General features: G+C 38.6%; 7 protein-coding genes across 14 annotated transcripts; 5 read left to right on the top strand and 2 right to left on the bottom strand.

The window, feature by feature from the left end:
- Nucleotides 1-13,998: 13,998 nt before the first annotated feature.
- On the bottom strand, nt 13,999-15,104 carry LOC121508443. The gene is made up of 2 exons (XM_041785302.1): nt 14,435-15,104; nt 13,999-14,344 (listed from the first exon to the last, which is right to left on the bottom strand). Exons 1-2 carry the CDS (start codon nt 15,102-15,104, stop codon nt 14,301-14,303), a joined length of 714 nt encoding a protein of 237 aa, XP_041641236.1. The 3' UTR covers nt 13,999-14,300.
- A 51,322-nt stretch (nt 15,105-66,426) lies between these two features.
- Nucleotides 66,427-113,257, top strand: LOC121508842 (phospholipid-transporting ATPase ABCA1-like). 2 transcript variants are annotated; one of them, XM_041785951.1, is made up of 49 exons: nt 66,427-66,598; nt 70,270-70,378; nt 71,586-71,679; nt 73,000-73,141; nt 73,309-73,427; nt 80,428-80,549; nt 83,413-83,604; nt 86,054-86,143; nt 92,804-93,047; nt 93,138-93,277; nt 93,356-93,472; nt 95,685-95,879; nt 97,337-97,545; nt 97,629-97,805; nt 99,217-99,439; nt 99,672-99,893; nt 100,040-100,244; nt 100,369-100,482; nt 100,684-100,858; nt 100,948-101,079; nt 101,187-101,326; nt 101,444-101,581; nt 102,001-102,230; nt 102,316-102,388; nt 102,479-102,681; nt 102,774-102,825; nt 102,965-103,069; nt 103,230-103,378; nt 103,487-103,611; nt 104,212-104,310; nt 104,404-104,593; nt 105,170-105,264; nt 105,358-105,390; nt 105,483-105,588; nt 106,002-106,076; nt 107,095-107,264; nt 107,364-107,541; nt 107,673-107,788; nt 107,869-108,013; nt 108,123-108,246; nt 108,332-108,461; nt 108,586-108,769; nt 108,855-108,961; nt 109,274-109,415; nt 109,554-109,688; nt 109,960-110,063; nt 110,199-110,291; nt 110,377-110,620; nt 110,709-113,257. In XM_041785951.1, the coding sequence occupies exons 2-49, from the start codon at nt 70,313-70,315 to the stop codon at nt 110,850-110,852; spliced, it is 6,807 nt and encodes a 2,268-aa protein (XP_041641885.1). In that variant the 5' UTR covers nt 66,427-66,598; nt 70,270-70,312; the 3' UTR covers nt 110,853-113,257. The 2 variants fall into 2 exon arrangements, with proteins under 2 accessions (XP_041641885.1, XP_041641884.1); XM_041785950.1 differs by having other exon boundaries at nt 102,965-103,078.
- A 252-nt stretch (nt 113,258-113,509) lies between these two features.
- Nucleotides 113,510-133,479, top strand: spink4 (serine peptidase inhibitor, Kazal type 4). 3 transcript variants are annotated; one of them, XM_041785603.1, is made up of 4 exons: nt 113,510-113,617; nt 120,285-120,316; nt 120,455-120,567; nt 121,006-121,175. In XM_041785603.1, the coding sequence occupies exons 1-4, from the start codon at nt 113,566-113,568 to the stop codon at nt 121,049-121,051; spliced, it is 243 nt and encodes an 80-aa protein (XP_041641537.1). In that variant the 5' UTR covers nt 113,510-113,565; the 3' UTR covers nt 121,052-121,175. The 3 variants fall into 3 exon arrangements, with proteins under 3 accessions (XP_041641537.1, XP_041641535.1, XP_041641536.1); XM_041785601.1 differs by lacking the exons at nt 120,285-120,316; nt 120,455-120,567; nt 121,006-121,175 and adding exons at nt 132,954-132,985; nt 133,130-133,236; nt 133,335-133,479 and having other exon boundaries at nt 113,563-113,617; XM_041785602.1 differs by lacking the exons at nt 113,510-113,617; nt 120,285-120,316; nt 120,455-120,567; nt 121,006-121,175 and adding exons at nt 131,648-131,764; nt 132,954-132,985; nt 133,130-133,236; nt 133,335-133,479.
- A 6,533-nt stretch (nt 133,480-140,012) lies between these two features.
- stra6l (STRA6-like) lies at nt 140,013-155,433 on the top strand. Its single transcript, XM_041785332.1, has 18 exons — nt 140,013-140,144; nt 140,424-140,499; nt 141,771-141,871; nt 141,986-142,116; nt 142,195-142,315; nt 142,418-142,463; nt 142,589-142,714; nt 144,193-144,266; nt 145,748-145,856; nt 145,967-146,120; nt 149,612-149,687; nt 149,831-149,912; nt 150,057-150,105; nt 150,203-150,320; nt 150,406-150,525; nt 153,345-153,508; nt 154,243-154,386; nt 154,555-155,433. The coding sequence occupies exons 1-18, from the start codon at nt 140,116-140,118 to the stop codon at nt 154,797-154,799; spliced, it is 1,965 nt and encodes a 654-aa protein (XP_041641266.1). The 5' UTR covers nt 140,013-140,115; the 3' UTR covers nt 154,800-155,433.
- A 291-nt stretch (nt 155,434-155,724) lies between these two features.
- LOC121508458 (tudor domain-containing protein 7B-like) lies at nt 155,725-183,513 on the top strand. Of its 3 annotated transcripts, XM_041785330.1 has the most exons (23): nt 155,775-155,823; nt 157,115-157,134; nt 157,328-157,552; nt 157,714-157,858; nt 158,957-159,071; nt 159,300-159,404; nt 159,813-159,850; nt 166,277-166,317; nt 166,595-166,765; nt 167,070-167,849; nt 172,649-172,845; nt 173,258-173,450; nt 175,182-175,293; nt 175,484-175,692; nt 176,033-176,167; nt 178,570-178,653; nt 178,804-178,938; nt 179,094-179,204; nt 180,640-180,820; nt 180,907-181,073; nt 181,595-181,788; nt 182,269-182,429; nt 182,661-183,513. In XM_041785330.1, exons 3-23 carry the CDS (start codon nt 157,349-157,351, stop codon nt 182,882-182,884), a joined length of 3,702 nt encoding a protein of 1,233 aa, XP_041641264.1. In that variant the 5' UTR covers nt 155,775-155,823; nt 157,115-157,134; nt 157,328-157,348; the 3' UTR covers nt 182,885-183,513. The 3 variants fall into 3 exon arrangements, with proteins under 3 accessions (XP_041641263.1, XP_041641264.1, XP_041641265.1); XM_041785329.1 differs by lacking the exon at nt 157,115-157,134 and having other exon boundaries at nt 155,725-155,823; XM_041785331.1 differs by lacking the exon at nt 155,775-155,823 and having other exon boundaries at nt 157,114-157,134.
- A 7,402-nt stretch (nt 183,514-190,915) lies between these two features.
- On the top strand, nt 190,916-231,130 carry tmod1 (tropomodulin 1). Of its 3 annotated transcripts, XM_041784620.1 has the most exons (13): nt 190,918-191,226; nt 200,525-200,608; nt 200,687-200,772; nt 201,096-201,232; nt 207,953-208,109; nt 213,179-213,295; nt 218,028-218,117; nt 221,231-221,361; nt 223,240-223,347; nt 223,718-223,861; nt 224,383-224,527; nt 227,182-227,281; nt 229,921-231,130. In XM_041784620.1, the coding sequence occupies exons 4-13, from the start codon at nt 201,110-201,112 to the stop codon at nt 229,937-229,939; spliced, it is 1,134 nt and encodes a 377-aa protein (XP_041640554.1). In that variant the 5' UTR covers nt 190,918-191,226; nt 200,525-200,608; nt 200,687-200,772; nt 201,096-201,109; the 3' UTR covers nt 229,940-231,130. The 3 variants fall into 3 exon arrangements, with proteins under 3 accessions (XP_041640556.1, XP_041640555.1, XP_041640554.1); XM_041784622.1 differs by lacking the exon at nt 218,028-218,117 and having other exon boundaries at nt 190,916-191,226; XM_041784621.1 differs by lacking the exon at nt 227,182-227,281 and having other exon boundaries at nt 190,917-191,226.
- Nucleotides 231,131-235,674: 4,544 nt separating this feature from the next.
- Nucleotides 235,675-271,675, bottom strand: cplx2l (complexin 2, like). The gene is made up of 4 exons (XM_041785717.1): nt 271,480-271,675; nt 270,056-270,140; nt 243,763-243,941; nt 235,675-237,249 (listed from the first exon to the last, which is right to left on the bottom strand). The coding sequence occupies exons 2-4, from the start codon at nt 270,084-270,086 to the stop codon at nt 237,058-237,060; spliced, it is 402 nt and encodes a 133-aa protein (XP_041641651.1). The 5' UTR covers nt 270,087-270,140; nt 271,480-271,675; the 3' UTR covers nt 235,675-237,057.
- Between the last annotated feature and the right edge of the window lie 16,683 nt (nt 271,676-288,358).

The following is a 288,358-nucleotide window of genomic DNA, read 5'->3' as shown; positions in this document are numbered from 1 at the left end:
GTAAAAGTGCAGGTCTATAAATCTACACTGGTAAAAGTACAGTTACTCTGGTTAAAATTTACTTAAGTAGAAGTAAAAGCACTGGTCTATTAATCTACACTGGTAATAGTACAGGTACTCTGGTTAAAATTTACTTAAGTTGAAGTAAAAGTACTGGTCTATTAATCTACTAAAGTAAAAGTAAAAAGTAAATCATTTAAAATTTAGTCAAAGTACTGAGTACTGAGTAGATTCTTTTGATACCAAAGGGGCTTTCACAGTGAAATATGATCGGTCCTTAATGTGCAATAACAAGAAGAAACTAGGGCTGCAAGCAGCACTGGAGGGCCCTCGCACCCCGGTGCAACTCCGGGTGTGGTGCAGCCACCACTGTGTGGCAATACTGGGGTGTATTCGAACCCATGCAGTGTGCTGCAGCTTGGCAAAGAGACCAGGGTGATCCTTATTTGAATGTCATTACATTAAAAGGAAATTCAGCATGGTGCACTATGTATATGATGTAGTACTTCCCCTCAACAGTAGGTGGCAGTATGTCAAAGGTAGAGGTGGACATTTAGAGGTGATAAGGGAGGACCGTTTATCATGTAAAATTCACATAAGATTGGATTTTTTATTTTTTAAGTGTAATTGCATCTTACAGTAGGGGGCGCTACAGCTAGACCATGAAACTATCACATACTTTTTTTGTACAGCTCCGGTAAGCCAGTGTCAGGCTGGCAGGGCATAGCGTGGGTACAAAAGCTCAAGAAGATGATAAAAACTGAAATTCTCCACCACAGAGTCGGGCAGGTTGTCCGAAGGGATCATTATCTTCTTGGCCTTATCGCTCCCTCGAGGGTACTTGTTTTTTCCCTTAAAGTCCAAAGTGTGTTGCTTAAGTGAAGCTGACTGTTGCTATAGTGAAGTCAACGTATTCTGCTGCATGTTTAGTTTGGAGATGACAGATCAAATTTGTAGAGTTAAACGTATCTCTGCTGCTACCACCTCTTGAAACAGTCATGTTAAAGATGCTGCAAGTGGCCACTGGACTGTTTTCACTCTACATTTGAAGTTTGTGTTTACGGCCTTTTATAAATTGTGCTCCATCTACAACGGCTGATGTAAGTGATCATTGGGGGGGGGGGGGGGGGGCTATGGGCTCATTTTCACCATGATTGAAGTTATCCACAGAGTTAGAGTTCCCACCTGTGACTTGAGGTGTTCCCAAGGGATGCATAGTTTTCTTCATCAGTGTGCACTCCTGTGCTATGAGGTTGACAGACTGCTTTATTCTCACCAAAGGAGACGCATCTTGCCACAGATTTTCAAGAGTGACTGCAGCTGTCATGTTGTAAATTATCAAAGACTTTCAAAAGCATAGTTTAACTATGTGTGTGGACCAAAATAATACTTTTAAGTGTTAAATTTTAACTCTATTTCAGTTTAAATAACACTATCAATTCAACCGTGTAATCGAGTTCTTTATAATTAGGTGTAACTTTACCTGAACAAGCTGGTTGGAAATCTATTCTCTTGTTCTTGCCAACAAGGATAGACCATATTTCCTGGATTGGAGACAAGGAAGATGACTTAAATGAGCCGGGCAAAAAAGGGAGAGGTACCGATTAAAAAAAAAAAAAAATAGTTGAAAAGCAGAGGGGCTAGAGAAATATTAACTCCCAATAGAGTTTAAAGAGAGCACCCTGATAAAGAAGCTCTCAGGTACATTTAAACACAAACAGGTGTAGGACAAATACAGTTACGACCATGCCATTTCTTCTCTTTCCTCCCTTCTCCCTTACAATAGCATATTTAGCACATTACTTGCCCATTTTCCTGTTCCTCCACCTTTCATTTTCTGCTCTACACATTTAACCATCTCTTACACGCCTCCCTTGATTTTGTTCGACTGCTGAGGTTTGCAGCAGCTGTCCCAGGAGGCACCGAATGATAATTGGTTGAAAGTTTTAAAGGTCATCTTTACTATGAATAAAGAAATCTAAATGAGGAAGTCAGACCATTAAATGTCTTCTTCAGTCTGCCGGTGATGACACTGCAGCCACAAATTCAGAACTTCATTTGTTTGAATCAGCTGACTCTAAAGAGTCAACATTAACAGTAGGCTTTATTTGTGTCCAGCCTCACTTTGTTATTCAAACTGGTTGGATGAGAGTGCATTTAGATAGTAAAAAGAGCTTTGTCACTGCAATGGTTCCTCACTGAGTCTTGTTTCCCTGTAATGCAGTATCACTGACCTGAAATGGATGCAATATGAGTGTGTCTGGCTGGATTCACCCAAACCAATAACTCCTTGTATCCTGGCAAATCAGATCACAGTACGGTTCAAGAGATGTTTGCTTCCTGCTGCTGTCCACCTCTGTCAGTCCACCAGGAGCTGTCTCATGGTGTTACAATCAATGTCCCTGCACACACAGCACCATGGCCTGTAGTATCTATATTTATCCACAAGTCCTGTGGATCATAGCGGGTCCCGGACTGGCTTGTTTGTAGGCTAGGGATTGGAAAAAGGCGGCTTATGATTGGTAGGTCACAAGTTCGAATCACAGCAAAATCTGGGAAGAAGTTGGTAGTGAAAGTTGACGTTGCTACAAGAGAATGTGGCTCTTTAGTAGCACCTAGTGGTATCTTTAGGGAACTACAACAGAGGAGCTGTTTTACAACCACCTCCTCCCTCTACTTCTTGTTCTTTTATGCTGCTTCTCTCCAGTAACTGTTAAATATTTTGCCAGTTCATTGGAATCATCATTAATAGACACAGTGTGTGAATTTGATGTACATTTTTTCAAACCAACTACTCAAAAGCTGCAAGATTGCTTCAAAAATGAGCACAAGAAAGGAAAAATGTCTCACTCTGAGTAACCTCTGCAATGTTGATCATGCCAAACTGCAACAAGCAGCAGTTACAGGTGAGAACCACATGATAACAGTCTTATCATACACTGTACAATGATTATCCTCAAATGGTACAGTGCAGGATTAATGCAGGTCTTAAGAGTGATTTGATGTTAGCTTCACCTCTTTCGATGCTTCATCCCTTCACTTCTTTTCCCAACTGTGAGACAATCTCCAGCTCTCATCTTCTTTCTTGCCCTGCTTTCAGCTTCTTTGTCTATAGATACCTCTGATTTAAAAATTGCTTAAAGAGAACATAGTTTTCAATTTTGCTCTCAAAGTGCATGAGATTGATTCATTTAGCTTCAAAATGTAAGTCTTGGGGGGTTTTGTTGCCAGGGGAGCAGACACCCTTAGACAGTCCCTGCACATCAGTCTCCTAATCCAATGAACTGGTGTTACCTTAAGATGTTTTTCCAAGAAAGATCTAATACAGTGCCTGTACTACTGTGCTGAGGGATATATACATAAAGCAGCACATGGCTGCTTAATATGTAAGAATCTGCTAATCAGATATCAGCAAAAAAAAAATGTATTGTGCATCCCTAACCCAAGTCAGAATCGTGTTTTATTGCCAAGTACATTTTCACATACAAGAAATTTGATTTAATGTTTGGTGCACCAAGTCAATTTTTTGAGGACCTCAAAAAGTCCATGTCCGGGGTGAGAGGGGTCAGACGCAATTTTGCCTGCATGCCTCAGAGTTCTGGAGGCGATGGAGAGATGGAAGATAACAGCAAATCACCCTCTGTAGAGTGGATGATATGCTGCAGCCTGTTTCTAACCTTCGCCATTGCTGCAGCGTACCAGACGGTAGTTGAGGATTTGAGGATGGACTTGATGATGGCGGTGTAGAAGTGCACCATCATCATCTTTGCCAGGTTGTATTTCTTCTGCTGCCTAAGGAGGTATATCCTCTGTTGTACTCTGATGATAGGGAGCTGATACTGAGCTCCCATTTGAGGTCCTGGGTGATGAGGGTCGCCAGGAAGTGAAAAGAGTCCACAGTGGAAACTGTGAAGTCACATAGAGTTATGGGGGCAGGGGTGTTTGTGGCAGCTTGCTTCCAAAAGTCAACAACCATCTCCACTGTCTTCAGATCATTGAGCTCTAGGTTATTCTGACTGCACCAGAGATGAGTCCGATAAGGATCTTGTCACCCTCTGACTTAAGGAGCTTGACAGACTGGTGACTGGAGGTGCAGCTGTTCATAAACAGAGAGAAGAGCAGGGGAGAAAGAATGCAGCCTTGGGGGGGGACTGGTGCTGAAGGATTTGCTGTCAGAGACATGTTTCCCAGCCTCACCTGGTGCTTCCTGTCGGACAGGAAGTCTGTGATCCACCTGCAGGTGGAGTCAGGCATGGCCAGCTGGAAGAACTTGTCCTGGAGCAGAGCCAGGATTGTGGTGTTAAAAGCAGAACTGAAAACCACAAACAGGATCCTAGCATAAATGCCTTCTGAGTCCAGAAGCTCAAGGATGAAGTAAAGAGCCAGGTTGACAGCATCATTTACAGATCTGTTGGCTTTGTAGGTGAACTGCAAGTGGTCAAGGAAAAGGCAACCATTTGTTGTTGTTCTGGCATGTACAACTGAACTTTATGGTCTCAACATTAACTCAAAGTTTGTCGAAATGAGCTCCGGAGGCAACGCTTAGCGGTAGGTCAAAAATTTCATTTTTCTTCTATACAGAATTCCACCAACAGAAATTACCACAGCGCCTTAGCATCAGTATTCTTGTTTCTAAGGTTGTGTGTTTGGATGTAAACATTGAGTATCACATGAAAAAATAAAGTCGTGGTCATGTTCAATCAATATTTGGTTGAATCGGCCAGAGCTTTATCATCATCAGACGATAGCTGATGGGTTTCATGATTGGTTGGTAATACTGAAAATAATGACTCTGGTGAAGGAATGAGGAAAATGACAGAAAATTGCTTGGAGAGACTTAGTTATTGGCATGAAAATGATGTCTAGCTGCAAGTATGCATCTCTCAGCAGCTCTCCATGGCTAAGAGCAGCCTATAATTTCTTTCACATCATTGTAGTTCTGATTTTGAAGTTATGATTGAATCACTTTCTCATCTGCTGGAGCAATTACATTTTTAATGTGAAACTAAATGGAGTTGAAATTGTTCCCTGTGTTGAAAAACGAGACTGCCTGTCACAATGATTGAAGAATAAAGTCTTAACTTTTCCTTCTTTCTTTTTTCACATTCCCTCCACCTGTCTTTAGAGATCTGTCTTATCTTCACACTGCTGTTTATTTCACACCATGCTTTGTCAGGCGTGGCAGCTTTTGAAGCGGCAGTCAGAAATGAATGCATTTGCTTACACACATCTGACTGATAAATCATGTCACTGATGTTTTTGTGCTGTCACTAAAGTTTCCCTTGCTTTCAAAAACAGTCAAATTCTCATCATAAATAATGGTTGATATTGAGTCATCACTCCACTGTACGATATCGTTTGGAAACATCCGCCACACTCACATTCATACTGGCACCACTTACAGTGATGGATGATGATAATATATTGTGATATGATTAATGATGATATCTAGACTAAACAGACCAAACCGGAGACGGGCTGAGGGGAGAAAAAAACAAACACAAGGATTTGATAAAGGGAATAAAAGAAAGGCTCAAAAAATAATAAGTGGCAGACACAAGGAGAGACAGAAAAGTCTTTCATTGCACTTTTTCCTCTTATTTTGAATAAGCTGTATCTACAGATATGGAGATCTGCACAAGTGGGACTAGACTCTGTAATAGAATGATATCGGATTAGGCTTGTAGTATATTTGTTGTCTGAGGTTAGTCGCATATAAACAAGTGTTGGTTCATGCGTGATAAACAGCTTCTGTGGACAGCCAGAGGGGGCAGGGTGCAATCCTCACTAAATGACATCCTGAACAATCGAAAGCTATTGAAATGCACGTAGCTGGATAAGAACATAGTTGCCTGGGAGTATCACTAATTTTTTCTTTGCAGATATGTACAATGTCTTTATTAATTTGCCAAATGAAAAACCTATTAATTGCAAGTAAATTTTATTTTTTTGGCTTGTACCACTGAATAAGCTTGAGTGAAGCTTCTATGAAACTTACTATTTAATGCTAAACTGTTACCGACCATAAATAAATGAATAGACGCTTTGCGTGAAGATAATGAATGAAGAAAAGCCAAATTCATGACATTTCTTTTGCAGACATATCTGTTGGGTCAGACCTAGCTTTAGGGATGTACCTATATGGAAAACATTCTGGTTAAACAGAATAATTCATTCAGACTCATAGAGATAATTCATTAAAAATGTGCTTGATTGTGTATTAAAATTGCAACCAATGTAGATTGATTGCCGGTGAGGCTAACGTTTGCAATTCTAGCCATCTTCAGTCCTCGTGAATGTTAACATTCATGTGCTGAATGTGGTTACACATTGCTCCATTGCCAACGTGTTTTTATCACATCTTTCAAGATTAAAATACAGCTAGACATGCTGCTCATATGAGACACTATACTCCATTCACTGTGCTTGTTTACATCCGAGCAGCAGAGCCACAGGAGAAGGTCCATTAGCTAGGGTCAAAGTCAGTCTGTAGCTACAGCCTGGCTAGTGACAGGAGTCTGCATTGCAGTTTGCAAATGTTCTAAATGTACTCAACTGGCAATACCTCCCAAAGGAATACTGTCATCAGACATTTCTGGATCCCAGAAAAAAAGTGAATCTTGCCTTATGTGCATCAGTGCACACTACTGGATGTTAATGTCGTGCAGTGATTTATTCCTTGTTGTCCTGTGTTTGTTTTCAGCTTCTTTGGCTCCTGCATTTCCATTAGCTAATCCAATGAGAAATTACTGCAATTATTTTTGTATTAAAAGGACTTTAATCCTTGAATTCATATCTAATACACCAAAATAAGAGGGTGAGGGAGAGTTAAAGGATTAGAAAGTGAGTGAGTGCTGGGCCAAATGTAAGAGAAAGAGAGAGACAGAAAATAAAGCGAGCAAGAGTTGTAATACCCTTGTGAGACCTCTGTATTTACTGCACTGTTAAGCAGCATCCATTTATCTTCTGAAAAACCTGCTCACTCACACACAAATATACATATGGCCCAGCAAGAGCCATCTCCCAAGACAGCTCCTCTAATTAGCTCCTTTTAAATGAATGGGTTAAGCAGAGTTCCCTCTACAATATGTTCTGGTATTACTAATGCAGCTCATTTAATCGTCTATTGCCACACACTGACACACATCTTTTCTCAGAGCAGTAGGTCTTTAAAGTACGATTTACTCTCTTTTTTTTTCAAGCAAATCCAGAAGAGTAATCAAAGTTACTTTATCTTAATTTCCATGAAGTGGAAATCTTGAATAAGATGGAGCCTACTGCCTCTGTTGGTAAGAAATAGGGGTATTAGGGGCAGTCACATGACGTCTGAATGGAGAACAAAGGCAAATGCACAGTCTCAGCATGGTAACTGTTAGGTAACCGCTACTAAACAACAAACCAAGAAGAAGCAGGTACAATGAAACGTAAAGAAGAAAAGTTACATACAGTAGCAACTAGCAAAAAGATATGGTGGACCTGCAGAACCCATCAGCTTCATATCCCTCTCCTGAAGCAACTGCAGGAATGTAGTGAAGAAAAACTGAGAACATGTGATTAGAACTGCCAATAGCCCTGATTGACATTCAATAATTAATGCTGATTTTAAAATTAACCTTTTGGCAGTCCTAGACTGCATAGTGATAGGAAGGGAAGAACTATAATTTATATCATCATGTCTCCTTACTGTCAGATAAATGTGTGGACAAGCAGCTCTTTAACATTTAAAGTGAGGCCTGCTTGAAATTTGTAAAACAATATACGTGAAAACGGCTAATGACAGCAAACACTGAGTTAAAGATGGCACTATTTTGTGTTTTTTTTGACCTACATTTCCTTACTTCTGAGCATTGATAATGTCCTATATTTGAACCCAGAGCTTTTCATATACATCATAAAAAAGCTATCAAGCTAATATTATTCTCTGAACTTAAAGGAGTTTGAAAATGTTCTAAAATTTTAATCAGGAGCTGGGGGTAAATGTTGGGAACAAATAAATCATTAAGAAGGATTTGAAATTAAGATATCCTGTTCTAAATAATGTATTCCTTTGCTTTGTTTGCACCAAATTGTTAGGACAGTTTTAAACACAAAGAGAAAGATACCCCCACCCCCCTAAAAAAATAAATAAAATTTATGTAATAAAGATCGTTGAAAGGACAAAAGCAATGAACTCTGTGTGTAAGGTTGAGAAATACTGAGTGACGTTTTGTTTTCTTTTTTTTTTTTTTTGCTTTTATGAGGGAGCCTGGGTTCACCTGTCAAAAACTTGAGAGCAAACTTTGTTTTAATGAGCAAAAGCTGTCACTGTTTACAGTAACCCCCTCGCAATGAACACAAATTTAGATTATTTACTCCCATCATTCTTCTCTGTGGCATTAATAAGACATGGAAAAGCTTTTTTTGGGGGGTTGAACACTTCCCAATCCTCCTGCAGGAGAGGAGGGCTGGTGAGAGAAAGAGTGTTCCCCCTGAAATATTTAACAGCCTCCTGTTCAGCAGCTGTTAACCTGCATGCACCATGGGGACATGCTGTTGTGTTTGTGGTGTATACATCCTGATTAAAGCCCTGATTATCTGTTGGGATGCTCTGAATATTTTAGATCCTCCTGAATGAAGTCTGAAAGTCAGTAAGGACAGAGATGATAATGATGACGACAGTATAATGACTCTTTCTAGCTGTTTGTTTCATTTGCTCCCATTTCTGTGGAACTTTTTAATGAGTTTTTATTCAGTGAGACCTAGATCCTTTCAGGGAAACTAAACAAATCATCGATAGAAACTACTGAACAATGAAGTAAAAGTAAACTGGAAATTTGTGGTGATAATCAATCTAAATCTGTAAGAGAAATTGATTAAATAATGTTGTATAACAGTTATTACTGCAAAATCATGCTTAGGCCAGTCAGGAGAAGAACAAAAATACAGTTTTCCCACCTACATAAGCTTGCAGTGCAAATCTTTGCACTACTTAATAAAACAAAGTATTGTCCAGTTTGAGTAAAACTACTGCTATAGCTTCATCAGAGCTAATCACTTCACAAGCAACAGCCATTGCTTACCAGCTTGCAGTACAACTAAACTCATAGCTGCTGCCTTGTTCTCCTCAAACAACTCAGATCATTCAGGTCATTCAGATTTCAGCTTTGCAAGATGGAGCTGCCTGAAGAAAGACATGCATTCTTCAAAAACATGAAACATGGGAAACACAATCACACAAACTCAGACACAACACTGAAACGCATTAATATGAAGACACACTGAAGGACAACTGAAGGCAAAACCATCATAAAAAGACATCTTCAGGTATCTGAAGTGAAAGTAAAGTGCTTCATGTTTGATCATTTGTTGTGTAATTGACTGAGCTATGAAAAAGTTGTTATCCTGTTGAATTTGGCCTTTGGTAATCTGGATCTCCTAGAGCCCGTGATGAATCTACCTGTTTTCTAGGCACTTTCTTCTCTTGCGACTAGTCGGTTAACTGGAATATAACTCTGTGTTTAGCTGAATGAGGAAATAGACAGCTAAGAACATCCCTAGTTTAGATGTTGTCTGTTGTAGTGATCACTGCTGGGATTCACTTGCACATGTGTCTTGAATGATTGTTTTTGATGTAAAACACTTCTCCACCATGAGCGTAGTTGTCTACTAAGTTGGCCTCTTCCTGTGATAATGGCTTGCTTATGACTAGCATTTGAGGAGAGAGTACAGTCTTTTAATTAGGGCATGTTCTAGCTCTGAGTCTGTCTCATTGATCCACGGTTGCCACATTGCTACATTTGTTTAATGTGAGGTGGCAATCACTATTAGCTATGAATCTAAAATGTTTTGCATTGTGCAGATAGTTAAATTAAAAGTACCTCAGACTTACATTCATGAAGAGTTCATTGATAAGAGTAAATCCAGATTAACTTTTAAATATCTTTAGTGTCAAATGTAAATTTCACTGGGAGTTTTTTTCTTCATAGAGTTAAACTTGTTAAACACTGGTGAATGCTACATCTGCCATTTGCGGCCTCGTGCACAGGCTGCAAAGCATTTCCCCTGATGCCCCACATTTCATACTAGGAGATTTTAATTCTCACTGCCTTAAGAAGTCCCTGGCCCATTATCACCAGTATGTAAAATGCCGAATGAGGTATGGTAAAGTGCTGGACATGTGCTATGGCAACATTAAGGCAGCTTATAAATCTTATGTATTGCAGCCGCTCTACTCTTCAGACCGTAATTGTGTGTTTTTTGCCCCGGTCTGTCAGCTGGCCCTCAAGAGAGGGAGAGTGGAGTGCAAAGAGGTTCCTCTATGGACAGAGATAGATATTCGTAAATTAAATGGCCATCTTTATAGTACCGACTGGGAAGTCTTTAGGGATTCAGACAAATGTCAGGAAAAGTCATGGTCCTGACAGTATCAGTGGCCGATTACTCAAAAACTGTGCCACATTTCTGGGTGATATATTTAAACTCATCTTTCAGCTTTTCTTATCATAACAAAAAGTCCCTGCTTTATGAAAAGAATCCACCATGATAGTGATTGCCAAAATTAAAACCCCCAGTGTGTTAACTGATTACCGCCCTGTGGCGCTCACATCTTTGGTCATGAAAGCATTTGAAAATATTGTGAAAAGGATCGTATTAATCATGGCCAAAAACATAATTGATCCCTTTCAGTTTGCATATCAGCCAAAGAAAAGTGTTGATGATGCCACCGCAACACTGCTGAATCTGGTTGTTGGACATCTAGAGGGGTTTAAAACTCATGCACGTTTGTGTTTTGTTGATTTCTCATCTGCTTTTAATTGCATGCAGCCCTATATTATTGCTAAGAGGCTTCAGGAAATACCTGGTTTTGACTTTGGCACAATTTGTTGGTTGGTGGACTTTTTAACAATGAGGTCACAAAGGACCCGTGTCAATGAAAACATTTTCAAAGCCACTGATGTGCTCTACAGGCTCACCTCAGAGCTGTGTTTGGTCACTGTTGTTGTTTGTACTCTACACTAATAACTGTATGAGTAGCTTTGAGTCAAGGTTTATTATCAAATTTACTGATGATTCAGTTATTGTCAGCCTCTTTCAGGACCATTTGATGAGCACGGTCAAGTTCTGGAAAGTTTTGTTAAATATTGCCAGGATTCCTACTTGCATCTCATTGTGTCCAAGACAAAAGAGATGTTCACTGATTTCCGTTCACACTGACCTGTTAGTGCACCAACATTCATTGATGGCTTTGCAGTGAAAACACTGAGTCAGTATAAATACTTAGGCACCATCCTTGATAATAAGCTGACCTTTGACACCAACACTGATGCCACTTGCTGTTCTTCTTAAGAAAGCTGAGAGGATTTAATGTTGATTGATCTCTTTTAAAAATGTTTTACTCATCTTTTATTGAGTCCATTTCAACCTTTGCAATGATCTGTTGGTTCGGTAATCTCAGCGTGGTTACCAAAAACTGGCTGGGAAATATTAAAATCTGCAGAAAGATTGTTGGCGATCACTTGAATGATCCTGGTCGTGTTTTCATGTAAGGGCCACTCAGAAGGCGCAGGCCGTCCTGGGAGACCCTCAGCATCCTCTGCATGCAGAGTTTAGACTTCTGCCATCGGGGAGGAGGTTTACTTATGCCAGGAGGGCCAAATCTAACAGATACCTGAGGTCATTTATTCCATCAGCTGTTGGGTTATTAAATAAGCTGTAGGTACTGCTGCCATTACATGTTCACATGGAGTTGTGTAATTTTTGATTGTTGGACTGTTTGCATTGTGTTGAACTCACTGCCTATCTGTAATGATGAAATCCATGGGAGTTATGTAGGACATGTACTGTATGTATTTATGTATTTTGATGTTGTGTATGGATTGATTGAACTTCTGTTCCAAATTGCCCCTCGGGGACATTAAAGATTTAACTTATCTTATCTAACTACTCCATGTAGTAAGGTATAGCAGAGTGTTAAAAATCAACTATTACTAAAATTGAACTGACTCTAGAAATTCAACTCTTGTGTAACATTTACACTCTGTAGAGTGGGACCATATGTTCACTGAGCTGACTCAGTGTTAAAATTGACTCTCATAGCGTAAAATTTACACTCCTGATTTTACTGTGTAGGAGCTCAAACTCAGCATGAAGAAAATGCTCAGGACACTGTATGATGTCTTGAATCTTCAATGTTACCCTCTTGTAAACAGTTTGAGATCGATCAGGTAATTTAGTACCAGTAATTTTACAGGCAACCTTAACAACAAGTTCTAATCTCTTTTTATCCCCTAATGAGAGGCTTCCAAACCAGGAGATAATGGCTAAGGTCATGTCAGATTCAGCCATGGAGGTATGGAGTAGTGAGAGTGCCAAATTACAAAAATAAATCTATAAAAGAATAAGCAAATAAAAGTAGAATATAAAGATGAATAAATAAAATAAAAAAACAAATAATGTTTCTATATAAAGCAATATTAATCAAAAAATGAGTCCAAAAAAGAAAAGGCTAATAAAAGTAGAAATATAAATACAAATAAAGTAATAAAAAAAAATAATAAGAAGAAATGTGCTTTTATAAAGCAAATTAATTAAACATGATCAGTTAATTGCCATTGCTTTTAAGATACACTTTATTGTTGCCTTTATATTTCTACTTTTATTAGCCTTTTCTTTCATGGATTCATTTTTTGATTAATATTGCTTTATATAGCAACATTATTTGTTTTTTTATTTTATTTATTCATCTTTATATTTCCACCTCTATTTGTTTATTCCTTTATAGATTTATTTTTGTAATTTGGCACTCTGACTACTCCATATGGAGGTGTAAGGCACTGACATTAGTGTACTGCATACCCCAAACCGGAGGAGCTTCCAGAGGAAGTGCTGTGGTTTTTATTTATAAACTACATCAGTATTTTCGTTAAAAGACATCTCATTTTCAATGGCAACACCAAGGTACTTATAGCTGGAAACACACTCAAGTCTCCACAGTCTCTTGTGACATTCAGGTCTAAAAGGTGGCATCACACTGATAAAATCAAACAGATGGAGCTTTTCAGCTCACTTACAAGCTGGAACTCTGAAAATAACCTGGTCCCGACAAGCTTAGAGCTTCGCAAGCCGGGTAAAAGGAGAGTCATATTTATGATACTAAAAACCAACTTAAGGCTCAGCTGAAGTTTTTTTCTTTTTTGACTGTTTTCTGTGAAGTCAGACTGTGTTGATGCTGCTATTCAATAGATGTGACCTCTTTGACTTCAATGACATCATGCACATACCCACTACCCAAGTTGTTTATTTGGACAACATGTGCAGTAAATGAGATGCTTGTTTAAGGTTGGACTGAGGTATAAACTGTAATCAAATGCTGCTTATAATTTGAATAAAAACACCAGTGCTCGTTCTTCCATTCCTTCTAATGTCCTATAACAGTAAATGTGCTTAACTAAAAAAACAACTTAGCTTGTTATTCGATAACTCACTAATTAAACTTAATAATAAAACTGATATGATTTAATAATCATTGTTTTTCAGATAACACCATTATTCTGGTTCCTCCTCAACAAGGAAGTTTTAATGTCAGTTTCTGCTTTCAAAATTAACAAATGCCACGTAAAGCTTGCAGATGCAACAGCCAGTGACATTCCACAGTAAAGATCTACAACAATGGCTTATACTCAGCAGAGAGGTTCAACATGATATGCCTTCTTCAGTTACACTGCTGCATTGGCCTGAATAAGTCAATAGCACTGAAAATCCCAAGTGGAGCTCCTATAGAAAGCTGTGTTATACATGTACAATCAGCTTCTGACTGATGTGTTTCAAAGTGTGCACTGAGCTTCAAAGGGGAGAAATATGAACAATTAATGTTTTATTAGAGCCCCTTAGAGATATTGATGAACAAGACATAAAGAAAATATGAAACAGATATAGAAAAACATCAAACATACAGTTCTGTAAAAGTGCCACTACTGTAACGATATGCCGGACCAAAGGACCCAAAAGCAGACACAGGAATCAAGCACTTTCAAGTCCGTTTAATCAGGAAAAAGGTTCGATACACGGGAGGTCAAAACAAGCAGGCAGAGGTACAAAAAACGGCAGGCTAACTCGGAAACTAGGACGGGAAACTGGGTCAAATAAATCACGAAGGTCAATCAGAAGTAAGGCTCGAAGGAATTGGACACAAAGGAAACAAGACGATCTCGCACAGCAGACAGGGAGTGAATGAGCTAAATACACGAGGAGGGGAACACTCAGCCGGGGATCACCAGGTGCAGTCACTCGACAATCAACACAGGTGAGACACATGAGGATGATCAGGACACAGGGAAACAGGTAGGGATGGGCAGGAAGGAGTGATCTGGAAAAGAGACACAAGGTAAGTATCCAAAATAAAACAGGAAATGACAGACTAGAAACATGAGGGAAAAAGTAACTTAACTAGGTCAACCTGGAGATGTGACAGTACCCCCCCCTCCACGGCTGGCTCCAGACGGCCCAGGAACATCAGGATGTTCATTGTGGAAGTTTTTGATGAGCTCTGGGTCCATGATGTCTCTAGCGGGGACCCAGGAGCGCTCTTCAGGGCCATAACCCTCCCAATCCACCAGATACTGATAGCCACGGCCTCTTCTTCTGGCGGCTAGCAACTTTTTGACGGTGTAGACTCTTTCTCCATCAACGAAACGGGGGGGAGGAGGGGGCTTGGAGGTGGGGACCAGAGGGCTGGATTTGGCGGGTTTAAGTTGACTGACGTGGAATGCAGGATGGACTCTCATGGTTCTGGGTAGTTTTAGTTGGACAGTTACAGGATTAATAACTTTGGAAATAGGAAACGGACCAACGAACCTGGGAGCGAGCTTCTTAGAATCCAGACGCAGAGGCAGGTTTTTAGTGGATAGCCAAACTTTGTGTCCACAGTGATACTTGGGGGCCTCAGACCTTTTGCGATCAGCCGCCGTCTTGTGTCTGGCTGAAGCTCGGAGGAGGGCTTGTCTGGCTCGCTCCCAGGTCCGGCGACAACGTCGCACCAGGGTCCAGGCAGAGGGGACAGATACCTCCTTATCTAGGGCAGGAAAAAGAGGAGGTTGAAAGCCGTACACACACTGAAAGGGGGACATGCCAATTGATGAGTTAATAAGTGAGTTATGTGCATATTCTACCCACACGAGCTGGTTGGACCATGAGGAAGGGTTCTGGGAAGCCAGAATGCGCAGGCCATTTCTTGATTCATCCGCTCAGTTTGTCCATTCGATTGAGGGTGAAATCCAGAGGAGAGGCTCACAGTGGCTCCAATCAGCGAACAGAATTCCTTCCAGAACCTGGAGGTGAACTGGGGGCCCCGGTCCGACACCACATCTCTAGGGAGACCATGTAGACGAAAAACATGGTGCAGCATAGCCTCGGCTGTTTCCTTGGCAGAGGGCAACTTGGGTAAAGGGATAAAATGAGCCATTTTAGAAAATCTGTCCACCACTGTGAGAACAGTGGTGTTACCTTCTGAGGTGGGGAGTCCCGTGACAAAGTCCAGGGATATGTCGGACCAGGGCCTCTTGGGTACCGGAAGAGGATGGAGCAGACCTGCCGGATGCTGATGGGAGACCTTACTGGAGGCACAGGTGGGGCAGGCTGAGATGAATTCCGAAACCTCCTTGTCCATAGAGGGCCACCAGAAACGTTCTTTAAGGACCCCAGAGTTCGGCTAACACCCGGGTGGCAGGAAAACCGAGAGGAGTGTGCCCATTGGATAACCTGGGAGCGGAGCTCAGGAACAACAAACAGGCTACCAGGTGGACAGTTCACAGGGGGGTTAACATTATGGATGGCCTCCTGGACTTTTCTCTCTATCTCCCAAGTAACATTAGCAACAACACAGGAACGTGGGAGGATCAGTTCAGGTTCTGCTTTTTGCTCCTCATTAGAATGGATTCTAGAGAGAGCATCAGGCTTAACATTCTTATTACCAGGTCGATAGGATAGGGTAAAATTAAACGATTAAAGAATAATGCCCACCTGGCTTGCCTGGCATTCAGTCTCTTGGCTGTTTGAAGATATTCTAAATTTTTGTGGTCAGTCCACACCAAGAAGGGTTGAGAAGTTCCCTCCAGCCAATGCCTCCACTCCTCCAGTGCCACTTTGACTGCCAGCAGCTCCCGGTTGCCTATATCGTAGTTGCGTTCAGCTGCAGAAAGCTTGCGTGACAGGAAGGCACAGGGGTGGAGACGATCATCCTTGGAAGAACGTTGAGACAATACAGCTCCAATGCCTACATCAGATGCGTCTACCTCAACAACAAACTGATTGTTAGTGTCAGGCAGAATGAGGACAGGAGCAGAAGAAAAACAGTTCTTAAGTCTGACAAAAGCTGCATCAGCAGCAGAGTTCCACAAAATTGCCTCTTAGAGGAGGTAAGCTCATGCAGGGTGAGGCAATAATGCTAAAGTTCGAATGAATTTTCTATAAAAGTTGGCAAACCCCAGAAATCTTTGAAGTTCTTTGGAAGAAGGTACTGGCCAATCTTTGACAGCACTAACCTTTTCAGGGTCCATCTGGATCTGACCTTCTGCAATGATGTATCCTAAGAAGGTAACGGAAGGTCTGTGAAACTCACATTTCTCGGCTTTGACGAAAAGCTGGTTCTGAAAGAGGCGCTCCAGGACCTTTCTGACATGGCTGATGTGGGTTTGCTCATCCGAGGAAAAAATTAGGATATCATCCAAGTAAACGAATACAAAGTCATTTAACATATCCCGCAGAACGTCATTGACCAGGGCTTGAAAAACTGCAGGAGCGTTAGTAAGGCCAAAGGGCATAACTAAATATTCGTAGTGACCCGTGGGAGTGTTAAATGCTGTCTTCCATTCATCCCCCTCCCTTATTCTGACTAGGTGATAAGCATTTCGCAGATCCAGCTTAGTGAATATTTTAGCTTCACTTAATTGTTCAAAAGCAGATGAGATCAAAGGGAGGGGGTACCTGTTTTTCACGGTGATGTTGTTAAGGCCCCTGTAGTCAATGCATGGCCGAAGCGATTTGTCCTTCTTGTCCACAAAGAAGAAACCAGCTCCTGCAGGTGAAGAGGACGGCCGAATTATCCCTGCCGCCAGAGACTCCTCCACATACTGCTCCATTGCCTGTCTTTCGGGAGCAGAGAGAGAGTAAAGTCTCCTTGGGAGGAAACGTTCCAGGTAAGAGATCAATGGCACAGTCATAAAGTCTGTGTGGAGGTAGGGATTTAGCTTTAGCTTTGTTGAAAACTTCCTTCAGGTCATGGTAAAAGTCAGGAACTTGGGATAAGTCAGGGTAATCAGAGTCAGGGTGAGGTACTGTTACCGGAACTTTCTGGGGTTTACTATGAAAACAAGTCAGACTGCAATTTATTCCCCAGTCAGTTATTTGTCCTGAAGCCCAATCAATCTTAGGGTTGTGAATCTCGAGCCAGGGTCTCCCTAAGATTATCTCATGATTGAGGGAGTCAAAAACATGAAAACTGATTTGTTCACTGTGTGAGTCAGGAAAACGAATGGTCACAGACTGGGTGCGGTGAGTAATTCTGCCCATTGAACTGCCATTAACCGCGCAGACCTCCAGGGGATGATTCAGGTTGAAAGTCGTAAGGCCGAGTCTCCTAACCAGGAGAGAGTTCATCAGATTAGCATCAGATCCTGAATCAATGAATGCTTTCACAGTCTTAATGTCTTTGGCTTCAATGGAGACTTCAGGGAGTAATTGGGCAGGATTGTTAAATATGAGGTTGCGACTCACCACAGTCTGTAGTCTAGGGGATCTCCGTCTGATAGGGCAGTCAACCAAAAGATGACCCAGTTGTCCACAATAGATGCAGCGGCCCTCCTTCATTCGACGGAGACGCTCATCTGGAGTGAGCCTGGTGCGGCCTAGCTGCATGGGTTCCTCAGGTTGGGCATCGGTGACCAGCGGGAGTGAGGCAGGTCTTCTCCCGGCCTGGGGAAGATCAGCTGGGCTGGACCTCCTAGTGTAAGCAGGATAAAAACGCGTTCCCGCTGCCTGCCTCTATCCTTCTCTCTTTCTAAGAGTCTCTTATCAATTTTAATGGCCAGAGCAATCAAAGAATCTAAATCTTGAGGAAGATCAAAAGTCACTAGATGGTCCTTTAATTTCTCAGATAAGCCTTCAAAAAAGGCATCAAGCAGGGCAGTGGAATTCCAATCACTTTCAGCAGATAATGTTCTAAATTCAATGGCGTAGTCAGACACATTTCTACGCCCCTGCTTAATTCTAGTTAAGGCCCTGGCTGCTTCTCTGCCTGGCTGAATGTTTTGAAATACCTGAGTAAAGGCTTTAGTGAACGCCGCCAAGGAGTTACAGATGTCCGATCTCCTGCCCCACTCCGCAGTGGCCCAACGGCTGGCTCTGTCCGTCAGGTGAGAGACGATGAAGGCGATCTTGACCCGGTCCGAGGGGAAGGCAGCTGCGTTGAGTTCGAAGTGAAGCTCACACTGTGTCAAGAACGTCTTGCAGTCGCCAGAATCCCCGGAGAATTTCTCTGGTCTGGAAAGCTGGGGAACGAGTGAGTGAGAAGCTGCAGGCAGAGAAGGCTGGGTAGCCGGCTCAGGAGGCAGAGGAGGAGCGTTATCATTTTTCGACAGGTTGATCTGGATCATCTGCGTGATGGTGCTGAGCTGTGCTCCCAACTCAGCCGTGGTAGTCTCTTGTCGTCCGGCCAACTGCTGCACTAACTGTCCAAGCGCTTTAATTTGCTCATCCTGTTGAGCAAGGCGCTGACCCTGCGCTTTGAGCGCCTGTCGCAGCGGGTCAGAGTCTGCTGGATCCATTGTTGGCGAGATCGTACTGTAACGATATGCCGGACCAAAGGACCCAAAAGCAGACACAGGAATCAAGCACTTTCAAGTCCGTTTAATCAGGAAAAGGTTCGATACACGGAGGTCAAAACAAGCAGGCAGAGGTACAAAAACGCAGGCTAACTCGGAAACTAGGACGGGAAACTGGGTCAAATAAATCACGAAGGTCAATCAGAAGTAAGGCTCGAAGGAATTGGACACAAAGGAAACAAGACGATCTCGCACAGCAGACAGGGAGTGAATGAGCTAAATACACGAGGAGGGGAACACTCAGCCGGGGATCACCAGGTGCAGTCACTCGACAATCAACACAGGTGAGACACATGAGGATGATCAGGACACAGGGAAACAGGTAGGGATGGGCAGGAAGGAGTGATCTGGAAAAGAGACACAAGGTAAGTATCCAAAATAAAACAGGAAATGACAGACTAGAAACATGAGGGAAAAAGTAACTTAACTAGGTCAACCTGGAGATGTGACAACTACAGCGTCATCTGAGCCAACTGCTTCAACAGCTGCAGCCATTGGTTACCGACTTGTAGTATGACTAAAACCACGCCCATAGCTACTGTCTCAAACTCCTCAAACCAAACTGACTGGTCCAGTAATTTTTCAGTAATTTTTCGGCACAAATTTTTCAGGTTGGAGCTATGCGAGATGGATCTGCCTGATGGCAGACATGGAATCTGGCCAATCCATCTGCTTTGTAGAGTTAAGGTTTATGTGCTGGCTTGGATTATTTTCTGGATTGAAATAAGACTCAAAATAGTTTTGTGTCTGTATTAGGTAGATTATACAGTGTCATGGTTAACCACGGTTTAAAACGTCATGGATCCTCAATCCTGAAGGCTCCTAAACGCTGTGTTTTCTGATGTCATTTGCAAACATGGGGGTGGAATGCTACTTTGGGCAAAACCTGCAAGGAACCAAAACAATATGACACCAGATGTGGTGTGTCGAATGAATCTGCTTGTTGCCATGGTATGCTGAGCTACATGGCTTTACTATGGCAGAGGGACACAGAAGGGAAAGTTTGAATCCACCTAAGAAATGAGGGAACTCTGCCTTAAAAAGCTGCTGTGAAAGGCTTAAATATCTCAAACTTTTTTCAGCATCTCTGTGATCACTAACCATAACACTACTTAAAAGTGAAGGTAATACATTGAATGACATTTCATTAGTGTCATCGAATTTGTGAAGGTGACTTAATGTAGACAGGTCCTGTAAATCCTGGTTGTGTTGAGAAGGGAAATTCATTTTATTCATCTTTTTTAACAGTAACTATATTATTCATTTTTAAAAAGGCAGTTCTTCTTGAGTTCAAAATAGAAATTCTCCAATTCAAAAGGAGAGACAGATCTTCTATTTTTAGTTATTTATTATTTTGCACTGTTATTTCCATTTAAAAATGAAACAATAAAGAAAGTTCAAATATGTAATGATTCTATACATACAGTTAATGCAAAATAATCATAATAATCGTGAAACCAAGATTATTTAGACTACAATCATGACACTAGAATCTGTAATCGTTGCATTCCTCCTGACTGTTGTGCAGGTCTGATCTGCAACTACAGGAAATGTTTGGTTAAGGTTATTGCTGCCGAAGGAGGATCAACCAGTCATTAAATCCAAAGGTTCACATACTTTTTCCACCCTGCACTGTGAATGTTTACATGTTTTGTTCAATAAAAACATGAAAACATGTCATTTTTTTGTGCGGTACTAGTTTAAGCAGACTGTGTTTGTCTATGGTGGCTTAGATGAAGATCAGAACATATTTTATGACCAATTTATGCAGAAATCCAAGAAATCCCAAAGGGTTCACATACTTTTTCTTGCAACCGACTAAATTTCATGCAGGATCTCTGGCAGCTTTTCCAAACAGAGACTGGAAATAACAGGAGCCTTTAACAATCCCACTTCAAGTATCCTAAACTAACCTTTAAATATTGCAACGCAACCCCCAATTACACTAATAGATTTATGATATAGGTCCCTGTGACTGTTCCTGATGGAGATTTGTAACATATCAGCCAGCTGCTAAGATTCTACCATATTGTCCGGTCTTGGATACAAAGTTTCTGTCCACAACTCCAGAACCCAAACTTTCCCAGCTAAAGTAATGTTGAATCCCATTACATTTCTTTGGAGGCCTGACAGACGGCAAAAGAGTGGAAAAAACCTATAAGGAGAGGTGTGAAGAACAAGGGAGGCAAACTAACAGAGAAGAAAGCAGCAGAAGGTGAGGCACAGAGAAGAGAAGGAAATAAGTAAGCAGACTTTATTTGTCTGCAAGGATGAGTGTGTGTTTAGACATTCTTGTGTTAACTTCTAAATCCTCTGCAAAGTCAGAGGAGTCTTTCATTCCCAAGATGAGTAAACATTGGCCCACGTTCTGTCGGCACGACTGCTGCACCTTCAACCAAAAACAGCCGGTTTGTTTCTCTCGGTATCCCCATACCAGCAGCTTCTTTTTACAGACAACAAGAAGAAAGGAAATAAGCGCTGCCAAAAAATAACTCCTTTTAATACTTAAAATAATGTTTTGACTGGCTGCTTAATGAGAAAACAGAAGAGGAGGCGAAGAGATAACACAAACGGGCCGCAATGTTCATGCTCAAACAATCCTTGCTGTGTGGGATACAAACTTCATGAATAAATCATATTCCAGATGTAGTTTTTATTAAAGCAATGGTTACGATTTCTCATATTCTTACTATTCATATGCAAAAGTCGTTCTTTGGTTTGCTTGTAGGAGATTCTTTCATTTTCTTGTGCCTAGTGGGGCGAGGTTTTCAGCATCCATCCAAACACAAGTTTATCTGGCAACCTTGCTCTGTCTTATCTTCTCTTTCACTCCTCACAGCACACAGAGAAATCTGCTGCAATATTGTTATCATACACCTTATATGTAGCCAGTGGCTGCAGTATAACCTAAATAGTGTATATCTCTTGTTATACTTTAATAAATAAAAATATAATCTGCTCCTTATCTGCAAAAGCTGCACTAAAAGTTTATGGCATATAGAACACAGTGTTATTCCCCCAACTCCCTCTCGGCTTTCTACAGCAGATACTGGGGTAAATATTGGCCTTGTGAACCCTCAGGGGCAGCTGTTTGTCCATAAAAAAACAGCTTATGCTGCACACACTGTTTGGAGGAATTTGATGGAAATTGAATGTGCTTTGTGGAGCTTTAAAAGGATGCCTATAAAATGCAGGAGGTGGCCTTGTACCCAGAGGCCTATTTGAGAAACAGAAATATATACACTGCTTATTCCACCAACTACCTTGCCCTGAAACATCACAAAAACACTATAAATCCTGGTGTGTATGTGAGACTGTAATTAGAACTTGTGTTTAAGCTTATAAAAGGCATGCTTACTAGTTAGATGTTCGATAACTGTCGAATATCATCGTCACTGCATTACAGGTATACAATCAGAGATGCATCAATTGTAAAAGTCAGAGCTGATTGAGAATTATTTTTTCGTCACTTTGTTTGGTGTAATACTTTGCATCTGTGCATGCCCAGCCATTAGAAAGATACCACTGAAGTGCTACAAAAACATAACAAACATACGTGAAGCTATTGGTCCTTAACCTTGCAAAGCAGATCGATTTGCCAGAGTCCATCACTGTTATCAGGCAAATCCATCTTGAACAGCTCCAATCCATACCGTTTGTGCCGTACTGCACGCTGTTCAGACCAATCAGTGTCATTTGAGGAGAACAAGGTGGTAGCTCTGGGCAGGGTTTAGTTAGAAAATTGCAATGGCTTACTCCGGTGTAGTGATTAGCTCAGCTACAACATGGCGGCAGTTTGATCGGAACTGGAAAACATTTCTGTATGAAACGACACTTAAACTTTTCATGATGTAAAAGATGTTTTCGCCGTTAGAGTAATGGGGTGGTGATTAGTTGTGCTGTGATTGGTTGTATACAATGGCTGTTTGTGGAGTGATTAGCTTGGACATAGCCACAGCAGCGATTTTGAATGAAATGAATGAATGAAATTTATTTCGGTACACTTGCAACAAATAAAACAATTTACAAGATCAAAGTGAAATTTCTAAATGTCCAAGCCAACCGAAAGAGTGTAGGCAGAAGCTAAAGCTTATTAAAACCTACCCCTCTAATCAAAAAACATAACCATCACAGAAATAAGTGCATATCAAGAACAACACTGATGCATTGTTGTTGTTAAAAGTCATCAGAAATAAATAAATAACATATTCATATTAACTTACATTTTTCATGGTGTATTTCAAAACCACTTTATTCTTATACAGTACTTGAGCCTTACCAATGTACTGCATGTTCTCATATTTTCAGAAGAAGAACTCCACAAATTTACTCCTCTAACTAACTGACAGACAATGAGATTTGACATTTGTGCGTATCTTTGGTTTTTGAAAAATAAATGTTCCTCTCAGATTGTATTGACTGTCCAGTTTTACCTGTATACATTGTTTGTATTGTATTGTATTCAACTAAGTCTGAAAATTTTAGTACATTTAGTTGCAAAAATAGAGGTTTGGTTGGTTCACGATAGTTTTTTTTTTTCTTATAATTCAAATGGCTTTTTTCTAACAGTAAAATAGAGTTTGTATTTGTTTTATAAGTGTTTCCCCAAACCTCTACACAGTACGTCATTTATGGGATGATGAGTGAGTAATAGGGAGTGTACAGAGATTTCTGGTTTGAGAAATCTTGAGCTTTATACAGAGTTGCAATGGATCTAGACATTTTGGCTGTAACATGGTTTATATGAGTTTTCCAATTTAATTTATTGTCAGTCATTACACCTAGAAATTTATTTTCAGACACAGTTTCAATTTCAACTTCATTTATTCTAATCTTATCACCGAGGTCTGATGCCCGGTTTCCAAAGATCATGCTTTTTTTTTTTTTTTTAACGTTTTGTTTGTAATGCATTTTGTTTTACCAAGGTAATTTATTAGCATCAAACCAATTTTTAAGTATCTGTAGTTCACTCTCTACTGTATCCAGAAGTTGTTTTAGATGTTTCCAACTACAAAGATTGTTGTATCATGGGCAAATAAAATACACTTGAGTGACCTAGAAACCAAACATAAATCGTTTATATACAATATGAACAACAATGGTCCAAGTGCTGAACCCTGCGGCACCCCACATGTAACTTTTAAAAGGTTTGAGTTTGTGTTTTTAATGTGGACAAATTGGTGCCTGTCCTCCAAATAGCTGTTTAGCCAATCATGAGCCAGTCCTCGGATACCATATTTCTGTAATTTATACAGTAATAATTTGTCAGAACTGTACAACTTTTATTTATTAAAACAAGAGAAAAAAAAACACACTGAAAGCTTTTCATGATGAAGAGGAGTTTTTGCTCTTAAGATAAATCTTTCCCAGTCTGCTTAGGCATGAGTTTGGGATCATTACGAGTTGGGTCTGCCAGTGTATCCAATGGCTTCTGCTTTGGTAACCATTAGCTTGGAAGCAGCTGTGGGAAAGTGGGAGTTTGATCAGAGCTGGACCAAATTTTCCTGTGAAACAAGAACTAAGAGTCACACTGAAAGCTTGTCTTGGCAGAGAAGATGTTTCTGCACGTCTCCTGACCGGTCTTCACATATATTTATTCACCGAAGAGCTCCACCTTTTCACAACTACAGCAGGAGAAGCCCTTGTGTAGAACCTTACTTTGTCTTGCTGCAAAAATGTCAGCATAAGAGTGAAAACATAATTAAAAATTTAAAAAAAAAATTAGGACAAAGAAGACAGACTCAATATGCAACATAAGAGTGAAAAGATGGTGAATGCTCCTGTAGAAGACAAAAGTTCGAAGGATGTCAACCTTGTTTTAAGAAGCTTGGCCAAAAAATACTACAATACCCACAATCCACACTTCACAGTGAGATCTCTGATTGATAGGGTCTCTGGTAACCATGGAAGTGTCTACCAAGCCTGCAAATGAGGGCTGTCCACCAGTGGTGTTCACAGAGGTCATGGTTCGGTTCGTTCCTCAGTTTTGGGGTCATGGTTTAGTATGGGTTTAATTAGTTGATTTAAAATAAATAAATAAATAAATAAATAAAGGTCCCAGATTTATAATCCTAAATGTCCCTAACTTATATTTTCTTTTACTAACACCAGCGCTGCTAATACTTTTTTTACATGTTTCAAAATAAACATTTGAATAAATCAATCATTCAATACTTTCAATATTTCCATGTAGCCTATGATAAATTAAACAAGATTTAAAAAATAGGAAAACAAAAAGTAATATTTTAGGCTACAGGCCCTAACTGTGAAGTCCCCAGCAAAGGTGAAAGCTCCAAAAGAATATCAGTGAGTCAGAAAGAACCAAGAGCAGAAAACTGATGAGCTGGAGCCCAAGTAGAAAGGCCCAAATGTATATCAGCAGGTCAGAAACCAGCAGGACCAAGAGCAGCAAGCTGATGAGCTGGAGCCCAAAGAGGAGCTAGGACAGACAAGGGCCTCCTTTGTGGCCCAGCTCGATCAGCTACAGAGAGAAAACACAACGCTAAAAGCTGCACAAAGGAAAGCGGAGGAGAAGCTTCAAGAACAGCAGAGACTGTGGCAGGAGGAGAGACGCTCCCTCCATGACGCTCTGCAGATGCTCCACAGACGCCACGAGGAGAAGAGGAACAAGTGGGTCGCAAAAGAAAGAAAGATGACCCAAAGGATGGATGAGCTGGAGGCAAAGACAGAGGAAATGCAGTAGGAGAAGGCTAGAAAGAAGAGAAGCTGGTTTATAAGGCTATTCACATGCTCCAGTTCTTAATGAAACCAGCGTCAGCAACACAAAGTTTAGAGAACAACTTGTGGCCTTAGTCAGGATGAGCCTGATGGAGGTCACAAGCAAAAAGGAATCCATCTAGAAAAATGCATTTTGGCTTGTGGCCTTAGTTGGGAAGACCCTGATGGAGGCCTAAACCTGAAATGGTCTGAAAGTTGTTCTCTAAACTACAAGTGTTGCTGGAGCTTCTTATTTCCTTTGAATCAAAAATAAAGATTCAAACTTGACTGTAATGTATGTCTTGTTTCAAAACCTACAGGCATTTCTTAAGTTAATAAAGGTGTGTTTGATGGATCCCCCCATGGATGTGCAATGTTCTGCAATAAAATGGTGACAAAAATGATTGAAAATAAATCTAAATACTGCATTCATACTGTATGTCCTCAAGTTGGAGGATTTGATTCATCAAAATGTAGCCCATTTTGAATTACTTATTAGTTGAGACTCCATCCATAGTGGTGTAAAGCCTGGCACTCATAAAGATAACCTGGTAAATAAAATGGCCCCACTGATGCCGTCTCCTGTAGGTAAAACCCAGAAGTGCCTCACAAATCCTCATTTCAAAAACAGTGGACTATCCCTTTAATTGTTTTACTAATGACAATATTTGGGATGTTGCTAAACTGGCTTTGGATGTCAAGGTTTTCTTTCCAAACAGTGTCAGAGTCAGACTGCTCTTTGCACCCAAAAAATCTGCATGTTAAGACATAAATAAATGATTGTAAACACAAATCTTTCACTAATAAATTGTTGCTTCATATATCAAGATATAGGTATATATGTCAAAACAGTTCAACTTTTTAAGACTGCCATGGGTTCTACCAAGTGTGTCACAATACCAAAATTTAGACTTTGATACTGAAATTGTGAAGAAGTATTCTAGTCTTAAAGGAAACACAGTTTTAGCAACACAGAGTTTAGAGAACAATTTAAAGACCCTGTAAAGTGAAAATTAATCCGTATTTAAAGCCTGTTGTATGGAAGGTCCCTGTGTTATGACACAGCAAAACAGCAAAACTAGCCTGTTTTGCTGTCAAGCCCAGAGATACTTTGGCCTTCATGTTTAGATGGTGCCTCTTGGGAAGGGTATTTGAACATTGGTTGTAGAAACCAGGATAGGATGACGGTCAGATTATGCTCTTGTCATTTGTGTTATTGCATCCTTTCTCTTGTTGATCACTGATGTCCAGGTCATTAACATGGCTAGTCCAACGTGTTATCTGGACAGATTTGAATAAGAATATATCATTCTTTATTCACCTAGTCTGACACAGTGACATTTCTGAAGTAAAAACGCTGTTTATTCTGACCCAACCTTCCTCTCCAGACAAGTAAGGGGCCTCTATTTCAGTTCATTTAAACAGGAATGCTTCCCTTACCAGAATTAGGTTAAAATCATTTTTCCTTACAAGGCTTGGTGTTTTGGTTAGATTTAAGATTTTGGTTCCAGACTGTACTTTCTTTCTCAAAAGTGTACATTTTTTTTATATAAGAAAATTCTCTAATTTTAATATGAGCTCTAATGAGTTTCAATTTAAGTAGGGCTGTCGAGATCATTTGAGTTAATCGTGATTAATCAAGGAATTAATCATTTTTGAATCACAGTTGATCACATGCTTTATAATCTCTTTCAGCACACTTTGCTTAAGCCACATCAGCGTCTCCCTGCAGCCACAGTAATGCAAAGAAGTCCTCCTTAATGTCATTTCACTTAAAAAAAAAAAAAAAGCAACTCAGCTCAGTGGACAAGTCAGAAGTCATCTGAAGCTTTTAAATGTTCTCTTATTTCATTTTCAATCCCTAAAAAGTTCCTTTTTCTGTGGTTAAAACTATGTTATAATATTTGATCTACCTGTAAATCAGGTCTGTATCTAAACAGGAAGTCAGTTACTTTGAATCTTAAAAAAGTGGAATTGTAAAATGCAATTAAAAGGATTTGATTAATCATGATTACATACAGAAGTTCTGAGATTAATCACAATTAAAAATTGTAATCTTTTGACAGCCCCTAATTAAAATGAAAGTAACCATCATGGCAGCGCCTACAATGTTATTTTCAGAGTGCTTCTCACCAGCATTCGTTGTTGCTAAGTTATAAAATTGAATCCCACTTTGCGCATAAGAATCTGTAACGTTGTTTTGAAATAGCGAGATGTGCTTTATATTTGTTTCAAGGAAATATCACACAGAAGACATGCAGACAGTGTAGAGGAATTCTGTCTTGACAGGCAGCAGCTGCAGACCTGAAATCTACCCTCGAAAAATGACAAAGAAAGATGAGTCAGATCAGTTTCTTTTCCAAGACTGTCAGAAATCCTGCCCGTTCTTGATTTTGATTGTCAGGTGAGGGAGAAGTGACGTTGCCGTGTGTAGCGCTGTTCTAAAGGTTGAACAGCCTTCAACCTAGAGTGTTTTAAGTGGGGCGACAAAAACAGCTGATGCTGAGGGCACTTTTTCCACCCAGGGAGCTGAACACCCAGAAAGATGCACACAGGCCTTTAATGTATTTTACTCTGCTACATATGGAAGCAGAAACTGCCGTTCTGTTTCTGTACCTCAGTCATGTTTTGTGGCTTACTTTTGATGGACCGTGATTGTTCTGCCATTGTCTGAAACCCTCAAGCCCCCCCCCCCCCACTGTGGTTCATTCAGAGTTCTTGGTCATCTGGGGTTGAGTAGCTGCTACTAATCAGATGAAAATGAACACAAAATTCCCCAACAGTACAATGAAAAGAGTGTTTCTTGAACCAGCATTATAGAAAAGACTTTGGTGATTATGGATATATCCTACAAAAGAAGTGAAATATATTTTAACCACAGCAGTGATTTATTCTCTGACTTAAGTGTACTTAGACTTCTCAAATATAAACCAGTGACGACATGAGAGGCTTCCACTGAGTGTAGCGGTGTGTTGTGTATCTGTTCTGCTGTAGTTCTGTGAATGTGTGAGGGTCCACGTTTGTGCGTCTGATTGAGCGTGACTTTTAAACAAGGATCGGCCAGTGCACATTATTGTCTTCTATTGTCTGGCCCTTCAGTGGATTGTTCATATACAGTGTGTATATTTATTCTGTGTGTGTGGTGTGTGTGTGCGTTGCCAAATCTGTGTCCAAGCTATGCACACATACTGTTAGTTAGACGTTGAATAAATGAAACAAAATAAGTCATTGATTGATTTATTCTTTAATTTATTTGAAAGGATGGTTGTCAGCTACTTCTGTCCCCTCTCACTTTAGCCCTCCTGCTCCTCTTTGACCACTGTACATACCGATCTGTAAATAATGATTCAAATCAAATCATCTTTGATTGCCAACTTTATTAAAAAACCATGGGAACTTATTGGCTGTGTGTTTTTTATAGCTGAAGAAGTGACTGACTAAAGCAGCATTGCTAAAATCATGAGAATATATCTGTTTCTACCAGAACAGGTTAAAATCTGTACTTGGAAGTTTGAATTTTCAGCATGAGTTTGTATATAGTTACATCAATAATAGCTGTATTGTGGACTTTAGTGTATTCAAGAGAAACTATCTGTGGCGATGTGTCTGTTAACAGGATCCTACTGACAGTATTCTGAAAAATATTTATTGATCTATACTAACATGACGTATGTCTGTTGAAGGTCTGTTTGATGCTGTGTCACTAAAGTGAACCCTGACTATCTGAGATGCATCATTTCAACTTCCAGTCAACAAATCAGCATTTTTAAAGTTTTTGATGATGATATTGCAGCAAATTTAAGACCTGATTTCTGCAAGTAAATCAAGTAGTAAGTCTTGGTCAGAGATGGATGATGATGGCTGATGGCTTTTAATATTTTTTAGAACTTGAATCAAAATGCATTTTGCCTCATTCCACATTTTAAGGCTCTATCAGGCATGTTTTTGTTTAGATAACTGCACATCTATTTTTTTTTTATTTTGAGTTTTTTGCTCAATGTACTAAGAAATCAATTAGTTGTTCAGACTATTGGTCATCAAATGGTTAAAAAAAATAAATAGATAAATGATTGTTCCCATAGCCCAATATCAACTTTAAAAGTAGTACCCAAAGGAATTAACATTTTCTCAGTTTTAGATAATCCATAAAATATTCACATTTTGGCGTCCAGTGTCGAGGATTTGGAAGTATCAATTGCAGATTTATCAGTGGAGCTGCAGTTTGATATTGGTGCATGTTTTCATTAGTTTATAATCACTTTAAGCAATTATTGCTTGGTTTTCATTGTTTTTGATTGAGGCTTTTTTATGAGTGCTCAAATCTTCTGAAGGAGGTCTGGATCCTCTGTGGGGGGCCCCAAGATAAATCAGTGGGATACAGGGCCATAGTTGAGAAAGACCTATTTTCTAATTTTGTGCTTTTTGTTCCAAAATTCATTTTTTTTCCTTAGAACTTATTAAATGACACAGAGAGGAATTGTTTAATTTAGGTTTGGGCTGAAATATGACATTGATGATAGGATACATTCATTGATGATAAGAAGAAGAAGTACCTAAAAGAGACACCAGATGGCGGAGTTAATACATTGCAGTTGCAGTTAGTGCTGGTAGACCACACTGGACCAAACAGAGTCAGACACAGCACCAGATATCATGGGTCCCTCAGAGCCTGCCCGAACCTGTTTGAAACCTCAAGGCCTATCATTGCTCATTGCCTGAGATGGACTGACTGGCAACTTTTTTTCAGGGTTGTGTCCATAAAGAAAAAGTTGGACCACGGGGTTATAGTTGTCTGGTTTTGATCATGCACAACTGCTATAAACAGCTCCTCTTGTCCTGAAAAATAAAATGCTGAAGAAATTCAGACAATATTAATACACATCAATGTAGCCCATCTGTAAAGCTGGAATGGCTTAAAAATAATTAATAATATAATTTGATTTGGCTCGAGGTTTTAGGTACTGGGTTTTAGGACTCCAACTTTGGTAATGGGGACACAACTTGGACTCGCACTCAGGTAATGGAGACTCGACTTGGATTTTTCTTTGGTGACTCTGACTCGGCTCGAACTTGAACTTGGTTTTGTGGCTCAACAACAGCACTGCAGTCACAGATGCTCTTACAGCAATGATTAAATTGGTTTGAATAAAACAACTTTTTTTCAGGAAAATCCTGATTGTCTTTAGCTGGTGTTATACCAAGATGTATTTGAACTGGTAAACTCCTTGGGTTTAGCAAAAAAAGAAGCATGTAATTTTGGCTTTTCTTTGTCCAAAATTCACTTCTTGTGTTAGATCAAACATTGCTCAGACGCGGATTGTTTTGCTTTTTAAAGAGAGAGACTTAAAAGATTTTGGCTCAGCCAGGATGGAGACACCTTGGGCTCACACTGCATTGGTTCACACTGAAAATTTTAGTCCATCAGAGTATTTTTGCAGATATGATCTGATTTCTCAAACCCAGGTTCAGGCTGAAGACCCCACCTTCTTTGGACCACAGTGCACATCGATACAAATCTGCAGTTCACCGTCTACAGACAGAAGACCCATCAGAAGTACAAGGTTTAAAACTCAGGTCAGTATTTAATTCTTTGAAAAGCTTTGATGTTTGCCAGCCTGGTTTGTCATGTCTCGATCATGATATTTTTGAGGGTATCCTGTCATACAATGTTTCCCTTTACCTGAGCTATTTTATCAAAAAGGAAGAGATGATTTACATACTCTGTTTTGTACAGGTGCATTAGAAGTTAAAATACGAAACCACAGATGCTGCCTGAAAGCCATGTGAGTTCAGTCGTATGACGTGAAGACTTCAAGTGCATACTATAAAAAAAAAACTGGAACTTTTAGAGACTGTTACCCTCCACGCAAGAAAATGTCAAAGCCGCAGGTTGCTTACCTGAACATTCTCATTCAAGAGTATTTAATTAATTAATATTTTCAACTTTAGGCCCTCTAATGAGATTATGGAATAAGTGCTTTGAGAGCAAGCATATTAGTTTAAAAGGTTTTGCAAGACATTGGAAGAATTTTTAAAGTCTGTGTCTCGCTCTTTCAGAAAGACATCAGATTCTTCAGTCCAATCTTACAAACTGGCTCTATGTTAATTTGGCTCCTTAACAAATAATATAATATAATATAATCTGGAATCTGAATTTTTAATACCTCAAAAAGCACTACAAAAACTCAATGTTGTTTAAAAGTGGAATACCTACAACTGTGATTTTGAAAATCTTTATTTTTACAGTAGAATTTGTTATCAAACTCAAACCTCCACCATATAATCAGCAGCACTGATGATCTCTTATTGTAATTGTATAAAAACAAACAAACAAACTAACTAACAAAGTAACTAACTGACAAACTAACAAACCCTGCCGATCACATAACCTCCTTGGTGGAGGTAATAAAAAATATCAATAAACATATTCCCTACCAGGTGTCTGGCTCCAGAATAAATTCAGTTTGGTGACTTTCCAGTCAAGATCTCGAAATTTGGCAAACGAGAAGGTGAAAAAAAAGTCCCTGTCTACTTGTTTACACCAGCATGTTTAATTTCTACCAAGCTTCATTCCCTCAGTATTGTTGTTTATCTGTAAGATCACTGATCATGTTAAAGATATAAATCACAACACTACAGCTAAAAATTTACCACATGTAATATCTCAAGCTTCTCTTGTCCAAGTCAGTCCCACTTCATTTACTGATGTAAAAATTGACATTAGTGTAACTCTGCAGTCTGTTTTTCATACACAGGAATTATTTGATTACATGTTTGTTTCACTAGAGGTCACTGTTACCTTCCTGAACTATCAGCTGTAGCCTACTTTTGAACCCACAGATGCAGATTGATGATGGATAAGATGTAAATAGTTTTCTCTTGTGCAGATGAAAAGAAAGTAAAATCATTATAGACACACACGTTTTTCATTCTTTTTCATCAGTTTCTTCCTAAAATATAAAAGCTAAGGTCTGCACAAGTGTTTAACATTGAAAAGTACCACTTTAACCACTAAAGGTAGACATCAGCTTGTGGTAGTGCCTCTTGATCTGCATGAAACAAAAGTTATAGAATCAGCAATTCTTACTGACATGATACTGTATACTAGCTTTATGATTATGCTTGGTCATAATAAGATATGCAGAGCTGGAATAAACCAGTCCCCTGCTTTAAAGACTTTTCACCCTTTAGTTACCCCCAGGAGAATGATCAGCTGATGGCGTGTTGTTTTCATGAAACATGTTTTAATTTTTTTGGTTGCTGTTGAAGCTTGGCTTGCAATAGATTGGAGACAGCTTTTTGTATACCTTTGTAAATCACAGCTCTCACTTTTGGATCAGACTCTTGAAAGCAAATTACATCTCTTAAATAAGAATGTAGAAATTGGCCATGTTTGGTTTTTAACAACAAGACTAAAACAACCCAAAAGGGCCAATTTTCATTTTTCTACAGTGCTCTTCTCTGAATGAATGATCTCTGTGCTGTAGGTACTGTTCTTTAAAAAAAAAAAAAGTCTGCTGAAATCTTTCAAGCAACAACAAAGAAACAGCAGACAGAATAGTCTTCTACAAGAGCTATACTGACATGTTTGTGTAGCAATGTAAGTTTAAGGCGTGCAATGCAGAGGCCTATCAGTCTTATCTTTATGAGGCCAATTAAACAAAGCTTAGTCTAGATATGAGTTTTCCAGGGCTGTTGTATTTGATAGAAGTTGATTACAACTGCACCTAAGAAGCTGTACATTATCTTTATAATTCACACTTTCTGATAAGATAGTCTTTAATGTCCCAAATGGGATGTTCACAAACAGCACAGAATATAAAGTATAAGAGCAAAACATAAGATATCCAACGGTGAATATGTTGGGTATAGATGAGGCTGGATGTTGTGGATGAAGTGTTACAAAGTTAATTTAGAAAGTGCCTTGATTGTAGAGCTATTATGTCTTCAAAGATGTTGGTCTGAAACATCTGAAATGTAAACCTGCTTCAGTCAGAACGGTGTTTATCCATAATAGTTCTGATTTTCACACCACCATAGCTCTAAAACGAGTGTTAATGCTAAAAGCCTCTGTATTTCTATCTGCAGGTGGATTTTTTTGACTGTGTCACAGTCAGACCAATAGTTTGTGTTAATGCTGACTACTCATCAACTGCTGTTTATTAGGGTTGATTAGTTTGCCAGATCTTCTCTACCAATGTCGAACAGCTTATTTTGCTGTTGCAAATGACATATTTTGAGCTTCTGGTACCCCCCAGGTGCTGACAATCAGCACCTTTGAGCATGGGCTCTGCTACAGTAGTCAATAGGTGTCTGTTCCAAGAATCTGCATGCCATGTTTGACTGATCTGGACAGGGCCTGGGCGCTGTATGGCAGGAGCAACAAACTCCAGCTCCCCATCAGCAGTCTGGAAGAGGAGTTCAGGTTCCCCTGCACAAGACAGGAACTAGTCTACTGAGACTCCAGTGATGCAAAGGTGGCATCAGCCGGCATTGTGATGCGCACTGGAAGGAAGTGGAAAGCTCAGGAGGGGCTGGAGTTGGCAGAGTCTCGACTGAGACACAAAGCTCTGGTGGGCAGAGTGGCAACAGGGCGAGCAGGTCTCGGAGCTTTCCCCTAGTTACAGTGGCACAAGGCTCAGGGCAAGGACAGATGCCTTCTAGTCCTGGAGGAGGTTCGGGCAGGTGTGGAGGAGAGAAGGACCAGCAGGATGGTGAGCATGAGGCAGCAAGGGGCATGGACAAGGTGGGAGGGAACGCTGGAGAGGAAGCTGACCTGGAATGACATCTGGCAGGCAGAGCCCCAGTGCATGAAGTTCATGATCCAAGCTGTCTATGACTTGCTTCCAAGTCCAGCTAACCTGCACGTTTGGGGCAAGAGTTGAGTTCCAACATGTCCTCTTTGCCCTGGAAAGGGAACGCTGGAGCACATCCTCAGCAGCTGCCCAACAGCCCTGGGAGAGGATCGCTACCGCTGGCGAAATGACCAGGTTTTGAAGCCAGTGGCTGAGGCCATCTCCAGTGGCCCACAACAAGTGCATCCACAGCCAGAGGATTATCTCCTTTGTAAGGGCTGGAGAGAAGCCAGGAACTGCAAAGAGGAGAGCCATCAAGTCCACCACAGACTCTGCTGAGAGAGCCTCAAGGTGGCTTGGATCAAAAGGTCCAAGAAGTGGGCCAGTGCTGCTGGGACACAAGTCAGGGCCTGATCAACCCTGGCTGGGTCGCCTGAGAGAGGGTGTCTGATGTTGCGAGACCCGAAACACCCGGTGACCTCAGGATACATCACTGATGATGTGTCCCAGAGCATCTATGGATGTATCTTCATACCAAGGTAATGCAGAGAGATATCAACATGAGATTCTGGAATCAGTGGCAATCCCATTTCTCACTCACCCTCACAGATGCTGGAGAATGTGATGCCATCCTACATCGGTGTGTGACCAGGCTGGTGACCAGCATGAGGAAAAGTTACCAGGCTATTGTGGCTGTGTATAGCTCTTCCACTCAATACTGAGGCTACTGTTTGTTAAACGAATTAATTGTCAAATTGCCGATCCATCTTGTTTCTTTAGACATCAATCATCCAATCCATCAAACAAGAGTCAATGATAGAATAAGCTGTTTGGCACTGGCAGAGAAGATTTGGTGATTTTTTCATGAGCACAACTCATACTCAGCTCTGCTGCTCATCCCACAAACGCATGTTGCTCACAAACATGGCACTATTGAAAAGGGAAATAATCAGGCTTTTTAACGGTATAAGATTTATTGCCAACAAGCATTTTTACAACATAGAATTAATCCATCAAAAACATACATTTTCTTACTTTTTGTGCTAAGCTTAAAAGTCCTTAGCATTCAATACTGGATCATTTCTTGTTTTCACACACTATGGATGGTGCTGACACATTTTCAGTGCAATATAAGAAAGTGTGCAGGAGTATACACGCAATTTGTTACAATCAATCCTTTCCTAAACATCTTATGAATTTTTTTTCAGTACTTTTCAATGCTGTTGATCACTAAAATGACAGTGACTGTAAATCTAAGGGTGCACAATGTTGGATTTTTGCTGGTATCCATTATGTCAATACTTACAAATTAATTTGAGTCAATACTGTTATTGCTGGGGATATTTAAATGTAGATCAGACCAAAAACTTCACTCTTTAAAACACAATTTAAAGTGTTAAGAATGATGATGAATAAAGAAAAAGACTCCATTAAGTTATTTGTTCACAAGGTATTTACAGCTGATGTTGGCAGATTTTTATAGCCATGATACTGGTTGTAACCACTGGCAGAAATGATTATATATGCCAATAATGATATCATGCCAATGATAGTGTGCATCTTTAATGAAATCATATGAAAAAAAAAAATTAAAATTTGGACAATCAGTTTTTCCACTGAATCATCTGAATATCATAAAACTAACACCCAGCAGTTACATTATTTTGTGGCTTTCCTTTATTTAAACCCAGCATCAGTACTGCTATAGTAGAGATGTGTTGGGAAGCTTCACATGTAGAAGACATGTATACAACAGGAAAAGATACAAATAATGGATTTTACATTAGGGTAAAAGAACATTTAAGTTTTTTAGTTAAAAGAGAGGATGTACTTTGTTCTGTCTAATAGGGATGCTTTTCTGCTAATAGTACACTAGATGTCGCTGGAGTCTCGCTTTTCTGCATCTCCTGTCCAAGGAGAAGAGGATGAGTCACTCCACAGAATCAGAACCTGCACAGTGACTTTGGGAAACGTGATTATGTAACTGCACGGACACAGCCGTACATAAACACAAACACACACTTGGGTGCACCTGCTAATAAAAGCAAAGACCTACACACACCCACGGACTAGAAGCAGTTTTCACACTCATGCACAGAAATGTTGTCCTTCACAGACAGAGGACAAGCTGCCGCTCTGAAAATGAAGTGTTTAAGAGAGAGCAGACCAGACAAGGAGCCGCTGGCCTTCATACGTAAACAGTGGTGATGGGAAATGCTGCCTGGGTGACAATACCGGGAATCAGATGTTTTTTAAAAGGGCAGTGCAAACTGAGAGAAAAGAAGGAGAAGAAGAGCGATGCAAGAGGAGAAAGAGAGAATTATTCAGTTGCTTTGGCTCTTTACTGGAATAGATTAATAAGTCTAATAGATGTTTTTTAAAAGTGGCATGGAAGGAGTCATTTATTTGTCCCCAAAGTTTCAATCTTCACCAAAGGACACCCTTGGGTATAATCACAGAACTTTAAGACCAGGTCAGCACACAAATAAAGGCAGATTATAACCCAATTGCACGGTACCAGTCCATCATTAAATAATGGGCCTCAATATAAATGTCACGACAGAATAACGAATGCTCTTGTATTTCCTTCACATATTATCTCATACAAGTTCTATTTAAAGGTTATCCAGTCCACATTGTTTTCTTCGTGATAAGAAGGGACAAGTCGACAATTATTTCTGTATTTTTTTTTTTTTTTACTTTTCATAGCACAAGACTGCAAGCATCACACAGAGCGCTTCTGTTGTAGCCATGACTGGCACTCCTCCGCAGCGACCTACGAACTGGTGCACAGTCATGAAGACAGTCATGATGACAGCATGCAGTAGCTAGTTGGGATCACACTTGTAGTTTTGCCGTTTTGTTAGCTAAGAAAGGAATGTTTTTTGCTGCATGGTCTGACATGATGCCATCACAAAAGACAAAAAAATAAAATAAAAATCATGTCGTCTTATCCTGGTACTCTAACTCAGTATGCTTTTGCAACTAGGTAAGACACTTTTGTACCTTGTTTAAACTAAAACCTTTGTTTTTAATTGTATTTACTGATAAATGAAGGTACAAAATGCTCACTAGAGCTGTCCTTTCAAGAGACAAACCCCAAAGATAAAATTTAGCACTTGGCATCCAGGCCATATCTTTAAAGGTACCACCACAGCAACAAGACAAATTTTTTGTTGCATACCAACTGTGCAGATAAATACACACTGTTGATTGTTGATGAAACTGGATGAAAAATGTTGATCATTAATCAAAGTAAATCATAAAATGCTTTTTACAAAATATAAATAAAATAACTCTGACTCCTCCCAGTAGTTAATTAAAGGGGAAATACAAAATAAATAAGGTTGCACGATATCTGTTTCTTGGAGACATCTGATATGCCCTATTTTCAAAATCATTAAAGCCAAAAATATTTAAATATAATTCAGACCTAAAACCTTAGACTTGAACGTACACTTTAAAGTTTGATGAAAAAATAAAAGTAACTTTAGTGCTTAGAACCAGTGCTGCACAGTTAAGCACTAATGTGCCATTGTGACAATTATGGACAGCATTGCAATTTGCAATTGCAAATAATACATAAATGGTATCATGAGTCTACTTGCTTGGTTATCAAGAAAAATACAGAAAAAATTAATGTTATGAAAAAACAACAACAAAAAATACAAAACCTTAAGTTTTTACAGCACTGCCTTTAAAGTTACTTTATATTTTTCAAATAAATAAAATGTTTTCCTTTCTAAAAAATATAAAGGTACTAAAGGTGCAAAAATGGCGCTGTTGTAAAAACAAAGGCTGTGCAGGATTTTTTGTAAACCTATCAAGTACTACCATTTTACAAAAATAATTGCAACCTTTTATGCAATTACATAGCCAGACATCGGATTGTGATTAGATTAACTGTGCAGCACTTCTTAGAACAAACTAAAACACACTTTAACTTCTAAAACTGAAGAAATAAGGATGAACAAAAGAAAAGACTGACTGATGTAAATTAGTTGGTCTTGCCTTAAACTCCATTAAACTTTGTGATAAACAATGTCTTTGGCCTACATGCTTTTGACAGTGATATATCTGTTTTAAATATTGGCAGAAATTTTAATATCTGCCAGTACCGATGTTGTGCCTATACTGTTGTGAATGAATGTCTGAATTCCTGTTTCAGTTGTGGTTAAATTGAACTTTTCATTTCAGCCAAGGTAATATGTTAGGAAATATTTTGCTTAAAAACTGCTGGGAAAAGGGCTGATACCTGCAATTTGAGGAATGATTAATAAAAGTGTGTTTTTCAAACACAAGGTGTAAGCACTGATGTGCATAAAGAATGGCAGCTGGGGGAGGATGAATCAGGCTCTGACATCTTCCCTCCTTTCTCTTTTAACACAGACATACAGATACAGACAGGTCTGCTGCTAACTCTCATCCAGGTCCCCCTCTCTCTAAGACACGCTCTCATGCAGAGACGAGCAGCTGACTGGAACACGTGTATGTGTCTGAGGAGCATCCGTGGGTCCCTGACACTTGCTGCTTCCTGCCTGGGCTCCTGGGCAAAGCTGAGATTGAATACCTGAAGAAATGGAAGATTTCTCTCAGAGACTTCTAGTTTCCTCTTTAAGGCTGGTCATAAAAAAGTTTCCATTACAGGCATCGACCGTTTCCTCCAGTTAGAAGCTGACTCCCACAAAATGAGTGCTCACATGACTCCTCGGGTTGTGAGTCATTTTATGACCGCTGTTTACCTCCAATCAGAGGCACATGTGGATTCAGTCTGGGTCAAAAAGTTTTACATAAAATGTAATTTTTTTTTCTTTGGACCTTGCACGCAAAAATATTTCTGAAATTGTAGTCTAGACTCCATTTCATCTGGATTAGCTTTCAGTATAGACTACATGTTGTAAATGTACTTTTTCTGGCTGAACACAGCTGATTTAATGGTGATGGAATACTCTAGCCCATTTCTCCATTCCCTCAGCCAAAACCATCACATAGCAGATTTATTTCTATGTCCAACTCATTAGACAAGAAAATCACCAAACCAGCTTACTCTGGTTCTCAATCCAAGCACGTGTGGGGATATGGGTGTGAGTGTTCTGTATCCAGTGTTTGCCCAGAAAACTTCATCTCATAAAATCTTCTTTTTGTAGTATTTTTTCTACACACCATAAAGGGAACACAAACTGTCTTTTCTATGTTAGTTTAACTAAAATACTGTCATTGGTTAAAAGTATTTTTGATTTCTTGATATTTCCTTATGGTTTTTAAGTGTTATCTTGTATTTTTTCTTGTTTCTTTCTTTTATCTCACCTATTCCAAAGAATCAAATGACATAAAGATATGCTGCTTCTGATTTTAGCATCTAAATGAACAGTTTCCCTCACTGTGGCCTATTTCCACATGTACTAGCTTTTAAGAAAATTAACCTCAGTGAGTAAATATCCAACCGAACAGCTGGCTGAAGCTGGCTTTTTGGCTGGATGGATGGTGCAGGATTGCCATGCAGCAGTGTTCATCAATTCTGATCCCCTTCACGTTTCTCCCCCTCCCAGCTTCCCTTGCTCCCCCCTCCTTCCTTCCCCTCCTCACTCACGTGGATGCGGCGAGAGCAGCATGAGGGGGAGCGAAAAAGAGGCTTGTCTGTTTCTTACTGGGGCAGCTGCTCTACTTCACTCTCCCTATTCTCTCCCTTCTCACCTATTCTGTACACCTCTGCTGTTTCTTAGTTTGCCTCGCTATTTTTTTCTTCATCTTATTGTCTTTTTACTGGCCTGCTATTGAACTGCTTTCAAGGCCATAGACAGAACATTCAGTTTTGTCTTTGTATGCTTGTGAATGTTTGTAGAGCATCCTTTCAAACTGTTTCTCAGCATCTAACCACCATTCAGTAATAGCTCCATCTCTACTGCCCATTTCAGATGAAGCCTTTATGCTTTAGAACTGCAGAACCTGCTGTGGCATATACTGCACAAAAGCGCTGAGTAAAATTGAACCTGTGCTTCTGACAGTCAGACACCATATCCATACTAACAACCAGAGCAGCTCTTAAAGGTAAATAAGGTGTTATAGTCTCTCTCTAAAAAATCATATGATGCAAGTTGATGCAGAAGGATGACGAGGAGGAAACAACTCTGTCCCCGGCCCTTTCTTTCCCCACCTGATTGTGACTTTAGATAAGAATCAGAGTAGGACAGTTGCAAAAACAGATGATTTTGTGGACATACTTTGATTGAGAACCCCTCCAAGGTTACATTGCAGCTATTTATGACAGCAAACCATGATGATCTCCTGGAGAAATACAAACTTTTTCAACATAAATGTCATTCAAATCCACAAAAACATAATTTGGTCAAGGTTTGAAATTTCCATCCAAGCTGAGTAAGGAAAAGGACTCTTTTTGGAAAACAGGGCATGGATATTATAGTTCATTCTATTTAGTTTATCCTGTCAGAACAATTAAACATTTTTAGGCATGCACCTTAGTGTAACGGTTTACTTACACCAGTTGGCTACGTTGGAAGAGCTAGCATGTTAGAATTTTGCCCTCCATGACAATAATGAAGCTGAGCAGTTAGAGTGAAGGATCTGCACACACAGCAGTCACAAATGTAAACAAACCAAACAGCAAAGCAAAAGAGGAGGGATAAAGTTGGTGCTGTGAGATGCGACAGTAAAACAGGAAAAGTTTGTCTAGCTCTGACAACATCCCGGCCTTTACGATGTGTTGCGGAGAGATAGCCAACTGAAAAAAAGAGGAATGTAGGCAAGAAATAGTAAAAGGTGAGTTTTGAATGTTAGCATTAGCATCAAGCTAGTAAATCATTCATCACAATGTTTGGATAGACAAATAAATACACTATAGTACAGGGTATGTATACCTTAAGTTTTTCTCCATATGTTACGTAGCTCCTCTTCCTTCCTCCTCTTCTGTGGGGTCACAAGCTTACCTCCAAGGGCAAAGTGCACCAGCAGGCCGTACACCTTGGCACAACATTACAACTGACTCCAAACTAGAATTTATGACTGACTTAAAGTTATACACATGGACTTAAGCTCTGATTAAAGCTGCACGTGTATGTAACTTTTAAAACTAGGATGAAGCAGGTGGGGCTTTAAAAATGTCAGACTTAGCCAGTGTATTGTGAATGGAGAGTACAGCAATGGTCAGAAAATGTAGGAAACATGATGGCAGAGCGCTTTGTAAGTGGATTATCAAGGAAAAGGCATAGAGACACATGTGGGGCTACTCAACCAATAAACTCGTGTTAAAACTCTGCTGGCGTTCGAACATGGAAGTGCTCAAAAGTCTGCAGAGTGCAGTCTGCTGACAAAAATGCTGATACAGAGTGAGTAAGGGAGAATTAGAACATAAGACTATGTCATAAGATATTTGAATCTAGGATGGGCGGACTCTGATATGTTCGGTCTGTTTGTTGTCAGTTTAAAACCAGTAAGTGTTGTTTGTTTAGATACCGTCGTGATTGTTAAATGCAGTGATGTCAAAGACTATTTCAAGACACAATGCACTATACAGTGACACAAAACATAAACAAAGAGCCCAAAGTGATCAATTTAACAGAATTCTGATTAAAACCAAACACTGCATAACTATGTGCCAATAATAAATAAATAAATTGCTAGCAGTTTTGAATCAATGTAAAAACCACTCTAATGTTACAGGAGGACAGCAGTCACATTTCAAGATTTAAAACCTAACAGGACGATCTGAAGTAGGGCTGAACGAGTGGAGAAAATAATCTAATTGCGATTATGTTTTTCAATATTGTGATCAGGATTGGATATGCAGTCATTTTTGTTAGTTCCTCATCTTATGTATTTTCAACAAACCCAAGCAATAAATCATTTTATATCTTAACCAGTATAATGTTGAAAATATAAAACTAGGGCTGAATGTTTTTTTTTTTTTTTTTCTAATATTCAGTTGCAACTATTTACACTTATATTGCAAACTCTACATGAATTGTTGTATTAGAGGGAATGGTGATATTTATGATAAAGAAAAACATGTACAGCAAACAAGAAAAATAGGTGTTTTTTGTGCACTATTTTAAAAACACTTTTGTGTTTGCATGATGTGTGATGCATAACATCTCTGCTGCAAAAAAATAACTAAACTGGTATTTTCAGGTTGAAGAAAATAAGTCGAAGAAATATTGCACCATCTGTGATTTAAAAATTTCCGTTGGCCATATTGCGATTTAATCTAAATTTTGATAAATTGCCAAGTCCTAATATGAAGTTCATTTATCTCATTAAATAAGTTTGTGAGAGTGCGGTAAGGAGAGAGAAGGAGGGGCAAAATATATTCAACTACAGTATAAAAGCTGCTTTATTGAAAATGCTTCAGAAAACAAGTTAACATATAAATTATGAAAAGGAAAGAAAAACTGGCCGAAGCTTTAATTGTACTTTCAAATATTAAGCCTGTTTCAATATGCCTTTTCTAAAAGCTGTTATTTTTAGTGCAAACATTTTGCTTGAAATAAGACAAGATTATTTTGATTATATAGTTGTTAGTATTATTTAATATAATTTAGTTAGTGATTTAATTTAAAGTTTTTTTGTAAGGAAATTTACATCAACAGTAGACGTGTGTGTTTATTAGACTGCTCACCTCTGTCAAGCAAATAGCCATGTGAAGTTGTATAGAAAAAGAGGATGCTTTGGATGAATCATGTTATTTAATTGTTTGTTTGGCCTGATGATTGAAATCAAAATGAATAGTGAGACCAGTCAAGACAAACAGCTTCAACATCTGCTGTCTTTCTTTTTATTCATGATACCCAAGTGCAACCGTCAATCCTAAATCCAAGAATTATCTAAGAAATGTTTTCAACACAAAATTACCACTAATTGATCTGAAGAGGGCTTATGAGTAACTTGAGCTTCACCTGAAAGCATCAAAGTGGTGAGAAGCATGGCTATTATACCAACGCCTCCATCTAACAGATAACATGTAAGAAAAATGTAACAAATTTAATCTTAGCTGTTATGATGAACTAAGATTAACGCAGCATAATTACTGCAAGCTCTTAAATGCAAAAGGATAAAACACAGCCCTATCGTGTAACACTGGTGTGTTGTCACTTAAACATTAGTATGGTTCAGAAAAGTCAATGAGATGAATAATTAATGAGCTTTAAGTATTATTTGGTATTTTTTCTCTGCTGGGAAAGAATAAGGCCCATCCCTCTCAGCATGCTGCTAAAAAATATGTGAGCAAAAATTACAGGAGTATTGAGCTTTTCATCAAAGTCAACAAAAAAGCAAACAAGCATGTGCACCACTCCTTGAAAATCTTAAGCTTTTCTTGCCGTATCATCATACCAGTGAGCACAGCAGAAATAATCCTCTCTGCTCCTCTCAGTCTACAGAAGATCTCTTCTGTTATTCAATCGCCTCCCTATGAACTCTCTCACTCAGTATTAAGTCCTCCACAGGGCCAAAAATAGACTTGGATTCTCCTCTGGGGACTACAGCAGAGCTTTGCTGTAATAATCTGTGTTTGGATGAGTGTGTGAGCCCATTAATCCATGCTTTTGTCCATTCTTAAGCTTTGAACATTAGCATCAATATGATACGTTAAATGATATGTTTGAGAGTAAGGTCAAACCTGCACGCCTCCTTGGCTCTCTTTTTTACTCTGCAGACATTTTTACACATTTGGCACATTCATCTGAAAGCTGAGAGACAAACAAGCACCAGCAGGGACTTACTAACTGTGGAAAAGATAGAAATAAAACCTGACGACTGAATAACTTCAATGAATTTAGATACACTTGGTGATCACAGTGATCTATAGCTATGCAGTGTCCTCTTTTGTGTGAGTGTGGGGGCTTTTGTTTGTGAGTGCATACATGATAAAAATGTTGCTTAATCAGCAGAGTCAAACGGAGGCCTTAACAGGAGCAAACGACCACGACAGCAGAAAAAGAGAAAGAAAATACGGCACAACTAGCACGCAGAGCAAGGGCAGAAGAGGTAAAAGCAACAAGGATAGCGAGAGAAAGTTAGTGCAGCGGGACTAAAACAGCAATACAAAACTCTCCAAACACAAATGAGAGACTCCTAAAATACCTCAAATTGTACAAGCAGAAGAAAATTAACTTTGGAAACAGTGCTGAGTACAACAAGAAAGAACAAGACATAAACAGAAATTAACAGAGAAAAGGGACTCAAAGGAGGGGAAAACAAGGAAAATGGTCATTAAGTGTTGTGCTCTTTTAACTTTTCAACAAACTCTTAATTATGTAAGTTTTTTAGATCACCTGAGTATGGATGAATATTCTTTATATTCTGAATATTCTAGCCATAATTTTTTTGAATAATGATATACATGATATCATCCCCGTTATTATTGCAGCATTACCTCATTTGACCATTTAAAGTCGAAATCAACCCATTCTGGCTTTGATTTGTTTGGTTTTTTGTACCTTATCTTTAAACTTTGTATGTAATCTGTTTGTGAAAGCTAGGGCTGAACGATTTGGGAAATTAATCTAATTGCATTTTTTTTTTGTACCCTATATTGCAATTGCAATTTAATATGCGTTTATTTATTAAGTTCCTCATCTAATGCATTTTCCAACATAAACAAGCGATAATTCATTCTATATACTATGATCAACACAATATTAGATTGATCTAGGGCTGAACAATTTTGAAAAAATATCTTATTGTCACTGTTTTGACTCATTTTGCAAATTGGATATGAACTGTTGTATTAAAAGGAATGATACTTTTACATAATTCTCATATTTAATAAGAAAACATACAAAAATGAAGAAAATAGGATTTTTTGGTATAACATTCTAAAAATATGGCACAGGAATTATTGCATGATATGTAATGCATAACATCTCTGCTGCAAAAAAGGTTCTAAACTGGTATTTTGACACAAATTTCAGGTTAAAGAAATATTGGCTATTCAGGGATTTGAAAATTGCAGCAGGCTGTACTGCAATTAAATCTAAATTGCGATTAATTGTTCAGCCCTAGTGAAAACCTTAAAGAAATTTTAAAAAACATAACTTGCACCTCAACATCAACAATGCAGGATTAGAGTACTCGAGTTAATCACAATTAATCAAGCTCTTAATTTAGTGCACTTCATTTTTTAATCACAATTAAAAATGCTTGCTTTATTGTCCCTTTAACACACTTTTGCTAGTGTGTGTCAGTGTCTCCATGCAGCCACAGTGATGGAAAATAAGTCTACCACTGCTCTGTAATGTCTCATTTCACTTTAAAAACTCAAAGACAGCTCAGTAGACAAGTCAAAAGTTCCCCGCACCTTTTAATGGTCTCTTATTTCATTTTTAATCCATAATAACTTCCTTTTTCCATGGTTAAATTCATGTTAAATCATTGATCTACCTCTTAAAGCAGCTCGATATCCAAACAGGAAGTCAATACCCTTAGTCATACCCTTAGTTCAAGACAGCTGAAAAATACAAAATGACACAACAAAGTCTGTTATGCAAAATATTGGAATTTAAAATGCAATAGAAAGAGTGCCACTAATTACAGAAATGTTGATATTAATTGCAATTAAAAATTTCAATCTTTTGACCCATATTATTCATTCATTCATTCAATAAATTTTTACAATATATTTTCAAACAGTTTTTTAGTTACATCCTGGCTGATGACATAATGATATAGTGATATTAAAGGATGTCATCAGTAGTGATCATAAGGGTAAAATGATATGAAACTGACCTCATTTGACCTTTTCAAAGACCACACATCCCTGATTGATTTGGTTTATGCAGCTTTGCTTTTAAGCCATCTGTGTAATTTTTTACTACACACACACATACAACAAAAAGCTGTTCTGCATTAGTCTTCACGGTCTGACCACAGATGCTCCTTGTGACCCTGTTTTACTTATTTTTCTACCACAGATGAGTTTCACAGATAAGGATACAATTGTGAGTACCTTTTAGAAACACTGACTCTGATGGGAAATGGCATCTAAATTTTTAGATGAGATTGTCGTCCAAATTACACTTGAATGTAAATAATGGAACGCATCCACTAACATGAAAGAGTCAGTAATTGTTCCAAGTCGACATAGTATTAAAGCTGGGTTTCCCCACAGGAGTGGGAGTCTCAATACTCTAGGGCTGAACGATTTGCGAAAGTAATCTAATTGCAGTTTTTGTTCACAAAATTGAAATGTAATATGCAATCATTTTTAAGTTCCTTATCTTATGTATTTTTCACTAAATACAAGTAATAAATCATTCAATAGTATAGCCTATAGGGCTGGTCAAGTAATCTAAATTTAGAATAAAATCAAAATACGTTCAGCTGCAGTTTTCAAATCGCAGCAGATGCATCATTTCTTTAAATTGAAATTTATTTCAAAATACCAGTCGAATACATTGTTTGAGGCTGAGATGTTCACATCATGCAAACATTCAAGTTTTTTTTCTAGAATTGTTTGAAAAGAAATCCTTCTTTTGCTGTTTTTATGTTTGTCTTATCAATAATGAGACTACACAAAAATAAGGAAAGTAGGACCTTTTGAAAACTACCCTGGAAAAAGGTGACACTTGAATGTTTGTGTGATGTGTAGAGCATAATGTCTCTGCTGCTGCTGCAGAAAAAAATGCATTGAACTTCTATTGCAACATTTTTTAGGAAATATTGCACTTTCTGTGATTTAGAAATTGCTTGGACTATATTGCAATTTTATCTTGATTTTGATCAATTGCCAAAGCAGCCTTAGTGAATACTCAGACTGAGAAAAGAACTGCAGACAGATAGAGTGAGAGAGACAGAGAGAGAGAATGACAGAGGTCAGTGTGTCTGCCAGCTGTTTGAGATGAATAGACCTTTATGTAGAACAGAGGGCGGCAGATGGCTAGTCAGCATGCTGACAGACACACAGAGTAGATTTTAGAGAGGCTAGAGAGGGCACTCATGAGATCAAAAAATAAATCTAATGGTTGCTATGTAAAAATTTGTAAGCACTTTATTTTTAGTTAGGTTGACAGGGGAGGGGCATTTAAAAACATGGCAGCAACATTTATTGATCTAGAAATTTAGGATTGTTCAGAAGCACTTAAATTAAATTCAGCAGAATCTTTGTTGTTTGAAATGAAAAAAAATAAAATAAAAACATTTTAAGTAAACATTTAAAGTAATGTTTTAGTAAACAACAGCTCATTTTATGTTTTTTATTAGCAAGAAGAACTGGATTTTTAACATGGAGACAAGTAAAAAGAAACAACAAGTTGGTTGATTTTCTGTGTCTAAGCAGATTAATGAGATTTGATCTCAAATTTTATCAAAGGGTAGAATTAATACAGAAACGTGTTTACAGAGATGTGGGTTTATGTAAACACATGAAACCTCAGATGCACTCAACCTAAAATGCTCTCACATACCGATGAAATCATGCTCTTTATACACACACAGACACACACACACACAGAGTGGACGGGTCAGTTATAAGTTCACAAGTCACCCACTGACAGCACATTGAACTTATGCAACACAATACATAGAAAAACAGTAACTCCAAGTTCTCTGTTACACTTGGCCTTTAGCAAAGTTTTCCCACAAATCCAGAGCAGATCACAGGGTGACACCATCAATGCATAAAAAGGCGTAATGACTACTTAATGCTGTAGTCAACCAAGGAAAGTCTTGGTTGACTGAAATTACATGCATACACTGTTTAATCGACTGGTTGTTGTGACCTTCATCTCTAGATCAGCGCAAAGTGACAGTGTCCTCAGTGCACCCTCTTTGTGGTCAAAATGAACCAAAAAAGTGAACATAAAAAGTTCTGGGCAGCATAATAGATTATTTTAACCAGTAATCAGTAATTATGTTTACTGAAATAAATGTTAATTCAGAGCTGACCAGTGGAGCCTGCCTATAGACAGATGATTTCTGTGATCAGCAGAATAACTATTTTGAGTTACAGACTTAACGACTCCAGATAACCGTTTTTGTTTCATTTCAGCCAATAATCTCATGCAGAAGTTTATTTAACCATTTATTATGCAACATATTATGTTTGGCGCCAGGCACTGACTTAATCAGTCCTCACAGATTTTACATATAGAATTTGAGGAGTGATAAGATAACAGCTTTAACCCCCAGTCGGAGCCAGCAGGTGGATGCTGGGGTGGAGGAGGGTTGCAAGCGAGAGCACAGTGTTAATCCAGGCGCAGCGATGCAGCAGAGGAAGAGAAAGGAAATCTCACAGCTTAGATAGCCCACTAGTTTAGGAGGATGTGAGTCATGTGATTTGATTAGGATGCATGTCAGGTGTGAATGATTGTGCTCAAGATTACTGGCAGAACTAACTCACAGGCTTCGTTTCATTTTATCATTATAGCAATTAACAGGACCTACTTGTTCCAGGCTTATGCTGTGTAATTTACAGACATAAACAACAGTATTGTCTGTAAATTACAGTAAACGACAGTGTGCGACATATGCTTGTTTATTGAGCTGCACTGAAAATAAATCTGCAGGTCGGGATGTAAGGAAAAACTTTTAGGGACCAGGAGACATCGCTGTCTCTCTCTTCTGTTCCCTATCCAGACACTATAGTTAATATGTGTATTATAATTAGATGACAAAGGGGCTTACTAAAGATCTCCAGAGCTATGGATAATGCAGGCAACAAGGGTAAACCCGCAATTTCCACATGGGACAACTGCACCGTGCACTGAAGCCCAGCGGGTTTACTCCGACTGAAGGCGAGCAACCTCGCCCACTGGAAGCTAGTCTAGAGCGCTGCGCTGCGGCGTGCAGCCCTGATCAGAGGGCAGAAATCACAGGAGAACTGCAAGTTCAAGCAGGAATAGTATGTCAACATCAGACTATTTTACCTCTTGGGCTTAATTTATCATCCTTTCCATTATACGTCCATGATATTACTGCTTCCGCCATTGGGTGAGTACATTAGGAAATTAAAAGGTCAATGATTGCTTGAAGGATCAGTGGTTTTAGGAAAAATTCTTTGGCTAAATGTCCTCAAAGGTTAACTTTTCCTCATCAATGATGCCATTGTAGCTCTGTGACACACTGACCTCATGGTGGCCCTTTGCTCTCGCTGCAGGGTGAGTCGTAATGTTGATGAAGTGATGATTTGCAACCGGGAGTCAGTGCGTTATGTTTTATTTTGTAAGAACCGGATATTCTACTCTTGTGACTTCCTTCTGTGGAGCTTTCTGATCGACGAGTATTGACGCAGTTTGGCAGTGGCCAGTGCTGAAAATAGACCTGCAGCGTATCTCGAACGAAGCGGAGCAAAGTGGCGCTCCAGGCACGTGCCGCTGCCAGTCTGGAGCACTGGCTGTGGAAATGCTGATAGACTAGAGGGAGCGATGTGCTCCGCAGTACAATTCGTCGGTGCATTCGCTGCATGTGGAAATTGGAGGAAAGGCTGTGACAGAGGGCATAGCTTCAATACAGACAAAATCCTGCAGTTTTCATCACATTCAATTTTAGACCTCCAACTGCTGTGAAAAAATCAGAAAATAGCAAAATTTTTACAGCACTGATCTCACTTCCTGGGTTGTCCCATTGCTGCACACTCCCCTCTGATTCCCTCCACTGTACATGCTCTGTCTATCTCTCTCTTTTTCTCCTTGATTGCCCACTGCTGCCTGCTGCGATTACCCATCAAACAAGATTTTGATCAGATGGGGGCTAAGGATGTAAATCACCTGTTTCATCACAATGCCATAATTCTTTGGACATTGATTTGATATTTTCTGATATTACAACATCTGCCACAGTACAGTTTACCTTTGAAAGAGGATTGTATCCACAAATTTCATACAGTTACTGAAAAACTTTGGTTGTGTAATCTAATTCCTGAAAGGTTTCTGTACTGTGTATAGGTGTTACTGGTCTTAATTCTGATCATCTTAGTTTTACTGCTAGTATTGCTTGTACTACTTTGGTCAACACACGTTTTTAAAATTTCTTTCATGAAAAGTCTGACTTGGCTTCAATGAGCTCCCTGAATCCAGACAGTGATGATGAACTTAAACTGTCTGCCACTTTAAGAACTGTTCATTTCATTCCTGATTGAACACAATGATCACTGAGGCCTGTAATTTTGCATTGACCCACACCACATGACTATCTACTCTCTGATCCATAATTTTTAAGAGGATGTTTGCTTTTGTCAGCTCAGCCTGGAGTCAACACCTCAGAGAAAGACTGAACCAGCATGAATTTCACACACACACATATATAGGCAAATGCTTGAGCAAACATGCCTGTGAGTCATACCTGCTCCCAGCGACACGGGAGAGAGCAACATGTGAGTGTTTGTATAATGAAGTCAGAGTCAATACTCAGCACTGTGTCCACAGAAATCTGAAACTAATTTGTGCCACTGACACGTCAATATAACTTTGAAGTGTGTTAAGAGGTCACAGTGCTGTGCTGCTCAAATATGACCTCTGATCAAGTGTAGTCTAAGGACCTCCTGTTAAAGGCTGAGGGAAGGAAAATGAACAAGGAACAGCACATAACAGTTAACAACTGTATCTGTAAATATAAAAGGTTTTGACAGCACAACTTGCATAAAACTTTGATAGGAACCGAACAACAGACTATTTGATATTATCAACTGTAAAAAGGAGTGTGTACTTGGAAAATATTGTGTTTCCCTGAAGATACAGAGCAATATTGTATTACATACAGAGTCCTGGGTAATGTGATCTGGTATGGATAATATCTTCAAAGTGACCCATGAAATACAGGGTTCTTTAGGGATGTGCAGGGGAATGTCCTGGACATCTAGGACACAGAGGTCAGCCATTAGAACAAACTAGGGGACTTTTTTAGTATTGTTTATGGGGTTTAAAAGATGTTTATAGTGGAGGGATCTTTAAATTTGAAACTTTAGTCAAATTATGGGTCATTTCATACATCACAGTGATTTTTCTTGCTCACAACAGCATGCAGTACTAAACAAAAGAGAATTTCAACCCTAAGGCAGCCTTGTCCAAACTTCAGTATGCTACAATGCCAATATGAAACCTAAAAAATATCCTGGGGCCAAAGGAAAAACCCTCATATAAATGCAACATGGGACTCAAAGTGTTAACTATTAGACTTTTATTTCATACATGGAGAATTTCAATGCAAACACTTGGCTTTAAGCGACATTTACATTACACAGAAAGTGTCAGTTCACAAAGTACAATTAATGAGTCACTGCCATCTATCATCTTTGTTTTGATCAGGCGTTTGCAAACTCACTTTTATTTATTTCCAGTATTGATCTCTGTAAATGTACTTTGTGGCCCAGCGAAATCTTTTTTTTTTTTTTTTTTTAGATACTTTTATTGGGTTTTTACACATTTAAGTACATCAGTTATAATGTATATGATGACAAAAAGTTACTGTGAAGAAAGAGTGAACTCTTCTCTAGTAGGATTTATGTCTCAGAAGGCACTGATCAATTCTTAAAATGTGGGGGTGAGCAGTATAGGACAGTTTTTAACAAAGTGTCACCAGTTAATCCAACACCAGTTCACTAACAAAGACCACGCTAGTTATTAGTAATATTTTTCTACTGCTCTTCGTCTTCTCCTTAAGTACCTCAGAGTTGATTTTTGTCCAACTTTTAGCCAAACAGAAAAACAGCTAGGAGAAGGTAAGTGGGCTGTGACTTTTTAAATATTCTGGCTGTAAATCGACAGGGGCCCTGCTGGGGGTTCTGTGTGGAATAAACGACAGTAAGCAATAAACAGGCTGCAGGGTCCCAAGTGATACTAGGATATATGCAAAGGTAATATGCCTCCTGCAAAATTTGGGGTCAATACAGATTTTAATGGTTAAGAATCTTTAATGCTAATAAGATACTTTTATTATATTTAAATGCAGCATGAGGCCAGGGTACTTATATATTGTATAGTGCATCTCTAAGGGGCTACATCTGAATATGTCTTCACGAACACTGAAGAACTGACAAATATATGATAATCATAGTAAATTCTCTTATATTGTAGGCTGTTGTATTGTTTGGTAGACATGCCCGGTATGTTATTGAAGCATAATATTGTAGTGCAGGGTAAATTACCAGCTAGCTAAAAGCTTTATCCATAGTCTTGAAAGTGTAAAACATAAACAAATTTGACACAGGACACACTGAGGGACAGTTCACATGACAGCATACAAATAGTTTTACATAAAAAATCTTTGTGATCTTCTACTAATAAAAAAAAAATCTTTTGAAAAACAAAATAAAAATAGGTACAAGGTAACTTAGAAGTGAGAACCCAATCCCGTGCATGGTATAGATCCTCTTGATGCCAGCATCAATCATCAAAAACAAGGGATAGTGTTTGGTATTGATCTCCTGCCTCGTGCTGTTTGATGCACAAAGGCCCCTTGGCAGTGTTGGATGTTTGTATCTGCTCTGTACCAACACAGATCTGGTTCTGCCTGCATTTTATTTTTCAATGCAACTAATGCACAAATACAACAAAATTTAAAAAATTTTTTATTTAAGTTGTGGAAATGAAACAACAAAAGCAGTGTTTTTAGCTGTGCAGTGTGACCTCAACGTAAGTGGAGGGAACTTTGGACTCAGGGCATCCATGACATAAGTGAACATTAAAGGTTTATGCAGCAATGAGGGCTTGTTGTGTTTATGAGAACAAAATAAACTGGTAATAAAGTGTGTTGGAACCATGTAATTCTGTTGATACTTGTTTGTGCTGCCTCTCAAAAATATCGTGACATTTCATCTACAGAAGTCCCATGAAGAAATTCAAGATAAATGGAGGCCTACACTGCATACACATAAAGCTCAGAAAATGTTTTGGGGTCATAAATTAAGAGTGTGAAGTCATTTCAAGAAATTCACAGAACAAACATTCTCTGAAAGGAAGTACTGTGACAATGACCTCATTCGGCAACTGTGCAGAAGTAGGGCACTTCTTGATTCATTACGGTTACATGAAAATCGTTATTCAGTTTGATTGGACCCACAGACACACAATGTGCAAGGTTTGTTCTCATCATGTTTGGTGAAGGACAAACTTCAAACATTTATGTTCATGACATCTTTAATTGTTGAGGCTGAGAAATAAAATAAATGTGATTTATGTCATAGTCAGTCAGAATGAGGGCATTTATGCACAGGATGCTTTACAGTGAAACTGTAATAAATGTCACTACATTGACCTGAATATTCTGTACTTTGTTACTTCATGGCTAATCAGATTCCATCTAATGACTTCCTCTTATAATATGTTGAGGCCATATATTCTCTGGATAACACACATAAACAGGATCACACTATTCCCAGGAAATAAAAGTAGATCATTCTAAAGAGTGATATAATCTGTTCTTCCAAGCAGTGTATCACTGAATCTTTGATAAAAATCTTCATGTCAGCTGTTTCAGTGTCACAGGATAACACTTACACTTGCTAACCAAACCTGACATATTGTTGTGAACAGGCTGCAGGAATACACTTATGTAAATATTTCTACAACCCCAGTTCCAAAAAAATGGAATCAGATTTTGAAACAGACATTAACCATTTCACGAACAATATTAGCTTATTTTAAATTTGATGGCCACAGCACAGCTCAAAAAAGTAGGGACAGGGCCGTGAATAACATTGTGTAACTCCCCTTTTTCTTGGGAAGTGAGGAGACCAGTTGCTGTAGTTTTGGGAGAGGAATGCTGCCCCAATCTTGTTTGGTGTACAATTCTAACTGCTCAACAGTCCTGAGTCTTCTGTGCCAGATTTTTTTGTATTATGATGTGTCAAATACTAGCGACCAGTCCAGGTGACAGCTGGGATAGGCTCCAGCCCCCCCACGAAACCCGAATGGGATAAGGGGTATAGAAAAAATATTTTCAAATATTTTCTGTTGATGAAAGGTCTGGACTGGTCCATTTTAAAAACGAGCTTTGGCGCAGAGAAGACAGTAGCATTTCTGGATCGTATCCACATATGGATTCTTGTTTTCATGATACAGCTTTAACTGGCATGTATTGATGGCACGGCCAACTATGTTGACAATGATTTCTTGAAGTGTTCCTGAGCCGATGCAGTGATTTCCAGCACAGAATCATGTCTGTTTTCACTGCAGTGCTACCTGAGGGCCTAAAGATCACAAGCATCCAATATTGACCTTTGGCCTAGTTCCTTGCACACAGAGATTTCCCCTGATTCTCTGACTCTGTTGATGATATCACGTACTGCAGATGATGGGGAATTCAAAGTATTCACAATTTTACTTTGGTGAACATTTTTATGATATTGTTTCCCAATTTTTAGGCATGGAGTTTCACAGAGTGGGGGACCTCTACCCATCTTTACTTCTGAGAGACTCTGCCTCTCTGAAATCCACCTTTTATACACAGTCATGTCACTGACTTGTTGCCACTTAACCTAATTAGTTGCAAATGCTCCTCCTGGTGTTTTTGATAACTTCAATTGCCCTGTTGAAATGTATTGCTGCCATCAAATTCAACGTAAGCTTGTGTTTTTCATGAAATGGTAAAATGTCTCAGTTTCAAATTCTGATGTGTTGTCTGTGTTCTTTTGTGAATAAAATATGTATTTATTAGCTTAATTACGTTGTGTTTATATTGTCATTTTATAAAGAACCCCAACTTTTTGGAGTTAGGGTTATAATTACTAAAACAGTGTAGTCATTGGAGTATTAAACACCACTTTAGTGTTTTTAAAGTGATATAGAAGGTTTGAAACATACACTCGCGCTAAAACAAACTGTCAGAAAGCACGTTTTAACTTCCTTTAAAAATGCGAGGTAAAAACTTGTATGGCCTCGGCTTATTCCTGCCCCGTTCGCTCAACTGTTGATTTAAAATAAACATTTATCTTCTTCTCTGCAAGTTTTCTGCCCAGTAACCATTTTCAGTAGCTCTGTTGTTCTCCTCAGCTGTCTTCACCCAGCCTGTGACATCATTCCCCTTTCACCCAGTTCTCTGACGGCTGCGGTAAGAGGTAACCAGCGGTCAAACAGCGACGCGTTCATGCACTCAGAAAGAAGCTCGGATATCAAAGCTTCAAGAGCGAGGCCCGAAGGAGAGGAAGTTCGTTTCTGTCTGGGACAAGGAATGCAAATAATTTCGTCTCAGCATGACTATTTTTTAATTTTATGTATGCTATAACCATTGCCACCATAAAGATTTGACTTATTTTACAAATGTTTTAATTGAAATTCACCTCAGAATTTCTGTAGTTAATCAGAATGAATCTCGGCCTTTTTATAGCATTTTAAAATTCCACTATTTTGCCTCTAGAGTCTTTTTGTGTCATTTTTTTAACTTTTTGTTGTCTTAACTAAGGACTTGACTTCCTGTTTGGATACAAACTTGCTATTATCAGCAGATTGAAGATTTTAATATGAACTTAAACACAGAAAAGAGGATTTATGATGACATTAAGGAACAGTAAAAAGATAAACGTTTGACAACACCAGGTGCTGATGACTTATGACTTGACAGCTGGGCTGACTGTGATGATGTTTTTTTAGTGAAGGACACATTAAAGGGGACATATTTTACCCTTTTAAGACAAGTTTATATAATTTTCAGAGGTCCCAGGTGCCTGTGGATTTTGTTGCTGAAAAACAACACTCTAATATAGGACTTTTGCATGTCTACAAACCCCTCTGTTTCAGCCCTGCTCAGAATGAGCTGTCTCTGTGTGTCTGTGGCTTTGAATGTTAATGAGCTGTCTGACTCTGCCCATGACCACACCCCTCTCAGGAGATGGATGTGGCACTCTGAGGTTACAATGTTACAGTTAAGGTCCTGAATGGGATTTGAACCATCAATCTCCCACATGAGAGTCAGCAGGGTAACCCACAGAGCTATCCAGCATCTCATCTTGCAGCTGAGAGGAAGATCAGCAGATGACGGTGGAACTTTCTTCCAAGTGGGTTGGGCCAACCAAGCCTGGGGGTGGGCGCTTACTCCCCACTTGACATCATGAGGGGAAAACCTGAGAACGGCTTGTTTCAGCACAAATTTTCTGAAAGATGGCGAAAGGAAGAAAATTGATTTTTCTGGTATTTGAGGGGATTGTGGACAGGCCAGGGGCACATATTTTTTGTCAGAAAAGCCTGAAAAAGTGATTATTGAATAATATGTCCCCTTTAGGAGCAGTGGAGGTCTCATTTTACATCACTGTGGCTGCAGAGAGACGCTACAGTGGTTCAGCTAAAGTGTGCTGAAATATTTATTTTATTTATTTATTTATTTATTTAATATGGACATAACAATTACATTGGAAAACACCAGATGCATAGTTTTAAGTGTTATAGCACTAGTACTAATTTTCAACACCTGTCCATAGGAGGCTTTTAAGGAGGGGGTTAGTCCATAGTAGAAAGTTAAAAAAGAGACAATAAAGTAGACAATAAAGCATGTAATTGATAGTGATAAACAGTTTTTAAAAATGCACCAATAGTCAACCTTAATTATTCGCAATTAATGCAATTAATCTTGACAGAATCAATTTTCATATATTGATTTTTCTTTTTCAAGATACATCACTTGACAATAATTTTGTGACAATCAAGGTCAGAGCTGGACTGGTGAGCTAGCATACAGGGCATTTTCCCAGTTGGCTGCCACACTTTGAGGCCAAGATGATTCTATCAATTCTATTTATTTGCTGGTTTATTTAGCATTTAACAATTACTAAATTCTTACATACATCTGTTGTGTCCACTATGTTCCTGTTAAACATTAAGAGAGTCATCGCTGATCACGATAAAAAAAAAAAAAACACACACACACATTCAAACACAAGGAAAACCTTTCCTGGTATGTTTGCCTCTTTCCGACAGTACCTGAAAGCCACATAAGTGCCGACGTTGCAAGCAGAAGCAGTCACAAGCCAGTGTTTATCTAACACGGAATTCTTACACCGGATTTGGAGCATTGTCATGGCACTTCGAGAAACATTTTGTTTGACATTTATGAATATTTCGTCATGTATTTGCCGAATCATCAACATCAATCGACAGATTTTAAAAAACGGAAGAAAAGATGAAACCCCGCGTCTTGAGTGAATCATCCGCATACGATTTTGCCTTATAAGCGGCTCTATCGCTGCATTTTTAGGGGCTACATTTTTTATCTTATTTTCTGTATCCCAGACAGATGTGACACAATTTACAGAGCACAGTTAAATATAGGCAACCCGTAAACCATCCCCCTCCTTCACTGCTCTCCTTCATCACACACTGTGCCGGGGTTACTATCGGACAAAGCTCCCCTCCTCCTTCACTCTATGTGCTGAGGTTACTATCGGACAAACGTCCTCTTCTCTTCCTTCTCTTCTCTTCTCATCCTGCTTGTCTGCAGCCATATCACGCAGATATGCTTAAGTGTTTTTGCCTGTTGAAAATGCCATAAACAGAGGGGTGCAGGTCGAGGTTTTTTTAGGGCTGAAAACGGAAATTACACGGAGAAATGCCAGCTTAATTTATTCGAACAAAGAACACATTGTGCGCTGCCGTTTTGTCCGAGGTTACTGTCGGTTAAAGGGAAAAGGAGATAGATTTTACACCTTTATCATTTCATCCCCCTCAAGCAAGAGAGAGTGCCAGCATACTTCAAACAGCGTAAGATGAAGGAACTAAGAGTTTTCAACAGAAGAAGACACATGAATCAACAGGTTACATGCCTATGTTAGTCTGCATTTGCCTAAACAAATACAATCTTTGTCAAAGAGCTGATGTATGGACCCCAAAGCCCTGCATGATATGAAAAAAAAAAAAACATTTTCTACTCCTTATTCTTATAAATATGTACAAGACTATTGTGTGTCGTGCATATCTTTTCAAATCCCCTGATAACGAAGTCTGGGGGGTAAGGGTCTTAGAATGAGCTTAGATGCATCCTCCAGCACTGTTACACACTGATTGCATTATAGGTCTGATGAAAGGTTTGAAATGATTGTCTTAAAGGAGTTAAAATATAACAAAGACCCAGCTGTTCTGTTGTTGAATGGATATGTTTCAGCCTGTAGTATAAAACAAAGACTAAAACATTTAGTTTCTTGATAGAGTTTTTGTACAGTGTACATTACAACCCTATGGATGGCAGAGATGGTACCGAAGTAGAAGTGCAGTTATTTTGTTTAAAAGTTACTTAAGTAGATGTAAAAGTACTAAATCTACTCAAAAGGTAAATCATTTAAATTTTACTACTGAATACCGAGTAGCTGCCTGAAAGGTTTGTACAATAGAATACAATCTTCCCTTAATGTGTGTTAACAACAAGAGAATATGAATCTCTGTCTCTCTCTCTCTTCTTTAAGTAAAGGCACGCTTTCATGATAAAGTTAAGCGTAACACCTGTTTTTGGATGTAATGTGGACTCATTCTTTCTCTGTGTGCTACTGACCATGATGTGTCAAAGAAGCCAAACTACTGACCAGTTTTATGATGTTAACAGTGACCTTTGACCTCCTTGTTTTGACATTTATTGTTTTTTTTTTTTACTTTGTAATAGTTGCTGCTGAAAATGTTATGAATTCTAATACTTCCCTAAAAATATACTAAAGTTAAAGTAAAATTGCTCATCTTAAAAATTACTTCTCAAGAGTAAAGGTACACAAAAGAGCTTCTCAGTTACACTAATATAAATAAATGTAGCCTAGTTAATTTCAACCCTGCTAATATGACAGGTTTCCAGCTTCTCTCTAATGGTTTATGAGTGAATTACATTTTGTAATTTGAGGAAGCTGACCCTTAACAGAGCTGCTTGAACTAAATATCTTCATCTGGTTTTGAGGGTCTAACACCATTTCACAAAGTGGCAAACACTACAATATGATATTATTCAATCCAGCACACAGTCGTATAATACTATATGATTTTATTAGGTAGGAGTCAATAAGATACCAGTATGATGATACAATTTAATGCCGCATGATATGGTAGGGTACAATATAATTTAATTAAATATAACATGGTGCAATATGATAATACAGTCCATTACTGTGGTTCCCAAAAATTTTCTGCCAGGCACCCCACCTTTGGCAGATTATAATATTTGAATAGTATTTTCCTACTCCTCACATACAAATTAACATGTAAGAATATATAAATGAAAATATACTGTCAGTCACGAATTTTACTAACAAATTCCATTTTTATTTGCAACATAGAACCTCCAAATTGTGCAGGAGTAACAACAACTATCTCCTCAGAGTGTTAAAAATTTAACTCTATGAAGATGTACAATTCCCTGAAAATAAAAACCTAGTGAACATTTTTTAGGATTTATTCTGCTTGTCCCACAATTACTGTGGGCTTGTTTCGTGCTACAGATCTTCTTGGGTCCTGGATGCAGCAGAAAAACCTCTCTTACACTGGTAGGATGGCACAAAAGGGAGGAGTGGGGACAGGGCTCTCCTCCCTAGCAGGGGTCCTCCTTTTTCCCTCCAATCCAAAAGGCAGACGATGTCTTGGACCACATTGTTGAATCTGAGGTGACATCAAGGAACCGTTCCTTTACTCCATTGAATGTATGTTTTTAACACAGTGCTGCTTAATGGTTCATGTACGTATGCTCTATGTATGAAACAGATCAGAGCATTGGAATGGACAACGAAAATTTAATCCACTAGAGCTTGTTTCTCACCAAGCTACTTCAATAATGCTCCATCCATCCCAGAGATTGAAGAAAGAACGGTCTGTCCTCTGCTCAGTTGCGCTCAATGGTCTGTCTTTGTGCCCAGGTGAGCCAACATCATTGATATGTTTGTATTTTCTAATAATGCTCTCATTACTCTTCTATATTTCCTCTGGAGACTTGATTCATTTCTTTTAAATGTTTCTTCTTCATTGTGTTGCTACTCTGGGTTGAACTGTTGGCTCAACACTGCCCCACGATTGGCAGCGGTATTTCTACATCTGATCTGTAAAGTTAGAGAGAACAGATGAAAAACGGATGAAATGAACGCAGAAGGTCCATCCATATCCCTATGCAGTCCAAACTTTGAGCACAAATGAGCCTTAAGGGCCCAAAGATCACATGCATCCACTTCTGACCTTCAGCCTTGTCCCTTGCGCACAGAGATTTCTCCAGATTCTCTGAATCTTTTGATGATATTGTGTGCTATAGATGCTAGGATATTTAAAGTGTTCACATTAAATCGAGGAACATTTTTCTGAAATTGTTCCACAATTTGTATACATAGTTTTTCACAGATTTGTGACCCTCTCCCCATCTTTAATTCTGGGAGACTCTGCCTCTCTAAAATGTTCCTTTTCATGTCACTTACCTGCTGTCAATTAAGCTAACTGGTAGCAAAATGCTCCTCTAGCTGTTTTTCATTTTAATATTTACTTTTCCAGCCTTTTGTTCTCCCGTACCTACTTTTTTGAGATGTGTTGCTACCATCAAATTTTAAATGAGCTACTATGTTTCATGAAATGGTAAAATGTCTCAGTTTCAACATGTTGTTTATGTTCTGTTGTGAATAAAGTAGTTGTTTCTGAGATTTAGAAATCATTGCATTCTGTTAAATTTACATTTTACACAGCACCCCAGCTTTTATGGAATTAGGGTTGTACATATGACTTCACCAGTGTTGATTCTTTTATATGTTTTATTATAGCTTATAGTTAGACTGATACATAAAGTAACATGTACAGCTGTTGTGTTGCTGAAACACAACAACACTGGCTTATGGCTCACCACCCACACTACCTTTGAATGAGTCAGACTGCATTATGTACCAAACAAATCTTCCTTCAGGCACTTATGTTCCTTGTTTACTGGACCTTTTCTTGGTATATTCATGTGCTTTAATGCTATTTCTCTTCCCTTAGAGACATGTGCCCCTCCTGATTGAAAATGCTGTGCACAGATGTATATCTTTACAAAAATACACTACATATCTAACACAACATGGATCAGTCTTCAAAAATGTGCATCCTCATTTGCAAGCCAATCAGTGTCTTAAGATCATAAGTGGGTTAGGGTGCAGTGATCCCATCAGTCTTGAGTGTGTAGACTGCCCCATGCTGTGCCAGACAACACAAACCACTGTCCTCTTACCACTGAAGATAATTGCACCTGACATCTTACCACAAATCCTCTCAAAGAATGAGATGTGGACTACTACTACTACAATTTTCCACATAGGTGACTTTATGGCCACATATTTTCAACAGTCCTCTTGTTTAAAAAATGAACTTGTGTTACCTTTGAATGTCCACTTACAGCTCTGGATTATACCTGGTGAAGGTATACACCTTGTAGTTGGGCAAAACATTTGAAATCTATAATAGTCTTTGTTGTAAATGTTAGTCTTTTAAGTGTCTTGCAGCACTAGAAAAGTGTATTTCCTCACCAAGTTTTGGTCAGTTTCATATTTTGTTACATAATGGGAGAAATTTTCTTAGAATTCACCAATCATCACAAAAATGATCTCTTAAACCTCTCTGCTTTTAGATCTTACATTTCCTTTAACTGTCAGATGTATTTATTAATTTACACCTTTAAACTGTTCATTTAGAGTCATTAGCATTACTAAAATCTTGAAATGACTGCAGAATAAATTCTACTCTGCCATGCTGACATCACTGCATTAGTCTGGACTTATCATCATCCATCCTCATCCATGCAGGAAGTTCTGCAGCGTCTTTGAGGGATTATACGACTAATCGTTCTGACAGTGGATCCTGATTAAATGAGACCCCACCTTAGACCTCACATACTCCTCAGCAGATTCACACTTAAGCACACTGACAGAAATGACCCTTTTATTACATCTCGTATACTAAACATAGTCTTCTAGAGTTAATCATGGTCATTCATTTCAAAGCAAAACTCATTGGCACTAATAACATCACTTGTTGCAGTTTGAAGGTGCAGATGTGAGTTGAGTTGAACATCTGAAATTCTTGTTTCATCATTTGAGGAAAGGGTGGCTCCTTTATATTAAAAATTGCTTTGACAGTAAAATAAATTATTCTCTGTAGAACAAGAACGTTTTACAACAGTGTCCTGCAGCAGAGCAGAAGCATTGTTGGAAAGTTCAGCAGTTTGCATTGTTTGAATTAAATGCCCAGATGTTATCTTCAGATTTCAGGGGAAAGGAAAACGACTGATGTGGCCGTCCACCACCACTTGTTGTATATTTAAAGCAATTGCACCCTAAGGCAGAACGAGCAGAATAAAGACAGTAGAGGCACAGGAGGACGGATAATCACTGCCAGATGGTTGTCATGCTCTTTGGACATTAGTTAGCCTGCACTGCACGTCAGGATCATGCAGCTTCCTAATACATCAACCAATGCTAACCTGTACACGCACAGGACTAGTGTTAGGTAAAATCTTGAATTTCATTCTCTATATAATAATAATTATGACACTTTGCGATGAGAAGTATAGTATTCAGCAAAGGTCACGTTACATTTTTAGCCATCTAGCACCACCTGCGTGTGCTGTTTATTTTAATGCACTGAGCTGTTTCTGTCTCAAATTGTTGTTTTTGCTAACAAGGTCATCTTCTAGACCTCAGATCGCCTCTGTTAGATCTGGCGTGGGTGCAATCGGACAAAGCGTTGCCCATTTAGAGGCTGGCGTCTATTGACATGTTAATTGTTTACAGTTGCTGCTGAACAAAGTGTGGTCAGTTGAGCGGCCTGGTTATTCAGTAGCTGGGCTCAAGACAGTCTGTTATTGTTTAGACAAACTGAGTAGGATGGAAATGTTTTCAGGACACAAAAAGGGGACAAGTACATGGAAGAGATTTAACCTCATATGCAGGAAAACACTCCAGTAAACATTGCCTGCATAAGTATTCACCCCCTTGGATGTTTTACCATTTTACTGATTTTCTAAATCAATCATTTTCACTATAATTTGGCTATTTTGACAAATATATATATATATATTCTGGTGAAATGGAGCTCACCTGAGTGCGGTGAATATGTCTCAAGTGATTGTAGTATAAAGACAAGTGTCTGGAAGATCCAGTCACTGGTACACAACAAAGACAAAAGAACACTCCAAGCAACTTAGAGAAAAGGTTATTGAAAAATATAAGTCAGGGGATGGATACAAATACATTTCCAAAGCACCTAACATCCCTCAGAGTTCGGTTAAATCCATCATAATGAAATTTAATGAATGTGGCACATGTGTAAATCTGCCAAGATTAGGCCGTCCTCACATACTGAGTGACTGTGCAAGAAGGAGTGAGAGAGGCCTCCAAGACACCTGTGACTACTCTGAAGAAGTTACAAGCTGAGACAGAGACTCTGCATGCAACACCTGGTCTTCACCAGTCAAAGCTTTATGGGAGAGTAGCAAAGAGAAAGCCACTGCTGAAGAAAACTCATTTCAAATCTCTGCCAGAGTTCACCAAAAGGCATGTAGCAGACTCCATGGTCAAGTGGGAGAAAGTTCTATGGTCTGATGAAGCCAAAACGGTGCTTTTCAGCCATCAGACAAGACGCTATGCACCAAATACTGCACATCACAACAAACACATCCCCACTGTGAAGCATGGTGGTGGCAGCATTATGCTGTGGAGACGATTCTCAGCAGCTGGCACTAAAAGGCTTGTAAAGGTAGAAGGTAAAATGAATATGGCAAACTATAGGAAAATCCTCTGGGATAGTTTTATTCAGTCTGCAACTACAGCCTTGAATAAATTTTTAGTGAGACAATGACCCGAAGCATTCAGTGAAAGCTACATAGAAATGGTTGAAAGACAAGGAGCATGTTCTGGAGTGGCTGAGTCAAAGCCCATACCTCAATCCAATAGAGAATTTGGGGCTAGACTTGAAAAAGGCTGTTCACACCTGATGCCTGTGCAACCTGACAGAGTTTAAGCAGTTTTGCAAAGAAGAATGGGGATGCAGTGTCTAGATGTGCAAGCCTGATTGAGGCCTATCCACGCAGACTCGGTGCTGTGATTGCAGCTAGAGGTGCATCTATTAAATACTGACTTAAAAGAATTAATATTTATGCAGTCACTTATTTTACATTACGTATTTCTATTTGATTTACATTACTTGTAGAAATCTGTTTTTACTTAGTCATTAAAAGGTTTTTTGTCCAAAAAAAAGGCCAAATTATGTTGACCATGATTGATTTATAAAATCAATATAAGGGTAAAAGATCCATGGGGATAAATACTTTTTATAGGCACTGTATGAACTTCAGGTTGTATATCCTTTCTCATTCTTGGAGATGTTACAGTTCATATTCATCCATTCAATACAGCATGTTTTTAAGTAACCTTATGAGGAAATTAGCTGTTTAGCTGATCAGACTATCAGAAACAAGGCACATTGAGGTTTCCTATAAAATTTACACAACTGGCAAGTGTCTCTGTGTGTCTCAGAACAGGGGATATAATGAAATTTAAGATTGACAGTGCTGACTTAGCGTTCACTGAAGATCAAGGTGAAAATTTTACTTTTATTGTGATAGAATCACAGTGCAGCTATAACCATTAGTAAATGCATTGGTTGGGTGGTGCACAACAGATAAAAAGAGTATGTTCACTTTCTACACCTATTTATTGCATGTTGAAACTTTTTTCTGTGCTGCATATAAATACTGTATGCTACTAAAGCCTGTCATCTTTGCAGTGTGAAGTGTTGAGTGGTTGAAAGCACCTAGTGCAAATGAAGCGAAGGCAAATTCACAACCATCCTTCCGTTTACTAATCTGCATATCCTGTTCAGAGTCATGGAGGTCTGGATCTGTTTCCTGTATGCACTTGGCAAAAAGACATCAAGGTTTCCAGGTGAATCACGCCGAGGCCATTGGTTTGAAGAATAAAGAGAAGAGTTATTTCTGAAAGGTTTAATTTGGGCTCAGAAAGGATGGAGACTCTGGGTGATAGGGCTGTTAGTGTTTATTGATCACCTTGCATATTTCCAATTTTATACGGTCTTCTACCTTGTGTGATTATTGTTAGAGCATTTTGCATCATTTGTTTGGATTAAAAAAAAACCTTTGAAGCTGTATAGCAGGCACCAAGAGTCAAACTGATGAGTATAACTTGAGAAGCAGTGATTCAGTGGTTTAACATTGTTATCAACCCTGTTTGCAAACATTAGCCATCACCCAAATGAAGTGACATGAACAGGTATCACCTAGCAATATTTATCTGTTGTATTCAATCCATTTTGTGCTGGCATTTGGTATATCTAGCTGCTTAATTAAATAAGAGATTTTTTACAGAGCAAAAGAAGTCTTCTGTTGGACAAACTAATCTGCTTTTAATGTCAAATATGAGAGAAAATGCTGGCATACTAAGAGTCTTACACCAGAAGAAGTTATGAAAAGCCATCAATATCAACATTGGCATTGGCTAAAATGTTATGTTAAACATTTGCCCTAATTCTCACAGTCTCTGCACATAACCATAAATACCTGTACATACATACAAGTTCATTTAATGTACAGACATACAAGTCCATTTATTGGACAGAAGTCTGTTGTATATGCAAACATAAACCTCAGAGCTTCTTTACAAAATTATAATTACCTTTTATCAACCATTTCTTCAAAACAGTTGCTAACTTGTTTAGTTTATTTTTGCCTAATCCTCCTAAAGGAGTCCTAATTTTATCACTGTTACGTTCCTATCTAAAAGCTTCTTATTGCTTATGAGGGCACAACTATTTTTGTATATCTTTTTTTTTCTATTTAACTTTGCACACAAAAGGAGCAGGACAGACTTCAGGCTCTATACACAATTGTTATTACTTTTCTAATATGTGGATTTTTTTTAAAAGTATATGCAATTATCATTTATGATATAACTAATGTATTATTCATTGTAAGAGCTGTGGTAGCATAGAACCCTAATTGGAATTTCAATTACCATTGCAATGTGTTGCTTTAAAGGAGCTACAGAGTCACATATGCATTACAGATGCGCGAAAGTGTCGCTGGCCCTTTAAGAGATGTTTTGACTCCGCACGTGCTTTCCTTATATGGGAGCAGCATCAAACAGTGACCGTTAGTTACCTCAGTTGCTGCGCTCTTCTCCGCTCCGCATCGAGCAGCGCTATAAAAGCGTGCTGGAGGAAAAAAAAACTGTTTTGTCAGACACTGAGACACAGAAGAGCGGAGGACCGAAGAGGAGTTGATTTAATTTACAGTTTTAACTTCTTCTGGACAAGGGGTTTCAATTTATGACCACGGATATAGAGGATATTCAGGACGTCCAGAATAAAGGTTGGTGAGTTTTGTTTTGTTTTCTTTCTGTTGGTCAGTTTTGGGGTGATATGTGAGTTTCTTTGTCAGCTCAACAAAGAGATGTATGTCACAGTGATAAAGATTACACACATAGCTCATACCACTATTTCTTCATGGGACCTCATTTTTTAATTTGTTTTTAGCTTTAACTGGTTAAACATAGAAGACTGAAATCATTTTTGTCTTTATTGTCTACTTACTGTTGCATCGATTATTTTGCAATATTTACATTAACGTCGGTAAATTACACTAAAACGGAGACGTGCTGACAGGACAGTGTATCTTTAAAGTCAAGCCGTTGTTGGATAGAGATGACAAGTTCTGTAAACGTTGTTTTTTGCCTTTTTATCTTGCATCCATATCGACCATCTGTGACAAGTGTCGAGTTAGCTATAGTCTTAACACTGAGCTTCCGGTGAGGATTCCAAAATAAAAGCCCTTTTTGTGGCGAATTCTCAAGTTGACTAAGAGATACGCCTTTGATAAGAAGGTATAACAGTTGAGCACACGCAAACATATTTTCCTTTTTAATGTTAAATTGACCCACGCTGCATGGCTTTCTGTACTTCATGGATGGTTTATTTGGCACGTTATGAAAAGTTTTTTATTCTGTGTCTCTTTGTTGCAGTTTTATACTGAAAGCATCCTTGTTTGCTTGTAGTCTAATTTCGTCTGACTTGACCCTCCTGTGGTCCAGCATCGCGGAGCTGAATGACCGACTATAACCTCAATTCAGGAGAACAATGAAACACAAGTGAAGTCTCTGAGACGATAAATTTTGTTGAGATGTCTTGTTGTTATCACTGTGACGCAGTGATGAGGCTTTCTCGAACTAATGACATCACATGTTTAATTTCTTCATTTTCATTTGTTCTCTTTTCACAGTTTATTTAAAGTCGTCGAAGACACACGGCGTTTACATGCAATCATTTAATTTGTTTGTCTGTTGTGTTGGAGCTACGTCGACGATATGTATTTTACGGTCTTTTTTGTTTCCCATCATCTTTTTCCTGCAAAGCATCGACGCTCTTATAACCGTGTTTTTCATTGTTGACTAAATGAAATGTCCATTTTAACCGTGTTTGAATATTGAATGACTAGTCGTATGCTCTCCTAAATCAATGAACAAAATTGAGTTTTAAGAAAAAAGATGTACGAATGTGATATAACACGTGAGCAAGAACTGATGGTAAACAAGTATGAAAAAATGACCATATCTGTGTGTGCCACTAGAGGCGCCTTGGCTCTGCACCATTTCGGCTCAGCAGAGAGTCTCTTTATCTCTGCAGACGATGTGTTTTCACCACCGTGTTCACCAAAATGTGATAGCCTTATTAATGGAGAGATAACTCGACCCATGAACGCCTGACTGTGAAACTAGGGGAGCTCAGAAAAAAATTAAGCTCATGCAGATGATAGTACATCAAGCCTTATAGTGTGTTACAATCATGTAAACATGATGTCATTTCTCAAAGAAGGGGGATTTGGAGACACAGTTTTGCTCGGACACTGACTGATCAAAAAGGATATCAGTTGGATAGGGAAGTCCAGAAAAGCCCATTGTGAGCATAATGTGATGAAGGTATCAACTCAACACATTTCTGTACACCCACACTTTCAGCAACATTGCAGACAGCAATATGTGAATGTAGGTGGTGTTTTGATACCTCATTCATTTTATGGGATTTATGCAACAATGAAGAGGAAAATATTTGATGGAGAAAAAACACCATATAGGCTAATGTAATGAAAACCTGAGGATCAGAGAGAGCCTCAGTTTTATTTCAAAGACCAAATCTATTTACTCTGTCTTTCATTATTTTCCCGAATATATTGTTCCATAAAAAACAGTTACATTGTGTGTGCGTTTTTTTGTTTGTTGCAAATATTTGTTAGTCTACAGAAGGTATTAAATGTAGGTGTTGAATGAACAGTTTTATATGTCTAGTGTGTGCTGCCATCAAATTAGGTGACTCATAACAGATGTCCCAGTCCAGCAGGTCTGGTCTTTGCTCATCTTGTTGTTTGATGGTCTCAAAGTTCTTGTTAGTCTTTATTGCAACATTTCATTCAGTCCAGCTGATATGCTTAGCATATTCCAAGTAAGTAGGGGATTTTTTACTTTACAGCTAGGTCATTGGGAAAAAGGGCATACAATTACTGAAATGTCTTTGTGGACATCCCTCCTTGCTATTTAGAGGAAATTTGATAATTAATTTAAATAGAGCAGGGTGTTTTTTTAGATTTAAAGCATTGGATGCAACCATGTTTAAAAATCAGTGGCTTTCACAGAAAGTGCTGTGATCCCATTTTTGGCACGTAGTTGGCTTTTTTCCTTTTTTGTCCATGAATAACTTTGCTTTGTGTTGGTGAAAGTATTCTGTAATGATCCTGCGTTTTTTTCTGCTGTACAACCTGCATATGTCCTGACCTTTATAAAGGAGCTAAGAGTCTCAGGTTTGAGTAACTGACCTAAATTCAGCTCTTGGTGTCCAAGAAAACAAGACTATACATTTTATTAACAATACAGTTACCAAAGTGATATTATTTTAGAAACCCAACATGACAAAATATTTGATATTTTCTGGTTCTGGGACTTTTGGAGTTTTTGGTTTAATGCAAGGGCTTGGTGGTGTGATCCAACTGGTTATATAAAGTCAGACAATCAATCAGAGGACTTTTGAATCTGCAAACAGAGCAAACAAACAGGCACAAATGTGTGCAACCAACTAAGGAAAACCCAACAAGAATCAAGCTCATCCAAATTAGACTGCATTAGTGAATTCAGCTGCTATTCAATAAATCTCGCAAAGCAACCAGAAGTAGTTTCTCCTTTGTTAATTAAGCAGTTAAATTGTGATTAACCAGAGAGCTGCTTTGTAGATTGCACAATTGTAACAATGGTCTGAAGTGATGTTTTCTTTCAGCATTTACATTAAGTGTTAGGGAGGGCTGATAGGTGCTAACAAGGCGAAAATATGCTGATGAAAGGTTTTCCAAGCATGTTCAGCACCAAAAAACTGCCTACCACCCACTCATCCTTCCAGCTGGAGTGACCTTTGGATGCATGAGTGTACATCAGGTGGACCTGAATCTGCAGCGTTTAACTACTTTTCTCAGTCATCAGTTGTCTTCTTTTGCTGATTGTTGCTGTGCTTTTGGCTGCTCTACGATTCCAAGTGCAAGTTTTGATCAATACGTGAATCTTTTTTTGCTCTTGGTGTCTTTTGGTAATTTTATCCTTCTTATTTTTTAGTTTTTTCAATAATGGCAGACAGGCACTCATTGCTCTATTTATACCTGCTGGCTCTTTATTCCTTCATTATTTCTTTTGTGTTATTTTTCTCAGCTTTTCTGTCTCTTTCTGCTGAATTAATCAGATGTTCCTGTTTTATTTTGTGTCAGTAACCTGCATTTGGTCATGCTTCACTGATGTAAGGACTTTCTGTTCAGTTTTCACATCTGCTTTTTGTGTCAGTGTCCGTGGGAATTATATTTTTTGTGTAGACCATATCTTAATGATCAGGTTGAGTTAGCCTGTGTTTAACTTTTCACCCAGTAAGGTTGGTTTTATTAGTTTTGCCTGCTGAAGGCTGCATTTGCATTCCAGTAGTGGTTGACCATCTTGTTTTATGTCTTTGGCTTCACAGTGAGGGGCTGGAGCGTGCTCAGTGAGGTTGGGAAGACGTCAACATGGCAGTCTTCACTCAGCTGGGTTTACTGCTTTGGAAGAACTTCACCTATAGACGGAGACAGACTGTAAGTAGGAGCTCATAATGTTACTGAGTCATAAAACAATGAGCTAGATTTTCATTGGGCGAGTATTTGTTTAAAATGTTTTTCTTTTTTTACAATTTTTTAGAGTGGAGGTTCCCACTATCAGGATGTTTTTCTTATTTCTTTAATGCAAGAACATCTGTAGTTGAATTTGTCCGTCACAATACTCACCAGAAGAATCACAGGCATGGTTGTGAGATCCTCTTGTTTGATCTTAGCTTTGCAAACAGTGCATCCACTATTGAAGATAAACTTAACTCAACAGAAAAAAAGAGATGTATTTTGTTTTCAATATTTCCCCCTGAATGCTTTGTCCCCAGAAATGTCTTAGTTTTACCCTAATTTAGCACTGATTTCTTACAGAATCTTCTAACTTTTCACAAAAATGTATTATGTCCTCATAACATGTATCTCGCAGAAACTGAAACAGTGACATTCTTTCAGAGTCACTTGGTCTAACAAGCTTTACAGTTTACTGGATGCTGTGGTTTAAGATGTGACGATGACACATTTCCATTTCCAGATAGCCTCTTGTACTGGATGATGCCCACACTCTCAGACTTATGTGAATCAGACTCAGTTCTGGCTGCAGCACACAGCTTCTTTATGTGCGAGGACACTCATCTGCATACAATAAAGCCATCTGACCATCAAGCAGAGACCTTTCCTCAAAGTGACGGCTGTGGCTGCTCGACATTCAGTCCAGTGATTCCCAACAAAGGGATCCAGAGTATTTTCTAAGACAGTGACTTTATTCTTTATCCCCATGCTGCATGTCTGCCGTGCTGTTCAAGGCTTGGGCACAGGCAGCTGAAGAGAGGAGGCCATATGGAACAGATGGACGAGTCATAGTCCTCTAAACCCTGTAGACCTCTCCCTGTCTCGTGCTGTCTCCCCTTATTAACCCACATACTCTTTACCCAGTCTCATGGTGGGATTACAGTGTACTAAGGATGACAGCTGACAGACCCCTCTACACACACAAACACATAGAACTCTGGATGTTTGTTTTTCTCTAACGCAGAGGGGATTACCTTAGCTGAACTGAATATACACAAAAACAACACAAATGAAACATGGCGCTCTTTTTTTGCTGATTAATGGCTTTTTATTCTCAAACTGTGTGAAGCCTTGATTTATTTAATTTGATTAACACTTCTCATCAATCTTGCTGTCTTTATTTTTGTAGATCCAGCTGCTGATTGAGATCATCTGGCCCCTTTTCATCTTCTTCATCCTGATCTCAGTCCGAATTCATTATCCACCGTACGAGCAACATGAATGTAAGATAAAAAGAAATTCAGTTGCATATTTGCATTGATGATGAGAGCTAAATTACTCTAAATAGTAAAGCTATACTCAAAAAGTGGAGAACAATGCATGCTAAATTCTGAGAAACTTGCGACTTTGTTGACTTAAGATTTTGGAAGTGGTGTTTCAGCTTTAAATGATGAGTGTTAGCTTGTTATTTTATGCTCAAAGGCATTGTCTGTGTTAAGATAGTGTGTTCCACTTCTGCGAAAGATCAACATGTTATTGTCACAGAAGAATCGGTGCAATCAGTCAACATTTGTTTGCACTGTGTGAACATGTGACAGGACCTTTAGCTCCTGGAAAAGAGAGCTGTTGTTCCAAAGCAGGGCTTGTTTCACAATTACAACTACGTTTCAGCTCAGTGAGATTATCACTGATCGAAGCACACAAAAAAGCTTCATCAGCAATTACAACTGATGAAGTCTGATGCTTCAACTGCAAAGACTTGGAACCGTAGCAAGTGTTTTTGTTTAATCTACTGTCCAAAACCTTTGATTACATTCATTATAAGCCAGATTTACCAGATATATCTAGATCCTGATCATCCTGATGCAAGATCAAAAAGACTACGATGGTGTCTTAATGTCTATCTAGGGAATAAAAATGCCATCGATGTAAGCAAATCTACCTGTCTTCTATTTTAATTAGTCTATCTGATTTCAAGACTCAACAAGTTAAAACCCATCCCTGATTGAAGATTTTGTTGCCAACAATCAATTCAGACCAAATTTTTAAATGAAAAATTAGACCAATATACCTGCTAAGATTTAAGTTTTATGCCCTGCAAATTCTCTGAATTGATTTCTTGTGTGAGTCACAACTGGGCCATCATCTCAGTTAATTTCAAAACTTTTTACAGGGTCATAGTTTCTCTTAAGGACAGCTAAGAACACAAATCTAGTGTACTAATGGACTCATTATGAGCTTTATGTGATTGTTTTGTTGACTGCCAGAATTGTTCCTCTACCTGGAGCAAAAGCGTGAATACAGAAGAAAGTCCAAACTCAGTTAACCCAGTGAACTCCAACGAAAGAGGCCAAATTTTTACCCTCATACTTACCTTTTCAATAAAAGAGGTTGTTACCTGGCAGCAGTAAAGTTGGCTCAGAGGTAAAGAGTCATAAAGATAAAGTCCTTGTAAAGGCTGATTGGAAAGACAGTGGTTGTGATGGTCATGTCTTCAAAATTTTGCACGGCCTGAAATCCTTTTTGTAGAGCAGCTCCACTGATAGTTATCTCAAATTTTCATGTTCATGATGAAAACTGCATGGATTTCTTCTCATTTCTAGGCCATTTCCCTAACAAGGCCATGCCCTCTGCGGGTACCCTGCCCTGGGTTCAAGGCATCATCTGTAATGCGAACAACCCCTGCTTCCGTAACCCGACACCAGGAGAGAGTCCCGGTGTGGTGGGAAACTTCAATGACTCCATGTGAGTTTCATCTTGAATGTTCATATCGATGCACTTCTTTGACTTTTTAAATGCAGTAAAACAGATTTTAAGATATAAATACACTTCAGATCTTTCCAGGCTTTTAATTTAGCCTGAGGGATGTAAAACAGTCTTACAGTGTGCTTTGCTCTTCCCTCTTTCATCAGAATTTCCCGTCTGTTGATTGATGCCAAGAAGATCCTGCTATACTCTCAGAATGATAAAAGCTACGAGGGCTATAAAGGACTGCTGAGGGCTCTCAGGAAGCTTCAGAAGAACACTGCTCGTAAGGACTTTATTTTATTTTGTCATATTATGTTTCTGAATGACTGGCAAAGATCACCAAGTCAGCCAGTTTCTTGGCTTTTTCCTCATTTAAACAGAAAAAGCAACACTCCTACACAGCTGTACATGCAGATATGATATAACTGTGTCACTGACTCACACCTACAGTTTATACACACATTACTGTTATTGCTTTTCAGCTCAGGAAATGTTTACGTTGCTAAAAACAACTTGTGAGCTATGTTTAAGCATTATCTGTCAGTCACACATGAAGAAAAACACAGATTGTAGTTTTCTTCTTCACACTAATTGTTCACCTTGATGTTAGGGTGTGTTCACACTATAGAGGTTCTTATATATTAACATATTCCCACACATTAGTTTTAAAACACTATTTGCTCTTGCAAAAGCACCAGTCTAAGCAGGTTTTTACACTGATCCCACTTTGTGCAAATAGTTATTATCTCTTGAATCATGGCAGATCAATAAGTAAACACAAAACTGATAAGTGTCCTGTTAAAATGTTTAGATAGATTTGTTAAGGTCAGCTTTGCAGTGTAGGAAGTAAAGCTGATGTTCGCTTTAAGTTTCCAGAGCGCTGAGAGAGTGTGAAGTCCCTTCCTTATCTCTGCCCACCAGCTGTGGTGGGACCAGCTCCCAGTAGACAGTGGGTGTTGTATTTTCCTGTTCTTCATGCCAGCCATGGTGCCATGGTGGTATAATACATAAAAAAAAAAAAGAAAAAAATTGCACACCAACCAGACCATCATTACACAATCACTGCACAGAGCTGATGGTACAATAAATGCTACTTCCGGTCTGATAAAGCTGGTCACAGATGTGAGGCTTTCTCTTTGCTCGGTTGTACCAGTATGTTAAATCATTGATTAAAATGTTAGTGCCAGGATGTGTTTATTCATCATTACGAAATAGACAGGAGAGTTTCATCATTGCGACATCGGCTGTTTGTGGGAAGAAAAGGTCATCTTTCTAAAGGAACATCTGTTCCGACTTGGTCAAAGCGACCTGAAAATAGAAAAAAGGGCTCTCTGTTAGGCTCTGTCCTCTTGACTTGAATGGAAAGTTCATACTTAAAAATATGATTTAAACTCATTAAACTGACAAGTGAGAAAGGCTGAGAGTTGTGTCTCTGTTTTTCTGGAAACCTGGAAGAAAAGACAAAGACAGACTTGATGATGCCAGAAAAATGCTCAGTGTGGTATTAAATGGAGCATATTAATAAAAATGAAGGTCATTAAAGGACAGCGCCTAGGAACAGTAAACACCAGTGATGAAAGAGTTGACCTCATTTATTTGTGAAATTGAAATGACAGCCAGCTAATTATGATGGGTGTCTTTTATTTGCTCTTTAGCTGTTGCCCTGATACAGCTTTTTTCTGCGGCACACATGTGATAATCAGTATTTTCTGTTACTATAAATATGGGGGTATAAGCTTAGTTTCCACAGGGTAAATTAAGCAGTCTATCCTGAGAAATTATGCAACAGAACAATCAAGGTTCTTGTTGTTGTGGATGCCTTCTGCTCTGTTAGTCCAGAGGTACAGCATGTTATGCAACAGCCCCCCAAGGTATGGCATGGCCCTACAATGGAGATTACACATCAGTGAAAGTGAGAAGAAAAATATGCTAATAGTTTTAATGGAAAAAATTTAAGGTATGGTTTGGTTTGCCTCTACTCCTAACCCCAGTAACAGATCTACCTCCATTTTAACTGGAATCAACAGCACTCAGGGTCTGCATTGATCATTTTTTTTTCTCTTTTTTTATTTACTTTTTTATTATTATTTTTTTAATACGGCTTTAGTGCATCCGTTGACTTCATCACAATTGATTTTTAGATGCATTACCCTCTGACGGTGCCTGATCCCATACACTTGTCTATATATGCTCTTTAAATCCATGTGAGGGTGTGCACGGATGTTCGCCCCAGACAGGTTTGTCGATGCAAGTGGAAGCAAACAGAGTGCTGCTGATGCAGGCTGATGCTATAGGAATAACAGATCAAAGAGCTGAGGGTGGTGCCTCTCACGTGTTGGTTAATAATTCAGCCTCTGACGGGGTCAGGGCATGATGTTTACGCTGGATGAGGGGAGGATTGTGAGGGGCAGAGGATAGGGGATGATCTTTTCTTCCATAGGATGACTAGATAAATCACAGAGGGGATGAAAACATTTTATCAGGTGTAATGCATTTATGCGTTATGAGGGCATAGAATGATATCTTCTCTATAACACAGAGAGGATAAACTACTGAGTCATCACATTTCTCATGAGAGAAAATTTAATACCAAAGGTTTAAAAAATGGATGAGGGATAAATACAGTCTGATCCTAAATGTAGAGATGAGAAATGCCACAGGATATTTCTCATATCCCCAACTGTCTGCTCACAGATGATGCTAAAAGTGGATTTTCATAACAGATGAGAAAATGTTTAGCCTTTTACAACCTCCATATTATATCTGCCTTGCTACCTTAAAAGATTCCATTTGATACCAAGGCTTAATGTGTCCAAGCCTGATCTTTTAGAAAGACACCTGTGCTTTTTTAGCCCGTGTTTTCTCTTTAACAGGGAAAGCCCCATTAATTCCCACTTATCTGCTTCCCCATAAGCATAAACCCAACCAGTCTTCTATTATCCCAGATTTTAACCTTGACCTTGGGTCTCCAACCTGAGTGATAAAACCAGGTCCTGCACTTAAAATAGCTTTTTAGGGAGATGAGAATGACATGCCCTTAATGGTGAGGTCCTATATTAGGATGTCTTAACCTTAATAGGTCTCACATAAAGGGAAGCTTTATTTATAGAGCACACTTCTTACAGATAGATACTTAATGTTTCTTTAGACAAGATATTCAGACAAGTGCAATGATAGAACCTTTGCAGAGAGTACACATCTCATATAGCCGAAGCTAGTATTAAACACACAAAAATACTATCTATAATATTTTCATTGTATTTAAATGTAAACATCTATTTAACAGTCTTGCAGTGTTAATCTTGGCAGCTGTTTTTAATTTAATCTTAGCCTTTAGATTAAAATGCCTTTTAGTTTAGTTAAACAACATTTTAGTCTTGTTTCAGTCTCTGTGAAGAACCCTAAACTTATTTGTTATCAAAATTTTTAATAGTCTAAGATTTTTTAACGAGTCACTTAAGGCCCTTGCAGTTGAATCAGTTTTTTGGTCTGAAATAGCTGCACACTAAAAACAGAAATTTATCTCATGTTGCGCTAATCATGTTTGGACCTTGACGTCAAAAATTTCATACATCATTATTTTCTCTCAGAGCAGGTTCAATTTATGAAGCTTAGTGTTCAGGACATGGTAGGCATACCCCCAGTAGTGATCAGCAGATGGCCAGCTGATCCCAGTCATCGCCTCCCAGCTTCCACAGCTAGTCACAGCACTTTCTCCTAACACAGCGATGTGTTAAGATATGACATACTTCTCACTAATCCCCACTTGATTTTACTGCTGAAGCACTATGCTGCTACTGCTTCTGCTGCTGGCAAAGCTTAACCTCCTGCACCCCAGCCTTCTTCTTTATAGCATAAAGCTTGTCGCACCCAATATCAGATTCATGCTACTTTGGATTAATTTCTTAGGAACTAATTGTATTCAATATGCATTGTCATGTATCAATCCATTTGGGAGTTTCTAGCCATGCGCTTCATGGAGAGTCAAAGCACGCTGCTTGACTTACCCAGGTAGACATCATGTGGATACCATGTAGATATCAACCATGGAACATAAGAAATAAAAGCCAATATTTGTAGTCACAGTTGAATTACAGAGACTGAATGAAAAAGTTGCTCTCCATCTCTCCAACTTTGCAGAGGTATGATGCCCAAGCCTGTGCCATAAGAATATTGCTGTTAGGATGGATTTACCCACTGTAATTTTTCCTAGGACAAAACAATTTGCTACGTCCTATAAATCTATATAAATCACATCACTCAGTGTGCAAGGTTTGGATGGATTTTTATTTGTTTATCTTAGTATGGACCCAAAAAAAAACACATCTGGAAATAAGTGACGCATTCTTGAAAGACATTTTGTCTCATCTTTTTAACCCTCTATGGTGCAGTGTTGCCTGCAGGCAACATACCACTTTTTGGCCTTGTGCACTCACATAATACATTCCCAAGTATGATCAAATACTTTTAAAAAATGACAGGACCTTAAGTAACCCATAAAGGTGTTTTAACTTGTCATATGATGCTCTGGATGCCATCTTGAACACTTTTTGTGCAGACATTCTCACACAAAGCAACTCGGCCATTGTGCTGCAAAAGAACTGAAAGAAAATATATTTTCCAGCTATTTCTGAGGCTGGAAAAATGTGTACATGATTATTGGTGGGTAAAGTTTAATTTCTAGTAGTTAAATCTGGCACCTGGCATCATATTGCATACCATAGAGGGTTAATAAAATAAAGATAGCTGAGTAACACAGTTAGTCATAGTTTTAGTTGATGAAATTAACAGCAGTCTAGCCATTGTCCTGCTTTTTTGTTCTATCCTTTATGCTGCAGTCATTTTGCATGTTGTTGATTAGAATGCAGTTACATTAGGGGTTGCTACTTTAAATCTGTGAGCTCAGTTTTAGCCTATGTGGTTTAACAGAGATCATCTGTTTTTGGACCAGTTTGACCAGTGAAGACGCTGGATGTTAAGCTTCTGTTGTCTGTATTGTCTTATCTAAACAGGCTAGGCACCACCAGGAGCATGTAGAGACTTGTGGGTGATCATGCTGGGTTGAACTTGTTTCAGTAGGTTATAAGGAAAAGAAAACAAACACAGACACCAAAAAGTTGGTTAGTCCTCCTTTCAAAGCCCCTCTCCTTCCCTGATTACTCTGGGGAATTAGAGCACTCAGGCAGTGAAGTAAAGACAAATACACACAGGTGAGGTAAAGCTAAAATGGGAGACACACAAACAAGTATTACTGCTAGACTTTCAGTTTCATGAGACATGCACCATTCGGTCTGGTCTGTCCTCAAGGGCCTTTGAGTGCTATGCACCAAGGGAACTGTGGCCTCCTACTGGGACACTGATTAGACCTTATTGGCACTCCCTGGTTGTTCACCCATGAGAGCTTAGGTTGCACACATGGAGCTCAGGTGCACACACATATGCGCAAAAGTCCATGGAGAGCAGGAAGAGTGAGGATGTATTCTATAACACACACTCACAACTCATACTCCAACAGCACACACTCTTATGCTTAGCCACTGAGGGAGAGGGACAGAGCACATGAGCCTCCCCTCTGACATACAGAAACACACTGTTCTCTTTCACTTCCTCCCGCGGGATGTTCATTTCTGTCGAGCTAAAGTGTTTCCTGTTTGCATGCTTGTATCAACTGATAGGTTAAAAAGCAGCAAGTATCTATCTGCAAGGAGATGAAAGGGAGAGTATTAAAAAAAAATTCCATTCGAGCAATCCCAGTTGAAGTTAGCATGAGAAGTTTGAACCGCATTGAGAACAACATGTCAGTATCAGCAAGAATTTGCATTATTTAGAAAAGTTTTCAGCTATTTCAGCCAGGGCAGTAGAGCAAATAATCATTTAAGACCAGCTTATTCAAAAGTATGCAGTTACACAACTGGTTGAGTCAGTGTTATAATAACCAAATAACATTTCTCTGTGCTGCAGCCAAAGTAAGGAAAAGTTCTTAAAAATGAGTGTGTGAAAGGGGAGAGAGTGGGCAAAAGGCGTCTCAGGGTGAAGAAAAGTAGGTGAAAGGTGGGGAAATTTAGGCAGGAAATGAGTTACAGCAAGACTGGCAGGCAAATTCTGGACTAAAGTGGAATGCCCTGTAGTAACCTCAGCTGAGCACAAACCGAGTAGAGATGATGAGAACAGAGCAGCATGTGCGTGTGTGCAGCCACAGCTGACTCAGGCCGGATTCAGAAATGGTTTGACTTCTTAGCAACGTAGCAGAAGTACAAAAAGTTTTCAGAGTGCTGCAAAGATGATGAGTGTGTCTGATAGGTCATTCGTTTTCAGATAAATTTGTTGTATTGCTTTATGATCTCAGTTTAAGCCCAATATTTATGAATGTAAAACTATCTTTTTTTATTACATGAAAGATTAGTAAGGGGTCACTCAGGACATGGGATACTTGAGGATGTGATATATTTTTTACATCAAGATATCTTAAAATGTTCCAAGCTGTTGTTGTTTTATAACTTCTATTACATGGTCAGCTAATAAGAGGGTGGTTTACAGATGACCTGACAGGCCAGATCGACTATTTCATATATCCGTTTCATTGGATATGTTTCACCTCTATCTGGGAAGCTGCCCCTAGTCAGTGTTTGGGGAGTGAAGAACCTCTCTAAAATCTTGGAGGATGGTTCTGTCTATCACAGACCACTCAAAGCAACAATAGATATGACATGGCGCAGGCATGTGCAGTCCGAGGGAATAAACCACAACACAATGACAATGATTCCCTGCATTTCTTTAATTTAGAGATGTCCATTTCTGATAACACTGCTTTTAAATCTACATCGGAGCTAATTGCTTCAACGGCCACCATTGTTTACCAACTTGCAGTTAAACTAAACCACTCTTTTAGCTACCACCTTGCTCTCCTCAGATGATGATAATTGGTCTGTCCATTTTCAAACATTTATGATTGGAGCTTTGCGAGAAGGGTCTTCCTGGTGACATACATGGAATTTGGTTTATCCATTGGCTTTGTGAGGTTATTCTGCAACCAACATGGGAAAAATTGGAGAAAGTGGATTTTTAACATTTTTTACACTGTGAAATAGGGCTGCTTGATCCAGACAAAAACTATGGTTATTTTGATTGGCATTGAGATTGTTATTATTAAAACATAAATTTCGCAGCACTCCTGGAGACTGCTGTATGTCCAAGTAACCCCCCCAACACAACCACATTTATTTTTTCTAATCATAGAGGGGTTTGTGTGTCATTCTTTGTTAACTCTGCTTTTTCTCTTCAAGGTTTCAAGCTGAAGGACTTCCTGCGAGACAATGAGACTCTTTCCCACTTCCTGCACCACAACGCCTCTCTCCCTCGTCACGCGCTGAAGCAGATTGTGGAGGCTGATGTCAACCTAGAGAAGGTAAATCATACACAAAAGTAGCGATTGTTGCATAACACAGGCGTCCACCAGAATCAGCTGCCTCATGACCCCATCAGACAATTGTTTAATATTGTATCGCATACAGTCTTTAGTGCAGCAACCATTCATAAGTGAGATAGTCGCATTCTCATGACCACAGCGCTCGTGCATGAATGTTGTGACCTTGGCTTGACAGTATCTGTCAGGCTGCAGCTAAGCCCTTAATACCCGACAGAAAAACCCTTATGGGAGGGGTTTTAGTGGGTGTAAAAGGTAGTGGGCATCTGAATCCCCTTCCTGTCCGTCTGTGTGTTGTATGTTTACCCACATTACAAAGATTAAATCATCTTCTTACTTATATTTTTCTATAAATGTTACACCGTGACAGATTCTCTCCTCCTGTGATCCAGTTTTTCTAGCTGGCATGATGATGATTTTACACAAACTTCCTACTATCCTATTCAAATCACACTTATTTGTTTATATCACACAAATACATTGACTGTTTCAGACACCCACTTCAACAACAGCTCCCTACCCCAGCCCTCCACATTATCCCTGCTCTATGATTGGAGGGCTGCCGTCACATGCCTGCTCCTCTTCTCTCTCCCCTTCCCCCCCAATTCTCCTCACGTGGAGGGACAGGGGCTTACAGACAAAACGTCACAGCATCTGATTCTACCCATTTGTTTCCCACAGACATGTATTGATCTGAGAGGGGGACTGTGCATTTGTCTAAGAAGGTCATTTAGAGCATTATTTAAGAAAATAACCTCATGTGTAGCCTTTTATTGTATTTAGTGGCATCATTTGTCATCAATGAGAGGAAACACTTTTAAAAATATTCAAACCACTTGATGGAAAATCATGTCTCATGTTAACTATTAGATTATTTATGTGATTACTTAACCTCCTTCTGTAAACCCTGATGTTTTTCCAATGAAAAGATTACTGACTGTGTGTGTTTACAGTTTTTAGTCCGACAGACATGATGGCATAACACCGACTTGTCAAGGACGTTTAGATGACAAATATGCTCCCCTTCGAGCTATCTCATCTAGCTACATAGAGGCACACACAGACTCACGGATAGCATATGAACATCTTGACTCTTTAATAGAGGACATAGTCTCTGTTCAGTCCTTGAAGCGCCGCCCAAACAGGACAGACTCTGTTTTTCTGCCTGCAGGATCAACTCTACTCCCAAAAGGTTTATTTTATAACAAGGAAAGTTTTTTTAATTAAGATTAGAAAAAACAATGGCAGTTCCTTATTGACAAATCAGTTGAAGTGGAGCTACAGTGCTTAACAAATTTATTAGACCACCCTGACCCTAACCAAAGTAAGGTTCATGCCACAGCTGCCCTAAATTAACAACATTGGTAATTACCAAAATCATTTTTTATGTTTCTGCAGTGGTTAATACACCAATATGTAGAAGCTCTTTAAACCAAATGATATTATTAATGCTAAACTGTAATTATTATTGTTCTCCATGAATTTTCACATTTACTGATTTACAAAAAAACCTGAAAAAAATAGTAAAGCACATTAATATTTCTTGATTAATACGTCAAATTATAGTTATTGACTTGCATTCCTGAACAGAAAAATGCGTTTTAGTGGTTAAATGTTATGCTTGATTTATTTCTGACTCCTCAGAGAAGCCCAATGAGCCAGCTTAAATTTGGGTGAATTCAGTTTGAAATCCCTCATTTCTGTTCAAAATGGTAAAACGTGGAGAGCTGACTGAAAATGAAAGAGTCCGCATTAAAACACTTCATGATGCTGGATGGTCTCTGAGACAAATATGACAGGTGGTCTAATAAATTTGTTAAGCACTGTATATTTGGATGACATTCTTGCTTCATTGTTGCTGTCCTTGGCAAGCACTGGAGTGAACATTCATAGCATTTCTTTCATTCACAGCTTCTCAGAAATCTCCTATTGTGAGCAGTGTTTGGTTTCGATTATCAGGATTTAGGAGCCTTTCTGGACTGATTCATGGTGTTCTTTAAAGTGTGGGACACAAGCACCAAGGGATCTCAATGATGAAACATGGAGGATGTTAGTCACCACATGTGCAATATTACTCATGAAGACAAAGTGATGCAAGTTTTTGAAAGGGGAAATAAAAATTGTTGACTTGAACATCTCCCAATATGTATTGGCAGGACACTCAACTGTTTTGCTGTTTGACATATTTTCAATTTGAATGACCTATTGTGCAGCACTTGTATAAACTCTAGAGAGACTGTGGAAGGAGATGAAGGAGTTCAGTCTCTTGTGCTGCTGTATCTTCATATTAAAGAGTAACTAAGCCCTTAGACCACGTTTTTCAGACAAAGACCTATGAATGGGGATTTAGTCATACTGTTGACCAGTTAGAGTCCAAATCTTTATATTTTAGCACAAAGTATTTTAATTGTTTTTTTTTTTTAGTTAGATACGCACATACGTATTAAAGCTCTCTACAGGTTGAAACTGTTTTTTTAAAGATTTCTTCTGGTCGATATCATATGAACTTGTGTTTTCAGCAAGACTGTTTATCTTGTAGTGAGTCTGCCTAAAATGGTTATGACATCGTGGCTAATTATCAAATTTAAAAAGCAGCATGGACTGACTGATGTAATGGCTGATAAGGGACACTAGGATGGAGGGAGAGGGCGCGTCTAATCCCCCCTCCCTCCAAGCTCAGTTACGATTTAAAGGCATTTCTTTAAGTCCCTGGGGTTTTGTCACTCTTTAACATTTGACCTTCTTGAACTTGTAATCTCCTTCTCTGTCCACTCATAATATGTATGACATACCTGTTTTCATTTTTTTTGCTCATTCTGAACCCTGCTTCTTACTTTCTACCCAGGTCCTGACTAAAGGTTTTGGATTCCATCTCAGAGATTTGTGTAACACCACCCCCCTGGAGGAGTTCGTCCATATTGCCGACAGAAATGTGTCTCGTCTAACTCAAGAAATTATTTGCAAATCCTCCAGTGACTGGCTGAACAAAGCACAGAGCCACTTCCTGTCCAACTTGGACTTTCTCAAACCAATCCGGGTGAGTTTTTCTGATGAATCAAACACACATAATAAACACTTGATGATGATATCAGAATTGCCGGATATTCACTTAAAAAGTTAATTGTTACATGTCTGCTGATTTACAGCCACTTTATTGGTTGCTAATATCGTCCTAAATTGACTGTTAATATTGGCTGTATGTTTGAAAATGTTTGTAAAGTTTTAGGTTGTGTCAGATGAGGTTTTTCCTTTTTGGTCATTCTTGTTTCTTAAGCTTTAATGTGTGTTAAGGACTGTAGTTTTAGGTCTGAAACAAATGTGTAAATGTTGCTAATGATCTGTATTAGCTAGATTTTGTAAATATCAAACACACGAAAATGAATTTCCCATTTTATCCAAAATGCTGCATCTTGAGCTTTTGATGATTATTGTTTTTATGCACAGTTTTGCATGTTAGTAGAATAAATGCCAGTACATAATGGACGAATGCATCCACATAAACACAGATACTTGAGCAAAGGTACAAACACACATCCAAACAGAGGACAGTTGCCTCTGAACTTCAGTAACTTGTTATTAATTTTTTAAAGTCACTCTACTGTGACTGCTAATTGGGAGCCACTGACTATGACTCTAATGATAGATGACAAGAGGACCTACTGTTCATAAAAGTCTTGTGTGAAATAGTCAAAGCTACAAAGTAAATCCCTGATCCCTCATCTTTTTTGCTTACTATGAACTTTCTCTGTGCTCCTGTTTTCTTTCCTTGTTTTTTCTTTCACCTTTTTGTCTCTGCTAAGCGTCATTTCTCATCCCCTGCCCCCTTCCCATAAATCCCTGTGACCGTAATGTGAGTCATGTTGGTGTAGCCTGGTGAGAGAGGAAAAAAGCACAGTGTGCTGTGCAGTAGTGCTCATCTTAAGTGGAAGAAACAGACAAAGGAAGAGAGACAGAGTGTGTCAGCAGTGCTCAGTAACCCGGGCAGTGTTGTGTTTTTAGAGCTGTTTAAGAGCTTCCCCTTTATCTCTTGATAAAGAAAAGTTTGTTTCTGACCTTCTGTGGGCCTGATTCTCAAAACACATGCCATTCTTTATAGCTCCAAACTGTGATACAACACTGGAAACTCTCAGAAGTATCACAGTTCTGTTGAAAGAGAGGGCAGGACATCTTCCAAAACTCAACCTTCTTCCATTTGTCCCTCTGTGTGTGTTTGTGTGTGAAAAAGACAAAAATCATTAAATTTAAAGAAAATGAGTCAGAGGAGTTAACAGCTGAGGGAGAGAAAGCTACAGTGAATCTCTTTCCTTGAAGTCTGGCCTGTCTTTTCTGACACATGCTTTACTGAGTGGCAGACGTTCTAACAGCTGACAGCTTAGTGTGATGGATGACAAACACACACACACAGCAGTTTGACTGACAGGCACACAGGTCAAAGCCAGGCTGACCTGTTGTTCTTTACAGGCACCCCCCATTCCTCACCTTTGACTGCAACGTTTTTCTTATTCTTTCTCTCACAGCTCTCCTTCACTGAAGCTTTTGTTCTCTTCTCACCTTTCTTGGCCTCTGTCTCTCTTCTGTTATACTGTATCATGCCATGTGAAAGCAAAGAAGGAAATGGAAGTTTTACTGATGCCTGTTAGAAAGAAGACATATGGTGGATAAATAGATGAGTAATTAATGGGGATGTCAAATGTTAAACATTTTAATCCAGACTACTTTTATTTTTTCTGTAGTTTATTGCCATTAATGTCATCCTTTTTATCTCATTTTAAAACTCCACTGTTTTGCACTCAAAACTCTTTTTGTGTTGTTTTGGATTTTCCTACAGTCTTGAACTAAGATACAAAGCTGCTTTTATTGAGAAATTTGTGATTTGAAGATTGAACTTAACCATGGAAAATGTAACTTATTATGGATTGAAAAGGAGTCTGTGAGTTTTTTAAAGTGAATTAAGAATTTAAGGAGCAGAGGTGGACTTAATTTACATCACTGCAGCTGAAGTGAGAAGCCACAGTTGCTTAACCAAGTGCACTCAAAGGGAGAATAAAGCATGAAATTAATCACAATAAAAAAGCAATAAAGGCTAAATATGGACCTCAATTAATCTTGATTATTGCAATTAATCTTGACAGCCCCAGTAATTAATGATAGACAGAAAGTCAATACATCAGGACATGATCAATAATAAATAAGACGGCAAGAGAGACAATTTGCAACCAACAAAAAGATCCTGCAAAATTGTAGTACAAAATGGAACAAAGAAACACCATACAGGAACAAGACATGTAACACAGGAGGACTAGAAAATAAAACAGAAAGCACAGAAGGCTGGATTTATAAGAGTACAAAATGCAAACATGAGAATATAATCAGAAATGCAAGAAATAGACACCAGAAAATACTAAAAATCATAAACTAAAATAACTTAACATGAACTTATGATAGAATCTCTTCAACATCTAAATATTTCCCTTTCTCTTCAACAGAAGGATGTCAGAGCTGACCCCAAAGTTGTTCAAGATGTCTCAGCTGCTACCGACAATCTTCTGGAAAGCCTCGGGGCACTGGCTGTGGAGGTAACAGTTGCACAGAGATCACCACCCACACATGTTGCAATGACCCAAGTATTTGTTTCCAAAGTTCAGGCTCTACTAGCAATGTTTGTGGATGAAATCAATTCTTACTAAGAACTGAGCTCACATGTCAAATGGGGTCTTTACAATATCAACATAGGTGCACACAATGACAAATCATTCTTGCAGTTTAAACTATGTAGGTGCAGGAGGTGCAAAGAGCAGATCAGGTGATCATGATGTAGTCAACAGTGAGGTCAGTGAGAGGAGAAACAGAATACCTAGAAAGTCAGAGCAAACACAATGTACATAAAAAAAACTATCAATGACTGCCAGTCAATGCTTTAAAGATAAAACTGAGTATGAGGATTTTTAACTTGGTCTCACCTCATTAGATTTTTTTTCCTGTATAAAGCTTACATTATAGAAACAGTCAGAATCATAACAGTGTTAATTTTAAATCCAGTCCTAATCTTTCATTTAAGTCAGTTTGAATCTTAAGAGTTTTAGTTTAGTTTTAGTTTGTTTAAAAAATCCTAACATTTAAGTCTTTACTCTTAATCATAACATTTATTCTCTTTAATTTAATCAGCTACATACATTTTAAAATTGATACAAATGTAAAACACTCATTTTAATACACTATCAATACTTAAATTGATTTGAAATACACTGATAAAAATACTGGCATACTTTATGTGTACAGAGGATAAATAACATAGATTTTGAGCGTCCAGCAGTGCAGCACTAACATTTTAGTAGTTTTAATCTCCTTTTCTTTTTTTATCAGAGATCTATTTTTATCTCATTTTTGTGTCGTGTTCAAGGGAGTCCATTGATATTTTTTTAGTCATTGTCTTAGTTGACAAAATAAACACAGAATCTCAAAAGTTGCATGGAAAAAAGTTTATTTCAAAGTATCTTTCAGAAGAAAAATATGCTACATGCAATGTCCCTGTTTATGATGGCACAAAGAGTCTTACTCAGCCAATAACCAGGTGCAGCGTCTTTACTTTCTACATTAACACACAGAACAGGATCACACGCACGCTCTTTTAAGCCGCCACACACCTGGCCTCATGTGAAATGCAGTCTGATCTGCTAAATGAAAGGAGAGAGGCAGCAGTCCGTGATGCAAACGCACAAAACAACACAGTCCCCCCTCTTTCTCTCTCAGGCTCCTGCTCTGCTGAGTTGGCAAAACATTAAGACCCAGCTGCATGTGTGTGTTCTTTTACTGTGGAGGCAGCTGTAAGAATATTAATGGGCTTTTCTTGATTTTGTCCACAACCAGTAATTTGTCAACCTTACCAATCTCTTTTATCCCTTTCATCCCACTCTGTGTGAGCACAGTTATTACCAAACACAAGCTAAATACAAGAAAAGGGGGAAGACTGATAACTAAAATCAACCCTTTACATCTTCTTCTTGAGTTACCAACTTTTGTTTGCGCTTTTGGAGTTTTTGAAACTCTTTTAAAAGCTTTTAATTCATCTAAGGCTTCCGATTCTTTCAATATGATATTTTAACAAACAGCTTGGTTTGTTTACTGAAAGAACATCTTATTCAATCACTGATTATTTCAATCCCTGCACTTCAGGGGGTATTACTTTGTTCATCGCAGATTACATGGGTTTGCTCAGCTGGTTGGTAAATGCAGTATGAAGCTGGCAAAGTGGAAAAGTGCACTCATGTAACCTCCGCTTCCTAACCACTAATCATCTGCAGCCTGTATTTCAGTTTTCAATCCAGGGTTTATCACTGTTGGAGAGCAAAAAGACCCGCAGTGATAATGTGTTTAACTTCTGCACAAACACATGTCCAAAAAGCTGCAGAATAAATCAGCATTTATTTCCAGCTCTGACATTTAGAAAATGGCAGAACAAGAATTTCCAAAACAAGTTAAGTCCTTTCAGAACCTAAATGATCAAACAATGTTTTGTAAAAATTTTAAAAGCTATAATATCTTGGCTAACTTCTCAAGTAAAGCTAATCCATTGTGTTTAACAGCTAGCCTTGGTCTTCATTCAATGTTGTTAAATCCTAATTACCTGTACTATTCCTCTTGAACCTTCCTCCTGTTAGAAAGAAGATTATTTTGTTTAGAGAGGCTGGCAGTGCAGAGAGCCCTCATAATCTGAAATCACTCCCAACATATTACAACAAGTGATGCTCAGGCACTCATTATGATAAAAAATGGCCAGTAAGTTTCAGTTCTTTCAAAGTTAATCAACAAGCTTCTTGGAGAAACAAGCAGCGTTTATCATCTTTGTATTGTCTTTAAGTAGCTTAAGTGGCTGCTTAGTGAAGTAATTGAGAGTGTAAATGTGAACTTGAGTAACCTCACTGCTCTGCCACCCGGTTGGTTTTTGTTTATGTGAAGAAAAATGCCAGTCTTAATTTTGTCGACTAAAACTCTGACTCAAAAAGGAAGCTGACTACCTTTCCAGTGAGGAAGACAAGACTAAGACTCAGTAAAAAAACAATATTTATGATGAAAAACTCTAAATTGAAAATTAAGTTTGGTTTTCATCAAGGAGACTGAAACGAGACTAAACTATTTTGCTGGACTGTTGGGTATTCAAAATCCATAATTTGTCTCCATTGTGCATAAATCTATTTAACAGTGTATCAGTGTACATTTATGTTATTTTTACAGTATGGCTGATTAAAATAGTTCGAAGGAAAAAAATTCCTTGACTAAAATTAATGGCTAGATGTAAGGACTTTCAATAAATTAAAACTTGACCAAAGGTTTTTTTTAGCGTTTGTCGACTGATGCTAAATGTAACATGTGGCAAAATAGTCTTAAATAATTTTGTGTATTATTAATTATTTTTGCATAAAGATGATGGTGTCATGACTTGTAATCATCACGAAGGGGAAAAAGTTACTTCATTTTGAATTCTTAACATTTTCTTACAGATTAAATACTTTGGTTAAAACAAACAAAAATATGATAATATACTTATCTATGCTTCTCTTGTTGGTCTGTTATGTTTGAGAGCAGCAACCACAATGCATGATTGTAAATATTGCTGGGCTAATGACCATCGCAATGCACTGTGGGATAGAATGAGTGCACTATATAGGGAATAACAATTCTCACTCAGAAATCAGACACTACAACAAAATGGCGTATTCACTTTATAGTGAATGGGGAGAGATTTTTGACATAGCCTTATTTTTTTCCTTACGGCTATTTCACAAGTCGTCTACTCGTATATCATTGACAGGAAGAGCATGAACAGCATTTAAAATGTATGATTAGGAGGGAAATGACATGCATGAACCTAGGCAACTATTGTTGCTGGTGGGCTTCAGTGGGTGAGGAATAAGATTTTATTTAAAATAGTTGCCAAAATTGAAACTGAAATGAATCTTACAGGTATGAATGTAGGGTTGCATTTAATTTAACAAAGCCCCATAACCTTTACAAGAATATATTTCATATGTCTCCCATTAAAAGAAGCAAATCATTATCTTTTAGCTTTTGACTGCTTTATAGTGAGCTTTGTGTCACTGTATTTTTCAGTAGGCTTTTATTGTTATAGCAGCATTCAACTCTAATAACCTCAAGGCAAATGATACACCTGAAATCTTGAGATATTCAGGCTATGACCAGGTTCAGATTGACTTAAATTGTGCAATTTATTGTTGAAAATTGAAATATGATCAGCCAATGAGCTGCTCTAATCTAAATAGCTGTGTGCTCTAGTGGAAATGTGAACTTTAGTAACCTCATCCAGGCTGCGCTGTGAGGTTACTGTGGGACAGTCCTATGCTGCTGCCTGCCCGTCTGTCTGTGAATGTGTTTGTGTATGTGTGTCCCATCCTGTCACCCAAGTTAACACGGGCATCATCCCCAGAGGGAAATGAAGCACACACTCAGTCACATTCAAGTGTGTTAACACAAGAAAATGAACACTCAGTTGCACGGACCAACACATTCACGGCAGGCAGAAGCTTTCTCACACAGTTTCTAGTTCATGTTGGTTTGTGTGTGTGTGAGCAAACATCCGACACCAGATCAGCAGGGAAAAAAAAAAGATGGTTGAGGTTTCTGTCAGTCTGTGTTTGCTGCTACGGTAGCCTCAGGCAGGAAAACACAAATGCACATATTTACAAGCACACACACCCTGAGAACATTTCCATGTTATAACACACTCACAAAAATACCCACCAACACTAAGAGACCCAGATATGCACCCAGCCCAACACAACACGCACACTCCTGCCCCCTATTCTGTGCAGGAAAGCATGTGACAGGTTTGATGTGGCAGCGGGCTCAGCTGCAGCGCTGATCTGTGATCTGAGATGCAACAGTTCCTGCAGTCTCACTTTCTCTTTGCTGGAAAACAGTGTTAAATATCTGTGATGGAAAGAGAGAGAGAGAGAGAGAGAGAGAGTCAGGGCCACCCAGCCGACATGAAATAACAGAGCTGACAGAGAGAACAGTCTTATTTGTTCTGAAACATCCATGCGTGCCATGTCAGGATCTTCCGCCTGTTTGTACTTCATCTAACGTGTGTGTGTGTGTGTGTGTGTGTGTGTGTGTGTTCATGTGTTTGTGTGTCAGTGAAGATGATAGCGCTCCAATTGTTGAGCCTGCGGAGGTTTGCCTGTTAGGAGATGACCGATAGTAACCTCTCTTTGTTCTTGCACCTTCTTCTCTGTGCTCATTATCAACTCCTGCTCTGCTGCTTTCTCATCATATGATCTTTCTTTCTTTCTTTCTTTCTTTCTTTCTTTCTTTCTTTCTTTCTTTCTTTCTTTCTTTCTTTCTTTCTTTCTTTCTTTCTCTTACCTTTGACCTCCTCACATATTTGGCTTGAGAAAAAGTCTGCCCTCCTCAGCCTCCATCCCTGGCTCAAAGATTGCGCTTTACCTAAGCCCCAGTTGCCTCCTGTGGTTCATACTTGGGAAACAAAAGCCTCCCTCTTCCTCCTTTTCTTTGTTCAACTCACACCAAAACACAGCACCCCTCCTGTCGTTCCATCCTATCACGAGGTTGTGACATAATTGTGTACAGTTGACCAGTTCTGAGACCTGAACAGGGAACTTGTGGTGACTTGTCTCTTGACCTGTAGTAACCTCGTTCTGAACCTAAGCAGACTCTACTGCCTCCTGCCTGGTGCAACAGCAACTTGATAGATGAATTCAAGGACGATTTCTCTGGGGAAAAAGAAACAAATGTCTCATCGGTGTAAGCTTGGCTGGAAACACATAAATAACAAATTCCTTAACTGTTGGAAAGAGGAGAGAAATATGAAAGGTCACATAAGTTTCATCTCGTTTGCATTACCAATGAAGATATCTTTTACTTTAAAAAAAAAGATCTTGAATAAGGACTCATTTCATAAACAAAACACATGTTTACCTCTGACTTTGCCAACAGCACTGAACTATGATTAGACTTTTAAAAACAGCTGAGCACTTTGTGTGATGATAACAAGGCATCAGTACAGCACTGCCCCCAAGCATTAGAATTGAGTTTTTCTTCTGGACAAACAAAAAAACCTGTTACCAATGTGTAAAACATGACAACCCTTATTTTCTCCATGAAATCAAATCATTACTGATGCCTCCAAAGGTAAAGTACACTCCAAATTAAGCATTACATATAATCTCTCCTCTGAAGAGGCATGTAAAAAGACACACACGTGTGTAAAGAGGAGGGGAGATAGGACTGGTACCAGCAGTTAAATTTATCTTGGTCAGGCAGATGGCTAAGTGCTGGGTGTCTCCACCTGATTACGTGACACTTAGCCATTTAGAATACCACTAAGAGTGCCGACGATAACCTTGAATAACTTCGAACTTACATCATCACCGTAGACATGCACATACTGTATATGGGCTTCACTGTCCTGTTGTTAAAGATGAGACATCTCATACTGTCTGTTCTAGTTTATGTGAAGGAGGAATGTACAGAAGAGACAGATCTGTCTGGTGGAGCAGATATGACATGCAGTAAATTCAACAGTACTTTCATGAACAGAATAGAGAGACCTTCATGTTGTTCTTGAAGCTTGTGTCCTAAAGGGTCATCATAAAGACATGACTATATTCACTGACCTTAAAGCAGATTTCAACAGTTTGTTCAGTGTCAAAGATAATAAATACAACTGTTTGGCACTGTCAGATGAAGTCAAACTAATGTGAGGAAAACTCTAATGTTGCTTGTATGGATGACAGTATGGAGGATTGTCTCTGTAGGTATTATAAGAGGCAGGAAGGGCTGGTGATCAGCTCGAAGATTTCCTCAATAACCTTCATGTTCGATGGCTTAAGCTAAATACAATCACACTTACCACAATTAGAGTGTTGCAGATCAGGCTATTAAAGATTGTATACTTAAGGCAGTCAATAAGTAATCTTACATTTTTAACCAAATGTTATTAATATAAGATGGGGCAGTATTAACCTGAGATGGAACAAAAGGTGATGGAGTAATGCAGCAAGACATATCCTTCAAAATAAAAGCTAATCATAGAATTTTACTACATATTTTTTTCCAGGCACACATCCGTGACATACTGAAAATGGCTTTAAAGTCTTTATTTATGTGTATAAGCTACATTGTTGTGTGACAGTCAAATATTTGTTTTCTCTTTTTCTGAAAAAAATAATCAACTTATTATTTTATACGTATCTCTGCAGCTTGCCAGTATGAAGAGTTGGAAGGATATGCGTAAGGAGATTCTGTACCTGACTGCAAACGCCACAGGCTCTCCCAACCAGATGTACCAGGCTGTGTCACGTATTGTCTGTGGACACCCAGAGGGGGGAGGCCTCAAAATCAAGTCCCTCAACTGGTATGAAGACAACAACTACAAGGCCCTGTTTGGCAATCATGGCAATGACAGTGACAATGAACCTCTCTCCACTTATGACAACTCTTCCAGTAAGTCTCCTGAAACAACCTTTGTCTTTGTGGGACTCCTTGCCAATTGTTTACCAAAGGATTGATAATGTCTTTGTGTTGACTTTCCAGCTCCATATTGTAACAACATGATGAGGAGCCTGGAGTCAAGCCCCATTTCCAGGATGATCTGGAGAGCCCTGAAGCCTCTGCTCATGGGGAAGATCCTGTACACCCCAGATACTCCAGCAACACAGAGAATAATCCACGAGGTAAAAATACACCCATCTCACCCCAAAGACCCACATCCTTGATTCAAGCTCCACTTAATGCCACTGTTTATTTCACAGGTAAACAAGACCTTCCAGGAGCTTGGTGTGCTGAGGGATCTTGGAGGGATGTGGGAGGAGATGAGGCCCAAAATTTGGAACTTCATGGAGAACAGCGAGGAAATGGACTTAGTTAGGGTGAGTGGGAATCATTTACAACACACCCGTATGAACGTCAGAGCTTTGTTCTCAGTAGCCTTCCTGTTTACACAAAGACAGTTATCAGGCATCTGAGTAGTCAAGAGTCTGATTTATCTGCGAAGGAAGGAAAACTTCTGAAGCCCCTGTAAAGGTGACCACCCACACCACTTGTTTAAAGTCTGTAAATGCCACAAATCTGTTTATGCTCCAGATAGTTAATGCAGATTTAACTGCGGAGAAAGAGCATAGAGGCAAAGAGAAGTCGTTTTTCAGTGCTGGCTCATGCCTTTTAAATAAACATGAGAGCAACCAAAATGAGAGACTAATGTACAGAGGTATAAATTCTCTCTAAGGTCAACCACAAAACTTCATCAACTAAAAGAAGACAGAGAAAAGTTTTTTTAACTAACAACAAAATTATATAAAAACATTCAAATGAATTTGTTCAACCTTAACCAAACACAAAAAGTGGCTCTCTGATACAGATTTTTTTTTTATGGGTGTCATTTAAGGCACTGAAACATAATCAGTCATTTACAAACATGTTTGAAAAAAGTCTCCATTAGACAGCATGTAGTTCCTAACATGGCTGTCTTTTGCTGAAAATGTGCCCCCTCCTCTGGTTGTAAAACCATGGCTCCACATTTGTTTGGAAACTGTATAAGCACACCACCTATTGGTGAGCGGTGGGATTGTTAAACATCAGCACATAAAGGAACCAGTGATAATTTTGGCAGCTATTTTGAATGTAGTCTTAGTCTTTAGATTAAAACCCATTTTAGCTTTAGTCATGTTTAGTCAGCTTCAGTTTTTACAGTTTAAGTCTAGTCTTTATTGAGAAAGACACAAAAACATTTTAGTCTAATCTTAGTCAATAAAAAACATCCAAGATTTAAGTCTTTACTCTGAGTCACAATGCTTTTTTCTCTTACAACTAATTTAACCAGCCAAATTTAAAAATTTATATAAATGTAAAACACTCATATTAATGCACTATCAAGACTTGATTTAAAATACGATGATAAAAATACTGACATACATTTAACGCACAAGGGAGGAATATCAGTGATTTTGAATGTCCAACATTTAAGTCTTGTTTTAGTCCCTGTGATGAAAACTAAACATATGTTTGAGTTTTCTTTGTCAAAGATCTATTTTTAACTAGTCTTAGTCTGATCTTCCTCATGAAAGAAGGTAGTCAACATGAAATTAACTCTGCCATGAATGTGCCCTGATCTCAGTTTAACATATCAACTTATGTATTACTACATTTCTGAATTTCAATGCACTGTTTCCATTAGAGATTTAAAAATGCCTTTATGTGACATTAATCTCTGATTATTATTTCATAAAGAGGGCTGTCTACTCTGCCTATCAATAGTTTGATCCTTGGAAACAGAAATGTTATGGCAAGTAGAATGGCCGTCTGAGGCGGCAGACCCACGCCTAAGCAGCGTCACCAAGGATCTCATGCTCCCATTGATTACTATGGTGTTCAAAATTTGGAAGTTTGAGGAAAACAAAAAAGATACAGAACCCTTTATATAATCCCCTGCCAATTTCATCGGCGTGGGTAATAAAAATAAGCAACTCAACTCACTAGCAACTCAAATCCAAACAATACAGCAGTAATAGAGGTCACACTCTGATTATTTAATGGTTTAGTTTTTCACAATTTCAGTGCTGGGGGAAGAAGGTCTATACAAGATTGCAAGGCTTTAATAAAGTCACACTCTGAGCCACTTTTAATGTTTTTAATCGGTGCAAAACAAGAAAAAACATTACAAGGAAATAGGGACACCAATAAGTGATGAAAGAAAAAAAAAATAAGACAAGACAATGCAGATGTGGGGATGTTGTTCTTTTGTGTTTTTTTGTTTGTTTTGGGTGGGGAGATTTTGGATAAGCAGTTAGAAACGAACAATAGTAACAATAGAAAGCCAAATAATCACAGCTATAATAAATGCTAATAATAAAGAGGGAAATAGTAGTAGTAATGTTTATGAAAATACACACATAAATGTGTATGTAAGAAAAAAAACATGTTTACAAGTAAATATGGTTCAGATGATGAAAAGAAAAAAATCATAAATAACATACAGTAAGATATTAGGTATAAATATTATATTGAAATAAATGATCAATCACAGAATTATGTAGGAGGGATTGTAAAAAAAGTTTTTCATCAAGATGCATTTCTTTTTTGCAGACCCTGCTTCAGAACAACGCCAGTGCTGCCTTCTTTAATGCCCAGCTCAGTGAGACTGAGTGGCAAGTGTCAGATGTGTCCAAGTTTCTGTCCAAGGTCTCCGAGGACCAAAGACCGGCAGGATCTGCTTACACTTGGAGAGAAGTCTTTAATGAAACTGACCACGCCATACAGACCATCTCACGTTTCATGGAGGTTAGTCAGTTAGAGGAAGATACAGTGTAAGCCAGTAAAAAACAAAATTGACAAATTAGAAAATGAACGTGGAGTGTATTTATGCGACGTTTTCAGATGCTTGGTCTACGTGTTATGGGTTTTTTGTGGGTTCAGTGACATTTCCAGTAAACTCAGAGTTGTTGGGGTCATAAGTTTTGTCTTTAAAAGTTTTATGTCACCAGTGTCTAGCATGTAGGTCAAGCTGCAAGAAAAACCTAGCTAGAAAATGGGTTAAAAGCTAGTTGCCCAAAGAGGTCATTGCATTACATCCTTCTACATCTTTATTGTTTTTTAATTCACTTCGAGCTGCATTGAGATCCTGGCCTCGGCTATTAAAAGTCTTGAAATCAAATGATCTTTCCCTCTTTCCCTGATTAAATCGAGTTACTGCCATGCCGAGTGTGTCACTGCTCTCTGTGTGTCTCCTCTGTGGGTCAGTGTGCCAGAGCTGAGCCCTAAGGATAAACAACCACAGCTAAACTCCTGCCAAACGTTAATTGATGTTCATGCCCTGATGAATGGGAGGTTGTTGTGTAATTTGCTTTTGCCAGGGAATCTCTAGACTGATTTCCTTCAAGATAAACCCAACCAGAGATGTTACGAGAGGATTAGTGATTGATAAAACGATCTTGTAACTTTAAGTGCTAATAGTCTTTACACTTCCCCTGTTTTTGTTTGTCTTTCCACTGGGGATAAACCTATAAAATGCACAAACACAGCACAACATTTTGGAGTGGTGGCCAAACCGTTATGTATCTAAAAGGACTATAAACATTACACATATTACAAACACTATGACATTTCTTATCAGTTTCGAAGAACCCACTACCCTACTGACTGAGCCGCACCCTTTTAAGAGATCATATAATGTGTGGAAACTCACATTCCTAACAGGAAAAACTATGTCAAGGCCTTCTCAACCATTTAAACCCGACATGCCTGCAGTGTTAGGAGCATTAACGCTGTGTTTTCATTATGCTCTCATTGGCTTCTCACAAGGTGCAAGGGGATGAGGAATAAGTCAGCTTATGTCAGCTCTGTACAGCCTGTGAGTGGCTAATCTGCAAGACTGTGCTCAACAAATCAACTCTGGCTGGGTTATTTGGTGTCTGCTCAAAGATTTGTGTTAAAGGTTCTTGAGTTCATTGTTGTTTTCAGCTTCTAAAGAAGGGCATGTGATTGTATGAGCAGGATTTACTATGATTTGTGCTGAAGGGTTCATTGATTTGTTCAGAGGATGTCACTCTGATAAGGCCCCAATTCATTAAAACCAGGCACTAACTGTTAAACCATTTTAAATCAACACTTGAAGCACAAAATAGATCATATTAGACATAACAACAATGAAAAAAAAACACATTAATAGAGCAGGGGTATAATGAATTGATCACAAAACTCTGGACTCTTCACAAACGCTCACTCTATTTTCCTTCCAGTGTGTGAACCTGGACAAGCTAGAACCAGTAGCCAATGAGGAGAGGCTGGTCAACAAATCCATGGGTCTTTTAGACAACCAGAAGTTTTGGGCTGGAATCGTGTTCCCTGACATTGCCCATAATAACAGCACTGACCTACCTCCCAATGTGAACTATAAGATCCGCATGGACATCGATAATGTGGAGAGGACAAACAAGATTAAGGACGGGTGAGAAGATGTGAAATATACATTATTAAAGAGCATTCGCAGATTTTTATCACCATCTCACTGGTTTTATTCATGCATTACAGGTATTGGGACCCAGGTCCCAGGGCTGACCCCTTTGAGGACCTTAGGTACATCTGGGGCGGATTTTCTTACCTGCAGGACGTCATCGAGCAAGGGATCATCAGAGCCATCACTGGCAGCAAGGAGAGGACAGGCATCTACATTCAGCAGATGCCTTACCCCTGCTATGTTGACGACATGTAAGTGAGGCCTTTTTCACTCATGAACTCCTGATAATTGCTTGCATCAGGATGCTCTGCATGTGTGCATTTCATGTGACTGGACATATTCCCAGCATAAACAAAAGAGCAGGACAGAAAGTATTTGCAAGCAAGTGGAAAAGAGTTTGAAGCAGCTTCTTTACGTGCACAAATATTGCACTATTCCATTAACTGTCATGGGATGTAAAAACATCATTATCTTATTTTTTGCTGTGCTCTTCATATGCTCACCCATGCTGAAATTTTACTAGGGCAAGAATTGGAAAAGATCAGGATGAAAAATGCAGCTCAACCTGAACATTTCTAGAAACCTACAGGAGCTTTTAGCATGGGTGAAGAGACCATGAAATACTACATGCATTTTTCAAGTGAATAAAGCCTCATGGAGCATCAGAGCTTTCTTTCCTTTTGTGATGGAAAAGATTCAAAGCTTTGGGGTTTCAATTTAAGGAAAAACACAGTGAAATGGCACAGCAGTCGTTTCTTAGAGGGACTGAAGCACTGGTGCAGCAGTGTTTCAATCACTAATGTCTGCAGTGAAAGTCACATGTGCACTGAATGTCCTTTCATTGAATTTATCCTACAAATATGCAAACATAAACAGAGCTGCGTTTTTTCATGGCAATAAAAAGTGCTTATTAACATAAAACAGTTTGTCCAAAGTAGGATTCAATCCAGCCTCATGAAAGAAAGATCCACATCTTTCAATCTGCCATTGCAATTTGGCCACAGTTTTCTACCACACCATGAGATTTTACATATTAAATTGACATTTGTGCCAACTAGGAATGATTTTTGAAATCTGGTACCAACACATCTAGTACCTATCATACCAAATTACAAGACAGATTTCAGGGCTTTATTTTGGTACCTTGCAACCCCACTGTGGTCCCCACCACTCCAAAGGAAAGGCACAAATAAGTTATGTGAAGAAGTTAAACCTATTTCCTTTACTTATATGTTCTTTTGGGATCTTATTTCTGAATCATTTATGATACAAGACAGCTTTGATTTAATTGCAGACTTTTAAAACAACTTTTTTGTCTTAAAAGTATTGATTCAGGCACTGTTTAGGTATCAGCACCTTATAAAAAGTATAATTTTAGCACCAGTATAGGAAAAAAATCCAAACTTTACCCAACCATTGTGCCTGGCTGATGATTTCTCTTGAAAAAAACATGCTCCGGCCTTATTATTATGACAGATCAAAATGCTCCAACACTGCGGAGTGCTGTTTTCACCATACTTAAAACCAACCTAAAATCAGTCTCTTTTCTCTAATAACTGCAGTGTTAAGTTTCACTGAGTCATTGCATGTCATTTCCCCACAGCTATATTTCTCTCTCTTTAAATCCCAGTAACAATCTTTCTCCTCCATTTTTGATGACAGTTTCCTGCGTGTGATGAGTCGCTCAATGCCTCTCTTCATGACCCTGGCTTGGATGTACTCAGTAGCCATCATCATTAAGGGCGTGGTGTACGAGAAGGAGGCTCGGTTAAAGGAGACGATGAGGATCATGGGGCTGAACAATGGCATCCTGTGGCTCAGCTGGTTCATCAGTAGTTTAATCCCACTCCTGATCAGTGCCGGCTTATTGGTGATGTTACTAAAGGTCAGTGTTGCCACATGTATGAACACATAATGTCTTTGTCACCATGCAGGAATGTTGGCAAACTACCTTATCATCATACTTCACATTTTACTCAATAGTCGATCTGTTTTTCCATGATTTCAACACTATTGTCCAAAATTGTGGAAAACAAATGAAGTCATGATGTTGTAACCAGGAAACTATTTCATCTCCTCTCTCTTTTTCTCTTGTTTTTCCTTTCCTCTGTCCTCAGATGGGAAACCTGCTGCCTTACAGTGACTCAGGCGTGGTGTTTCTTTTCCTGGGATCCTTCGGTGTTGTCACCATCATGCAGTGTTTCCTTATCAGCACCCTGTTCTCTCGTGCAAACCTGGCAGCTGCCTGTGGTGGAATCATATACTTCACTCTCTACCTGCCGTATGTGCTCTGTGTCGCCTGGCAGGACTATGTGGGCTTCGGAGCAAAAGTTGTTGTGGTGTGTGAAGGAAATTTTGTCTTCAAATAGTATTAAAAAGATCTTTAAAATAGACCTATGATTTGAAATAATCCCATTTAAAATCTGCATCCTGCCTTCTGAGTTTCTTAACCCGCTAAACTCTGACTTTTCTCTTCTTCTCCCAGAGCCTGCTGTCTCCTGTGGCTTTTGGTTTCGGCTGTGAGTACTTTGCCCTGTTTGAGGAGCAGGGGGTGGGAATTCAGTGGTCCAATCTGCTGGCAAGTCCTCTGGAGGAAGACAGCTACAACCTGACCACCTCTATCTGCCTCATGCTGTTTGATGCCGTGCTGTATGGAATAATGACCTGGTACATCGAAGCAGTGTTTCCTGGTAAGTCTTGAATGAAAATAGTAAATGTGACGTTTTCAAATCTTCATTGCACAGCAAAATATTGCAGAAAAAGGAGGATGTTAAGTCAGACAGAAATGTACATCACAGTTTTAATCTTTTTCAGGTCAGTATGGGATCCCCAGGCCTTGGTATTTCCCTTTCACAAGGACGTACTGGTGTGGAGAGAAAGAGAACCAGAACCTCTCCACCCCTCTGTCGAAGAAGGGCAATGCTGAAGGTACGAATCATAATTCTTATCTAAAAGCATTTTAATCTAAAGACTAAGACTCAATTGAAACAGCTGCCAAGCTGTTTCTGACTCTATCCACTGTCCTCCTCTCTAGAATAAAGGCATAAAAAGCCCTTTCTTTAAGAAAAAGGAGCTAAAATTGACTGTCATATCTAACATGTTGTTGCTGTGTATTTTTGTTATGCATAGCTGTCTGTATCGAAGAAGAACCGGGCCACATCGACCCAGGTGTTTACATAGAAAACTTGGTGAAGGTCTACAGTCACGGAAACAAACTTGCTGTGGACGGACTGACCCTTAGGTTCTATAACGGACAGATTACCTCCTTTCTCGGCCACAATGGAGCTGGCAAGACAACAACCATGTAAGATAATACACTAAACCTCAAGTAAGTTTCCAGTTTTTTCATGGCATGGACAGCTGTAAATAATGTGGCCCTTTTCTGTCCAATAGGTCAATCCTGACGGGGTTGTTCCCACCCACCTCTGGTACTGCCTACATCCTTGGCAAAGACATCCGCACCGAACTCAGCACCATACGGCAGAATCTGGGCGTCTGTCCTCAGCACAACGTACTTTTCAGCATGTACGTGTGCACCTATCAATAATTAGAGCTCAACTTTCCAGGATTCTTTTGAGACTTTGTCAGCTCATGGTTTATTTTCTTAATTGTGTTTTTGTTTTTTTATTAAGGCTGACAGTTGAGGAACACATTTGGTTCTACGCTCGTCTGAAGGGGCTGCCAGAGGAGAAGGTGAAGGCTGAGATGGAACAAATTGTGAATGATGTTGGTCTTCCACACAAGCGTCAGTCCCGCACAAGCACACTGTCTGGTCAGTTTGTTTGTTATCACTCATCTCAAGAGCAGCACCTGTTTTTCAGGCAGATTTACATTTTAAAAAGTTGTTTCAGAAACAGCACTTCTCACTTTTATCCTTTTGTCTTTTCAGGAGGGATGCAGAGGAAGCTGTCTGTAGCTCTGGCTTTTGTCGGAGGCTCAAAGGTTGTGATTTTGGATGAACCGACTGCTGGGGTTGATCCTTATGCACGCCGGGGCATCTGGGATCTTCTGCTTAAATACAGACAAGGTAAATACTAAAGATAACATACTGATCTAGTTATATAGAGAGGGTATGCACTGAGATCACTTTCAGGGTGTGACATGACTGCTCAGCTGATAAGTAAAACATACTGAAATGCTGCTGTCTGCTCAAAGGGGAGTGGATGAAAACATGAGAAAAAACTGACTAATATCTGCGTAAATCAGGGGTATTTGGACTCAGTAATGCCTGTGGTAGCTACTGTAATAGCAGTTTTTTCTTGTGGCTTCATTGACCATCATCAATGACAAAGTCATAAAAAAGGCAGCACTTCTCAGCCAAAATAAAGATGTATAATTCTTACTCCCTACTGATTTCTGCAGCTGTGACAGCGTACTCATACTGCTCCTTCATATATACTCTCCTGTAGTTTATAGTCTAAATGTTCCCCTTTGTTCCTTTGTTAGGCCGCACCATCATCCTCTCCACTCATCACATGGACGAAGCTGACATCCTGGGTGACCGAATTGCCATCATTTCCCACGGCAAGCTCTGTTGTGTCGGCTCCTCACTCTTCCTTAAGACTCAGCTGGGCACGGGCTACTACCTGACCCTGGTGAAGAGAGACTACGACCTGACGCTTCAGTCCTGCAGGAACTCTGCTAGCACTGTTTCTTACTGCAAGAAGAATGAAAAGGTTAGATAAAGAGCCACAACAATACTTTGAAAATCTATTTATTTTTATGATGATTTCAAGTTGACCCTGTTTGTATCTGCCTCAGGAGGACAGTGTTTCAGAGAGCAGCTCAGATGCTGGTCTGGGTAGTGAGCCTGAGAGTGAAACCACCACTATTGGTAAGACACTCATTTAGCTTTATTGGAAAATTTTGTTCCTGTAAAGTAGGTTTTGCAGGGCATTAACAGTATCCCTCTACTTATTTCCAGATGTGTCCCTCATCTCAAACGTGATATTCAAGCATGTCTCTGAAGCTCGCCTTGTTGAGGACCTTGGCCATGAGCTCACGTACGTCTTACCATATCAGTCAGCTAAAGATGGAGCCTTTGTGGAGCTGTTTCACGAGCTGGATGACCGCCTCACTGACCTGGGAATATCTAGCTATGGAATATCTGATACCACCCTTGAGGAGGTAAGGAACTGCAAAGAGCTTGTACTTTTCTCTAGTCAACTTGCTCAACATTTTCTTTCAGTGTTTCAATTTCATGTCTTTTACCTCTGCAGATTTTCCTGAAAGTGGCTGAGGACAGTGGAGTGGATTCTGTTGAGCTTTCAGGTGAGATAGTGATAAAATTTTCACTCAATTGCTAGGATTCACAGCACTTACATGTGTAACATTAGAACATTATAACACTGGTGAAATATTTTAGAAGAAAATGGTAAGAATAACCAAACTGACGTTCCTCTCACAACAGATGGAGTTGTGCCAACCAGGACTCGTCGCCGTCATGCCTTTGGAGACCACCAGAGCTGCCTGAAGCCCTTCACCGAGGACGACTTTGACTTCAATGACTCTGAAGGTGACCCAGGTAGAACTGCACTACCCAGCATGCAGTGCAATGATAACAACAGATGTGTTGCTATCATTACTTCTGATACAATTTCAAAAGTTTCAGTAAATATTTTAAAGGACTAACACGAAGTCAGGACACGGACTCACGCTTGTATTTTCCTGTGCAGAATCTCGTGAAACTGACTGGCTCGGCGGATCAGACGGCAAAGGTTCATACCAGGTCAAAGGCTGGAGTCTGAAGAGACAGCAGTTTGTTGCACTCCTCTGGAAACGATTCCTCTATGCTCGACGCTCCAGGAAAGGCTTCTTTGCTCAGGTATAGTCATGCTTTCTTTAAATAAACCTGTAATTAATGTAGATCTTCTTGCCCTGCATCAGCCATGCAGGTTTTGGTAACAATCTAATTTTGTTTTTTATTTTTCAGATTGTTCTCCCAGCTGTGTTTGTGTGTATCGCCCTGGTGTTTAGCCTGATTGTTCCTCCGTTTGGAAAGTACCCAAGTCTGGCTCTGGATCCTGGCATGTATGGGGAACAGTTTACCTTCATCAGGTTAGTTTTCATCCTTTGTACCAGGAACAACGAATGCTTTTTCACATCTTTTTATATAGAAACACGTTTCTAAATATGGGAGTACTTTTTCCTATCTGCGTTATGCCTGACTCTTTAAAAATGCAAAAGGTTATCTAACTGCACTAAAGCTTGCATGTTACCTAATACTTAAAGGCTGACCACTTCACTGAGGGCATATGTGAAACAAATCTTTTAAGACCCTGTGAAATGTAAAAAATTGATAATAGGATAGAGGATTTACACGTTCTTCAAATAAATGATGGCATTTGATTTTCTGTATTCACTGTTAACATCTTTGCAAAGCCATTATCAGTGGGTAAGAGGGGTGGGTCTGGAAAAATGTATGGCAAAAAGTCTGTAATGTGCTTTTATTTTGAAGGCAATGTCTCTCTTTTTTCTGTCAGATCTTTCCTTTAATCTCAAGTTCAGACAGCCCTGTTTGTTATTAAAAAACTTAGTTTGGCTTGAAAATGTTAGAAATTTGACTCATGATTCACTATTGTGATGGCGTTGTTGGATCCAATGATCAAGAGTATTACATTTAACAAAGTATTTTTAATGTCTTTTTTCTTTTGATAGTAATGACCTTCCTGAAGACCCTCACATCAACAAACTGCTGGGAGCTTTGACAGATAAACCAGGATTTGGAACTCGTTGCATGGAAGGAGAGCCCATACCGTAAGTCTAAAAAAAGACCTGAGACAATTAAAATACAAAATAATACAATGGCTCAGAGGCAATTAACTTCCTATGTCTATCTCCGTTCTCCAGGGACACTTCCTGTACAGCAGTAGAAGATGAATGGTCCGTCCCTGAAGTTTCTCAAAGTTTGCAGGATATGTTTGACAAAGGGAACTGGTCCATGGAGAATCCGTCTCCCCTGTGTGAGTGCAGCTGTGGGGGGCGCAAAAGGATGCTGCCAGAGTGTCCTGCTGGTGCTGGAGGACTTCCACCGCCACAGGTTTGTAAAAAGTCATTATTGTTGTCGTTATTTTTATAATTTATTATACTAATTATAATTCATGGGGGGGGGTCTACTGTAGATATGGTTGTGGGTGGAACTTCCAGAGAAATAACAGACTTAGAAAAAATGTGTTTGTCAAGGTTGCTAACTCACCAACAGCAGTTATTTTGAAAGAAATACCACCTCAATTTAGCTTAATTTTTAAAATCATACGTCCAGTTAAATCTCATTATAAGCTCAAACTTCTGAGTTATATTTTCTGAACAGTCTGATTAATGGTACCAGCTGCTCTGTTTGTGGTACTAACAACTAGTAGTTAAGTATGTTTTCAATGTCAATGTTTTTAACACAATGTTCATTATCTTAATCCATATGATGTGTAATTTTTGTTATATGAATTTAATGTTATTTCTTAATTAATACAGAATTTTAGATTAACTGACCTCACAAATCATGAGGTCATACCCATAACTCATGCACTTTTTTCCCTCACTCTCTTGGTCAAATAAAAGTAATCTGATTCTGTAGCATGAAAAACACAATGGAATTAACTGTTTTTGTTTGTATATCCAGATGAAGATCAGTGACAAAGACACTCTTCAGAATTTGACGGGCAGAAACATCTCAGACTATCTGGTTAAAACCTACGCTAAGATCATTGGCAAGAGGTAGCACTCATTATACATGATTACATTTGTTCATGCTGCTTTTTACCTGATTTATGGCAGAGGCTTTTAATCTTTTTCTTTATTCTCTTACAGCTTGAAGAATAAGATCTGGGTCAACGAGTTCAGGTACCAAACATAATCCATCTTGTTTTGATTTGTCAGCATTTCAACTTGCATGCCTCTCTGCTCTGATTTTAAAACCATTGTGCTCCACACAGGTACGGGGGCTTCTCGTTGGGCGCCAGGAGTTCTCAGCTGCTTTCACACACTGATGATATCGATGTTGCAATTGCTCAGCTGAGGAGACGCTTCCGTCTAGAGAGAGTAAGAGAGTCTTTTGCACAATTTTTCCCTTTGCATTTAGGTAATGCAAAAGCTGATCATTTTGTCTTTAGAAAAGCAGTTACTGGGGTGCACCGGTAGTTGAGTGGTTAAGGCATGCACCATGTTCATGGGCGGCCCGGGTTCGAATTCAACCTGTGGCACCATTTCCCGCATGACTCTCCCCGCTGTCTTCCCTGTTTCTGAGTCTATCCACTGTCCTTCTCTATCTAATAAAGACCCAAAAATAAGTCTTAAAAGAAAAGAGAACAAAAAGAAAAGCAGTTACTGTAGAACCAGACTGGATATAGTTGTGTTGTATTACTTAGTGGCACCAGTTTAAGCATGTGCAAAATCACAATCCCTTTTTCTCTCGCTCTTGCTCTCTCTCTTCCTGCATCTTTCCTGTCCTCCAGGGAACAGCAGCAGATCGTTTCTTTCACAGTCTCTCTAGTTTTATCCAAGGACTGGACACCAAGAACAACGTCAAGGTCAGCACACACACTCAAGCACACACTCTCTTGTTACACAACTGCATGTGGCTCTGTAGGTTACCTTCAAGCTCTCCTCCATAAATTCTTCAACAATGCTGCTGTTGTTTTCAAACGGTACAGAAACATGCTTTAATGACTCAGTCAGTATTGTGTAATATTTTGTATAACTATTGACTCCTGCCTGTGTTAATTTTGACAGTTTTTTTTTTGTTTAGACAAGCCTTTTGATTAAAATGTTATTTTTTAAAATTTAAGTCCCTTTTTATTCATTTTAACCCTTATTGTTTTAGTCGATTAAAACCCCAAAACATTGTAGTCCACTTGAAGTCAATAAAAGCCTTTAGATTTTAGCCTTTTTCTGTTAGTCAAGGCATTAAGATCTTTTTAGTAATTGAATCAGGTAATTAATCTAAATGTAAAATACAAGTTAATGCACTATCAGTACTTTAACTGGTTTAAAGTACGCTAGCATACAATACAAATGTACTTTTCATTAGTTTTAATCATGAAAGATATATTGCTTGCTAATCCTAGCTGAGTCTTCCTCACCGAAAAAGGTAGTTGATGAACATTTTTAGTCATAGTTTTAGTCGATAGAATTATCAATGATACCCACTGAATTTAACTTGGTGAAACACATTTGGCCATTTTAATTTCCATTTATGTTTTTTTTATTTCAGTTTTGATAATCTCAATCAAAAGTGATATCTATGGCATTTCTTTTCAAACATTTAAACAGAGGAAATGCAATCCAGTAAAGTAATAACAAAGAAAATTGTATGGAAAAATCCAAAATATAGAGCATTTTAAATGTCTCTGTGATTGCAGGAAAAAAAATAAAGACGAGTTGAAATGAAGACAGAGCAGAAGGCAAAATATATATTTATATTTCAGTGCAGCACTGTAATCTTTATTCTCATGCAGACTAGCAGGCCGATGATAGCTACTAATTTACTCCTTGGTTGCATGTCTATGATTGCCCCAAACTAAAATAGACTCATCCCTCTCTCTTCAGATCTGGTTCAACAACAAGGGCTGGCATAGCATCGGTTCTTTCCTCAATGTGATGAACAACGGAATCCTGCGGGCAAGTCTGAAAGGTGGCAAAGACCCAACAAAGTTTGGCATCACCGCTTACAACCACCCTCTCAACCTGACCAAGGAACAGCTGTCACAAGTAGCACTGTGAGTAAAACTGTAGAGTAAAATCCTGTAACATCTATGATACTCTCTCAGAGAGCTCACATTTAATTTCTGTCTTTCTTTGTGCTCTCCCTCTCGCAGGATGACAACATCAGTGGATGTTCTGGTTTCCATCTGCGTGATCTTTGCCATGTCTTTTGTTCCGGCTAGTTTTGTTGTTTTCCTCATCCAGGAGAGAGTCAACAAGGCCAAGCACATGCAGTTCATAAGTGGGGTGCAGCCTTTCCTCTACTGGTTGGCCAACTTTGTCTGGGATATGGTAAGACATTTCAAACTACATCAAAATTTGAGAAACATTCTGTGATGTGGCATAGTCATTGCCCTGAAAATACACCATGATAAATCCTCCTTAAGACTCTCCTTCACTGTCCTTCTCTTCTTCTCTTTCAGTGTAATTACATCGTTCCTGCCACGCTGGTTATCATCATCTTTGTGTGCTTCCAACAAGACGCCTACGTCTCCTCCACCAATCTGCCTGTGCTGGCCTTGCTGCTGCTGCTCTATGGGTAAATTTGACACACTCTAAATTATTTTGGCTTGTATCTGACCTTCACTTATCTAAAATTATCTATGTATCTCTTCACAGATGGTCAATCACCCCCCTGATGTACCCGGCCTCGTTCTTCTTTAAGATCCCCAGCACGGCCTATGTGGTTTTGACCAGTGTGAACATACTGATTGGAATAAATGGCAGTGTCTCCACATTTGTGCTGGAGCTGTTTGGAAGCAACGTAAGCACATTTTACAAATTAAATTTGAATCAGATAGTAAACACAAAAGCAGATTGAGACTTCTTTACTGCTTGTGATTTAATATTCCCATGACTCTTTTCTTCTGAAGGAAATTGGTGGCATCAACGACATCCTGAAGAACGTATTCTTGATCTTTCCTCACTTCTGTTTGGGCAGAGGTCTGATCGATATGGTGAAGAATCAGGCCATGGCTGACGCTTTGGAGCGATTTGGTAATTACAGCGGACTCATTTTGAATATATGAATATGTATTTCCTTAAATATGTTGCATTGTTTGATGCCTGCTTCTGGTTGTAGGTGAAAACCGTTTCCGCTCCCCTTTGGCCTGGGACATGGTGGGAAAGAACCTGTTTGCAATGGCGATAGAGGGTGTGGTCTTCTTCTGCATCACTGTCCTCATTCAGTACCGCTTCTGCATCAAGGCGAGGTGGGTGAACTTAACATAAATGACCCAAAGTATCTGTGGCTAAGATATTTTATTTTAAAGCATTTTGGGTTAAAGAATTAATTGAAAGCCTGTCTTGAAGAAATCTTTCTTCGTGTCCTTCCAGGTCGTCCACCAGCCATCTGAAGCCGATTGGAGAAGAAGACGAAGACGTGGCCAGAGAGCGGCAGAGGATCCTGAGCGGAGCAGGACAGTCAGACATCCTGGAGCTCAGACAGCTCACCAAGATTTACAAGCGAAAACAGAAGCCTGCAGTGGACCGGCTATGTGTCGGCATCCCCCCTGGAGAGGTACAATACATCACAACATGTACGTAAGTGATACACATGTAACTGTAAACCAGACACTGATGTTCAAATCTCTCTTCTCCTGTAGTGCTTTGGTTTGCTGGGGGTGAACGGTGCAGGGAAAACCAGCACCTTTAAGATGCTGACAGGAGACTCTGTGGTCACCAGCGGCGAGGCCTACCTAGCTGGCAAGAGGTAATGATACAGCAATTGTTAAAATAAACACCATATGAGGTCATTTCTAATGTAGTTTATTTACTTTTCTAGTCTAATCAGCCAGCCTCTAAAGAGATTTTTAATGAAGTCTTATCACAAATAATGTAATTAAAGGGGCTTGAAATTTAGATTAAATCAAAGCAGAGCCATGGAAGCCTCTCTCACTGCTCAGAGCGAATAAAAGGCCTGATTAGCCCAGGAAATTAAATTAGCCTGTTATCATATCTGCAACCACTCAATACAAGGCTGAATTGCTTTCTAAACATTTTCTGTGTGTATTTGTCCTACCAGTGTAAACACAGAGATAGATGAAGTGCATCAGAACATGGGCTACTGCCCTCAGTTTGATGCCATCAACGACCTGCTAACAGGTAGAGAGCACCTGGAGTTTTACGCCATCCTGAGAGGAGTGCCTGAAAAGGAAGTCTGTGAGGTCAGCATCAAACACTCTTGCTTTGTTTTTTGTATTTCCCCTCACTTTAAGTTCACATTCTGACTTTTTGTCATTATTTTTTCTAAATAGCAAGCATAGATGTTTAACACTTGTTAAAAAATTCTTGTTGTCCACTAGGTGGCAGAGTGGGGCATCAGGAAGCTGGGCTTGGTTAAATATGTGGACAAGGCTGCGGGCAGCTACAGTGGAGGAAACATGAGGAAACTGTCCACTGCTATCGCTCTCATAGGAGGACCTCCTGTCGTCTTTCTGGTCAGTGGAACCTGATCAGTCAAACAAATAACTCTTTAAATATGTGTGATTTATTTTGTTTGAAGCAGGACAGCAAGTAAGCAAGTGATATATGTAAGCATCACAGGGTTAGTGCATTATTTTAGTATTTCTATCAGCTAAAATCAAGATGAGTGTTGTTCAAAAACTGGAGATTTTTGTCAGGGCATGGAATACAGAGCTTGAAAACTGGATCTCTGTTAAATCAGGATACTTATAAGCACATTTTGAATGCCTGTTTTTTTGTTCCCAGGATGAGCCAACCACAGGCATGGACCCTAAGGCACGCCGGGCCCTGTGGAACGCCATCCTAAGCATCATCAAAGAGGGGCGATCTGTCGTCCTGACGTCCCACAGGTACAACTACAAATCTGAGTAACATATAATCACTCAACAATACAGTGTGATAATCAATCACATGCAACTAACTATTCTTACGTGATTGATTTATGTGTTTACAGACTCACCCCTAATGTGTTTTCATTTTTTCAGCATGGAGGAGTGTGAAGCACTCTGCACAAGAATGGCCATCATGGTCAACGGCAGGTTCCGCTGTCTTGGCAGTGTGCAACATCTCAAAAACAGGTGAATTTCACAAACACACACAATGTACTAGAATTTAGAGAAATAATTCAGCTAGTTAACACATGCTTTGTCATGTTTTCTCCAGATTTGGCGATGGATACACCATCATCCTGCGGGTGGCAGGTCCAGACCCAGACCTGCGGCCGGTGATGGAGTTCATTGAGCGAGAGCTTCCTGGCAGCACGCTGAAGGAGAAACACCGCAACATGCTCCAGTACCAGCTGCCATCCTCTCTCACTTCCCTCGCCCGAATCTTCTCCCTGCTCTCCAAGAACAAGGAGGTGCTCAGCATAGAGGACTACTCCGTCTCTCAGACAACTTTAGACCAAGTAAGCCTGCTTTAGGTTGCCTCTGTCTTTATCTACAATTGTTTGGGCTCAGTCTAATCCCTGTTTCCTCCTCTTCTCCCTCCTTCAGGTGTTTGTAAACTTTGCCAAGGACCAAAGTGATGAAGACCATTTGAAAGACGTCCACCTGAACAAGAGGGACGCTGTGGTAGTAGACATTTCTCAGCTGAACTCTTTCCTATTGGACGACAAGACCAGGGAGAGCTGCGTCTGACTCCCCTACATCAGCGGGAGCTGAGATGCCTCACCCACTTTCCCCCAAGCATGGAAACCATGGACCACTAACGTTTGGGGGAGACAGACTGTGTTCATTTTTTAAATTCTGTTTTTTAGTCTTTTTAATTGTTCTCATTTCTCAGTGGACCTGCACTTTCAGCGCACAGCCTCCTGAAAAGGCAGAGACTGCAGACACTGAAACAATGAAAACTCAATGCAAATCAATGCAAGAAATATGAATAAATATATTTAAGATGAGAAAGTATTCCTGTGAGGGATGGAGACTGGTGCTCTCCCTTCACTTGAGAAAGAAAGACTTGAACACTTGAAGCAGCAGCAGGATTGTAATCCTGTACTTGACTGGAACACTTGTAGCCCTGCTACTCACTCAATGGACACGACATCAGGGATGACTGAAGGAAATATCTCAAGTTTTTACCTCCCTGTGGTCCTGAAAGAAGTAGCAGTAGTCAGTGGGACTGTGTTTGTGCTACTCTCATGACAGCGTCAAACAAAAAAAGCTTTGATCATTCACTGCCAACGACTAAAAGGACAGATTATTTTTTTATCAGGGTTGAACCTTTCTTGTTCTTATTCGTTACCAAGCGCAGTTGTTTTGTAAAGCAAAAACTGGCAAAAAGCATTTACAATCCCACAAGCAGAAATCATGCATATGTTAATTTCTACTAATTAGATTTTTAAACCTAATTTAATTCTAATAGACAAACTTAACCTCTAAGGATTTTTTTTTATTTCAACTAAGATTGATAACAAGTTATTTTTTTTTATTTGTTGTTCTCGGTGTCCTTGACATTGTCCAGCACAGTGCCTATACTGTACCATGGTGAAGAGAGAAATATGAGCACTCCGTTCATAAAACAACAACGATGTACATGGGCTGCTTTAAGGAATGTATACATCTGACACCATCATGCATCAAAGCACAAAAAAGGAGTTTTTTGTGATGATGATGAATGAAACTTGACTGTTGCTTTTTTTAAAATGTGTCATTCATCGTCAAAAACAAACAAAAAAATCTTGTGGCTGCTTGATGTCTGTACATGATGATGAAGTCTGCTGTATCGGCCCGTATTTTACTCGCCTTGTTTTCTTTATACGGAGCTGAGGGGTTATCAGAGCAGAGCCGAGATGACCAAACTGGCAAGTGCGACTTCAAGAGACAGCTGGAGCTTTCGAAAGTTGGAAATATATACTGCATGCTTTCCACTTGGCTGCACACCTGGACTATCAGCGCCTGTGTGTGCAAGAGCATGCATCAGAGGACAGAAGAGGACTGAAATGTGCTTCATTGGTGTTGGAAATGTGGGGTCTCGATCAAAAGTTTGTTGGAAAAAAGGCAAATACCTGTATGAAAATGTGATTCTAGGATGAGAGGTGTTGTTCCCACAGCTCCTCTGCTTGTGTGGGATCTATAGATGCTAACTTGTGTTTGTGAGGCAACATTGGGAGTTTTATAGACCTGAGCCAGCATCGGTGTGGATATTATGTACAGTAGTAGCAATTTTGTGATGTCAAGTCAGAAAAAAGACGTTACCAGTGGAGTGAACAAATATTATCTGTGCCAAAAGGAGCTGAATATATCAACCAGCATAACCTGGAGGAGTTTTTTTGTAAAGTTTAGATTACTGTTTTTTATTCATCAACTCGCTCAGACATCCTCCTCTCTAAACAAAAAGCACATTTTCAGTTCAATCCAAGCTCATCTTTTCGATTGTTTTTTAAAGCTCTGATGAAGTTGCCAAATTCCAAACTTCCTGTCCAAGCTGCCACACTAAAGTTTACTGTAGTGTCAGTAAGTCCAATTTTAGAAGTGAAGTTTGATACTTCACCATAAAGGATGTTTCCAGAGTTAGTCCAGAGGCCAGGCTAAACACAAACAGGGACCATGTTTTATAGGAGTTGTGCTTGTAATGCTTTATAGTCCAAAAAAGTCAATGGTATCCAGGGTTTAGATAATGACAGACTGTCATTACGGGTGCTCTGTGACATTTTAAGACATTTTCCGTTACCTTGGGTATCTTATCTTTGCAGAGAGGCCTCACACGTACTCTCGGCTTAATGTGAGCACTTTATAGACGATTGTGTCAAAGACAGAGAAGAAATTAGACATTTCAAAATAAAGCTACACTTCTGCATTACAGCGTACTGTACGTTGGGCATAAAAAGCGAAGGCTTTCATGTGATGGAGAGGAATGAGTGCAGAAGCAGCGATTAAGAAGAAGACAGGACAGTACTAAGGTGGTGACGTTTCTCTTCCTGTGCTCTATATTATTATTTGTTTACATTTTTAAGTATTAAACAGCTGTTTAAGTCTGTTACTCATTGTGTATAGTTATTCTTTGCATTAATAAAGAAATTCATACATTTTGAAAAAAAAAAAAAGTCGTGATGTGATTTTTTTTGGCCTTTTCCCTTGCCATAGGTTGCATGGAAACAGGTTTGTATGTCGGAAGTTTGTAGTTAATGAGTGAACAAAAGCAGAACTCACTGTATGTTGGCCGTGTGTGATGATGACTGTAAGTTCCAGAGTTTGCATGTGTTTGTGTGTCTATTTTTCACCTGCTGCATTCCCACGCACATACACAAACCCTCCCCTGCACCCCCACCCACACACAAATCATAGTGGCAGTAAAACCACAGAGATAAACTCAGAGGTTGCTATCACTCTGAGTTATTCATCCACCAACACCATGAACGGACGAGTTGTTTTTCTGGGACTGCTGCTCATCTGTGTGGCTGCAGGTAACAAAGACATCACTCTTTAGTCTGGCTGTTTTTCTAGAACGAGGGTTGTTATGCATGAAACAAAGAAAAAAATCTGCTAAAATACCACTGCAAGAGATGTACAGTGTATGCATTTGTTCTCTCTCACTGGGAGTTTTATGTTTTATTTTACTGATTGTGTGGAAATAGACTTGGAGATTTTTGGACGCTAGTATGAGAACATAAAAAGACATAATGATCTACAGAAGTAGAACAAATATACAAGTAAAATTCACCATTGTTTAATTTTCATCAACTAAATGGTATATTGAAAATCAAAAACATTTATTACCACTGAAATCAAGCAACTTTTTTCATTTGCCTTTGAAGAGGTGTACAGATAATATATATGTGTGTGTGTGTATGTATTAATGATATTCACACACATAGCTAACCTGTTTTCAAAGGCTATTTACAAGAATGCTTTAAAAAAATCAATAAGATATAGTGATGCAAACGCTACATTTTTGCTGATATCTGATATAGCTAAATGTTACAGGGTTTTTTGCAGATACTGAAATGTACAAACATTTGACTTTACAGAGTAGACAACACCAAGGCTCTCCTCTACTAGAATTTACATGTGATCTTAGTGTGACCGTCTACTTGACCTCTAAACAGACAAAATTTTTGCCTTATGAGGGCAAAACTAGGTAACAGTTACACCAGATGTTTTTCAGTGTTCCTTTTCTGTTTTAATCATCTTCTGGTATTGTAAATTAATACTGTATCTTTAAGATGAAGTTGTTCAAGCAGATAAATAAGTATTCTAAGTTTTACCATTGATAAATTCCACCTTTTGATTGAAAAAATATGGTGTATTGCCTTAATGAAATATAATTTGAGAAAACAGATGTAAGATTAATTTTGAAAAAAGACAGATACTTCCCCCCCAATTGACATTTAGTAATGAAAAACTACACCTGGATGTAAATTACATGCAAAAATAAAGTTGTTTTTTAAATTAAAAGTTAAAACATTCTCCATCAGCCTTATCGAGAGCTACAAACATCACTGTGAAAACTCGTTGACACACAGTGAGCTTGATAGAACAAAAAGAAAAAAATCATTCCCCTTTTTTATGGAGCTTAATCTTTACCGTTAGATTTAATTCTCCTAGTTATAAATGAATGACTCACTGATTTTACTTTGATTACACAATGTTAACAAAGAATGCATCAAACATAATCACTCCTTTGATTAGTCTTTTGAATCCCAACATGGAGTTGCAAAATTTAAGCTCATTATTCTGTTACATAACTTTACTTCAAAACACATCTGTATTTACGTTCGTATCTACTCTGTGAAAACATAATTGCAAGTGTTTTTGAAGATGCAATGTCCAGAATCCTTAGTGTAGATGATCCTACAAAAAGCTGATTGGTGGATTTACAGTCTCCAACTTAATTTCAATGAGGAGAGACCTAATATGGGTATAACAGTAATATATTTACAAATGTTAATGAAGGAGAAATGTGCGATGTCTTTGCTGATTAGACTTCATTGTGATGATTTCATGTACTTGAAGAGGTACTGAGGCAAACAGCAGGAATAGGATACCCCCTATGAAGTCTAGACGCTGCTGGTGGTGGTGATGAGGGATGCAGGATCAGAAGAGGAGCAGACTTCTGAGAAGATTGACTATGAACCAATGAGATGGCTTGCAGGAGGAGACTGTGGTATGCAGGAGGAGATGAGTAAAAGACCAGTGAGGATATGGACTAGCTGCTATTTACCTGACTGGAGGTTGCTGGGGTGGAGGAGGGATGCAGCATCCACACTGAAATGACAGGCTGACCGTGAGAAAGAGGATGACAGATCTAAAATATGGCAGGTGTATGATGATTGGTCAAATGGGGTTGATGTAGAATCTGATTAGCTGAGTACTTAAGAGAATGAAAGCCCATAATCAGCTGAGTAAAAAGAATGGAAGAAGGAAGAGCTATGAACAAGTGGTGACTAATGACTGAGTAGAAACTGTCCTTCTGCTTTAACTTTTGCTGAGCTCCATTTCTTATCCTCATCGCTCTTTTCTGCAGTAATTGCATCTAAATTTGTTTTATATTTATTTCCCCAAAATTCATTAAAGGCAGCACAAATGAACAGTACAGTATATGAAGGCAGTTCCTATCCAGTAAATCCCTTGTTCTGTAAAGAATAAAAAAAAAACCTGTTAAATGTTCCATGTGAGGCTTCCGACAAAGTCTGCCATCTATAATTACATTTAGTTTTGTTGACTTTTTCTGTGACAAAAGATTTGTAATAACATACAATAAAAACATCATTTTAAGTGCAAAAAAAAAAAAAAAAAAACTAGCTGTCGCTAAAACCCATAACTTCAGCACAGTGGTTCCCAAAGGGTCAGGGCCTCCTTGAGATGGCTGCCAAATTTCTCTGGTTTTGTCAGCTTTAAGACTGTCAAATTACATTAATTTTCTGAATTCTACTATTTGAAACACTTAACACTGAATTAAATGTGAATTTTTGTTGCTTTGGTAAGTAATAATGGGTATTTTGGGGTGTAAAAGAGACTCAGTCATTGCTGAAATTTAAGGGGGACGATGTCTTTGCTATTCTCCATGGGCCCTCTATGGCTCTGGGCCCCAGAAAGCTTTACCCTTTTTCACCTCTTATGGGCCATAGAGCCGATCAAAAAAGATAAAACTCTCACCTTCTTATACCAACCTTTGTTAAAAAAGTATGATTAGTGCAAAAGCACTTGAAAAGTTACAGTGTCACAGTAAAGAAAAAATACGACTTCCTTTTAAATAACATGAAACTAAATAGAGTTAGAAACAAAAAAATTATAAGAAATAAGTATCCAAGGAAGGTAAGAAGGAATTTCAAGCTGTAAATCACACCTGATCTTATTATTTGTTACCTCTGCCAAGGAAGGTATGTGATCGGCACGGCTTGTTAGTTAGTTAGATAGTTAGTTAGTTAGTTAGTTTGGTAGCAACATAACTCAAAAAGTTTTGGACGGATTTTGATGAAATTTTCAGGAAATGTCAAAAATGGCATAAGGAAGAACTGGTTAGATTTTGGGAGTGATTCGGATGATCCAGGAACTTTTTAAAGGATTCTTTACTATTGGGAGATAGGGCTAATGGCGGAGGTCTGTGCTCTCTAAGTGCTTTTCTAGTTTATCTTCTCATTTCTGTTGATTTTTAACACAAGAAAGACCATGGCAGTCATTTTGACTGATTTCACCTTTGGAATACATATAACATTTATGGATTTAAAGTTACATTTCCTAAAAGTGTCTGTATTCTATTCAATGTCAAATGTTGAGAAATTACTCAAAAACAAAGAGAACATAATCACTTTTACATATAAAGACCACAGGCAGCCATTCTGACTAAATTCTGACTACACAGCAGCGTTTCCGCTAGACGTTTTTGTCCCTGGTCAAAATGACCGGCAGCCCTCAAGAATTCCGGCCATTTAGAACAACTACCAGACATTTGCTTTAACATTATTTTGATGCATTAACAGCAGCAAAACACATAAATCTGATATTCTGTGATACATCGATACATACAAGTCTGCGCTAAACGGGACTGAGGACACATTTTTATTTCCAGACCTGACCCAAAACTGAGACAGCAGAAACAAAGCCAACAGTAAACCTGAGCAAGTATTACCCTGTTATTACAGACACATGATTAGACCCTAGAACCGACTACACAAAGACTTTCCCTTATTTTTTTGTGTAAGTGGTTTAGAGTATCAAAATGAAGGCTGCAGGCTTTTCCTTACACGCACACAGTTACTCATTATATGCCCACGCTAAACTCATTAACAACAACAGCTTCACATTATCACCGTTAGCCTGTTAGCACATTGACTATCATAACTTTGCAGCTTATAACAGCCAAATACCATCCTCCACCAGCATCCAAACATAACTCCCCAGTGCTCTGTTAACTGGACACTGCGTTAGAACTCTACATTTCAAATGAAAAATGAGTCTTATCGTCAGTTGCTAATATCGGTCCTCATGATGATATCACTGTAGCATCTGCTAAACCAGTAAATTCAACCATCCTGGTTTATTTGGACTAGTCCCGAAAAGACAAAAGCTCCACAGCAGATAGCCCGGTCCAGTCCTCTTCTCATTAGCAGCTTATCCAAGACTACTTATGATAATTAGCCGGCATAGGCTTCTCTCTCTGCTGCTACATCAGGGTTTCAGCCGCTCAGCTATACAGTTCCCTTCGTTTCAGCCTCTTCATTACTGGCAGCGATGACTAACTCAAAATCCCTCCATACCGCTGATGATATTAAGCATTTGGTTAACCAGGAAAACCTCACTGAGACTGTTTTATGAGGAAAGCTCTGGTCAAACTTTTTCCACTTTCCCCACATAGTCCTCAGGAATACTGAGCAGGTGCAGAGAGATAGGCTTGCTTTGATGTCACCGTGCATACATAATTAGCCATGTGCTTGCCGTCTGAGGAGATAAACAACCCCAGCACCACAGGACATTAGATGTAATAAGATCAGGCAAATCTTAGTTTATATTAACGCATTCTCGCAACATATCTTCTAGGTTACACAAATGCAAGTATTCAGTATTTACTTATCTGGTCATTTGCATGTTTTCTGCCGGACATTTTGACTGGTTATATTTTTATCTGCCGGACTTCTGCCCTTTTTACCGGCCAATGACCAGTAGTTGCTAACGGAAACTCAGCTGCGCAGATTTTGCTGCCCTTTAAATGATACATTTTCCTGCAGTGTTAGCTGCATCATGGTTGCTTGGCAGGGTTCATTGTTTCTTAACACTAGAATCTATATACCTAAAACAGCCAATGGGTAAAATGTACCTGTTATTAAAGTTTCAAGTAAATTGCACTGAACAAGGACTATTAATTAACAACTGACACTGAACAGCTTATTACCCACAGAAAGAGAACTAGAACATTGTTGCTAGAAGATCCATCACATAGAAAATCATCTTCAAACTGATTGCTAATCCTGAAACTTGAAACCAGATTCTTCTACATTAAAAGCACTGAGATTATCTTTTGACATTTCACAATGGTTAATGTCTTTTTTTCTCTGTTGTATCCACGCTGAAGGTTGATCTATGACTTTTAAATAGGCATTGATGCTAACACGAGAAGGTATTTCCATTGTGTGAAATAAAACATCAGGCTGTCTTATGGGGGTAAATCTTACCTCGGTGGTGGTCCTAGATATAAATGTCCATTAACAAAATTTGGGTTTAAACAAAGATTTTATTTTATGACACCAGGTGCTATTAAAAAAACTTTCAGGAAAAGTCAAAGACTGACAGTCTTTAAAATTGTATCTACATTGAGTAAGATACAGTTTTAAAGACTGTCGAGTAAAACGAGTAAATTTGACTCATTGGCAGTTAAAGAGTGAGCTGCCTATTGGACCAGTGTTAAATGTTTTGTAGTTTAATTAAACCAGGCTGAGGACGCTTTAGGCTGTTGTCAGTCAGCATAAATGTGCTGCTCTGTGGTGCTGATCAAGGGCTGTTTTGAATGGCAGGGGGGACCACACATTCATTATTGTAGTACAGAGAAGTCAAACTAAACATGCAAAATTAGCACCAACAGCAAACGACTATTGGCTTGATATACACAACATGATAACAAAAACATAAAAATAACAGCTATGACAAAATTTAAATAATATTAACAATAATGAACAAAAATACACAAAACACATAGCAAGTTTCTTTTGCTGCTTTGCTTCATTAGCATAGTTCATAACATTTCCATTGAGTAAAGCTTTCACAAAACTGATTTTACCTGGATTAACTAATAGCATAAAAATTGTATTAACAAAAAAAAAACTGTGCAAATGGCTCTGTACTGTTAGATTGAGTAGTATTTACTGGAAAAGTTGCGCACAAACTTTCCAGTGATCAGGACTACAATTCCACCTGCAAGATGTATTTTCTATTGATAGTTTTGGTTATTATTATTTAATCATTAAAGGGAATCAAAATTGATTGTGTCATCATCAGATCAGGAACAACAGGCTGTTATTTCCTTGTTCTGAGACTGTTAGATGAACTATATAGTGCAAATACAGGTGTTTCATATGGAATGATTAGTTTGCTGTTTGTGATGACACATAATACTGAAAAATGTTTACATGAATTGGTTTAACTATCCCCTTTGTGTGATTTTGTGTTATATCTAAAAAATAAGACATACCAACACAATAAATGTATTTTGTTTCGTTATCTATCATCACAGATAACAGAGTAACAGTTAAAATGACCTCTCACGGCCTTTCTCTAGGGTTAAACAAGAAAAGTGGACCATAATTATTCATTCAATTTAACTTAATTTTTTTGACACAGCTATTTCACAAAGTAATCTGACAGATAAACCTCTGTTTCATATCTGTCCTTGTCATTGAACAGAAAACAAAAACATTTCAGCTCATACCAGCTGTCTCTAATTTAAACCACTTCTCAGTTCTTCTGTGGAAGTGCTTTTTTTTATCATCAGTGCAGTCTGAAGGTTATCTAAATCATAAAATTGCTTCTGTCTAAGGGAGATGACTTATGTAACTGGATGTAGGAGGAATTTAAAGAGTGTGGAGTGAATTATTAAAACGTCTACTGCGTGCTTTTAAAAATGCTCTGCTCTCTTTCCAGATGCCACTGAGAAACCTCAGCTGCTGAGAAAGGTGAGTTCTCAGTTGAAGTCATTTGAATAAGAAAACTCAGTTACTAAAGGGTTTGGAGACACATGATGAGGAGAATTTACTTCCATCCTGTCATGAAGAAAGTTATTTTGTCTTATGTAATCCTGTCTGCCCCGACAGCCGTCCTGTCCTGACATGGAGGAGATCATGGCGTGCCCTCTGAACCTGGCTCCTGTGTGTGGCAGCGATGGAAACACGTACGCCAACGAGTGTACCCTGTGTGCCCACAGGCAGTGAGTACACACAGCTGCTTTATTCTCACAGCTGAGCACAGCAGCAGCCATGGAAGATAATGGGCCACAAGCGCCCTCTGGTGGTGGATGGATGTAACGCTCAGTCTCAATACTGAGCTCTGATTGGCTGGAAGAGCTGAATCAAATGACTGGATGCTTTTTCCAGTTTAGTCTGTTATTCATCAGTTGGTGTTTGCAGAAAATGAGCAGGGGGCATTATTCAGTACTAGAAAAAGATAGACAGCGCTGGTGGCCACATGAAAAGGCCCTGTAAGACAATATACAGCTCTGTCTCCTACAAGGCAGCAACATGTGCTGGATTAAAAAAGAAAAATGTTTTGTTGGTTGAAACTTTAATATGGCCTGTTTTCACTTAAATTCCGGACACTTATAGTTTATAATAAAACAGCTGACTTTGTGATCTGATTCTCCTCACAGGATAACCAAGATGGATGTTATGATCGCCAAAGAGGAGAGCTGCTGACCTGTATGCTGAGCTGACCAATCAAGATCTGATGAACCATCTAATATGGATCTTTGAGATGACAAAGTTGCCATAACTCTTCTGTCATTAATAAGATTAACAATAAACCTCAATCAAAAAACAACCTCCAAGGTGAACTGAATTGAAACAAAAGCTCAACTAGGGCTGCAAGCAGCACTGAAGGACCATTGAACCCTGGCACATGTCGGAGTGTGTTGCAACCGGGGGTGTGTGGGAATAGTTGGTGTGACAAAATAGTGATATTAATGTATGAACGTAATCAGGATCTTCTCTGTGAAGTTTGGTGCTGATTAACATAATTACTTGAAAGTTATACAGCAATATTGGTGTAATTTCACTGCAAAAAATGTGCAGAAAAGTAGTTCAAGTTTGGGCTTCAGTCACAGCCTTGCCCTGTGGTGAAAACTCACCATTCACACAACTTAAGATCTTCTGGTTGTCTATTATCTGCAAAAAAAATTCTGGAATCGATCAGCTAAAATCCCCTGGACTACTTTGTTAAAATATGAAAGTTGTGAGTTGCCAAAAATGCCAAAATTTGACACTTACCTGTTTGTAGTGCACTTCCTGAACATTTTAGAGGATGTGTCCCAGGAGACTTTTTTTTTCGTCTTGTCCTGGCAAACATGTTTACCGATTTTCATGCATGTAGCTCTTATGCAGTCCCAATACCAAAATTTCCACTGGGTGACATCTGTAAAGTTTGGTAAGTTTTTGAGCATGGTAAAGCCCCAAAACTAGTGATTCTTCTGACAAAAATAATAATAACACCTACAGATACAATAGGGTCCATACCACCCAAGGTCAGTGCATGGGCCCTTATTACATACACAGCAAAATCACCAGTGTTAGATTAACACTGAGAGTGTTAAATCTAACACTAGAAAAGTGTTTATATGTGTCCACATTTTTGAGTGTTAATTTAACACTTTTCAAAGTGTTACTTTTTTTACACTGAACCAGTGTTACTCAAACACCGTATGGTGTTAAAAATTTACACCGAGTAGTGTTGATAGTACTCTCCACTGGTGTAAGTGTTAAAAAATTCAACTCTACTGGACCTTAGGTAACTCTGTTGTGATAACACTAGTGAGTGTATTACAATTAACTCCAGTGGGTGTAGAATATTATTTATTAATAACAAGATACAAGACATGCGAGTCTCTCAAAGAAATTTAAATCAGGTACACCCAATTTCATTGATCGCCACCTCACATTGTATAACTGAAGCAACATGAAATATTTTATGGCAATCATGGAGCAATGAGGCAGACCCAGAGCTGGAACATACTGTGAGTTATCAGACTGCACTCTCTCCAAAGTATTTGTGAAGTTGTTGTCACAGTCAGGAGGTAATCAACCTAGCAGACAACTACACTCATGGTGCAGAAGTGTTACACATCAAAAACTTAAGAACTCAAGATAATTCAAAAAACATTTGCAAGTGAATCCCAGCAGTGATCCCTGTACAACAGGCAACACTTAAACACAGCTAGACATCTGAATGCACCGAAAACATCTAAAACACATCTATACATACTGCACAAAGGCATGATGGGAAAACTCTGCCCTCCAGATTTGAAAATGCAGTAGGCGGGGCTTGGATCAATTGACACTCTACAGTGTTAGAGTAACACTGGTGCATTAACACTGTCATATAACTCCAACACTGAAGACCATTTACTCTGAATAGAGTTAAAATAACACTCTGAGTGTTAAAATCAACACTGAAATGTTTAACACTGAGAATTTAACACTCCAGTTTTTGCTTTGTAGTTTTACAGGCTTGGTTTGAAATGGTCTTTTAAGATTCTACTCAGCTTTGACGATGTTTAAAATGCAGTTCTGATCTTTGTGCAGTAATGGCGTTTGTTCAGCCGTGACTTCCTGGCAGCTGCCAAAGTACAAACACAGCAAAATGGTCAATACCAGCTACTCTCTGCCCCTCTCCCTTGGTGGAGGAGCCAGACTTTCATTTACTGAGTCAGTTATTAACTTGTTGACTCTGGTTTAGTAGGAACAGTCAGACATTTCTAAACTGGAAGGTCAAGGCTTCGATCACCAGCTCCTACTGTCACATGTTGATGTGGCGTTGCTTAACAGTATCCATTGGAAGAGGAGATGGAAGTTAGAATTGGTACATGACTAGTTCGTCAAATCAATGTTTGAGTTCCTTTTTAAATGTTAAAAAGTTGTCACAATCTCTGATATGTGCTGATAATCTGTTCCTGAGTGCATGGCAGCGACAGAAACCACATCCTTACAACATTCACTTCTATGCCTCAGTACACTGCAGTCTTTTCTAGTTTGCGGCCTGGCATAAATCCTGTTGTTGTTCTTTTACTGGGTTAAATCATTTAATGGCATATTACATTAGGTAATGTGTACACATCGGTATAAAAAAAAAAGATAGGCAACGCCATCATAGCAAAAGTGCTCTCGTTTGGTGTCTTCTGACCAAGGGCCGTGCTTCCAGTATGCATGATCTTTCTCAAGGTTGTCCTTAGCATACTTCAGTCTGGCTGGATGGTGTCATTTCTGTAGAGGTGGATCTTTTCTTGGTCCATTTCTGTTGGGGTCAACATAAAATGGATGTTTGGAAAAGCTGTGCTCTGTTTAACAGCACTTCGGGAAAAACTGAAAAATTTGAAATTTCAATTTTTTTGGGGGGGGGGGTATCATTTTGTCGTCATCTGTATAGGCTTTTGCTGACTGTAGTCAGAAAAGGTCTTAAATGGCAAAAATCTGAAAGAACTGTGAAACTTTTTTTTTTTTTTTGCATGTTCCTTTAAAGTAAGAATTCTGTCAAGTTAAATCAAATACGACACCAAGAAACCTTAACTGTTCAAACACATCAAGTCTCTCTCCACTGACTCAGACACATGGTTGATGTTGGCCCATGAGTTCTGGAGCCAATGAGACACTGGTGCTATAACTACAGACAGTGTAGACTAAGCTTCCTGCTAAGTTTTGGCATGTACAGTGTTTAACAAATTTATTAGACCACCTGTCATATTTGTCTCAGAGACCATCAAGCATCATAAGTACTTTAATGCAGACTCTTTCATTTTCAGTGAGCTCTCCACGTTTTACCATTTTGAACAGGAATGAGGGATTTCTAACTGAATTCACCCAAATTTGAGCTGGCTCACTGGGCTTCTCTGAGAAGTCATAAATTAATCAAACATTCAACGACTAAAACTCATTTTTGTGTTCAGGAATGCAAGTAAATAACTATAATTTGACATATTAATCAATAAATATAAATGTGCTTCACTATTTTTTCAGTTTTTTGTAAATCAGTAAATTTGTAAATTCATGTATAACAATAATAATTATATTTTAGCATTAAAAATATCATTTGGGTTAAAGAGCTTCTACATATTGGTGTATTAACCATTGCAGAAACATAAAAAATGATTTTGGTAATTACCAGTGCTGTTAATTTAGGGCAGCTGTGGCATAAACCTTACTTTGGTTAGGGTTAGGGTGGTCTAATAAATTTGTTAAGCACTGTACATATAACAACATATAACATTGTGTCATTAGAATAAAATTGCACTTTACATTTGAACACCTTGTACATCATTCAAGGGATATTTTGGTATTTTTTAAGTTGGGTTGTAGAACGTACTTGGCCATACCCATACCAAAGTCCATGGTTGATGGTTTAAATCCCAGTCAGTACATAATCAACATCCAGTTTGGGCCCTTGGGCAAGGTCCTTAACTCCTGGAACACCAGTCTACCTGTCAGATGCACGTCATTTTGACTAAAAGTGTCTGCTAAATGACATTGTCATATTGTAATATTGTAGTGGCATTACCCTCCACAGGCTTCAGTGGGTATTACCCCTTCAGACAAGATGTGCTTGGAGAAGCTAGCGCAGCAAACAGGTATAGTTTCTTTGCATAACTGATTAATTTTAAAGGAAAAATGGTCCAAAAAAATGCTGGCTCAGTTGTAGACTACACTGAACTTTTTGAAGCATTATTTTTTTCACCCAGAAAGTCTTTGTGTTGGGCAGCTATTTTGTTGCCTGCTCTTCTGCCTCAGTATGTCTGAACAGCTGTTTCAATCTGCAGGCTTCATCAGAGGAAACAGAGAGTAATTTATCTAAAACTAGTTATTTTTAGCTCAGTTTTCCACTTAAACAACTAATAAATGGCCTTTACACCTGACCATTCACACCAATTCACTCACACGTTCATTCACTGATGGCAGAGGTTGCAATGGAGAATTACACATCAGTACTAGCTAATCCTTTGTGTGCTTCCATACCCATTTACACCACTGATGCTGCAGCGAGAGCAAATTGGGGACATTTCAACATGTGACTGCAGGAGCTGAGGATCAAACCAACAACCCTCCAACTGTGAGCCAACCAACTGTACCCACTGATCCACAGCTGACACATTTTCATGATGCAAACATATCATTCCGACTGTAGCTTGTCTTAGAGGAATAAAGCAACAGCCATACGCGTACTTAGACAACAAATTTCCATTCAGCTCTTCTGGTCAGGGTCAGTTTCTCCAGTTCAACTTTAGAAAATTGAGGTAGGTCTGTGAAAGACCGGGGCACAGTACAGCAGGAAACTCTGGATGGGGAGTGATGCAGGCTGCAGGCGTTTGTGAGCCGCTATCCTCAATCAGAAGAACACCAGAGGACACTCACAAAAAATAAAGAACAAAGGATTCTGAAAGTCTTGAGTAAAAACAAAACAAAGCACATATAATTGTGATATTTGTTTACATTTTAAATATCAATCAGCAGTTAAATCAATGAAATGTAAACTTTTGACAGACGTGATTTAGCTTTTCTTTTGCTGAAAGGGTTAAGCTAATAATGGTTTCTGTGACCAAATATCCTTGAGCAGAAGCGTGTTCACATATGTTTGAACATGTGTTTCTATATGTACTCAATACGTGTGTTTATTTTTTACCCACCTATATCCAAGACAGACAAACACACACCCCCATACAAAAACACACTGCCAGTCAAAAGAGAGCAGAAATCAGCCTGTGAGGTACTTATCCACAGACACCATGAACGGACGCATTGTTTTTCTGGGACTCCTGCTCATCTGTGTGGCTGCAGGTAACAGGAATTAATGTCTTGACTGGGAAGGGGCTTTTACACTCAGTCTGGTCAGAAACTTTTTAATAGTGTCAACTGGTGAACTCCCAAATTTATTAGTCTGCAATTCTTGCATATTAACTCATAAGTCTGAGATGTTGAATTATTTCAATGAACACTGTATTTTAACAGGTTCCTTGAAGGTTCCTTCCTCATCGAACCCTGATCTGCCAAAGTCTGTCTCAATTAGTGGTATACAGATCTAATGACTGTACTTTGAATTTTTCTCATGTCTGCCTTCAAGGTTCTCTTAGAAATCTGGATCCTACAAAAGCAGCAGGTCCTGACAGACTCAATCCTTTTTTTCTTAAACTGGCTGCTGATTTTATTGCAGAGCTACTGTCTTAAATTTCTAATTTAAGTCTGTTGACTAATTCCAAAAACATGGAAGTCTGCCTTTGTACTTCCCATGCTAAAAGGAGGCGAACCTTCTGAGTTGGTAATTACAGGACAATTTCTAATTTGTGTGTCCTGGTGAAAGTGTTTGAAAGGTTAGTCAGTGATCAGTTGAAGGAGTTCTTAGATTCAAATAATATTTTATCATTATTTCAGTCTGGTTTTAGAGAGCAGCACAGCACTGTCACAACTGCCCTTAAGGTTTTAAATAATTCTGGCTCTGGACAGTAAGAAATACTGTGTGGCTCTTTTTATTGACTTGTCAAAGGCATTTTAAACTGTAGATCACGCTTTGTTGTTCAGTGTACTCCAGCATATTGGCTTATCACTATACAGTGCTTTTTTGACACAAAAATGTACAAAAAAAACTCTTCTAAAAAGTGAAAACATATTTCTTCAAAGTTAGGGCAATTCAATAAAAATATAAAATTTAGAATAAGTGACTTCATAAATATTTACCTCCTTCACTTCAGTATTTCTGATGCCCCTTTTACTGCAATCACAGCACCGAGTCTGTGTGATAGGTCTCAATCAGGCTTGTACATCCAGACTCCTCTATTGGATTTAGATCTGGGCTTTGACCCTACCACTCCACAACATTCACCTTGTTGTCTTTAAACCATTTCTGGGCTGCTTTTGCTGTATGCTTTGGGTCATTGTCTGAACGGAAAATAAATCTTCTCCCGAGCCATCCTTTTCTTACAGACTGCACATGATACTACATTTTGCCGCATTCATTTCACCCTCTACCTCTACAAGTCTTCTTTGGCCGGCTGCTGAGAAGCCTCCCCACAGTGTGACGCTGCCACCACTGTGCTTCACAGAGGGGGATGTTGTGTTTGTGCCAAATGCCAAAAATAGAGAATTCAAAAGCAAAAAACTAAATCCAACAAAAGTCCATGCATGACAAAAATCACAGGGAATCAAAGGGAATTGATCATGCACAGACACTATGAGTGAGGAGAGACATGTGATGAACTGACACAGAGAGGCAGGAGCACAGAGACTAAATACACAGGGATAGTTAGACACAGGTGAGACTAAATGCACAACCACAGTGGAGGGAAACACAAGGGAGTAAACCCATGGGGCAAGGACTACAAAATAAAACAGTAAATTCAAAAAAACAATTTTGAGAATCAAGTCAAAATTAAGGCTGATAAAGACAAGATATAGTGAAGAGCAACAAAATAAAACAGGAAAGCAGAAGACTAAATAGGGGAATAATCACAAAGATGATCACAGACAACATGAAGAAGCTTGAAAAAAAACCTTCAAATGAAACAAACCAAGGTCTCACATGATAGATTACATAAACATTTGCATGTAAGCAGTGGTCCAAAAGGCATGGGGTGAATAAATTAACATTTTTTGGTTTTATTAATACTCTTCTTTCTTTCAGATGCCAGGAGAACTGAGGTCCCCAGAAGGGTGAGTGTTGCATTTAAAAAAAAAGAATAAAAAAATGTCTTAATTGCCTCACCAAAGAGCTTTCAGATTATAACAGGGTGAATTCACCTTCCAGTGATGTTGTGTAAAATCAGATTTTGTGTGTGTTGTTTTTTCTTTCCTCTGGCAGCCTGAATGCAGAGGGGAGGGCACAATGTGTGCTATGGTCTATGAACCGGTTTGTGGTGATAATGGGCAAACATACTCCAACGAGTGTGTAATGTGTGTCGCACTGCAGTAAGTTAGGAACTACTTTAGTCTTCTCATCATCAAAACAGCTGACAGAATGACTCGTCCTAATCTCTGTCACCTGATTCTCCCAACAGAAACACCAACTTGGATGTTTGGATCGTCAAAAATTCTCGCTGCTAACCTGACAGTAGGATCTGATCTAACGGATGTTTGAAATGACAAAACTGCCCTCAGTCTGTCATTCATTGCAGTCAGCAATAAACTTAAATCAGCAGGCCACCTTCAGTTGTTTTTGGTGTCTTTTTAACAAATGAAGTCTCACCTGTTCTCTCACTCTGATAAAAAAGTCCTGATTCTGTTTGAAGGGGGTCTAAAACCAGTGCTGGAATAGAAATGATCAGGGAAAGGATGTCAGTTATGCAGCAGAGTTGATAAAAGAGCTCAAGGAAAAAAAAGGTGGACAATAGTGTTTTAAACGCCCAGCTTACAATGCAAATATTTAATCAAATTGAGCACACAGAGAGTGGATCATACTGTTTGTAGGGTTGCGAATTGTTCAGGTTTTTTCCGATACCAGTGCTAAATCAATACTCTTAAAACAGTAGAGGTACCTAAATGGTACCTGAATCGATACGTATAGGATGAAAAAACAATGATAATGGTCAATGTCATTAAAATTACTTTAAGAATTGCAAAGGCATTTGTAATATTAAAATACACTTTGAACAATTTATAAAATTAATTAATTAAACCTTATCCAACCCTAACAAACTGTTCATTTAAAGGGATACTTCAACATTTTAGCAAATTTGCCCATTGCCATAATCCCTATAGTCTTAGTAATAGGTCTGTTTCCTTTAGTTGTTGGTGCAAGCTGTTTCTAGATCTGGGGGACCGTTAAACCAGCTGCACCAGCTAACGCTATGTTAGCAGACAGGAATTTTTGCTTTCCCTCATCAAACTCATCAAATACACAAGCCAACAACTCCAAAACGCTCTCGTGGACAAGTTGTGACCTGTACATTCACCACGCTATACAGTGTCTGCTATACTGTATAGCCTAGTTTCTAAAAACACTGAAGGCTAGTAGCACTACTATGGTCAAATGCCTTCTACAACCCAGCATCAAAAACACCAAAATATCTCTGTAAAATAACTATTCTTAAAGGCTTAAAAAAATACAACTGGACTTACTAAGTTTGAAGAGCCAACAGTTTTGCTCCCAACCAAGAAGCTTCTTCAGGGCATCTGTTGGTGACTGTATCTCCCACCAGATGTAGGTGTGGGTGGTGACGTTCCAGTGACATCACAAAGAATGACCCGGGGCATCCTCCGCATGGCTCTGTCCAAGGTGCGAGAGAGCTGGAAACGCAATCCTCCGTGTCTGTTCAGGGCCGGCTTCAAAGATCTTTCATACACGGCCTTCTTCACATCTGTTTCAATCCACTGAGGCTCCTGATCCAACAGGAATGTGTCCCTGTCGTCAAAGGGGTGGCCCGTAGCCTCCGTGTGTAGAAACACAGCCGAGTCCTTAAACTTAATGATTTCTCACAAAATAGATTTATTTATCAGCATTTTCAGTTAGAAACACCAGTTCACTTTTGAAAAAAGAAATTTACATTTCCAGAACATATTCAGTTATGAACTTGAAACTGTTAAGTACAAACTCACCACAGCTTTAATGAGAAGGGTGTCTGACTGAACATATGTTACTATAAGAATCTTGGACAATTCAGGAAAGATTTCCTTCTCCAAGATCAATCAGAAAGAAAAATCACTTTTTTATTTTTATTGTTCACGTACCCCCTACGTCACTTCGCGTACCCCTGGTACCTGGTTCCTTACTGGTAATAACATCCACAACAAATCAGTGCCATACAACAGGACACATTTTTACTGTCAGAACCCTGACTGATGGCCCAATTAAAAAAATAAATCAAGTTCTCATCGTTTATGAAAAAGCTTTTGAACCAACCGTTCAGAACCAGACAGACAACTTCAGCCAATAGCTGATTAATTGAAAAACTCTCCCAAGTCTTGGCTAAAGATTTAGGAAGTCAAAATTTAGGGGCTTATGTGTAACTAGAAATAATACCAACTAACGCTTGTACTTATCTAAATATTAATATTGACACTTTAGTGTAGGAGGTTTTGTATGTAAAGTTTTATTCCTGTACATGGAGCGGAAAGTTAAGCAGAGTCAAAGTCCATGTTGCGTAAGCGTACTTGGCCAATAAAGCTGATTCTGATTTCAAGCCCGCTCTGGCTTCAGGACTACACCTCACTACTACTGTGGTAAAATGCCTCATCTCATATGCATACCCTACTGATTACTAATTTAATCTATTTATTGTACTCAGATGTTGAAGTAAATAATATTTTCACAGTAAGTCAGACACTTTAAAAAGGCTTCCTCACATCATATGCACATTTTGCAGTAATCAACTGTGTGAAATGATCTTTTCTCATGTAAAGCTGCCCACACCCTTACATATTTTAGACTTCTGATCAAGTGTAGTCAGCATTTTTGCACCCTTTATACATCTTGCAACAATGCTATCAATACACACAGACCGTACACTAAAAAACAGTGACAAAGTAGCAGACCTATCTATCTATCTATCTATCTATCTATCTATCTATCTATCTATCTATCTATCTATCTACCATTATTGGTAGAGAAGAACGGGGACGGGGATTGAGGCGTCAAGAAAGACATAAGATCACCATACGTCAGCATGTCAGCTATTGGTGGATGGGGACGTGAGGGCGGGGCAAACTGAAGCAAAAACAGCACTTAAAGTATGGATTTTATAGAAAATCTACACATATGATTTTTTCATGGTTTCAGTTTCTAACCAGTGTACCCAAGAAGTCCTCTGAGAGGTATGAATGAGAATTGGAGCAACAAGGTTTACAAATTGAGACATTCAGACAGACATACAGACAGACAGCTCTCCGATTATCATAGTAAGATTTAAGGGGATTTTCTTGTACACAAACTCTGCAAAAACATCCACGCTGACTCAAGGAAAAACTGATTAGATTTTAAGTTTTTTTTCAACACCAGAGGACACTTGGAAAAGAGAAAGAACAAAGGGTTTCATATGACTGAAAGTATTAAGTAAAAAGACAATAGAGACAGAGATAGTTGTGATATTTGTTTACATTTGAAATATCAATCAGCAGTTAAATCAAATGAAATTTATACGCTTAAAAGACATATGAGTTAGCTTTTCTTTTGCTAATGGGGTTTAGCTAATAATAGTTCCCGTGACCAAATATCCTTGAGCAGTGGCGTGTTCACATATGTTTGAACATGTGTTTCAAAATGTACCCAATATGTGTGTTTATTTTTTAACCACCAGGATCCAAGACTCACAAACACACACCCCCATACACAAACACACTGCCAGTCAAAAGAGAGCAGAAATCAGCCTGTGAGTTACTTGTCCACAGACACCATGAACGGACGTGTTGTTTTTCTGGGACTCCTGCTCATCTGTGTGGCTGCAGGTAACAGGAATCAGTGTCTTGGTTGGGATGATTTTTTACACTCAGTCTGGTCAGAAACCTTTAATAGATTTTATTTCATAGATTTCAGTCCATAAAGAAATTCTGAGCTATTCTATTCAGACTCCGGATTGTATAGAATACATTGCACATAAAAAATATTCATTCACACCTGAAGTTTGCTAATTTTGTTACCTTTTACACAATTTTGTCTAAAGAGACATTATTTTCTTTAAATGACTGGAAGAGAGAAACAGAATAAAGGCAAAATTATTATTTATTATATACATGTGATCAGCAGTGTTGGGCTAAAATTAGCCTTTTGCCGTAGTGTTCAAATTAGATTTTGGAGCTGACTGAGGTAAAAGTGTAACCAAGTATACAGTGCCTATAAAAAGTATGTTTTACCCTTTTGTTTATTTCATAAAACAAGCAATGTCAATATCATTTGCCTATTTAGATGCAAAAATGTACAAAAAAAACACCTTTAAAAAGTGAAAACATATATCTTGTTGTCTTTAAACCATTTCTGTGTAGCTTTCCCTGTATGCTTTGGATCATTGCCTAGAAAACAAACCTAAGCCGTAGTTCTCCTGCAGACTGAATATGATCGTCCTCCAGGATTTTCCTTTATTTGCAGCATTCATTTTACTGTCTATCCTTACAAGTCTTCCAGGGCCATGTGCTGAGAGGCATCCCCACAGCATGATGTTAAAAAAAAGTCCAAACATAAAATCACTCAAAAAAATCACAGGGAATCAAAGGGAAGTGAACATGCACAGACACTATGAGTGAGGAGAGAAATGTGATGAGGGCAGGAGCACAGAGACTAAAAACACAGGGATAGTTAGACACAGGTGAGACTAAATGCACAATCACAGTGGAGGGAAACAAAAGGAAGTAAAACTATATATGAGACTGATGGGGCAAGGACTACAAAATAAAACGGTAAATTCAAGAAACCAATTTTGGGAATCAAGTCAAAATCAATGCTGATGAAGACAAGAAAAAATAAAACAGTAAAGCAGAAGACTAAATAGGGGAATAATCACAAAGAGAAACACAAAGAACAAAGAAAATATAAAGAAGCTTGAAAAGAAACTTCAAAAAATAAACAGGACGGATCCCTTTAACACTGGCATGTAAGTAGTGAGTGAATAAATAACATAAATAACATATTTCTTTCTTTCAGATGCCAGGAAGAGTACTGAGGTTCCCAGAAGAGTGAGTTTTGCATTTAAAAAAGAATAAAAATGCATAAATTGCCTCACCAAAGAGCTTTGAGACTGTAACAGGGTGAATTCACTTCCCTGTGATGTTGTGTAAAATCAGATTTTGTGCGTGTTGTTTTTTTTTTCTCTTTGGCAGCCTGCATGCACAGGATCAGGCTCCATGTGTCCCATGAACTTTGAACCTGTTTGTGGTGATAATGGGGAAACATACCCCAACGAGTGTGTAATGTGTGTCAGACTGAGGTAAGTTAACAACTAATTTAGTCTACTCATCAACGAAACAAACAAAAGAGCTGAAGGAATGAGTCATCCTAATCTCTGTCATCGAATTCTCCCCACAGAGAAACCAACTCGGCTGTTATGATCATCAAAAATTCTCCCTGCCAACCTGACAGTGGGATCTGATCTAATGGATGTTTGAAATGACAAAACTGCCCTCAGTCTGTCATTCATTGCTGCCAGCAATAAACTTACATCAGCAAGCCACCTTCAGTTGTTTTTGGTGTCTTTTTAACAAATGAAGTCTCACTTGTTCTCTCACTCTGATAAAAAAAAAGTCTCAATACCTGAAGTCCTGAAATTCATGAAATTAATTAAAGGGTACATATTATGCAAAAATCACTTTTTCAGGCTTTTCCAAAAAAAAAAAAAAAAATGTGCCCCTGGCCTGGCCACAATCCCCTCAATCAGAAAAATCCATTCTTTTCCCCCCTCTCTTTCTCCACCTTTCAGAAAATGTGTGCTGAAACAAGCTGTTCACAGAGTGACCCTTGTGACCCCATGTGGGGAGTAAGCATCCACCCCCAGGTTTGGTTGGCCCTCCCTGCTTGGAGGAAAGTTCTGCCCTCATGTCCTGATCTTCCTCTCAGCTGCCAGCTGAGATGCTGGATAGCTCAGTGGGTTACCCTGCTTACTTTAATCTGAGAGATTGATGGTTCAAATCCCAGTCAGGTTCTAAACTCTGGATAAGAGTACCTGTAACATTGTAACATCAGGAGTGCCACATCCATTTCCTGAGAGGGGTGTGGTCAGGGGGGGAGTTAGGCAGCTCTTTAACATTTAACACAGGGGGCTCTAATTTCGTGGCGCAGCGCAAGGTGGCGCAGGTTGGCGGAGCGTGGCACACCCTGCGCAGTGGTAATTTCATCCGGCGCACCACCATGCGCAGCCAAATTGGCAATTTGGTAGACCGGGCTGCGCCGAGATGGGTGTGGAGGCGCACCAGGGGGAGGTGTTGACAGATTCAGCTTGGCGCAGTGACAATTTCGTGCCAAAACACTGCGCAGAAGATGCACTGAAAACCCGCCAGCTCCAACCTGGTCTATTCTCGGTGCAGGCGAAGCGTGCCCGGTGTAGTGGTAATTTGGCAGGTTTCCAGAGTGTCAGGCACATTTCAATGCAATAAACAATCACAGCAACCTCTATTTAATGTAACCGTCTGAACCAGCATATACATTTGTATCTATATGAATTGTCCCGTCACATCTGATGTCAGATTGAAGATGTTTGTCACGTGTAATTGAAACTCAACCTGATGGCAGCTGGGAGTGATAAAAACTAACGAGTTCACATCTCTCAGCCAACCACAAACAGCCACGGTACCGATACGGAGTCTATTTTCGGCTTCTCTCATCTCATGAAATTCAAAAGAAAAGAAAAAAGAGAGAGACGCTCACTGAATAAATGTAAGTCAGTCGGTGTCTTAAGGATTTACCTGTGATTGCCCATATTTCTCTGTTTTAATCTTTATTCTTAACATGATCTAAAAAGATGGAGTATATTATTGGAAGGAGGATGAGGAGGAGATACCAGAAGAGAATATATCACCAAAGGTTCTCCTATTTGGCGCTGACAGAGCAGGAATGCAGGTGGATCACAAGTATGATGCCTGGATTAGCCTGCTGCTGTGTTTAATGTAATTGTCACTTCATTTTGTACTCCTATTTGTGACACAGGAACAGATTACATCTGTCCCATGAGGTGGTCCACACGGTGACGCACATCGTGGCCTCTGATGCACAGCCAGGTGGCCACTGTGTGCCTTCTTTGCTCTGACAGCTTTTTTTTGGCCCTTCTCCTTACATCATTGAACCGTTTTTTTACATTGGACAGCGGTTCTCAGAATATCTCAGCAATCTTGATTGACAATATTAGTAACTTCCTCCCAGGCAGTTTTTGCATCACCAGCTCGTGGAGGTCTGTTAGCATTACCATATATTCTGGTACTGCGACCTTGGACCTCCCGGACCAGCACATCAGTTTCCTCCTGGGAGAAGTTTGGCCACCTGGAGCTGCTGCTGCTGTATTCGTCCATGGTGGTGGCGAGGTGAAATCGGCACTGCACCTTGCCCGCAGCGCATTTAAAGGCAATGAGAGGCATTCATTTGATTGGTGAAGATTACACTTGGCTGTGTTAAACCCACTCACGCCTTCTCTCCTCCCTCTTTGCCATTTGCGCCGGTGAGAGAGATGGAGGCGTGAGTGCGCCACGCTGCGCCGTGCACGAAAATTGCAAAATGCCCTGGACACACCCCATTGGCGCGGCGTAGGCGCAGCGCAGGGCAGGTGTGGCACGCCTGCGCCTGGACTACGAAAATAGAGCCCAAATACAGCTCGTTCTGAGCAGGGCTGAAACAGAGGAGTATTTAGATATGCAAAAATCCAATACTGGAGTGTTTTTTTTTTTTCAGCAACAAACTTGCAACAAAGGCATGTTTTGGGGACCTCTGAGACCAATATAAACTTGTCTTTAAAGGGTAAGATATGTCCCATTTAATGAAACCGTATCCAACCCCAATAAATTGTTCATTTTAGTAACCACTCCACCCTCTTTGCTAAATTTTTGAATGACTTATTTTTCAGAGTTTTTAAAATGTCCAACTCCAAAATGCAAATGTCAATTGATCATTTTAAGTACTTATTTGTTAATACCACTTTGTTTGACTTTGTTTTTGTATTTTTAAGTAAATTTTACTATAATGTTGAATATTATAATAATATATGATCTGTTGTTTGTATACACATAATCTTAATGGGCTCTAATTTCGTGGCGCAGCGCAGGGTGGCGGAGCGTGGCGCACCCCGCGCAGTGGTAACTTTATCCGGCGCACCACCGTGCGCAGCCAATTTGGCAATTTGGTAGACCGGGCTGCGCCGAGATGTGTGGAGGCGCACCAGGGGGAGGTGTCGACAGATTCAGCGTGGCGCAGTGACAATTTCATGCCAAAACACTGCGCGGAAGGGAGCGCAGATGGTCGAGTAGTTTAAGGCGCTACCCACGTACGCGGGCGGCCTGGGTTCGAGTCCGGCCTGTGGCCCTTTGCCCCATGTCTCTCCCCGCTCTTTTCCCTGTTTCTGGGTCTATCCACTGTCCTTCCTCTATCAAATAAAGGCATGAAAAGGCCCAAAAATAAATCTTTAAAAAAAAAAAAAACACTGCGCAGAAGATGCACTGAAAACCCGCCAGCTCCAACCTGGTCTATTCTCGGCGCAGGCGAAGTGCGCCCGGTGTAGTGGTAATTTGGCTGTCAGGCGCACAGTGCACACACGTCACCAAAACCTCACAGGCAGGTTTCCAGAGTGTCAGGCACATTTCAATGCAATAAACAATCACAGCAACCTCTATTTAATGTAACCGTCTGAACAGCATATACATTTGTATCTATATGAATTGTCCCGTCACATCTGATGTCAGATCAAAGATGTTTGTCACGCGTAATTGAAACTCAACCTGATGGCAGCTGGGAGTAATAAAAACGGGCCAGTTCACATCTCTCAGCCAACCACAAACAGCCACGGCATCCGATACGGAATATATATTTGGCTTCTCTCATCTCATGACCTGTGTCAGGTTAACAATCACCTGCAGGGCAGAGAGGTCAATGATGGGACCATAGACTGTAGAAAGAACTGGTCAAATCCTGTGTGACGTCAGCCGTTTGATTACATGAGACGGACTCACACAAGTCTTGAAGCCAATCCGCGGCACCTTCTATATGGAAATTGTTGTTTTAACCAAACTTTGGCTCAACCTAATGGCCCGCAGTATGTGCTGCTTGGTTTTTTCTTTTTTTGACAATATGATCTCATCCAGTAGGGTCACCATTTAAAAGGTTAGTGTCATGGTGTACTGTATTAAATGCTTGTTGTTGCTTGCTATTTAGCTAAAATTTGCCTTTTTTTCACCATGCTCAAGTTAGATTTTGGAGCTGAATGAGAAAAAAAGCATGAACAAGTGTACAGTGTCTTTAAAAAGGATGCTGTACCCTGTTGTTTATTTCAGAAATTGCAAATAGTCAATATAATTTGTCTTTTTGTTGACACAAAAATGTACAAAAAACTTAAAAAAAAAAAAAGTCAAAACAGACTCCTACAAAAGCAAGTCAATTAAATAAAAATATAAAATTCAAAATAAGTGACTGCAAAAATATTTACCTACTTCAGTCAGTATTAAGTAGAAGCACCTTTGGTTCCAATCACAGCTCTGAGTCTGTGTGGATAGGTCTCAGGCTTGTACATCTGGACTATGCAATTACTCTCCATGCTTCTTTGCAAAACTGCTCAAGGTCTGACAGGTTGCAGGGGGATCAGGCATAAACAACCTTTTTCCAGTTCAGCCACAAATTCTCAGTTGCACTGTGGTCTAGGCTCTGACTTATCCACTCCAGAACATTCACCTTGTTGTCTTTAAACCCAAGGAAGTAAAACAATATATGAGACTAATGGGGCACGGACTACAAAATGATTGGATGGGATCAAAAATTCTTGCTGCTAACCTGGCAGTGGGATCTGATCCTAATGGATGCTTGAAATGACAAAACGGACCCCAGTTTTTCAGTCATTGCAGTCAGAAATAAACTTAAATCAGCAAGCTACCTTCAGTTGTTTCGGGGGTTTTAAAGCATACAATCACATGTATAGGCTTCAGTGTTATTTTCTTCACATTTCTCTCACCTTCTGTCTCCTTTCTGATAATTCTGCCACACTAAGTATGAAATAACTGATTAAAACATTGTCTTCTGTGTTGTAGCCAGTCGGTAGGGAGAAACATTCTGGTTTCACTCCCAGACAGCCGTTGATTTGCATACCTTAGATATGCAGATTCAAATGATCAATGTCAAGACAAAAATACTATGGAAGCCTTAAGAGGACATGCATCCAAACATTCAATTTTACTCACTCTGCCCATGATAATGAAGAATTTTGGGTTGCTGTATTGAAATCTTCACTTATACCACTGTTAACTTCAGACAATAAAACCAGCTATTATGTAACGAATCACAAGTTAATTTCTCTAGATTTTCAGACAACTTAACCCCCTGAGACAGATGTTGTCATACACAACAAGAGACACAGGTGACAAACAGTTAAATTACTTTTGAACCATATATGGCCATTTACAGTTTAAAACAACACTAACTCCATTATTAAACATAGTTTAATACATTTTTAATCAATTTTCAATTGTTTGTGATTGCCACTATATTGTTTTCCCACAATGCATTATGAGCTATGGGCTATGAAAACCAATTGGAGGCTGTTCCATCATCGTGTCATGTTTTGCATAATTGTGCAGAGAGGCAGAGAGACTGTGATGTGGTTCTCTGTGTCTCTGCAGAGGGAAACTGATTAGAATCATTGCAAAAAAAAAAAAGTGCAAGGACTTTTTTGTAAATAGATAAATATTTGAACTATTTTCATTGTTATAAAATGATTATTTTTCACTTTTTAGTCTCCAAGAGATGGGAGAACAAGTTTGCACCAAAAGAAAAGTCTTAGTCATTATTGCTTTTCGTTTTATATTAGTTTGTTTGTTTCTTTTGTCTTTATGGTTGCAAACCTTTTTTGTTTTAAACCCAAGTGACATTATTGCACTTCACATTGTCTTAAAGCCCTGGTTGCCCTGAAAAAAGGATGTTTAGAGTTTGACTGTGCATTACAGGGTTGATATTTTATAAGCTTTTTAAGGCAATAATTCCAAAATCCCTAAAAATATGTTAGGGCTTGAAGAGTTAAGAGAACATTTCATTAACCTAGGAAAATGAAGTTTTGTCAGCCTAAGAAAACTGCTTAAACTATGATGCATTCAAACAAAAACAAAAACGAAAACTTCCTAAGATTTTCAGCGAGAGCTGCATGGATGGAAACCTACAGTTTTCCCCTCTGAATCGAGAGAATTCTTAGTTAAAACTCAGAATTCCGCATTTACTTTTTTTAATGCTGATTTTAATCTTAAATTCTTATATTTTTTCTCAGGATCCTGACTTAAATCTCATAATACTAACTTTTTTGTTTTGTTTTTTTTTTTACAAAATATTGATTTTTCTCTGAATTGTGACTTCAATCTTAGAATTCTTATTTCTTACTTTAATATTATAATCCTGTCATTTTTCTCTCAGATATCAGCAACTTTTTACCCCAGAATTCTGACTTTAAACTCAGAGTTCTGTTTTTCCCCCTCAGAAGATGTTAACTGTCATCACATATTTGCTGTGTTGCAAAACTGTTTATTAATGATGACAACTCTTTCAATAAGTTTAATAACATGTTATTTTTGTACTCTTAACATTTTTGCCATAACAGATACAAAGTATGTGCCCATCAGCAACAACAGACGCTGCTCAGTCAAATAAGAATTTCTGAATTCTTGCAGAACACATTCATATAGAGCTCATTCGACATGATGATGATGTGCATTAAAAAAAGAAAAAAAGAAAAAAAAAGGAAAGAAAAATCTGGGCACAAATGGGGATGATCCCAGCAGAGTGATGTCATGAGGTGAATAATCTCCTGGTCATCTCTGTCGGAGACACTGATGTTTGCTCTCTGTTTATGAGTAACACGTGAAGTTCTACTGTGTGCATGTGTGTGTGGTTAAAACAAACCGTGAGAGCATGAAGAAAGTCATCAGCGGAAATGATCTGAAAGTAGCAACACAATGGGAAGGGGGAGCATGAAAACACAGAGTGAAACCAACTGTTGATACGATAGGTCAAAGGTCAAATGTGTGAGTCACACGGCTGAAACCAGGAAATGGAGACATGTTATCCTATCAGTCGTTTCCTTCTTTACAGTGAGGCAGAAACAAAGCTGTGAAGACATCAGTGAACTGACTCCTAGACGATGATAAGGGCAAACCAGTGGCATCATGTGTGAGTACAGAGAGCTGATATTTGTAACGATCTCATGTTTGTAGTTTGTGATGATGTTACACAGAGTTCAGACTCTACTACCTGAATGTAACACTGTTTAATAAAAGCAATAGTATACCTAAGGCTGCAGGTGCAGTACGAACTCTTTTAAGAAACTATCAATGTATCCTTTTAGATTTTAGGTCATTTTATTTCAGTTTTGCAGACACTTTGCTGGTGATAAATTGTAGTTGTATGCTTTCAGTTAAGACCAGTAAACGTGGTCTCTGTTTTTTGCAGGGTCTCCACAGCTCAGGAGGACTGTCAGAATGGCATCTCTGTTGACCTTTTCCTGCATGTTTCACTTATACCTGCTGTAAGTCACTCACCTGATTATCCTTACATAGAAATACACGGCTTCACAGAGCTGTCAACACACTGATAAGCCTGCTGTAACTTCCTAGAAATACAATGAATCTTTGTCGTTGCGATACTTTGGGGGCATGTAGCTCTGAAAGTTTACTTTTTAAGAGGCAATAACTTTGAGCTTTTTGAGAAAAGATTTATATTAGGTCAAATTATTCTACTGTTAATGAAAGAGAATGAAATGAAAACTGAAGCCTCCTCACGAACCACAAAATCAACCACTGGAGAAAAGACTACATACATTTCCCTACATATTACACAGTGATGGCTGCAATTTTCTTCAAGGTGGGCAGACTTTCTAAAACCTGGATGTTTTTCAGCTACTAATTGAAGATGATCATGCAAAAGTAAACACCAAACAAGCCAGGGCACAATCAGTGAAGTGAATTCTCTTTAAAGCTTATGTATGCTTTGAGGACAAAGAGTCAAAGAAACCACATGGTGTTAAGCTTATCTTGATTTAGAGTATGATCAAAGGTTGACCTTTGCATAATGCATCTAGTGGCATATATCAATGCAGCTTGTATAATTCATAACTAGGTCATGCAGCTCTATGTGTTTAACCACTGAAGGCACTTCCCTTTTTTGACACCCTACAGCTGGTCTCTAATGCAACTGCTCAGTGAAAAATGGGCATGCCACTCATGACCCAGCAGGGTCACTTGGCAAATAAGGGGTCAATGCGCTGTCAATTTGGGCTAAGATAGGAGTTAACTAGTAATCAACAAATGGCCAATAAATGGCAAACAAGTGGTAAGTAAGTTATCATTAAAGGTAAACTAATGGTGAACAGGTGGTAACCAAGAAGTGATCAACAACTGATCAATAACTTGCAGTAAGTAGACACTGCAAGTTGCAAATAAGTGGTACATGAGTGACAAGCTGGTGGTCAAAATGTGGTCAAAGAGGTAATGGACCACAAGCTGCCAGATCTTTAACACACTGTATCTGGATTAATATGTATAAAATCAAGACTATTTAGATATAAAATGTTTAACACAAGTAAGATCTGTCCCCAGCACAATAGTCAAAATAATAGGAGAATAAAACATTACTTTTACCAACACAATGTGACCCCATACAGTTACCAACAGAGTGCATATCTGTACAACTCAATCTACTGTCATGGGGACAACAGGTTAACACAGTTGCTATGATACAAATAGAGCATTATAGCTGGAAGTTAGCTTATTTATTCTGTATTGATGTCTTTTCTTCCAGGTATTGATCACCGCAGTGCTCTCATTCCTGCAGAAAAGAGCTCAGAGGCTGACCATAGACCAGAGGCTTCCCTTCCTGAAGGGACGTTTTGCCATTGTGGTGTAAGTCAGCATCACAACAAGAGTGTGAATGTTACAGGAAACACTCCCATTTCATGTTTCAATTTCATAATAAAAGGATTTATTAGGGGTTTTTACTTTATTTTCTATGTCCAGGCCTTTTGATACTATCGGCAGCCTCAGTAACCGCTGGTCATATGGGTTTGCGTTTGGTGCCGTGTCGTCCAGCGTTCTGCTGCTCTTTTCTGAACGCTACATCCCCTTTGTTGTCCCGAACTGGGCCAAAGGTACTATCTAACTTTAAGATTATAGCCTTTGAGTCAAACTCATTTGATCTGAACATGTTTTCTGATATTTCTCCTCAGCCATAGTGTTTCTGATTGGAGCTTTAGAGGTGGGCCTGGTCTATTTCCCTTTCTTTGCCTGTTTGTCCACACCTTTCAGAGTGGCCGGGGCAGTGCTGGGAATACTCTACTCTCTGGCCTGGTAATCACCCATTTACATTACAGGTGTACAGTTTAAGTCTAAAATGTGCATTAGTACATCAAAAGCTCAGAGATGTCATCATGATACAGTTCTTGTTTGCAGGATCACAGTCACAGTTTGGGATACATTCACTTGTCCCAATGGTGAGGTAGGTGAGTAAATGTACTATCAAAGAAGCTAGGGCAGGTCTATGTACCTGTTTCAGTTTGATTGTTCGTTGATACTTTTTGGTACTGCATTAAATATGATGTCTTTGTGTCTGTGATTGGAAAGATTCTGGGTAAATACCAGAAGATCATCGCTCAGTGGCCCTGCATCCTCTCTCTTATCTTCCTGCTCGGACGATTTCTCTACATACTGATTAAAGATGTCCGCATACGCCTGCAGCTGGAGCATGAGGTCAGACCGTCAGCATGCATGAAAACACAGTATTTTTTACTTTGGGTTAAACCATTGCATTTGATATTATTATTTTAACAATAATGAGCTGAAAACTGTTACAAACAATCACTAACCTAGAACGAATGTCCCTGTTTCACTGACTGGTCATGCTGCTTATTCACATACTATGGAAGTCCGCCAATGTTTGGAGGTCTTCACTGGAGAAACTCAGTGCTCGTTATTGTAGGCTAGATATACTAATAAGCCTGCTTGCTGTCTTGTTCGCTCAACTGGGTGAGATGATTGAAATGCTTCACACACCTTTCTGCATACTCTGGTAGGTAGGACAGGACAACAGATAGCAGTTTATCCCATTTCTAAAAAGGACTGACAGTTGATGGCACTGAGTTTTGTTTAATAAATAGCCTGAAAGATTTAGGGCTCATGAAAAAGCATAAGCCCTGTAAGCCACTCTGCTGATGGATAATCACTATTAATAGTTTATAAATGCATTAAAAAGTGCTGTCAGTATTCACTACTGCCCCCCTTATTGATTACAACACTGATTGGCTAGATGTCACACAAGTACTAGCCAATCAACACTGAGGCCTCTGTGTTGCCGTGTCCACAGAGCTAGAGCTAAATTGCTCATTTTTTAAAAGATTTGTTGTTTTCCAATCATAACAAACACCATCGATTTCAAATATCCATTACTGGTCTCGTTAACTACTTCTAATTTGTATTGTATCAGCCCTGAAAATACAATATCAGGCAACTCTTATTAACTGTATCTTCTTGGTAACAACTGCACTCAGTAGAGCTGACCTATCCATTTTAAGATGAAAGATACACTATATGGACAAACGTATTCGGCCGATTGACGATTACACCCACAGGGAATGTAATGTCCATGTATTCAAATATGTGTATTTTGATAAGGAGTTGCCCCCTCCACCCTTTTGCAGCCATAACTGCATCCACTCTTCTAGAAAGGCTTTCCACAAGATTTTGGAGTGTTTTTGCTGGAATTTGTGCCCATTTATGCTGTAGAGCATTTATTAGGTCAGGCACTGATGCTGTACGAGAAGGCCTGGTTGTGCCACACTGGAAGTCACTGAGCTTCTCAGAACGACCCATTTTGTATCACAAATGTTAGAAAATGGAGACTGCATGGCTAGGTGCTCAGTCTTATATACCTGTGCCCACAGGTCTGATTGAAACCACTGAATTCATTAGGTAACAGGTGTGTATTTACATGATTTGTGATGATTCATGATGTTGTATAGCAGTGGTTCCAAACTCTTTTCCCTTTGAGCACCTCTACTGGTATCTAATAAAGGTAATCCGCTCCAATCCCAGGACCCAAATGAAAAAAAATGAATATTAAAATTAGTATCAAATAGCAAATTGATTTTTAAATGCCTCAGAATGGACAGAGCTTCTTTGGTCTTTAAAAAAACTGCTTTTAACTTTAACTGGGCTTAATCTGTCACCAGGACCCTGAAGAGCTGATAGGACAGCACCAGATGCAGCATGTGAAGAGTCTGCTGAGGAAAGGGCCTGTGCAGAGGTAGACTACTCACTCACTAAAGTGTAAATGTATATTGTTTGATAAAGGATCTGCTTATGACTATTTTCTGTGTACTGTATAATGTCAGTGCATTTATATCCATGGTTAAAAACAAAATAACATCTCTGTCTTTTCCGCAACCTATTATTCGACTGTTATTTTTCATTTTTGATAAAGTAGTTGGTAATAAAAAATAGGACTTGCAGCATTAATTGCTATATCAATCAAAGGTCCTTAATCAGTGCATTTAAAAAAAAATGGTATTAACTACATGCTTTATCGTGCCTTTCAGTACACTCTGCAATGTCTTGTAAAAAAAAGGCCAACACTGCTCCGTAATGTCTCATTTCATTTTAAAATCTCTGGGTCATCATTTGAAAGTCATCTGCACCTCATGTGAACAATCTTTTACTGTTCCCTCTCCAAGATTATTTGGGATCAAATACTTCATGTGCATGTACATTGTCATGCCCTTTACATCTTTCTGTGTTTTTCTTTTTTTTCTTTTTTTTTTTTTTCAAACCAATTAAAAGTGTCTCAAACATATTTAACTAGAAGAGCACTCAGAGAGTGCAGACCTTTAGCCCTATCTCCCAATTGTACAGAATCCTTTAAAAACATTTCTGGATCCAGACGGTGATCCGGATCACTCCCAAAATCTAATTTGCCGATTACTCCCTCCCTGGTGGGGTGGAGACATGGTGAGGCAAAGCATTGGCTTCACTTCATGTGGACTGTCATGGCGGAAGCACCCATGGTCTCACCAGATGACTGAAAGTCATGGCAGAGGGTGAATATTCCTTTATTCCTCCCAGCATTGTGAGTATTCTCGTTACAATTCGCTGTCTTTCTGTTACGCTCTGACTCGTCTCCTCGACCGGGCGTGTGTCTTTCAAACTCTATAAACTCCAAAACTTTGAATAGAAAGACACCAAAAACATGCTGCTGGGATTGAAGTTACACATTTCTGCCATCTCCTGGTGTAAAGTGGTAACAGCGCAGACCTCTGCCATTAGCCCTATCTCCCAATAGTAAAGAGTCCTTTAAAAAATTTCTGGATCCAGACGGTGATCCGAATCACTCCCAAAAACGAATCACTTCTTCCTTATGCCATTTCTGACATTTCCTGAAAATTTCATGAAAATCCGTCCATGACTTTTTGAGTTATGTTGCTAACAAACTAACAAACCCACCCAATCACATAATCTCCTTGGCGGAGGAACTATGACCATTTGGTGTTAAATTGTTTGAAAAATACAGTGCTTCCCCCTTTCCTGAATGGTGGTGATTTTGGAGATGGGGGTTATGGCCCGATGGCAGCAGTATGTAATATGATGCTTGAGATTCAATTTATGAAACATAAATGTTTACCATATTTTCATAAAACTATATTGAAACAGCTGACCTTAAAGGTAGCAACAAACAAATTCTTAAACACATTTAAACACAAAGTAGCTCTCACCCTCCTCCTTGTGTTGCAGTAAGTCCCTCAGCTGGTTCCAGAGAAGAGTTTATGAATGGGACCCAAACTTCAAGTTCCCCAACAGGATCCTTGGCACCATCATCATATCCCTCATAGGCCTATACACGGTACTGAAAGACATGTATCACATGTTCTCATGTAAAATCATTCAACTCAAGTATCAAACAAGCAATTTATCAGAGCATCTGTTTCAGCTAATCAAACTTTTCCTCTCTAGTTGACCCTGGCAGATTACAGTCTCAGCAATGTGGCTTTTGACCAGGTAGACAGATATAAGGACATGCTGGAAGGCCTGGCTACTTCCTGTAACCAGACTCAAGCTCTGGGAGCCATGATACCTCAGCTGGAAGAATTCGTCAATGTTGCAAGGAGTGAGTAGATTTGTATTTGATTACACAGTAGTTAAACTTGAATCCCAACCTCAACTCTACAGATGTTTGAAGAACACATTCATCTGTGCTTTTATGCCTCTACACTGGTGATAGCTGAGGCTAGAGGCATTGTGGGACTGAGGTTTGAACCAGAGTCATAATTAACTAATGAGTGGCCCTGAATGCCAGGAAATTTTAGTACCGTACCATTTTAAAAAAGCATAGAAAAATACTGTAAATTTCTGTATATCATGGAACACTACTCCCTTCTGTGTTTGCACACTGCCTTGCAGTGTCATGCCCTTATATGGGCTAAATAGGAGATCCTGCCATGCTTCCAGCGTATGAGCACATGGTTTCCATCAACTGAAGAACACAGGTGCAAACTATTCAGCACTGTGAGAACGTTTTATGACTCCCACGTCTTTTGATTTTCTTAAGAACAAATTTATGAAAAATATTGGTGAATGAGGCATAATGTTTTCAGGCTGTCTATTTGTCTGGACCTATTTTTGTGAACATATCTCAATACCACTTTGGGTGATTTTCTTCTGATTTGGCACAAATATTCACTGTGGCTCAAGGATGAACTGACGAGATTCAGAAGTTACAGGTGAAGATAAAGGTCACTAGGTCTCCCCTTGTTTGAGAGCAAGATAGTTCAAGAACACTTTGGGAGATTTTCTCAAAACTTTGCACCAACGCCCACTATGACTCAAGGATTTACTAATTACAGTTTGGTAGTCATGGGCAGAAATCAAAGATTAAGGCCACTGGGACTCATGTTCATTCCTGCTTGTGAACACTTAAAACTGTGCAAACCTCAACTGTGACTCAGAAGTGGACTTACATTCTGGAGGTCTTTGGTCAATGCTCAGGGTCACTGGACCCATAGGTGACTTAATGTCACTATGGGCCCCAGGGCCGCTGGCCTTTTTAAGCCCCCCCTTCCATGTAAAAAAAAAAAAAAAAAAAAAAAAACAACTGGATTGTAACCAAAAATCCCATTTTATATAATAAAGTTGACTATAGCATGCAAATTGACTTGAACTATATTTACAGTCCTTTCAAATGTAAAAGAAAACTTAAATTCCATATTTTAAACATGTTTCCTTGTACAGGAAAAAACTCAAACTTACAATTTTGCAGTGTCATTTTAAAAAAAAATCCAGAAATTTAGATCATCTGGCATGATGCCATGAACACATGCTCTGTCCTCATGCTTTGTTTAATCAACCTGATCACAGTAAGGTCTCCTATGGACTTTACCATTACACTTTACTTTAGAGGCATCAGGGTCTAAATGTTCCAGTTTACAGTCCATTACAGGGGATCTAACTCTTTCCTGGTCTGATTTGCAGGTCATTTTGGTCAGTTTCTGTCTTTAAAGCACCATGTTTGAAGTCGAAAAGAAAAAAAGGAAATCAAATTAATGTTAAAAACACTGACTGTTAATTGTTTAACAAACTAAAAGATGTACAGTTCTTAACAAATTTATTAGACCACCTGTCATATTAGTCTAAGAGACCATCCAGCATCATGAAGTGCTTTAATGCAGACTCTTTCATATTCAGTGAGCTCTTCACGTTTTACTATTTTGAACAGGAATGAAGAATTCCAAACTGAATTCACCTTTTTATACCCAAATTTGAGCCGGCTCACTGGGCTTCTCTGAGAAGTCAGAAATTAATCAAGCATAACATTCAACCACTAAAACTCATTTTTCTGTTCAAGAATGCAAGTAAATAACTATAATTTGACATTTTAATCAAGAAATAATAATGTGCTTTACTATTTTTTCAGGTTTTTTGTAAATCAGTAAATTTGAAAATTCATGGATAACAATAATAATTGTATTTTAGCATTAAAAATATCATTTGGGTTAGAGAGCTTCTACATATTTTTGTATTAACCATTGCAAACACATAAAAAATGATTTTGATAATTACCAGTGCTGTTAATTTAGGGCAGGTGTGGCATAAACCTTACTTTGGTTAGGGTCAGGGTGGTCTAATAAATTTTTTAAGCACTGTACATGCTATTTTAAATTCACAATCGGGAAAGATATGAACAGCTGTTTTAACACTCATTATAGTGATAAATTGATGATGAAAACAAAGATTTTTACTACTTTCATCCTTTTAGCTGAATTATTTTTAACTCACGTAGAAGTTTTCTGTCACAAACTCCTGTCTCTCTCTGTATATCTCTCTGTCTCTCTCTCCTGTCTTTCTCTGTTTATCACTGCCCTGGTGTCCAGTTGTTAGAGAGAGAAAGAGCAGTAGCAGGGATTTACAGACAGCATTGACGCACGTACTGTAAGCGCCGTGGTTTGAGGGGAGCTGTAAAGCAGGAAGAGGAAAGTTCAGGTCTGTGATGAATCTTTTTCTCCTCTGTGGATAGAAGCCTCAAGTCTACACCACCAACATGCTAGCTTGTATGTTTGTCTGTGTGTGGTGTTAGTGTTTGTGTTGCTGTGTACTGGGCATGAAAGCCTTCTGTGCAAAGGCGCAAAACTAGCGCACAGATAGCCTACTCGACCACTTGGGAGTTATTTTGGAAAAAAAAGAACTCTGCCTTTATGTGTAAAACAGCCTCACTGAATCAAGCATCTAATTCACAAACACTGGCGCTCACAGCCCAGCACAGTTAGAAGGAGGACGAGTTTATGACGCTGAAGTCAACCCTCCAAAGTGGCTCACTGAGGTATCCTCCATGGCAGAAACAAGCAAAACCTGTAAAGACATTTTTTTGGGCGTTTAGATCCTTTATTCATAGTACAGAACTGTGGATAGAGTCAGAAACAGGGATGAGAGAGTGGGGGCTAGACATGTGGGAAAGTGGCCACAGGTCTGACTTGAACTCGGTCTGCCTGCATGCATGGGGTGCACCTAAAACCAGTGCTCCATCAGCATTCCTCGAACACAAAATTTTTGAATTACTTGGGGATTTAATTCAAACTTTACACACCTGTCCACTCTGGCTCAGTGATAAGTTTATTTGAATAAGGAGTTCTTTGGTGAAAAGTTAAGGCACTTGGACCACATTCTCATTCCTTTACCTGTGAACATGAAACGGCAAGACCACTTCAAGGGATTTCATTGAAACTTTCCACAAACCTCCACTATGACTTCAGGACAAACTAATTAGATGGGATATTACTGGTGAGAGGTCAAGACAGTTGGTGCCTCCTGTTTATCTGTTTGCATGTGAATCTCAAGAGCACTGTAAAAGATTTTTTCTTCAAACTTTGCAAAAATGTACACTCAGAAGAAGTGCATAAATTTTGGGGTCAGGGCCCAAAGTTTTTGCACTTCATAATCATCCCCTGCTCCCACCCCCCTTTCATCTTATTATTCTATACCAGAAATGGCTCATTATCAATGGATATCAGGGGGAAAAAATAAAACTTATGCATGCCCACTTTGGGTCCCCATATACACAAAGTAAAAAATAAGCTAATAATTAATTTTATTTTCATTTTATAACAGAGTCTTGGCTCGCTACCACCATCTTTGCTAGCCTCAACTCAGTTGCTTATACCTTCCACATCCTGGCATGTTACAGGTAAGAAACGACATCAGAAATACACTCATTTAAAATTCAGTATATTAAAAAAATATGAAATAAAAAAGGGTATTAGACGTTATGTTACATTTATGATAAATGGATAATGAAAATAACCACAACATTTGTTGCTGTCTCTGTAGAAAACACCTGAAGAGACTGTGGAGAGGTCAGAAAGGATTTTTACCGGAGAGATTTCACAACCCAAGCTCTGCTGTCAGCGTAGTGAGTAACACACACACACACACACATACTGAAACACTAACACACACAGATGGCAGGTGCAGAAAAATACCAGGGTAACCCTCATTTAAGGTTGCTGAATAAACTCATAAATGCTCAAAAAAGATTTTCTTGTGACTTTCACAGGCTTCCATAGCGAGATACTCTGGCTGGCAAATAGCGTTCACACTTTGGGGTAAGCTTTTCATTCTCTAAGCATCTCTACGGTCTAATCAGTATGATTTTAGGTTAAAAACATTATTATAGCGATTAAATGTTTTTTTCCTCTTTAGGCTACCTGATTGTCCATTTTGTCCACTTTGTGTTTGCCCTGCTGATCGTCTACGGGCTGGTTCTTCCAGTAGTGCATGGCCATGCACTGAGCATGCTCAAAAACCTGGGGATTATTATGTAAGCCTGTTTGCTGTACTGTTGTGGCTTTATCAATAGATGTTGACTTGGCAGATAAATACGATGGTTAATTTTTCTTTTTCAGTCTGACTATTGCCCTGGTGATTGCTCTGGTGATTCTACAGGTAGTTTTGGTTCAGATCTTCTTCCTACAGGATAAACTGTCACCGACTGATAAAAACAAACCTCTGGCTCTCAACAACAGGTGGGTGTAGCCTGAAGAATTTTATTGAAGCTGTGAGAAGTTTTTATTTGGTTATAAAAAAAAATACTATGAAACATACACAAGTGAATCTCAGAAATTAGATTTTTGTGTAAAAGTTCATTCATTTTAGTAGTTCAGTTCAGAAAATGAACCTTCAGGGGTGTGCAGATGGTCAAGAGGTTTGAGGTGCTACCCATGTGCGAGGCCCAGGTTCAAATCTGGCCTGTGGCCCTTTGCCGCATGTCTCTCCCCACTCTCTTCCCTGTTTCTGAGTCTATCCACTGTCCTTCCTCTATCTAATAAAGGCCCAAAAATAAATCTTAAAAAAGAAAGTTAAACTTCATTACACACCGAGGTAAATATATTTTAGGTGTTTATTTCTTTTCTTGTTTATGGCTTACAGTCCTTAAAACCCCCAAATTCAGTGTCTCAGAAAATTAGAATACTGTGACAAAGTTCGATATTGTAAACTAATAGTGTCACACTCTTATTAGCTAATTAGCTGTAAGCATCTGCAAAGGTTTCCTGAGCCTTTAAATGGTCTCTTGGTCTGGTACTGTAGACTACACAGTCATGGAGACGACTGCTGACATGACAGATGTTCAGAAGATGATTATTCACACCCTAAACAAGGAGGTTAAGACACAAAAGGCCATTGCTAAAGAAGCTGGCTGTTCACAGAGTGCTGTTTCCAAGCACATTGATGGAAAGTTGAGTGGAAGGAAAAAGTGGAAACAACCACTGCCGTAGAAGGACTGTAAAGCAAAACCTATTCAAGAATTTTGGGGGAACTTCACAAGGAATGGACTGAGGTTGACATCGGTTCATCAAGAGCCACTATGCACAGACGAATCAAGGAACTTGGTTGCAGCTGTCACATTCCTCATCTCAAGCCACTCCTAAATGAGAGACAACGTCTGAAGCGTCTTACTTGGGCCAAGGAAAAAAAGAACTGGACCATTGCTCATTGGTCCAAAGTCTTCTTTTCAGATGAAAGTACATTTTGTATTTAACTTGTAAATCAAGGTCCCAGAGTCTGGATGAAGATCCAGTCTAGCGTGAAGTTTCCACAGTCAGTAATGTTTTTGGGGTGCCATGTCATCTGCTGGTGTAGGTCCATGGTGTTCTCTAAAGTCCAAAGTCAACGCAGCTGTTTACCAGAAAATTCTAAAGCACTTCATGCTTCCTTCCACTGACAAGCTTCATGGAGATGCTGAATTCATTTCCAACATGACATGACACCTGCCCACAGTGCCAAAAGTACCAAAATCTAGTTAAATGACCATGATGTTCCTGTGCTTTCATTGGCCTGAAAACTCTCCGGATGACCTGAACCCCTATGGCTGTGATCATCAACTGATGGCTCAAGGGCCACATCAGCCCCCCACCCCCATGGCCCTATTCAGCCCCCAGAACATTATACAAGTCAGACAACTGCAGAGGGAAAAATGTATTGATGTAGATCACATATGTTTATTATTTAATTCCCTACAGCTATTAAAAAAACTAAAAACAACTGGTATTGACAGCCTTGTCCTGATTGGTTTAATTTTTGACCCATTGTACAGAAATCCACCTGTCATTCAGTATTAGAAAATATGATGCATGATAAACACAAACGTACTAGTTCATTCTCAATTAAACCTGTTATTTTCTTTTGACTTTTGTCATTTCTCTGCCCAAGAATCAAACTAAAGAAATGTTTTTTTGCATGGATGTTTCACTAATCAGAACACAGCTTATTAGCATCAAACTCAGAGATGGAGAACATAACAACCCCAGAAATTTTCAGCTAAACTATCTCAATCACCCCCTAGTGGCTGGCTATGGTATAAAGACTGGTCCCACTTTTAGGGGCTAAAATTGTATACATTTAAAAGAAAATTAAATATTTTAAGAGCATGTTCATTAGAAAATAATGTCTATTCATTTTAGTTTATTTAAAAGTATAGCCCAAAAATGTCCATTAAGGTCTTATTTTATATTCCAGTTTTTTTAGGCACTGAAATTATTCTTTTTTTATTAGCTGTAAGCCATAATCATCGAAATTAAAAGAAAGATTTTAAAATTTTTACTCTCTGTGAAATGAATCTACTGTATATAATATATGTTTCAATTTTTGATTGAATGATCATGTCCACAGTATTCTAATTTATTGAGATGCACCTGTAGATCATATTCCTGTAACCTCTGCTGCTGGGTAGTCATCATACAAAGCAACAAATGGCATGCTGCAGAAACAGCATTTTTAAATGTTTCCATGACAAAGAGTTACTGTGAGTTTCACATTAGACATTTGAAATAATGAAATATTGGATGTTTGTGTTATTAAACACAGAAAAGATCACAAACAGGTCTGAAGTCATACATATGTCTACAAGAGCCACCAAAATCAGCACAATTTAAAACTTCCTTTGGAATTTTGGAGTTTCCCCTTGTGGGACTAATAAAGGAATATCTTATCTTATCTCCGAACAGGTTTAACCAAATTCGGAGCATTTAAACCGTCACAAGGACATGGCACTGAAACACTTTGTTTTTTCCCACCTTACGCTGACTGTTAAAAAGGGGAAGTGATCCTTATATAGGATTCCAAAACTAGCAGGGGGTTATTTGAAGACAGTTGTAAAGCCATAAAACCTGCACATTCTGACTTCCTCAATATTGCAAAGAAGCTTCAGAGGCAATCAGCTGCAACATTTCCAGTGATGTTTTATGTCATGAAAGTCCTTTGGTTGTACTTATATACATATAATTAGCAGTAATGATTATGTTTAATTTTTAAAAAGGACTTAATTTGTATGATTCTTATTCTTCAGGAAGGCCTTTGACTGCTTCAACTACTTTTTCTTCTTTTACAATGTGGTGATGGGGATCAGTAACTGCATACTGAGGTTACTTTTCAGCATAATGGTGGGGACATGGCTGGTGTCACGCATCGACCGCACCATTATGCAGAGAGGATATGAAAACATGGATGCTGGTAAGCTTAACTTAAACTGTTACTTTTTGTGAAACAAACAAAACAATTATGTATGACCTCCAAAATAGATCCAAAATGCCTAGATTTTTGCTAATGTATTCAAAATGGTGGATTTCCTGTTGGAGTTTTTGCTCCAGGATACTTTTTTATAGACCTCCTTGAGCCAAATCTGTTTGCCACATAAAAAGGCAAAAAGACTCATTTATAATTCAATGATAAAGTAATTTTTCAGGCTCCTACTAAAAGAAAGCTTTAACTCATTGTCTGTCAATGTTTTTTTAAGTCAGCATGCATGCCTCCATGTTTTCCAGCAGGTGGCAGCATTACACAGAGTGTTACATAGTGCCACTGGAGATCTGACATCACAAATCAATAATTTAACATCAAGTTCATATGGATTATCTTAATTGTCATGTATTCTATTATTTTCAAAATAGTTCTTTGTGTTGGTTGGAAGGTAACTAAACAAAACAGGAAAAACATCTCTAAAGAACACTTAGGTACACTTCAGAATAATTGATGAAGAATTAAACACTTTAACTTAATTGACATTACACATAGACAAATACATACCTGGTTTTCAAGCTGAAAGGCCAGTGCTGTTGCAGACTAAATTTCCAATGAATGACTCAACAAGCAGATTTCCTCAGTTGTGCACGCCCATTAAAAATACAGTAAAAACTACTGTGAATGCAGAGCTTGTATCTGCTGTATCTTTCTCTTCCATTATTCAGGCTACACTACTTGGATTGGGATGATCTTTGCTGACCACTATCATAACAATCCAGTCATGGTGTGTTTCTGCCAGCTGCTGGTCTCCAACACACAGGAGAAATACATTGCATCTGCATACTCCACATTCAACAACACATCATCAGGTCAGTAGTGTTTCTTTGTCTTGTGATTTAGACATTCACATTAAAAAAATGATTTTGTTGTATTACATCTTATGACCTCCTTTGATTTTATTTTGTTTGATTCTGTATTTGTTATGTTATACCTGACGGCATTTCCTGTGTAATAACTTTAAGCTTTCTCTCCTCCAGAAACCCTTCTAAATAGCCCTGCCAGAAGGCGCTGGATGCTGTTTTACACCTTAATCAGAAATCCTCATCTGATTCTGCTCAGAAAGCACCACATCTCTGCATCTTCATCATCACCAACATCATCATCGCCCCAGTCAGAGACAGCGGTTAATGCTTGGGTCATGGCATCCCAAACACAGAGTCGCCCACCTGCAGAGTTATGCTCACCAGTAGAGATCCCTTTCCCACCAGCAGAAGACTGCTAAAGAAAATTTTCCACATATTTTTAAATTCTTGACCACTTGAGCTCATAACACTTATAGTTTATCTGTCCCTGGTGGATGGATGTCTGTTTAGACTGTTGATCACTCTTATAAAGGCATTTTTTAGGCGACATTTAGGTGACTAAAACTCACTGCCATAGACAAAACTTGAGGAAGAGCACTGTCAAGTTGTAGTCATTGTGATCATTTATTTTTCATCTAGGCATTTATTCTTTACACAAGGTGCTGTGGAGCCTTGAACAGTCTTATGAGGTCTTGAACTAGATTTAGTAAATTTAAGGTCTTAAATTGTTTTGATAAAAGTTTTACTTTTGCTTGTGATATGTCTGAAATTGTAGTTGGCACTTTAACTGAAACATGATCTGATACCTGATTAAATCTGCACCATCTAGTTAGGGGAATATGATTTATTATAATTGTTTGAAGAAATATTCATTAACTAGGCAGTTCACAACATTTATTGCAGCACTGTTAGAATTTTGCCCAGGGCACCAGAATGACTATGGCTGGCTCTGATTGTTGTACATAATTTGTATGTTGCTGTGAGTACAGGAATTATTTCTTTTTCCTTTTTGGTTGTCATTCAATTTGTAATCTTAATTGTGTTGCTTAAAGTTGTGGCACGTGCTTCATTTTCAATTGGAATTAATATTATTAAAGTTGCTTTGATATGCTCAAGAAACTTTGATTAGTATCTCAAAGTGTGAAGTGCTAATATTTCCCACATCACTTTAATGCAGCATAGTTTTGCCAGGCCAAGCAGCTAAGGAGCTAAACTATTTATTTAAGAAGCATTACTGGTAAATTACCCAAATTTGGTGTATGCTAGTTGTATGTTAGTTAGAAAAGAACCTGGAGTGAACAAGTCTAACATATATTCAAGATAAAGGAGACACGAAGTTAACTGTTCGTGACCCTTTGAACTTGTGGGCGAGACCATCACGTCATTTTGAATGCGGCGAGGAGAGTAGACAGCGGCAGCGTAGCTAGCAGGCGAAAAGTAAAGGTAATGTGGATATAAAACATCTTTATCTGACATTAAATATGATCCAACTGAGTAAATACTAATATCTGAAATCGAAATTTTACGTTTCGACCGAAAGTAACTTTGTGACAGGAATAATTGTACCGGTAGGTACAAATGGACCGTTAGCAGTTAGCTAGCCTCCACATTGTCCATCTGTCCCTAATGGAACGTTAAGCTGCCTCAACCGCCATTTCTCCGAGGAGAACCATTGTTGCTAAGTATGGACAAAATGGCACAGGAGACTAAGCCTTTAACACCAAGGGGACGAGTCCTGCTATCTAACGGCCAAGATCGATGATTTTGTTGTCTGTACTCCGAATTATATGTTTTTTTTTTCAACTACAGTGCACACACGTTTTTCACATGCCTGTGTGGGCCCACATAAAAAGTTTGGTCACAATATTGATTTCTATTAGCGAAAGAACTCATCTGTTAGCCGTAGAGGTGTCAGTAAATGCGTGCAAGTTGCCAAATCTTTGTGTTTTTCACCATTAGAGACACTAAGGAACAAGAAACACGTTTTATGAGTGTGACTTAAAATAGTGAGTGTTTGTTATGAACAGACGGCGCAAGACCCTGATTTTATCCTAAACAACACTGACAATATGCTAAAAGACTTGGCCATTAAGAGACAAACAGGCCACTAACTATTATTCACAAAATGAACAGACAGTTTTCAAACAGTAGCCTCAAAATAGGATTTGGATCACGTGTATTTAACCATTTAGGAGTGAGATATTACATTTTAGAATAAAAGAAGGCAGAACTAACAAATGCGTTCACACATTTTTTTAAACTAAGAGGGACTAACTTGCTTATAAAACAAACATTTGCTGAAACTTGGCTGTCTACGATCCAATATAGACATTTTGAAATAAGTTTCCAGGGATGTGTCTAACAAATGAGGTTTTATCATGGAAAGATTAACTCTTAATGTAACTGTTCATTTCTTCGACTAAAAAGGTGAGCCCGCTACAAATAAAAAAAAAAAAAAATCAATTTGGATTTGACTAGCTTATAATAGATTTTTGGTATTAAAACTGACAAATAAGTTCCGTTCTCATCAAGGAGACTCTATTTTTGATGGTGCTCAGTATTGATGTTTTGAGTTGAGAAACAAACACTTAGAAACTCTCAGTATTCTCTCCAGTTTATTTTATATTCAAGCAAGTAGACTCATGATACTATTTGTGTGTTAAATCATAATTTTATTTGCAGTATTTTCCATTATATTTGAAATGGCACATTTGACCTCTTTTTTACTGTGCAGCACATTTTTGTGCAAACAAGGTATGTCAGCATTTTCATGGGTATGTTTTCAATCAGTTAAAATATTGGTGCATTATTAATGATTGTTTTACATTTGTATTGATTTTACAATGTAGATGATTAAATTACTTCAAAGAAAATAAATGCTTTGATTAAAAGTAAAGATTTTAAATATGAGAGATGATTTATCATGATTTAATCTGTGTGGTTTCAGTTTCAAGGTGAATTTATCAAGATGTCGGATAGTGAATCCATCAAAAAAATGTTACGGTCAGTACTGCAGTCCAGCAAAGCTGGCGTGTCTGTGAACAGCCTGCAGTTTGAGTACCGATCGTTGTGTGGAGAGAACATCCCACTGAAGAAGCTGGGCTTCTCAAAACTTGAAGACTACCTTCGAAGCATCCCGTCTGTTGTCCGGTTAGAATATCGCATGGGTGAGGTGAGGGTTGTGTTTGTTTAAGTCCTCAGCTTTAATCTGCCTCTGCTTTACCTAGTGTGACTTGTTCATTTTTGCATCCCTGCACTAATGTCCTTGCCAGCTTGCATCAGCAATATGCCATCTTTCATTGAATTTATTTAAACAATATTTCTGCTCTGCAGTTACAATGTTTTGCTGCAGTGAGTCAAGAGACCGCACACATCGCTGAGCTTGTTGCCCGACAGAAGAGTTCCAAAAAATCTGTCCGCTCCCAAGTTGTCAACTGCAAGATGAGATTCAAACCCTCCAACCCATACATGCTCAACGGTAGGAGATACTCCCAGATTTCACAGATAGCTCAATCTCAGCAAAACCATAATGCTAAAAGGGCTGCAGTAGATTTAGTTGGGCCTGTGTGTGTGTACGAGGTAAACACTCTCTAATTGGTCAGTTTCTTAGAGTTTAAGAATACACTTATGCTGATACACAATTTTGACACTTTGAGATATAAATAATTCTAAGACAAGATTTAATCTTAAATAAATAATGCAAAAAACATTTTGATCAAAACATTAAACAACCTAGATTAACGTGATAAAGCTACCAAATAACATTGTTTGCACTCACTAAACAACTGAGAATGAAATTTAACAGAAGAAATCCAAAAACAGCCAGTTTGTTTACAAAGTGGACAGAACTTCTTTACAGCAGTGTCTGTGTGAGTGTATGTTTGTCACAGTGACTTCCAAGTGTGCATTTATTAATAGATTACAGATCGCCTTATTCCTCTGAAAAAAAAAAAAAAAAAAAAGAATCAAACCAAGTTTTCATAGTCTTTCTGGGAGTGATGCCTCCTAATTCAGAGACACCTGTCCCCCCTGTAATGTAACAGCCATGACAGTAGGAGCCCTTTCAGCACCACAGACGCTCTGTGTGTTCTTCTGTCATTATGTGGGTGTCAGTGATGGGCACAGCAAGCAAACTGTGTTAATGAGTTGATCTCTGATCATGTTATTTTTCCAAAAGTAAATCAGTGCAAAGTTTATGCGTAGGGAAACCCTGGATGTTCATGACCTTTATGAGATTTCACTCTTAGGCTGATGAGAGGGAGAAAAAAAGCCACTTGCTCAATTGTTTCTGAAGCTCCTTCAGGTCTGCCTGTGTTTTTAAACACATATTGCTCTGTCTACGGTAGCTGGTTTAGACCAGCTTTCAATTGAAACAAACCTGTTAGATGTGAAAGCATTGTGTTTTTTTGTTTTGTTCTTAATTTAGATTGAATAGTGATCTCTAGTGCAGTGACAGAGATATCATCCTTGAAAATTATTTCCAATGTTTTGTAATTTGTCAAACCTTTTTTCTGTAACATGCTTCCATTTTTTACAATATTAATCCAACTTATCATTCCCTTTTTCATGCTTTCAGTGAGACCAAAGACCTCTCTCCGTCAACCCTCCACAGGCAGTGCTTCCAACTGGTCATCAAATCGTTATCGACCTCATTGCACCCATGGTGGCACCAGCGCTTCAGGAGACTACAGGTGGGCAGATTTGGCATTACAGTGCTCATTAAAAATGATGGGCAGAAGCTTCTCAAACCACTCTTTTAGATGATAATGTATAAGGATACCAACAGCTATGGATTAGCTGATCTGTTATATTTCCATCTTTATGCCTTTTTCCTGCTGTTAAAGATGTGCAATCTGATACAAAGGGAAATCAACAGAAAATAATGCATTTATCTGTTGGTTCTCCATTGCTTGCTTTAGAAAGTTGGACCAAAAGTTGAGTGCCATTACCCCCATGGAGCACAGGTACCCAGTTGCTCATCCAGCTCCCCAGCCAGCTGCAAAGGAAACTGTCATGCCTCAGAGGTAAACTGTGATAAAGAGACAAATTTGCACAGCTGAAAATGTTTTTATTTAATGCAAAAAACTGATACTTGTGGATACAGAATTGAATGTTGAGCAAATTTCCTATTATGATTACTAACTGCATTAACAAAAAGTAAGCATGCTGTCACTTCTGTCATCATTGCTTTAATAACTAGTGATGACCAGATCTTCTCCTTTATTATAATTAAAACTTTGAACTAAAATATGAGCTTTCTAGCGAGCAGTCTGAGGAAGGGTGACATTATTAGTACTGCTGGTGTATTAATGTATTTTTTTATGTGAAATGTGTCAACTTTAGGTACAAAGTTGATAAAGTGAATTCATGTGGAAGTATAAACAGTTTATTAAAAATATGTAATATTTAAAAGATTGATCTGTTGTCTGCAGGAAAGAGAGTAGTTTAGTGACCTGCAAGCAGCCCAGAGGTAAGCAGAATCTTTTTGTGCAGCCACACAAGATTCATTTAAAATTTAACAGATTAAATTTTAGTCTGGAAGTGTGATGTTATCCCTGCATTAGAATTGGGCAGTATCTATTTTTTTTAAATACCATCATACCCTAACTAAATTTCAACATGGTATACAGTATAACATACCCCCACACCCCGAAAAAAAAGTGCCTCCACAGTGCTTCATTTAATCTTTTATTAAATGCTTCAGTTAAAAAAACACAATGTGTTGAGCATGTTTCATATCATAGAAATTAACATTTACTTCAGGACACAGGTACAAATTATTTTTCTCTCTTTTCCTCTCCACACAGATGTGTGCCCTTTTCCCCTCTGCTCCTTCCAGAGCTAAAATGAGACATAGGCCCAATCCCATTTCTACCCTTAACCCTCAGTCTTACCCTCAAGCTCAACCCTCAGTCTTAACTCACCCCTCAACACCAAATGTAAGGGCCATCTCATGACTTAGAAATGGGACACCCCTTAATTGCAGTTACGATTACAGACTGTGGAGGGCAGTAATGTGCCAAAATGTTGTAGTCTGTCGATTCAAAGGAAGAAGAAAAAGAAGGAGAACATGTTAATATTCAACCATATAACATGTATGAACACCACAACCGTGGACATGTTCAGCTGAAAGTCACAGTATAACATGGCCATTAGCTAACGCCAAACACCAGTTGTAACTAGGGTGGACATTTCCACAGCACCAAAAAGGAGGACACTCTGCAGCCCTTAGTGCAACAAGAATAATCAAAACAAATAGGATTTAGTGTATTCCCCACTACTACACAATTTTGTCCATGATACTGATGGTATCATGATACAGTGATTCTGAGATACTCATTGAAGGAGAGTTTGACCCAGGACCACCCCTGGCCAAAGGCCCTAAGCAGACTCTGATATGAGGCCTCCCTCTATTACCCAAACATACTCACTGAACATTACTCAAAAGTATCCTAAAATAACTAAAGGATATATTACTACAATAATGAAAAATAGAAAGTTTTTGCAATTTAGCCCGAGTTAGTAGCATATAAAAGACACAGTTCTTAGTAGGAGTGCACCGATTTGTGATTTTCTGGCCAATCACTGATCACCGATCTTTAAAAAGCCTGACCTGCCGATTCCGATTTTTTTTATAATTGACAGCTTACACCTTCAATGTTCCAATATTATTTTATTGAAAAACACTGAACAATACCCGTGAAACAATACAAACTTGTTGTTGTAACTGCACATGAGGTAGTGCTCTCAAATATAAATGAAAAGTTTAGAGCATTGCTGTCCAAACTACTAAATTATATCAGTTCCTTTAGTCTTTCATTTTTCACATTTTAGTAGGTAGGGGTACATATGAAACCAATCTTATCAACTGATCTTATCTAAGTATCGGCCGATCACCAATCCCCCAAAATTAAGGAAATCAGCGCTGATTCCGATTTTGGCCGATCGATCGGTGCACCCCTAGTTCTTAGTAAAATTATCATTAATTTTAATGATCATATTCCTTGTTGCAGTAATCAGGATATTTATAATTTCCATCTGTCTAAAAAAACGTGGTCACTATGGGTTAATTATTTTCTTTATAACATTAATCCCACTTTATTAGCTCTCTATTGGGGTCTTCTCCTCAAAATTAAAAAATAATGTAAACCAGATGATCTTGCCCCCCTTACACCCCCTCACACACACCCCTGCACATCTCCCCTTCCCTCACACACACACCCCCTGCTCATTTCCCCTTCCCTCACACACAGCAGCTCATCCGTTTTGCTTCTTACTCTTCGTCTCTGTGTTTCTGCTTCAGTGTTATCTTTTGTTAAATCACCTTTATATACATTGTCTTTATTTATTTTCGCCTGCGATCTGATTTAAAACAGCTGATCTGCGCGAGGAAGTTTGACAACGTCAATTAATTCCTGATCAGAACCAGCACAGAAACTTCACAGAGTTTCATCATAAATTCACAAACTAAACAATGATAGAAGTTGATGTTTGACAAGAGAGGTCGCAGAATAACGGGTGAATTTACGGGACAGACGTGATGAAAGTTTCTGTGCAGCTAGTATAGGGAGAGAGAGAGAGGGAGAGCGAGCGGACGCACGTACTTTATCGATCACGGATGGCACCGATCTCCAAAAATATGTAACTAATGTGTGACAGCCAGGTAAAGTTTATGTTTGGTCAACGCTGTATATACATTATCGAGATCATATTTAACATACAAACACTGGACTGTTGTGCAGAGAAAGAGAGCAATGGCAAATAATCCATAAAATATCAATAAACTAAGACATTGGAGTGGTTTTTGTAATTTTTAGATCTCTATTAACACAGAAATTTACATTTATAGCTTGATTTCTTCCCCGCATTCGCCGCCATCTTTCTTTGAGTGATAACCCCTAACACCAAGGGAGGTCCAGGAATAGATAAAAATTGAGCAAGATAACGCCCTCAATCTCACCCCTTAAGCTCAATTTGGGAGTATTGGGACAGCTCTCGTACTTAGCGGGATCGTGCATTTTGAGACTGAGGGTTAAGATTGAGGGTTGGGGGAGAAATGGGATTCAGCCATAATAACCTATTATTATATGGGATCTGGAAATGTTAAGTAATGTTCGGTGTGCTTTTAAACAGATGAAAGATTGGCCTTTAATATAGGTACATCTTAAAAAAAAAAAAAAAGGCAAATCATGAAAAAGTTCAATATTTTTTGTCACTCATTTCAGCAAGTCAAACCCATATATTATGTAGACTCATTACACATAGAGTGAAATATTTCAAGCCTTTATTTCTTGGAATGTTTATGATTATGGCTTACAGATAATGAAAACCAAAATTCAGTGTCTCAGAAAATTAGAATGTTTTTCTCTCTCCGTGTCTCTGTGCGTAATAACTCAGCTGATCTCTTTTCCCTATTGTATGAATAGAATTTAAAATAATAATCCACAATTATACTAAAATACAGTATCTATGAACATGAATCAATGTCCCATGTGCTTCAAACACATAAATATCGGCCTTAATTATTTATATCTGTGTTGTGCAGCCAGGTGAGCTCCATCGTACCACGGGTTTACTTTATAGGATGCTTATAAAAAGTTACGGACTACTTTAGAGCTTTAAATAACTTACAAACATCGATAAACTTTATATTTTCCAAAAAATGGGCCTAGAAAAGTGTAGGCATTTTTAAGATCTGTTGATGGGGTCATTTTGCTCAACTTTGCTCCTGCAGCATGCAGCACCTGTGGTTATTAATAGCCCAAACGTTGACGTTTCTCAACACTGATCCACATACAGAAAGAAGAACTAGAGAGTTTTGTAAACTCATGATGCTGTGGATCACATTACAGCCAGCAGTGCTCTTAAACACTTTGACTTTAGAGAGGACCACACCGCTGTGCCAGCACCATGCCAGGAAGCCAGGCCATTGCGCACAGCGCACTAGTTTAAATATGCCAGTATAGCTCTGAGCGTCTTCATTATTTGCCATATTGAAATTAAATCATAAACAGGATTTCATTAATCATGTTAAAGCATCTTCACACACTGGCAGTGGCGCTGCTGGTGGAGAGGGACATATATTTTCAAGGCATTTGTTTTAAAGCATGCACTCATTACATGGCCCAGTCTTAATGACAGTAATTGAAGCAATACCGTGACTATTTTTTAATGCCCTGTTAAATGGTATTACCGTATTACCACCCATTCCTACCCTGCATACCCTGCCTACCCTGGGTCACTAACTGGCAGACCGCGGTCTGGGTCCCAGACACCATCTGATACGGACCTGGTCCCGCACCAACAATCATTAGTTTAAAAGGGAACTTTAAATTTGATGAGGCACTTCTATTTTTGCTGGTGCAGCTATTCTAGAATTTACGGTACTGGTTTTGCAGACCAGACGCACAGACCAATTGCATGCGAGTTAAGCCATCTCACGTTACGCTACTTGGCCAATGAACTGTCTGCATTTCAAGCGGTAAACACTGGCACTGCTGCATTCAAACAGAGGAAGACAGAAAGAGAAAAGAAAAGAAAAAGAAAGACAGAGTGTAGTCCAGGGGTGTCGAACTCAATCACAGCAGGGGCCAGATTCTGGATTCAGGACTAACCTGAGGGCCTAACTGGGTCACCTTTTTAACCAGAAACTATCAATCTTGTTTCACTGGTAATAAAATATGAAAAAAAACTTAGCACTGATGTTAAATGATTTTGACATTAAAAAAGCTAAAAAGATAAGTTTAAAGGCCCACAATCAGAGAAAAGTAAATTTATTAGTTCAAAAAGGTCAAAACATGAAATTTAAAAATAATGTTTTTAATGGCAAATATATTTGAAAATCAAAATCATTAATTTAAAAGGTCAAAATATGAAATAAAAATTGTAATCATGAAATTAAAAGTCAATATGATTCATAATTTTAAATTGTGATTCTTAAAGGTCAAACTATTGGATTATCAAGTCAAAGTTTTGAGTTGAAAATATGATGTAAAATACAAAATAATTGGTTAAAAAGGTCAAATATCACTTAAAAATTAGAATTATGAATCTTAAAGCTCAAAATACTATGTTAGAAGTCAAAATTATGGGTTGAAATGCTAAAACTATAACATTAAGAGTCAAAATCCAAAGTTTGAGTCCTAATTGTGAGATGCTGAATTGAAAATGTGAAATTTAAACACAAATTAATTTCTTTTTCCACATTCCTGACTTCTTATCTAAATTTTTTTTTTTACTCTTTCTTGTGGGCCAGATTTTACTGTTCCATGGGCTGGATTTTGCCCCCGGGCCTTGAGTTTGACACCTGTAGACGAAAAGAAGAGTGAATTGGTTATGTTAAGATTTGTTGAATTTAATATAGCCTAATGTGAAGTTGGTAGAGACAGTTAAAGCACTTTATTTTATGTATTTTTTTAAAGACTTTATGGAGTAATACATTTTGTCAATTAGCTTTAAACTGACATTCAAATTATACTTTCCACTTTTACTTCTGTGTGTGTTGCTTTGTTTAAATAAAAAGTTGTGCTTCAAATAAAATTAACAGCATTAAAGGAAAACAAACTATCATATTTTATCAGCGCAACAAGTCCCTGAAATCGCATCCAGCTCCACATATCACACTAACTCAAGTTAGAAATTATGATGTTCTGGACATTTAGTTTAACACATTTTCTCTGACTTGACCTCTTTGAGTTTTAGTTGATTTAAATCCTTGGTTCTGACCTTGGAGGTTGGCACTCAAAAGTTGGTTTCAAAGCCATTTTTAGTTTATGGTGGACTTGTGACTGGGAAAAAAAATTGTCAAAAGTCTATAATTTTCTTTAAGGGGTGAAAGTTAACTAATGACATTTACTCAAATTACTGTAATTGAGTATCTCTTTTGCACACTTGCACTTTTTTGAGTACATTTTGAAATCAGTAATTCTACTTTTACATGAATATTTTGGAGGGAAGTGTTGTACTTCATTACATTTTATAAAGCATCAATAACTGAGTTAAAAAAAAAAAAAACTCCATGTCAAAACAATATGAAACATGGCCAGTAGTTTGGCTTTGACGACACATGATGGTCAGTTGCTCTTAGTGAAAGAATAATTCCACATCACATACCAAAACAGCTGTTGCATTTCACTTTATTCTAAAGGTAACTTTACTTGAACAACTTGCGTGGATATCTATTTTCTCGTATTGTTATTGCCAATAAGTAAAGATCATATTTCACTGTACAAGTTGCTTGGGTATCAAAACTAGCATTACAGTATTTAGAGTCAACTTTAAATTTGATACTTTTAGTTTCACATGAGGTGATTTTTAGACCAGTAATTTTCTATTTAGGTAAATTTTATCCAAAGTAACTTTTATAATACTTGAGTACAATAGTCTTGTTTTCTCCATCTCTGTGTGTTTTAATTTTGAAGGATATGTTTGCATGTCATCCCATCTCATCCTTGATCTGTGCCAAGTCCACACTGCCCCATTTTGCCTTCAAAACCATTTTATTTGATTTTGTTAAGGAGGTGGTGGGTCCTGATGCTAGACCAGTTGAGGACCATTGCTTTAAATGTTTGACTCATCTCTTGTTTCCTATTTTTCCCTTGAAACATTTACAGTGCTGTGAAAAAGTATTTCCCCCTTCTGATTCCTGATTGTTTTTGTATATTTATCATATTTAAATGTTTCAGATCACCAAATCAATTTTAATATCTCACAAAGACAGCTCAAGTAAATACATAATGTAGTTTCTAAATGATGATTTATTTATTAAGGGGGAAAAAATCTAAACCTGTTTGGCCATATATGAAAAAGTAAGACTAAAGACTAAATTAGCTTTAAATTTGTCTTATTGTCATTCTGGCACATGCTCACTTTTTTATTTTGTAACATTTTTTAAAAGGTGAGCCTCAGGGAAGTATCTCAAGAACTAGCCAATCACAGGTATAGTATAAAATCTCTTACCTTGTCACATTACTACTGGAAATATTTTTATAGCTTGTCTTTATGTTTTCCTAATTTCATCTTCATTTTGTGTGCAGGTAGTTAAAACTGAATGAAATTAAGTCAGATGTATGTTTTTTTTTTTTTATTTCACCTGTTTGTATTTTTATTTCTGAGCAGTGTTAAAATAAACAAAGAAAAAAACAAAAACTTCCTTTATTCATAAAGGCACAGGGACAAACTTGGCTGATTCATTTTGTGAAATCTCTCCCTGTAGTCTTGTCACTATGACGTGGAGCTGGTGCAGAGCAGGATGACTCAGCTCCTGGAGAAATACTGCAGCGGAGTGTGGATGTCGAAGCTTTCAGGGCTTTACACTGGCATGTTTGGACAGGAGCTCCACCCTCAGGGGCTCGTTGATCTGGACAAGTGGACAGACATCTGTATGGTGAGTCCCTCAGTTCTCATTATACAGGGTAAAATTATCAATCTCCTGTTCAAAAAAATGGAAGTTTTGTGAAGTTTTGTGAGTGTGAATTTTGAAAGACACATCTGTCTTTTTAAGGGAGGATTTATCTTTAAATGTAGATAAAACTAACTGTATTTAAGAGATATAAATAGCAAAACTTTTCCAGTTTTGTTTATCAGTTTTTTGCCTTTATTGATGCAGCAGTACTTTATCAGGGACTCTAAGGAGTTGTATAATTCTCTTTTTCTCCTCACTGTTTGTCTCGGCTCTCTGTTGTTCACAGGTGGAAAAAGCATCCATCACTTCTCGAGCTGACTGCCTTATCTACCCTCCTCTGCCTCCTAAGCCTTCTGTTGTCCCAAGAAATGCTACAAACAACATCCCTTTAACTTCTTACACTAACTACAGCACTGAAACCAAACTCATTCCTTCTTGTCCATCAACACCTGAACAACCTTCACCTACTCCCTGTTCTAATTCTCAACCTAGATTTACCTCCCAGAACCCCTTGGCTAAGCCGACCTTTTTGTTTAGACCTGAACCTGTTAGTACATGTTCAGGCAAGCAGTCTCCCCCAGTCACATTGCTAAGCCCTGCCCACAACCCAGCTCTTTCCTCCCGGTTCCCCCCCTGTGCCAGTTCAGCAGTCAGTTCAGACAGTGATCGTAAAGAAAACTTTCCTGCAGCTACACTCAACCAACACAAAAACACTCCACACTTAGCCCCCACCTGGACTTGCCCCGTTAAAACAAACGCCCCTCCATTGTCCACTTCCCACATGCCTGGCCCTGACATCTTGCCACTTCTGAAGGTTACCTTCACCCCTTCTCCAAACCCTCCCCCTTGCCCTCCATCAACATCTGCTGCTGTTTTGTCACCTGAAGTGCGTCAAAAATTAAAGGAGCTTCTGTCCAAATACAGTCAGGGGCTCTGGGTTCAGGGTTTGCCCCAACTCTTCATGGATACATTCAAAATGCCGTTCCCTGTGCATGTTCTGGACAACATCTCTCTTTTGCTGGATATATGTGATGTGGAATACCCCGTACCAGGTGACAAGACAAAGGTAAGTTGGGAAAAAAAAGGTACAGCATGATGTACCAGAGGAAAAACAAGCTGGGTTACTCATCTGCTAGGGACAGTTACTTAACTGCCATTTCCAGGGATGCAGTTTGATAGGAAATGAAGCCTTCTGCAAGCAGCTGTTACTACAGCTGTATTATTTCAGCGTGTATGTAATACTTTGTCTCAGCCAGGTGTATAAGGTACTGTTTGGTTATTTGTTAGAAGGCAGTCTTTCCCTCAATTAATAGAGTTGGTACTTTAGTATCAACATGCCATCAGAAATGTTCACATTGCTGATACCGACCATTTAAGTTTTAAGCTAATATCTGCCTGTACTGATATCAAGCCAATGATATTGTGCATCCCTGAGATGGTGTTTCTTTTTTCTGTAAAATATTGCACTTAGAAGGTCATTGCACACGTTCATTTTTAATTTTCATCCGAAAGTGCTGCAAGTTAAAACGACAGCCATGTTATTATGTGTTATTATGTTTGTGCTCTCATTCTGAACTTTTTGTCATTATTATATTTATTTTTCAGAACAGGCTCATTTTTTTGCACTTTATCATGCTGGTCCATGTCATTTAAATGGGTAACCACTGTGCTTCCCTTTTTTTCACCATCTCCCCCCTTTTCTCTCCTTTGCACTGAATCCTCACGAAGAACACTCTGCTTGCCGTTGTATTTTGTGCATATCAAACACTAAACATGATAGATAAAGGGCAAAATTGTCATGTCATGTCATGTGCCATGTCACATGACTAAATTAAAAAGATGTACCCTATCTTCCTGTCAAACTTGGCACAGCACTGGGATGCACAAGCTTGTGCAAATTAGAGCTGGGGCGACGCGTCAATGCCATCGATGATGTAAATAAGCCGATTCATGTCACGTGCATCAAGTCGTCGCGAGGAGAAAGATGGCTGCCCCCTGTCAGAGGGTTAGCCGTTGAGAGTTGGCTCTGCCGAAGACGAGCTTGTTGGGGAGAATCCTCGCTAATTCTTCTAAAGTTTGGGAGTCCTGACAACATGGTGCTCTGCAAGCTTTACAGAGTTTAAACGGAGTATCACAGTAGCACCGCCGCTACGTTCAAGCACTTGAAGAGAAAGCATCCAGGGGAAGGTTGACAAGACTGCAGCGGGAGCAAAATGGCGCAGTAAGTAGTTTTCACTTTTTATCCCCGACTGAACACAATGTATTTAAATGTTTTTAATCAAAAGCTTTCCCCAGTATCACTTCTGAATGCTACACTAACGTAGCACAACATTGTCTTTTCACATTGTTGTTGTTATACACTCGTTCTTTACTGTCAAACGTGTTTAAGAAATGAAGTGTCTCTAAATGTCATTGTTTAAGTCTTTGAATGTTGTTACAATCAGTACATTTTTTTAGTTTTTCTTCACTCCACACCGATGTAAAATATAACACAAAGTGATTAAAAAAGTCTGTTTAAAAATTAAGTCAAGTTTTAAGGTAGAAATAATAACTCTGATTAGAAGATTATTTATCCTGAAGGAAATTTAGGGAAGTTTATATAAATTGTATAAGAGTTATATCTAGGCTACAGATACCATTTATTGTATACATTTATTTTATGTCTTTATTTTTAGGATTATTTTTACATGTATGTCTAGCAGTTTTGATAAAGAGATGCTTATTTAAAAATTATGACTTAAATTTCTTTAAATATGCTTTTTGTGTCTATTTTTTCAGAAAAGGAAAAGGCACCCGGGAGGATTTTTCTTTTCGTGGGAGCCCCAGTGGCTAAACACCTCAGATGTCTGCTGAGCTTTCCACACAATCAGTGTTTTGCATACATGTCACGCATTTTTGTTTGAGAGAAGAATTAAAGAAAAGTCTAAATATAAGTGACAAACTTCTGAAATGTATTTGCAAAATTCATAATCATATTAATTCCATTACCGCCCCCAAGCCTATTCACCCTGGAATAATCAATAGATTAATCGAACTCACAGAGTAAATAGTCGCATTATTAATCAATAATAAAAGAATCAATAGGGACAGCCCTAGTGCCAATACCCATGAGGTCTCTCTCAGGGTGATTGTACTCAGTTTTTTTCTTTTTTCAAGGAGTCAAAGACCCACTGAATTAAGTTCACAGATTTTATATTTAGTTACTTTTTTCAGTAGAAGACAATTTTGACTCCTGTGCCAGCATTCGATCTTTTTTTTCCTTTTCTTTTTTTTTTTTTTTTTTTTCTTTTTAAGCATTCAATCATGTCACTGGCTTCAACTGCTACAGGACATCTGCTTACTTTCTGATTTGCTCAGATCAGTGATGAAAAGAGCTCCCAAACTTCATAGTAAGGCCTGTTACTGAAAAAAATATCCATCCTGGGTAAAGGTGGTGAAATTGGAAGAATAAAGGTTTATTAAGGATTTAGCAAGCTGAGACAATAATTTATGATGTGTTTGGGGTCAGCTTAGTAAAATTAGACAAATGTAAGGAAAATATAAGGATGCTTTCAAATGTAAAATCAAGAAAATAGAAATTTAGTTCTTGAAAAGGTACTTCAATAAATGCAGTTGTGAAGATGAGGAATGTGTTTTTGTTTCAGGGATGTATTGAATCTGACATTTATAACTTAAGCTCTGCTCAGCCTAAACCACTTCTGTTTTAAATGCCTTGTCATTAATGATCTCTCATCTCAGCTCTTGCATCTGACCCCTCTGACCCTGTTCCTTGCTCTGCAGCTCTTGATAAGTTTGAGCATGTGTCTGTCGTTTTTAGAAGATTTGGTTGTCCATATTAAGCCATCACGTTCTCTCAGATTTATGAAGAGTTTTTAATGACATCCTCCTGGCAAATGACACTGGTGACCATGTAATTCTTGTGCTGTTGGACCTAGCTGCAGCCTTTGACACTGTGGACCACAGTACCCTAGTGGCTCGGCTACACCACCTAGTGGGTATCTGTGGTACTACACCGTATTGTATCTGGCTGACAGAAGTTTGAGCGTAAGCTGTGGAAATTCAGAATCCTCCATCCCGAGAAAGCATGGCATTTCTTTCCACTGTTATGCTGACGACAGTAAGATATATGTGCCGCTGAAAAAGAAAAGTGCTTTCTACCTCAAACCACTCCTGGCATGTCTTGAAGACATCAACTCCTGGATGGCTTTGAACTTTTTAAAATTTCAATGAGAAAAAAACAGAAGAGATGGTGTTTTGTCCCAGTGGCCCTCGTGTACCCCCTTCTGTTGACTTGGGCCCTTTGGCTGATTATCTTAAGCCAGCAGTCTCAAACTTGGGTTCTAAGATGGACAATGATTTTAAGTTGGATCAGCAAATTAGCTCTGTAGTGAAGTCCAGCTTTTTTCAGATTAGGCAGCTGGCAAAGGTGAAGCTTTTTCTTGCACAACAGCACTTTGAAACAGTAATCTATGCCTTTATCACATCTCGGCTGGATGACTGTAATGCACTTTATTTTGGAGTCAGTCAATCCTCCCTCACATGTCTCCAGTTGGTGCAAAATGCAGCCGCTCGCCTCTTAACTGGAGTACGTAAGAGGGAGCACATTACTCCCATCCTGGCCTCCCTCCACTGGCTGCCTGTGCACTTTAGAGTCCATTTTAAGATTCTTTTATTTGTTTTTAAATCTTTAAATGGTCTGGCCCCATCGTACCTCTCTGAGCTCCTTCACCCCAATGCTCCTGCTCGGTGCCTCAGGTCAGCTGATCTGCTGCTCCTGGAGGTACCGAGGTCAAAATGGAAGCTCAGAGGGGATAGAGCTTTTTATATCACTGCTCCCAAATTGTGGAACAAGCTTCCCTCCCACATTAGACAAGCCTCCTCACTGTCCATTTTTAAAACTCATCTTAAAACCCATTTTTATTCCTTAGCTTTCAACCCCTCATGAGACTCTGCTCCTGTTTTATGGTTTGTCTTTAGTTATTGTTTTATTGTTCTTAAATTGTTTTTAAAAACAATGAAATGATTATTTTAGTGTTTATACCTATTAATTGTTTTAATTGTTTTATCTCTGTATTATGCCTATTTATGTACAGCACTTTGTTTCAGCTGTGGTTGTTTTAAAGAGCTTTATAAATAAAGTTGGGTTGAGTTGGGTGTCTGTTTCCTTATTCAGCTAAGTGCTGATTTAAATTTCGTCTAACCACTTAGTCTAAAGAGGAGAAAATCCCTAGAAAACAGTCAAATCCCTCACAGGGTCATTGTGTATGCTGGTGTGATGTTAGTCTGATACACTCACTACAGCATGGCTAACATTAAAAACTAGTGCCACTGGCCTTCGTTCCTCTTTGCAGATTAATATCATGCCTTGGTATGTGGCCTCTTTCACTTCAGTGAGTGGTTACATGCGAGTTCAACCCTCGACAGCCTATGTACCACTTTATTTCCATTTATTACTTTCAAAAACTGTCGTACTGCGCTGCTCCTGCTACAGTCTAACCGCTAAGCCTCCGCTGAGCTTCTCATATTTACCTCCGGTGAATTGCCAGACAGGAAGACAGTGGCCATTAACTGAAGCTACAGTGGCCTCTAGTGGCGGGAGGTTCATTACAGTTAAAAAGAGCATTATAGACCATGATTTCAAGACTGTGTTCATAAAAAATGATAGGTAATTAGTTTAACCGACTCATAAATCCTGCGCCGGCTAATTTGATAAACAAATTTAAACATTCTACCGATTAACCATGCGCATCCCTAATTGTCACTTCGTCTTTCCACCAAACTCACTTTAAGCTCTTCAGGCAGCTAAAGCTAAGAGATGCCCTTCTTGTATTTTTTAATGTTGTCATTGTGCTTCCCTATCTTCAGGCCATCCTGTACTACTCAAGCAGAGCAGAAACAGAAACCAAAAATGGAGCAGAAGGCAAACAACGTAGCAGCCACTTCCTTCCCTCTGGTCTGGAGGTCCTGAGCCCTGTGGTACCTCCAAGTCTGGTTTTTCCCACTGAGCAGTACCCCTCTGTGCTGGTTACTGATGCCTCGAGCAGCAATGCTGTCACAATAAGGCAAGACAGTGATAAATTGTCAACAAAGCTAAAAACGTATTTTCACTTGCATCTAATTGAAGCCTTTCTGCCATTACATATCCAATACTCAGTTGAAGCTTTGTAAGGAACAAGGTAGCAGATATTAACTTTGATGAATGATGCAGACTATATTCACATGATATATACAGTATACTTGAGTACAGGATATTGTATCCTGAACATGTTGTTTCTTGGAAGGAGGAAACATTTTTATTAAACTGGCCAAAAATATTATAAAACATACATTTTAGATTTTCTCATTTCCCCAGTTTCAGTGCACCTGCAAGTCCCAGGTTGCACCCTCATTCAATGTGTCATCCAATGTGAAGCAGGCTGGCTCTGAAGATTACCATACCCATAGAATGCTAAACAAATATGTCTCTCTGTCCAGGTATGTAGGTGAGAACTACTCAAACGCCCAGGAGGCTATGGAGGAGTCGATGCAGTCATTCTACAGCCAGTGCTCCAACCAGCAGCCTCTGTCTGACCCTGTGGCCGGTCAGCTGGTAGCAGTCAGAGGGGAAGACGGGGAAGAGCTGGCCAGAGCTCAGGTTATGGAGGTTAAAGCCAAAGAAAAAGTCAAGGTAAATAACACAATGACTCTGTTGATAGCATTAAGACCCCGGGCTGGGGTACAGGTCCTGTCTGTTTGAGTTTGAAATTGTCTAACAGGGTTCCCGCAGATCCTTAAAAAGTCTTGAATTTGACTCTTTGAAACTGATGTTTCAAAAAGTCATATTTTTACCAGTGAGAGATCTAGCTTTGTAGATGGCACTTTGGTTATGACGTGTCTCCATCCAATCTTCGTTTTCAGCTATGTGGTAGTTATCCTTTATTTATGTTATGTGATGGTTAATGGCATTTACAGCAGTACAATCTGTACCTCTGTGTGTGCACTAGCCCTGCCCCTTAGTGTGTGAGGAAGGGGTGAGCGCTTAGAGAGGAGGCTTCAGTGCTAGAGAGATTTTAGCAAAATAATTTAAGACGGAAGAAAAAAATATACAAGCACAAAGAAAAGGCTCATTGTTTTTAAAGGCTGCTCCACAATGCAGAAAAAAATCAGTGGCTGCAGTGTTACAGCTGTACAGTAAGTGTTACAAAGTTCTTTGTCCATACCTGCTCCCTCATGTCTGTATTGCTTTTCCTTTCTCTGAAGAGATATGCACAGCATATCTTATTACTGTTTTGATGTTAAGCTCTATGGAAGGGAAATAATGATTTCACATTAACAAATAAATATTGAAGCACACTATATATAAACATACCACAAGAGATGCATCAACTATTATAGACTAACATATACAGAATATTTGTAACTGAATGGTGAGAACAAGACAAATCCTCTGAAATGAAAGACTAAAAACAAAAACACACAATGACTGAGAGAGAGGCAAAATTGGTTTGCTAAAGTCAGTTTCTAAGGTGTATAACTTGTTAAGTTAATCAATTAAAAAAAACAGATTCTTATGTGTTAAATAAGATAATCCCCTTATTTTGGTGAAATTTGTTGTTAATACTATTTTGCATTAGTCTTTTTTGATGTAATTTCTCTTTGACATGTTAAAATGATCAAGTAACAAATTCAGCTAACTATGTGAGCTCTAGAAAGAAAGTAGCATTTGTTTTTTGTTGATGAGTAATCTATATTTTTGCATCTGTTTAGGTCTCACTCAATTTTAACCACAAGTTGTTGCATAAAGATTAATCAAAGTTCAGCAAATTCAGGGTTGGATTCTCAATTTAGATGAAGTTCAGACCTAAAACTACAGTTCTTTAAACACACAATTTAAAGTTTCAGGATAAAGAAATGAACAAATTCCTGAAGAAAAGATTTCAGCTGATGTAGGTCTCTTGGGTCCACCTAAGACTCCACTAACTTATTTGTTCATATTTCATATTTACGGCTAATATAGGCAGATTATTATTGCCAAACTATCGGTTGTAAATATCTTCAGAAATTTTCATATCTGCCGATACCAAAATCATGCTGATAATATTATGCTTCCCCAAAAAATATCATGGAGGTAGAAAGTGCCCCACCCCCCACCCCCACCCCCACCACTTGAGACATTAAATGTGAAAGAAATTGCCAAATTTGGGTGCTTTGCCAAAAATGTATTTGTCCTGCACTATTTGACATTTAATGAAAAGCCAATTAAATCAGAAAAACCTGTATTGATTGTCCATTTCATGCCCTATAAAGGTCTTAAAAAGTCTTGCCTTTGATTTTTAAAATTATGTAAAAATGCTGTGCTTAAGTATTGATCAATGCTCTAGCAGCAGAATAACTGTTTTCCTGTTTGTCTGTTAACCAGGTATACTACGTTGATTACGGGTTCTCCGTGGAGACAGATAGGACTAATCTGCTGGAGGTGCACCATGACTTCCTGTCATTGCCATTCCAGGCAACTAATGTTAAACTTGCAGGTATAAAGAAGATTAGGACACTACTTAAGGAGCTGTTATTCAACTGAAGAATCACAGGAATGTTTCAATAAAAGTAAAAATATGCTAAGGGATGTACAACATACTGTATTACGGTTGTCATTTAAAGATCTGCTTCTGTTGTTCCTCTTCATAGCTCTCTACTGATATGTACTTCACTTCTCTCTCCCAGGTCTTGAGACGTTCAGCTCCCATCCACAGCTGCTGTCCTCCTTGGACAAATTAGCAGTGGGGAACATTCTTCTGATGGAGACACTAGAGCTAGCAGAGAATAAGATTCCCACGGCAGTGCTGTATGACACTTCGCAGGATGAGGACATCAACATCAACTCCACCTGTCTGAAGGCTCTTCAGGACAAGACCATGAACAACCCTCTGACTGTAAGGATGATGGTGCTAACTATATGTTTAGTATGAATAGGGCCAGATAAAAAGCTGGAATGACTTTCTCGTCATTCTAACATCACAATTTAGTCCTACCAATGAGCGATGCTGTTCACTGCTACTTTATTCACTTCATTGGATTAACTCACGAATGTGGCCCAGATCTGATTTGAAAAGATTGGATTTCAATGTGACTTGTGTTTAAACTGTCAAGACAAAAACTTCATCAGTGGAAACAGTTCAGTCAATTATGGCGGAAGAGAATCAGGTCATTTTAGCCTATTGTATGAATGCAGCCTAAGCCCTACACATCATTAAATCTTTATGTTGCCTGCAGGTAAATGCAACATATCGGGATGTTTGTGTCACAAACATTTGTGCAAACGGCATCATTCACTGCCAGCTGCCCTCCAGAGGAACAGCAAGACTCAGCAAGTTGCTTGAGGACACAGAGGCCATCCTTAAGACTCAGGTAGGGAACACGTTACTGAAAAGTTTGAAGTGCTGGAGACTGTGGAACAAAATTGCAACAGTGAGGCATGGATGGCCTAGTGGTTGTACCAATGAATGCTGGTGGCCTTCGTTCAATTCTGGCCTGTGGCTCTTTCACCACATACCATTCCCCTCTCTCTCATCCTTGTTGCTGGTGGGAAATTTGCACCCGCCACCTGACAAATGTGGGCACTGATTTTGTTACAGTAAACATCATAAATTAAACCCCTTTTTCTGTTTGGTCCAGTTAAATTTTTGAGCAAAGCCAAGCAGACCTACAAGCTTATGACCTCTTTTGGTCAGTAGGCGGATCCCAAGTTGTTATCATTAACAGTCTTTGGTCCTTGGGCTTCGCTCGAACTGGAAGTAGTTTCTGATCCGCCATCTTAAAGACCGTCCCAAAGACCCCTAAGTGGTTTGAAGACCAAAGCCATAAGACAGAGGACTGAGATTTGAAGACCGATGAGCAGACACACATGAGAGCAGGCTTCTCTTTTTACTCAGAGACATGTCCCCTTATTGGATACTACTCTCTGACTGGACACTGCTACACAGTGGTTGTCAGTGAAACTTCACAACACCAGCAGAGGTAAATAATAGAGGAGAAATGGAGTTTATAACAGATGATGAACGGACTCTCAAGGGAATATAAACATCAGAAGTTTAAAAAGGCTCAATAACTGATGGGCTGGGATTTGAAAGGGGTTTAAAATAAGCATTTATAGTAAAATATTGAGCATACATTTAATAAAACTAATAATAAAGAGTGAATCAGTATGGAGTTTAATATTTAATTTGTTTTCTGATTCACCTTCAAACATAAAACATGTTAAAAGCTCATAAAATCAAAAGATTCAGAAATAAATCTTTCCTTTCCCACCAACCACCCAACATCATTTAGAAGTTTTTTTCAGGCTAAATTTGGTCCATCACAGCCTTGATTTAGTCAAAAGATAGTCGTAGAAAAGTGAGTCATGTTTTGTCTGTCTGATTTGGTCCACATTTAGTCCAACAATAGTTGTTTAAAATATGACCATATTATGGCAGCGTCTTTATAGAGACATCTTTTCAATGACCTGCAGATTGCGACAGTGTTTAGACATAGTGGAGACGTTTTAACGTCTTAACAACTAATTTTTGCAGGGTGGGTTAGTAGTCAGATATTTCTGTTTATTAGATTATGAAGAGAATTAAAGTCAGACAGCAGCAGTCTGTCAGGAAGAAACATGTTTTGAATCATCGCGGCATCAAAGTTTCTATCAGTCTGATTGTTAGTGAGCGTCAGGTTTGATCATTAGCCTTCACACTGAATACTTAGGATAATAAATTTGCTGGCAGAAAGAGTCTGTTTTTTGATATACTGCAGGTCTCTCTTCATGCAGGTGTTTCTGATCCCACACTCAGACGAAACTCTGTCAACGTGGATATTTTTTAGAATAAATACAGTACAAATTTAAGGAGACACAATTAGCTGTTTATGCCTCCTGACAGCTGATTGATGATCAGCTTATTGATGATCAGCCGGCACGTCATCATAAACTGACATCGCTTCACGTGACGCTGCAGAGGGAAGGACGTAACATGTAGATATGGACCGATATAGTTTTTTCAGGGCCAATACCGATACCGATTAGTAGTTGTCAAGGAGGTCGATAACCGATATTTGGAGCCGATATTTGTTTGCAGTAAAAATGAAAATATTGGCATCAAAATTTTGAATAATACAGTATCGGCGCCGATAATCAGTCTGTCCCTACTTGAATGTTTGCATTATGTGCATAAAATCTCTGCCGCTGCAAAAAAATGATATATTGAACTGGTATTTTGACAAATTTCAAGTTAAAGAACTTCTGCGATTTGAAAATTGCAGCAGACCATATTGTGATTTAATCTAATTTGCGATTAATTGCCCAGCCCTATTCATGAGCCAGTTTTGCATTAGGCCTTAATGTGGTCTGATTAAAAGAGATATCTGAGTAGATAATTACATCAGAACACAAAAACATGAGCAACATAAAATATAAAAGAAAACTGTTGCCAGACGTGCCTGAAAACCTGTTAGGTATGTTGTTATACATGCCACATCTCAAATCAGTTTTTTGCTAGTTGATAGACAGTTGCTGCTTGACTGGGTACTGAAAGTATTTTGCATGATATAAGCCAAACATTGGACTCCTAAAATGTACATTCTTCGCTTGATAAATTCATTAGCTCCTGTTGTAATAAAAATTAATTTAAGATTTTTGACCACTTTTTTTCTAGTGTTCACAGACAGGTTCACAATTGTTTCGATCTTTTGCTTCTTTATATATGCACAACTGAACTGCAATGGTAAGATTTTCTTCTTTTTAAAAAGCTGAAGTTCTTTATTGACCCTACCAGATGACATCCGACCTCCTGGTGTCCCGACCTTTCAATAGAAAGCTCTGCCTCGCCCGACATAAAGGAACATGGTCTAGAGCGGAGGTAAAAACAGTCATCGCATTTTAATTTCATAAACAAAATGTTAAAGGGGGAAATTATTTTTGTATTAAATCTATGGAATGTGGTTTTATTGACTGATCATGTTTTTATGGCCCCCCATTCCTGGCCTGTTTTCCTTTCCTTTTTCTTCAGATCACCAACATGTATGGCAACAGAGTGATGGAGCTCCTCTTCATTGACTTAGGAGTTCAAGCAACTGTAGAGGTCACTGATCTTCGAGAGATCCCCCCTGTGTTTGTCAAAGACTTGAGCATCATTCCTCCACAGGTCAGCTGTGTGTATGTCTGTGTGTGTGCTCCAGGTGTAGAAGTAAGCTCAGCATTGCAGCTGGACAGCATAATTTTCTTCTGTTTGAGTTGAAGCATCTGTCCTCTGCACTCATAAACCTTCTTTGTCTAAAAATCTCTTTTTGGTCCTTTCAGGCTATCAAGTGTCGCCTGGCTGAACTCCCAGTTCCAGATGGAGACTGGAACTCAGAGGCTGTTCTGTGGATGAAGGAGGCCATCATGGCGTCTGACAGTTGTAAAATCAAGGTAACATTATTTTACGTGGTTAAACATGAAGCTTAACACATACCAGAGCTGAACTTCACCTGATTTGTTCTGTTTTTTTTCTTCTACAAATGAACCTGCAGCATCATGCACAGTTGGATTGCAGTGATTGTGTAAAATGTTTTGATAGAAAAAAACTTTGTCTGGTCTGATAAGTTGTTGGGTCAGTATTTAATATTTATCGCATGCATCAAATTTTTGAACCTCATGACAAAAGTTTAAGCCATTGCTTGTGCGCTGATGACAGTTTCTATCTCTATTGTATTATACTTCTGTACATTAGGCCCCTATATACTAATTGAGCGAGCATGTTTTTAGAACACATATCATTCATACTTGTTAAAATGACATGACTGCTTGCATACTATACATACACTTAAAAAGAACAAGACTAACATAAATTTAAATGTTTGCGATGTATTTTGGAAGTAAACAAGTTATCAAGCACAAATTAATGGCATTGAAATCAATATCCATTATCCAAAGAAGTCCCATAGGAGGACCCCTAGACCAAGTGGTAAGGTCAGAGTATTTCAAAGAGCCCCACTTTGCCTTATTTTGTGGCTTTGGTTTTTATGTTTGTGCTCTTTTGATCATATTTATCAGCAATGTTTATTGCTTAACTGATTTGTTACATTGCTTTTCACATTAAACAAGTAACCAGAGTACTCTTACAACTACTTTGTAACATGTTAACCTCTTGCATTCATGATGTAGCGGGAGAAGTGTTAACTAAGTTCCAAGTATTCAAAATAGAAGCACTGCAAATTGTGCTTGAAAGTACTAAGAACCTAACCTTGCAAAGCAGATGGATACGCCAGTTTCCTTGTTTCTCACTGGCAAATCCATCTTGCAAAGCTCCTGTCTGAACCGTTTGGGCCCAGTTAGAAAGTGACAGGACCAATCAGCGACGAGGAGCAGTACTTTCAGGCGCAGTGGAGTTGTGAGGTAAGCATGCGGCAACAAGAGGCCGGTGCAATTATGGTGGAAGAACTTAGCTTGAATGCTGCTAAAGCACCAGTTTTATCAGAATGTGACTACATTTCTTCGTTAAAAGAAGAACAAAGAACAGCAGTGAGTTGTTTTCCTTCAAAAACAACAAAAGTCGTGTATTGATGTCTATAATCGCCATGGTCTTGCGTTATTCCTGGATAGCTGCGTACGTGCACTTTGGTCGCGGTACGTCACGTGTTTTGTTGATCTGATTTGCCCGTAAAGATGTGACACACAGAATGTTCATCTAATCACACTCTTAGTTTTCCAAATCCTCTGCCCTTTCCCTAACACTTAGTATTGAAGGTTTTCCAGATGGATGTGTGAAACAAATCCATCTGGCGTGTCATGTTACTAAGAACCTGTCTGAGAGCTTTATGACACAACTACATCTGTTTTTCCTCTCTGTCTTTTCTAATTTCAGATTTTGAGGCTAGACCAGCAAAAAGATGACTTGCTGGTTTACATGTACCTCTTCATTGGAACCAACAGTCAGGAGCTGGACAAGAGCATCAACCGTCAGCTCGCCCAGTCAGAGTTATGGCAGAAACTCACAACAAAAAACAACAATGCAATCACGAGCCGCAACAACAGCAAGAATACAGGTGCTACTGCAGATAGCACAGTGACTGTGATGATAGTGAAGGAAAGTGCTTACTCTGGTTTAATTTGACTGTGTTTTGCTACATAGAGCTAGATGATCTGGCAGAGAGGATGACTTTGAGCAGCCCTGTTCCAAACCCCGACAAGACCTCAACCAAACTTCCTCTAAGAGCAGAGGACTCCTCCTCGCCAGAAACGACTGCCAAAACTGTGACGCAGATCCTTCCCATCCCTCCTCCTCTGGAGCTCCCCAAGGTGTGAAAATGCCTACCAAATTTCTTCAGTGGCCATTTTTTGCATGACTGGAAATTGAATGTGAACTGTATGTGCTCAGGTTGACCCCATGCTTTTAGCAGTCCCACTTAACATTTTGTGATTCTTCATTTGTAAATCTGTTTTTTAGAAAGAAATACTTCATGTTTTGTGGTCTAAATCTTTAGTAAATAGTTTAATGTCCTGTTTACATGTCAAATTCTGAGCAGATACAGTGCCTATGTGCATGCTTGCATTGTGACCTGGTATTAGTAAAAGTTTGGCTGAAAGCTTGAGTTTTTTTTTTTATCAAGTATAATAATAAATACTGTCTATAGTTAAACAAGCCTTTGCACACTCCAAACCTACATAAATAGATGGAAAAACCCTGGCATTTTCCATTGTTGTTTTAATTTGTACATTTTTTGGAAGGAATAACTGCACCAACAGAAACAGAAAAGCAAAAGAAAACCTAGAATTCCATAATTCAGCAAGTCCTCTTTCTTGCCTCTCGTTTCCTCCAGCCTGGACAGAGCATGGATGTGTTTGTGCCAGTGGCCTGTCACCCTGGTTACTTTGTGCTGCAGCCATGGCAGGATCTCCACAAGCTGGTGGTGCTGATGGGAGAGATGATTCTTTATTACAACCAGATGTGGAAGAGCAACACAGACGTACATATCAAGAAAGGAGAGATCTATGCTGCCAAGATTGACAAGAAGTAGGTGGTTTATTTGTCTATGTCTGATGCATCCATTTTGATCAACAATTTGTTTTTATGAAATGTATTTTTGATATCCTATACATTGATTATAATGACATACGCATGTCAAGAACAACATATGATAAGAATCTTAGTTTATTGGAAGATTTCTTTAAGCAGAAGATGATCTCATCTGATCATGATTTGTCTTGGAGCAAGTTCTATTGTATACATTTCCATGTAAGGGAATTTTCTAAAATATTTCCCGCTTAATTATTCTGGATTTAGCGTTCACATTAATAGTAAACATGTGTCGTCAGATGTAAAAAAAAACAAATAATAATAACAATTTGATTAAAAAATGCACTATCAGTGTACAAGTTGTGTATATCTCAGAGATGATGCGTAGCTGTTGTGCCACCATAAAAAAAATTGTAAAACTTTGAGGTCACTATTGTCTGATATTTAATGGGTTCACTGAATTGTGTCTCTTACCAGCTGGCACCGTGTGCAGGTGAAGGGGATTCTGGCCAATGGATTTGTTTCTGTGTATGAGTTGGACTATGGCAAACATGAGCTGGTCCGCAATAATCTTCTCAGGCCACTGATTGAGGAATTCAGACAGCTGCCTTTCCAGGCTATCACTGCACAACTGGCAGGTAGGTTACATCAGAAGTCCTTTTCAGTGACCTTAATTGCTGAAACACTTTAAAGTATGTTTATATGTTACATGCTGTGCAATTAAATGCTTTTTAAGTTTTTAGCAATTCAGTCAGTGTATAAATAAGTTGGCTTTCTGTTGGTTGTTTACTCTTGGGTAGTTTATTGGCCTGGGGTCAGTCTGGGTTTATTAGTCTAATTACTAATTCCCTCTTCTGTTGATGCTGCAGGTTTGACACATACTCAGTGGTCAGAGGAGGCCTCCATGCTATTCAGAAATCATGTCGAGGAACGAGCACTGGTGGCCCAGGTAGTGACTGCACAGGAGGTGTCGGGTGAGCTGTGGCAACCAACATTGACGGTTTACCTAGTGGACACCACGCTAGAGGATAGGGACCTCTGGATTCACACTATCATGGCTGACCTTGGTGGTGAGCTGTCCTCAGCAGCTTAGGACGTCATCACGCCATGTTAGGAAACCATCATAGAAGCTTTCTGACTCCTAAAATGCAGTCTTGAATGCCGTTTGTTCCTTTGCTGGTTCTTTTACTAAACGGGACAAAAGTGTGCAGTGAACTAGAAAACCAACAGTCCCTTGTCAACTTAAAAGAAAATTGTTTTGTTCCTGAGGTTTTTATAGGCTAAGTGTCTGAAAATCAGATTAATCTCCAAAGCTCTACCAAGTACTGTTGCACTCAAAATTAACAAGCATGACGGAAAACATGGTTCAGCATCAAATGTCATTCCAAAACAAACGCACTCTGAGAAATTGACCTTCAATTTGTTTTATTAATATTCATCACTTGTGTTTATTTTAGACTTAATTTCTTTGTTTGCTGTGCCTCTTGCATGCATTATTGTATATTATTTTGCTCCTTGAAGTGTTTAGATATGTTTTAAGACTAATCCAAGCTGAATGACCTAACTTTGTGAATGTACATAACTGTTACTTGACTGATGGGTACACATTTTTGTGTATTATCTTATGTTACTTGGCTTAAAAGAGTAAGTTACTATTTTTCAGTGTTATTTCAATTTGAGAAGCTGTTGCAGAAGATTTGTTCTAATAAAACATTAACCCAATGAAGAGTCTCCTTTTAAAGCATGTATTCATTGGGTTGTCAGGATTTATTGAATTAATTGTGATTAATTAAGGTCTGCAATTAGTGCACTATTTTTCTAATCACTCTCTTTCAGTACACTTTGTTTAAGCCACTAGAAACATCTTTTTGTAGCCACAGTGAAGTAAATAAGTCTGCTGCTGCTCCTTAATGTCACATTTCACCTTTAAATAAATTAAACTTTGTTGGAGACTGAAGAAAATTCAAATTAACACAGAAACAGTTTTAATATAAAATTGAGGATTTTTTAATTGTGCCAAATATTAGAGAAATTCTGATATTAATCACAATTGAAATTAATAATCTTTAACAGCCCTATTTATTAATGCTCTGCCAATATGGGCTGTTATCCTTTACTCTCATTTTGATGCCATTGCAGCTAGCCACTAGTGAAAACAGACAGGTAAAAACGGATGTGTGCTGATTTGTTGGTTAAGATTTGGATGTGGGCTTCATTGAACATGACTGAGTTTAACCGCAGACATTTCTGACTAACAGACACCTGTGCTTTTTTTTCCTTAAGTCTTAAGATAACTGAGGGACAGGCTTGTGTTCTGACACTACATCTATCCTATTTCAAAGTACTTCATGATTTCATAAAATAGGTATGTGTAGGCTATGCAGAGGTGAAAAAAATACACAACTACAGGTAAATGTCAAAAAATGTGAATATCATGAAAAAGTTCATTATTTTTTGTCACTGATTTCAGAAAGTCAAACCCATGTATTATATAGACTCATTACACATAGAGTGAAATATTTCAAATCTTTATTTCTTGAAATGTTGATGTTATGGCTTACAGACAATGAAAACCCAAAATTCAGTGTCTCAGAAAATTAGAATATTGTGAAAAAGGTCAATATTGGAAAGTCATGGTGTCACACCCTAATCAGCTAATAAACTAAAAACACCTGCAAAGGTTTCCTGAGCCTTTAAATGGTCTCTCAGTCTGGGTCAGTAGGCTACACAATCATGGTGAAGACTGCAGACTTGACAGGTGTCCAGAAGATAGTCATTGACACCCTTCACAAGCCACAAAAGGTCATTGCTAAAGAAGCTGGTTGTTCAGAGTGCTGTATCCAAGCATGTTCATAGAAAGTTGAGTGGAAGGAAAAAGTGTGGTAGGAAAAGGTGCACCAGCATAAGGGATAACTACAGCCTTGAAAGGATTGTCAAGCAAAATCCATTCAAGAATTTGGGGGAGCTTCACAAGGAGTAGACTGAGGCTGGGGTCAGCGCATCAAGAGCTATGCACAGACGAATCCCAGACATGGGCTACAAATGTTGCATTCCTCATGTCAAGCCACTCCTGAACCAGAGACAATGTCAGAAGTGTCGTACCTGGGCTGTGGAGAAACAGAACTCTTTTCAGATGAAAGAATATTTTGCATGTCATTTGGAAATCAAGATCCCAGAGTCTGGGGGAAGAGTGGAGAGGCACAGAGTACACGTTGCTTGAAGTCCAGTGTGAAGTTTCCACTCTCAGTGATGATTTGGGCTGCCATGGCATCTGCTGGTGTTGGTTCACTGTTTTCTGAAGTCCACAGTCAACGCAGCCATCTTGCAGGAAATTTTAGAGCACTACATGCCTCCTTCTGCTGACAAGCTTTACGGAGATGCTGATTTCATTTTCCAGCAGGATTTAGCACCTGCCCACACTGCCAAAGGTACCAAAAGCTGGTTCAAGGACCATGGTGTTACTGTGCTTGATTGGTCGGCAAACTGGCCTGACCTGAACTCCATAGAGAATCTATGGAGTACTGTCAAGAGGAAGAGGAGAGACACCAGACCCAACAATGAAGATGACCTGAAGGCCGCTATCAAAGCAACCTGGGCTTCCATTATCTTGAGCAGTACCACAGGCTGATCACCTCCATGCCACGCCGCATTGGTGCAGTAATTCATGCAAAAGGAGGCCCAACCAAGTATTGAGTGCATAGAAATGAACATAGTTTTCAGAAGCCTGACATTTCTGTTTAAAATATCCTTTTTTCATTGAGCTTATGTAATATTCTAAATTTCTGAGACACTGATTTTTGTGTTTTCATTATCTGTAAGCCATAATCATCAACATTTCAAGAAATAAAGGCTTGAAATATTTCACTATGTGTAATGACTTTATATATGGGTTTAACTTTCTGAAATGAGTGACAAAAATATTGAACTTTATCATGATATTCTAATTTTTTGTACCTGTATACATAAAGGTACAGTAACTCTGGTTAAAATATTCTAAAGTAAAAGAAAAAGAAGGCGTCCATATATTTACAAAAGTAAAAGTAAACATTAATTTTCAAGTTTACTTTAAATACTGAGTAGTTACTGAGGAGCTGTACTGCCAAATATCTTTCTTTCGTGGCAAGAACAACAAAAGAATAGATTTTCAACCAGCCTGTGCAGGTTAAGTCACCTCTCTATAATAAATTAAAATACACTGCAAAATTGACAGTGTTAATTCAGCTCACATAGTTACATTTAGCGATTTAAGTATATTGGTCCACACTACATGTACTAAACAAAACTACTCTTTTGAAAGTGTTAAATATTTAACTCTATGACTGCTGCAGTAACTTCAATAATTTGTGGCAACGTTGGTCTGCTCTTCCAAGAACAAAGCAGAGAGTCAACCTCATCTTAAGAGCAGGCATGCTAATGAATACTATGTGCAAAACAAAAACAACAATCTGCCAGCAACATACAAACACAACTAAACATGTATAAAGCACATCTAAAACACTCTGACCAAGGGCATGATGGGAAACTTCCCCACACATCCCCCAGATTTGAAACCACAGGACAGAGCCTTGATCAGCAGACTCGTGAATCAGCACTGTCAGATAACTCCCAACAGTGAAGACCTTTTCTCTCAGAATGGAGTTGAAATTACACTTTGGGAGTTCAAATAACTCTGAAAAAGTTTGACCTTAAAATATCAACACTAGTTTTTGCTGTGTACAACAGCTGATGTGTTATGTGACATGGTATAATTCTCTCGCTCATGCTACTGTGTAGTCAACAAAAGCGGAAAAAGCACAAGAGGGTTGTACTCAAGAAAAGGATTACAGCTACTCTGGTTAAAACTTACTTCAGTAGAAATAAAGGTACTGTTTACTCAAAAAATACAAGTACCCCATGATAACAACTCAGTTACAGTAATTTGAGTAATATGAGGCTATGGCATATAAATGCATGTAAAATAAACTGGCAGTTGCTGTAAAAGTTTAATTACATTTTTCATTTTATTTGCTTTCTGGCACGAAGAATATTATCTTCAATGAGTTAAATGTCAGGCAAGTATCACAGGGCTGCCAACTTTCCAGAGAAGTTAGGAGTGAGATTTTAGAGAGAACTGCATGCGCAGAGCTTCCCTAATTCTTTTTGGAGTGTGCCAGTGTGTACAGCTGTTTATTTATTCATTTATTAATTTATTTAGCTTATCTATTTTTTTAAAAATCCCCAAATACCAACCTAACACAAAGAGAGCGTGACAGGGCAGAGCGTGGCTCGTTTTGTGCATAATGTACTATTGTGCTGATTGAAGACGGGAGTCTGAGACAAACTTCCTTTTGAAAGCGATGTGTCTTGTTTATTTGCTAAAACCCTTATTCTAGTGCAGGGAACACACAGGTATATAGAGTTAACACATTAATTACTTTTAAGTTTAGTATACTTCTTAATCCCTTCTGATGCCATCATGCAGATTTTTGCTGCATTTTGTTCCTAGGACTCCTTAGTTGGTCTGGTGAGAATTTAAAGGTAGGTCAGTCACAGGTCAAATAAAGTGGGTCACACCTTGAAGTCCTATGGGGTATATAACAATGGAAACAGAGCTGGCTGTGCTACATTCTGTCAGCTTGATTCCCTCATCAGAATTTCACATTGACCCTTACTCCTCAAAGTCAAGCAGCAGAAGTTGCAAGAGCAGTCAACACAAACTGTTTATCCTTTGCTGGATTGCTACACTCATTACAAACATAAGGTACATAAATCAAGAGCATGCCCACTTCTGCATGCACCACTACACCGCAGTCTGAAACTAACACAAGGGTTGACATGTTCTCCCAAAGGCAACAAACTGATTTAAATGAATAAATGATGAATTAAATAAATAGCACAAAATTACTGTCTCCAAATAATTCATTAAAAATATAACTGAATTATTAGCTTGGCCATTTTCTAAGACTCGGGCTGAAAAAATAACACGCCCTAACCTAATAAAGTACTATATATCTCTTTAACTACAATATCTACATGAATAAACCTGGTATCAAAGTGAAACTGGATTTCTTCAGTGATGTAAACTAAAGATGGAACATGTCATTTCTGAAACATTTTTGTCTGCTTAGAAACCTTTACTCTTGTGGAGTAATTAGCTCAAGTAAAATGCTGTAGCACCCTCAAGAACTCTGTTGGGGCTCATACACCAACATCTAATAAATACATTCAGGCAGCACGTTCATTTTTACAACATTAATTCATCCAGAGATGGACAGTGGAAGGTTCCTCCATCTTTCCATATCCATATCCATTTCCATATATTCTACATTTTCCAAACAAAATGCTTAAAAAAAAGCTTGTGCTGTATTTCACTATTGTACGCTTAGTTTAGACAGGGGAAGCACAATATGCTGATATTTATCCCACAAATTCATTTTAGCTGATAGACTGATGTCAATATAGATTAAACATAGCTCTGACCTAAAATGCCAAAAGGACTATGGCAGCAAATAGCAGCATGAATGGCGCTCATTTGCTGAATCATCTGCTCCATCCTCAGCTACAAGTTATATTCAGGCACCATAACTCCTAAAAAGTTTGTCAGCTTCCTGCAGTTTGCTCTTATTTAGTGTCTGACTGTTAAGATGAGCCGCCAACGTCTCCCCTCTCTGCTCTCATCCTGACTAGGGCCAGATCCAGGAGCAGACCGGACCATTTTATGTTGTGGCTAATAATAGAAAGCTGTAATGTATGCCATTTTTAAGTAAGGAAACTTTGCTCTTTATAGAGTGCAGTGGCCCTGAAAGGGGCCTTTTGTTTGTGAAGTACTGTAGGGTTGGTCACAACTAAATGCCTCCAGGAGCGCTCGGCAGCCTCAGAGTTGAAATACCAGGTGAACCTCTCCCTCTGCTGCATCAGTAACCTGGTGGACTTGTTGGATCCCAGACGACCAGCATTTTCCATGGAGGACTGAGTCTTCAAGGGATGGAGGTTGGGCCTCTGTTGACCTCAGGAGGCTCTGGAGGATGCAGGTTGCTTTCACAAAGGCATCTACATGTGGGGATGTTTCTCCATCACCTGCTAGAACATCCAAAACCTGGAAACAAGGATCCCAAATGTGCACTCTGCCCCCAGCAGAGCCCAAGAGATGGGAATTATATATTTAGAAATATAAAACACCATCAAACTGTTCCTGGGACAGCCTGAAGAAGTTCCTGAACAAATGCAGCCAGCTCCTGGTGCTGGTGCAACAGTGTTCTCATCCAACAGGAGGAGACTCTCTTCTGGCTCCGCCTCTGACAAAACCACTAATGGAGAACTTCAGAGAAAAGTAGAGAACATATGAAGTCTGAAGAGGTGCAAATACTGAATGGTAACTGTGTTAGTCAAAGAAGCACTAGATTTGAAGGTCAGGCACCTTAGCTAAGTATAGACCTATATCTAAACTATTTAACTGCAAAGATCCATGGGAAAGTCACGTTCAGCAGCACTGTGACTGTCTTGAAATGAGCACTGCATTAGAGTCTGGATTTAGACTCCAGCTCAGTACAGTGGTTTAAGTGACTAAAGATCTACAGTTAGCAGCAGACAGAGCTCTTGTCTCTCAGCTTGTTTCAACACATCCTAGTGCTGCTTCCAAACACTGACTGTTTTATCTGATTACACAGACTACAACAATAAGTTGACAGTGCAGGAGCTGCTAAAAATCATTTCTATCTGATCCATCTCAGTTAGCAGAAGTTCATGATTAGTTCTCTACACACATCAAAGTTAGCTATGGACTTCTACAAGGCTCTGTGCTTGGACAGATTCTTTTCCCTGTGTACATATATATGTATGTATATATGTGTGTATTCACAATATTGCCGAAAGTATTCACTCACCCATCCAAAGAATTGAAATCAGGTGTTCCAATCACTTCCATGGCCACAGGTGTATAAGATCAAGCACCTAGGCATGCAGACTGTTTCTATTAACATTTGTGAAAGAACGGGTCACTCTCAGGAGCTCAGTGAACTCCAGCGTGGTACTGTGATAGGATGCTACCTGTGCAACAAGTCCAGTCGTGAAATTTCCTCACTCCTAAATATTCCACAGTCAACCTGCCACCACCTTCCTCATTGGAGGACAAATAACTTTATTTTAAGTGAAAAAAATCTAATAATATACATAATTTATTAGACCACCTGTCATATTTGTCTCAAAGACCATCCAGCATCATGAAGTGCTTTAATGCGGACTCTTTCATTTTCAGTCAGCTCTCCACGTTTTACCATTTCGAACAGAAATGAGGAATCTCCAACTGAATTCACCTTTTTTTACCCAAATTTGAGCCGGCTCACTGGGCTTCTCTGAGAAGTCAGAAATTAATCAAGCATAACATGCAACCACTAAAACTCATTTTTCTGTTCAGGAATGCAAGTAAATAACTATAATTTGAAACATTAATCAAGAAACATTAATATGCTCTACTATTTTTTTTTTTTTTTCAGTTTTTTTGTAAATCAGTAAATTTGAAAATTAATGGATAACAATAATAATTATATTTTAGCATTAAAATGTCCTTTGGGTTAAAGAGCTTCTACATATTGGTGTACTAACTATTGCAGACACATAAAAAATGATTTTGGTAATTACCAATGCTGTTAATTTAGGGCAGCTGTGGCATAAACCTTACTTTGGTTAGGGTAAGGGTAGTCTAATGTATTTGTTAAGCACTGTATATTAAAATTCAAAACGTTTTCCCGACACTTTTCGTCGGACATTTGCTGGTTTGCTATGGGCTAAACTATTTCCTGTAGGCAGCGTGGGCTACCTTGTGTAGTGTTGCCTGCCTGGTATTCCTCCTGTTTGTTCTTCATTAGCCACATAATTTGCACACATTAAAACAAATTAAATGATATAGCTAACTTTTTCAGACAAAAGCAATTTTTAAATTTAATTTAACTCCAAAAAAAAAAAAAAATTGGTGCATTTTTGGATGCCTAGCATCCCAAGTTAGCACGAGTTGGAGCCTCTACTCTTGCTTTGACCAAAGACTGTAGAAATTACTTGGACTAATTCAATTTGTCCGGATTCATGACGTCACTGGAGTGACAGAGCAGCCGCACGGGGGGGGAGGAGAGAGGAGAGGGAGGAGGAGGATCTCTCCCCACAAGTTTACTTTGCCCTTTGAGGGAGATGAGTTTCTGCTTCGGCATAAGCGCCGTGAGACGAGCGGTGAAGGAGGGGGAAATCTTGAGCACACATTTTGAAATCTGCTGAATTCAGGATTATCGGCGGGTCATGGACGGTTTGGTCTAGCGGAGTTGTTTGGAGGATTCTCGGGTTGGACGCCTACAGCTGAGAGGACCGCGCCGTGCGACTCCAGGCGGCTCTGAGGGAAACCATATCTGGTCAAAGTATTCGTTGCTGTCACACAGCGGGACCGTCCGGCTATAAATAGCGCTGGAGGAGGTACGGAAATAAATGCAAAAATTATACAGCAGCCAGGGCAGTAAAACAGTCAAATTAGTAAAGATCACATAGAGGTTGACACACCTGAGCGTGCAGATCAATTGTAATAATTTAGAAATCGCATATCCTTGAGGTCATTCAGACTAAAGGGGAAACAAGGTTTTTCTGCTATTAGTCTTCTACCTCATGTTAGAAAATGCTTTATTTGTGGCTGAGTCCTCTCTTGGTAGTGGCACTCTACAAGTCCCCATAACAAAGTCCTGCACAGACACCAGTTTATATGATCTTTGTTTTGTGGTCTATGATAACTTCTGGGGCCATTAGGTGCAAGAAATATGCGAAATTCTTTATTTTGAGTTACTTAATGCCATTTTGTCCGTTTTTTAAATGTTAGTAATCATTCTCTTTCAAAGTTTGTACCTTACAAATCTCTAACTCTGACCTTAAGATACACTCATTGGCTTGACCCTGGTAGCAACAATCTTCATTTGTGCATACATTTAAAAGCAACTTGCATAATCAGACTGTCAGTCAGCAAGTGCTGAGAGATGCAACAGTTGTCTGCTGGTATGTTGGTCATCAGCTCCTTAGTGACCCACATAGTCTATACCACTGTAGAGTAAATGGAGATCTGTAACCCCGGTTACTTGCAATGTTATGGTTTTCTTCGTAGTTTCGTTTAGCATAGCCTCCTTTCCTATTCTGCCATTCATCTACACAACTGCATTTCTGGTCCACCCTCTTTAGGAGGCATTTCTCTGTGTGTGTCAGTAATCTATTGCTGCAGGTTCACACATGCATTTATAAGTCAGCTCCTCATCTCTTGGATTAGTAATGTTATATCTGCCTCTATGTAGAAATGATGTTTATATCACAAAGTCATGAGAAACATTTTGACTCTTGCAGAACGGCTTTACATCATCTACATTATTAAGAGTAATGTAAAAAGTCCCTTATTCTACAAATATTGATATACCATTTCTTATTGTTCCCCAAAATGAAGACTTAATAAACAGAGTAGACCTTTAATGGGTTTAGTTTCCTCAGCACTTATTAGTGGGCAATGAACTTAAGAGCAGACTTCACAAGAGAAGGAGTTTTCTGTTGTGTAGTTTGGTTAGAATGGATGACTTTAAAGCACTTAGCTACAACCTCAATGGATACCTATGTGACTGTTATAGTAGAAAGCACACAATTTGTCCTGTAGTTTCACATTTCACATGCACATTAAGGATAAAAAACAAACAAGAAGACGTACATGATTCAAGCAAATGTCAAAACCCTTAATTCCTCTAGCACAGAAGATACAGAGCATAATGTGTGTTGTAACCTTTAAATAAGCTTTTACTAAGGACACTGTTGTTTTTTTAGTTACCAGAAGTTTAATGTCTTTATTTCAACCATTATCCATCTCTAAACCAGCAGTAAACATGTGGTTTGAATTTCTGGTTTTACTGGACTAGAGTGGCAAACATTTGTTTGAGAAAACTTATCAGTTTAAACCTGAAATAGAAATAATTTAACCACTTAAAAAAAACTTCCTATGTGACAAGCAACTGAATTTAAAACATTTATGTCAAGTTTACTAGCTGCTTTCAAGTTAAATTCATGCAGCTACTTAACCTGAGTTGACAAATCTGAAATGAAGAGGCAATTTAAGAAGTCCCAAAAGTTTTCCTTTTGTCAGTGTTCTTTTTAAACCTGTCATATCTGGAGCATTGCTTTGGTTTTATCAGCAATTTATTAAACATATCTGTTTCTATGTTTGCTTAACTAGTAAAATATACACTGTTAAAGCAACCTGTTATTGAAACTTCTAATTCACTGTCACTTTAAAAAATACAACCCATTATTCTATTTGTCATCTTAACTAATCACTGTAAAAAATGCTGGTGACTGTCCCTGAGATTTTTAGCATACTGGTTCTACCAGGATTTTAAACAATGGGATGCAAATTTATCTCAACAAATCATCTCAACTTTAGTCAACTTAAAATTTTACAGCAGCCTGGAAACTCAATATGTCTATCTCTATGTACAGATTTAACATAGAAATGTCTTGACCTGTAGTGGATCAGCAGCAAAATGATAAACAGGCAGACTTTGTGTGCACTAACTGTATTCTAATGTTTTATTCATCTCTATAAACAAATATCTGTACAGTTAACCCTCCTTATAAACCAGATATTTGAACTTTAGCCACAAATCTGCTTGAAAGTGTGTATAAAGCCAGGTTATGTTAGAATCCCTTGCTACCTGGAACACATCAGAGATATTTAATTATACTCAATTAAAAAATAACAAACAAAAATAACTGTTTCAAGAAGTTGCTTCCTGGTACTCTTAAGAGGAACCTTGCATGTTGAGACACTTTTCCTTAAACGTTTCATTCTTAAAACCTTTTGATTTGTAAAACCAAGTGCAGTTTTAGTAAAAAGGAACTGTAATATAGATTAAGGTGAGTACATTCAAAAGATTTGGATAGGAGAACAATGCACTCAAAGGTGTTTTGTGCAGTCAGCTTTGTCTGGAAAGCAGCAGCTGTTTGAAGGCAGGTCCCATCCTAAAACTGCCTTCCAATCAGGTGAAGTCATGAGCTTAACCTCTCATCTAATCACCAGTCACCATCGTATCGAGGAGGCGAGCTTGCCCACTTCCCAAGAAAACTATGCTTCTATATTAGGCATATGTTTGTTAATATTAGCTACCTCAAATCAAATCTGAATAATCTGGATTGAATAATAAGGCCTAGCTGTTTTAGAGTCTTCCAAAGCCAACGTGCTGCCTGGCAGGTAGCCAGTAACCTAGAAGACATCAGCCTATCCCTACCATGTCTTTAGCTGCCTTTAAGTCAGCTAGGCTCTAATTAGTTTCTAAACATCCTAGATCCCTACAAAATAAATTAAGCTTCTCTTTACCCATTAAAGCCTGAAAACACAAATTATAGCCAGAAAATTCAAATTTTTTGGAACTGAAATGTTTACTTCACTTTCTACTGAAATCCAAAAAGTCCAAATTTCCATAAAATTTATATATTTTTTGTATCTCATTTGATACAGTAGGTGTTTTTGGTAACTGATAATCCACTTGAGGGCGTTTTTATCATTCATCAGATTGTATTCCGTTTTTTTATTCTTTTTTTTTTTTGTAATTAATCCTATTGATGAGATAGAGGTATCATAAAAGTATGTATCAAATATGATAAAACAGGCTTTAAGGGGTTTATCTGAGATTTTGATTTGATTTTGTTTGCTTGTTTGTTTTAATCTATGACATTTCTCTGATTAGACATAAAGTAGCTTAACCTTGCAAAGCAGATGGATACACCTGTTTCCGTATTTCTCACTGGTGAATCCATCTTGCAAAGCTCCCATCTGAACTGTTTGGGCCCGGTTAGAAAGTGACAGGACCAATCAGCATCAAGGGGCAGTACTTTCTGGGGCAGCAGAGTCATCATGTAAGCAAGCAGCAACAAGAGGCCAGTTATGGCAGAAGAGCTTAGCGTGGATGCTGCTAAAGTGCCAGTTTTATCAGAACTTGATATTTTTTCATTAAAGGAAGAAGAAGAAAGAACAGCACTGAGTTGTTTTCTTTTCAAAAACGACAAAAGTCGTGTACTGACATGTCTACAGTCGCTAAGGTTCATGTTTTGCAGTTCTTTATGGAATTAAATCTTTCAGTAGGAGTGCAGATGCAGCTCATTAGCGGCTACATCACATGTTTTGTTGCTATGATTGGCCCGCAAATTTGTGACAGACAAAACGTTCATCCAATCATTCTTCACATTTTTTTTTTCAAAGGCTCTGCCCTTTCCCAAACACTGTCTGTGAGTGGCCTGACAGACGGAAGTGTGAAATAAATCCATCTGCCATGTTTCACAGCAGTTAATATTAACAAATTTATGTAGAAGCTGGCAAACAAGTTTGCGTAGTTTTCTGAGGAAGTGGCAAGCTCGCTCACTTGATGCAATGGTGACTGTGATTAGATGAGAAGTTAAGCTCATAACTTCACATGATTGGAAGGCGGATGAAGGGCGGGACGTGCACCAGAATACATTGCACAAAAATAACAGCCTACAAGTGGAGTAGAGTGTTTCTTTATACAACATGCAGAAGCCAATAATGTTCATTTCATAAAGTCACTTTTTTTACATGCAGGGTTTCTTCGATTAATGCTAACCACTGACTTCACTAGAATTGAGAAACGTTTGAGTCTTAGTCTTCAGTGTAAACTTAAATTACAGTGTAACTAGTGGACCGCTGCGATATGTTGGTTGGTGAGGGAAAACCTCTCTGACAGCGAGATCTCTTTATGCCTGTCTAACATTAAATCTTATAAATCTTTATGTTAATTCTGCCACCTGCTGCAGATCCTACACAATCAATTAAATACATCTCTTAAGTTAAATTGGTTTTCCATGACTTTCAACTTGCAATAATCTTATAAAAATTGAGATTTTTCCCCAAGAAAATTCAATAAAATCTTTACATATATTGGCTTGTTTTGGACAAAACATCCTAGCAATCTAATACAGAGAGAAATATAATAACAAAAGGATATATTGGTATATAAGCCAAAGTACATGAATAATAAAGAAGGGGAGAGATAAGGGGGTACAGAGCCATCTGAACTAAAAACACTTGCCTGTGTCGGAGTACGGAGATCCTCAAATACATTTTTAAGTGTTTTTTCAATTTTCATTGGTAAAATAACAACCATCAATAGACATTCAAGGCAAACAGTGAAAATTGGCTGTATTTTTAACAAATTTGGCAAGCCAAGGGAATTAAATGTAGGCTATTTCTTCAGGAAAGTGCGAACTGCTTATAGATGTTTAGCTGTAAGTCATCTACAGGAGCACGTTGCAGTCGAACACAGTTGTCTCACTGTGTTTAACGTGCTGATTTACTGGCTGTAAGCATTTTTGTTCACTCTAAAAACGTGTGAGTTTTACAAAGATTTCTGTGCATGTCATGGCTGAAAAAGCTCATAGCTTCTCTGCTTGTTTTACGTTTAAAAACCAAAATGAAGGATTTGCTGTTAAAGCAGGCGGCTGTGACTCTTTACCCTACAGAAGCAGATGTATATTCACATCTGAAAGTGTTAGTTTAATTGTGCGCTCTCAGAAAGAGTGAGACCAGTTGCTGTGTGACATCAGTGTGAAAGTTTTACACACAGGCGTTTTGATTGATGATCCCGAATCAGTGATGCTATTCTTAGAGGTTTGAGGACTTGACAGGCCTGGTTTACAGGGCAGAGGTCAAGTCAAGTGTTTATGACTTCACAGAGTATATTCTGGTTGGTTGGTCTTTTTTTTTCTGCCCAGTGAACATCCAGTGAAGCAAGAGGGTGTAGAAACGTAGCAAAAACAGGCACCAGTCTGGTTGATATCATGAAAGCAGGTCAGACTCTTCCAGCAGCATTTATTGGACTTCAGCCCAGTTCTACATCTGTGGTTTTGGAAACTTGTCTTGTCAAGGGGCTTAGAGAAAGCAGAACAAAAGAAAGGCACACTTGACCCAACTTTTCAGAGGTTTTCAAAAACACACTTCATGACAGGATCAAAAAGAGATGTATTCATCCACATTTAAAGGCTCAACATCAAAAGACTTGATTTCAGCTTTTAAGCAAAATCTCAACTCTTTCCACCTGGTTATTTTTAAGTTTTTCATGGGGACATCTATTTGCAAAAGTAGTTCACAGCACACTTTAGACCCTGACCAGTGAACGAGGGTTAAGACAGCAGATTGTATGCTGAGCATTTGGTGCCGTGACCCAAAAACCTTCAGCTGCATCTGATCCATCACCACTTATCTGGTCCTGCAGCCAAGACTCTGTCCTGAAATATAGAGGGTTAGAGAGGAGGCAACAGGTCCCGTCTGTCTGCACTGACAGTAATATAAAGCATGAGAACAACACACTTCCAGACACGATATTGCTTAAAACTCCTGTCAGGATTTTTCAGCTGGCCATGAAAGATAATGATACTAGCACCATAACCCACAGAAGACTGTGGTTGTCCATGGAGTCAAATCCATTTTAGATGAGAAGATTGAGACCACTCTCAGATCAGTGGGTTAAATTAGGGTAGGTTAGAGCTTTTAAAGCTTTGCTTTGTAAACAAGAGGACAGGGCTTACACAGAATTTTTAACTGCAACAGAAGACACAAAAAAGCATCTCTAGAGCTAACCACCTAACACATCATATCAAGTCTAACACATACAGTGTTCAAGATCACATACTTATGCTAGTATACGCTATTGCAGTATACTTGAACGCAGTACACAGTACAGAAGGGCAGTATTGCCAGACATCACACAATTACAGAAGTGACAATGGTTTAACCAGCTCTGTTTTCTTCTTCTACTTCTTTTTAACATTGAATTGTAAACAGATGTAAAGTGACTATCACCAGAATTCAAAGACATGGTCTATTTCACCCACTTAAACGAACAGCAGGGTGGGAATCTAGTACCTGCCACGAGCCAAATGTGGGTATTTTTTTGACAGTGTTGGATGAATTTGCTCAACCTACCAGCCACTGGAGCAGATCAATTAAAGTAACCCAACAGAATTATTTCATGATGGTCCATCCATTCATCCATCTTCTACACCGCTTATCCCATTTGGGGTGGCGGGGGGCTTGAGCCTATCCCAGCTGTCACTGGAGGAGAGGCAGGGTACACCCTGGACTGGCCACTTGTCGATTTTGTGATGTTAAACCGCATAATTGAGTCCCAGTTTTCTGCTTGTTCCTGCCAACTTCAGGATCAGACAAGCACACTCACTGAGCAAAGATTCCTGCCTCCTTCCTGTTTTAGAACTGCTGTCAAATGCGGAGATGGTTTGACTCAATATCATATGAGTAGTGCTGCAACTACTTTATCTGTAAAGGTGTCTTTAATCCAATGTTTTGCTCATCTCAAGTCAAGTCCTAGATAGTTAAACAAGGCCTGAATTCTGACGTGAGATTGCAGGAATCCTGCACAAAGAATTTAATTTTCTGAGCCCAAATTATTGTATCATTCCTTATTACATTATATTGATCATTAGAATAAAGCAGCTTGGTAGATTTTTACGTCCAGCAGCCACAGTGGCAGAAGGCAAAAGTTAATTTCCAACTTTGATGCAAAGTATGTAAAATTCTACCATCAGGGGGCTCTCATTCAAAACAATAAAACAGTATGACAAGTACAGGCCAACGCTGCTCATCTTCACTGTTTACCTTTTGCTATGTAAAGTAAAAATGGCAGCACACAAGGTTTATTTACTAAATAGAAAACTAATGTTTTTTTTGTTTTTCATTCATAAGTTTCTGATAATCAAGGAGAAAGGCACTAAAATGGGCACTTCCGGCATTCCACTGGAAGTGGTCCCAGAATGCGCAGTTGTCCTGAAGACCACGCTAGAGTCCATGTGCATCCTGGGACCACTTTCAGTGCTACCAGGAAGTGCCTTTTTCAGTGGCTTTCTCACTCACTATGAGAAATTTATGAATGAAATACAAAGCATTTGTTTTCACCGTATGAGGTGGTGTTTTAACTGAACAGTCCTCAATTCAAAACAAGAAGTGATACTGAGAAGGAGGTGGACGCGTGAGCAGTTCTGGCCCCACCTAGCTGGGAATGCCATTATTCAGGGTTTCCATGTTACAGAGGTGAGTCTGGGTGATTGGAGTCACAACCTATGGCAGTCTCAACAAAAAAATAAATAAAAAAATACATCCCATTAGAATTATTAAAATTAAGAATTTCTCTGTCTTTGAAAATTTTAGGATATATTAGAAATACTTTAAAACCTCAATAAAAAATAATAAAACATGGAAATGGTCACTTTTTAAACAGCTATAAATAGTTTGATGCAGAATATCTGTATCTTTAAATTGATTGAAGTGGATTTTTTTTTTAACTTTAGTCCCTCAAATGCCATTTGCTTGATTAAAATGTGCTGCCATTGCTTATAACACATTAGCTAGCTTGTGGATGTCACTGTAAGGACCTGTGTTCACAGCTGGCTTTAACTACTGCAGCACCTATTACCACATTTTCAGAGCACTTCTCTCCAGCATTTCTTATTCTGCAATACAAAAAATGTTTACATTTTCTTTACTGAAATCTGTAACATTTTAAAATAGCTGTGTACAGTACTTCATTTTTCCATATTTAAAGGACTATCACAGAAACTATGAAGACAATTTAAAGTAATCTTGTCATGACACAAGCAGCAGCTGTAGACCTGGAAATGTACCTTCCAAAAAGACAGAAAAAAGCAGAGTCAGATGCTTCCTCTTTCTTACCGTTGTCTGAATTCCTGCTCCACTTTGGTTTTGATTGGCCAGTGAAGGAGAGGTGACATTATTAAGTGCAGCGCTGTTCCAAAGTTGAATAGTTTTCATGTGCAGCAACAAAACAGCCCCCACTGAGGTCATTTTTTCTGCCTGGGGGCGCTAAGTGCTCAGAATGCTGGACTATATTGATTTTGAATAGAAAATAAGCACTGCCAGCTTAAACAAGTTGTCTGTGGACAAGGCCCCTGGCTAGCATGCTAGCATGGTAGGAGTACCATATCCACTTAATGCAGCGTTTACTGAGGATGGAGATGTCCATCATTCCACACTCAGTCATTTGAGTAAACTTCTCAGTGTGAAAGCACTTACACTATATATTCAGTATTTAGTAGAGAAGTAACAGAAAACTGAACTGTAACTTTAAACTGTTTGCTGAAATGAGCGAAGGAGCAGTTGCCAAGGAAGCAGTGCAAATTCCAGAAACTAGATTACCTATTCATTATTTACTTTTTTAATAAGATAAGCTAAGCTAAGTAGTTGCTGTCTCTAGCTTATTTTTAGCTACACAAACACAGGTATGGTGTTGATTTTCCTTTGATTTTTGACTGAAGAGGGAACTAACATTTAACTAATTTAATGTGTTATTTTTTTTCTTTTTTCCACCAAAATGTCCAATTTATCTATAAAACCAGGTATTCTGAATAAAGCTAGCTAATAAATGTGAAGCTACATTGGAATCTAAATAATTCCTCCCCATAAAAAGCCAAATCCCTCTCTGTACCTTCTGAATAAGAGGAATGTGAGTGGTAAATATAAATCGTGAGTACACCTGCATAAGCTGGCCTCCTGAGGTAAATTTCTTTACTACTATTCCAGAGAGTTGGTTGAAGAGTAGCTTCTTAAAATCCAAAAACATTTTAAGGATATGGTATAAAAAATACAAGATGGGTTTGTGTAACTTTCTTTTTATTAAGTTTAAATCACTTAACTGTCTGTTTCTTCCTTCCCCAGGGCTGTCTAATGCTCAGGAGTGCTGCAGGCACTTTGTTGCCACTACTGTTTTGTAGCTCTTAACCTGAGCAGGAGGTCATTGAAGTGAGTATAGACATTAAAAAATCAGACACCATGCTATATCATTATCAATTTGTCACCTGTCTGCTTGTTCATCCACAGATATAGAGTTTCAATTCCAAACTTTGGAATCCTTTGAACCCCTGATATCTTACATATTGTTTTTCTTACCTGGCGGCGTTATTGAGGTAAGAGAAACCTTGAAAAACCTCTTAATATCATGTCTGTGTTTTTATTGTAAATTTATCTTGGCATCACTAACTCTCACATTCCAGATACATATCCAAAACCTTGCAATACTTTCTAGCTAATGAAAATACACCGTTGTAAAATTGATATCAGACACTGTAAAAACAAACTTTAGTTGCTGAAAATCACTATTCCCTAATGATAAAGTTTCTTTCTAAATGTTTCTGATGAAAAAAATCATTTTATTCCTGAACTCATGATCTCTTTAACCGTTGATTTGACACATCAGCTCTTTTCAGTATAAGCATATCTGTGTTTTCAGGGTTGTTGTACATCATGTCGGTGCTCAAGAAGGAGATGGAGAAGTACAGGGACATAGATGAGGATGAGCTGCTGATGAAACTGTCAGAGGAAGAGCTGCAGCGATTAGAGGATGAATTAGAGGAGCTGGATCCTGATGTAAGTTTATGCTACAAAGCCTATAAGGAGAAGTTTATGTCACTCTGTTTGCGTCCGAGTAAATTTATGTGGTCAAACAGGCTAAACAAAGCCCCCTTATGTAATAAAGTGGAGTATGTTGTGTATTTCTATATACCTTTAGATTACAGGGAGCTTATTTCTGGTTCAGTCCAATGCAGTAGTTTTAAATGCAAATCATTATAATGCCCCTTAGTCTGGCTACAATGATTGTAATCTAAACAGTGATTGCACAGCATTGTGCTTTGAGTACAATGCAGACAAAACCAGCCAATCAGAGCTCTGCTCAGAAGCTGAAAGTGTTACCTCCATATATTTCCATATACAGCGTGCGCACCGAAGCGCCGCGGGTTTGCTCCGACCGAAGGAGAGCGACCTCGCCCACTGGAAGTGAGTCTAGAATGCAGCGCCATAGCACACAGTCCTGATCAGCGGGCAGAGATCATGGGAGAACTGCGAGTTCACGCAGGAATAGTATGTCAACAGCGGACTATTTTACCTTTTTGGGATTAATTTATCATCCTTTCCGGTATAAGTCCACGATATTATTACTTCCACCATTGAGTGAGTACATTAGGAAGCTAAAAGGTTAATGTTTGCTTAAAGGATCTGTGGTTTATGCAAAATTCTTTGGCTAAATATCCCCAAAAGTTAACTTTTCCTCGTCAATGGTGCCGTTGTAGCACTGACCTTTCGGTGACCCTTTGCTCTCGCTGCAGGATGAGACGTAATGTTGATATAGTGATGATTTACGATCGGGAGTCCGTGCATTGTGTTTTATTTTGAAAGAACCAGATGTTCTACGCTTGTGACTTCCATGGTTGGTGCTTTCTGAACGACATTGAATTTACGAGGTTTGGCAGCAGCCAGTGCTGAAAATAGACCTGCAGCGTATCTGAAATGAAGCGGAGCAAAGTGTCGGTCCAGGCACGCACCGCTGCCGGTCTGGAGCGCTGGCTATAGAAATGCTCTGATAGACTAGAGAGGGAGCGAACTGCTCCGATTCGCCAGCGTTCCGCGGTGCACACGCTGTATATGGAAATTGGGGGTTACAGCGCAATGTGTCCCATAGGCTGAGAAGGAGAAGGACAAATGAAATGTTAACGATGATCCTTGGTTTGTAGATATAATTTTCCTGTGTGTGTTTGCTATATGGTAAAAAAAACAGAAAATGACATAATGGTGAAAAGGATAGACTTTACTGTCCCCTGAGTTAAATTTGTCATGGACAACACAGAGCTGAGGTGATTGTATGGATATGTGATACATGACCTTGACAGGCAGTCACTATCATTGGAGCCAGTTGGTAAATTAGATTCTCGCTGATACTGGTAGGGAGAAGAGCAAAAATGTATTTTCCACCAAGAAAAATCCTGATAAGCTCTGATAAAACTGCCACTATAGCTACTTCTGAGCTAATTGCTCCACCAGCAGCCATTGTTTACTGGCTTGCAGCCCAACTAAACCACATCTTTTCCACCAGGAAAAACTTTTGGTGCAGTTCTTTGAGATTTGGTGTAGTGCAATTAAGAAACTGCTACAGTGGCTTCATCTGAACTAATTGCTAGTCACCATTGTACTGGTTATACTGGGTTGCAGTACAACTAAACCCTGCCTGTAGCTAATGCCTCATTCTTCAAATTATGCTGATTGGTTGATGCATTCTCAGACTGGGCAAAAAATTTCAGTTTGAACTAGCTGCCAAACAGCAATATAAAAGATAACACTAGGACAGGAGGAAAATTGGTTTTGAAAACTTACAAATACAGTGTTGTTTGTTTACTATGTAAAGCCTCCGATAGGAATTTTGAGATGTTATGAAACAGACGGAAATTAATACTGAAAGAAGAAGAAAGCAGGGTAGAATTACGGGCTATAGTAAGGCATAGTATGCCCTTCTACACAATTAAAGTGAAACTGAGCCTGCAGAGATGACTTGTAAAACACATTGTTTCTATGACTGGCTAACTCTGGGCTGTTCATTTACTCTCTTCCATATGCTTTACAAACTCCAAAATATGAAACAATTTACAAAAACTAGAGAGGTTGTACAATATTTAAGTTAGTTCAAATATGATTGATTTTGACCCATTAAAAACCAACATATTTAGTAACCTAGCAACCTATGTTAAAAATTGAGACATTTTCTTGTTTTATGGGAAATGTTTACCCTATTTCAAATCTGATTCCAGCAACATATTTGAAACTAATGTTAATGAATCACCAACTGAATAAGAAATGAAAAACATATTTCAAAATGTTGGGGCAATGGCAAAACAAAAATGTAGAAATTGTGAAATGCTAAAAGGAAACACCTGATGGAGCAGCTACCAGGCAACAGGTAAATAACACGATTGGGTATGAAAAGAAACACTGAGTCTGTCCTGAAAAAGATGGGAAGTGGTTTAATGTTCTGTGAAACACTGTTCAATGGCAACACCATTAATGCTCACACAATTAATGCTTTTAACATAAAATTGCAAAGAATCCAGGGATGCCCCAACTTTAAATTGTGCATACAATTTTCCAAGACAAATGAAACATGTCAGTTCCAACATTCATATGTTGTCTTTGTCCTATTTTCAATTAAAGGTGAGGTTCCAATGCTTTGATTATCATTTTCTGTTCAGAATATCCTAACTGTTTTGGAGACATGGATGTATTAAGCACAGTCTATGTAAAGCAGTGTGAAACAGAAGAGACAGTGTGTTTGTTACACTTGTAGGCGTGTTTATTTCTGAAGATGATGCTTGTACTGTTCCCTCTGTGATGTATCACGGGGTGAGATGGTGACAGCAGCTGTGATGGCCCTCTGATGAATGCCTGACTGCGCCAAGAGAGACCGGATTCCCCCTCAATACCAAGGGGATGACAGGAAGGGTTTAATGTGCAGGGCTCAGTACGTGTGTGCCAGCAGGAGCGACTCAGTGACGTAAACACAAGAAACAGAGAGAGGCTGTGCGTGTGTGTGTGTGTGGGTGGGTGGGTGTGTGTGTGTGTGTGTGTGTGTGTGTGCTTACCTTGTTTGTGCATGTTTATAAGGGTAACCTGTTGCTCATCTGTGAAGTGCTGCTTTGCTGTGAAACAAACTGTAATCTTCCCACATCAGTTCCAGTAAGCTGATGAAAAACCCTCATCATGTTGAACAATAACAACCATGCCTGCCAGCTGTGCTGTGATTGTGGGATGATTAATTTGACTTAAAGAGATCACTGTGAGGCTGGACTCTTCCCCTTTTGTAGATCATTGGGTTTATGACACACTTTAGCTTGGACTGGTTTTTCATTTTTTACTTTTTCTTAAACTCTGTTGTTTTACACTCAGAGAGGGCTAGTATAAAAGGGTTTGCAGGGGTAAGTTGGGCCTCCCTTTTTTGCAGTGATGATTTTAGCAGCTGTTTTGAATTAAATTTAAATTAAAGTCTTCAGATTAAAATGCCTTTTAGTTTAGTCAAAGACACTTTTCTCTGAGATAAGTGCTCGGCAAAGAAGTCCCTAAACCCAGTTAAATCCTTACAGTTCAACTCCAGAAGTCAACTGTGCTCACAAACAGCAGTAAGAAGGAAACACCTTGGCAGGGTTGTCAAAATGGGAGCCCCCCCATTCGCAGTGATCTCCAGCATCCCAGTGCCACCCTCCTCCATGCCAGCTCTCACTGCCCACTGTGCCAGCATGGAGAAATTCTCTTTCCTACTCACCCTACCACATGGCTATTGCAGACCAAACAGTACTTTATTGAAACTGTAGGCGTTATTATTATTCTTCTGCTGCCAAATGAATCGCTAATTTGGGGGCTTTAACCCTCAAAAAACTAGGATTTTGGTGGAATCTTGTAAGCCCAGGGTCCCCACGGTGGCCTCAAAAATGAGATGGGGACTAGGTAAAAACTACATGCATACAAAACTGGAACACTATGTATCATGACCAGATAGAAAAAAAGTCTCTTGGGACCGTCCTCTAAAATGCACAGGAAGTGCACTACAAACAACGTCTGTCAAATTTTGCCATTTTCACTGATACTGATTTCACAGATAGCACATTTAAGCAAACTAGTCTGAGGGATTTTATCTGATTAAATCCAGAATTTTTTTGCTCATTCTAGATTAGATGGCGATCAAAAGATATCAAAACCTTGAGTTTTCGCCATAGGATGGGGTCATGACTGGGGCCTAAACTTGAGGGTTTTTCACTAATTTTTCAAAAATAATTTTAAAAAAATATTAATTCCATATAACTCTACAGTTTTTATTTCAATCATCAAAATTAACAGGGTTAGGGTTTATCCTGAATACATTCATGCATCAATGTTATTACTTTGTCACAGTGACCCCTTCTGCCAATTTAACATTTCCTCCTCTGAGTTTGTTTCCTGGCTTTTAAAGGTGGCTCTGTGTCAATGAAACAAACCGTCATTATTAAGCTTAAAAGTTGATTACAATTTTCACTTTACTCTCGTTAACTCTCATATCTAGGCCACTACTACATTTCTTAAAGTTAGACCCAGTGTTTCACATCCTCTGAGTGTGGATGTATGAAATGTTTATGTCACATTTGTGCTCTCATGGATGAATTCTGAGGCTGAAAAATGAGGAAAGGTTGTCACCAAATGAGGTAGAGATGGACTGATGGGAAAAAAGTACAGTGAAAAGGGGCAGGAGTAAAGTCAATTATAGATAACATACTGGACTGTAAGTGTGCCTGTTATCTTTAGCTGAAAGAACCCGTGACATAAAAAGCTCAGGGCTGAGAGTGTGATATACTCCCGGCTACTCTATAAATACTGCTGTAAGTCACGTGAGCAGTTATGAGGCATTAACAGTAGGACTGAAGCAGAGGTAGATGGTACATTTTGAACAAAATGATTGTTTGCAGAGTAACTGCTTGTTGAAAATGTGTTAATACTTAAGTTGTCTTATTTGGAAGCACTGAGTGCAAGAGAAGGCGGAGGAAGGAGAGTGAGAGAGACAGAGTTAGGAGGAGAGTTTAAGTGCTGAGAGAAAAGATAAGATATGAAGCTATTAGTAGCTCTTGTAAGAGCTGGCTTTCAAATGTTGCTTTAGGTTGAAAATAACATGGTGAGCGTTGAAGCTCTGGGAAATGTCTCTGTCCTGCCTTAGAGTGAACAGAGTTACTGATGTGGAAGTGACATTAACCAGAGCAAGCATTTACATACCTGGATCAGATTTATGATGTCTAACATCTAAAAAGGCCTTTGAAGGTTTTTTTTAAATTAAGCAACAGAATTATTACAATACAGATGATCTGTTTTTTAAGTTGTCTTTTAAGCATCAATAAGTCAAAATTGTCCTGTTTTTATGTTTTATATATTGCATTTTACTTGTCTTAGTTCAGGTGTTCTAAAGTTTTGTAATTTAGGGTTTTTCCTTCTGCTTTTTATGTTTTTTTTTTTTTTTTTGTGTGTGTGTTTTTTTTTTTTTTTTTTTTAAGTCCATATCCAGGAGGGCTCAGAGGGGTTAAGAAAGCCCCCCCCCCCACAGCCAAAAGTCCAAAATGAAGACTGCCCCCCTTTGAAATAACCATAATTCACTCTCTCCACCCCTGAGTGAAAAATAGAACTAAAGATCATGAAATTTTCATACTTACTGATATCACAGTCATTAAAATAATAGCAGTTTCATCATTACTTAAAACATACGGCATTTAAGAATATGCCATTTTTGACAACTTATCCAACAAAATAAACATCTAAACCAAACAGAAGCTCTTATCTTGTTAAGAAATTCTGTTTGGGGGGATGAGTTTGGCACATTTCTGGCTTTCTCTTTGCCATCCGCCCATAAAGCTTTGACTAGTAAAGAACTGGTTGGATTTTGTAACTCCTTCAGAGTAGTCAGAGTGTCTTGATGGCTTCTCTCTCTGTGCCGTTCTGTAGTCCCTTCCATTTCTTGATGATGGATTAAACTCCAGGGGAATTTCAGGGCCTTAGAAATCATGCTGTTTCCACTCCCTGATTTATACTTTTCCTTCACCTTTTCTCTGAGTTGCTTGGAGTGTTCTTTTGTCCTTGTGGTGTAATGGTAGCCAGAAATACTGATTAACCAGTGACTGGACGTTCCAGACACAGGTGTCTTTGGCTGGTCCTCTGTTGAGTTAGGTCAGCCACTTTAAAGGGGTTGGATATTTATGTAATCACTGAAAAATTATTTTTGTCAAAAATCCCAAATTATGTTGACCATGGCTGTTCAAAAACAGTCATTGAGGTATTTTTTCTTTCAGATATTGATTTAGATTGCTAGATTTATACAATATTTGATGCAAGACCCCATCAATGCTATTGCATTTAAAATTGTATTCATATATCTGATGGAAAAACCTTGATTGCTTACATTTTGCTTTGACTATATCTTGGCTTTCTGCTATCACAGCAGTGTTTTATTTGTTATCCAATTGATAATTTATCACAAGCAATTGTTCTCTATGCTGTTTTAGAACAGTTGTTGGTGATGGAAGTCATGTGTATTATTATTGTATAGGCTTCTGATTTAGAGAAGAAGTACCAACCTGATATTTTGGGAGGCTAAAAAGTTAAATGGTTGATATTGCCTATCTACAGTCGTAAGTAAGAAACCTTGGGCTGTTTGTTCTGCACTGTTGTTGTGTTGTATTAAAAGACAGAAGAAAGACAAAGTCTATTGAGTAAATAATTTAAAACCTATTCATGTAAATTCTCATCCACACACAGAATGCGTTGCTACCAGCTGGGCTGCGACAGAAAGACCAGACAAAGAAAGCGCCGACAGGAACGTTTCAAAGAGACAACCTGCTTGCCCACCTGGAGAAGCAGGCCAAAGAGCATCCTGACAGAGAAGACCTGGTGCCCTTCACAGGGGAAAAGAGAGGTAAGTAGGGACTTGGAATCACTGTTGACGCATGCGTGTATCTCTTTCAATCCATACCAAACACTGGGGTAGGGTCAAATTCAGAGACTTGCATAAATTAAGACCCATACTAGAACAAAATATGTAGAGATGCCTGATGAGACCTTACAGCCCAAGATCTCATGAAGTTTGCTGATATCTGTGTTAAAGCAATTTGAACATTGTCTCAGCTGAGTGGGGACTGTGGCTGTCTATTTCAGGCTGCTGAAGTTTAGAGCAGGTGGCTGATGACCTCTTTGTGTGGCTGGCGTGGAGTGTTGGCACAGGAAGTTACATTTGTTACAGTACAACGTTAGCTAATGCTACAGAGCAATCCTTTAGCTTTACATGTAGAGCTTTAAAGGTGCAGTGTGTAAAACAGGGAATATTAGCAACATCTAAGCAGCCTCAAGATTGCAACACTTATTTCTACTGGTAACCGTGGAAACCATATGATTAAAAAAAATTTAATATGTTATTTGGTCACTTTGTGTTACTGTAGAAACATGCAAGATGCAAAAAGGCTTATTCTAAGTTAATAGAAATAAAACAATGTAATACATTTATGTGGTAATCATCAATCAAGATTGGCCTACCTGTGATTATTCTGTCTCATTTTACTAAGTTTGCTCTACTAAATGCCAGTTACTTCTAAGTCAACTAAGAATAAGAGGATCTGTTAGTTTTAGGGGAAAATAAAATAAAACTCTCAAGTTTAAAAGTAATTAATTTACAAGAAAAAACAAGAAATATTTTATCTTAAGTGTAAAAATCCAACCACTGTTTTCAGTTTGGTTTCTAGTCAATATTTGCTCTTTAAAGGTTGTCAATTTATGTTTAAAAGCATGACATTTTTTAGTTTCAATTTCAAATTAAAGACTTTATAAACTTGGAAACATCATTTTTTCCTTTGTTATTTTACAACTTTTTGAACTGGGAAATTCTGAGTTTGACTACTTGTAAATATACATCTTAATTATTTAAAAAAGGATATCCCCCCACCCCCAAAAAAGTCATTTTTTTTCACAAGAACAAACAGATCCTCTTATTTTTTCTTTTCATGTGTCCCTACTGCGCCTTTGTACATTATCATGCTTTATTTTCATTTTTAGAAAGTATATGCAAATCTAATTTTGACAAGGTCAGAGCAGACAGGTTTCTGTGCCCCTCTGAAATCTTTGGCACAGCCCTGTTCTAAGTGTTGTATTCACTATTACTTCAGCATTACTCCATCATGACTTCATCATGTTAGTTAAAACCTTAAGTAAAGTGGGGCAATGATCTGTCTAAACAGCGGTGAACTATGGCTCTTACACATAAGCCTTCTGCCTGTGAATGCCCCAACACAACCCCCACCACTATGCTCTCTATAGTAGTGCGAAAGTACAACTATAGCTCTGAAACTAACGCCACAAAGCAAAAGCTCATCCAAGTCCAATTTGCACTTCAATAAAATATACTAACTGTTTACTACACATCTTTGTGAGGAACTATAGAAGATCCCTCACGCCTTTCTCATCATGTTACTCATTGTGAACTTAAAGCATAGTTTAAGTCTTATTTAATTTGTCTTCAAAATCTGCCTCTATAAAAAATGAATGAGTAATAAGTTAAAGCCACATAGCTGTGGGTACATGTGAGCTCATGCAGTTTCTCCTCCCTATTCAAATCCGTCAAAGCTTCACTTCATGGTTTCTCCTTTTTTCCATCACCCTTAACTCATGCAGAGACAAGACAGCAGAAAAAAGGAGCAGACTGAAATCCTATTTTCCTAACTTTAACCCCAAGATGAACGATTTGCAGCAGTGTTTGGGATAAGGAGAGGGTGAAATCTTGCTGTACTGCTTTCCTGTCAGTAGCTTGTGTTTGTACGGGGAGCAAAAATACGTCCAGTTGAAACTTGAGGAGCCAAGCACACACACACGCTGCAGGTCTATCAGTGTAGACATAAATCTGTGGGTCTTTACAGTCAGTCAGACATAGTGATGACAGCCTGTGGTCAGGTGAGATGTGATGAAGGCTCCTCACCCTGGATCAGCTGTTATATAACAGAGCTGCCCAGGGATCTCAGCGTGAAATCTCACCTCACTTGACATTTACATTTGAAACACAAACCTCTAGGCTGTAGATTGTATTTCTCCTTGAAACTCAGGATGTTAAAGAGCATCAACACTTTGATTAAGTCATACTGACTCATGTATAGATAGAGATACACTCAAAGGTCACTTTATTAGGTATACCTAATAAATTGACCAGCTCAGTAAGGCACATATCCAATCAGTGAACCAGGTGAGCAGCAGTTCTCTGGGTTTAAATGCCTTGTTGATGGCAGAGGTCAGAGGAGGATAACCATTTGACTCAGCTGATAGTAAGACAACAATAACTAAAATAGGCACAACTGAGCAGCTCTGAAAGGGCAACACGACGAACCTTGAAGTAGATGGGCTACAGCAGCAGAGGACCACACCAGGGGCTACTCCAGTCAGTTAAAACAGGAAACTGAGTCATCATTTTATGTGGGCTCACCAAGATTGGAAAGTAAGACTGGAAAAACATTTCTTAATTTAATGAGACTCAGTTTCTGCTGTAATATGCAAATGTTATGCTAAACCACTTTTGTTCTCATTCTGATGCTCAGTTTGAACTTCAGCACATTGTCTTGACCACGTCTTCATGACTAAATGCATTGATTTCTGCCATGTACCTGGCTGATTAAGAGGTCAATGGGTTTAATGAGCAGTTCAACAGGTGTACCTAATAAAGTGATTTTTGAGTGTCCAGTATAGATTTACATATGAATTAAATGGTTTAGTTGTAACACTGAGGTTACATATATTCAAAATTTGTGAGGGTGACAGTATAAACCAGCTACTGGCCTCCAAAAAACACTAATAAAAATTAATGTCATAATTAAAATAAATCTACAAGGTTAGATGTGTACCCAGTCTCAGCATTAGGGTCCCAGGCCTGATGTCCAAAAGTAGCCTGATCTGATCAAAGCTTTATAAGGGACTAGATCTAAACCTGAAAGTTTATAAAAAGGGAAAAAAAGACAAACAAAGTCCAAAAATACCAAGTATGAATCTGGATAAAACTTATAGGTTTTGTTGTTGAAAATATACCAGATTGGGATCAGTTTGATCTGGAAATCAGGATTAACCTAAACCTTGCAGAGGGCTTGATTCTAGATGGATTATAGGAACAGAATGAAATGAATCTTTAAAATACCCTTTTTCTTATTATGTCTTGGAGAAAAATGAAAGCATTTCACCCCTTTTAAGTATTTTACCAGCTAGTGGATGTTGCTGCTTCCTGTGGGGAAAGTAAGATGTATGCAGCCCCTTCATGGTTTGGTAGTCAGTCCATTTAAGTCTCTAACTGGATTAGGTGATTGTATCTGGTTTTACTTTTAAAAAACAGCCAAGAAATAAACTGGATTTACTGATCCTGGACAGCAAAAGAAATTTTTTAAATTCTGAATGACTTTGTATTTGATTGAAACCTTATCAGTTTAGATCAGATCATTTTCTTTTGCACCCCAAGGTGATGGATTTATCTGACTGCACTTTACAATAACACGATGAGTAGATGTGGAACAGGAATTAACATGGGTCATCCACCTGTTGTGAAATATGTGGTTACAGCTACTCCAGTTTACATGTTGCATGTACCCTGGATAAAGACACAAAATACTTAGTTGCCCATGAATGCAAAGCAATGATTGTGTAATTGTGAAGCAGCTAGTCAGCTGTAGGTGTTATCATCTTTTGCCATCAGTCAGAACGTTTACATGCACTACCTTTAGAAGTTGAGTTATTGTTAAAGCTTGTTAGGAAAACTGAAAAACTGTCTTTGTCTTAGTAAACATGCACAGTCAGAGGACTGGTTTATTGATGGGAGCTTGGTTGATGCCAGTATGCCCCCTTTAAACTAAAAAAAAAAGGCTGGTGACCAGCATGAGGAGGAGGTGCCAGGCTGTTGTGTGTGGTTCTTCCAAACACTACTGAGGCTACTGTGTGTTAAATGAATTCATTTTTAAATTGCCAGTTTGTCTTGTTTTTACAGAAATCAATCATCCAATCCACCAAAACACCAAGTAAGAGTGGCAGAATAAGCTGTTTGGCATTGGCAGAGGAGATTTGGCTGATTTTTCATGGGCACAACACACATACTCAGCTCTGCTGCTCGTCCCACAAATGCCTGTTCCTTATAAATATGGCACCATTTAAAGGGGAACTAAACAGGCTTTCCAATGGTATATTACCAAGAAGCATTGTAACAACTAAGAAACGACCTACCAAAGAAACATTTCCTTACATTTTGTGCGAAGGTAGTTGCTGTGGACCTTCCTCCAGTTGACCCTGCTAACAAGTCAGCAAACTTTCCAATAGTGGAAACATGGAAAATTTTAACACCTCAGTACATTTTGCATATCCCTATGATTTACTTTTGGCACAAATGCAATGCACGCTATCCCTCTATCTCCCGGTGAAGGTGGACAGCAATGCGACTTCTGATATGCTACACATTGTTGAAACTGTCGAACATTTGCAGAACGCTTAGTCCAGTTTGGTATGATTTAGGTGTAGACATGTAGGAAATCAATCTCCAACTACATTTTTCTATGAAATTCAATTTAGTATGATTTCAATCAGACTAACGTGTTTACTTGCATTTTAAAAGTCCAGTTTGTGGACAAAGGCAATCAGTTGACTATTTCTAACTATATGTTAAGTGTGTAATATGAAACACATGTTAAATGATTTAATTTGACTTTTGCTTAAACTTTCAGTGTACAGAAGCCAAGAGAGTAAATTAGATGTACCTTTTACTATATAATCCATAATCCTCAATGAGGCCTCATCCCAGTTCAGCCTGAGCACACTTGGTTAATTAGCCACTTAAAGTGAAACACTTGTGTGGATAGGGGGCTTTTAATATACTTGATACATCATCTAAGGGTGAGGGGTGAGTGATATTACTCATCAAAGCACCACTCATCTGCTGCTTACCCAGTATTAAAATCTTATTTTTCACCACTCCTGTAATAGGGAAAGCCTGGGTGCCTAAAAAGATTGTGGACCCCATCATGGAGAACGTGACTCTGGAGCCAGAGCTTGAGGAAGCGCTGGCGAGTGCTACTGATGCTGAACTCTGTGATATTGCAGGTAAACACACCCACTCTCACATCTCATCCCTGTCACAGGTGCTGTGATGCATCACTGGTCTCAGATTCTCTCTTATTTTTAATCGATCTTAAATGATGCAAATCATTTGAGTGAGAACACATTTTTTAAAATGATTAAATGATAATAACAAGGGCTGTCAGCATGAATGCATTAGTTGTGATTAATTAAGGTCATAATTGGTGCAATCATTTTATTCAATCGTGATTTATGGCATGTTTTATTGACCCCTTCAGCATACTTTGGATAAGCCACTGTAGTGTCTTCCTGCAGCAGTAATGTAAAAGAAGTCCACCATTGCTCCTCGTTGTCTCATTTCACTTTAAAAAGACTCAAACAGCTCAGTGGACAAGTCAAAGTCTGGGCAAGTCTTCTGCAGCTTGTGATATCAAACATTTACCTTTTTACTCTTCCCTCTTTTCTGTTTAAATTCATAACAAGTCCATTTTATAACCTTTGATCTACAAAACTTCCTTGTTTTCTTTCAAAATAAAAGCATATCTGCAACCAAACAAGACGTCAATCACCAGGAAAAAAAATGAAACTGTGAAACTTTGAATTAAAATTGGAGGAATTTCAAAAATGTGACAGAAGGTGAGATTAATTGCAATTAAAATTGTATTGTTTGACAACCATAATTTTTTACTACTGCTTACTGCACTGTTAAGTTTATTTTTTCTTCATTATAAATTCGGTAATGATTTAGCAAAACAAAAAAGCCAAATTTAGAATGAAAATCAGATTAAATTTCAAATTATTTTGCAGGATTTTGCATATGTGTTCTATTTATCCAATATCCCAAATTACTATTAAGAATCTTCTGGAGTCCTTATAGTGACTCCAATCAGAAAAAGAGAAAAACAAATGGACCCTTCTTCCTTTTTTCAAAGAAAATGTGCTGCAATTGCTAATATTTTTTATTCTTTTCATTTTGATTTCCTTATTAATCATAATGGGAATAAAGATTTTAAAAAATGTATGGACATTAGTAAACCTTAACTGCAAGTGAGATGAATGTACATCAAATCTTGATCTCACTGCTTCATTTACTGAATTCATCCGTCTTCTCCTACTAATTGATAGAAACACCATCACCCTTCAACATCCCGTCATTCATTTACTTTTCCTTTTTCTAATCTTCTCCATTTCTTCTAGCATTCCTTCCACCTCACCTTACCTCCACCTTCCACCTTCCCCCTTCATCTCTTCATCAGTCCCTCCATCTCCTCTACCTCCTACCTCCCTCTGCTGGATTTCTCTAGGTGCTAGCTGAACACCATCCAGGGTATTTGCAGACCGCATGCAGTGCTGCATGAATCAGTTCTGCTCCTCTGTCATGGTTCTGTTGTTTACTTCTATATCGACTGTGGATATACTCAGCTAAACATTGCAACCTATGTCAGTGAAATACTCAGACATTTCAGAAGCTTGACTGAACATTACACTGGAAGAAGCATGGGTTCTCTATGAGGTATGACAAATGGCCAGACTGTGGTTAATATTTTGTCTTTAGGTACAAACTTTTTAAATGTTTGCTCTAAAGGTGAATTGAAAATAATTTTAAAGAATCATCAGGGTTAGATGTGTCTCATAAACCTTTTTTATGGTAATGATAACCTTACTTTGACCCTTACCCTAGCCCTAACCCTACCTCTATGCTATTACTTACATAATGCTTTTCTAATTCTTCCATAAAGCATCTAAAGCCATGTTTATACATGACATACTACTAAGTTAATAACACTTCACATAATAAGTTGGGTATTCATTCTTTACTAATGTTCTAGTAATGCTTAATATTTAAAATGCAATTTTTATGAGTACTCTGCTGTAAAATGTCGTCATTATGGGCTCAGTTGGAAGTCACTCTAAATAAAGTTCGACAGCGTGAAAGATTAGACCAATGGTTCTCAGCTGGTGAGTTTGGACCCAAAAGTGGGACAGAGCTGTTTTCAGGTGCAAATATGTGCTTAAAATAAAGAAAAATGTAGCAATAGGTCTAGAATGTACCGAAGCCCTAAGTGGACATACACTGTCAGAACGATCAGAAAGGTCAGAAAGGGTTAAGGTTTCTTTGAATGAACTAATGCATGAATGAAAGGAAATGTATTCTAGTTCACTCAGAACAAACAAAACAACTGAGAAAGTCAAAGTAAGATTTCTGAATTTCAAACGTAGGTTGTAGGCTGAAGCTAAAACTTATTTTAACCTACCACTCTTACCTCACACAAACATAACCATCATTAAAATGAGTGCATGGCAAGAACAACGCTGATGCATCGTTGTTGTTATAAATCATTGGCAAATAAATTCGTATTAACAGGCCTAATGCATATTTATATATTTATATTCATAAAAATAAGGCCTCATTAGGGATAATCATTACCATATAAGGAAAAAAAAAAGAAAAGAAAAAGAGAGGACACTCATCAGGAGAAAATACCAAGCTTATATGAGAAATTGAGGATTATAACATCCTTCTCTCCTCTAATCTAAATTAAAGACTGAATTGGACAATCAGGTTTTTCTGTAAAACATTACATTATCTTACTTTTATTGGTAATCAACAGTTCTAATCAGTTAGTATTTCTTCACCCTGCAAAACTGCAACTAGAGGTGGAGTAATGTACTAACTAAAAGTACATTTGGTGGCTGGATAGCTCAGTGGTTTACATCACTGGCTTTGTTACAGGAGATTAGGGGTTGGAATTCCAGTTTGCACAATGAGCATCCATGGTGGTCCCTCAGGAAAGGTCCTTAACATCTATCCCAGATGTACTTTGCTTTGGATAAAAGTATCTGCTAAATTACACTGTAACATTTACTCTGGTTAAAATGACAAGCAAAAGTAAAAAGTATCCAATTCAAAGTTGACTTTAAGTACTGAGTAATTAATGAGATGTTGTACAGTAAAATATGATCTCTCCTTATTGGCAAGAACAACAAGAGAATAGATCTCCAATCAGGTTGTTCAGATAAAGTCACACCTTTATAATGATGTAAAGCACAGCCATATTGTAATGGTTAATTAAACTCATATAGAGTTCAATGTAACAAGTTAAAATAGCTTTGTTGGTCCACATTACATAGGCTGGTAAAACTAAATATTTTACAGTATGACAGAGCTGCAGTTACAAAGAATAAGCTCTTTGTGTCATTTAGGAACACTTAAAGTCACAGGCAGGAACTCTAACTCAGTGGATAACTCCACTCATGGTGCAAATGTATTTTACAACAAAAAATACAACAACACTCCACTAGGAACATGACCAAAAGAACCCCAGCAGAGATCACTGTACAACAGTCAACTTCCAAACATAAATCAACTCATAAAAGAACACATCTAAACACTGTGCCCAAGGAATGATGGGAAACTCACCCCAGATTTGAAATTGTAGTAGGAAGAACTTAGATCAGTTGACTCTGCGGAGTTGAACTAACACTAGTGGATTCACTCAGAACAGAGTTAAAATCACACTTTTGGAGATAAAATCCACCTCAAAATGTTGAATGCAATATTTGTGTTGTTGTTGTTGTTTTAGGATGTGACTTGGAATCATTCTCTTGCTCTGTGCAACAGAGGTGGAAAACAGTACAAGAGTACTGTACTCCAGTTAAAGTACACTTACTCTGGTTAAAACATAATTGGAAGTAGAAGTAAAAGCACTGATTTCAAAATGTATTCAAAAAAGTAAAAGTGCCTAACAAATGACTAAATTGCTTTAATCTGAGTAAATGCAGTTTGCTAATTTCCACCCCTGATTGCAATAAACATAACCCTGCATCTAAAATACAGTGTATGCTGGTTTATTTTTTAATTTTGGTCAAAGGCAAAGTGTGTTAACCCTCTATGGTGCAGTGTTGCCTGTAGGCAACATACCACTTTTTGGCCTTGTGCACTCACGTAATACATTCCCAAGTATGATCGAATACTTTTAAAAAATGACAGGACCTTAAGTAACCCATAAAAGTGTTTTGACTTGTCATATGATGCTCTGGATGCCATCCTGAACACTTTTTGTGCAGACATGTGAGTCCTAAGGTAGACCATTTGATAAACCTCTGCATTACAAAATGTAAATGTTTTTTTGCAGGATGACCACCTCACAAAGCATGTTGGAATTATTGTATAAAACATAAACTGCACCTTAGAGTAAAAGATGAAAATGAGTGATATTTCAGGAGCCAAATGGGTATCTGAGGTTGTTGAAGGTAGCATGCCATACTGCCACTTTTAAGAGCAGTGTGTGTTCCTTAACTGTTTATGTCTTTGCAAAGCGCTGCGTTCTCATGCTCTCCATCTTTCTGACAAACAGATGAGGTGATAATCCTCTCTGAATCATTTTGTTTATATAGTGTTCTCAGAGTAGCTGCTCAGTTTAGAAACTTATTTCAGCTTCTCTGCTGCCAGGGCATGAGCAGACTGCTAAAGTTGAACTTTTTCACAAACTTAAACCTTACTTTACATTATAAGCAGCAGGTAGAGCTGAGATGTAGCCAGAGGTGACTGCAGAAACAAAGCCAGACCACATAACCTAATCAGTCTTTGTCTCTTGACTTGTTTGCCACAAGTTTTGTACAGTTTGTATGAGCATGTGGTCTGTAACTTTACACTCTTTACATCTACTTTTCAACATTTTCTGTTTTTCTTCTGCCACTTATTCTTTTCCCTTTGTACTCTCCATCCTCACTCAGTCTTCTTGCTGTCTTGCAGCCATCCTGGGTATGCACACCCTGATGAGTAACCAGCAGTACTATGAAGCCCTGGCCAGCAGCACCATAGTCAACAAGCAAGGCCTCAACAGTACGCACACACCTCGTCACATGCACACAAACTTATGTAACTGAGTCTTTTATCTGCTAGTTGAACAATCTGTCTTCGCTCGATTTTATCATGTATGCATTTGCTGCAGGGTTTCTGTCAAGAGGTGAGTTAAATTATCCTAAAAGAAAGCAGATCACTCAACCAGTCTGAAGCAAATATTACCTTACTCAAGAAAAATGTTGGACTGCAATCGAGAGAAGTGATCTCATGTTGGCAGAATGATGGTTTATTTTATTAAAGATGACAGACTCACTTACAGTCGTTTTTGCCCTTGGTGCATGCTCAAATATAGTTGCACAGAATGAATCTGAGTACTCAGTCAGTAAGCAGAAACATTATTTTAACTCTTCTAGGTGGAACAATAATAATTTATCTTCCACCACTCAATACAAATCTGTTTTTCTCGCTTTCATCCCACCACCATGTACACACATTATTGAGCCTTTTTTATCTGCATGGTGGCTCATTCTCTAGATTCTCCTTTAGCTCTTAACAAGAGGAGTGTCTTACTTCCAAATACATCACCAGTACCAAAAAGTTCAGGGACTGTGTAACAACAGAATGCAAAGATTTAGAAATCTCATAAATCCACATTATATTCACAATAGGACATAGACAACATATCAGATGTTGAAACTGAGACAGTTTACCATTTCATGAAATACATGAGCTCACTCAAAAAAGTTGGAATGGGGCAACAAAAAGCTGGAAAAGTAAATGGTGCTAATGAAAGACAGCTGAAAGAGTATTTTACAACTAAAGGTTAATTAGCAGTAGGTTAGTAACATGGCTGAGTAGAAAAGGAGATTTTTAACAAAGGCAGAGTCTCTCAGAAGTAAAGATAAGCAGAGGATCACCAGTTTGCAAAAGACTGCATTTTAAAATTGTGGAACAGTTACAGGAAAATGTTACCCTATGTAAAATTGTGAAGACTTTGAATATCCCACCATCTACAGTGCATAATAGCATAAGATTCAGAGTATCTGGAGAAATCTCGGTGTGTAAGTGGCAAGCTGAAGGTCGATATTGGATGCTTCTGATCTTTGGGACCTCAGGTGGATCTGCATTAAAAACAGGCATGATTCTGTACTGGAAATAACTGCATGAGGTCAGGAACAAAGGGCGAGTTAAAGCTGTATCATACAAAGAAGAAGCCATACGTAAACATGATCCAAAAACACTGCTGTTCCATGAGCCAAAGCTTGTTTTAAATGGACTGAGGCAAAATGGAAAACTGTTCTGTGGTCAGATTAATCAAAATGTATCATTCTTTTTGGAATCACGGATGCTGTGTCCTGTGGACTAAAAAGGAGAGGGACCATCCAGCTTGTTATCCATGCACAGGTCAACGACTGCATCTCTGATGGTATGGGGTTGCATTAGTGCCTCTACCGTGGGCAGCTTGCACATCTGGAAAGGCACTATCAATGCTGAAAAATATATAGGTTTTAGAGCAGCATATGCTCCCATCAAGACAACATCTTCTCAAGCAAAGGCCTTTCATATTTCAGCAAGACAATGCTAAACCACATACCACATCCATCACAACAGCATGGCTTCACAGTAGAAGAGTCCAGGTGCTGAACTAGCCTGCCTGCAGTCTAGAGCTTTCACCAATAGAGATTTGGCACATCATAAAAGGAAAAAACCTGGCAAAGAAGAGCCAGGATTGTTGAGGAGCTACAATCCTACATCAGACAAGAACGGGACAGCAGTCTTCTCCCAAAGCTCCAGCAACATGTAACTTCTCTTCCCAGATGTTTACAGACTGTTTAAAGAAGAGGGGATGCTACACAATGGCTAACATGGGCCCATCTCTACTTTTTACCTCCACCAAGGAGGTTATGTGATCGGCAGGGTTTGTTCGTTTGTTAGCTTGTTTGTTAGCAACATAACTCAGAAAGTTATGGACCGATTTTGATGAAAGTTTCTGGAAATGTCAGAAATGGCATAAGGAAGAACTGATTAGATTTTGGGAGTGATCCGGATCACTGTCTGGATCCAAGAATTTTTTAAAGGGTTCTTTAATATTGGGAGATAAGGCTAATGATGGAGGTCTGCGCTCTCCGAGTGCTTTTCTAGTTTGAGCTGTGTTGCTGCTATCAAATTCAAATTGAGTTAGTATTTTTTTAGGAAATGGTGAAATGTCTAAATTTCAACATCTGGTATGTTGTTTATATTCAATTGGGAATGAAATTTGGGTTTTTGAAATTTGCAAATAATTACATTCTGTTTTAACAATGAGTAAGTGTTAATTTTGCAGCTGTTTAAAATTTTGTTTAATTTAGTTTTTCTTTAGATTATATGCCTTTACAATTTAGTAACATTATAGTCATTTCCACGATTGAAAGTTTAAGTCTACCTCTAGTTGACAAAAAATGAAAAACAAAGAAATTAGTCTGGTTTTAGTTGATTAAAAGTCCTCACGTTTTAGTCATTACTTTTAGTCAAAACAATAATTTTCTTTTGATTTAATTTTAGAAGCCATATTGTAAAATTAATATAAATGTAAAAGAAATCATATTAAAAATATAGAAAACAGGTAAATAATTTTAAAAAATATGCACAGTGGAGAGATATCATGGATGTTTAATGTCCAGCACTAACATCTTAGTCTTGTTTTAGTCTTCTTGATTAAAACTAAACTTACTTTATATCACATTTTTTTGCGGTCAAAGTTCTAACTAGTCTTAAGCTAGTCAACATTTTCAGTCACAGTTGTAGAAGACAAAATTAACACTTAACCAATTCTCACCTCATTTCAAATATGTTTGACGAGAAATGACTAAAAACAGGATTTAATAAGTGCTAAAACATTTCATGTTTTTTCTTGTACAACTCTGATTGTCTCAATCAGAGTGTGTAGTTCAAAGAGCCAGCACTGAAAGGCATTATTGGGCTTAACCTAACATGGTTCTTTTTAACCAAATAAACGCTATATTATCAAAAACTACATGAAAAACAAGCATTTGGTGTCCTAAAAATGTATCCTCCAATGACATGTAACTGGTAACTAGAGCAGGTAAGGGATACAGACATATTTAATTGAGCATCATACCCACAGTGACTTGTTTAGTCTGAATGTCTTGAAGGTGTGATCCAGTGCACCCAGTATAAACCAGTCCCTGATGAAGAGCCCAACCCCACTGATGTAGAAGAGACCCTGCAGAGGATGAAGAGGAATGACCCTGACCTAGTGGAGGTCAACCTCAACAACATCAGAGTGAGTTTGTGTGAGAATGTGCTTGTGTGGGGTTAGATTTAGTTAGGTGAGAAGGAGGATAATAGTTTGATGATGCATTAAAAAAACTGAAATTATTCAACATTTAGCTGCTTCAGTTAAAACTTTGTAAGCCACTTAAAAGCAGAAGTCTTAGGCTGATGATATTTTCTCATTAAATGTAATCCAAGTGCAGAAATACACTAAAAGTGATGCTCTTTTTTATTTTTCAAATTAAATATAATATGTAGAATTCTTACACTGAAATATCTAAATTAATAAAAATGACAAATCCTACATTTAATTAATTTTTGAGTTAATAAGGAAATAATTATATCTAATTTTGGGAACTTTAACGCATATATATATATATACGTACTTATAAATATTGTGTTCCATTTTTACCAAATTAAGTTTTACACATTCAACCGGTTTTTCTTTTTTTTTTTAATCAAAATTTTTTTCCTCAGACAGATAGACAACACTTAATAGACAAGCGGTTGGACAAACCAAACACTTGACAAAACTCAAATCCCTATACATCAACATCAACAATAACATACAATATTAGGAAAAAAAAAAAAAGCCGGGGGGTGGCATCGATACCTACATGTAGTTGATAGTTAAGTTTCTTCAATCTGGTAAAGAACTTAAATGTAACCTTATTTTATCCCATAGGCCATCTAAACCTGGATTGAACTGCCATAAAGTGGCAGCTGCTCTTTCCATGCCAATTAAATCAATAAATTCTTCCAACCAACTTCTCAAACTAAAACAGCCTAGGGCTCTAATCTTCCAGTTCATAACAATTTTACATTTAGCAGCAAGACAACCAAGTGTTATTAATCTCATTGTTCTTACAGCTACACCATCTAAATTATTGCTTAATATACATAGTACAGGACATTTATGAATATACACATTCTACCTTGAAAGTGGCACTACCTTCCTGCTTCATGCTGCAAGCATTCCTGGGAAGGCCACTTCTAACAGCTTTCTCCACCATTATGTGAAATTCATTCACAAAACAGCTGTTTTGTAAATGCACCATAGAAGCAGCGTACCGGCACTTCCCATCAGTTGCTGGTATGCTTTCCTGTCCTCCCTACATCCTACAATTTTAATGGATGATTCATGACAGCATCTAAATAGATGCATTCTGTGGGACACAGCGCTCTTCCCGCTTTGTACCGTGACGTTTTTCTCTGTACACGAATCCAGGTGACCTCACCTGCCACTGTTGGGGGATACCAGAGATTAAATCGTTGTCCATGTCCGTGTTGACAAAGATCAGCTTGCTGTTAAAAATATCCACATATAAATTGTGTATTGCAATTCAGCTAGATAACTCCTACAATGAGCTGAGCATTGAAAGGCCCCCCCTTTCTGTGGAATTTCTCTTCATTGTATAAACTTAAGTTCGGATGTTATTAGATACTTAAAACCAACACTTTTGAGAATATGCAATAAAGAATATATGATATTAATAGACTAATCTTTGTTACAACAGATGTACAGTACAGATTAATTATAGCTGTGAAAAATAAGCTAAGAAAAGATATTCGTGATTGAAAACAGGAAGACCTGAAAGTTGTTTTTTTAGGTCTAAAGTAAAAAAAAGGAACAGCATTCACAGCAACCAATAAATAACTAACAATTGATACATTAGTAACAAAACATATATTCTTAATCTTTTCAGATGCTGCTTTAGCGGTTGTCAACCTTTAAACCATGTATTTAACATGTTTCAAATATATTTTTCAACCCTACATACGTATTGTTAGCAGTAAAAGCATTAGCTTATTCAGCATTCACAGCACAATTTTTCCAGAAGTTGCGTTCTCTATTTAATTTATATTTTTGTTATTGTTTTTCCTGTAGAACATCCCTGTAAAGACTCTGAAGGCATATGCTGAAGCTCTAATCACAAACACTGTGGTGGAGAGGTTTAGTATAGTTGGAACCAGGAGCAACGACCCCGTAGCATTTGTAAGTCACAGGTGTAATGTTTAACAAAAATGCTGCACAGAATCAGTGTACCTTGTTTTATCACTCTTTAAATCCAACTCCAGACATGTTAAAGTAGATTTTCTTTATTAGTTTGGATTATTAACACTGATCTGTTGCTTGTTGTGTTCATAGAAACACTATTATAATCTTATTTTATTTACATTTTCTATCGCCAGTCTTTATTTAAGATTCAACCTGTTTATGTTTTTTGGCAGTAACAATGTTTCATGAACCCCTGTAGGTATATCGCAATACTTCCTAATTTTCATTCCTGTTTATTTTGAAACCCACTCATTATCGTCCGGAAAAGTTTGTAAATCAGCGTGTGCATGCTGTGTATTTTGATCAGGCCCTGGCAGAGATGTTGAAGGTGAACACAACGCTGAAAAGCCTAAATGTTGAGTCAAACTTCATCACAGGAACAGGAATTCTGTCTCTCATAGAGTCACTGCAGAGCAACACCACGCTACAGGAGCTCAAGATAGACAATCAGGTACAAACCCCTGCACACACCACAACATGAGTTAGTAGTGATGTTCTGTGTTGACATTTTGCATTCTTATAATATAAACAACTAGAAAAGCACGCAGACCTCAGGCATTAGCCCTATCTCCAAATAGTACAGAATCCTTTAAAAGATTCCTGGATCCAGATGGTGATCCGGATCACTCCCCAAATCTAATCAGTTCTTTCTTATGCCATTTCTGACATTTCCTGAAAATTTCATCAAAATCCGTCCACAACTTTTTGAGTTATGTTGCTAACAAACTAACTAACAAACGAACAAACCCACCCGATCACATAACCTCCTTGGCGGAGGTAAATGTGCTCTGATCTAAAGCCAGATCTAAAGTTGAAGTGAGTAATTGTTGGTCAATACATAAATCATGAGGTAGTTATTCTACTGTCTTTATTGATCTCTTTCCTGGCCACCTTTTCACTGTAAATTTTCTCCCTTTTCCTTTTGTCTCCTCCTCTATCCCTCCCCTAACTCTCTCTCTCTCCAAACTGCAGAGCCAGCCGTTAGGCAACAAGGTGGAGATGGAGATAGCGAACATGCTGGAGAAGAACACCACACTGCTGAAGTTTGGATATCATTTCACCCAACAGGGCCCACGTCTGCGAGGCTCCAATGCAATGATGAACAACAACGACCTGGGTGGGTTACACAAGACAGCACTGAGTCCTGAAAGCAGAAACATACTAACACACATGGTCATTGCAGAACATCTTTAAGAAACTCACTGGTAAAGTTCATGACCAGTGGTTCATTGTACCGGCTATGTATAAGTTTTGGCTTGAGTCACAGTGAAAACTAAGTTCAAACTAGTTAGTTTACAATCTGAGTTCAACTACATACTCCTTCCTCTTAAAAAAATTAAGACCTTATAATTCAGCAGATCAACCATACAGTAAAACAATCTCTAAGGTGACAAGGCATCTTGTTGAGATCTTTCACATTCCCCCTGGGGTTGCCAAGACACCAGGTTGGGAACCAATGACCTGAAACACAAGTTTATTTTGTGGTAGTCTTTTTTGGGCAGCAGAAATCATAAAAACCCTCAAAAACAAAAAAAAGTTTGTGTACAAAATAAAGGTCATCTTACATCTCTAATGGATGCAGTCAATCATGGAGAATCTATTGCAGACACCAAACAGCCAGTAAAACCCTCTACTCTACCTACAGTATCACCTGGGGTGACTGGCTCAGACGGTAGAGTCCGTTGTCCTGCAGTTGGTTGCCATGTGGGTTTGATCCCCAATTCCTGCAATCACATGTCAATGTGATGTAACCCCAATTTGCTCCTAAAGCCAAATCGCTGGTGCTTAATTAGGTTCAAGTATGTCAGGATGCCAGAATTAAAACAAAAGAAAAAAGGTGACAACTTTTTTTTTAATACTTTATTGCAATGGTTAAAAAAATCATTGTAGCAGACACTTGTCATTAAGAGTACACTGCATTTTTAAACAAATTTATTATTTAAATAAAGAAAAAACAAAACAAACAATACAGACCCACATGCTGCAAAAAGAGAAAGAAAGGGAGGGAAAGGTTAAAATAATATATAAAAGGAAATGGGGGAGAGGTGAAGAGGTAAAGCGCCTTTTTATTACACATCTTTTGATGCATTTATGTAATTGTACAGTCTGCTTAGTCTATTTTCGGAATAAATATTTTTTGCAAGTTATCTCTAATTTTAAATGTTATTTTATCAACATCTAAGGTATGCTCTAATGTTTTGAAACACATATTTATTTTGGGTGAGTTCTGTTGTTTCCATGTCCTTGTCACCTGCTTCATGGCTGTAACACAGAGAGCGTTAAAGAGAGAAATGGTGACAACTTGAGTAGAAAAATAATTAAATAGTTTTGAAACTGATGCTAAAATGGGCAACAAGTTGCAAAAATGGACTTAAAGTGGAATAAAAGGTGGAAAAACTTAGTTTAAAGTGGCAAAAAGTTGTGTGTATGGCTTAAAATTGGCCAGATTGTGTTGAAATTGGCAAAAAGAGGTTAATATAGGTTGAAAAGAAAAGTTGTCCACAAGATCTTCAAAGCGCCCATTTCTGCCAAAGTGGCAGAAATGGGTTAAATGTGGTAAAAAGGTGGCTAAAAGTGTCCTTTTTTAAATTTATCATTACAAAATGATACATGTGCATGTTATTTTGACCAACATGATGATATTTTTCACTAAGGGCTTTACACCTAAAAGCTAGTAGGGTGAGAGAAAATACCGATACAGCATAGTATTGCGATATTTTGTCTGGTGATATATTGTATCCTCTCATCCATCAAGTATCAATTTTTTTGTTTTTTTCAAATTAATTGCTAATATGAACTGAAGTCCATGATAATGGAAAAATAAAATCAATTGTTTGTCCAGTGTGGTCGGCAGGGGTGCCGGTCATAGAGCAGGAAAAGTTAGTACAACAGACATGGCAGCACCATGAAAAGGACATTAGAATGAAAGTAGGGCAAAAATGAGATGGACATGACATATGAGGTTAGCAAGAAGTGCTACATGAAAATAAAATACTGCAGAAATATGACAAATACAAGAGCAAGACTAATGCTAAATCAGCTAAATAGTTGAAAAAGTGCTAAAGATCATGATACATTGCAATATATTGCATATATATGTATTGCAAAATCTTTAAAACCACAGTGAAATCGAATCATGACTCAAGTATCGTGATAATATTGTATCGTGGGGCCACCAGTCATTTCCACCCCTGAAAGCTAGGTGTGAATTTAAGTTGTAACTTATACCCATGTGGGCACTATTTCAGCTGGTGCATCACCTTTAATATTTGTAGTGCATAAACTAAAATTAGACACTCAGACTGGGCTAGGTTAAACTTAAGAAACCCTGAGCTGGAATTAAACTGGTAACAATTCCAGAACAAACTGTATCGTATGACTTGTGCTGTAGTCAGTTATGTATCACAATTTTAAGATCACATTTGGTAGTTTTTGTTGTTGTGTGTTGGTGCTGATACTTAATCTTCAGCCTGCCTTCTTGGGTTCTCCTTTCATCAGCCTCTAAGAAAAGAATGGGAGTGATATCATCAACCAGCAACTCAGTAGTAAGGCCAGAAGGCCCCGGCCAATCAAAACAGCAGTGTTTAAGACATGACATCAGCTCCAAGAAAAGAGTTTATGTGAATAGGACTGATGGAAGAGTAGTTCTTAACATGCACATACACACATAGATGTTATTTTAATGGATTATTTCATGTTCAGTGTCACCCCAAACTAATTAAATGTGTGTGTCATTTTCTCATTACATTTTTTCTCCCCTCATCATCTAAGCCCGGGCCGTCAGGACAGAGTCAGACGGCTCCATCACCTTCACTCTTTCTGTGCCAGAGCTGGAGAGAGCCTTCGGGAAAAAATTCAAGTCTAAGACTAAGTAATCACAACTGTAACAAAAACATGGTACCATTTGGCCGCTTGTTCCTACCTTTCTTCTGCCTGGTTCTCTCAGATGCTTGGAAAGTGCTGCCATCACCCTGTCGTCCTTAGAGAGTCTCTTTTGCTTCTCCACAGCATCTAAGATCACTCTTTCTTCTCTTTTTTTTTCATCTCTGGTTTGCAAGACAATTTGCAGTATTTGACACCTGGTAGAGCTCAAAAGCTACTATAATGTTTTCTGTCCTTGACATCAGAATGAAACTGTCCATCTCTTTCTCTCTCTTTGGTAAGCCTTGTTTTCGCTGTTCTGTGATGATGCGGACACCCTTATGGTCTTCTTTTCCCTTTCTCTACAAAACAATGGTTGCTACTGTTCCATGACCACTGCCACTTCATTTTTTATGTTTCTTGGCCTTTTTTCATCCATCTCTTCTTTAAAACAGCTCTTCCTTGTATTCCTTTCTTTTCTGGAGGCTTTCAGCTGACACTGCTCAACCTCTGTCCTCTCCTTTTCTCCTTTAAAGACATTTCTTATACACAGTGTTCCAAATTATTATGCATATTGGATTTTAGTGTCATAAGCATTCAAATTTTTGTTTTTCAATTGAACTCATGGATGGTATTGTGTCTCAGGGCTCTTTGGATCACTGAAATCAATCTCAGACACCTGCAAAAATTAGCTTGCCAGGTGAGCCCAATTAAAGGAAAACTACTTAAGAAGGAAGTTACTATAACTATCACCTGACTGTTATATATGCCTCTGTGAGGTATCCAATAGCCAGACAGTGAAAGTACAACCGAAGGTCAAGAAGAAGGGCAGGGGTATTTTCTGTGATTGTGTATTTCAGAGAAATGTTACAGGAAAGGGCTGACCATGAGACCCAGTGATCCTGACCTAAGATTTCCAAAATCTAATCAGTTCATTCTTGGGTCAAGGTGAGCATTTGTGCTAAGTTTGAAGAAGTACTTTGAAGAAGTACTTTGATCATTGATGACCTGGACACTGCAAGCTGTGGCTGGATAGTAGCTTAGATGTAGCTATAATGGCAGTTTTACCAAAAAATGGTGAACATTTAAAGAAGAGGAAAGAACTGCACTGAAAGCTTTTCTAGGCAAAAGGTTGTTTTTGTATTTCTCTGCCTCAGCAAGAGTTTGATTCACAAACTGGTTCCATTGTTAGTAGATGACAGTGCCTACCTGTAGAGTTTACTTAATGGAGCTGTGTGTTGCTACTACATCATATGTATTGTTGCTCTGATTTGCCTGTAAAGAATATGACAGTCATCCCCCAATTGTCCTGCAATCATTTCTTTCAAAGGTTTGGCCCTTCCAAAACACTTTGGATGGGCGGTTTCCCAGATGGATTTGAAATATATCCACTGCCATGGAGTCAGTCCACCTGGTGTGCCAGGTTAACTGACCTGGCTTATTTACCAGGACCATGTACTTAATCACAGATTCTTTTGTTACTAAATTACAGTATCATTGGACATAGGGCTTTTATAGGCAGCTTCTTAATTTACACAATAAGCTCTGTTTATAGGAGCTTACTGTAAAGTTATGGGGAAAATGTCTGGGGTTTGCTTTCAGTAATGCCACTTGATTCAAAACAATTATGGGCTGACAACTAAAGGTTTATAAACTTAAACAAATGTTGAAGTGAGCATTACAAAGAAGTGTCGCCAGGCCTCTTTTGATGCTCCACATCTACACTTTAGACCAGTGATATGAATCAAAAAATATGGCAACCTCTGGTTGAAAAATGAAGCCAATGCAGAGGTGCAATAAAACTGTGATTCTGCAAATGTCCTCTTGAGGCGGACTCCAAAAGCACAGGAAGTCACATACACAACTCATTTTAAAATGCAGATTTTTACCTCAGAAATAAACGCATTCACTGCCTAGTTTGAAAAATTATTTCAGCTGGAATAGTAGCTTTTATAGGCACATGCTGTACCAGGGCATAAATTGAAAGCATTACCTTTTTTTGTTTTAGCAAGAATGTACATTTATGTATAATCAGGATTATGGCTGCTTTAACTGCAAGTCGGCAGGATGTAGCATGTTTGCAGGAGGTTTAAGACCTGCCCCAACTCCTCTTCTTTGTCAGTTCTTAAGATAGCCTGAGGCAGCATTTTCAATTTAACAACAACAGATTGGACTTAAAACTGCTTTTCAGTAACCAAATGGCTTTGTCCAATATTTTCTACAGTGGGTGCATAAAAACACTGCAATCAGAGACAAAGTGACAGTGCATGTTTAATTTTGATCTCTCCACTTGTTGCTTTTTGCTTAAAAGCAGGGCATCTGACTTTTTATTTACATCCCAGGGTCAGCAAGTAATAATATCAAGCCTTTCTTTTATTATTTTCTTTCCCTTCTGTCCTTCTCCTTAAAGAGCCATGCAAAGCCTCTAATATAAACTTTTTCTGTCTTTCCTGCAGTCTGCCTCACATATAAAGGATAAAAAGCAGACCAGCTTTGCTGTGATTTATATTATAATATCGGTTTTGATAATAAACCAACTTCTTGCATTCTGTTTTTTTTCTCCTGTTTTTTCCTCTCTTTTGTTCATCTTCCTTCCATCACATTTCTGTTTCATCTGTGCTTATCTCTTCACCTTTTTTCCATCCACAGTACGAAAGAGAAGGCTTGAGGGAGGACCCATCTTCCCCAAGTGTCGGACGAATGTGTAAAAACCAGAGCTACTCTCAACCCTCTGTTCCCCTTCAACACCATCATTACAAACCTCGACGTTCAAGCCTCAGCCTCACCTCCTCCAATGGCGTCCAAAGAAGTCCATAAACACCTCAGATTTAAAGCTTAGAGGTTATCTCTGAACTCTGTACTATTGAGCTTTTGTTTGAAGTGGATAGTAAAAGAGCTCTCAGTGCATGCATGAAGTGAGATTTTATAGGTTTTTGTTTTTTGAAGTTTAAATTTTAAATTGGACTTCAGGCTTGAATTGTAATTCTTTCTACAAACTAACAGTGCAAGGCTAACTTAGTCACTTTGAATCCTTTATCTCCTCAAGAGTTTTTAAAATTCTTAAAAAGAGGGCTGGACGTTTTTCAGTGAGGTTGGTGAGGTACTTTGAAGCAGTCTGTTTTTCAGTCAGGAGTTGAATGAATTATAAGTACTATTCTGTACATGAGTTGTGCTTTTGTTACTGTTGTTCCCAAAGCTTCTGATGTTGCTTCAAGATTTTCACACAAAGTATTTTCCTGCGATACTCCAAAGTTGATGTTGTACCTTATAATGAAGAATGCTGATTCTTTAGTTACCAACTAATGAATTTAGCTGAGTTTATTTATTTTTCATAGATGTTGGTAAAAGGTAGAAGCCATTCAGTTACTTAACTTGGATTGGTTGTGCTGCAGAGTAGTGTAAAAAGTCTTCTGTATATGAAAATGTACTCAAAATACATGTTGCACCATATTCCTGCTAGCTGGGAAGAGCCAATGCAAATTTGAGATGTTGTAATTGAACAAGAAAATTTACAGATAGGGATGTAGTATATTGGATATTTGCTGATTCTGAAATGCAGTTATTTACAAATGAATGTTAGCCAATCCTTATAACTTAATGTAGTTCTGACCTGATACTTCAGTCTTTAGAGTATACTATAAAGTTTAGGAATGAGGATAAACAGAGAAAAAGACTTAAAGGAAGTATTCAGACCCCTTCCCCTTTTGTCTTCACCTCTCTATTAAGGCTCCTGATTGTGCCAAACTTCTTTAATTGAGGATGATGGAGGCCCCGTGCTCTTGGGAACCTTCAGTGCGACAAGATTTTTTTGTAGCCTTCACCAGATCTGTGCCTTTAAGCAACCCTGTCTCTGAGCTCTGCAGGCAGTTCTTTTGACCTCATGGCTTGGTTTTTGCTCTGATATGCATTGTCAGCTGTGACGCCTTCTATAGAGAGGTGTGTGCCTTTCCAAATCATGTCCAAACAACTAAATTTACCACAGGTGGACTCCATTCAAGGTGGAGAAACATCTCAGCGACTATCAAGAGATGTGGGAGGAACCTGAGCTAAATTTCAGGTGTTTTTGCAAAGAGTGTGCACATGCCAATATGATATTTCAGTTTTTTGCTTTTCATGAATTTGCAAAATTTTAAAAAATTTTGTTTTCCTTTTGTCATGATGGGGTACTTAGTATAGATTAATGAGAATAAAAAAATGTTTTTTTTGACTGTAACATCAGGCTGCAACATAACAAAGTTGTAAAAATTGAAGGGGGTCTGAATGCTTTCGAAATGCATTGTACTTACTTGCATCTTTGATTTACAGCAGATATACACCAAATGTACAGTAGGGCTTAAAATATCTAATTGAAATTATTTTGTATCATTTGGCAAATTTGATCAGAATTGTTGTATTGAAGGGAAATCATTTTGTCATTCTCATTTCTTTTAAGAAAAACAAACAAAATAGGGAAAGTAGGAATTTTTTTTTTTTTTTTTTGCAAACTCTTCTAAAAAACTGACACTTGAATTATGTGTGGAGCATAACAACTCTGCTAAAAAAACGTATTAAACTGGCATTTTGACAAACATTTCAGGTTAAAGACACACTTCATCCACTGCAATTTGTAAACTGCTATTTAATCTAAATTTCAACTAATTGTTCAGCCTGAATTGGGTTGGAAATATTGGCAGAAATGTTCATATCTACAGATACTAATAATTGACTATTCAAGCTAATATCTGCTGACACTGATATCATGCTGATAATATCGTGCATACCTACCTACAGACAAAGTTTTCTTTTAAAATGCATTATCTACTCACATATTGATGTCTCATTATTACAACCAGCCAATACTTGCATGGACTTCAGTCACACTTTAAACCAGATCTGGTTTTGATGATTGTATGTGTTTAGTTTATTTACTGGAGCTTACATGTGTGGTTTTCTATGAAGAGGGCTGGTACTGTTTATTAAAGGTTTCATAATAAGTGCCTTGACTCAGATTTGTAGTGTTTAAGTCATAAATGAGAGACTTTTCTGCTATCACATTAAACAGATCATTATAAGAGTTACATTTTAGATTACTAAATGTTATTATTATTATTATTTTTATAAAAATCATTCTTGGCACTGATGGTTTTAGATCAACATTGTTTCCACTTTTACCCAGGATTGTTTTTATCAGAGTTCACAATGGAAATGTTCATGCAAGACGTGTTTGAATACATGTTTACATCGTTGTTACCACGTCCTGGTAATGAAAAAACACTGCTGTATGCTTTTAAAGCACTTAATTTCAAATAGACACCATCTGTCTAACCATAACTAGAGCTAATTAATTACCATATGAAAGTTTAAAGATACAGGGTCTGCAGTCTCGTTACTTTTTAGCTGTTAAAGATGAAATAGGTCTGTAGAGAATGGGTAAACTACTGGTTGCAGAATTAAAGGTGAAACTAACCAGACTGTACCATCCGTATGCCTGTTACTGACACTCAGAGATAATTATTTATAACCACTGTTCTGTTACTTTCTTATCAATTCTGCGAGTGTTAAATAGATGTTACTTATGAATGTAAACTTTTGTCGTCAGTCAGTCAGTGTATGCTAAAGCTGAAGAGGTGAAGACCACCTCTGCCACTTACTGTCTTTGTGTCTCTCTTCTTCTTTGTCCAGTGTTTGCTCATATTTTACTGCTTGACTTTGTGTTGTGTTAGATAGTTCACCCGTTTTGGTTGATTTGTTTTTGTTATTGAAATAAATAAAGCTTGAAATGATATTTGTACGAGTTACTAGTGGTCTATAAATGTGCAGTGTTGATCCACATGAAGGCAACAGTGACACTGGGTGGTAGCTGGACGAACTGCACAAAGGCAGAGAAGTTTCCTCTCTCCTGGACTGCTCTCTGAAGGACAACAGTAGAACAGCTGTCATAAAAATGCAAAGCAGTGATCTAAGTTTGAAAATTAATTAAGGTTTGACAACTTTCAAAGACTTCAGGTCTGGGAAGCAGAGGGGGAATTGGGGGGGGGGGGGTTTGCATAATCTCAAAATGTCACTCAAATGTCTTAACAGCTGCAGTAGGTGCCAAAATATATGTAACTATCATAAATTTACTCAGCAGATGCTGTGGGGGTTGGATTTTCTGATAAAATTGTATTTCCATTATAATGAAAAAATAATTTTTTTTCTATTTTTCCTATCTTAAACACGGGGACACAGTGACAGACTGGCATTTTGGAGTTGATATTTCTTGAACGTTGTGATAACTTAATTTTTATGACTACAAGGGTTATTGGTTTAAAACATTTTTTTTAAGTATGAATGTATAATATTTTTACAGCCTTATGTGTAAAATGAGCCATCTTGGTCCTTAAGGGCCTAAATACTGCTTCCTTTTTCATTTAATATTGTGCAAAAAATAATGATAATGCATTAAAATCAATGTCACCAAAATTTATAGACATGTAACAGGCTCAAATGACAGGATGAAAACAAATCTGTGTTGCATGTATTAATTGAAAATGACCAATTTTTAAAAACTTTTTCCCATCTTAAACACGGGGGGCACGGTGACAGATCCTGGCATTTAAAAGGTTAAATTTGTTGAACATTATGAATACTTGATTCTTATTAGTTAAGGAAGGCTTGGTTGAAAAAGAATGTTAAAAAATTTGAATGTGTAATATTTTCAAAGCTAAATATATGAAACGAGCCATTTTGGTCCTTGAGGGTGTAAAACTTTAAGGTCTCTAAAAGTTAATGTCATTTTGATAATGTCAAGAGTTTTTGGGGTTGCTTTAACAGCTGTAGGAATTTTTAAGATAGCCTAAATACAACACATTTCCTCCTTTTCACATTTTGTAAATTTGATAACATTCTGGGGGCAGACATGGTCCTTAGGCCACCAGTTGATGATTACTGCTGTAAAGGAATTATCAATCTTCTCACTGACAGTCATGTTTGTTTTTGTGGGTCATTTAGAGCAGTGACTCCCCACCTTTTTCCCTCTGGAACCCCCTACCTGTATTTGTACCTGTCTGTGTGGAGTTAACGTAGCTGATCCCAGGTCAGGTGACATAACCCCAGTGTCAGGTCAGATAGTGTATAAATCGGTTGCTATTTTACAGCCTAAACAATACAAATTCATTAACAGTGGATGCTCGTGTGATGACTTCGGCGTATGCGTGCTCAGGCCTGGATGTGTGTGAGTGCAGGCCAAAGGGGGGGCAAGGGTGGGGGCTCAAATAGCACGGTATGAGTACAGATCACCTAGTGTTAGTGCACTCTAAGAAAAGCTAAGCCCCCCCAGTACTCACTGGGAAAAGTACACATAAGTGTTAATTGTTGTCATTGGCAAATCCCAGTGTAAGGGGCCCACATAGATTTGTTTTTGACAAAATACCTATGAATAACTGTCAATTTTATGACAGATTAGGGTCACTCAAGAAAAAAAATTATATTGAAATTCTCAAGTCTAAAAGGTAAATTTATGTGAAAAGAAATAGAAATGTTGTAAAAGTCGTACATGTGCATGAATCAAAACTATGAGTTTTAGAGATGATAAAATCCAGAATCAAACCAGTTTTCAGTTAGGTGTCTTGTAAATGTTTGACTTTACACTGTTTTAAGTTGATTTAAAAAAAAGCCAAGATGGCTTAGGAGTGCTGCTTTCACTTATTTTTAAGTATTAAACACAGGTGCTCAGGTCTCAAGGAAAAGTTCATGATATCAAAAAAAAGGGGGGGAGGGGGGGGTCAGACTTGTATTTTGTATTTTATTGAGGGTTAAAACAGTCATAACCAGAAAAAACTAAGGCACACTATTTTGAAAAAGTAAAAAAAGCCTTTCATAAATGGGCTAAAGCACATTATTTTTTTTTTTTTCTGGTTCTGACTCTTTTTACCCTCAACAAAATACAAGTCCCCCCCCCCCCAGTTGATATCATTACACTGTATTTAAATTTATGATGGGTTTATGAAAATCTGAAAATTTTGAGTTTCTAAAGTCAAAATGTAAGACTTAGTAAACTCAGAAATTACGTGGTTTTCCCATGTAAATGTACAACTTTTAAACAGAAATTGTTTGTTTCTTTGTAAAAATGGAACCTAATTCTTTTAAAAATGTATTTATTTTTACACACACACACACACACACACACCCACACACACACACACAAAAAAACCCTGGGATCTTTTGTGCCCCCTCTGTCAGGGTGCCAGGACCCCAGATTGAAAACCACTGATTTAGAGGCACCAATGTTGATTTCATTTTGTCTCACATCCAGCAAGAACTCCTCACACAAGCTTCATCACTGGTTACAAGAAATCAAGAGCAAACAGCAGCGTAATCAATCACTGTATTTCCTTCTAGAAAATAAAAACAATAAAAGGACTAAGAACAGAAGATGGTGGGTTTTAATGTCTGTGAACAAGGTTTTAAGTTTTTATTGAAGTTCAGGCAGAAACATACATGATCATCCTTTATTGCTCATGGCATATCAGGTCGCTGTCTGTCTCTCATTCTCACATCTTAACCACCAATAAGTGGAACACAGCGTCACATTGTATCTTATTTTTAAACATCTGTGACTCTACAGCACTATTCACATCACTGTGAGTGTATCTGGGGAGGGGGTTTCTTTCTCTAATAGTCCTCTTTCACGTTAATATCTCCAACCACATCTCACAAATCATACTTAGTGATAGCAAATTTATTCAAACAGACTCATTCAGTATCCCCTTCTTAGTAGTAGATCCTGATAGTAAGAGTATACATACTGTAAGTTCTGGTTTTATGGCTGAAAGCTTAAGGTTTTGGCTGTTGTATGAACGGCTACACGGTCATTCTTCATCAAAACAATGAAATAACAAAAGGAAAACTCTAAAATCCTGTAAATTAAAAGTCCTGAATGCATACATATTTTTTCTTCTACTGATATTATTAAAGGTTATATCAACATGGAAGTGCAATCACACTCAAACTTAGGAGTTATTGCCTTAATATTTTTTGCATGATAAAGAACTAGGGATAGGGGGGTGAGTTTATACATATCCACACAACAAACGTGTCCAGACAAATGGCATGCAAGACATAAGAAGGAGACGCACTGAACAGGGGAATAGAAACATTTTTAACACTACACTACATGGATGTTACCACACTTTATGTCGGGGCGTTGGGGTGTGTCACACAGACAGACGACAGGTCTGAAAGAGAAAAGTGTAACACTGTGTGCAAAAGTTTGACATAAATATCAGACATGGTCGAACACAAAACATTAGCTTTAGGAGCACACAACAATAGTCTTTAAATTTCCTTTTTAAAATATGGCTTATCAAGTTATCACATATATTTTTATTATTATTTTAGAGACAGACACACAGTTAGTAGATTATTTTCATATATTTCATGATTGTTTGCCCATCTTGAGCCTTATAATGTATTCATTTATGTACAAATAAGAGTGAAGAGGGAGATTATTTTCCAGTGCTGCGAGAAAGCTCAGCAGCTTCCACAGAGAGGAGAGGAAGGTATTTAAAACTGCTCAGAATAGAAGGATAAACCATCTAACATTGTGTTTTTAGCCCCTCTGCTTGCTGTTAGCTTTGTTGTTGTAACATAGCTAAGGTTAGCATCTGTCAAGCTAACGTCCACCTGGCCTAGCTTAGTCTAATGGCTACAGTATACGCTGCTGCTTACACTTTTTTAATGCTCTGATCACAACAAACCCCTGATTTAACCTCAGTCCTGTGAATGTAGCCCTTGGACTAAGCTAAGTTTACATTAGCATTAACTGGACTACTTCTTCAACATGTCTTGCAGTGGGCCTGGCAGGTATTTCATCACTTGGTCCATGATGCTCTCCTCCTCCTCCTCATCACCGCAGCCAGCCGGCACGGCCTTCTTGGGTCGAGTCAAGCTGCCCTCAGCAGGCTGCTCTGCCGCAGCGGCTGCCTCGGCCTCAGCCTCCTCACGCTTTTTTAAGCCATACTGGTGGATTAAAGAAAAAAAAGAGGCAGAAATATTCAGAACCTATGCAGGGCAATGCAGAGAGAAATGAGAACATCAGTCAGGAGTAGATTTTAACATTAGAAAGACCAAGGCAATCATTTTAACTGATTTCACATTTTATATTTTACAGCTATAACTGTCATCAAAACATTTCATCATGGTTTCGTAAACTAAATTTACCTCATAATTTACAAATTAAAGTTCATTGTTTTAGAACAGAGAATTCCAAATAAACTTGCAAAATTAGCATTGACATTAAAACAACAAATGTTTGATATAAAAATAACGAAAAGGTTAAAAAATGATTATATAATTGATAAAAAAAATATGTAATGAATTACTATATGCTTAATGTAGCAAGTGTCTTTTGCTTTGTTGCTGTAGCTTGGCTTGTATGATTTCTTCTGGGTAAAGCTTTGATGTGGTAAAACTTAAATTATCTGAATTAATTTTTAGCATTTCATATTCACAAAAAAAGCAAATGGCTTGTGCTTTTGAAGGTGAAAATACTGGTAAAATTGATTACAGTAGGTGGAAATAACACTGCATTATCTATCGGAAAAGTTGCACTTAAACTTTCTAGTGATCAGGACAACAATTATATATTTGGATCAGGACTGAATGTCTCATAATCAAATCAGATACAGTTATTTTCTTGTTCTGATAGTGTTAGCTGAATTATCTATTGCAAATACAGGTGTCTTTAGAGGGGATGATTATGGTTTGCTGTTTGTGATGACAATATTGAAAAATTTCTACATGAGTTGGTTAAAATGTACATTTTTGTTATTTCATCTTTAAAAAAAAGACATCATAGCACAATATATGTATATTTGCGTGTACTGAGCATCTATCATCAGACACAACAGAATTTTTAATACAACAGTCAAAATAATTAGTGGTATTTAGAGTAGGTCTAGAATTCTGGCCTTCTTAGCGTTCACAGCAAAAACAACCAAACAAAAGTTAGTATTAAAAGTCAACACATCTCTAGAATGTAAGGTATGGTACACTTCCAGAATGCATTTCAAAATAAAAGCGCAATTTCTTTTTTTTTTTTTTTTTTTCCAATGATCACACTTCCCATGTTTTCAAATGATGTCATTTTTCTTAATTAGTCATTGGACAGTTATTTTGTTATTGCAGCCACTCTGCAAGAACCTTTCTTTGGGTTCCTTTCAATCTTTCTTTACAAAAAAAGCAGTCAGAAATCACAAAAATGTTTGCATATGCTTTTGTTTATATTTTTAGGTGGTATTCATTCAAGGTCTAGCTCTCTGTCTCCCTCTGACTCTTGCAGTGTATGCAGTGTTTTTTCTGCAACTATACTTTTGTTTTATATGTAAAAAAAGATCATTTTCCAGATATCTAAACATGTTTCTTGTAAAGAATTGGTCCTTAAAAATTTATAAAACCAAGAAATCTTAACTCTCTGTGTTACAAAGCTATTGCTATCTCCAAAGGCAAACACTTACTTAAGCTTTATTATTCAAAATTCACAGACAAATGCAGATGTAACATAAGTTAGTAATGGTGTTTAATAGTCATGATTTCAATATAAGTTAAAATTACTGTGATAATATTTTTTTACCATCATAGCAGCTCTACTATAAAGAATAAGAGTTAAACATCATAAGGGTTATGGCTGATATGATGGAAGCCAGCGTGTTGTAGCTGTTTGCCAAGAGAATAAGACCCCCTCACCTCCACCTCTTTGTCTGTTTCAATTCAGAAACAAAAAATCCAATCAGAAACCACTAAGAATATGGCAAATGCCACTGATGGGCTTCAGAACTATGTTTCAGAAACCAAGGAAAGGAAAGGAAATGCTTCATCAAAAATCATCATAACTAAGGATTTACACGCAGCTAAGAACAAGTTTACCAAATTGTCCACTTACAACAATATAACAACACTCTGCTTTATTATTTTCTCCCCAGAGGACAAACAACCTCTATTAATGCAGCTTTAAGATGTGAGCTGCCCTCTGCCCTGAAAGCTTGACACAGACTTGTGCTGAGCCCACAGCCCTGCTCTGAGAATCACACGCCTGGGCTGTAATTCAAATTGACATTAGTTTGTGTGGGATGTGTCTGCTGATGGTTCAAAGTTCTATGCAATTACAAGGAATGTACTGCATCCATTAAATTTGGATTTTTAATCGTGCAGTGTTACATGTGTCTGCCATTTTAGGAAAGTCAGTTTTCTTGGTTATAAGGTTGTAGCTTTATAAAGGATAGAGGGCATAAAGATGGTGCATACAAAGTCCTTCATTGGTCCTAATGAAACTAAAAGCCATTAACTGTGTTTGAGCTCCTTTTTTCTGTCTGAGCTTGCCTTTTACCAGTATGCTTTGGTTTCTGTTTTCGGTGTTCTCACTGTGTCAGTGCTCATCAAAAGACCCCTTTTGTTTGACAAGGGCAAACAAAAAAAATTGCACACCCCTTTAAAACAATGGGCACCAAACCTGAAGAGAAAAGACAGCCTTTTTTTTGCTTTTCAAAAAGTAATGCCTACATTACCCACCTTCTAGAGTGTCACAGCATCGTATTTGTTTACATTGGATTAGAGCTGTGGCTGCTCAAGTGAAGCTAATGGTCGGGAAAAAGTGGGCAGTAAACTGTTGAGCTCAGTGGCGACGACAGCACCAAATCAGCCAGTAGAAAACCTTTAAAATAACTGAGTTGCAGTGGACTTTTCAACCTGTAGAGGGCAGTGGTTGTGGAATTTTGTGTTCAAACCTAATGATCTGGACCTGAACTGATCAACTGTGCAACTAAATCTCCATATATAGCAGCTAGGCTTCTAACCGGTTTTAACAGACTACATCACTCCTATCCTTTGCTGGCTCCCTGTCACTTAAAGGGTTGATTTTCAGATTTTATTGACCACTTCGAGAGCTTGTATGGGCCTTGCCCAAGCTTTCATTTCTGAAATGCTGACCCTTGAAAACCAAAGCGCAGCTTAAGATCCTCAGGCTGGGGCCTTCTGGTTGTTCCAAAGTCAAGATTCAAAACTAGAAGATAGGGTGTTTGCTGTCAGGGCCCCTCAGCTTTAGAACGACCTCCCCGGGGAGATAATTCAGTAACGTCTTTGTTACATCACTGCTAAATAAATTTGTATTATTGACGATTTCACCATCTTATGCTGGCTCTACGTTTAGGGTGTTGTCTTTGGTATCACTAAGAAAAATGAGTTGTCATACTTTGCATAAACTTTCAGAGCTGTCTGAAGATTAACGGTATACTGTAGGTTATCATCAGCCATTAGCCTGGAGAAAATGAAACATAAATGGCCGCATGGTTAAAAAAAACACTGGATTAAAAAATGCTTTTCATTGATTTGTTAAATTTAGTGGAAATGTGATATCTGTGACAATAATGTAACGAATGAAAACGTTAAAAGGCTTATTGATTAAAACTAACTCAAAGTCAGTACAGCCCCCTCCAAAGAAAAATGCACCACTGATACAATATAGACATTTCTTACTGTATCTGGCACAGAGGAATAAAGCCGTGGAGGAGGCTGACAGAAACCTTTCTGTAAAGAGCATGCTGGGAGTTGTTCCTCGCTCTCTGTCTTCCTCTGGGAGAACTTAGGAGAATGGAGGAGGTGAGAAGCCCGTGAAGGAATGCTTCTTCTTCATCTGGCAGATTTGCAGTATTCCCCTCAGAGCTGCCCCACCCACAGACTGCCTCTAATGCTCTCTCACACTCACTGTGTACTGCAGCCTTTATAATCACTGCAGCCCCACGGCCTCACTGTTAGAGGAGCAGGGACTAAAAGCAAACTCTGTGAAGATAAAATACACATTACACTCATACTGATAGACTTGATATTGTTATTAGGACATCAGATAACACGGTTCAAAACAAATTTAAACCAGGATATGGCTCTTTTATTAGAAATATTTAAGTATAAATCCACACAGATGGCCTAGCTCCAGGGTTATCAACTAAATTTGAATAAGGGCCAGCTTTTTTCCTGACAGACACTGTGGGGGCCAGACTTTTAAAATTAAAATTAAACAAATATTTGCTCTGAAGGTCCGTTCATGCTCTCCATCACTGAGTTTGATGCTAATGCTGTGTTGTGATTGGTGAAAAATTCATGCAGGGCACAAAACTTTTGTTTTGATTCTCAGGCAGGGAAATTGTACTGTCAAAGAGCCTGAAGTGGGAAGTTGGTGCAGAAAACTGCAGCTTTGACCAAGATTGGACCATTAAGTATGTGTTTATCATACTAGCTAAGGATGAACTAAATCTTCAAACCACTTTTTTTCAGATGTAGACCTATGTATATGAGGATTTAGTTGTACTGTTGATGGGTTAGGGTCCAAATCTTGTTACTCAAGATTCCTACAAATATTCAAATTCTGCATTTCAGGTGAAAAACGTTCATAAATATTGGTCTGTACATGTTGAAATCTTTCACTACAACTCTTTTCTACTGGCTGATCTGGTGTCATGTAACATACGGTATGTGGTGCCGTCTGCCATCACCACAGAGCTGAACAGTTGAACAGTGGCTTTTTAATGACCGTTAATTTTGCAGAGTAGTGGCCAGACTCAAAATTTGCAATGTCACAAATCAGCATGTTGCTAGGACAGTCTAGGATTGTGGGTAATGTAGTACTGTTGCCTGAGATCACAAATAAACCATGTCTTCTGTGAAACAAGATTGACAATATGCTTGTCTTCCACATATCCTCGTCTCTCCATTTGAACCATCTTTTGTTGAAAATCGACGGTTAAATTCACTAGTACCGGCACAAATGAAGAGACGACACTGTGAACCTCTAGGATTGTGGGTAATGTTGGGCTGTTGAAACCGTGTCTTCTACATGGCCATATCATAGCCTACCTCCCTGCCAGCCCTGTCCATGATGTTCAAAGAATAGAGTAGAAACACTTCATCTAAAACTCTGGGGTATAGTTCTTTAAAGAAATGATATACCTGTGTAATCCTTTGATACGTTTTAATGCTGGAGGTTGTTGTTTAGACTTTTATGACTGGGGCTGACAAAAAATAAAAATAATTGCCTCATTGAATAGAATTCAAAAATTCCACTATTTTGTAGGGCTGAAATAGAAATAGCTTTCTATGTCTTTGACTAAGAGCATTTGACTTCCTGTTTGGATACAGACCTGCTTTTATAGGTAGATAGAAAATGATGGCATCAAATTATCCACAGAAAAATGAACTTGTTATGGATTGAAAAGGAAACAGGGGAACACAAGGCACAGATGACTTTTGACTCATCCACTGAGAAATCTGCTAAAGTAATTTTTTTATTTTTCATTTTTTTAGTGAAATGAGACATTAAGGAGTGGTGGTGAAATCTGAATAGATCCTCTGGCAGCTGTATGAGAAGTCTTTGAGGGCCTAATGTGGCCCTCAGGCTATCATTTAATGATTACCGATTGCTGATGTATTTAGATTGGACCTGTAGCTCTTTTCTCCACTCCTTTTCCGTGATTTCCTACACCATGCACTCTACTGTCATCTTTGAATAAAAACAAAAACCCTTACAGAGCAATCTCTTACTTATCCTGATGTTTCGGTTTTACTTTCAGTGTTGGAACAGCTACTATCCATTAACGATGTTGTGATACCTCACAAGGCAATAGAATAAATATGAACAATTTCAATCAACTGGACAAAATAGCAATGCAATACTCTTTCTGATCAACAGGGGGTACATTCTGCAATGTTTATGTCTTTATTAGTCACTTCAAAAACTCAAAATTAAAAGGAATACGCATATTTACAGAGACATACAATACGGTATATCTATATAACATGTATTATAATCATAGAACTGAAATTAAGTAATCATATTTATTCATAAATGTATTTCAATCTCATGAAAATTAGATATTCATACAAAAAAAAGAAAAATGGTATTATTAACCCAAAATCTTAATTTGTATCACATCAGGAGATGAGTGTACCGTTACATCCCTAACAGGAAGTCTTTCTGCAGAGAGCTATTGTTAGAAAGGCGTTTACATTTTTAACACCGTCCTCTTCCCGACCTCCTCCTTCTGTCTAAATATTCAAATGTATTCTTATTAAACACAGCTTTTCTCATCTTCTGCTCTCTACTTCCCTCTCTCTACAGCTCCTTTTGTCATGTTCCACTGATCTATTTCATAATAGTTAAAAATAGCATAAAAGAAAACAAAGCAGTCTTATTTCAAACACAGTTCTAGTATAAAAGGAGTTTTGCTGTCATTTAGCGAGATAGGATGTCTTTAGAGGCAACAAAAATGATAGAAATCAGAACATCTCACATGGATGCAACACAAATTTACTTATTTTTGCCCATGGATTTTCTGTTCGTGAAGACTAAAAATTAATATTAGATATATTCTGTTTGTCTTTTTTCTTTGTCTTGCTGGACAGTTTCCCAGCAGTGACAGATTTATTTGATGTGTTAATGACAGAGTTTTTCACTTAGTCACATTTTCCGTGTCTGTGTCATTGTACCTTATCCCTGATGCCTTGCCTCACTCTTTCTCTCTCAGCCTCCATCTTGGCATACTTGGCCTTCCTCTCCTCCTCCTGCTGCCTCAGGGCCTCCTGCCTCTCCTCCTCCTTCTTGGCTGCATCGGGGTCCTCCTCCTTCTCCTCTCCACCAAGCATCTTGCCCACATCTGGAGGACCTCCTGAGAAACAGACAAAATGGGAAATACAAATCAGTGTTTGATTTAATGTTTCATTGATGCCTTTCAAGTTTTGAAACATTTTAAATGTAATCAGAATTTATAGAGCCATATTTAGGAACCTTTTTGTCATATTTTTCATATTGACTAATTTGTGGTGTATTGATCGATATGGCCAATCTCCTACAAAATCACCCAAGACCTTTCTGCAGCTGATCACTCTTTACAGCTGTACCTCCTAAGGAATACTTAGGAGAGACACAGAGTTAATTTCTTTGACTAAAAATTTTAGCTAAACCTTTTTTTCCATGTGGAAGATGAGGCTAAGACTAGCTAAACACAGATTTTGGGTAATAAAAACTGACAAAAAGTAAGTTTGGTTTTCATAAAAGAAACTTAAATGAGCCAAATTTTAGAGCTGGGCTGTTAAAAATTCACCAAGTTTCTCCACTGGTGAATTTATAAAATGTCAATATTTTCTTCAAGATATTCTAAATTAATTCAAGTAATGGTGGTGTATAACTATGAGTGTTTTACGTTTATATTATTTTCCAAATAGGGCAAAAAATTTAGTTCAGAAAAAACCTTGACAAAAAGTAAAGACTAAAATATAAGGACTTTCTATTGACTAAAAATGTTTTTGCGTTTTTGGAGACTAATGTGACTAGAACTTAACAGCGCTTTAATCTAAAGACAGAGACTTAATTTAAAATTGCTTCAAACATTAACCATGGAGGGTTGAAACCAGGCTTTTTGGTTCAGTGGTTTTTATTGTTATTCCTTTTTTAAATAGAGTAATACTAAAAATTGTAATACTACAAATTTTGTGAAAATACAACATAAAATGTGGGACAACAAATATGAAAATAAATAACATAAAGGTATAAATAAAACAAAAGTTGAAAAGAAAGAACTTAATATAGTGGATATGGTGTTTAAAGGTTTCCACCAACTGTTGTTCATGTCTCCTATCACTTCCTAACTGCCCAGAATTCAATTCATTATTCTATTTACACTCCGGTCATGCAAACCAATCCATTTTTATCAAGTGTTTTCTGGAGGATAATGATGCATCTGAAGGGCTGCTCATTGTTTGCTTGTGGTTTTTGCTGATGAACTCTCACTTGTCAAATTACTACTGCCATCTATCAGTGATGACAGCACAGTGTCAGTGCTCTTCATCTCCTCTACTGCATCTTCTTTCACATACTAAAAACTACAGTGCTGCAACAATAGCCCAAGAATTAAGTTTGTTATGATGCTAGAAACTTCCACAGGGTAAAAAAAAAACAGTATCGATACCAGTAATGAGTCCACTTCGACAAAAATGTAAGTCAACTAAGACCGGATAATTTCTTGTTTTCAATCATCAAAAATTGCAGGCAAACATTACAGCACCTAGTGGGTATGTTGGAGCTCATAGAACCTCAGGCCTGATTTAGCGTGCCCTCTTGGTGGCCTTTTAAGTGAACAAAATGTGGTAAAGTCAGTGCTAGGATGCCTCTAAGTAGACCAAACCTGATAAACTGCCCTTTGCAATCCAAACCAAATCACTGCCGTTGTTCATGCAATCTTTTGCACTGTTTAATCCATGTCAGATATCTCTGCTCTTGGTTTTTCAGCTTTAGGGAAACTACACACTGACAAAAATAAACTACCCTCTAATTTATATGGTCCTCATGAGTCCTCATATCTTCTATGATTAAAAGCATCCTTTTGAATGTGAATTTTGTGCCCTCAACTGTAGAGTAATTTCTGAGGGTTTCCTAAAAGAAGGCAGCATAATGCAGCACTTTAACTGTAAAAATAGCTGAACTCTCTCCACATCATGTCTCTTTCAAAGACATGAAAGCAGACTGACTAGTGAGTTCACTTTGTAGGGTCAGAGAGTTGCATAGTTACAGTGTGAATCCGAGTTTTTGACTATTACACAACACCACACTGGAATATGTCTTATGCAAGACTTCTTACTGTCCCTGCAGGAGGTACAGCCGGTGAAATAATGCCTCGTGATACCACGGCGGGAAAATGCTGAGTGTAGCAAAGAAGTAAAGAGAAACGAGGGAAAGCTGTCGGCAAACATCAACAGAAGAGCCAGTGGACTGAGGGATTTGGACAAAGAGAGGAAGAGATAGGAGGAGAGAGGATGAAGAAGAAAAGCAAAAAAGGGAAGAGGGTTGGAGGGAGTCAGGAAAATTCAAGAAACAAAATATATTTAGGAAATCAAGAGCGCATGAGAAGGGAATGAAAATGTCAGGAAGGATTGAGTCCAATTAGCTGAGCTGTTCCAGTTAGCGGGATTACCGAACAGTTTCTGTGAGAGGGAGAGAGGGTGACAGCCGGAAAGATGGAGGGACGTACAAAATGGAGGGAGTGACAAGAAGAAAGAGACAAATTGAAAGAGGGGAAGGGGAAGAAATGAGGTGTAAAGGATGAAAGGAGGAGGCGGAAAAGGGAAAGGTTTAAGCAGCAGACAAAGGGCATCTGAGGAGAGAAAGCAAACATCCAAGAAAGAAAGACGGAGCAGCTGCCCCCGGTATCTTTAGTATTTTGACTCATCAGCATTAAAAAAATGAACTGCAGCAAAATGCGCAGAGATAGAAGACAGGAGAGACAGAGGACAGGGAAGGATGATGAGAAGGGATGAGCACCAGAGTGATGAAGAAAAAACAGAAAAGAAAGATATAAAAATAACAGGAAATTATGCGCTAAAGCAAAAATGAGGCAACAGAAATACTTTTTGTTTAAAAATTACTTGCACAATTCAGAAAAATTTGCCTCCCCTTTGTGGAAAAAGGTGACTTCAGCCCTGTATGAAATATTTTGCTGAACAATGATCAGAAGCAAACAGCAAGCTACACCAAAATGGTTTAAAGACAAGAAGTTAAATTTTCTGGAGTGCTCAAGTCAAGCCCGGACTTCAATCCAAAAGAGAATTTGTGGCTGGACTTGAAAAGGGTCTGTTCACACCTGATCCCTATGCAACCTGACAGAGCTTGAACTATTTGCAAAGAAGAATGGAGTAAAATTGCAGTGCTGCAGCCAGGAGATGCAATTATAATATACTGACTTGAAGGGGGCAGATATTCATGCAGTCACTTATTTTACATTACATGTTTTTATTAAATTGACATTACTTTGTAGAAATCTGTTTTCAATTTGACATTAAAGAGGCTCTTTTTTAATTTTGTGTGCAAAAAGCCAAATTATATAGTCCTCCTCAGTAAGGCCAACGAGCTGATGTGAGCTTAACTACTGTTTCAGTTAGTAGATGCACAAATTCTATATGGCAAGAACAGAAGGTTCTAAAAGAGCGACACAGGTGCACAAAAACTGCACATTTTGGACTTTGCCAAATGAAATAGGAATCATCATACACTATTTTTCAACCCTTGGAAGATCTCAAAACCAAACTGCCACTTACATACCAAGTGACTCATGATCCAGATTTTATGGTTATCGAAAATGTCCCTGTGCATTTCATTCGACTTTGCATCATCATTGTCCCTGCATATGAATGAAAGTCTCATTATAAGATTATAATAAACAAATTATGTATCCAGGTGATTAAACACTACTGTAGATATAATGTTTAATTTTTAAAAAGTTTGTTCCTTCCTTTAAGCATTTATTTGGCAGTGTCTATTGTGAACTAAGTGCCAACTTCAGGTAAAGTCCGACCTATCAGATTGGACTAGGTCAAATCTCTAGTATGAACACCCCTACCATTGTAATACAGCCATATTTGCCCTCAAATTAGATTCTGTCACTTCAGACTGCACTGCAGTAAACCCCAACCCTCTATTCCCAATCACCTGACCACCCCACCCACCTGCCAAGCTGTTCCTACGCTCACAATTAGTCACAAACTGTATAAATGTATCACCCCGTTCCTATTCAATGTTTGCCACATTCTGTTTGCCTACTCTGCTGACCTTTTCGTCTCAGTTTGGCCTATTTAAAAGCGTTTACCTGTTTATACCTGTTTTTTAAGCCTTTTCATGAACTTTGACCACAAGTAAACTTTTGTAAGACTTCATGACAAACTGTTAAAGAGTGGAGCTTGAACGAAGAGCCAAAATGGCTGCAGAGAAGAAGATGGCCACTAACAGAGGCTTTAAATATATATATTCATTTAGTGCTTTCTATTCCTCTGTGCATGCCACTGTTTGACTTGCAAAGGTGAAAATGCTCTACAGAAAAGGATGGAAACTGAATGAAAACAAGAAGGTCAATGACACTGAAGAGCCACTGACACGACAGCAGTAGAGACAGATTTAAGGATATTCAGAGAGAAATGCAAAGTAAACTGAGCTCTTGCTGTGTCAGCATTCAACAAGCAGCACAGAGAAGCTGATGTAGCAATGTGCAACTCAACAGTGAAATCTTTTCTCTTTTACAATTGTGAGAGAGAAAGGTGGTGAGAGGAAACAGAGCTAAAAGTGCTCATGTACAGCCAGTGTCCATATAGACATATGCAGACATAAATAATGACTGAATCCTTTTTTTAGCACCCAATTATAAGTTCTTGGGAGATTACTTTTCATGTGTGTATGGAAGCTATGCAGATTCCAGTGTGTGTAAAAGCATGTGGAGGGTCACATTACATATGAAAAATATTTGCTATGCCTGAAAACAGACAACTAGTTTGTTAGAAAGCAGTTTATTTCAGGTGTGAGTCTTGGCTATTTGTTGGAAACTTTAATCTGCATTCACCCTTCATACACATACATACTGTAAAGAGTTCATTTTATCTCAGTTGTGTTGCTAGGAAACAGCTTGCATCCAAGTTTATGTCCTGTCAGTTGCTGATGAGCAAACACTGCAATGGGAGCTTCTCTTGGAGCAATGAGGAGTCAGTGTTTGTAGCAGAGAACTGATTCACTATCTGCAGATACAATTCTCTTTGACCTTTGATTCTGTCAGCAAAACAATGATATCCTGTAAAAGGGTTAACTTAATACATTTTTTCAAGCTCAGTATTGTCAAAATATCACAGGAGCCTTTTTAGAATACTTCAAACAGGATTCAGGATAATGATTGGTTTATGATTTTGGTACATGAATCTCTTCATATGAAGACCCCTATTGAGTCCTGTAAATGGAGCAATTACTCACAGCTGTCTAAGCCTCGTTTTTCTAAAGATTCCCTCTTTGAGCTAATCCACTGCAAACCAAAATAACTTGGTCTGGTTTCCCCAAATCTTATTGGCACATTCGGATCATCTTTTTTGAAATGTTTCTTTTTAAAAAAAAAAAAAAAGAAAAAAAAGAGGATCCTGGGAGACAAAGCCTGAGCTATATTGAGCTACATATGATCCGGGCTGCTGCTTTGAGAGCCGTTTTAGAGATACAGCAATGCTCTGTGAAACCGGAGTAATTCTATTAGGCTCTCGGGTATCACATAAGCTGTGTCAAGCTATGTTATGATAAAAGTGTCTTTTCAACTTATTCCTGCATTCTGCATTGTGTTCAAGGGTTTTTCAGAAGCATACTTGAATCTTGAAGCTGATAACGGGTGTAATGGAAAGCTGACAGGTTGGCTCCAGGCCCTCATTCATATTTTTTGGACCATTAACATAGATGAGTCAGCCTCAGTAACAAAGAGCCAATCCAAATCCAGATTACATACTCACCATGTATAGTTGAATTTGACGTATAGACACAATAAAAATACAGCATTGGTTATGATAAAAAATTGAACACAAAATAATCTCCATTCTGATGTCCCCAGTAACCTTTAAAATCAAAGAAAATACAAGCTAAACCTTTCATTGCCTTTTGATTACTATTATATTAGCTATTTAAACCACAAACCTCCCTTGCACTGACCAGCATTGTGCCACACTGATGCAGAAATCACAGAGGAGCATGGTAGTTCACACTGGAATAGTATGTAATCAACAGATTACTCTACCTTGATGAAGTTGATTTGTCGTTCATTTCAATAATATTGAGAGATTTTTTTGCCATGGTTGAGCACATTTAGTAAGTTAAAAGGTTTGTGTTGTCTAGAAGTATGTTCAGTTTCATATGAAGTACTTTGTTTCTTTCACCTCAAATTAACTTTTGTTTATTCGTGGTGCTCTAGCAGCAGAAATGTTTGTATTTCTGACTGACGGATAACCTATGCTTGTGACACAGGATGAGACATGTTATCTCAATAGTGATGAGATTTATAATCTGGAATCTGTGTATTGTAATGTATTTTAAAGTTGACAGGAGGCTTTCCAACTTCTTCCTCCTGTGCGGGTCATTCTGGATTGGGATGTTCCAGCAGCAGGCTCCACAGAAAATAGACCTGGCGCATATCTTGAGTGGAGCAGAGTGGGGAGGCATACAAGTGCATTGTACAGTGCTTAACAAATTTATTAGACCACCACCCAAAGTAAGGTTTATGCCACACCTGCCCTAAATTAACAGTATTGGTAATTACCAAAATCATTTCTTATGTTTCTGCAGTGGTTAATACACCAATATGTAGAAGCTCTTTAACCCAAAGGATATTTTAATGCTAAAATATAATTATTATTGTTATCCAGGAATTTTCAAATTTACTGATTTACAAAAAAACTGAAAAAATAGTAAAGCACATTAATATTTCTTGATTAATATGTCAAATTATAGTTATTCACTTGCATTCCTTAACACAAAAATGAGTTTTAGTGGTTGAATGTTATGCTTGATTAATTTCTGACTTCTCAGAGAAGCCCAGTGAGCCGGCTGAAATTTGGGTGAATTCAGTTTGAAATCCCTCATTCCTGTTCAAACTGGTAAAACATGGAGAGCTGACTGAAAATGAAAGAGTCTGCATTAAAGCACTTCATGATGCTGGATAGTCTCTGAGACAAATATGACAGGTGGTCTAATAAATTTGTTAAGCACTATATATGTATGACATCAGTGTTGACACATGTTGGCACATGCGTGTAACGCTTTGCAGTCAAGGTCAAGTTTAAAGACCACGTTTCTGTATAAAATAAATAATAAAAAAATCCCTAAAAGCTTTTCATGTTGAGAAAGATGTTTTCACTCTTAGGCCCACTTGCTTCAACATGAGTTTGTGACAGTTACGGGGGAAAGGGTTACTTGTTGTGTGAATGCTTGTGTACAATGCCTGCTAGTGGAGTGATTAGCGCGGAATTAGCCACAGCGGTGCTTTTGTCAGAACTGGACAACATTTCACAGAGCAACGCTGAAAGCTTTCCGTAACAGAAAAGATATTTTTTGCTCTTCTGCCAACCTGCCTTGGCATTAAGCTTGTCTCGGCAGAAAAGATGTTTTTGCACATCTCCCAAGCAGCGTTGGCATCAATTTTACACGAAGCTCCACCATTCATGATCTAAGGCAGCAGTGGCTTGCACAAGAGTAGTGCATGCACATAATGGCATTTGTCGCTCTGATAGCCTGTTATGAAGGTGACGGACAGAACGTTCCTCAAAACACCTTTTAAAGATTTTCTGAATAGTCCTGCCCTTCCCAAACGCTTTCTATGGGTGCATTCCCAGATGACTATGAAATAAATCATATTCAGTCAATCTAGCTTGTCAGGTTAGCTGTTTCCTGCCGACAGGGCTTTTTGTTAAGGGTCCTTCAATTCTCAACCCACAGATATTAGGGACAGCACAATTACAGACCCCAAAAACTAATCACTGAACACACAATTCAGTCTGTCATTTTAGCAGGCATCCCAGATAATTGCAGTCAGCCATATACAGTACTAGGTTTTAACCCAGTCTTGTTCCATAAGTTTTTATCTCAATATACTTCATTGCATGTGAGTTAATTCAGTCGTACTGAGCTTGAAAAAAAAAAATCTAAATAAAGCATTCTGTACAAATGCAGGGAGTTTATCTAAAGAAATGCTAAACTGGGCTTTTACCTTGAAAAGCACAAACTGGAAGTGTACTTGTACTGTGTCTATCTTGCCTTACATATTGCACCGGTGGGGAAACACAAAGCTTCACTAACTGCAGAATGTTAGAGAACAAACAGATGTGTTACGCTCTTGGGCTTTGTCGGGGTGATCAAGAAACAGACTGGAAACATATTCTAACAAAGTGGACGTACATATTTGCTACAACAAGATAAATAGGACCCTCTATGTAACATTTTCTTGTCTATTTTGCCAGACAGCTATGTGCAGCACACAGAAAAAATAGGCGAGCCCTCTCTTCTCTAGATTCTCTATGCAGTGTCAAACAGGCAGTCTGAAGCCTGTGGCCAAGATGCAGGTCTCGGCCACCCAGTCTGGAATAAGCTTTACAGTTTAATGGTCACTGGACAGGAAAAGCAGATAACAAGCCAATATATCCATCAGCACTGAAAAAGTGAGACTTTGAGGCAGTCAAGGGTTTCCACAGGTATAAGGAGAAGTCAGCCAAGGGGGACAAGAAGCTGACAAAGGGGTCTCAAAAATAAATACATCCATTTGTCAGATTTTCACCAAAATAGTTCAGCTGATTTCTTTGTTCACTCTTTGAGCACCTTTCCTTTAAATCATCTTCTGGAGACTTTGCCAACAGAGCTAAGAGTCTTCTTCTGATACAGCCTCACTGCTCAGACAAGAGGTGTCATCTCTGTAATCCTTTCTTTCTGAAATTTCTTTTTAAAATCTTTCTTAAATCCAAAGTCTTGAAGGAAAGACAGAAAGAATAATGTTGGCTAAACTCTCCCAGTGCTTGAACTTTCGACAGCATCAGATAAACACGACTTATCTTCTCTTTTCCCACTCAAGGTTCTCCAGCAAATCCCCCCTCTAAATCCAAAGTGTGCTCAGAGAGCGGATGAGTATTAAGATCTAGGTTTGGCCTTCGGGACAACACCATTGTCTCCACACGGCTTAAAAATGTGTCAGGAAAGGAGGGGAGAGTGTGCTTGCTGTTGTTCTGCTGGAAAATTGGTGGCAGTCATGCTTAGAGTGCTTTAATTTCCCTCAGGTGGAGCAGCTCTGCGCGGTGTATGGAGGAGACTGCTTTTATTTACACCAGGTTACTCAAGGTCACAAATACAAGCTTGCCCTTTTGACACACTGGTAAACCCTGCTCATAATGCTAAGTGTTACATCCCAGTCTAAGGGAACCTGAACATGACACAATGTGTGGCCCCACTCATCCCACTCCCAAGGAAGCCAGGTACAAGTTAGGCACAGTTAAAGCAACAGTTTTAATTATCTTAATTCCAGTAGCACAAAGAGCATAACAAAAGGATACTAACTGCTGCAAAGAGCTGAATGTTAACACAAATGATCACAAAACTAACAATCACAAATCCGAGTAGCACTTTACCAAAACTAATCTCAAAGTCTACAAAATCAGAGTGTACAATTCACAAAAGCTAAGCTACAAATCACAGAGCTATTGGCTTCTTTGGAAGTGGCTGATGAAGGGGAGAGCAGACTGCAGCAGCTGAGATTTAAAGGCTGGAGGAGTGGCTAGATCCAATCAGCAGCAGCACCTTCCTCTTCAATGACCAATCAGCTACGGCCACCTGCATCAGTACCTAATTACCTTGACACACCCACACAGCCACAGAGACACACTCAGACACACTCAATACTGCAGGGGAGGACAGAGAGCTGCACACATGCAATAAAACATAAATACAAAACTATGACCCAGGGTCATAACATTAAGTAAGAGTACTCTACTGGTTCTGATTGTTGTGACATTATAGACATCAAACTTCATCAAATGGATCAGCTGCTGTAAAAAAAACAGATTGAGGGTAAAAATGAATCACATAAAGAGCCTTGTTTGAAAATTCTAATACAGGCCAGCTTATGCCAGGGGCGACCTTGTCATCAGCAGATCAACAGGCTCGGCCATTACACCTGCCACTCATTTGAACTGCAGAAGTAAATGAAGAGGATGTCACACTGTAGACTGTAAGAAATAAGACTTTTAAGAGATATCATTGGTTTATTTTGGGGTTATGAATGTCTCCCCAGGACGAGGAAGCTTCTAGCCACTGGAAATGTGGGAGTTATTTTCTCTTATCTTTTCATAAAGGATTGTCCAGTATTTCCTATGCTAAAGGAGATGAAAAAGAAAACTACGAGGCTCCTCCATCCTTCAAGTATTTAAGCAGCTCTTGTAATAGCCGACACTAAAATACTTTTAGGTCATTTCACTCAGGAACTGTCCAAACCAAAAAGGACAGACCCTCTGTCCTCTGCATGGGCTTGGCTTCACAGCTCAGCTGTGGCAAACTCCCACCTAGGCCATCAAAATAAAACAATACCATCTTTGTTTGTGTATTGGCTGTTTATTTACACAATGACAGGGTGCCTGAAAAATGAACATTTCTAAAAAAAAAAAAAAAAAAAAAAAAAAAAAGTTCCATATTGCACAGTTTTTGTTGTGGTGTACAGCATTTAGAAAGTTTCAGACCCCCATCACTTTTTAATTGTTTTATGGTGCAGCCAGATGTTACACTAAAAAAAAAGACATTTTTAATGTCATTAACCTGCCCACAGTACCCCATAATGACAAAGTGAAACCAACTATCACTGCAGCCCTCTACTAATCTGGGCTAATGGCATAGTAGCAAGATGGAGGCCTCACCTCAGTGCAGGTTGGTGGAGGGGTGCAATGATGGTTGTCCTTCTGGTTCTTCATCCCATCTCCACACTGGAGCTCAGTCAGAATGACCATCAGGTTCTTGGTCACCTCTCTTACTAAGGTCCTTTTCCCCCAGTTGCTAATTTTGGCTGGGCAACCATCTCTTCCTGGTTGTGCCAAACTTCTTCTATTTGAGAACTGCGGAGGCCACTGTGCTCTTGGGAACCTTCATTGCAGCATTTGTTTTGGCCGTCCCCAAATCTGTGCCTTGCAACAATCGGTTCACTGAGCTCTGCAGGTAGCTCCTTTGACCTCAAGCCCTGGTTTTTGCTCTGATATGCACTGTCAGCTGTGAGGCCTTCTATAGAAAGGTGTGTACCAAAACATGTCCAACCACAAATGGACTCCAATCAAAGTCTAGAAACATCTCAGCAACAATCCAGAAAAATGGGATGAATCTGAGCTAAAGTGTTTTTGCAAAGGGTCTGAATAATTATTGCTGGCATCAGGCCAAAACCTTGAATCCCCATTTTCATTATTATTATTATTTTTATTTTTTTCATAAATCAGTGCTATTGGTCACCCTTTTTATCTTTTAGTAGGGTTCAACTAATTTTAAAGCAATAAAAGTGTGAAAAAGATGTTTGACGATGACCATTCAGAGCTAAATTAATTATATAATACAAGGTTTTTTTCATTCCCTGAATAGTGGTAATTTGGAGGCTTTGGCCCGATGTCAGCATTATGTAATTGTGATACTTTTTTTTTTTTTCTTTTAAGTAAATTGGCAAAATTTTTCCAAAATTGTGTTTTCACTTTTTTTTGTGATGGGGTACTGAGTGTAGATGTATGAGAGAAAAAATAATTATTTTTGACAGTAGCATCAGGCTGCAACATTTAAAAAAAGGAACAAAGTGAAGGGGTTTTGAATACTTCACTCTACCCTGGCAGAATGAAGTTCCCTCTAAAAAATGGAGACTAATAGTCATGTGTATTATGGTTCCATACCTGTTAGCTGGACTACAACAACAGTGGCAGCCTTGTGAGTTCTGTTTGTGCTGCTCAATCCCTGTTGATATTTTCAGTTTCATTGTGGCAAAAATTAAGTCCATAAAGATGACTAAAGATTTTTGAGGATACTTTACCTTGAGATTTAGACCAAGGTTGAGAAATCATAGCTAAGGTCATTGATCATTGTCAGTTTTCCTTTGATACCAGATAACCTTGTTTAATGGACAAAGCAACAATGAAATCAATTACATCGGATTGACACTCCTCTCTCTGTGCTCTTCTGTCTGAACAGACAACCAACTGAGTTTGTATAATCATCCAAAGAGATCAGTCAGCTGTTTCCACTTAATAATGATTCATTTACTAAGAGTATTTCAAACTGGATTTGAATGATTAAAATGCTGTAGAACCCTGACTCTACTACACCTCTTGTTCTAAATGGACAAACAGAATTATCACCTACATATCAAAGACCTACTCCTAGGCTCTTTTCCCCTCTTATGAAGTGAATAAAGCATCAATCAGCCAATTAACACTTGTCTTTGCTCAGTTGATGTTTTCTGAGTTTGTGGTGTGGGCTGCCTGTCCTCACATTATTTTTGGTGAAGCTGATGACACATTTGTTACAGACATTCAGAGAAGCAGTAAACTGACTGGCTGTATTTGCTGTTTTTATTCTACCATTGTGTTTGTTTTTTTTTTTACCCTAGAGTCTCCTCTAATGGCTCTCTGACTGCCAGGGTCTGCCTCTATTAAAAACTAGAAAATTGTTCCTTGAGCAATTCAGCATAATCACCCCTTTCTTTTGCTTTACCAGTGGGTGCCTTTCAAAGGAACTGAAAACTGGACTAATTTCTTTCTTTCTTTTTTTTTTCATTTTTTGTCAACTAGAACTAGACATTCTTAGTGACTAGAATATTATCAAATAAATATTATAAAAAAACATATCAGATGTTGAAACTGAGACAATTTTCCATTTCATTGAAAACGTTGGCTCATCATGAATTTGACGGCAGCAAAATATCTAGAAAAAGTAGGGAGAGGTTCACGTCTACCATTGTGTAGCATCCTCTCTTCTTTTAACAACAGTCTGTAAACATCTGGGAAGTGAGGAGACCAGCTCTTGGAGTTTGGGGAGAGGAATGTTGTCCCATTTCTGTCTGATGTAGGATTCTAGCTGCTCAACAGTCCTGGGTCTTCGTAGTTGGATTTTTAATTTTTTTATGTGCCAAATGTTTTCTATTGGTGAAAGGTCTGGACTGCAGGCCAGTTCAGCACTCGGACTCTTCTACTGTGAAGCCATGCAGTTGTGATGATGTGGTTAAGCGTTGTCTTGCTGAAATTTGCAAGGCCTACCCTGAAAAACACTTTGTCTGGATGGGAGCATATGCAGCTCTAAAACCTCTACATACTTTCCAGCATTGATAGTACCATTCCAGATGTGCCAGCTGCCCAAGTCCTTAGCACAAATGCAACCCCATAACATCCCAGAGATGCAGCCTTTTGAACTGTGTGCCAAAAAGGAGACAAGTACACAGGACGCAGCGTCAGTGTTTCCAAAAAGAATTTCACATTCTGATTTCAAATTTTGATCCTGACCATTGAACAGTTTTCCATTTTGATCAGTCCATTTTAATAATCTTTGGCCCAGAGAAGACAGAGGGGTTTCTGGATCGTGTTCACATATGGCATCTTCAGCTTTAAGTTGCATTTGTGGATGGCATGGCCAACTGTGTTGACTGACAATGATTTTTGGAAGTGTTCCTGAACCCGTGGAGTGATTTTCAAGCACAGAATCATGCCTGGTTTTTATGTAGTGTCACCTGAGAGTCCGGAAATCCCAAGCATCCAAAATTAACCTCAGGCCTTGTTCCTTGTGCAAAGAGACTTCTCCAGATTCTCTGAATCTTTCAATGATATCATGTACAATATATGGTCGGATATTCAAAGTCACAATACTTGATGAACATTTTTCTAGAATTGTTACACAATTTCAACACAGTTTTTGCATATTGATGAACCTCTGCCTATCTTTACTTTTGAGGGACTCAGACTCTCTAAAATGCTCCTTTTATACCAAGTCAGGTTACCGACCTGTTGACAATCAACCTAAGCATTTGCAAAATAATCCACTTTTCCAGGTTTTTGTTGCCCTGTTTTTACCCCTAAAAACCAGAATATAAGTCACCCCAGTATATGTGCTGAATGATTATTTAATTTTTTAAGGGGGGTGGGGGGGGCAAACTTATCTGGCTCTTTTTGAAAAAGTAATTTCCCCCCTTTTAAAATCATGAGTTAACTGTGATTAACCACAGATTTTGGAAAGCTGAGTTCATTTTCACTGGTCACATCCTGGCCTGATTACCACCAGATTTGTTGAATCAAGAAATCACTGAAATGGAAGCTGTCAGACAAAGTGAAGTAGGCTACCAGATCTCAAAAAGAAACGCATCATGCCACGATCTAAAGAAATTTAAGAACAAATGAGGGGGTAAAAAAGTGGATAATAGCAGTCTATTAAATGAAATTGTTAATCACTATGCATACAGTAAAGCGTCATTTCATTCTATACCTTTATGAAAATGAAATAACTTTACAAAAAGTTTATTTCAGTAATTTCAGTATTTTTTCTTTTTTTACAAAAATAATCAGTATCATTTTAGGTGGTCTTTTAAAGCAAATTTCTCAAATGTAAATTATACTCAAATAGATTAAAGACACCTGATGTCTAAAACAAACATTGGTTCCTTACTCTTTTCTGTCAGCCTTTCTCTCATTGTTTATGTCATCCATGGTTGGATACGTTATTTATGGAGACTCAACAGGCGATCGCCAGACACACTTGCATGCTCGCTGTGCTCTTGGAGATGCACAAGGTCAATTTAATGCATCGAATTTGATTTTCTAAAGAAATGCATGAGAAAAAAAAAGGGTGTGTGTGCATGGATCTGTGTTCAAGTGGTAACCCTTCAGACCAATCAAGTGATGCAGACCTGATTCTCCCAGCCAATCACATTATAGTGCTGCCAAATGGGATTGAATGCACTTTGAGGAGGAGAGGGGAAGAATGTCTCAAGGTGTCTCCTGGTTTCATTCCAGCTCAATCCCTGATAGCAAATTTTCTTTGGCTCATATATGGGCCAAATGAACAGAAAGGTGTGGCCCATATTCAGAAATAAATGATGGCCCAAATCTGGCCCAAGTGTGCAAAAGCCATGTCTGAACCATTACAAAGCCAGGCCTGCACCAAGATTATACCAACTATTATCTGGGCAAAGTGCTTCACTTACATAAGCGATCCTGAGGAGACATAACCTTCAATTCTGATGGTATGGCAAAATGTATTTGGTTATTATTTTGCCCTGTATGTTTTGTCACATTTTCCGATTACATGCAACACATGGCCCAAATATCAACACTATCATTTGACTAAGTACTTTAATTTCTCGAGGACAAGAGTCCAATATTTAAATGCGCTAAAAAAACAACAACAATGAAAACATCACATAGAGCTCCAGAAGTGTGTCTTTAGATGGCTTTCTTTAAGTTGTTTGTAAAATAACTTGATTTAAAATCAGGGTATTGGGTCAAATCAGAAAGCACAATAACTATTGGCTTAATATAATAAGTTACGGTCATAAAAATACATTGACAAAATACATGATTATATTTACAGACACTTGAAGCATTATGACGAGTTTATCTTATTGGTCCAATGTCTATTAATCAGAGCTAAGTACTCACAAAAATTTGAGCAGCTCCTGTTTGTTAAAAAATATTTATCCAATGTTGAAATCTGAATTGAATTGCTAGAATTGAAGCTAAGTAGCTCACTTAAAAAGCTGACCTAGGTTATATTAAGATGCATTCAAGGGCAGTTAGAAAAAAACTATTACGCAATAGTAGCCCAAATAAAATGTCACGATGTGTTCAAATGTAGCATTCATTCAGTTTTTGACAAGCCACTTGAAAAAAATCCAGCTGGAGGGTGAGAAATGTGCTTGCTTTTTCAGCAATATAATATAGACAAAAAAGATGGAATCATGATATTTTAACTTCATAACTCAAACTATACCCATCTTATACCTCTGCTGTTAAAAATGGATTGTTGTTTGTCAGTAAAGTATTGAGATGGTATTGATAAGGACTCAGACTGATAATGACTGATAATGGGACTTGTATATCTGTTTTTTTATGTATCTTTGGTGCATTTCTGTCCTATTTAAAGATTAAATAACATGTTGTTTAAAGGATGTGCTATCAAAAAAGTTTAAAGAATAAAACATTTTGACAACCTTTCTTATTAACAAAGTACCTTTGCTTTTGTACATTCGTTAAGGTTTTCATGTTTACTTTTAATTTTTATCCAGACAAAAAGTGTATAGTCCCCAGTGCTGCTACTTTGATGTATGATGTTTGTGATATCAAACTTAATTTAATCATTTAAAAATATGTCATCTTTGTGGATTTTAAGCAAGTTATAACAATAACATGATCATACTGATGACTGTGATATTTTAGGTCATAATAACAGTGATATGTAATTTTAATATAGTTACATCTCTAATCCCTGCACAGACGTGAGGCTCCTTCCTTGCACATGTGTTCATTTATTTTCTAGTTGGGCCAAGGAGGTTATGTGATCACAGGGTTTGTTTGTTAGTTAGTTTGTTAGCAACATAACTCAAAAACTTATGGATGTATTTTGATGAAATTTTCAGGAAATGTCAGAAATGACATAAGGAAGAACTGATTAGATTTTGGGAGTGATCTGGATCACCATCTGGATCAAGGAATTTTTTTAAAGAATTCTTCACTATTGGGAGATAGGGCTAATGGCAGAGGTCTGCACTCTCCGAGTGCTTTTCTAGTTTAAACTGCTATGATATTTAGGGATGCAGGATATTATCAGCATGAGATAAGTATCAGCAGATATGAAAATTTCTCCCCTCATAAACAACTGGCTGTAAAAATCGTCCTTTATCAGCTGTTAATATTGTTTATATAATTAAACTAGAAAAGCACAGACCTCTGCCATTAGCCCTATCTCCCAATAGTGAAGAATCCTTTAAAAAATTCCTGGATCCGTCCCCATGTGCCCCCCCACCATGGTATTCGCTGATTACTCCCTCGCCAATGAGGTGAAAACACAGTGAGGCAAAGCATTGGCTTCGCTACAGGTGCCAACAGATGCACCTATGGTCTCACCGGACGACTGAAAGTCATGGCAGAGGGTGAATATTCTTCTATTCCTCCCAGCATTGTAAGTATTCTGGCTACAATTCACTGTCTTTCTCTCTGTTACGCTTCGACTCGTCTCCTTGATCGGGCGTGCGTCTTTCAAACTCTATAAACTCCAAAACTTTCAATAGAAACACACCCAAAAAAACTGCTGCTGGTATTGAAGTTACTCATGTCCGCCATCTCCTGGTGCAGACCTCCACCATTAACCCTATCTCCCAATAGTACAGAATCCTTTAAAAAATTCCTTGATCCAGACGGTGATCAGGATCACTCCCAAAATCTAATCAGTTCTTCCTTGTGCCATTTGTGAAATTTTCTGAAAATTTCATCAAAATCCATCCACAACTTTTTGAGTTATGTTGCTAACAAACAAACTAACAAACTAATCAACAAACAAACCATAACATAACCTCCTCCTCACATAAGCTCCTTGGCAGAGGTAAAAAATATTTTGTTTAATGCTGGACTAACAGACCTACATCGGCTGGTCTTTTTCTTTATTCATCGTCATTCCTTACACTTTAAATTATGTTCTAAGGACTTATTGTTTTTATTCATTCATCCTCAGACTTTAAATTGTGTGTTTTTGAAGGACTGAAGTTTTAGGTCTGAGTTGCATTTAAATAATGGTATCAGCTATTTTTATATTTTGGCAACACTGAAAATGTCATGCCATAATAACGCCCCATTTAGCATTAAGAAAAGTAAATCTGAGGTGTGTGTGTGTTAAGACTTAAAGCTGCAGACTGCAGACAGGTGTAGCTCCGTCTTATGAACAATTGTTCTTTTAAGATCTGGCCAGACACTTAAGTTCTTCTTATTTGTTGGGGACTAGTTTCAGTCCACCTACCTATCTGAGATTTAATGGTTAAGAGTCCTTTTTTTTTTTTAAGATTTACTTTTGGGCTTTTCATGCCTTTATTTGATAGAGGAGGAAAGTGGATAGAGTTGGGAACGGGAGAGAGTGGGGAGAGACATGCGGTAAATGGCCACAGGCCGGATTCAAATCCAGGCCGCCTGCGTACATGGGTTGCGCCTTAGACCGCTAGGCTGTCTGAGCGCCTCAGTTAAGAGTCCTTTTAACAGCTTAACAAAGAATCATCAGCTTGTTGCTAATTGTACATGTAATCCATCCTGACAGTTACCGAAAAATAAAGCAAACAACGAGTCATCACGTCTTCTCCAGTTCAATTTTCTTCCTCAGTCTTTTATTCTTTTCAAGTTGCGGCACTGACAAGCTTTTTGAAACCTCCTCTCACAAGCACGTCACTTTTGCAGAACAAAAATTGTCAAATGTTTGCTCTGTGTTCAAAGCCTCCGAGAGGATTTAAAAATTAAACATGTTTTGTTTTTCCTTTGAGTCTGCCACAAAGCTTCAGCCGGGATGAGGCCCCTCACCGTCATAAGCTATTTTAAGCAACCTCGGCACGGTGCTAACAGACCATGAAGGGTTATCTGGAGAGCACATACATTTTTACTGATTCTGATGTCAGCTTAAAAGGATTAAGTGATTTAATAATTTTGTCAGATGAGTTTCTTTTTAAAAGTTTAGTCAAGTAAATTTCACCTTTTTGGGCCAAAAACAATAAATTTTAAATAGTCCCAAATGTCTTCACAGTCTAGAAAGAACAACCTCCTTACACACGTGGTGAAGACCTCTTAAAAAAAAAAAAAGCTTTAAAGAAATACAACATCATATAAGAAGCTAAGGGGTTGCTTTTGAATCTGGAAATTTTGGTTAGCAGCCCCTCTGGGAAAAGAAGTCTCTTTGCTGATTTTATCCATGCATAGGATGTGATTTCCAAAAAACAAAAAAATGTAATTGTTCTGTCTTAACAGTCAAATGCAACAGTGAATCGTTGCTGTGAAAACTGCAAACAAAAGCTGTTTCAGCTATAGGGGTCACCCTCGCTAACTGGCACCAGAATATTACCGTACGTGCACTTTGATTGAAATCGCTTCATAAATAAATTTAGTATCATTACTAAGTTGTCTATTTGTGAACACTTTTATCTATTCAGGCCACATTTCTGGTCAGATCTTGTGTCTAAGCAGATCCCTGCCACTATCCAGAGCTGTAGCTCTGAATAATGGTTTCTGCAGCTCTGACATAATGGTCTACTACCTAGATATAACAAGCACAGTAGACGGGTGACATTTCAAAGCCTGGAGTTGTATAATAATAGTCTGATGTGTCAACTGTGTCAGCTTAAACTGGTAGAAAACCACTCTACTAGAGCAGCACAGGCATGTGGGTATCATCCTGCAAGGAGGCTGAAAAACCTCTCTGACATCATTTACTAAACACTGTGATCCCTAGTTTACCCTTTAAAAAAATATGTCAAGACAAAGTCATCTTATCTGACTTTATATTTGCATTTACCATAACGCATGTTAACCAACAGAATAGACATCATCCTGAGTTCTAGTTCTTGTGTGATTATTAGTGCTGCACGATTTGGTAATAATGAGGGACTGCAACTATGTTGGACAATAATGTGATTGTGATAACAATATTATACATAATTATTATCATGAGTCTACTTGCTTGTTTATCAAGGAAAATGCAGGGAATAATATGGTTTTGAAGCATCAACCCAAAACATAGAAATAATAAGTAGCATTTAAAATTGAAGTTTTAACACTACTGCTTTTCAAAATAACTTAATATTTTCCAAAAATATGTTTTTCCTTTGTCGAAAAATAAAGTGCAATAGTTGCACTAACTTGAACTTAAAGGCCTTGATGCAGGAATTTTTTTTAAGTCTTCTAAGTACTACTTAATACAAAAATAACTGCAGCCTTTTAATGCAATTATGTAATGTATGTAATTGGCATCATGATTGCATTACGATTAATTGTGCAGCAAGGGTGCTTATTAAGAGCAGTTACCAAAAACATTGATTTTCAGCAATCAAAAACAATATCTTTATGCTAAAAGATGCTATAAATATTAAATTCCTTCCTCTATGTTTTATAGCTGTGAATCGGTGGTAAGGTCAGTCCTCTCTCAGCCATTATGTTGGGGGTTTGATCCCAGCTCCTGCAGTCACATGTAAACCTGTCCTTGGGCAAGAGACACTTGACCAGAATTCACTCCCAAGGGGAGAGGACTCCAAAGGCTCCCAAGGTCAAGGGCATGCAGTGGTGGACTTAGCAATCTTGGGGCCCAAGGCAAACACAGACATGGGGGGCCCTCCCCTCTGTTGTTCTCCCCTTTTTTCTATTTTATTTATCAAAGATAGAGCTACTTGGAACTTCTTCTTTTAATGAGTCTTTACACAGCAATGATGTAAGGGATATCTGGGACTGTATCAAAAATATAAAAAACATAACAGTTAAACAAATGCACTTACTACAGAAACTATAAAATGTAATTTTGTATTTGTCTTTCTGTATTTCTTTTGACCTTTTAGTCTAATATATTTGGGGTTTTTTCAGACCTCAAATGCTTTCAATATTTTCTTTTTAATTCTGTTAAATGTTATTTAGTTGTGGCTGTGGTATTTAACTCAGAAACTTAATTGAGCCGTTGTCACATGCCTAATCATGTTCAAGTTAAAATTGAATGCAACCCAGGCCAAAAATGACTGTTTAGCAATATTTTTGTCAAGAAACATCCTGAAGTTCAATATTTATAGGAGATTCTTTATGGAAATCTGGTAACCAGATGACATTAGAGCTGTGATGAAGTCTGTTGAAAAGAAAAATATGAGAACTGTAAAAAGGTAAATGTTTATTAACACAAGGTGCAGATGATTCTTGGTTTTTCCACCAAGCTGTCTGTTAGATTTTAAAACTGAGACTTTGAAATGAGACATTAGGGAGCAGTGGTGGACTTCTTTTACATCACTGTGACTGCAGGGAGAGGCTGCAGTGGCTTAACCAAAATGTGCCAGAAAGGACAAAAAAGCATGTGATTAATGTGATTTAAAAATGTGAATATATTATGGTGACTGCCCTTATATAAACATTATTCTCTAAAAAGATAAACAAAAGTTGACTTCTTAATTTTATTTAGCTCATTTGTTCAGAAGTATGTTTAAATTTATTCCATGTTTCCAGACTCTCTCTGTTCCTGAAGCAAATTGGTTTCCACACATTAATTTATGGGACTAAACAAAGAAGTAATATGTGTCTCAGTCTGGTAATTAAACCTCAACATTCACTTACTGGCCGTACAGCATTGACTTTACTGCTGATGTAGTCATGGTCTGACTGCTGCCTGAGGCCTTCAGGGTTTAATTGCTCTACACCTTGGGACTAATGTCTCTGTCTCTCTCTTAACACCCCCCACCCCCTTGGATTCTGTCAGACAAACTTCAGCGCTTATAGGAGTTAGGAAGTGCTGAGTCAGCTCTGAGGCACTCGAGAGCAGAGGTTATCAATGTACGAGGAAACCACGGTGTTTTCTGGGCTTGAGGTTAGGATCTTACTCTGTGTTAAGGCTTGCATTATGATTCCCAAATGGTAACAGATGTTGACTGATCAATAATCGTCAAAATTGTCCAAATTAAACACTTTTAATGGTTATTTTCTGTAATGATAACACAACACAATAAAATCCAGAGTTGTTAAGTTTTTTTTAATACCAGGATATTTTCAGTACCATGAGGTTTTAAATGACACAATTTCTATCTTTAATGACTGGTCCCATGTCCTGATTAGTGTAAGTTTACAAAGGGAATGCAGAAATGCTATGTAGTTAACAGTGAAAAAACGTGCACTCCGCAGCATGCAGCCAGTATGGCTCTGGATTTGAGTCCTGCTGAATCATCTCGTTAAACATTGCTGTTTTCTTTCAAGTATCTGAAACCAAAGAAACCTTGGAGGATAGTTAATGCACTGGCAGCATCCTCTCTTTCACAGAGGCCTGTCCCCTCACCCACCATACTCAGCAAAAAGCCCAGACTGACAATACAGCAAGTCCAACCGAAACAGAAGCCAAACAATTACAGGATGGACAAAAGCAAGGGCACGCCAGATCTGACAGTAATTATTCTGTTACCCCTGCAGGTTGTATACAGTTTTTTGATAGTCATTTGAGGCAGCTCAGTTTTAAACCGGATCATTACAAAAAAGACAACAGATATGGAAAAGGCAGAAGCAGCCAAGGAAAACACCAGCAGAACAGGGAGGACAGGTAATCAGTGTATTATGGACATGTTTCGATTCAGGATCAAGGCATATCAAGTCAACTTACATGATGCTTACAAACAATGCCAAAGATTTTACTAGCAACTGGTTAGGAACAAACAAACTATCCTTGTTTTACTTTGTAAGTATATTGCAGCTCACATCTTGTCTGAAATTTATTCTGAATAGCTCAGTGAGAACAGATGATACAGAAACTAAATACAATTGTTTGCAGCATCTGAAACTTTTTAGTGTTTTCATCTCCCATGCCACAGGAACTGTTTTTTCACAAAGGTAAAAGCAGCTTTGAGCAAGTGTAAAACTTATTTAAAAAAAAAAAAAAAAAAGAAAGAAAGAAAGAAAAGCATTTTTTTTGTTTTGTACACATTTCCAAAATATAGAGATGTCATAGCTGTATCCCTCAAATTTGTGATTGTAGAAATGTTGCACAAGATCATTTCAAACCACAAAAAAAAATATTTTGAGTATGTTCATAACTTCATTTTTGAAATACACTTATCTTTATAAACTGTGGCAAAAGGAAAATAAAATGAAATCAAATCTCAATTTGCAAAAAAAGACAGCATCTTTATAAAAACTCTATTTACAGTAGTGAAATCAAATCTCCAAGTGTGCCAGATACTTTTGAGCATACATGTGTTTGCAACAGACCATGCTGAAACAATAAGTGGGACTGGTAACCTGCAAGAAAACAACACATTTATAGCCCAGTTTATTTTATATTATATTGTTTTTGATGTGTGCGCTTTGTACTCCATTTATACAAAAGAAGGAAGGATATTTCTGGAAGGATTAGACCTCTGGAACACACTGAATGTGTGATATGTTAGTGTTACTCCTCCAGTTTTATACGCAAAAAGACCTATTGCTCTATCTCATTTGGTTACAATTCTACCCACAGTTAAAAGTAGATATGCAAATGGGAGCGCTGGCAATCCCATAGGTTTTAAAGGGTTAAAAGGACTGACAAAGGTACTTCACTAATCCTTAGCATGTGTAATGATTGTCACGCTAATTTACTCCCTTAGTTAAAGGCTTAATATGTGGCATTCTGCATAGATACAGCTACAAATCTGATTTACCCTATGTTAATATGTTATGGGGTAATGACTTTTTGAAAAAAAATGAAGTCAAATGTCTCCCTGAGTTGGTTGCTCTCAGCTCTGCATTCACACTGACAGGACAACACTTCCTTCTGCTTGTTTATATTTTACTCAGGGGCTCCAATATTTTTTTCTTGTAATATAGCACTTGTCTACTGCTCAATCTGGCTTTCTTAATGGTGAAACAGGAAATGTGGCAGCAGGAAGGAGGAGCTGAGGAATGAAGGAGGTGTGTCCAAAGAAAGCATTTGTTTTGGTCTGAAAATCTGTTCTCAAATTTGCATTGTATGCTTTGAAGTGAAAAACAGGAACACTGTTTAGGTTAAACTGGCACCATTGTGCTTTTAGAAAAAGTAAAGTAAAAACAGCTACCAGTGTATTGCCCGATGTAACAGAGTATTAGTATAGTATTTTTTAATCACAAATGTAACAGAGTAGGAGTAAAAAGTACTCTGTTCAATAACTACTCTCAGAAGTAGTTTTTTTTTTTTTTCAAAAACACTACTCAAGTAGCCAACATGTAACGGAGTAAATGTAACGCGTTACTACCCACCTCTGAGTTTTATAAGTTTGAGTTGGCCAAGAGGTTGTTTCAAATTGTGACATTTTAGCACAAAGTAATTAGTTATACATTTTGTGTTAAAACTGTGAATAGCAACTGCCCTCCATGGGTTGAAACCAACTACTGCAACTGAATTTAAAAAGTCTACTTGCTGACATATGAGGTGCCATCTGTCATCACCACAGAGCTCAAGAGCCATCGCCCACTTTTTCCCTGAGCGTTAACTTCACTCCCAGTGACCCACAGCTGAAATTTGCAGCTCTACCAATCAGAGACATTGCCGTGACACTCTAGGTTTGCGGGAAATGTAGTGATGTCCATGGAAATCAAAAACAAACCATGTTTTTCTTAAAATGAGGTTGATAACATACGAAGTTGCGTCTTCTACATGACCATAAATAATCATTTTACTCAGTTCCTATCAAGTCCACCTCAAATGGTTATGACATTACAGCTAATAATCAAATCTGAAAGGCAGCATGGACTGAATGATGCTGTGGCTGATTAGGGACAGTATGAAGTAGTCCCTCCATCCCAGCCTTGTTCATGATATTCTAAAGGCACTTGTTTTTTTATTCCAGGGCAGATGCAGCTCAGTTGAAACTCTGTCAGATTTGAGTATTTCCTGTAGTTTCCAGGCTTTGTTATCTGAAAAGAGATGCTTCGGCATGTTTTGTTCTTTCTCTAAGATTGCTTATAGCAACATAAAAAGGGAAGGGCTTCATATTGGTCTCTGCCTGGGACCTCCAAATTACTAAAACCCTGCCAGTGAGGGGCATGAACAACTGAGTTAAAATTCACAAAAACCCTTCTTCTTCATTTCTACACTGATACATGTAATGAAAAACTCTGAGCTGGTACATAATCTCCATCTCCAGCCTGGATCAAACCAATAAAGTTCTCATTTAAGGCCAGCATTCATACCCCAAATGACTCCAATTGATTGAAAAATACTTCAATTATATAGATGTTTTCATTGAAAAGTACCCACCTTCAAATTGGCAAGTTATTGATTAACTCTGATTGGTTTGTCTCATTATCTGATTTTTCCCCCCAGGGAGCTTTAAGAGGCTTTGCACTGTCAGCACTTTTGAATGAAAGAGGTCACTGTGTCCCAGGCCGTAAACATAAAGCAGAACCAAAAAGAAGTCTGCACTGACAACAAAATAATCACCCTGATAGGCATGCATATTGATCACTAGTCACATAAGTGCACTCGCTCTTTCATTGCATCCTCCCTTATCGTTCTCTCACACTCAAAAATCTATACCCTAAAGCCTCCATAATTCATCTCGCCTGGAGATGCAGCACGCAGAGACATACCCTGTCCTTATAATATACCTATAAAACATCCTTCCAGCTAAAACATAGAACACTTACACGCTCTCAAAGGCTAATGCCCACACTTTCAAACCTATTCCTAAAGTCTGCAGCCCGACTCAAGTAGAAGCAGCTTTGGATGCAGTGCAGTTGATTTAAGAATTCATAGTGTAGACACACAGCAGCTATGCATAAAGAGGCAGCACCACCATCCTCTGCATCCCAATGAGGGGCAGGGATCCAGCTCTGGACTATGTGTCCCACCCGTAAGCATCTGACAAAAACTCAGAACCAAGAACAACTGAGTGACCACTGCATCAAAACTGCCGGAGCGGCTTTCCTGCCTTTCCCTATGAAGCTATAGCTGACAAGGAGGATGTATTACAGGGCTGTAATGAGGACTAATTAGGGGGCAAACAATAGCTAAGATAATATTCTACAGGATAATACCTGAAGGCTTTAGAGGACAAAAGTCTCATTAAAAAAATGTTAGTCGGCAAAAAAGCTCTTCTTTTTTTCTGCAGACAGATTCCTTTTATTACATTGAAACATTAAAATTAAAAGGAGAAAAATCAGCCAACTTGATGTTTAAGCTCTTCTGATGTAAATTTGGAAGATACAAAAAAATGAAAAGATTAAGTAAAGAAAAAAAAAGACTAACGAGAAGTGATACTTCAGAAATTTAAGGCTTCAAGCAAGGCTTTAAGCAAGTATTTTAATACTACCAGAATAGACATCTAACTATCCTGCTTTAACTGGAGCTTTCATGACCTCCTCCACAGTCACTTTTAAGGAATATCTGGCCACACTTTTTCTACAAAAGCATAAAAGAAGAACAACAATCAATGAACATGTCAGGTTATCACTCTGTCAGCTACAAGGACTTGACCAACCGGGTGACATTTTTAAATAAAGCATGTCCTACCCCGAGGGGGGTTTTAAAGATGGATGCAGTAAGAGGGAGAGACAGAGGGAAAGAGAGCATAAGGGGAGGGGTGCATAGCTGATGTCTGAAGTCAGGAGTTTGGTGCAGGACGGATTATCTCAGCCCAGCGTCCCCGTAACTAGCGAGGCCAGTGTACTCGTACAGTGCAGCTTTAAATCCTCCACACTGCAGTGCTGTTAAATCAAGCTCCAGCCCCGGCAGCAAGATACTTACCTCCCAGCGCAGCTTTCATTACAAAATTCATGATGAAGCAGTTCTGTGTTCTCTTCCTTCACCGGTCACGTTATCAGGGACAGACCTGCAGCCAGAGGACAGAATACACAAGCTTTGACTGCATGAATACCTTTGTTAGGACATGCAGTTTCACTCCACTGCTTTTCATATACAGCACTTTGATGGGATGGGTGGTGGGGCGGTGATGATGGGGGCTCGGTGCGGGTGAGAAAACAACCTCCTTGCTTTGCCACGCAAATCATGAAAAAAGCTCTCCTGCTCTAGCAAAAAAAAAAGAAAAAAAAAAAATCACAACATATTCAAATTCTGCTTCATGAAAAGTACACATTTACATCCAAAAACAGTCTAGAGGGAAATCACTTCTACTGCAAGGAACCAAAAAAAAAAAAAGGATTAAGCTTCGAGTTTGGTGGTGGCACCTGCGTCCTCAATTTACCAACACTTCATCTTGTGTGGATTTATGCTGACGTTGCTTTATGGATCCTCATGGAAAGAGCTCAAATATATAGGCGACTCATATCAGGGTCAAAGAGGAGGCATGATTTGTGCCTGAATCACTCGACAACTCTTTTTAAGGGGGTGTAAGTTTCTGCAGGGTCTGACCTTGGACCTATGATTCTCAGTTTGAGTTGAGTTTAATGTCATTTCACCCCCTTTGATTAGACGATCTTTATCCAGTTCAGTGTTTTTAGCATCTTAGAGTGAATTTAGCGAAGATCCATGTTAGTGCAACATAAGTACACTCAGATGTGAGTCCACTTCACGGAAGTTTAACTTAACCTTTACATTTCTACATTAGACTTCAACAGCTCAGGTGCTATTTCAGTGATCTTACTGCAGGTAATTAGGTTTTTTTGTGAAATTCATTAACAACATTGCGCCCATTTGGTTAGTTAGCTGCATTTTCCAGCATCCCTCATCCCCACTGCAGCAAATGCTAAAAGAAGAAGGGAAAAAATGCTCCTTCTTCAAACTTGCCGCACTCATTATTTCATCGCGGGGTCGTTTCCATTCACCCAGAGTCGAATCTGCAGCAGATGAGCGCCTTTAAACCATTTCCTGGTTCCTTTCCTCACCATCACCACCACCATCATCTTCATCATCATCATGCAGCACTAGCAGCTTCCCCTCGCATGAACCCTTTACAGTACTCACTCTCAGCTCCTTGTGCGATGCAGCATTTCGGCACTATCACACTAACGTCACCGCAGGCTACGTACGCTCCCTGTTTAAATGACTGCACCAACAACAAGCTGCTTGAGACACGTTACATGCAGCCTGATCGGAAGTGCATGGAGGCATCAGCACATTTTACCAAGTGCATGCACCTTTCACTATCCGGTCTCGTACAGTAAAGCCACACTAAACATCCTCATCTCTCTGAATGTCCGGACATCGTTTACCTTGTTTGGATCCACCTCCAAGTCTTCGTAGCAGCAGCAGCGGGTTACAAGCACTCCTATCTTCTTCTTCGTCGGCGGGGAAAAAGAAATCACAAGTTGTGCGTCCAAACGGAGGTATTGTGTGGTAGTGCGCGGCTCTCAGTGTGCAGACATGCCGGTTGTGTCAGAGTCAGGCTGCAGCAGCGGCGGAGGAAGAGAGTGTATTCCTGCAGGACGAGATGAGAGCATGCAGAGGGAGAGAGGGGGAGGGAGAGAGGGAGCCCATGAATGTAATAACACCCCGAGAGCAGCTTCGCTTTTCTTTGCACAATTTTACCACAAAATATCAAACATTTAACAAGTTTAAAGTGTGCACTCAAAAACTCATGCACCTGAGCGTGGAGGAAGAAAATCATACTAAAGCCAGTCAACATTTTCAGTAGATTCGCTTTGCCATAGTTCTCAGATGATTGAGTCAAATCTTAACGGTAAAGTGGCACTGTTTTCTCTTTAAAGCTCAAAATGTTAAAAAGAGAATCTGCCTTAATATTAGACATATTAATCCAAGAACACACAAAACAATGTCCTTCACAGAAAAATACTATTCACAAAAATATATTAAAAAAAATCTGAGTATTATGTTTAGGTGTCAAAGGGCTGTGGCCACCTGAGGGAAGTATGAAAAGGTATAAGCCACAAATTGACGGTTTAATCCAAGTGGTAACCTCCAGTGTTGAAATCTGCATTTTGACCTGCAGTTCCTCAAGTACCCACTTAAATACACGTGTTAAAATGTCCATTTTGATGCCAGATATAAAGTGGTTTTTTTGTTTGTTTGTTTGTTTTTAACCTGGTACAAAAAATCATTTCTTATCAGTAGCTCATTTCTTTAATGGTACCCACTGCACTGGGCGTGGGGATTATAACCACAGTAGTAATGGGATGTTCATGAACGAGTCGGTTCAAAGAGCCGGCTCTTAGACATTAATGATACCGATCCTATTTGAGAGCCGTTTTATATCTTTATTACTATTGTTATTTTTTTTATCTATGTTGTGTGTGGCTGTGTGTTATGTAATTGATACCAGGGATGATCTTTTCTCCACATTAGTCTACCACAGGCACACCACACATTAAGGACTAGTGTCTTAGGTGTTTGATGTTTAATATCAGGGGTGTCATGCAGCTCAGCCAATGAGCAATTTCATTTGCTCGCAAGGTTTTTTTGGGAGACAGTATTATTTTGAAAAATAATTACATTATATTTTCATCACTTTAAAAAAACATCTGCATTATTGGAGTTAAATTCCAGCACAAAAATCAGTCCTAGGTCATGACATTGCTAAATTTGACAGGTGAAGCCAAACTGAATGAAGAGCCATTTGGGAACCGAAAGAACCGACTCTTCTTGCTGAGCCAAGCCAAATGATTGAGATCACTGAAAAGAGCCTGAATTCCTATCACTAAACCACAGTTCGAATTATAGGGGGGCCAAGGGGAGCTCAGCTTTCCTGAAAGGGAAAGCCTTACTGTAGGGGGAGCTCTATAAAGCTGTCAACATGTAGGTTATTATTTTACTTCATATACTGAAAAACAACCCCACACCATAATCCTCCCTCCACCAAACTTTATACTTGGCACAATGCAGACAGACAACTGTTCTCCTGGCAACCACCAAACCCAGACTCGTCCATCACATTGCCAGATGGAGAAGCGCGATTTGTCACTCCAGGGAACGCGTCTACACTGCTCCAGAGTCCAGTGGCGGCGTGCTTTACACCACTGTATCAAACGCTTTGTATGGCACTTTGTGATGTTGGGCTTGGATGCAGCTGCTTGGTCATGGAAACCCATTCCATGAAGCTCTCTGTGCACTGTTCTTGAGCTAATCTGAAGGCCACATGAAGTTTGGAGGTCTGTAGCTATTGACTCTGCAAGTTGAAAGCTGGCGATCTCAGCATCTCCTGACCCCACTCCATCATTTTACAGGGCCTACCACTTTGTGGCTGAGTTGCTGTTGTTCCCAACTGCTTCCACTTTGTTATAATACCACTGAAAGTTGACTGTGGAATATTTAGGAGCGAGGAAATTTAAAAACTGGACTTGTTGTACAGGTCGCATCCTATCACAGCACCATGCTGGAATTCACTGAGCTCCGGAGAGCGACCCATTCGTTCACAAATGTTTGTAGAAACAGTCTGCATGCCCAGGTGCTTGATTTTATACACCTGTGGCCATGATTGGAACACCTGATTTCAATTACATGGATGGGTGAGTGAATACTTTTGGAAATATAGTGTAGGCTACATTAAGTTTCCTGAAATATAGAACCAATAGTATAAATATCTCAATGCTGTCTGTTAACATGTTCAATGCAGAATAAATATGATTTCCCCAAAAATCAACAAAGTTGTGTGTCTATTTCTGCGGTGGTTATTCATGTGTGGCTGCACTGCACTGAACTAAGGCAAAGAATTACCTAAGTACCTGAACTTATCAGGGAGTTGGTGTTTTCTTTCAAGGATTTAGTGGGTATGATGTGTTTCCTGTGATTGTCTATTTCTTAATGTACAGAGGATTTTTAAGTCCTGCCTTTTGCTCTTTCTCTACTTTTTATTTCCCTGAATATCTTACTACTTAAGGAACAGTAAAGTAGCTTACGAATTAAGAACGTTTTCATTTTCAGAATTTGAATGCTTGGCATAGTAGTACAGCTCAAAACATGAGCTTTTTGGTCTGCAGAAATCACTACTTCCCTCCATTGTGTGTTCATTGCTGCTGCCTGATGTCATCTGCAAAGAATCTATTTGTGTTTTGCAGTCCTATTATGTTGTTATTTCTGTTACTTCTATGGCTCCCAAATACACCTTGAACGTAATTTCAAGTTAATGTAGCCTAATGTTAACACCTGTATCCACTGCAGTGACTGACCTTTATGGCAGTCACGTCTAAAAGCATACCAGCCAACATTTAGGTTTCATAATATGGGAGGTTGTGTTGGGGGGCCAGAAATGTGCCTCAGTGCCACGCTTGTTTTGTGTAGACTAGCTTGTAGGTTTCAATTCAGTATTGGTGGAAAAACATGAATGTTTTTGAGAGGGGGTCTGGAGTGCCTCTCCTAGAAATTTTGAGGACTTCCACTTTATCTCCTGTGTTCTGGTGTAATTGTATGCTCTTGTTTGTCACTTGTCTTTAGAGTCCATGGAGGGGATCCTACTTGCATAGAAATAAAAGGCTTATTCTAAATGAGTAAAAATAAAATGATTTTTCAGTCAGGTGGTTTGACACTATTTTAGCAAGCTCCACTCATATGCTGCCAACACAAAAAGCCCCCCCGGCCCTCTATGACTCCCCAGTTTCCACCGCTTCCTGGGGACCCACATCACCCAGGGTCTCAAGTGGAAGCTGAACTTCAGCTCCCTCATCAAGAAAGCCCAGCAGAGGATGTACTTCCAAGTCCATCCTCACTTCATCCATCACAGTCTGGTAGGCTGCAGCCACAGCAAGGGATAGGAACAGACTGCAGTTTATCATCTGCTCTGCAGAAAGGGTGATTGGCTGCAATCTACCATCTCTCCATGACCTGTATGCCACCAGGACTCTGAGGCGTGCAGGTAAAATTGCAGCTGACCCCTCTCACCCCAGACATAGACTTTTTAAGGCCCGCCGCTCTAGCAGGAGACTGTGGTTCATCAGGACCAGAACCTCCCCCCTACAAGAACAGTTTCTTCCCCTCCGCTGTCAGCCTGATGAGCAATACTCCAGTCCTTTATCCTCCCCCCACTTAACAGACTTTTACAGAACAAATAGACAAAAATAATTCATGTTTGCACAGACTATATGCCTTACATTAATGCATGCCAGACTTATTTCTTGTGTGTTACTCTTTTAGAGAACTGTACTAAAACCTAATCACTAATACACCTGAACACCTGCACATTTCCCCCTTTTTTCCACTGGTGTACACACTTATGTGATGTTTGTATTGTATTTTATATTTTCAATTTGCTACTTTATTTTTCTTTAATAATCTATTCAGTTTCTAGCCTCTTGATATTTTTAGTCTTCTTTTATGTCACTTGTTTTACACCAAACACCAGGGTGAATTTCTTGTGTGTGAAAATGTACCTGGCTATAAAAATTGATTCTGATTTATATGTTTCATTTCTACCAAGTTCTACCATTTCTTCCACAAAATGTTTCTTGGATAAACAATTAAAAAACTGAACCTTAAAACCCAGCTTAGAACAAAGATTTGCAGTACGACAAGATGGTTTTAGAACATCGCAGATACATTTTCAAATCTTGAATCAGGTTGTGGGTCACCAGGTTGCAGGGACAGATGAGTTGGTATTTTACATAGTTGTGGATTGTGGGTGCAACTGTAACACCTCCTAAAGATCAGTGTAAATGACTGAAAACACCTTACAGCAGCTGATATGTCTTTAATGTTAGTTAATTCACTTTATTTTTTTCCTCTCCCATAGCACACAAATGCAAGGATTCCACCATCAGTAAGCGTAATGTACAGTGCTTAACAAATTTATTAGACCACCTATCATATTTGTCTCAGAGACCATCCAGCATCATGAAGTGCTTTAATGCAGACTCTTTCATTTTCAGTGAGCTCTCCACATTTTACCATTTTGAACAGGAATGAGGGATTTCAAACTGAATTCACCCAAATTTGAGCCGGCTCACTGGGCTTCTCTGAGAAGTCAGAAATTAATCAAGCATAACATTCAACCACTAAAACAAATTTTTCTGTTCAAGAATTCAAGTAAATAACTATAATTTGACATATTAATCAAGAAATATTAATGTGCTTTAATATTTTTCAGTTTTTTTTAAAACAGTAAATTTGAAAATTCCTGGATAACAATAATAATTATATTTTAGCATTAAAATATCATTTGGGTTAAAGAGCTTCTACATATTGGTGTAATAACCATTGCAGAAACATAAAAAATGATTTTGGTAATTACCAATGCTGCTAATTTAGGGCAGCTGTGGCATAAACCTCACTTTGGTTAGGGTTAGGGTGGTCTAATAAATTTGTTAAGCACTGTACATCACGTATCGATAATGTTTCCTCTTCTCATTTCAACAGTGAAAATGTCTGCACTCTTAAATTGTTCAAGTATAAAATTTTACTCTTGTGAGGACTGTGTTAAGTGTTTGTCCCTGGTCCTAGGGATATTTGAAACCTTTTATTTCAATTTCTGCCTCCAGACAGGGATCTACTTTAGTGTAATGTCAGCTGTCTCAAAGGCCCCTAAAAAATACTTGGCAGACTGGAGAGGACTAAGCAGCAGCTTTTAATGTGATATTAGAACTACACACAGAAGTCAACATCAAATCATCTGTATACTCTGAACACACCTGTTGGGGAAATCTCGCAAAGGCTGTATTATTTTAATGCGGTTTGTCAATCTGATTGTTGCTTTTAATGCTTTGAATATAGCCTTTAAGTATAGTTCACTGTTGTGAAACAGCTGTTACTGATTTACTAATTTCTTCAGTTTCCATTAGGGTGTGAATTCATCAGCTTTTAGATAGAGCAGCCTGTTGCAAGCAGTTTCAAGTTTCAACTCGTCTGATCACAAATCATTGGTCTGAACTGGGCCTCTGTGGTTTGAATACCAACAAATACCCTTCATATTATGTTGCATAAACTGCTAACATATAATGAATGAAAAACAACAAACTCATGTGTTTTAACACCATTGAAAGCGGCTCAGGCCAGGTCAGGTATGGGAGCATACCAGTAAAGCACTTTGCAGCATCAGTCTTGGCCTTGCTCAGCTCTGGCCTTCTGATGGCCACCATCCAGGCCTGGGCCAGGCCCATTACCCACCTCTATAGGTACCCTCCATGTTACTCCCTCCAAAATGCATGCGGTCACCTATGGCATCTGGACCAGCCCAGTAGGTTCTGGGCACCCAGTATGCAATGATCTGGAACAGTCCAGGGAAAGTGCACCATGGTGCCCGTAAAAGCATTCCTGTTCTCCTGAGTGTGTCTTTATTAGACACACAGTCTTGCCAATGACACCCAAAAATGCATCAAGGAGAAGTTGTCACAAAGGAGTTAAGCTGGGACATCTGGCCAAAGACCAAGGACCGGTCTTACAAAGGAGAGTCCATTGAAGTCCATACGATAAATGGAAACAAGGTATTAGACGTGATTTTGTTGTTGTTGTGTTTTTTTATTCTAAATACAAAGTGAGTCACTGTAGACACACAGGAACAAAGGAAAAATTTTACTTCCTTTTCTGAGTGACGTGTAATAATTAAAATGAACATTTTTGTCACATTTTAATCACATAATGTTCAAACTGTAGCTTTGAAGTTTAATCTGCTTATTGGCTTCTAGGAAGAAGAGACATGGCAAAACAACCACTAAAATCCCATATGTTCTGTGGAGAAGCTTGGAGTGATGATATGGTGCTACAGTGGTCTGATACTGCCTTGTTAAGCTCCAGCAGAAACAGCTGAGGACAATCTAAGGGACAGAGACTGTTACATTTATCACATTAACCTAACCTTGTTGCTGAGGCTTGCCTAAACCATCCGCTGGAGCTGTATATTCCCCTACAAACACTTCAGATGTCCTTGCTGTTTCCTTCATAGTAAGGTTACCACAGTGTACACCCAGACAGGCAGACAAGCAGAGAGCACAGGGAGGACCAAGGGGAGCTTAAACTGCTGTATCTCCCATCAATTAATCAGGACACAGGAGGCTGTGTCCAGTCAACACACCGATGCAAGAGCATCCATCACCTTGTTTATAGCCTAGAAACACACTCACACAAACACACACAGTCCACCGTCTCCTCAGTACATTTTTGGTTTATTTTTTTATGGGACTGTGATTTATGTTTCCTCAGCTTTAAGGTCAGGAGTTTGCAATTTCTGCTCTTGACCCATATCCACTGTACTATGGTTTTAAGGATGATGTGAAAAAATACTCTCCTTCTTTCTTTTACTTCACAGCTTTCTCTGTTTAAAGTTGATAAAGTTTGTTTAGTAAAGCACTTTTCACAGAGCAAGGTCTGGGAAGACTGTTAATTTTTTACTGACTAAAAATGTTCAGCAACAACCTCGATGATGATGATGAGCAAAAAATAGATCTTTAGTAATTAAAAACTCTGATTACATTAGGATTCATTTCCATCAAAGAGTCTGAATGAGAAAATAATTGTGCTGGACTGTTGGACATTCAAATCCCTGATATTTCTCCATTGTGTATATCATTTTTAAACACATGCAGAGGTGAGGTGAAAGAGCAGGGGTATTTTACTGTGTGAAAAAATATGTCGGTAAGAGCACAGGAAGCTTGAATCTGTAGCTTTGCTGTTTATAACGGGGTGGTATTTGCATCAAACTAAACCAAAATGCCCACCATTTGCTTACTTGAGGCAGTATAGCTTGTTGTAGGCTATGGCAATTGTTAACACTGTGACTGGGGTCATTGTAACAGTGTTACAATTAAAGTCTCTCAAACCAGCTACTAGTAATTATGTTAGCTTAGCTTGAGCATGTTGTTTTTTCCCTCCAAAAGGCCAGGGCTAAAATTAAACAGAGTTTGATTTTACTATCATCTAAACTTTAGACAGCAGAAGAAAACATTTGTCAAACCAACAATGAACTTTCATACCTCAAAAAAATGTTTTTTTGTGGAGAGCTTCTTTGGTGTGGAAGTATTCCTGCCCTTTTTCAGCAGGCAGAGAGAGAATCCTTCTGAGCATGTGCACAGTTAGTTTTATCACTCTCGCTTGTTTCTAATTGGAGGTATAGAGTGTGTTACAATTGCCCCCGATCTCCCCTTATTTAATTGACATTACTTTATAGCAGTTTGTTTTAATTTGATATTGAAGAGGTTTTCTGTATTTTTTTTTTCCAAAAAAAAACCCAAATTATATTGACCATGACTGATTTAAGATCAATAAAGCGGTAAAACATCCCAGGGGGTAAGTCCACCACTGCTTCCTAATGTTTCATTTCACTTTAAAACTCTAACTCAGCTCAGTGGACAATTCAAAAGTCATCTGCACCTTGTGTTATCAATCATTTACCTTTTTACTTTTGATCCATAATGAGTCATTTTCTGTGCTTAAGTTCATGAAGTACTCTTCAATCTACCCGAAAAGCCCTTTATTTGCTTTCATCTAAAAGCAGGGGCCCATTACAAGAAGTAAGGTCAACAAACTCAGAAACTAATCCAGAGCTCTGAGCTGATCCACCCTCAGATGAAAAACAACGAGTTCCAGTTTCAGAACAGCAAATCTGAGTTAGTTAAATCAGTTCTTAACGGGTTCACTGCGAGTCCAGTGTGGGCAACACAACCATGAAAAGCCATCATCAATGGAGCCCCGATACAATGATTCACCATGGCAACGGGTAACAACAGAAGGTCCACATACTTTAAGTTCTCAATCTAGAAAATTCTCAAATAATTCTCTCGCTTATTTGTTTTTTTCTTTTATAAGGGAAAAAGACTTTAACACGGTATGATTAGCCTAACAGGGCCACATAAAAGTGAAAATCTATATTTTGAGATACGTTTATAATTTTAAAAGATTTATGTCATGCATTTATTAGAATTAAGTCTTAAATTCTGAGGTTTAAATCACAAATTTACAAGATTCAAGTGATAAATTAATGAAGTTTTAATTTTAGCTGATGGTTATATGTTATTATTAAGTGATAGTCATAGACCTCAATAGGTTTGTATTTATAGGCTGTTGCGTTGATGATTTCAAATATTTTTTAACAAATTCTATTAGAATGGTTACAAAAACACCTCTGCTTTGTGTTCTTTTAGATAATGATAACTTGTAAAGCATACAAGCATCAGACATTACAGTGGATGGTTAATTACCCATGAAAATTACTGCCTCCTCTATTCCATTTTTTAATCTTTAAAATTAAAACTTTAATACGGTAAATTACAACTTTAAAATCGTAAATTGACAACTTTCGTCTCACAAAATTTTAATCTTCTCTCAAACTTTTGCTCATTCGATTTTTATCAAACTGGCACAACTAGGTTTATCCTCAGCATAATGGGAGTTTCAAACATAAACACTTTCTCACCTTTTTTCATTAATTCAGCCAAATTAAATTTATATTTCCCAACATAAATTTAATGTCATGTGGAGTAATGCAGCCCCATCCAAACAGGATGATAACCCTTAGTTTTAAGACAGTATAAAGTCCAACGACAGTGGAATGACAAAATGTGATAAAGAAAAAAGGGGGATACATCACAATGAAATATAGAAATTCTAAAATTTTTGCAGCTCTTTTGATAATGCAGGGCTTCAGATACAAAAACAAGGATATTAAAGTGTATCCTGAATTTCACTGGTGCAGAGAAAATAACATGGGTGTAATATAAGTGGACCTAGAAAACACCTTGGTGCAGCATTTTGGATAAATTGTGAATGGTCGAGCGGGGGCTTTTTGAGGCAGCTGATAAGGGAATACTAACAGTCAAGGCTGGATAATACAAGATCAAGATATTAGCATGAAGTGGAGAGGCAGAAGACATTTAGTCTTATCCTGTGAAACTACACTACTACTCGTAGGGGTCCTGATTTTAAAATTTTTTAGTCTACATATGAAAATGTCATCAACTTAATCAAAATTAAGTGAAAATGGCCTCAGATAGACTGATAAAAGTATAAAATAATGACAGCATCATGCAGAATAAACCCTGATCATCCCACAAGACCCTTGAATAGCAATGCAGAGTTTTCAGTGTAAGGGTAAACTAAACTGATTGTATCAGCATCATACTGTGTGATCTATGAACAATTTGCACTTCTAATAGTACAATATTCAAACAGCCAGGTGGTTATTTGGCACGCTGCTTCTTTGTGTTACGTTTGCATTTGATTGTTGTTTCTTGAGCCTGTGTTAGTCTCACAACAGGAGTTCAAATCGTTCTTTTTCCTTAGTTGTCCACCTGTCAGCATGTGGTCTGTGTCCAAGTAATGAGTCAGCCTGACTATATGCCAAAACAGAAAAGTTTGCAATCTATGACTTGTGAACAAACTTTCAATACACTGAAAGATTCTGTGGAAGCCTATGAAACACACAGTGTGCGTGAATACAAGGGATGCAATTTGAGAACTGCATTAGCATTTAAAACCCAAAATATGTATGGCAGAGCTCCACAGGGGCTGTATGCCATTCAAAAAAGGGCAAATTAACATAGCGCTGCTGTCACATGAAAACATAGCTGTAGTGCTGTCAAGAATGCGCTTAGTTAGTTTGAATATTTTTAGGGAAATGCATATTCCCAAGCATTTTTGAATGCATTCAGAAAGGAGAGACTTTAGAGCTAAAACTTTTAGCCCAGAAGAGCAACAGTATGAAAGCAGTGTAGTCAGCAGTAGGACATCTTTCACTGAAATCATATATGGAAACTGTTGTGTTGATTTTGCTGTCATAAAGAAAATACAAAAAGTATCTGATTGGACAAATAATTACACCTTTTACACGTATGCAAATTAAAGCAGATTCTGACTTAAGTCAGCCTTTTATGATCCCAATCATGTGCCCTGCAGTGTACTGGGAGGCAAAACGGCTGCTGCAATGAATGCAGGGTCATGTGCTGCATATTCATTTTCTGGGCTTTTTATCCTCATTGGGCTTTGTTCAAATTAGAAGATATTGTCTGAAAGCAACACATGCTGGCCTGTCTTCCCTCTCCTATCACCAAAGGTATGAACAGTAAAAAGGTTAGCAGGAAACAGATGCAGACAAGCATACCAGGTAGTTAGCGTTGTGATTTAGTTTGTCAGTTAGCTTGTGTTTGTTGGTGATGCTGAGTGTGCATGGGAGAGCGTTTTTGATGGGGTTTGTCTTTGAGATATGCACATGAGACAACGAAAATACTCACAGATCTGACCTCAACCTTCACCTGTGGAGGAATTAAAGGATTTCTCTATTAATGATTCTAATGTAAGCACTAAGGCCTCGAATGACAATTGGACCATACAGTTTGAGCACATAACTCATGAAACAAGGTTCACTCAATAAATAATGAGATTTGGCAGTGCATGGTGAACTGGTCACTACACATTTGTACAATATTTATAGATTACAGATTAAAAATTGAGGGTACTTTTCAGTTAAAGAATTACTTTCCTGTATGTGGTCTGCTGAAGCTGTCCCCTCAAGACAAGGACAAACGTCACTGGAGTGGATGCTGAACCTGTGCCTGTTGTCACTGCTGCAGTCAATGAGAAGTGGATATTTTACGGGGCACCACCTTATTACCTTGACTGCACCATTTCTGGAGGCAGAATGAAGCAAAAAGGCAGTGATCTGAATTTCTGCATCAGTAGATCCTCAGTGAATGGCCTTTTGAAAACCTTTTATGGTCCTTTTGAATGCATTTATTCACATCTGCCTGCAGTCAGTAATAAAACATGTGGTCTATTTGTGGTGTTGGGACTAAATGTCCTGGTATCAGAAGGGTTATTTCAGACTATAAAAGTCTGAATTTTTAATCTTATTTTCTCTTAAACTAAAGAGACTGTTATTGTTATAACATTTAACTATCACCTCTTTGCTGACAAAGAGCAGCAGTGCCACCTTGATTTATCACCCACTGAGGCATGCAGCAGGATTTAACAGGAACATGTTTCAAATCCCAATCATTGTGTAATAATATGCAAGCCAGCAGAACGTCAGCTGAAAGCCACGGGGATGCAGCTGCTTTGAAGCTTTGAATTGTCTGAAGTACACTGATATCCACAGAGAAAGACTTAAAGAATGAACGATGTATGTAGCTGCAGCTAAAAATTCTTCCTTTGAGGTCTGATACAAGGAAAAACCTTGAATCACACTGAACGTGCAGAAACATACAGCTGACAGACACAAACCTGGGATCAACGATAGACCAAAGGGATTTTGCAGGGCCGTAGCTTTGTTAATGTGGTGCCATTATAACAGAAGCATCTTCAGTAAATACCTCAGTAGACATGGAGAAAATCACTGTCTTCTTTAGGCAGGAGTAATTTTTCAGGACTTCTGTGTGGCATTTTCAGGGATAATTTAGCCGCAATGACAGAAGCACACTGTACTTATAAAGCAATATGTTCTTTCTTGTAGAAGTTTGATTAAAAAGATGTTTAGTCTGTGATTATTACCACAAATGTTTACATGCTTATAAATGATAAGAAACTGACCATAGAACATCGCAATTACACCTGCAGGCAGACACGCCCACAGAAATGGCAGGGTCCCTGAAAAACCTGGTGAATGGTCCCTTTCGTTATTGGGTTCTGATTGTTCTAATTACTTATTTGTTCTACTTTTAACTCCTTTTCATCACTGTTTTCCACCATTTTCCACATTTTTGCTTTTTTAAAGCCTTTTCACTACTCAAGCCAACCATTTCTGAAAGCATTTTTTTGCCCATTTTGACACATTTAACTGATTTCTGCCTTTTAACCACTTTTTACCATTTTTTCAGCCAATATTTGACCCTTTTATCCCTTTCTTAACCCATTTTTGCTACTGTGTCACCACTTTTTCATCACTTTTTTCTGCCAGTTCTTGCCACTTTTTTACACATTCTTACCAATTTTCATTGCTTTTTGCATCTTTTCGTAATTACAGTTGTGTGCGAAAGTCAGGGCACCCCTTTAAAAACAGCATATTTTATATATTAAAAAACTAATATTCATATTTATAGTCTCTCTGGTATATGGGAAAAAAGACTATATTATAAGGAAACATTAATGCATAGTTACATTTTATTTTATAAACTGAACAAAATTACAAAAATAAAAAACATCATTTTGGCATGTGCAAAAGTCGGGGCACCCTGAGAGTTTCAAAGTGTCAGATTCTTTTTACAAGCTCAGACCTTTACCAGCTCATTAGTCCTGAAGCAGGTGTCAACAATTGTCATTATGGAGCGCCAGCTGGTGCCAATTTCAGGGTTTCTTAAATACGGCAACTCCACAAACCTTGTGCAAACACTCGGCAACCATGGGTTCCTCTAAAAAACTGTGTAAGACAGGAAAAATGAAAGTTATTGATGCCCACAATGCTGGTGAGGGCTACAAGAAGATAGCAATGCGTTTTCAGCTTGCAATTTCCACAGTGCGAGGTATAATAAAGAGATGGCAGGTGAGGGGAACTGTGGAGATCAAGATGAGATCTGGAAGACCAAGGAAACTCTCGGAGAGAACAGCTCATAGGCTGGTCAGAAAGGTAAATCAAAACCCACATTTGACTTCAAAAGACCTGCAGGAAGATTTAGCAGACTCAGGAGTGGTGGTGCACCCTTTCACTGTGCGGCGATACTTGCACAAACAAGACATTCATGGAAGAGTCTGCAGAAGAAAACCTTACCTGCATCCTCATCATAAAATGCAACGTCAAAAATGCAACAGAACATCTACAGAAGCTGATGACTTTTGGAAACAAGTGCTGTGGACTGATAAGGTTAAAATAGAACTCTTTGGCCACAATAAGCAAAGGTATGTTTGGAGAAAAAAAGGAGCAGCAGTTCATGAAAAGAACACCTTGCCAACTGTTAAATATGGGGGTGGATCCATCATGCTTTGGGGTTGTGTTGCAGCCAGTGGGACAGGAAGCATTGCTCGGGTGGAGGGAAGAATGGATTCCATTAAATACCAGCAAATTCTGGAGGCAAATATCACAGCATCTGTAAAAAAAGCTGAAGCTGAAAAGAGGATGGCTTCTACAACAGGATAATGATCCTAAACATACCCCAAAATCCACCATGGTGTGGTGTTTATTTTGTATTGAATATTTTACTTTGTGGTACTTCCGGTTTCCGGAGCTGGTTGCTGGCTGCTAACTTGACTCTGTTTCTCCTGAGGCGTTCACCCTGCCCCCCTGGTGCTGTGGAGAGGCACACCTGCAGCGAATCCTCTAATCACACCTGCTATTTAAGACTGGCTGCAGCTCTCTACAGCGCCTGAGTCTTGTCTACATTACCTCACGGTAAACGTCGTCTCCGGGCTCCTTCTCGTGATCCTTCAGAGAAGTTCTTTGTGCTTTTGATGATTCCAGTGATCTCTAGTGTTTGCATTTTGTGTACATTGTCGCTAACGTGCCTCTCCTCCTTTTTTCCAGTGCCTCCTGCTCAATTCACCACAGCCAGCTCCAGCACTCCCTCACTCCCTCCTGGACTCTTGGAATCCCCTTCCCTGGTGCACTTATCCTCACAATAAAACTGTTAAAACTGCTTCCGTCTCCGCACCTGAGTTCAACCCTTACACAAAACATCACAGAAGACTCAGGCCAGAAATGGACTCAGCGGAATCGGACACCCTCAAAACAGCCATCACCCACCAAGGACAACGCCTAGGACATCACGAGTCCATGTTAAAAGGTATCATGCAATCTCTTCAGACTCTCAACACCCAGGTCTCCACCATATCCGAGCAGTTACTCTCAGCCACTCAGCCTCACCACCCCACTCCTGAGCCTCCACCTGTCAGTGTTCAGCCACCCTCAGTAGATCCCTCACCTTCTCCTCCCCTCCCCCACTATAGAGAGCCTCATGTACCTCACCCTGATTTCTTCTCAGGAGAAATAGGTAGCGCTAGTGGGTTTTTGTTAAGATGTTCCCTTGTGTTTGACCAGCAGCCCCTGAGTTACCCCACGGACAGGGCCAAGATAGCTTTTGTAATTAATTTGTTACGTGGGAAAGCCTCCCGCTGGGCCACTTCTGTTTGGGAGAGAGAATCCCCAGTGTTAGCTTCTTACTCGTTATTTTCTAGTGAACTATGTCGGATTTTTGATCATCCCCTCCAGGGCCAAGAAGCAGCCAAACGTTTATTTTCCCTCTACCAAGGTAACCAATCAGTAGCTGATTTCTCCATTGATTTTCGTATTGTAGCCTCTGAGAGCGGGTGGGGGGAGACCGAGCTCAAAGGGGTTTTTCTTAAGAGTCTTTCTAGTGAGCTTAAGGATGAACTCGCCCGGGATGAACCTGACTCCCTTGAGGGTTTAATTTCACTAGCCATTCGCATTGACAACCGTTTGAGAGAAAGACGCAGAGAGAGGAGTCAGCAAAGGCCCTCCAGCTCCCTCCGTAGCTCCCCCCTCTGGTCAGTCTGCTCTTCAGTCTCCTGAACACACTAGGTCTTCCCGTGACTTTTCCCCACTCCTGTTGATGAACCCATGCAGTTAGGCCGCACCGACTAACCCCCAGTGAGCGCCAAAGACGCTTTAACCTTAGACTGTGTATCTACTGTGGTCAGACAGGTCACTTTCTCGCTACTTGTCCCCAGACGCCAAAAGACAGGGCTCACCCGTGAACGAGGGCACTCGGGTGAGCCAGACCTCTTCCTCCTCTAGCCCTCCCCTGCGCATAGCCGTTCCCGCTAGTGTCCTCTGGGGGCGCGATTCCGTGCCCATTAGTGCGCTTGTTGACTCCGGAGCTGACGACAACTTTATTCAGGACACGTTAGCTCAACAGCTCCAACTCCCCCTTGAACCCTTACCGACTCCTAAGAACGTCACGGCCTTAGACGGCAGGTTGCTTGCTAAGGTTACTCACCGGACAGCCCCCATAACCCTCATTATCTCGGGTAATCACAGTGAAAAAATTCAGCTGTTTGTTATTCCGTCCCCTCACGCTCCCGTTGTTTTAGGTCTCCCCTGGCTCCAATTACATAATCCTCAGATCAATTGGAAAACCACTACCATAACCAATTGGAGCGTACACTGCCACTCTCACTGCTTGCGTTCAGCCAATCCACCGGTCAGTCGTCCTTCCGTCACTCCCACTCCTCCTGATTTATCCAATGTCCCTCAGGAATACCATGATTTAGCCCCGGTCTTCAGCAAGGACCTAGCCGTCTCTCTCCCTCCTCACCGTCCCTATGACTGTGCGATCGATTTGCTCCCTGGCGCGTCCCTGCCCAGTAGTCGCCTATACAACCTCTCCGCCCCGGAGAGGGAGGCCATGGAGACTTACATCCATGATTCGTTAGCCACAGGTCTCATCCGTCCCTCCTCGGCTCCTCGAGGAGCTGGTTTCTTTTTTGTCAAAAAGAAAGACTCCACACTCCGCCCCTCTAGCGATTTCAGAGGACTTAATGACATCACGGTAAAAACAAATACTCACTTCCCTCATTGACCCCTCTTTCGAGCCTCTCTGTTCAGCCCAGGTCTTCTCCAAGCTAGATTTAAGAAATGCCTATCACCTCATCAGAGTTAAAGAGGGAGACGAATGGAAAACAGCCTTTAAGACCCCTATTGGCCACTTCGAATACCAGGTCATGCCTTTTGGTCTCACTAACGCCCCTGCAGTTTTTCAGGCTCTCATTAATGATGTGCTCAGGGACATGCTCAATCGCTTCGTGTTCGTATATCTTGATGATATACTTATCTTCTCCAGGTCACTCCAGGAACACCAGCAACATGTTCGTTTAGTCCTCCAGAGGCTACTAGAGAACAGACTTTATGTCAAACCCGAGAAATGTGAGTTTCACACCCCATCAGTCAGTTTTCTAGGTTTTATCATTGCCCAGGGCCAATTACAACCCGATCCTGCTAAGATCAGAGCAGTCACTGATTGGCCCGTCCCAGGTAACCGTAAGGAACTCCAGCGATTTCTAGGCTTCGCAAACTTTTATAGAAGGTTCATTAGAGATTACAGTAGGGTGGCTGCTCCCCTCACTAGGCTCACCTCCCCTAGTTCCCCCTACCGGTGGTCACCTGAGGCTGCTGAGGCATTCACCAGGCTCAAGACTCTGTTCACGTCAGCTCCCGTCCTCAAGCACCCTGACTCCTCCTCCACCCGTGGTGGAGGTGGACGCCTCGGAGACCGGAGCCGGGGCTGTTCTGTCGCAAAGAGACCCGTTACGAAGAAGCTTCACCCTTGTGCCTTCTTC

This window comes from Cheilinus undulatus, linkage group 4 (genome assembly GCF_018320785.1).
Source record: "Cheilinus undulatus linkage group 4, ASM1832078v1, whole genome shotgun sequence".
In the NCBI taxonomy this organism is placed as follows: domain Eukaryota; kingdom Metazoa; phylum Chordata; class Actinopteri; order Labriformes; family Labridae; genus Cheilinus; species Cheilinus undulatus.
Note: the sequence above shows the minus strand (reverse complement) of the source record. Positions and strands in the feature narration are given on the sequence as shown.

Excerpts from the sequence above, each read along its gene's own strand:
- LOC121508443 (XM_041785302.1), bottom strand. The coding sequence starts at position 15,104 with ATGTCCCCCTTTCAGTGTGTGTACGGCTTTCAACCTCCTCTTTTTCCT. Across the intron at positions 14,345-14,434 it reads GGGTACTGTCACATCTCCAG|ATCACTCCTTCCTGCCCATC; the intron begins GTTGACCTAGTT and ends TCTCTTTTCCAG.
- LOC121508842 (XM_041785950.1), top strand. The coding sequence starts at position 70,313 with ATGGCAGTCTTCACTCAGCTGGGTTTACTGCTTTGGAAGAACTTCACC. Across the intron at positions 104,594-105,169 it reads GAGGACTTCCACCGCCACAG|ATGAAGATCAGTGACAAAGA; the intron begins GTTTGTAAAAAG and ends TTGTATATCCAG. Across the intron at positions 105,265-105,357 it reads GCTAAGATCATTGGCAAGAG|CTTGAAGAATAAGATCTGGG; the intron begins GTAGCACTCATT and ends ATTCTCTTACAG.
- spink4 (XM_041785601.1), top strand. The coding sequence starts at position 113,566 with ATGAACGGACGAGTTGTTTTTCTGGGACTGCTGCTCATCTGTGTGGCT. Across the intron at positions 113,618-132,953 it reads GCTCATCTGTGTGGCTGCAG|ATGCCAGGAAGAGTACTGAG; the intron begins GTAACAAAGACA and ends TCTTTCTTTCAG. Across the intron at positions 133,237-133,334 it reads GTAATGTGTGTCAGACTGAG|AGAAACCAACTCGGCTGTTA; the intron begins GTAAGTTAACAA and ends TTCTCCCCACAG.
- stra6l (XM_041785332.1), top strand. The coding sequence starts at position 140,116 with ATGATAAGGGCAAACCAGTGGCATCATGT. Across the intron at positions 150,321-150,405 it reads AAAAACCTGGGGATTATTAT|TCTGACTATTGCCCTGGTGA; the intron begins GTAAGCCTGTTT and ends TTTCTTTTTCAG. Across the intron at positions 150,526-153,344 it reads CCTCTGGCTCTCAACAACAG|GAAGGCCTTTGACTGCTTCA; the intron begins GTGGGTGTAGCC and ends CTTATTCTTCAG.
- LOC121508458 (XM_041785329.1), top strand. The coding sequence starts at position 157,349 with ATGTCGGATAGTGAATCCATCAAAAAAATGTTACGGTCAGTACTGCAG. Across the intron at positions 159,851-166,276 it reads GACCTGCAAGCAGCCCAGAG|GTGAGCCTCAGGGAAGTATC; the intron begins GTAAGCAGAATC and ends ATTTTTTAAAAG. Across the intron at positions 182,430-182,660 it reads TATCACTGCACAACTGGCAG|GTTTGACACATACTCAGTGG; the intron begins GTAGGTTACATC and ends TTGATGCTGCAG.
- tmod1 (XM_041784620.1), top strand. The coding sequence starts at position 201,110 with ATGTCGGTGCTCAAGAAGGAGATGGAGAAGTACAGGGACATAGATGAG. Across the intron at positions 208,110-213,178 it reads CTTCACAGGGGAAAAGAGAG|GGAAAGCCTGGGTGCCTAAA; the intron begins GTAAGTAGGGAC and ends CTCCTGTAATAG. Across the intron at positions 221,362-223,239 it reads TCAACCTCAACAACATCAGA|AACATCCCTGTAAAGACTCT; the intron begins GTGAGTTTGTGT and ends TTTTTCCTGTAG.
- cplx2l (XM_041785717.1), bottom strand. The coding sequence starts at position 270,086 with ATGAATTTTGTAATGAAAGCTGCGCTGGGAG. Across the intron at positions 243,942-270,055 it reads AATGAAAGCTGCGCTGGGAG|GAGGTCCTCCAGATGTGGGC; the intron begins GTAAGTATCTTG and ends TCTGTTTCTCAG. Across the intron at positions 237,250-243,762 it reads GGCAAGGCATCAGGGATAAG|TATGGCTTAAAAAAGCGTGA; the intron begins GTACAATGACAC and ends TTAATCCACCAG.